Consider the following 275,657-nt stretch of genomic DNA (forward strand, 5'->3'; position numbering starts at 1 on the left):
ATAGAGAGTTAAGAATAGCAAGACCAGGGTTAATTAATTTTATTTCTCTAGTGTACCTTATGCATGCTGTGCTAATAGCAACAGTTAGTATAGTATGAAATATGAGGGTACTTGTGAGAAGCTGTTTAGCTACAGGTGGCTAAGCATTAATGACCTTTTTTCTTTTCCCCCCATTTCAATTCTTTACAGTACATGGGTTTGAATGGCAAGGCACTGTGTTTTTTTAAAAAAAAAAAAAAAAAAATGTTACAATGGATAGAAACTGAAGAAATTTTATCTCTGCATGAATTCATAAAATCTGATGATTGTCTTAATGACTTCTTTTCAGCAAAAGTCACTATCATACTGTGGGTTTTCAAGGAAGGATGAATTTTGCCTGTTTTACCACCAGCAGTTAATATAATTTCTTAGGAAATGGCATTTTCTACTCCTTTTCTGAGTGAATATTTTAATTATAAGGGTGGGCAATAGCTGCATAGTAACGAATGAAGGGGATGGGGTGTTTGGGATAATAAGACTAGAGAATAAGGGAGCTGCTGGTGTGGCAGTAGTCCCTTTGACCAGTATCTTGATTATTTGAAAGACAATGGCTAAGAGTAGTGACAGATGCCTCAGCAGAAATGGTAAGAAAACTCGAGTAGGCAGTGTTTAGATAATGTAGTTGATACAAAAGTTGTATATCTAGTAGCTGGAGCCCGAGTTACTCTGAAATGTAGTGTTCACAATCTGTTCCAAACTTTTTGCTTGTATAAGCTGTAATAATTCTGGTTAGCTTTATTATTTAACTACATAACGAATCTTGCTTTTTACACTTGAAAAATTCTTCAGCTCAGTGGCATCATAAGGTGAGAAATACCACAGGCTGATTGCATCTCGTATGTGAAAGTCTTTCCATTCATTGCCCTTCAATCTGCCACCTTTCAATGTTGTTTAATACCCCTTGCTTCCCTATTTCAGAAACTATCAGGTTTTTTTATATGCTGATTTATATGTTGATTCATACACTAGTATTGTTATATTTACTGTCTTATTTTCCATCCTATTATTCTTGCATTTTGATTGCTTTTATGATCACAGTTTTGACAGCCTATAGCAATGCTGAGCTCCTTCTCCTGAAGAGTTAGCTCACATGGTGTCCTGGGGAGATACCCTTGCTGTTGAAGTCCAGTGGTAGGCTTCAGTGAAAGATTCAGTGTGCGGTCCCAGTTTTGCCCCAGAATTTCTGAGGGGCCTTGGAGAGCATTTGGCTCAAATCTGTAAGCTTAATATGAGACAGCTTTAATTATCTATCTTGGTAACTGGACAGGCTGCTGAGTCAACAGTTTTAATTCAGGGATCAGCCATATCACTACAGGGGGAAAGGTTGAAAATTAATTCCCCTGCAGTTGCACACTACTAGGTGTCACATGTTGGTTAGTAGAATGTAAACAGATAAATACTAATATGATTATCTGTGGATAATGACAGGACTACATGTTTTGTTAGTAACCCACATTCAAGATTTTCCTTTTCACACATGCATAGTGGACAAAACAATAGAATCTTAGTTCTTCATTTACTACACAGTATAATGTCTGGCCTAATAGAATGGTTAGCAGCTGTTTCTTGCTTTTCTGCATGTAGCTGATATATAAAAACTGTGGCATGTTTCAGGACTTCATTTCACATGCAGTACATGCATAAGTATGCTGTTAATGTTGGAATAAGTAATTAAAATATGGTCAAAATTAATTATATTTTGTTGTGTTATTCTTACTGCTTTAAATTCTGCTAATTCCATTGATGATTAATTCACAAACTTCAGCCATTGATAATTGTGTGTCGTGAATGTGAATTGCTGTTGTAAAAGAATATCCTTTACATCTAAATATGAGATTTTTCTTCCATTGCAGTGGAAGAGAAGAGACTTCTTGATGTTTGTGGAACACTTGGTTAATGGGTTGTCTAGAGATTGGGTAAAGCTAGTTATGGTTTCAGTCAGTATTATGCGCTTAGAAGGCATCAGAAAGCAAAATACTACAAACTTCATGTATAGAAGGCTTACCTTTCACGCTGGTGTATTAAACTGCTGGAATCTTGGAATAGGCCAGACTCTTCACCTGAAGAGAAACTCTGCACAGGATATTAAAGGTAACCAGTGTGCTTCTATTTATGAGTTAGTGTGGGAGATAGTTAAAATGGCCAGCTTTTTCATAATTATGTCCTTAAATATTTAGAGGATTTCTTTTTTGAGTGGTCATACTTCGCAAGTTGTAAAGTAGCTTAACTAGTGAGAAGGTAAGAGAGCTTTCATCCTACTCGCATTTTTTTGACTTGGTGTGCATGTTTTGTGCCCTAAAGTTTACAGTCTAATTTCTGAACTCTTCCCGTTTAACATTAGTGGTGTAGCTGTGGTGTATTTCTTTTGTTGCTTGATTTTTATTTTCACACTTTTTGAATTTGGTTTTTACAGCATTTAAGATGTCTTTACTTGCTTTCTTCATAAAACATACTGACAAATATATAGAATGTGAGAAAGACATGTAGATCCTTGATCATTTAGATACTTCAGCTCCTCCTTGTGAGAGGTGATGGTGAATGCTCTGAAGAAACAGTTACGTCTGTTTAGCAGTCCATATATCTTCTCTAGCATACAGAGAACATTTCCACTTGTGCAGCTACCCCTCATGTACCACCTGATAAGCTGAACCCTAGCAAGGCTGCTGCAATATGGTCACTCTCACACTGAACACAGAAGGATAATGCAGAGTTACTGCCATTGAAGACCGGGTAAACAGGAAAGAGAAAAATCCTGTGTGCTTGTGAATCATATACACCTCTAAATGGTGTGCCATACTGTGCAGTGCTTGTCCTTGAATCTTTCTTTGGCTTTTTATTAGTTAGAATGCTAAGAAGGGGAAAAGAAATTAGATGGGAACCATTTTGTAGATACTGTTGGAGTAATACGAATCAATATTGACAGCGAAGATGAGTGATCATGGATTTTAATATTATTTATTTAAAGAAATACAAATTTATTTATAGTTAGGAGACGCTTTTGTAATTCCTCACACTGACACTTTTGCTGGTGCTCTGTGTTTTTATTATTGGTCCATGCAAATTAGTGTGCTTTACTGAGAGTTACACATACATAATCAGTCTAAGTTGAAGTGGAGTTCCTTTGAATTATAGCAGATTGACTGTATCATTATTTGAGTCGACAAATTAAACATACTGTTTTGAATGAATCACATTTGGCTGTGCTAATCGAGCATAACTGAATCTATTTACATAAGTAATTTAGAGCTGTGGTATTTTTTGATAAATAAAGTAAAAAATCTGCCTGCCTTCTGTATTAATTACCTCAGTGCTTGCTTTTATTAGAATAAGAGAAATAATTGTTTTCTGACTTAATACATTTGTTTTGTAAATGAGATTTCAATGTTATCATTGATTATCTTATCACATATTCCTATACGTGATAGTGTATGGACTTGATTGTTTTTATCTAATATACTCAGCTTCATGTTTCATGAAAATGAAATAATGTGGTTCTTTCACTAGCAAAGGCAAGCAGTTTACTGTCCTGTCATTATTTACAGGAAATATAAAGGATGCTAATCACAATAAAGATAAGCTTTATGGTGCATACTTTTACTAAAATTTGGCAGGAAAATGGGAAGAAGGATGTATGCCTGAAGAGCAGTAAAACCACACTGAAAATTGAGTGCTTTTTTTGTTTGCCTAGCCAAGATGAAGTTACAATGCTGTACATTGCACTTCTCCCAGGCAGGAGCTGTGGTTGCTTGACAGGTTCTGCTCTTTGGTGGATCACAGTGTCCTAAATAAAGGCATTCCTCTTGGAGGTTGCCCGTTAGTGTACTACTTTGAGATGTGAAGTTCTGGATGGATTCTGCGTTCTAGCCATGCAGTTGTCTGCAGGCAACAGAAAAAAAGGAAATATAAGGGCAGATCAGAAAGTATCTAAAATTCTTTGTGACCTTCTCACCAAATAATACAGTGGGGCTCCATATTTTCCCTGCATCCAAATATTTTTCAGACTGTAAGTCAAGAAAAAAATGTGGTGCTCATGCTTTAAATTTTTTCTTGTTTTCCATAGACAAAGACTGAATGCTACATAAATAATAAAAATAATCTCTTCTAACCACCTCCCGAATACTTAGTGAAGTTCCATGTTTCTCTGGGTTTGTTTACGTCCCCTCTGCTTCCTCTCGCAAGATCAGTTCCTCTTTGAGTTCAGCTCCATATACAGAGCTGCTTGCTGTTGTAAGAACCTAATTATGCCAAAGGAACAGATCCAGGCATTCAGTATGTGTCCTGAACATAGAAAATCCCCATCAGGAAAGCTGCACTTGGGCCTAGAAGAGGCAGAAGTAGAAAATAATATCCAGAAATATATATCAGTTACCTGTAAATATCTTGATTGACTTGCCACGATATCTCTGAATAGCGATATTTAGTATATGAAAGCAGCTGCTCAGAAGTTCATCGCTAGCAATTGCAAACAAAATCTCTGTCTTGTTTTAATATCAGTTTAGTAATCAGATAAAAAAATACCTGGAATATTTTTAAAGGAATATCTGAGAACTAATAGAAAACCTGGTGTTCCCATTTACAGTTTCATGGTATGGGTAAGAGAATGTGTGCTTGTGGGCATGACTGGAAAGGTCATTCAAAGGAATGAGATCCTTTCCTTTGTCTTTTAAATGGATTTTGGATTATAACTCTTCGAAGGAAGATAATCCCTCCTGTGTCTTTCTTCCTCAGCCCTGCAGAAGCCTCTGTATAGCAGACACAAAAGTTTCTCTCCTGTCTTCTGAGATTTTTCTGAACCTGAGGAAAAGCTGCTACTTTTATCTCTGCTCTTGGGAAAAATTCATATCAGGGGAGTTAGTTGTGAGGAATAAACTGGTCTACTCAAAGAGGCTAGAGCTGTGTTGACAAAGTGCAGACTGGGCATCTATCTGAAATGTAATTATACGCAAAGTGGAGACTTTTAGGAAACCCTGACTACTAACAAACATCAAATTAAAAGCACTGCTCCCAAGCGGAAGGTGACGCACACACAAGTTGAGCCTGGGTGCAGTGAGCCAGGGCCTTATAATTAATGAAGAGAAAGAATCTCTCTGAAAAATTGTGTGTGGTGATTTTTTGTTTGTTTTTTTTGTTGTTGTTGCATCTGCAGATGGATGCAGACAACACAGATAGAACACACCACTAATTGTAGACTCATTATCCTCCCTCAGTGCCTCATTCATAGTTCCATTATATTTCATTGCCTGTAATATTTGTAGAGAAGAGCAGCATTGAAAATGCATGTTTCAAACAGGATATATAATGGAATGAGTTTAAAACGCCTGCCTGAGACCTCTTTTTTTTTTTTTTTTTTTTTTTTGGTCCACTTAAGAGATCTGCATATCCTAAAATCATCTACATGCACATGAAAACTTGATTAAGATGCTTTATTGTTTTGTACATTGTATCTAAAGCAGCAGATGTAAATTCTTCGGACAAAGAGCAAATTCAGTGGTATATGAGAAGTCCGATGTTTTTATGTAGCATTTTTTAAATCAACCTGACAAAACCCAAATATGGAATACTGTTAAATAACTATAATAAAGGTCACAACTTGTAAAATAACCTTACAGGAAAATTAAATGTTGTGGGATTCTTTAGTAGTGTAAATAATTATTTGTTGCAGTACTTTGGGAATGTATTTCTGACATAAGTAACTTTCAACTGTATGATAAGGAACCGAATGTATGGTAAAATACTAATTAATTTGGAGACCAAAAAGACTGAGCACTGCTGAATGATGGCAGTAAAGTGACAAAAGAGCATTCCTTTACTGATTGTAGTAAGCAATGGACATAAGTGAAAACAAGTATTAGACTGTAATATGGATAGCAGAGATTTCTGAGAATCTCGAACAATCTGTAGGACTTCATTTATGGAGGCTTAGCTTTAGGAAAATAATGGATATAGATGTGTCTTCAAATTAATGTTTTGAGCTTTTTATTTTATGAAAATTGATTTCTGTTTTAATTAGTGTAGATTCTGTACAACCTTCTTAATATTGCGACAATATTTTGGTTTTTTTAATTATCATATCTTAACATGAACATTACTTTTTTTTAACCCTGCCACTTCAGCCTGGTCTAAATTTCTATTTAGTTGAGTTATGTTTTCCTGATTTTATGGAAGCATGATATTAAATGGGTATACTTTCCTTTTCATCTCCGATATTCTGACTTTAACTCATTTTTCCACATTTTTTTCATGTTTCTTCAGAACATGCTATGTGAACAGTAAAGAAAAGCCACTATATAGGCCCATGAAATGAATTCTTATCTAGAACCATCTGGATTGAGATGTGTCTCATCTGGTGAGTACTTTGTCCACTATAACATCAATCTTTGGACTCTTACTGACTTGTAATATAGATCTGAACAATTATGCAGAAGTACTTTGAACATGAACAACCACTGAATTTGTAATCACACAAAACCGAATAAGGCTTAAACCAAGAGGATGCTATAGAAAATAGTTGGATATTAACATAAATCAATCTAAAATGGATAGAAATGGTAAAGAATGTTAAATGTTCTTTCAGATAATTTCTAAAACAGCCTATATCATTCTGTAGTGTTTAACAGGAGATTTTGCCCCCTCTAAAGAAGAGGCATGTGGGCAGTGCATCCTTACTAAATGCTAGAGGACTTTTCCAGAGTTGTGAGTGCCTGTGCAAACGGAGTCTTGGCCTTTTCATGAGATATGGACGTATTTTGACAAATAATAAACATGGTTTTAAAAAAGTGCAATTCATATATCATGTTGAATTCAAGGACTAATCTGTGCTGGTTTCTTCTGAAAAAAACAGATATACCCAAATGTGAAACCTACTCAGGAAAAGCTGATATGAAATTAGAATTTGGTCAATATTTTTATAGAGGGTTAAAAGACAAGGGCTAAATAACTCAAAAGGAAAATGAAACCTTTTTCAAGTTGACCCCACATGACCCCTCCTGCTCGTACTTCAACTATCAAACTGAAAACAATCATCAGTCATACAATTATAATCTCTACGTTCCTTTTCCAGATACTGCCCTGAACAGTATCTCTAAAGAATTCAACCATAATTTGTGAAGTCAGTTTAGATACATAAGTGGATATGAGATGAGGCAAGGAGGACCACAGTGTATTTCAATAGATAGATGCAGATAGGGGAAATACAAAATTGTGAAAATGGCACTTAGAATTGGTATTATATGTGTGAGTCTCGAAATAGCACAAAGTGTAACTGAATCAAAGAATGCACAAAAGCATAATTTTCAAGCTCTTGGCAGTGTGCCTCATATAAACAATTTATTCTTTGACTTTGGAGAATGGATTGAAATGAGAAGTGACCTCAGTGGCACAATGAAGTATGTTTTGGGAGAAGAGTCTTGTTTTCATGTACCATATCAGTCATCTGTAAGCAAGAACCTTTGTGTATGTAATGAGAAATGGGCATCCCAGGAAATGGGCTTATTTAGGATCTTGTGAAAAGGTTTACTGATTGCTTTTGCTCTGATGATCCTGAAACAAGACAGTATTATTTGCAAAGCCACACTCCCCTCCTATAAAAGAGATTTACCCCTGCGCTGCCACTGGTGTGGCAACTAGTTCTTAGATGGTACAAAGGTAACATGGTGTGGTGTTTCCTTTGAATCATTTCTCAATTCCATCTCATACACAGATGAAGTTTTAAAGGTAAGCTGGAATACAGATACGCTGCTTAAAAATCTAGTAAGAGGAGACATTTAGATTCTGTTTAAATTGTTAGCATGTTCATGTCTTGAGACAATAAGGGGGAAGAACTAAGCTTTTTTGTTTGTTTGTTTTTTGTTTTTGTTTTGTTTTTTTTTGTTTTTTTGCCCCAAAACCTTGTTGTGGAGAACCCAAATGCAATGCTGTTTGTTCTACTGCCTGCTGAGAGAAAGACATTTGACAGCTGGGAGCTGCCTCATAGCTCAGTCTGTCATTGTCCTCTCCTAGGTCTGTGCTTCTATGTGAGCACCTGGGAATTGTGTCAGTGGGAATGGTGTTTTAATTTCTCCCTGAGGCAAGAGCCTCTCCTTCCCTCCCACATCCCCTTTGTCCTTAGGATGCAGTAATGCTGAAGTCTCTCTAAAATCATCCTCTTAGGCCTTAAGGGCAAACTGTTTTAAGGCCTGGTTTTTTATTTCTTCTAGATATATGGAATTTCTCTGACACAGAATTATTATTATGACACATAATTATGATTGGATGTCTTCATTATGTAATTGCGTGATATATAATGAGTAGCAAAAGCTTATTTCCTCTGCTCTTTGAATACTGAACTTCTGAGATTAATTAAACTGATACTAAAAATGCTTTTAATTGCATATGCTGCATAAATATCAGCTGATAATATTATTGCCTGAACAGTTTCTTAAATTTTTGAAATACCCACTGTTTGTGTTTTACATTGTCTAAAGAAATGTGGCTTTATTCTTTTCCCCAGAAAAGAATAACTTTCTTTTCCCCAGAAAAAAACTCTAAGCAGTGGATGAAAGAATAGGGAAGTATTTGCATGATTGCTAAAGCATAGAACAGCTACCTTGATCTAATTGCAGTGTATAAGAACAAGCCACTGTAAAATTAGGAACATTTTATTTCAGTAAATGCTTCCACATGTCTAATTCATAATCTGATGTCCCTCCATAGGTGTGAAATTGGTCAAATATATTTCTATCCCTCCTTCTGAAACTACAGTTACCCCCAAATTACACTAGTAGCAAAGGTAGCAACAGTACGATCAATAGGATATCGTCAAGTCCCATGATCATTCTTACTGATTTCCTTGGGAAATACTTTATATGTGCTAGTGTGTAATTCTAATCTAGTGTCAAGCGAAGTCACTACACATTTGTTTTAGTTCAGTAGGAGTGACTAACTAATGTAACCAGGCACAGTGCCCACTCAGATTGCTAATTGTCAGCATGAAGACAGCTGTGAGCAGGACTGACATAATGACAGTTGGCTTGTGGGCACGCTTGTCACCTGTGTCTTCTGTGACTCTATTTAAAGAAGCAGTTTTGAGACTGGGTAAGTAATACAAATGTATCTACTTTATCTATAATTGGATGCATTGCATATGCTTACCTCACTGGTAAAAACTCATTGTGATGAGAATTATAACTGGTTTTTGGTGACTAAGTTTGCATGAGAAATTTCAGTTCACTGACAAAGACAAACATCTTTGCTGAAGTCCCTCAAATGGAAGAGGGAACTCTTTGAATTAAATGATGTGTTAAAGTAATGGAATAGAGTTCTTTCCATGCCTGACTTAAAACTTTTTTATATATTATATATATGTGTGTGTGTGTATATATATGTAAGGCTTGTCAATATGCAGGAATAATGTAAATGAGGCAAAAAAGTCAGTCAGATTTGTGGATTTGATAGATTGTTCCATGTGTGTGGACAAGGTGTTGCACACCAACATGTGTGACTTGCACCTCTTATAAGCCACACAATTTAACCGTTGGACTACTCCCTTACTATTAGCAGTGATTGCATTAGTACTTTATACATACAGAGTGTATATGTATAAAATCTTTCTTCAGCCACATAACCAATGAGAAGGAATATATGAAGCAAATGGTTTTGTTTTGATGTGATTTAACAGTAATAATCTAGTGATATTCATAGCAATCTATGTTATAACCCTTCTCCTTTAAGGGGGCCATTGTGTACTCATGTTTGCCATTCCTCTAAATGTCCTTCGCTTTGGTGGACTTTCCAAGGAGTCAGTCCTACTTTTGCTTCTCTGGTTTCAGAGACTCCCTTTGAATTCTACTTTGCCATTTCATCTCATGAAGAAATGAGAGTATGCCTCTGTAAGTTACAGAGGACACACTTACGGATTCTAGCTATCATCTCTATCTTCACACTTACTATTGGCTTTGAAATGGACCATGAAAAATATAATTTTAGTCTTGTAGTTTAATCCCCAGCTATCTTGCTGTGTCTTATGCTCATAGCTCTACGTGGCATAAGCAGAATTTCCTTATCAATCAAACTCTACAATTTACAGCATTATCAACCTGCAAAAGTACTGTGTGTGCAAAAAAGGGGTGGAAGATCAGGAAATGTACTTGAACTGTACATGTGCATTTTCTCAAAAGCAAGATTTATCTACTCCTTTCTAGTGAAAATTGCCCCAAAGAACTGCATTCTTTTTTAATATAGCAGCCATAGTCATTACTGAGATAAAAGTAAAGGACAAGCTGTGGTGAGCAAGATGCTCACTTTTTTTTTTTTTTTTTTTTAAGTTAGTCCTGGATTGACCAAAGGGTCGCTGCATGAGTCTACTTGCAGTTTTTCCCTCTTCCTCTCTTCTTCCCAACTTCAGTCCTCAAGAAATCTCATCAAAGAAGTAGGCAGGAAGAATAGATCTAAAAGTAGTTAATAAATAGCAGATGGTCTTGTGAACTTCCCATTTCATTGAAGGTTGTTGGGAACATACGCTTAAATTAGCAAAAGGCAATAGGCAAGATAATTGTTGCCATGTGTACTGAATGTATGAATATATTACAGCAAAACCTGGGGCACCCTGTGCTGTAGTGCATACTAAGGCTTCTAGTTCTAAGAGACCTTCCCAGAAAGTGAGCAGGAAGAACTTACCACCACCACCACCTCCTCCAAAACGACATGCACTGAAAGAGATTGGCAATAACTGCTCACTTTTTCAACATACGAGCTCTGAAAAAAGCTTGCTTTCTTTGTTAATCTGTCCGGGGATTTTAATGAGTAGTAAGACAGGACTTTGGACAAAAAAACTGGGTATGTCACTTTTCTTGGGCTCTTCATGCTCACTTACTCTAGACTTATGAAAGTGACTGACAGTTTATTCATGAGCAGCAGAATTTTGTGTAAATGACTGAAGCATAAATGATTATTTGACTGAAATTGAACTTCAGATGTTTTGAGATTAACCTCTTTGTTGCTTAGAAAAGCAAAGCAAAAGGACTACAAGTTTATGAAAAATCATGCAAAGAAAATAGACATACTGTCTGATAGTTGATGTGACAAAAAGAGTGAAGGAACTTCATTGCCCCCTTACAAATTGCACAACTCTAAGTGACAGATGATGAGCGCTGCTGAATGGCTGTGAAAGATAAATACTATACATACTGAAACATTCAATCAGTGTTCTAGAAACGAAGCAATAGATGATACATTCTAGAACAAAACACAGTCCCTCAGGCTCTGCAGAGCATCCATGTGTGCACATATGCAGACACGGTTTTCTCGTTTGAGTGTGATGGGAAAATCTGCAAAGGTGTAAATTTAACCCCTCAGATATCCTTTATCTTCAGTTAGTAGGGAAGTAGCCTTTTTATTTTCACATATAATCCCAGGCACTTAGTGTTCCCTTTTATGCAGAATCAAAATGCTTTGGGTATTCCATTTCTTCAAGACCTGTCCATTTGTGAAGTCTGAGAAACCAGCTGAGGCAGAGATGTTATAATGTGAGAGATGAGCATCCAGCCACAAAAATTTGTGCTGAGTTGTGAATACTGGCTGAATAGTGAATTACATTAAACAATCTTTGGATAAAATGTGCTCATTTAAGATGTTAAAAATGCTTCTAATAATAATGGATGATTGAAAAGATCACCCTCAGCATTTAGTGAATAGTTCATAGTACAAACTTAAGGTCAACTTCGAACAATTAAATAACTACTGTTTTCATCCCTTTGCACTGTTTCAGGAAGTTAAGTTCTGTTTTGGACCGGTAGAGGACAAGAATAAACACATACTTTTCTAACCATGACAACAGCTTTACAACCAACTTAACCATCCTGGGGAAATGAATTTGGTCTATTTTTTTTTTCGGTCACCCCAGCCATCTGTGCAGAAGTGTGTTTCTTGAGGGTAACCTCTTGGTTCATCCATTCTTTTTATCCATCCTTAAAAAAGTTCAAACACTTACTGCCCATGGTAGGGAAGACCTTCATCATGTAGTGCTGGATTCGCCCATTGTAGTTCTGCTGAGCAATGCTTTGGGAGCAGGCTCACTGAATTCACTAGAATTATTACAATTATTAAAATAAAACTTAAAGAGTTTTTATTGAACTCTTTTATTAAACTTAGAGTCTTTATTAAAGAGCGAGAGACTGATATTTCAGATACTACTTTCCTGTTCCATAGAGTTCTGTGGGCAGACTGCTTCTAACAGTCCATCAACTCAGATAATTGTATAGCTCTCATTATTATAGTATTAGAAGCTTGATTCTGTGTATTTATCCTCACAAATCCTTATGGTGCTGTTAATCAGAGGATCCCCCTGGTATTATAACCATGAGGTGCTGTCTGTCACTGAGCAGCATTAGCTAAATGGACGACTGATGGTATTTGTATAGTGTTCTTCCTTTGTTCATAAGCCAGACATGTGAAACAGCACTTTGAAAGCGCATACTTACGTACAAAAATAACCTCCAGAGAAGAGCAGAATTTGGAAAGGGCATGCCCAAAATTTCAAATGCTCTAGCTCTACCTAATTTGCATATTTAGTTCCCACTACTGCATATATAAATTTGGTGGTATTTGTAAATTAGAGGTATTTATCCTGTTGTTCTTTGTCATCTTCATGCAACACTTGAGGAAAAGAGCAGAATTTAGTCCAGCGTAGTTTCCTGCATGGTTTAGATCTCATGTTTAGTGGCCTGTTGTATCTTCTCAGGGGAGATTTTATCAATGGGATTGGTCTTGCTAGCAATCTTTTCTCCATTGACTATCACTTTTTAAATATCTGTCTTGTTATAACTTTGCCCTTTAAAATGAAGTATTATTAGAATGTCTGCAGAACATAGACAGGATAAACTTTGTTTTTCAGAATACCATTTATTCTTTTGTCTCTCAGAAGACTAAAAAGGCTGACTGAGAATTGTAGTTCTGTTGGATACACTGCTTTGTGCTACTGTCTTTCTACATTTGTATCATTTCCCATTCTTTTCTACAATAGGCATTTTGCATATCTGCCAAGTGCCCAGGAAAATTGGCTCATTAATGTTTCCTCTTTCTCTCTAACTAGTCATTTATGGCCATCTGAAATGGATGTGTGTTTGCAGCAAAGAACAACTCAAATTTACTAATTGATGCACAAATATGCTCATTTACATGCAAATATGCTTTTTTTTTCCACAAATGCATCTATTTGCATAAATAAAACCTCTTTCCCAATATTAGTGTGAACAAAAGCAATTTTCATGGATGCCAGAGAAGAAAAAAGTGGCTAAATAGAAAAGCCAGTTCAGAATTTGTGTAATAGTTACTAATTGTTTTCCTTGCTATTAGCCTGTCTCAGCTTAATAGGCAGTATGAGTTACAATTTCATTTATGGATATAGTTCAATGTAAGGGGTTTGACCTGCAGTGTAAGATCTCTGTCATTTTGGGTATCTATGTGTGCAGTTCTAGGACTTGATTCTGTACAGGAGCATGGTGGAGAAATGGTGCTGGCAGAGCCCAGTATTTGGCTACCGAATGTCATGATGTAGTGAGTGCAAGACTCCTCACTAGAAATATACTTCTCTTAGTCTGGTAGAACCAGAAAATGATTTATTCTCAAAATACATCATGAAGTTTGGAGAAAATCTCATTTTTATTTGGGGGAAGGAAGATGTACCTTTGTATGGCTCACTTTACCAGCTCTGGTATAACATACTGGTCTTTTAAAATGTTATTGCTTAAGCCTTCAGAGAGATCATGGAAGGCACACTGTTTAAATGGAAAAAAAAAAAAATCTTTCTCTACTTGGATCAAATCAATTTAATGAAGTTCCATCACTTAGACACATAGAGAAAGATCTAACATGTTTCTGTTGTTCCTCCTGGTATTTATTGCAGTGGTTCTTCCGCTGAAATGTAGCGGTTAGTATGGCTCAAGACTATTAAGTAGGACTAAGCTATCCTTGCAGCAAACTGTACTGACTGTAGTTTGTTTCCATGCTAGTTATGGTTTAGTCATTTGGATGCGTACTGCTGTTTTCAGAGGCGTATATAGACAGAAGTGAATATACTGCAGGATGTAGAGTGTCCACAGATGATAAATAAATGTAAAATGATGCAAATATGTTTACAACTTTTGAAATTGATCTTTTTCCAACCCTGCAACCTGTGTAAGTGAATTTACTAGAATTACATATATGACCAGGACTATTTTGTTGCAAACAAATACCAAACCATACCATCGTATTAAAGAATTATAGTAAATTTTTCAGAATAATTGTTTGGATTCATATCATGGTGTAACTGATGCTGCTTGGTTCTATTGTATGTAAAATAGATGAGGAGCTGATCTTTTCATTGAGACCTATGATATTGTTTAGTGGAAGATGCCTGCACAAGCCTCTTAATTTTTGTGTCTTATGTTCATCTGCATTTCCCACACTTCTGTATGCTTTTCAGGTGGCAGTTATCCTAGGAAATAGATATACATTGTTTCTCTCTAATAGCTCATTCTTCTCACATTCCCTATGCTGCAGATAAAACAATTCTTCTTTAGAGATAGAGGCATGTTGTTCTACACCTTACAGTGTTGACCGCTCCACTTAAAGCTCCTTATGCCTCTCAGATTTTTGGCAGCTTTTCCTACTGCTGCTGACTGCAGTTCAGTCCTCCCGGTTTTAGCAATATTGGTGGACTTCGTGTAGGTGAAAGATGTTTTAAGCTCCTAATTCAACAAATTGACCTAATGCTTAAAATGCCCCGTGCACTTTTTTCCGTCATGAAAGCTTGCGAGGCAGCCTTTACAAGTTTTAGGAAGAAAGGATTTTTTTTTTTTTTTTTTTTTTTTTTTAAATTTTCCCAGTACAGACAAAACCATGGAGAGTATTTACGTGATTCATTTTAAAAATCTAACTCAGGTGCCCTGAAGTGATTCTCTCTGGGCATCTTTTTCCTTCAATTAGGGACAGAGGGAACTTAAGATATCTCACTGTGGTTTCTCTGAGCTGCAGCTAACTTAGATACCTAACCATCCCTTCTCTTGACCCATGCCTGGATTGCCTGATAGCTTGGCTCTTTATGTTGGTGTTATCTTATTTTAAAATGTTTGGTCACAAATCTTTAACATACACATGCTTGGTAAAAACTGACAGTTGAAGATCTTGGACACTACATACTTTGCAAACCATCAGAAAATTATTTTCTATAGAAGTGATGATCTATTAAGAATCTTGCTTATTCAACTTAAGTGATTTTCAGTTTTTAAGCTTACATTCTTTTCTTTGAATTCTTTTACAGTTTTCTTACTGCTCTTGTATTAACAACTGATTTCTGCCAAATGCTGAGGTTTGAAAGTACTGTCATACAGTGCTTGCATTTAAAGTTTTGAAGGTTACAGAATACTTTTGACATTCTACAGCAGCTTTTCTGGGCTAGAGTAACTGAATCAAGGAAGTAGTACTTTATGGTCCCATCTTTGCTCTTACAAAGTGGATGGAATACACTTTTTTTCACTGCTTTTCATGGATAATTCTTGTATCACATGTCTTGTAGTCAACATTAGTTACACAGTAGTGCACTGGAAGGCCTTGATGACAAATGTAAAGTCCAAATTGTTAGTCATTTTAAAATACTGTAATAAAAACTTTGCTCTTTCAGAGATAGCAATAAAGGAGAAAGTCGTCACTCCCTAGTCATTCTGACACTTTTCATTCATCCCTGCATTGCTTCCAATCAGTTTTTAAATGGAGATGGTCAGAGGAACAAAATCTTCTCTTTTTTAAACTTTATTTTACTATTTTGAAGGCTAGTCTGCAACTTCCATGGGAAAGAGTTAAGTGGTTGAATCACTACTGGAGTAGAGCAGAGAAGTTGGTATGACACAATTGCATTCCTTTCTAGGTCCTTGGCTTTAAGGCTTTTTTCTAAGTGGCTTTGTGCGTAACCCGCACATAGTAGCCAATGAGATAATTTACTTCACTTATCTCTTCCATCCCCTTCTTTCTCTCTGCTCTTTTCTGTAGGATGGCATGAAGTGGGATGTATCCATTAAGTAACATCTTGCTTTATGCGTCAACTCTTTTAAAAAAGAGTTATTTTTAGTGACATAATATGTTTTGTCACTTTCGGGGAAAGAGGTGATATCCTGGCTGAAAGGTGGTTCAGTAAAATACCAGCTACTGTGAGCAGAGGGCATGTATGCTAGGATGGTGATCGATCCCCTCAGATCATTCGGTGTTGGAGCTGTATTTGTGAAATGCAAAGACAGTGTGTGATACGATGTACAGCTGAATGCTGAACTTTGGTAAAGAGGGCAGCTCCAACTTTACGCTGCTCATTCCAGAGAGATGCCCTTTTACTGCCATCGAGATCTGTGGTGTCCCTAGAAATTTCAGCCTTGGAAGAGCTGGTTTGGGTGACAGTGAAATGTCAGTTCTGTACTTCTAGAAATAACTCTGAGCTGTTACTAGGATTTATGACTTGGAAAAGTAACACAGGCATGAGAGAGAGTCAAACCAACTGTTTGGAGGTTTTCCGAATAAAGCCTGACTCAGAGTGGGGTCACTTAAAAAGTGAGTTCTTTCTGTGAGTTTGGGATAATGTCTGGTTTATGATAGAAGATTAATATAGGAATTGTATGTCTTATCCCTACCTCCCCCACAAAAATAAGAGAAAAGAGAAGCAAAAGGTAATATTGGCTGAGTTTAGTCCTAAATATTTGCAAATACTTTTCAGAGAAATGTGTGCTTTCTTTATATAAAAGACCAGTTACAGAGGATCTGCTGTGCTTGTGTAAAATTTATGTAAAGAAAGAAGAAGAATGTATCTATATCTGTGTGTACTCTCTTCATCTAATGTTCTGAAGTGCTAGATTCAGTGGTGTACTGTCTTAACCAGTAGGTCCTGATCCCCTTAACTCCAGTATTGCTTTCAGAAATCAGTATTTTTTGTAATTAAATGTTATCTCTAGCATGCTAGCTTTGATTACAGGAGCCTGACACTGAGTGTACCGTAGTAAAAGTTTGCCACATCCCTGGTCAAGGTCAGCCTTTCTGTTACTGGGGACAAATATTTACCTTGACTGGGAAGGAGTATTGCCTAAGTAAGGAGATAGTCTATTTCATCACAATTTCTCATTGTACTGTGGATCTTGAACTTAAGGTGAAAACCTGGTAGATGGCAGAAGTAATACTGTTGGTCCTTTGCCTGTATGTATATTCTTGGGATATAGGGACTTCATTAATGACACCTTCAGTGTCCTTTGTACCAGCACTAGCAATTCCAACCCATTCTTTGGAACAGAGCTTTTCTTTTTTCATCTGTAATTTTCTTTCTCTCTCTCTCTTGCCTACACTTCCTGCTTTTCACAATAATAATTCTATAAGAATTTCAGGAAGTCAATCTCTTATCAGTCTTTACAGATGTTTCTTCAACTTGCCCCTCTCTGAAGCAAACCTGTTTCCTATAAAGATACAGTGCCTCTTTCCGCTCCCCTTATGGAAATTCAGAAGCTTTCCAAGCTATGCAGTAACTTGTTTCAGAAGCATCTTTCTAAAATTGTGGGTGAATATGTGAAGGTAGGTTCTTGTCTTTTCAGGAAAAGTTTGACATTGTGGTTTCCTTCATAAGAAATGGGACTCTGCTGAAAAGGAAACACACTTTTCTTTTAAAAAAGTATGCCACAAAGAAAACCACACAAGAGATGAAACAATAAGCCTGGATATGTTGCCTTTAACAGTGTGTCCTGCCCCGCTGTTCATTCCTGTTGCACAGGACATAGAGATTTATGTATCACATACATTATATGCATAACAGAGCACAAGTTACTACATTACCTTGGATTTTTACATAATGCTTTTCTCAGTAGATTTCAGAATGTTTAAAAGAAAAAAGAAGGATAGTGGTATGATTCCCAATGTACAGAGGGAAAAAAATGAAGCAAGAAAGACAGAGTTGTACTTCTAGGAAAGAAATGCCAGAGTGCAATGTAAAATGCAAGTCTCCTGAGACTGAGTTGGCTGCCCCTATATTATGTTACATTGCCTCTGAATGAACCACCCTTTTTTAGAAATACATGGTGAATTGAAGCAATATAGATCAGGGTTAATTTGTTGCTTGATTACTGTTCTGTGGGTTGCACTGATTGAGGTGCCAAAAATATTTGTTATCTCTTTTTCTAGAAGATGTTTTTAAAATATTTATCACTTTGAAAACATCGGAGGAAAATTAGTTGATTATTTTGTTTCTGTGTTTTAGTTAATAAAGATCAGTGTAAAGGCTTCACTGTCTGTATTTTTTAGATTAGTGTTTGATTAGTGTTTAGATAACACAAAGATACCTTAATCATTTTAGATTCCATTTTTTGCTGTCCAGCAGAGACGACCATCCCTGTTAACATTTTTGTGCCAATGCGTCATTAAGACTGTTTATTTCAGAGGTGTATGCAATGAACTGTAAACAGGAGGTGTTGTAGCTGTCAATGCTAAATGCTTCATCTGCCTAGCATCTCTAGATAGCTAAACAAATCATTTGCTTTAATGTCCTTGTTCAGAGATCACCTTTTAAAGCGCGAAGAAATTAATGACATAAAAACAGAAATTTAAAAATACAGAATTGGAAAGATCAATCATCAGGAAAGATCAATCATCCAGTGTCTAGTCCGTAATGATTTTGTATGATATTTGCTTCATAATACTGGTAGAAGTATTGGTCTTATTTTAATCTGGGTAATACAACTATTAATTTAGGGCTTAAAAACATGTAAGTTTTGTTTTAATTTCTTACCGTGACACACAAAGCAGACCTTTCTGCCCGAATATTAATTAAGAGAAAATACAAGTTAGTTAGTCATAAGTGCCATCTACTTATTTGAATATTTTAATTCCACTTCTCAAATTTCTGGAAAAACCCTAACCCTGTATTTTTACTCAAAATTTTAAGTAGCAAAAAGTGGGGATGAAGGTACATAAAGAGAAATATTGAACTGTGTGTCGTGGTTACATATTACTTGCCCTGCTTCCAGTTGTTAGCCTGTGCAAGCACATGCTGTTAGGCTGCATACACTGAACTCTCTGTGGTGCAGTTATGTGATTCTTCTATAATGTAATATGGATGCAGCATCTCTTTTATATGACATTGTAATAACTTTGAGGATCATGCATGTACATTTACACTTCTCTACAAGGTAGTTCCATTCCTTTTGCTCTTTAGTTTCAGGTCTGAACCAGCTACATTTCAAATCCTTTTAGCAAGTCCAAGATCCTTAAGACTAATCAGGAATTTGTTGTTCTAGTGAGAACGTGTCTCAGTTTCTCTTGTTTGGGATATTCCTTTGCTTGTAAAATTCCATCCTTCCTGTTTGAGTAATGCCCTGCTTACTATATATACATATATATACATTTTGGCAGCATGTATTTTCCAGTGGGAGAATTTTATCTCCCTTGAGTGATACCATAACACTGACAAGGCTGTATTTTACTTCGTGTTCTAAAATCATGCCTGTTTTTTATCCATTTTTTCTAAGTGCATTCTAGTGCTGCTGTTTTGTACCTGAACATTAATCAGCTCTTTGCCTTTGGGGGAAAATAGCTTTTTTTTTTTTTTTTTTTTCCTTTTAGCATTGGGTTAAAATAGCCAATAAAATCGTACTGGTTCAGATCAAGTATGATTCTGAAATAGAAATACTTTATCTTCCTGCAGCAAGTCACACTTCTTAGTTTGAGTCTAGTAAGCCAACATGTCTCTGGAAAGTTGAGTTCCTGGCCTGTAAGAGGGAGATCAGGACCAGAATGGGCTTGAGATAGCAGGTTCAGAGCTTTCTGTAAATAAAGCTACCATGAGTTTAAGGTGCAAACACCAATTTAGCGCCTGAAGCTTATTGTACTAGGCTTATGGAAAAAAAAGTTGAACTTTACAAGACGTAAGATACTTCTGAAATGATTTGCTAAAATGTCTAACTCTCTAAAACACCCTTGGAATGCATTTTTACTGACATAAGTGACTTACACAGGCACAACAACATGGTGTGCTATTAATCTTAAGGTATATTTGCAATGAATTAAATCATATGAAATACTTCCTTTTAAAAGCTCTACAGTCCAAACATTCTCATATACTCATATATTTTCTCTTTGTGTATTCATATTGCATGAAAAGATAAGAAAAAGAGTGAAAATATTTTCTGTGGTATCTTGTGTGGTTTTTTAACACATATGACTGAAACCTGTAGCACGTAGCCACATGAATAATAGGACAAGTAAAGAAAAAAATTCAGACTAAAGTCCCTTGATGCCTTTCTCTTTTGTCTATCTGCCATTAGTAAAAAATATCATTTTCGCAATTAAACAAAAAAGGCAATGTGTGAATTTTACGTTTTACACTCTCCATGGCACTGGAGAAACAGTATGCATGAAATCAATTTTATAATAGCTGTAAGGTCACTGCTACTTGTATAGATGCTTTTATAGTTTGCATTAAAAGTCTTTGGTGGTTGTGCAGTTCATAGTAAGTTAATCTTTTGCTCTTTAGTTCATTGTATCTTCTGAGGCTATGAAATGAATTATTTTCTTTTGTGTTTTTCTAATTCCTGCAGCCATTGTTGTGTCTAGGTTAAGGTAATTAGCACATCTTCACCTAAAGATTTTGTGTGTCCTTGAACGCTGTGGATTTCGTCTTGCATGTGCTGAGATCATTTGTAAGATTTGTGCTGAGTGTAGAGTAAGGGCCAAGGCTTACATATTCTTGAATTCTGTTTCACTACACAGTTGTAGTTGTTCTGCTGCAGCAACAGCAAAATGAAGATCAAAAGATGGATGAAATTCTCCATAGTTCTTTAAATATTTCAGTTATTAAGAAAGATAAGAGCTGTGGTAAAGATTCAAGGAATTTGCTTTTATATTCTTTAAACTATCTGCTTTTTCAAAGTTTGTGTTCCTAATTATTAGTATTTGTTGGAGAGAAAGGCACTATCCTTCACTCATAGCTGCTGGTTACCGGATGTATATAGATTAAATAATTTCTTTATTATTACAAAGGCAGTTCATTTATGACAAGTGTTAAGGAATAACGGAAACAACGGACATCTACAGTGAATTCAGTGTTGCTGCTGTCTGTGCGTTTGGGAACACTTGGGGTTAAAGCTAGCTTAATAGCGATGAGAAAAAAGGCAGACCTGCAAATGTCAGTCCTGTTTGGGACCACCTTCCCAAACAGGTTGATTGCCATATTAGCCTGCTTTCTGAAACGAAATAGTTGACCTAGGTGCCTGCAAGATGCAAGCAGTTTTTTCCCCCTGCTTTTAGAACCAGCAGCTTTTTTATAGGAGGTGAGCTAAAGATGGTAACTGAGTCCAACTCAGAACAGCTCCATCTCTCCCTTGCCCTGTTTATTCTTGGATTTTCAGTCATTATTTTTGAATTTTCATGGTTCCAGTAAAGGTTGTCAGTAGTGTGAATGATAAAGCTCTGAACACATTACAGTTGAATTGTGGTCCTAAAATACAGCTTGTGCTAGAGAGATGTCTGTGGACGGTATCTGGCCTTTTAATAGAGAGGAAAAATGAATTCCCATCAACTTATAGCGCACTGCGGAAAAGGTAGACATTATTGGCTCATTCTATTTGTCAGAACACAATCAGGAGTCTCCAAAAGCAGCATGTGCTGAAAGTGTTTATATATATTCTGCCCATACAGCTCTCAACTCTGGTTACTGGTTACAGGAAAACCAGGTTGTGCTGTGCAATTTACCAGTAAACTGCAACGGGATCCCATCATTCCCTAAGCAAAAATGTGGTCACTCCTTGGATCCCCTATAAGCTGCCAGTACTCTGATGAATTTCATCAAGAGAATGTGGGAGATATGGTGCACAATGGTGCTGAGAAGGGCAAGGATCTTATTGCTCTCCTGCTTTTCTTTCATTAAATATGTATATGACCTGTCTGGAGTAGCCATACCTGTGTGCATTAGAAAATTATGTAGTTGTAAAGTCTCCAGGTGGTAAACTGCCTGAATTTAGGAGTGCTTGGAGGCAATCTGGTTATCTTTGCTAGGGATCCTGCCACCCCTTCCAGCTCCATTCTGTGATATGTACATGTTGCCTACTGTTAATGGCATCTACCTCCTTTCTGCAGAATTCCGCTAGATTTAAAGCAGAAGTAGTATTAATATAACAACAGAATTTCAGTCGTAGAGCTAAACAGTCATGTTTGCTATAATTTTTGTAATTAATGGTGGTTGCTAGGCAGAGCAAAAGTTGCGTAAGATTAGAACAAGATGCTTAATTTTTATATGAATCTTACTGTATTAGAAGTGATCTTTGAAATGTACTTTGATGAATCGAAATTAGCATGCAAAATATCCACAGTAATATTTGTAGTTCTCAAAATCTGAACATCTTTGCTTTCCAATAGCTGTCTTCATCCCCTTCATGTGCTCTGTGTTTGCAGTAGGAGTGGCCAGTTAGCACTGTAGAAGTAGCCAGTAATAACGGCACAGATACAGACAGAATTGGGAGACAGAATCATTATGTAGTGGTTAGAGCTGGAATGGAGTTTACAGTATGGCATCCTAAAATTTTTTATTTGAATTACTGAATTAGAGAGTCCTGTTCTTGTGGTGAAAAATCAAAAATAGTAACTAGACACCAGATTTTAAGGGGTTTGAGATTCTTGAGTTACCACTCCTAGGATTTTATAGTGGGATTTCTGGGAGAACTGGGATGCTTATCTCATGTGGAAATCATCGCGAGTGTGGTGCCAAAGAGTTCTTGGAAGTTTCATTCAACCTCTGTACACACAGGCACTAAAATACCAATAAATCTGGCCTTGGATTTTAGTTGGTGCAGATGCCATTTGATGGTGTGTGCAGGTTGATACAGTGTACTTTGTTGCTTAAAGCCATGTGAACTAAGGCTTCTCACTCAAGCTTTTTGGAATATATTTTCCAAAACAAGCATCTGAAAATGAAAGAACATGACAAAATCATAACTTCTGTGACAGCTATGACTAAGGAAGTTAAAGCAGAACATCATTTCTATAAGCTGCATTAATCATTTTTACAGAAACGAGTCGGTGTATTTGTTATTGTGTTAGTTGACTGTTCATCATAAATAGAAATAACGTCTATGCAGATTCTCCTATAGTCTATTTAGTTGATGTCATTTAATATTTATTTCTATTATGTCATTTCTGAACTCCGTATCTTAACAGCAATTATGGCAATTTCTGTAAATGATCTGCTTTTGGTTAACTGGATAGATCTTGAGAAATGCTTAATGGCTACAAAATTAGACGATTTTCTCTTCATTAACTACACAATTTTAAATAGTATTGCTATATGAACAGTGTCTTGGGCAGAGTGGTATATAGATGTCCACATTGTCTTAAATGTGATATTTTAGATAATATTTCACTACAAGCCAGTATTTCCTTTTAACTGGCTATTGCTTCCAATATGACATTATATTTACTACTTATTCTTCTTTCAAGAACTAAAAGTGTGTTTTGACAAGATTTTTGCATACAGAATAGCAATAGCATGCTAATTGCATTCCGATGCTGACAGTATACCACCAGTAAAGCTCTTTGAGATAACCCCTTTTCCTATTCAAAATGATAATCAGCCTTCAAAATTAATGATATTTAGGAAACATTGTTAATCTGCTTTATGTTTATTCACTTTAACAATAAGATTAGTTCAGAATTCTCTCAGGCAGACTTTAATAATAATTTCTCATTTTTGGAAAATGACCTTTCTGTTCATTAATTTGCACACTCTACCAGCGATTTTGGCTTCCATGATTGTATTTTTCAAACACAGTGTGTTTTGTCTGAATTAATTTTTCCCAGCATGTTTGTATTCCATTTGTTACTTGAGATGGCAGAACGTCAAGACTCTAAAGCCATATTTGCAATTCTAAAAATCAGTTTGGCCCAATTCAGTGGAAATTTACTTCAACAGCTGATAGTTCTAGCGCTTCTTTGATGTTCTGTGGCTTGATGTACCTCTTCTGAAGCATGACGCTTGCTTAGTAGATAAAAATGTTTCTCCTGATTATACACTACCTGACATATTGCTTTCAGTAGGACCTTATGGAGGATGCTGTGCCATGAAATGTGACTTAGAAAGACAATGTAATTCTATAGGAGCATCTGCCAAGAGGCAAACTTAGTGGCCAAAGCAGGAAGCAAAGCCCATTTGCACTAAATCTGTGAAAGGCAAAGGAGGAGAAAGGGAGATCATGCAAGTCATGTTGCTCCCTACTCCAAGAAATACCTAAGATTTTTTTTCTTTTTAATTCAAAGATCCAATGTTTCTATAAAGGCAGATACAATTTTTTTTCTTAAGTTGGCAAATGGTGACCTGCCAAGCTCATACATTTGTAAAAATGCTGCAGCAGGCTCTGAGAAGCCGGAGTTCAGCTGCTAGCTCCAACAGTAAATCCATGTAAGGCTCACCTTTCCTCACTGCCCTCACTAGCTGCAGATGCCTTGATTTCCTCCCGACTTCCAGGAACTGCTCTCTCAGGCCATATGACTGGGGAACCCAAGCAGGCAATCATCCCTACAAGATGCGAGTCACGCGGAGGCACTGTTGTCACCTCAGCATTGGTATTTGGGGATCAGAAGTCCTGTGCCTTAGGCAAATGAAAGTGTTAAAGACTCTGTGGATGGGCAGACTAGCAGAGTGTGCTGGAAAGCAACTGAGATTCACAAGAATCTTTTTTTATGCGGCAACAGAATGAGTCTGTTGTATGGAGAGAAGAAGGGATGGGGAAACAGTTATAGTGGGGAGAGGTTCTGAAAGGATGTAAAGAAAGGTGTGAAAGATAGATTAATTGCCTTTGTCCAGATATTGCCAGTCCTTGTGCTGAGGAGAGAAAGGAGTTAACTGCCAACATCCATGGCAGATGGCAATGCCTGTGGCCATTCCCCTGCTTGCGGCCTGCCGAGAACCTCTTGCTTCCCCTGTATTCTTCCTGAGCCGTGCTAGGCTTTACTAGTTCAAAACAAGCCACTGTAGTGAAATTGCTGTGGATGCTGAAGCATGACAACTGCTTAAAGAGAGCTATGTTGTATAATCAAAATGCATACACAATACAGGTGAGCCAGGGTGAGTTTAAAAAGGCCCTAGTATTCTGCCTAAAATTCCTCATCTGGTATCCAGTGTGGATGGAATGGAGCTCTGTAGAGGTACCAAAGGGGCCAATGGTGCGCCTGCAGAGCAGGCGGTCTCAAGGGGAGGTGGTCTGCAGTTTAGGTACAGAGAATGACTAAATATTAAAAAAAAAAAAAAAAAAAAAAAAAAAAGTATGTATCTGCAGTATTATATTACCTTGTATAGCCAATCATATGTCAGAAGGGAAAAGTGGTGACAAATTTTCAGGAATGTTTTGGCCAGCTCTACTTATTAATCTCATGCATGAGGAAGTGAGTCTTCACAAGGATCACATTCCATATAAAACTTTGAGTCTTTGTGATTTTGTATTTCCTTTGCCTGACTTGATAAGACATGAGAACATAGTCCTGACTTGCAACATGTCAGTCCTACCTTGAGTTTTGCATCTGCTTGTTTTTCCGCCTGCACATTGCTCAGGAATTTATTTTCATTTCTTTCACAAAAAACTAGAAACTGCTCTGTTGCAGGTGTACTGCAGCTTTCTCTCCTCCCATAGCAATTATTTTTGAAGATCCTGAGATACTTTGACTTTACATTGAGATGATACTGGGAGTGGACACATTTGAGAATTTTCAAAATCTTCATTCACATAATACTTTCCTGTTTGAATTATCTCATAATCAGTACTAGGACTAAGCTGCCTCATTCTTAGAATAAGGTGCCTTCTGGCACCACCAAAGGTCTTCAATTTTTTAATTTTTGAGCTGTAAATAAATCAAAACCTTTTCTCTCTAAAATGATTTGCTGATGTATGCATGCCTGAGCACACAAAAATAGTGTCTACCTATGTATGTGTTACACAGATTAAAGTTTTATTTGTGTTCAGAAAGAAGCAACTGCTGAAGTCCTTCCATTGACTTTGAGTATTAAATGAGGCCACCTATCTGCAGACTTGAATGGAAGTAATAGCAGGTTTGGACAGAAAAGGCAGTACAATTTCAGTGACTGAAATCTGATCATGCTCACAAGCTCTGTGATGAGGAGGAAGGTCAGTGTCCCTGAGTCCATCTGGAACTGCTTTTTGTATGGTTTGCTCACTATATACTATGTTCAGTGTGGCATAAAAAAAATGTTAACAAGAGTGTAGGCTGTTTCCAACTCCAAGGTATATAAAGAAATCTCTAATTTCTTCTTTGGAAGTGTGTATTAAATCATATATTTTGAGAAACATTGCCCTGAGTGCAGTGGTTGTACATACATACATCCTGGATGTATATCTATACATCACTTAAGCATAAAAATGATGTGCAAGAACAAATTCTAGGTACTATGACTAACCCGTTTTTCATAGGTAATATGTATTTCTTATGTTATTTTAAAATAATGCAGTAGTTTTATGAGTCATGCTAGTTTTATTATTACCAGTACCAAGCAGAATATCAAAGGCAAAACAGCAGGAAAAAAAAGAGAATTTAGAGCCAGGTTCTGAATCTGTTTTATTTTTAGCACTTTTTCAAGTTACGGTTCATAACTGCCAGAAACTGACAAGCAGGAAAAACGCAGTGTGAATCAGTAGTCATCTGTTCACATTTTCGATTTGTGAGTATGACATGCAAATAGTTCTTTTGCCCCAGTGTTAATGTGGTCGCATGGTGTATGCACTCTTGCTGATGCATTAATGATCAGGTATATAGGGCTTTTGGTCTAAACTGAGCTTGTGGCTTTCTGTATATGCTAGCCATTAAATAATGTTTTTTCTTAAAATACAGTGATCTAGGATCTTATATCTGTAAACTTCATAATACACTGTTTCAGCTCCAAATTAGCAGAGACAATAAGTGGTACTTATGAAAATAATGTTATTGCCTATTGGTTTCTGCTGCTGTCAATTCCCTGGAGCTAAATGAATTCATAAAACCTTCTTTAAAAAGTCCACACTTGCTAATTGTTTCAAAAATAAGGGACTCCACTTCCAAAATGTAGACAAAGAATGTAATCTATTAGCTGAGCTCTGTGTTTTGGAATCAGGAACTTTGTATCTGCTAGTGGAGGACACCCTGCCCCCCACATAAGAGACATATTTGCCTTCTGTTTTCTTTTAACATCAGAGGTGTTGACACAGATCATGACAATCAAATTTAAAATAATTTGCAAACCCTAGCTTTAGTTTAAAAAATAAGTATATAACCACACACAGCACTGTTTTGAAATTGTAGGTAAGCTTAGTTGATACATCCTAATCAGTGTTCTCAGGAAAGCCATTTGCTATATTTGACCATAAAAGAGTGAATTTTCATCAGTGTTTGTTTAAAACAAGTTAAGTGTGTTAAACTAAGAGGTGTCAGACCTAGTCCATATTAGGAGAAAGGAAACTCCCTTTTCAGGACCTCCTTTTTCAGGTCACAGATGCATGTCATTTTCCATGTTCAGCTGTGCTGCCTGAAGAAGTTACTGTCCCTAACTGCTTCTGACTGTTTCACCATTTCTTGGCCAGCTGAACTTCTCAAGTGATCACTTTTTAATTCTCTTCAATCAGAATGAACCAAGCTGCTAGTAGGAGAGCTAGTGGAAAATATTTTTGCAAACACTAGTTTTGGAAAGGAAGAATGCATTTTGTTCCTTTCTTTCTTAGCAAGTATTGTCACAATACTGTCACAATCTCTCAGTAAGAGCAGATTTGGAGACCGAAACAGTTGGTGCTGAGGACCTGATTTCTGTGTTGTATGCGGTAGGGGTTTATCTCAAGGCTGGTCCCATAGACTGAATGTCCAGTAGCGGCAAGAGCACATTAGATATGCTCCTGGAACATTTCTTCTTGTTCAGTTCCACTCAAAAGACATCAAGGTTGTGTGCCATCGAGATTGCTCTTTGATGTAGTTCAACGCATCGGGAGGGGGAACGACAGAGAGATGTCCAGAGGGCACTCCAGTCTGAATGAGAGTGGAAGTTTAGATATACCCCACAGTGGTATGGGGTACCCCATGCTTCACCACCCAAGGAGGCAAGAAAGTTTGGGAAGAAACCAATCCCTTACATTTCTTAATACCTTTCTCTGCTACAGGACTTAAGTGCTGTTATGTTAATAAAATCTATTTTAGCTAATTATTTAATGTTATTTGATAAAGGAGTAGACTGGGCCAGACTGTAAGGTGGTGAGCTACTTAAAAATCAATTGATATTCAGAAAGGAACACAAGAAAATGTATTTTGGCATAAGAGCAGCACATTACACAGGTTTCTGTGAGTTCATATAGTATATATAAATACAACCCCTTTATAGTAATACATTGCTTTTCCAGTACACACCCTGCTGAATGGCCATTTGGAGAGGGAAGAAAAAAAGAGAGGAAGAGGACAACATTCTCACTGAACAGAAATGTATTTTGTGGTCCTTAATAGGAGTCAGGCACAGTAAAAACTAACAAAAGGTTGAGAGGCTTTTATTTATTGCAGTTTCTACAAACACAGAGACCACGTTACTCCTGGACCTTGTAGTTTCCAGTATCTGTTGTCAAGATGTGTCTAAACCTCAGCCTGTAGGAGGCTGTTAAAAAAAGAATTGCTGACAGCGCTAAGGGGGGAACCTGTGCGCTCCCTCTCATTGCTACCTTTTGCCAGAGTTCATTTTAGTCTCAAGACAGGGCATTGCATAGTACTGGTCACTAGAAACACTTTTTAGCAGCCAGAGAATAACCAGCTGTCCCATTGTCCGATGTAAAGGAGGAATGGCCACTGATGCTTCTGAGGGAAGGGCCAGATGATTGCTTAGCTGGACAGGACAGTTCCAAAAGGGAGCCAAGGGTTCTCTGTGGCTGAGCTAAGTGGGAAGCAGCTGAGGCAAGGGCTGCTTACCCAAGCTTCATGGTGATGAGGGTAGTGGGTGCTTCAGGAGATCAGGAAAAAAAGGGTCACTTGAGCAATCCTCATTTTCTGGTTTTCTGTCACGAGCTTTTGTGATGTTCCTGCCTAGCTCACATTCTCAAAATCTAAAGATCTCAAGCACAGGTTCATGATACAGCAACTATTCAGCACTTGATTTCAGTAATATGGCTGTCAACATACCTGCTAAAGAAGGAGTAGAAAACTTGTCATGCAGTATAGAGAGAGATGGGTTAAAGAATTGGCAGTTATGCCAGAAACAAAAAAATGCCTTAGAAAAGCAAGGACACTGAATGAGGAGGAGAGTGACTAGGAGAAAGAATGCAGTGGAGAGGGATTACCACACATTAGGAGAGAAGGTATAAATGTTTGGAAAGTTTGGAATGAGAGAATGAAAGAAATAAGCTACAGGGGAAGTAAGATGAATTAAGAAGTAAATGGAGTGTATTTTGCAAGGAAAAGAACAATATTAAAACATAAATCAGAATTCCAAAAGGTTAAATTAAAATACATAATAATGCTATAAAAGGCTTTGCAGAATGTAGCAAACTGCAATTTCACATATTCAGGAAGATCATAGAAATGTTTCTTCCTGCCATTCCTCTAAGGGCTTTTTATTTTAATCTTTTCCTAAGTTACTGTATTCCCATATGGTCAAAGGATTTTCCGGTGTAATATGTATGAGGATTGAATAGTGGGTATAAATGGGATCTAGAAAGATCTAACGAAGGATAAGCAGGGTCTCTTAATTCTAGATCTGAAAATAGTCCAACCTGTATCTTGGGATCCAGTAGCAGAATATGCAGGCACTTTTTAGGGGGGAGGAGGGGAGCAAGATTCTTGAGCTGCAAAATGTTCATAGTGAGCTGCAACAAGGATTTATTCTCCTAACTGTGTACACGCTGACGTTACTACAGTCTTACCTGAAAAACTTTACTTCAGATCAATGCCTTTGGTTTAGTGCTGGCTTGAAGTAAATGCCCTCTGGCACATAGATTGTGTCAGCAGTCATACTGAAGAACAGAGGATGGTTCAGCTAGTGATTTGAGGCCGACTGGCTTAGCAGCACTGGGAAGAAAAAACAACATAGGAAAACTTGACTGTTGCGTGAAACTAGCAAGATGTTTTTGGTTGCTTGGTTTCGGTTTTTTTATCTGAAAGAGAAACAGCTTCCACATTTTATGTCGCAGATGAACTGGAATAGGGGGGAAATGGTTCCCTTGCCCCACAGATGCTTTCCAGAGGGGTCAAGTGGTTGGGATCACATACCAGAAATCTCTCAAACTGAAGCAGAGTAGGGACTTAAATTACCCTCCTGGGATAATGCCCTAACTGATCTATTGGCCATTCTGGAATGTGACCTCTCCCTTTCTCTGCTTGCCTTTTACAAATGGTGCCCAGTGACAGGAGGAGAGGCAAGGGCACAACTGAAACATAGGAAATTCTACTTGAACATAAGAAAACAGTCCTTCACTGTGAGGGTAACTGAGCACTGGAGCAGGTTGTCCAGAGAGGTTGTGGAGTCTCCATCCTTGGAGATAGTCAAAAGCTTTCTAGACAGGGTCCTGGGCAACTTGTTCTGGGTGACACTGTTTGAGCAGGGGGGTTAGACCTGACAATCTCCAGCGGTGCCTTCCACTCCTAACTGTGCTTTAAATCTGTGATTCTGTGAAATGTTTTCTAAAGATGAAAAGAGGGAGAGAAAGAAATCTCAGAAATGATCTGGGTCTGAAAATAATTTCCTGCCAAATGTTCACTGACGTGGACATACTGCAAGGAATTGCCATCTGTCTATTCAGTGGCCCTTCTCCTTCAGACCTTTTGCTATTTCAGACCTTGAAGATTCTGGAAAAAAGAGTGCTAGTCTTTTGATGGTGTACTCACGAAAGTAATTTTGCATAGCTAGCTACAGCTCAGGTGCAGAAATGCGTGTCTTGAAATAAATGCTTGCATAGAGTGCCTGTTTCCCATACCCTCACCCACATGAGTAAAACCACTGATTTGATGCAGTGAATTTCAAACCAAGCCATGTATTGTATAATGTTTTCAGGTAGCTAAATAGCTGAAAAATGTTTTTTTAAATCATTTTATCTCCAAGATGAATAAAATAAAGTAAATGACAACTTCAGCTTTGTTCTGTGTAAGCTGAAGATGTGACCATGCCGTCACAGTAGACGGGCGGATTAATGACTCATTCTGATAGTGTGATTGGAATTTGCTGTTTTGGAAGGTTGTAGATATCCAAGATGAGCTTGAAATGCTCTGAAGTTAATGCTCTGGCTGGACATTCTTGTAGCCTAAAGATCTGCAAACTGTACTGATCACAGGCCCTTACTGTTTCTACCTTTCTGCAGTTACATTAGACTTGCCGGCAGGATTGACTCACTGCACCATCAGGATAGTGCAGAACTCGCTAGAGTTGAAAAGCTGTTTGTGTCCTCGTTTTGTGAGTTGTGTGATGCCACTTGATTGTATTTATTTTATCATGTCTGTTTACCAAAGCTTTTTTTAAAGTTTTGGAGATGCTGAAAAAAAGTGATGGAGGTGATAAAATCATCAATAACATTTTACTGTCAAAAATAGGGACTTGTAAAAATAGCTGATTAGATGATCCTGAAACAGGGAATAATTTTCATTGCATAGTTGTTTTTTTCAATAATGTGACGTTACAGGCATGGTGTTAATGGTATTTTGATAATTTATTTTAGCCCATCAACTGCAACAATCATATAAATACGGAAATTTAAAAAAAAATCAAGTGAGGGTTTACATAAGAAAAGTAATGAAAAAAGTAATTAATATAAATCCTGCTTATTACAAAGTCTTTGTAACTGTGTATTATTACCATACCATGTATGTAAATATTTTGCTCACAGACTAAACATTAAACAAATGTAGGCCTCCACGCTAAGACTGCTTCTTACATCTTCTGTCGGCACTTGTACTAATGGCTAAAGAAAGTGGACCAAAAATGTTTTTTCAGCTGTTTAAGAATGTGGCTGTCCCCAACGTAGAAATTACTACATATTATCTAAATAGTAGATTATTATTGTTATAGCTCTCTTTTTCCACGTTTTTGTTCAAAAGACAAAGCGAAAGGATTATTAATATTCAGTCAAGCGTAGTATGTAAAAGAAATCGGTTCTTTTCAAAAATTAGAAAATATGAAAAAATGGTAAAAATACGAATATTTGTTTTGAGGTTCTAGAAATGTATAATATAGAATGACTTGAACAGACACTTTCTAAACTGATGGAATTCTGTATTCTTCATAGCTTTCTGCAGGGGACTGGCAGTCAAAACTCAAAAGTTTCTATTTCTGATCCCACTTCTGTTTTGCTCTCACATAATTCTTTTTTACCTATTTGTAAGTAGATGCAGTAATACCTGTTTCACAGATGTAGTGTAAGACTGGTATTTGTAAAGTGCTTACATATATTTGAATTAAATGCACTAGAAGTGCTGTTATTACCGTCATTGAGATCTTTACAGCAAGTCAGATAATTCTGTTAATATTCTATTAATATCAATGGAATTGGTATGTATATATTTCATAAATTAATTTTAAATCTCTACTGTTGTCTTTTCTTCTGATTAATTTTATGTTGCTGCTTTTATTTATTTGTATTATATTACTTTTGGGGGCCAATATGAAGACCAGTGCTTAGTTGTGTTAACAAAAACATACTGACATTCCCTTTTTCTTATACTCTTCGTTGACAACAGGGTAGAGAATAAAAGCGGAAACAGAGTCATATACAGAGCTGGTAGTAGGTTTGCCTTGTGCATGTAGTCTGTTTAGTAATCAGCGAAATTTGGAAGAGGTCTTCATTTAACCTTTGGTTAAACCTTCCTTGTGGTTACCAGTATGCAATGTGCAGAGTACTGGAACCAAAGGCTTTTGTGAGAGCCTTTGGAACATACAATTCCCTCATTTTTCTATCATAGATAATATAACATCAATAACAATTAAAATCTGTACTAATAAAAAAATATCAAAGGCTTATAAACAATCAGCTCAGTCGCGTGATTGCTTTCTGATGGAGAATCTCATGGATTTGTGGTTCTCCCCTGAGACCTCAGAACTGATAATTCTTGTTGGCCAGTGATAAGTTCTTTCATTAGTTTTGCTTGTCTAAAGTGATTTTCCTTCGCCTGTTGTACTTGCTTGCTATTTAAGACATCCTCAGGCAAGCCGGCTGTAAAAATGTCTCTGATCTACCTCCTGGCTGGAATTCTGACAAAGCTGAATACATGCCTTTGCAGTCTCTGTCTGTCTGGAGTGCTTCACATGACCGCAGGGCTGTCTCATGGGACACTCCAGCTATCTGTGATGATGGATTCCGGTTGGAGATACACACAGCTTCTTGGGGAAGCTGTGGTAGTTCCCAAAGTTTCAAATTGTACAGAGTTCATTGTATTATTTTATACATATTTTTAGATATATGCCATTCCCCCAACTCTGAAATTGTTTTCTAACAATGTAGGCATTTTTTGGTGCTGTTCTGTAATTTAACAGGACTAAATATGGATCAGAGTCTCACTTTGCTTGTTCTGTACTGGCAAACTGTTATTTGGCAGCATTTTTCACCAGTGTATTATGTTGGCGATTGTATTCTCAGTTACCTATTGTAGAGGTGACTGATTATGTGCTTCATTAAGCATCTGAATTGTAATTGATCAATGTAGCGTAACTTGAATTTTCATACAATACAGCCGACTCTGCAAACATCCTGAAGTTGCCACACGATCTAATGCACAGTGTAGCACACCAGCATCCCTTGTATATAACATTACGTGTCACTCTCAGGTATTACATTGCTCTTCTATCATTTTCTCATATCCTTCAATGGATAGCTAAATAAGTAGCTGTAAAGGATGGGAAAATATTTTCACAATTTTCTTACTCGCTTTACTTGGCTCTTAATATTACTATTTAACATATCCCATTCTGATTCCCAAGTGATTCCATAACGTTTACTACTTCAGAAAGAAAGATACCTTTTGGCATAATGAGTGAGAAAACGTAGACAGACAGCATAAAATGCTGATTTGGGCTGCCATGCCAAGCTAAGCTGAACCCTGCAAAAGGGAAGTGTAGACTTTAGGCCCTGTTTAGAGTATGTGTTAGCCCTTTCCAGAAGAGAGATTCCAGTATGACCACCATTATTTTTTGTTTAGAAAAGGTAAGAGGGTTGTATTGTTTTTGTTAGAACAACATATATATCCACGCAATTACTTAAAAACATTAAAGCCTTTGTGAAAATGACTCTTTTCCCCATAGTTTTTCTTTTGATTAGTAACTTCTGCTTAGATGTTTATGAGAGTTTGGGTCAACTGTTGTCTTCAAATGTGTGGATAGTGCTACAAAATGCAGTAGAGAAGAGGTCAGTCTTCAGTACGTGCTGTAATGTTCTTGAGGGGGTGAGGTAAGCTAAGCAATTTTGAACATACATGAATTTGTATACAGTATGAAAACTTTTTACCAAGTAAGTGATTTCAGTGAGTTTGCATGTAGAGTTTTTCCTAATTTCTCCACTCAGAAAAAGGCAGTCAGATTTCTGAAGACAAGAGCAGTTTCAATGAACAGTTACTGACAGTTTAACAGAGAAAATAAATCTGTGATTGCAACACTTGCAAGAGCAAAAATGGTTGTATTTGTTATTCTAATAATAGAACCAATATTGTTAAAATGGTCAATGGCAAGAAAGTTCTTGTAAGTGCAATAAATGGAAAAATTTCTTAGGGAAAATTGCAGGCTTTGGCTGATGCATAGTGCGGAAAACCTTCCTTTTCATTGGAGATCATTGTTCAGTACAGATTTAAACATTAATAGTCCAACACTTAAACCCAGAATTTTCATTAGAGACAGTAAAAATAGCAACATTCTAGGGTTTGCAAGACAGCAGTCATAGGCGTGCAATTTAGTTTCCAAATGAAAGTCACCATTTTTCCTTTGCCTTCCAGTTTTGTGGCTGAAGTTACCACATGTAAAGGTGGGAGGAACACATGCCTTTAGATGCAGTCAGTGGAATGGAATTCGGCTGCCTGGCTTATCAGTATGACTTTCAGCGGCTCACAAAGGCTAGATTTTGAAAACGATACAAAAAATGAAGTTCAGAATGTCAAAAGATCCCATTCGTACCTGCTCAGGACAATAATCCTGAAGAAATATGTGTCATTCTATACTTCATATAAATTTAAGTGCTTATAAATGGGAATAATGATAGAAAGAAAAGCCTGTTAATAATTTATTGTACATATAAAGTATTCATTTTTTTCCAGTGAATGGAGAGCTACTCCACATGCTTTTTTGAACTGTATGGCAGGACAAGTCAGCCAAAAATTTGACCTGTCATTTTACTGAAAGCATGCCACAGAGTACCACAACATCAGATGAAAAACAGTATTTTACAGCGAATTGTTGTAATACTAGCTGCTTATTTTGTGGTTCTAAGGGTTGGGAATAGACTGCAATTCTGGTAAAGTCTGTGAGCCAAGTGGTGCTCTCTTTTGCCTTCTGAGTTGCAGTTGCCCTGGTCAGTAGGAAGGCTGGGTGCAGCCCCCCAGCAATGGGAGTTTTATCTCCTCCTGTGGCCAGGAGAGCACTGTTGACCAAGTGCTAACAGAAGGCTCGTATTCTTCCTGCCCTCTAGTAAATTTGAGGCTTATTTACATGACAGTATTTGCAAACAGCCCTTTCCTTAGATTTATTTGTATGAAGTGCAGGTGACCTAGATTATGTTTTATTTTATTCCTTTCTTTGAATGTAGAGAGGGCTGGTCCTGGGAAGATCAAGCAAATGCTCATGAAACAGACTCATAGTCTAGTTCTTTATTCCTTCTTGCTCCAGTTTTGGAAGTAACTTGAATAGCTCCTGAGAGAAGTTACTCCCCTAATTAGCCATATGAGCATTGGTGGATTAAACATGAAGGGTAATGGTGAGACATAGTCAAGGATTTGCTTATTCTTATCCCTTGTCGTATCATCCCTGCCAGATCATACTGCAAATGAAGTAGTGCTTCAGTGGAGGAGTCTCTCCCTTCCCTGTGCTATTTCCAATACAGTGGGTGTTCTGTGCCAGATTACATAGGATTTCTTACATAGGCACATAACAAGTCCTAAATAGAAATCACAATTATTTAGGGAATAATGTCCCCTGACTGGTACTAAAAAAGGAAATCCACAGCGAGTTGGCAAGCCAGTATTACTTTGTTTGTTGAAAAAGCTGATCAAGACATGAATGCTTGTAAAATAATTAAAAACAAAAAAAGAAACAGGACTACAGTTCACAAGTATTCAAACAGTAGAAATATGCCCATAATGGACTTTTGGATACCAAACAGATCTCACTCATTTGCATACAAACTAGATGAGGATGCTGTGAAAAGCATTCCTATTCTTCCATGTTTGGTGACAATTTTCAGGTTAGAGCTGGATGTCTTCAGCAGTACAGAAACTGCACTATATTAAATATTCCTGTGAACTATTTTAAACACAGTAATTTTTGCTTCATTTGGTCTGGATTTGAAATTCAAATATATCACAGCAGAAATCCCTCAATAAATACAATGTTTCCACACTAACATAGCTGTGTGGAATAATACCTTACATTTTTCAGATGAATGCATTTAAAGTTGGGCCACTTAAATTCATACTGTAAGTGGTCCAAATTGCTAGGAAAGTTGAGCATGTCCAATTTTAGGTGACACATTTTCATGACATATTTGGACACTTTGGCATAAGTTTGCAGTGGTGTTGAAGCAACTCAGTGTAGCATGTGTGTTATGTCAGAAAGACAACTTTTAGTATCAGTAACTGGTGTACACAGCTAGCTCCCCACTATTGCAGGAAGTGGCTGATCATTATGACTGTAGATTGGTATATAAGTACTATATGAAAGTTCATAGTTTTTTCCTATTGTGAGCCTCTGAGTGACAAAACCGCTGCTGTGACACATAGAGGACTGATTTAATGCCTGCTGTCTCAGAAAAGCCTGCTTGCTTGTTGTTCTTCTGATTGAATACATGACTGAATTTCCTGAAAGATCATGTTGCTGTGGGTGCCTGATAAGGTATCTGGAAGCTGTGAGGCCTTGAATCAAGGCTCCTGGCATGCTGCAGGAATGAACTGTCTGGGGCTGATTGTTCCTGTTTAACTGATCATTACTCCAAACTTAACCCATTTGTCACTCCTGAATCAGATTTCTGGCATATCCATGCTGTTCTGTCATTGACATGTAGGTGATGTAAAGCAGCCATAAAAGCCGATGACGTGCGAGATGACTTTTGTGATGGGCACAAGGGTAACAGACATAGGTCTTGTTGCAGTTTCAACTGTATCAGCTTCGTGTGTTTCAAGGCATTATCAACCATACTCTTTAGACATGCATATTACTTAGCATTTTCTGAGCAGTTTTCTTTAGGCACAGCATCTCTCAGTTCCCAGGGATACTCCAGCATCTACATAGTACATTTCCTTCCTGTCGCAGCATCCTGGAGCTGTCTCTTCGGAGGCAGATTGTTTGAGTTTCTGCAAATGAAAGAATGTTCAGTACTTTAGAAGAATCACTTAAACTGCTATCAAGCAATGCTTCTGGCTGCAGAAGCTACATTCTGTTCATTTCTTTCACCTTCCAAAACCTATTTGGAAAGCACCCTAGAAGTGCTTTAAAAATGTTAACACGTTGTCAGTCAGTATGTTGTCAGAACTGTTCATTTGCCCTTTCTTGCTTGCTTGGAGCTTAGAAATGATTAAAAAATGGAACTGTTCCAGAAGCTTGTAAGTACTGACAATTTTTTTGCTGGTCCTATGTTCCCAGTACACATGGCCAGAAAGTAGTGATCACATGCATAGGTAGTTCATATATACACGTCTTTTCAGTCTATTTTCATGTCTGTTTCATGTTGGAACAGATCCTGTATCCTGTTTGGAGTGCAGTTATGAGAGTTCAGCACAGTATTTTTGTGCTGAATGCTTACTCTAAGCCATCAGATGCTAATGGAGGTCCCAAATCTGTCACATTGTGGCTGCACTGGCTGCATATTTGCTGTCTCGCTTTCCTTACTACCTGCCTTCTCCACCCTACTTTACCCTTTCCACCACGAGTGAGGTATAGTGAAGCAAGGGGAGTCAGGTTCCAAAGCAGCTGTCCAGGTGGCCTGCAGGAGCCCCGCCCACACCCCCTCCTACGGCAGAACTCGCACAGTCCTGGGAATCACTCTGGCATCTTTGTCTGCTTGTACAGAAAGAGGCAATGTATTTTAGGGACTTAAGCATACAACTGATAGACTGAATATATGAAATTAGGATGGTTACCTTTCCTTTATGTGAGAAGAATAGAAGACACTTGCTTACCTTTGTAAAACACTTAAGAGAACAAGGCTGAAAAGTATGAAATGAGCACAAAATAATATTGTTATATATCTTTGTAAGGGCATCATCCTGCATGATTATGGGCTGTGAAATCAACATATATAACAGTTGAACTAAAAAGGGATATCTCTCTGTAGAGTAAAAAGTAACTTCCTTTAAGCAATCCTTTTACTATCCAGGAGAGTCTGTACAATGCTTCGTCACAGCCTGTAAATACCAGGGCAGAAGCTTTGAAAAAGCAAATAAAATTGATATCTCTCACATTAAAGTATATTCTTAAAAAGAACATTTAAAGGAAGATTCCAGAATGATTGTTCAAGAAAGAACATAGTCTTCAGCGAGGTACCAAGCAGGCTGTGCTGGACACTTTCTGTAAGGAAGAATTTTTATTTATCAAATATCATATGGAGCTTTCAACCCCTAACTCTCCTCTGCGAGAGCAGGGCTGGGCTCAGAAGTAACAGCATGTGCTGCATATGTTATTTATGTCACTGATAACTACCAAAAGAAAATAACTTTTTTAGATGGCCCTGCTTTGAGCAAGGGGTTGGATTACATGACCTCCAGAGATCCCTTCTGACCTAAATTATTCTACTTCTGTGTGCAGAAGTGACTACCATGAGCCAGTTCCAAAGGCTAAAGAGCAAGATGGTAGTCCAGAGGTATGGTCCAGTCACTTTCCTCTGCTAAAAGCAGATGAGCAGATAGGGTGGGAGACCTCTGTACTACACAGTACCAATGTTCTGGAACTGTTTTCCTGTGCCAAAATAGTTTGAGAGTACATGTTCAAGCATTATTCATACTAGTCCTACTTCCCTGTTTGTCCTTTTTTCTTCACTTTGAGGAGAAACTCGAAAATGTGTTTCCTTAAAGAAACTTAGAAGATTTACTTTCTTTTTTCTGAATTTTAGACGTTAGCCGTCAATTTACTCGACAAAAACAGTGAAAGATACCAAAGTTAAGGTGAAAGGACAGTCCAAACCATCTTACCCTCTTTCCAAGGCCTGTTCTCACGTAAGAACTCCTGTGCTGTAAACACTCCTTATGTTCCAGCTTCAGTTGTCAGAGCGCCTCACTGCCTGTGCTCTGGAGACATTGGAACAGATGGTAATGGAAGTATGCCATGTATGAGGCTTTCACATGCGAGCTTCTAAACAGAGATAAATCAGATGAAAATGGCAGTATACGTTAACTGTGACTGCTTGACGGAACTGAGTAAGAACTTCTCTTAGGTGTTTGAAGAAAACGCTGCTTTTACCGTCAGCGTGAGAGTTCAGAAAAATTTCAGGACACCTAGGATTCCAGAAAAAAAATGAGACAATTATCAGGAGTTCAGTACAAGAGAGAATTGTATCTTGATCCTAAACTCATTCATCATTACAAGTGGTATTGTCCATCATATGGCCATTAAGGATTCTAAGTTGTGAAAGCTAGTAGCAACAACTGTGAAAGAAAATCACCCTATGTTTGTTTTCACCCTTGAAGAACAGTTTTCTCTAACGTGAAAAGCAAGAGTTGTATACCTTTTAGCATTATTAGGTTCCTTAAGATTTGCTGAAGGATCTCAAAAAAGCATTTTGAAGATGCATGTGCAGTCTGTTGTCTGTGTTTTATCCTTATTGATCAAAAACGCAGATGAGAGACACATTTTCTCTACAAAAGCTTTGTAGTAAGAAGTTTTATTTTAAAATCTGTTTTGTGCTTTTTTTTTACTTTAAAGGACTATAAAAGAGAATGTTGAAGACTGATCCAAAAACATCTGGAGCCAGCAGAAAAAAAAAAATTCTTTGTTCAGAAGAGCGTAACTTCTAAAATTGGACATTCTAATTGAAAGGTTAGGCCCTCATAGGCAACCCTCACCACTGTGAATGTAAGGCTTTGGCTGCAATGACAGTACTTTACAGTTACATGAACGCTCTTCTTTGAAGCCACTTGAACAGTGCATTTTAGGCTGTTCAGTCTCAAGTTTCACATCGTTTCACAAGTGAAACATACCAAAAAAAATTAACCCTTGCTTCTACAACAGCTAATGAAGCAAAACACGATTACATAGGTCTTCGTTGCTTGTTATTTATATCAAGCACAAGCTCCTTTTATTACATTTGATATTTGGTCATAATATATTACATTCTCTTTCTGATAAATGGAGACTAGCCTGAAGTATAAAATCTGCATATAGATAGGCATCTGAAAGGGACAGTTGTGGGACCTTAATCTAAACAGAAATTACAAGCAAACTGCATTCTCGGAGAGGATACTCATGTAAATTTTGATTAAGGGCAGATGAAGATCTTCTGTTAAGGGGCTTAATTAGGTATCAGTTTGTGCTCTTGAAGTGATCTGTGTCCAGACATCTGAGGTAGTTCCTGTAGATCTGAAATGATCACAATCAAGGCACCTTTGGTAGTTCCTGTAGATCTGAAATGATCACAATCAAGGCACCTTTGGTAGTTCCTGTAGATCTGAAATGATCACAGTCAAGGCATCTTTGTATTGGCACATCACTCTAAGTTAATTTTGAGAGAGGATTCTGTATAGCCTTTCTTTGATAACTTGATTTCTTTAATAATACAAAACATGAACTTTCTTGTTTACATTAATACTATTTTTGGTTTAGTAAATGAGAAGTATTAAGGTTTCATTTTGGTTTGCTGTATATAATAGTAGCAGTATAGACTATAAATTAGCATTCCATTTTAAAAGCTGATGCTTGTTTTCCATGGTAATAGCTCCATTCACAAGCAGCACTGTGGATGTCAGAATATCCCACTTGGGAACTGCATGTTCTTAATAAAGCTATTTTGTTTATGCAATAACTTCCAGGCATATTGGAACTATGAGGTAGCAACCATGTATTGCATGCTGAGTATATGCAGAGGACCTGCACGAAGATGTTTATTCAGAGCACTGCAGGGCCCTGTTCCTGCTGAGGTTTACGTTATGCCTAGAAGCAGTGTCAGAGCTGCAAATCCAGAGCTGAAGTTTTGCTGAAGACAAACTCTTTTGAAAGGGTATATAGCATGTTTTGTAAAATGCTGCAGAATTTCCACAGTAAGGCACTTTGAAAAAATACGGGATTGTATGTATTCTACACAAGAAATAATGCCTTAGTAGTTAATCCACTGTCTTGGCTGTGTTACATTTTCATGGCTGTAGGTTTGCGTATTTTGTGAATAAACCTGTTGATCAGGCGGTGCTTAAATGACGCTGCAAAACTGATTTTCCTGAGAACATTTAAAATAATCGCCAAAGGAGATGCTACTCTAAGTCATAAAATGTGTTTGCTGTAAGGCAGCTATATGTCTTCATAGCCTGGCCATTCCCAGGTGTTGGTTCAGTATTTAAAAGTGAGCAAGGAAGAAGAGAGAGTAATTCACAGGGCTACTCCAACACTAGATACTCTGGTCCTGTTATCAAAATTTACATTTATTTCTGATGGTGTTCTTTACTCCCAACCCGACAAAGAGCAAATCATATCCCTTCTTGAAGTGTTTAGTGCTGTACACACACTGACTTTTATGAGCAATCAAAATGACAGATAATTTACATACATGGTAATTTGGATAGCTTGGGGAATGTTCTGACAATTACTTAATGTGCAGATAAGTATTCTTTCTTTATGTCACTTCTTAAGATGAATGAAAGCAGTTTCCAGTTCCAAATGGAATACAGGCTGTATTTTTTATTCTTTAAAAATGACCTTAAACCTTAGATTTTTTTCATTTTTTGTCAATACGTATGCTTTCAATAGAAGCATGACCACTCTTAATTAGCCCATATTTAGTAAGATTTTATTTAATAATTCAGTATTAAATAAAATGGCTGAATATGATTATAGAAGTTATTCATACTTTATATATACAAAGTAAGAAATTCAGGAAACTACAATCAGTAAGTACTTGTTTTTCCCTAAGGTGTCTGGCAAATATATTGATGAAAGGGACTACTTTCATGTTAATGTGTTTTCTTACAGCTGACTCTCTTAGTATTAGCTCCTTGAAAGTGGATAACCATGACTGGGTGACGTATCAGAAATTTAGTCTGGGTGGAGTCAAAAATGATAATCCACTGATATCTCTGTTTCTTTTGCAAGCATAAAATTCTCATCAGTGCTTTGTTTCTCTTCTTTTTCTCTTCAGCTGATAGCTGTCTCCTGTGTGCTTTGTCTATTAGCTCAATGCAAGCCATGTTTACTGAAATGTCATGCCTAATTGTGATAATGCAGTATACATGAGGAATGAAGGGTACAAAGGAGTTTTCTTTAACCTACTTCAGCTGCTCAGAACAGTTTAAGATGCAACCTACATTTTATGGGTTTGAATTAAGATTAAAGGGCATTTTTTCATGTAGATAAACACGGTTATCCATTTGTATTCTGTTGACTGTGAAGGGAGTTATCATGGATGGGAACATATTTGCTTATATTTATCTCTGAATGCAGTTTAGAAGAACCTAATACTCAGGCTGGGAACAAGATTCTAGATATCAAAAAGGCTAGGAATATTTTCATGGGAAGGGAAGGAATGCTTGGGAAGGTGGAAATCTGTAGGTGGTACTTAAGATACCATGCACATGCTTACTGTTCAACCCATTTGGTTAAAGCAACAGGATGCAGTCCTGGTTCTTATAAGCTCAATAGGAGTTTTTGCAAAAAATCCAACAACTCAAATATGAGAATTTCACCGTAGTCTATTTTTCGAAGAAAAAGTTTACCTTGAAAATGTCTGATCAGCTGTTTATCTTAATAGCCATCATATAAACTCCCCCACCCTTGTCTGACAAAAGAATAGGTCCTATAAGGCTGGCATAATCCCAGTACGTTTGCCGGTCCAAATACCTGAGAATTTGTCAGAGCTGTTTTCTGTTTCAGTTATTAGTAGCTACTACTGTTACTACTGAACAACATGACTTTCCTTCAGGACTTAAGTTTCTGCAAAGGCTTAGGTAACTCATAAACTCATAAACTTAAAGCAGAGGTTCAAGTAACTCATATAGCAGACACTGGATGGAGCCCTGCTGTCTGAGGATACCCACTCCAACTATATCCAATATGGAAGCACTGATTAGAGATTAAAAAAGGCCAGCTGGATCCTTCAGGCATTTCCTTAAGGTATATTGAATTGAAAAAAACCGTGTTCAACAGCATATGTTTCTTCATGTCCACAGCAGATATTTTATGTCCACCATAGGATGGACAGGACCTTCCTATGGGGCCTGTCTTACAGAGAGTCTGTGTTTGGAGGGGAAATGCCTGAAATAAAAGGGAGTGATAAAAATAAGTTAATTGTAAAACCCAGTCAGTCTGTGTTTGATTGCTGGGTTACTGCACTGGAGAGGGGAGTTCCTTTGAAGCAGAATGCCTAGCAAAGAGGTCTGTGAGCCAGCTACTGAAACGCCTAGGCACAATGACAGCATGTTTTTGGAAAGTTCTGCATGAAGCCTTTTGCTTATTCTGTGGTTGTGTGTATGCTTGTGCTGGACAGGCAGTTTTGCTTCATCATCCACAGTCGTCTGTAAATTTTTTTTAAATTTACAGAGTAGCTTTGCCAGTAGTTATTACACAGAAATAAAGTCAAGGCAAAACCCTTTAAAACTGCAAACATTTTTAGGCCTTACATTAGTTAATTAAGGGTATTTTCTTCAGAGTGTCTACTTAATTCTTAGGAAAAAAACAAGAGCATTGGAAGCATAACGTTTTCTGTTTTCTCAAGTGTAAGGAAGGCATTTTTTTGAGCATTCCAAGTTTCACTTGTCTCTTCTGGCGCTTCCCTCTGACAGGCAGTGGCAGGATATGCTGCTGGTGAGAATGGATTGTATGTCAGTCAGCACACCCGCGCTTCAGCAAGTACTCTCCTTCATTAGCTAAAAGAGATTAAAGTGATTTAACTGGCTGGTTAATTTTCATTGGCTTGAGACTTGGTCAGATTCTTTTTATTAGTCCCTGATAATTTGTTTAAAAGTAGCTTAATGTGGTTAGTGCTTGTTTCACTAATAGATCATCTGAAAGGCTTACTGCTTGTTGTGTTCTCATTGAATGCTAACGTTTTTAACTTGTTCAGAGGCTTAATTTGTAACCTCTTGGTTATATAACTCTCTATTCATATTACAGCTGAAACTTTGCCAATCGGTTTTTACTGAACAATCTCCAGTTGTTAACTGGAGATACATTTTGTTCTCTTTGTTCTACATTGAGATTTTCTTTAAGATTATGTTGCAGATTCAAGTGATTGCACAAACATAAAATGATATCAATGGCTGAGTCTAAAGAGGAATATCAGTGTGTAATTTTTCTGATGTATCTGAAGAAGGGGAGCTCACCCTTTTTAGTGCCATTCTTTCTTCAGGGATAACTTCCCTGCAGAGGCTGAGAGAGTAAAAGACAGGAATGACACGAGGGCTGAGGAAGTAGGGAAGCAGCATGGACCTGCCAGAGCACACCCGCTCTGCCTCGCGACCCTCATCATTCCCAGTCTCATCAAAATCCAGCCGACAGAGAGGGAACATAGCCACTCTAACACCCCTGGCTACTGTAGTTTTAGTGGTGAAGCTAGGTTCAGGAGACGACCTCTCCTTTACCAAGGGTTCACGGGAGATTTCTGCTTAAAGCACAGTAAATATGATTTTAGTAGAGGTACTCTGGAGAGATAAAGGGGAAACTATAGGTTATCAGCAGAAAGCACAGAAGTAAAGAGGCAAGGACTCAGTGCAAACGGTCCTGACCCTCACTGGATTGCAGTTCAAATTCAGTTTGCCTTCACAAAGGCAAATTAGCTTCCTATGTGCTTAGCTTTGAACCCCCACCTCATGGTTTGCACACCTAAAAGCATTGCGCAAAATGTAGTTAGGTGTGTATGTACACTGTGGTCCGCCAGCTCCTGAGTGTAGTGCTATTCTTGTCAAATATTTTCTGTGATGCACAGAGCTCAGTTTCAAAGGGATTGTAACTCACCCATGTGAAAAGCATACCCTTAACTGTGTAGACAAACAGTTGGAGGAATATTTTGCAGCACTTACTCTTATCTTATTGACTTCGAAATGGCTGAACCGTGTGCTTTAAAGCCAATAAAATTGAAAAGTTTATCTTTGATACGCAGTAGACCAGGAATCTTTAAGCTGAACTGTTAAAACTCTCAGGGAATTTTAAAATATTTTAAAGCGAAAGTTCACCTAATCTGGATACAGATCCACTTCAGCAGTAATAACACTGGTACTGTCTTTTAAACTAAGTAGTTCAGTTTTGTCAGAGATCTGGACAACTTGCTTTTCTTGCAGTCTGAAGTAGTACACTCTTATGAGTATTACACAGATTATCAGCACTGACTGAAAAGCATCTCTTAGAATTTCTTGTACTTCTGTCTGTTTACTTTAACTTTGGTTTTCCTGGCTAGCCCAAAGCTATCAGGCTGAGCAGCTTCTGAAATGGCACTGCCAGCCTCAGACCCCCAGAGGCTTGAAGACCTGTCCTATTTCTGTTTAGGTTGGATTTCTTGCACAGTCAGAGTACCAAGATGGAATTTATAGGGATGAAATACTGGCCACATTGAAATCTATGGAAGTTTTTCCTTCACAGACACTTTCCTATATTGATGAGGAAAATTTCATTGTTTTAAAAGGGACAAGAATTTATTTCTGATCCTGTAAATAAGCTTTCCAAGTTAACCTAAAAAGCTTAGAGAGATTTATGGTATTTCTTCTCTAGTCATTTCAAAGTTATCAGAAGTTTTCATGATTAGATTTTTATGTCTAATATTACTATTAGTGAGAAGGTTTAGGAGTGAGAAGGATTTACAAGAGTAAATGCAAACAGCATGATGATGAGTCTGCTCACTACAACCACTATTCGCATTAAATCTTGCTCACCTTAAGAATCATGCCTGATACGACCGTTACTTTGAAAAATGGAACACCTTTTTATGTAAACATGGTCTTTTTGAATTTAATAAAGGCAGTGGAAAACAGCTGGTATGTTATAAGACTAGAAATGGGAATGGGTGTTCTGATCTGAAATCTTTTGATGGATTTTTTCCACTGGACAAGGGTTGTTCAGCAAAACTGGAACAAACATGATACTATTATTGAATTTCCTAACAGAACACAGGGAAGTTTGCTGTCACCTCCCCAACCCTCCCTGTCCTTCAGCCCCTTCTCCCCAAGGTGCAATCTGGTAACTGGTGTCAGAGCCAGGAGCTCGGGCTTGAGATGTGGTTTCACAACTGTTCATCTCTCTTCTTGTCATAGCAAGGAATCTGAGCGAAGCATCCCTGAAATAAACCCCTGAAATAACATCCCTGTTCATTCTGAGCACTGGAAGCATTCTCTAGCATTTAGGGTTTAAAAGAAAGACCACCTCTTTACCTTTTCAGATACTGCAAAGTGGTACGTGATGGTGAAACATGACAGAAAGAGGCACAGAAGTGCATGTAAGCTGTTAAAAATTTCTGAGCACTGAAAATGGTTATTTATTCCTTTACAGTATCTCACTCCTCATTTTCTATGCCTTTCAGAATTTATTTTCATCTCCTGTGTGGTAAGTACAGATTGGTAGCAATGTCCTCATAAAACACAAATATGAAAGCAGTTTGGAAAACCTTTATTACTCCTAAGGTAAAAAAAAAATCTCATAAGTCTTTTAAAATAAGTTGTTTATTTAGGATATAAGTAAAAGGAATGGAAGAAGTGGAGAGAAACAACTGTATTTAGAGTTTTGTTCGCATGAAGTAATGTATAGAGCTGTAGAAAATCACTGTTGTGTGTGTGATGCCAACAACAGCCATTACAAATGAGCAAATAGAGACCATTTTTTTCCCTCACTGGAAAGGACTAAACACTAACCAACTAATGTTCCAATAGTAGCTGTGCCAAAGTAACTTTCTGTGAATTAGTTCTTTATTCTTCATTTTCAAGGGCAATATGATTTCCATTAGAACCATATTGAATAATAATAAGCTGTCCAAGGTTTCTCATTGTTTCTGTGGCTTTGGGCTGGATTATCAGCTAAGTTTGGTTTTATTGGGTTTTTTATTTTTATTTATTGGCCTGGGCTATTAGTTAGCCATAAATAAACAATGTAGAGGAGAGCAGTCTCCTACTGCAGTCCTTGCCCTGCCCTGTGTTGAGACTGCGTTAGGACCTGTGCTTCCACAAGGTCCATCCGAAAGGGATGCGGCAAAAGCTAGGCCATGTGCTATATTCAGTTTCCATAATTGAACATTGTGCAGTTTAGGTCTGTGTCCATGAAGGTTAGTTTATGCCACATCATCTTAAAAGGGGCACAGAAATGTCATTCTCCACAGATTCCTAGTTTCTGTACATGGGACCTCCTATGAGGCAGTTCAGCTCTTCATCTCCCACCTTAGTGGCACAGATTGGTACCTCTGGCAATCTATTAAAACCAATTTCTTCATTAGCCTTTGCATTTGCTAATACTTAGATATAAAAGCTATTACCAGCAATTTAATCTCCAGCAATGCAGCCTGATTTCAGAAAACATGCAGACATCACAAACTGTAATGAGCAGGCATTGTCTTCAGAGGAAGAAGAAATTTTTTTATTCTATGACTGTGAAGTGAATATTAACCAGGATAGTTACTATTTCAGCTAGTCTCCATCAGGATTCAGAGGAGAAAAGAGAACTGTAGCATTTCAGTCCATTTACTGCTAGACACCAGCACCGCAAATACAAGCCAATATGCTACCTGGGAGTGTACTCCTATGCCTAGGAGCTCTAGGTAAATACAGATTGTTAGTTGTCTGATTTCCTTTCATTCCTGTAAGTGTATTTCCTGTTGATCAGTGTAGCTAGTGTTATATTGGGACATTGCTCTGTTTAATAAGCCCTTTGCAGTGATCTTTTGTAGTAGTACAAAGCTAGAAAGCAAATGTGGTATGCTGGCAAGCTGTCTGACGTACAAATAATCATGACCTGAAATAATTGTGACCTGCCTGCAGGGCATTTTTTAATTTTTTTTGTTTTTAATTAATAGTACAACAAAAAATACCTACCCTTAGGACTGCAAGGTAGGAGATTGCTGCTTTATTCAGCTGCATCTTAACTGGGCAGAAATCATCTTTGACTAATTCAGAAGCAGGAAGAAAGGAAGAATGTGACTCCCTCCTCTGATATCTCCCAGAACTCAGCTAAGCTCTTTGATAACCACTAGTATGAAGTCTTAGCTTGTTCCCCTTTTGTTATTTTAATATTTTCTATTTTTAATCAACAGAGTCTCCAAGCTTCCTTCTCCAGGAAGCACAGAACCATTGCTTCCTTTTTTTGCACTCTGCTGTCCTGTTCTTTTATACAAGAAAAAGTAAGGTTGCTAGGCAAAGGCATAATGTGATTTCTAGTTTACTGAAACTCAGTATATTTGTCTGTACATTACAGTTCTGTTAACTTTGTTTTGTCAAGACATTCCCAAGCACAGTTTTAATTTTTGTGTGAGACTTTATATCCTTAAGCTCTGTCCATCTCTCAGTGTGGAACTGAGATCACCTTGGGACAGCCAACACACTCCCAAGTTCAATTTTTTCTGGATACTTCAGTGTCAACACAGACAAGTAATAACAATGCTAATCCAGCCCTGTTTTAAAGTGGAGCACAGTACTTTTGCCTTTCATGGCAGAATTAAGCCTTAACTAGTGTGAACCTTAGGAACTTCACAGAATTTTGCCATGGTCAATATTTTTGTCCTAAAGTAAGCGTAACTGTGTTGTAAGCAGCTCCAAATTCCCCGTATAAAGCCTGAATAAACAAGGTGTGAATCACTTTATCATTCCAACCCTCGACACAGACTGCACAATCCGTGAGTATTTCTTCTCAGCAGCTTATTGGTACAGACACAGGAATACACAGAGCAGGACCATGTATAAGCTTTCTTCAGTGTCTGATGTGGTTAATTTTATTTTTTCCAAAAAATTAATATATAAGCTACTAAGCTTCAAAAAGTACTTGGCTTATCAGGGAGGATGAATATCAGTTAGGTACTGAGTATAGCAACATCTTTGTATTTATTGTCTAAACTTACAGGTTCCAAGGAGAAGCCTTGTTTTTTCTTAAAGCCATAGAACTTCTATATCTTTCTCATGGATTTAATTGTTTTGTGTTTTGGTTTCTTTTGCTGCGTGTAAACGTCTTCAGTTACAGTATCTGCAAAGCGTATGTCTAGCCTCGTATGTCTGAATTTGTTGCACCTCTGTTGGCCTTCTGCGTCTTACAAGAACTTGCATTTGCTTTGTTAGAATAATGTGAATCCTTGAAGAGTAAAATTCTGATCCTGATGTGAAGGCAGGATCTGACATCTGGAAAAAAGAACCTTAACTTGTGCTGGAAAGCCTTTTTATGGTGTTCCAAAAGAAAGATGCCAATGTATTTTTTTTCAAAAGGGCCAGGAAAAAATTGACAGGGGGACATTATCTTCCAGACGAACTCTCCCTTTCTAATCTGACTTGTTTCCACTTTATGAGCAAGCCTAGTATATTTTACAGTTATTGGAAACCATCATAAGAAATACGTGGTTCTGATCAAAGTAAGAATGCAAACATCTTAGCTATTAAATAGTAAAATAGAAAAATCCTGTTGTCTGATAATTTAAGGTCCTGATTCTGCAAAAAACTTGCCTACTGTGTATGACACAGCTAACTTCCAAGTGTTGGAGCGGGTTCTTGGGTACTGGAGGACTTGAATTGACTCTGACTGTGCTTTAAGATGGTTGAAAACAAGTTTGAAGGAAACTGTATGGCCATGTTAGCACAGTACTTTATGTAAACTGGTATACTCCACTTCTGTGGAGAGGAGCTGATCTTGCAAACTGGCCACAAATACTATGTTAACAAAGAGAGTACAGGGAAAACTGCAGAATTACAATGGAGATGATGTTGAGCTGCTGCTTTCAGTCATCAGCTGATGACCAGTTTCTATGGACATAACTGTGCAAGGTAATCTGGGGCTTTGAGAATATTTGACAAGAAAGGGATCCGAGAATTTTTGCAAATGTGAGAATGGTTAGTTTTGTCTTAGGTAGGTGCAGCACTAGGCATCTTTGGAGACCTTTCACAGAGTTTGCAGGTACAAAAATGTCAGTTAGGCAGGGGCTGATTCTGATTCCACTGAATTAAGTAGGGTTGTCAGGCCTGAAGTAGTTCAGGTCATGTTTACAAGCAAAATTGCACTAGTATAACTTCAGATATAATTTAAAAATAAATGTAGCTTATGCAGTGCACATGAGGGGACCAGACCTTTAAGTGTATTGGTTTGACTTTTTTGGTTTTCACTCTGTCACTAATATACGCTTAATAACAAAAGAAAAAAGAGGTTAATATAGTGACACTTACAGTCAAGCTTTTAGATACCTAGTTTAGAAACAAAAATAAATGTAATAACCTTGCACAGACAGTTCCTTCATCACGTCCTAGCTATTCAGGAGTCATGTATATTCTGGTAAGGTCATGGCGTGTGGTGCATTACAAGGCCATGCTTAACATTATTACCACAGATGACAAGCCCAGTAGTAAGTTGGATTGTCTAGCTGTGCTTCTGAAAGCAGGCTCAACCCGTCTTCAGCCTTTACTGAGGCTTCTGTGGCACAGTAACACTCTTGGTTATAGCTCGGCTTACTTTAATTCAGCTTACTGGAGAAAATAAGAATATTGAGTTAGGGCTTACATCATTGTGGCTCAAGTGGTGTGATGAAATCAAAGCAAGTTTGTTTGTTTATGCTTTTTTTCATCAAGCATAAAAGAAAAACTAAAAGAAAAACAGGGCAGTAATTGTTTTACTACTCCATGAGTAAGATTAAGAATTATTTCTCCAGATTAGCAATAGATAAAAAGAACTAAATAAAACTTACAATGAATTTACACTAAATTCAAAGTGAGCCAACAAAAATGGAGAATGAGGAAAGATATAAATATTCCATCTGGACATTCACAATCCAGAAGGGATTGCAGCTCTGTCAGAAGCGGGTTAATGTAAAACAGCTTGACTTTTAAAAACAAAATTGAGTTCAGTACAGTGCAATTGTTGTTGATCAAATATACACTTTCTAGTGAAACCATCTGCAATGTGACTTGTGTCTTGCCTGACCAGAATGTATTTTTGAGAATGCTCTAGTGTTTTGCGGTAAATGAGTTTCTGTTCTATTGTTGATAACTTAAGTGATTCTTTCCATAAAATCAGAAAATAATCGTACTGCTGCCAGTGTAGAAAATGGGGATATTCTGAGCAAGTCGAACTTTGTTTGAGATTTGTACTTAAAACAGATAGAAACTGCTGGTCATGGGATGGCAATTGCCAAGGCAAAGAAAGGCACAGCACTCATAGGTTCCACCTCATTGGCCAGATGATACCTTGCAAACCTTGAAGGAGTGGCCATTTCAGTGCTGCATTCTGTATTTGTGGAGATTCAAGTAAACATCTGAGGATGTCTTCGCAGTTCTGAATTGAACAGCTGCACTGGTACTAGAAGATTCATAAAACCTACAAAAGACCTCATGAATTTCTAAAGACTCTGAAATATAAAATATGCAGAATAACATCTGCTCATGTTTCCTAAGGTCTATTGTTGCATCTGCCCTGACAAAAAATTCCAAAGAATGCATATTGTTGATATGTTTTCTAAACACTTCATGAGACATCATTTCTAACAGCTCAGTTGTATATACAGGAGTATCTTTTCACACAAATCCCCTCTGCAATCAAACAGGAATTAAGAGGAAAATCTGTTCTTGTTTTAATATTTGAAAAAGAAATCTACTGAAAATCAAACAATTACAGTTGCCAAAAGCATTAATGAAAATGATTGGGAACCAAAAGATTAGTCCCTTTCTATGATTTTTCTTTGCTGTTACATGAAGCTTTTCAGAGTTTGCTCCCAGTAGTGCTTGGGGGGAGGGCAACCTACACTGCATTTTTAATGTCTGGAAAAATCTCACAGGGCTTAAATAGTACTAAAAAAACTTGAGTTATGTTAATAGAACAGGAGTGATAGTAATGAGGTTACAGGAAAATGTATCACCTTTTTTTTCCTTCTTCAAAGGACTCCAAACAGTAGCAGAGACAATAATGGCAACATTAAAAGTAAAATTAACTCCCTGTTACTGATTTAGCTTCTGAGCAAGCTTTGGTTCTTCATCCCTGTGCAAATGTCATCAAGGTAGGGGGAGGTTATTTTATAAGATGGAAGATTTTCTCAGGAGAAGATTGAAAATGGCAGTACTGAAAGAGAAGTTTTACAGAATCACTGAGCTATATGGGGATTGTGTAATGAAAATAGAAGTATCACCACTGCTAGATGAAGTCATGGTGTAACACATCTGTTTAAATAGAGTGCCAAATGTGAAAAGTTCCTTCTTCAACAACTTTGCAAACTGAAGGACTTTCTCAGTTACTTGCTATTCGTTCTGTGGGTAAGTGCTCTCACAGCAACCTCGTTCTGTTGATTTATCCAAACCTGTATTGTATTTTCATGTTAATGTATTTAAACGTATGGTTTTGACATTGATTGGGCATTACTGTATTTTACTCTGCCTGCCTGATCCGATTCCCGTCTTACTTACACTGGCATAGAATCAGAGCAGTGAATCAGTAGTGGCAACTGCAGTTAGATTCAGGGCCTTTGAATACTTTCTGTTACGTTTGGTTTTCTTTCTCATTTCTATCACCAAAACTAATGAGTAAGTAAAGGCTTAATTTAATGTTATACCAACATGAACATGAGATCTGAAACGTTCAGAAGAGAAGAATGTTAAAAAAAACTTCGAACATTCGAGTTTTGCGAACTAGATAATTCTGGTTTCCTTTACTATTATCTCTAGATTATACTGAGTGTGCTTGCCAAGATACCAGGAGGACCCTTTTGACTGGCATTCTCTAATTCTCGCGTGACCTTTTCTCTTCTCTCTCTCTGTCCTTCAGACTCAAGGCAATGTTTTCTGAAGCAAATTCCACTTTTTTGATATAATTCATACTGATTGCTATAGAGAGTAGTGCTGTGAAAACAAGTGCGTTTAGTGGCTGTGTTTTATTGAAGACACTCCTACAATAAACTTGTTTTGTAGATTCAAATGGTAGGTGCTCTCTACAGACCAAACCGTGAATCTGCACAAGATGTTTTATATGCCGAATGTGACATGCTCTCTGTTCCATTACGTTGTTTGTCATAAAAGGAAAATAGGAACATATTCGTATTAAGTCAGTTTTTGTTCTTCTTGGAACCACTCATATTGGATATTGGCATGTAAGAAATTCAGCTTGCACTTAGGAATTGCAGTTACATTTTAGTCAGTAAAATAGAGATCTCAAAATAGGATGAATATACACAGCACTGATTGCTTGCCCCTTAAAAAGGTGGTAATGTTCTTTAAATACTGTCTAAAGCAGTGGTATTTGCTTTTCAAACAGTAGTTATTCCAGAGGTGTTTCAATAATCTATGATCTAGAATGAAGTTCATGGTAAGTCAATGTTAAAAGAAGCTATAAGTTTCTGTAAGACCTGTTTTTCATAGAGTTTGTTTTTGTATTAGCTGTTAAAATACTTAATAGTCCTGAGATTTGGAAGATAGGGATTTATTGAAGCATAAATTCTTGATACAGCAAATAGTCTATCATATGGAGGAATGCCTAGAAAAACTCCATTTAATATCCTTAGAGACTATTACAGCTGCTTTGTGCCATTCACTGTTTTAAGTCACAGTGTCTTAAGATCCGTGTAATAAAATAAGAAGGCCTGCTCTGTTAAATTATGATGACCAGTTAACGGCTGAGAGTCAAATATTGACCCTGCTTACAATCAGGGCATCGGTAGTGCTTTTTTTTAGTTAAAACTATAATCAGTAGAACAGTGAAATCCTTGAATTGGTACCAGATGTCATCCCCCTTCAGATAGCGTGTTTAATTTGCTTCCATCACAGAACATGAATCAAATCCATTCAAACTGTGGGACCCACTAAAATTTCCATAGAAGATCATTTCTTTTTCCTTAGGTGTATGAGAAATGTTTGGTACTTCAATTGGTCAAGTATCTGTCTGTTTGAAATAAATGTCAACGCTGTATTAACATTTCTGTTCCACTGTCTTGTGCAGGCACTGTGCCCCTAATGGCATGTGGCATAGCCCTTTCAAACATAAGCCATACAGTGAAAAATAGCCTGTAGGCATCCTTTAACTGGGGGACATAATGAAAAACAAAGTTTGGAAAGCTTGAAATAATGTAGGATTCATTTTTGTGTATTGTAGAGCCTTGTGGCCTCATGAGTCTGCATATTTAAGCTTGTAAGGTATAACAGCACCAAGTTTGTGCTGAGAGAAGAGTGAAATTAGCTTGAAATGAGTGCTGATTCTCATTGATATTAGGAGATTTCAGTGAATGTCAGAACAAATAATACGAATAATTATTAAATCAAATTGAAATAAGTGGATACTGGTGAGACAGCCTAGATACCATGATACCATTCTGGTCAGTGACCTACTGTTACAGGGGAAGAAAAAGGCCTTGTACCTTTGCTTTTAAAGGGTTGATAACCTTTTTTTGGGGTGAGGTGGGGGGGGGGGGGGAAAGATGTCCTCTACTGATCTTGACATATATAGTTAATATCCTTACTTAAGATCCATAGCCATAAATGCTCAGATCTTCTCCAGGAAAGACTCTAAAAGATATTATGTGCTTTGGAGTTCAAGCAGTTGCACATTTTAGTGGAGCTTCTTGATATTGAGGGGCTTAAGCCGCCTGCCAGCCATGAGAAAATGACAGAGCAGAACTCAGCAGAGGATAGCATTCTTCCCAGCTGATGGGAAGTGCTGAAAAGAAAAGTTACAGCATTTTTTTCTGATTGAATGCAAAATCTTGCTTTCATTTTTTTTTGTGAAAGATTTATAGATTTGTTTAACAAATTGTATGTACTGTTCTGGTGTTTAGCAGTGTTGCTTCTGAATTGAAACTCTCAGGCTTTCTAGTACTTCCAGGAGTTTGTGAAAGAGCGAAGACTAACTTTCATTCTAGGCTGCCACTGGAGTTGAGACTGAGAAATTTTTGCACTACTGCATTGCAGGGTTGTACTGCCAAGGTGGAGAGTATGGTCATTCCTTTTGGTACTCTAGTCAGATTAGATTGCAACAAGATAAAGTTTCAAACATACCCGTAAATAGACTGGTAATGATAATATAATCTGGATTAATAATGTTATTTTAATGTTCTTTTTTGAGTGTGTGTAAACGTTATTACAATATCATCTGTAAGTTTATGCAGCAGGCCTTTTCATCACTTTGAATAATTGGAAATTGAAAAATCTTCCACATCTGTTTATAGTAAAAAGCATCTGTTCAACATCTGCTAAAAAAAAAGATTTTGAAAGAAAATCTGTGGATTAGGGAAAACTGTTTTTAGAAGCCAGAAATCATCTGGTGAATCTGCATAATCTGCATTTTCATATTTTACAAGAATGCACTTCCAGTCAGAGATGTTAGCTAGTGCAACAGGAAGCACTGCTGGGTTGTTCACCTCAGCCTTGACACAAAATACTCCTTTCCAGCTGTTGTTTAACTCTAAATTTATCTATTATTATAGCAACATTAATGAGAAACACATTCATTGTAGAATCAAAGCACTATAAAATAGTCAGCTCTATTTTAAAAAATAATTTGTTCCCATTGCATAGGTACATTCAAAATTTTTATGAAATGTTAAGTCCTGTTAACATATTTATTTTGAGTCTTAACTGAAGCCTTTAAAATCATTAGTCCCTTTGAAAGGTAGGCATCTACATTTTATTCGTTCTCTTTCCCTTTCCACCAAGAGAAGAGGTTAGATCATGTCCCTCAGATTTTACTACATTGTAAATACTACCTCATTATAATGGAGCATCCACTCTTTTCTCCTTGACCCTTTTTGAAGCAACAAGAGAAGAATTAAACAATTTGTTTCTTGATTCTACATGAAAGTTTTTTTTTACCACTGATGTAATTCCGATCTCTAACAGAGAATTAGAGAAGCATATCTCTGTTAAAGTATCAGATTTTTTTGTTCTGCCAGTTCAGTTGTGACATTCCACAATAAACACTCATGACATAAATGAAACACTTTTTCTCCAAAAAACTAGAGAGGTCTAGACTTAAAATTCCTGATATTTGGAAAGGAAGGAAAAGTGGAATGAAAAAAAAAAGTTGATATTCTAGCAGAGCTAGGCAATATTTAAATACAGATTTCCAAACATTGTGATAGCAAATGGTAGGGAATTTTAATACAATTGAATTCTTCTTTTTTTTTTTTTTTTCTTTTTAAGATAGCTGTGTTTGCTGGTAAAATCAGTTTACATTTGATTTAGTCCATTAATAATATGGAGTCTTGTATTCCGTTTTCCTTTGGTTTGCATATGTGAAGGACTTGGGGGACTAAATAAATCATTATATATTCTATGGCGCATTGTTCCTCTGACAGCTTTTCAAAGAAGAATTAGGAAGCTTGCATATTAAGTACCAGCAATCCATGATAATGATAAGGTCATATTCAAGGATAAAGATATATTTGCACTTGGTTTGTTACTCATCATGTTCTTACAATATTTGAGTTTTAACTAGAAATACCTCTTCAATATGAGTTCAGTTGATGATAAAGTCTTTTTGCCAAGTTAACAATGTCCAAAAAGAAGACGTAAACATGCAGTATTCTTGACCAGTGTGCTGGTAGTAGAAGACTGAATGGGATTCCAAGACGAATTTTGACCAAATTTAATACGAAAAGGGTTTTTCCTCTTTTCAGGGTGAATTAAACAGATAAGATTATTGCAGGATTATGGTATTTTAGATTTTTCTTTTTACTAGAACCTGTAATTTTCATTTTATTTTTACATCCAAAAAACAATCTATTTTGCATATCCTTTAAATGTATATACTTATGTTAATACTAAGCTATATCAACTTGGAGTTATTCCAGTTATAACATGGAATTTCATTGCTACGGAGGCAAGTGGCTAAAATTTGTCAAATGTTTTCTCATGCTACTGGAAAACTGCATTCAAATGATTGAAATTAGGGAAGGGCAGGCTATCCCAAAATATCTTTCCGTTCTCTTACCGTTGCTAACTGTACAAGTCTTAGTCAAGAAAGAGTGGTACTTAGCCCTGGGAATCAGTTCTCCTGTCTTTTCCAATTATTTCTCCGAAAACTTAGCTGCGAGAACTAGCTTGGAGGAGTTTTAAAGATGACTCAAAATACCAAGCAGGCTGAGGTAAAGGAGTTAGAATGCACAGTAACAATGCGCCATAAAAATGGGGAGGGGGATAATTTTTCTTTATTTGAAATGCATGTTAACTCATTTGGTTCTGAGATATCTTACAAACAGCTGGGTACTTGTAGCATTCTCTGATGGTCTTTGAATATCCATTTTCCTTCCATAAACGAAAACAGACTGAGGATTCATTATAAGAAGAATAGGAGGACTCTGAATGAATGCCTAGAATGAAACCTGTTTAGAATTGCCGTATTTCCTATTACTGTTCACAGCTGCCAGTCACTGGCATAGCTGCACAAATGCATAACACAAGCATAGACAGGTAGAGTCGCTTGTGTAGATTGTTCCGCTTGAAACAAGGGGAAATTGCATTGATATAAATTATTTCGTGTAGGAGCATTGACTGACTCTGTAGGAATGCTACCGATTAACTGAGACAAACTCTAAATGTAGGCACAACCTAGGAATTCATTTTAAGCTAATACAGTAGAGCTTGCTTTCATTGAACCAACAGTGAATGTGGGACTGATCTATTCCAAGGAGAAGAGTTTTGTAAAAGGCATCCACATACTCTAGTGTTTGATTATTACATCCCATGATAGAAAGTACTTGAAAGCATATGCCAGTGAAGAACACTTTTGAGAATGGCATTCATTAGTTTCCCTGCTCTTACCACTGCAGAAAGGCAGTGACCCTGAAGAGAATCGGGTCACTTACAGGCACAAGTGGCAGGATGCTCTGCTTGTTTCCCTCACAGTTTCTGAGTTGGTGTCCAGGGATTTCCTGAGCCCCTGAGCTCAGCCTCTTCAGGGTTGCAGACCAGCTGGCATCCTGGCTTGTCAAGGAGCCAAGAGAGTGAGCAGACCTGGGAGTCTGGGAGGCACAGCGTTGCTTCTGTCTGCATAGCTGTAAACGCTGAAAACACCGATTTCAAGTTTGGAAGCAGTCTTTCAGAAGGCAGTTTGACTAGAAACTAAAGAAAGGCTTTCCAAAATGCAACATTTTAAATACTTATTATAAATTCAGCTCTTAGTGCATAGGGATTTGACAGGATGTGCATGACTTACAACTTCAAATGACACAATACTTGAAGTGATCACTAGAAGTGATATTTAACAAAGTACAAGTTGTATCTTCTAAGACAAGCAGATTCCACAGGGTAAGGTTTGTCAAGAATTGCTTTACAAAACCCAGCTACTCCAGGCCAGTGCTCTTTCTGGTTATCTGAACAAAACCCTCTTGGATAAAAAATTTGTTCTAAACTTGAAATACAGACAGCTTTTCAAACACCATCTGGTTTTTGTTGGTCTAATGCCTGATATTAAACTCGCGTGCATTTTATGTTTTGCAATTTAAATGCAAAACTAGTTAAAACAGTATTGACCATTTTCAGCAGTGGCACTGAAACACGCATCCAAACATGAAGTTTAACATATCCTTGCAGGTGGGTGCAAAACTGTGACGATTGTGAGCCATGCTCTGGGTGGCACTAAATCTGCAATGACTCAGCTGAAGGGAGCAGCAGAGAAACGATATTGCTGAGCCCAGGGAAGCTGTTGCTGCAGCTGGGAAGCAGGCTGGAGGCTGCCTGCTGCCTCCTGCCTGCCCTTGCTCCTGGCCCCCTCACCCGCAGCGGAGAGGGGAGCAGGAGGAAAGTATCAGCACAAGGGTGCTCCTCAGCTACTGCTGCCTCCTTGAGGCATCTTTCTGCTTGCTTTTTCCACCTCAGCTGAAGCCAAGAGTCTGACTGTGTTGTCTGAGACTTGACATGAATTGCCCTCATAAAGCGTGATCAGTTGTTTGTATTTTTAATTTTGATTTTGCATTAAATTGGATGTTGTTTTTATCGTAAACCTGTAATGTTTGTTGTTTCCCTGAAAACGGAAGTTTATTTTTAAGAGAACATCTTTGATTCAGCTAAAGTAAAGGAAGACTGCTGTCTTCTGTGTAGCTCAGTCCATAATAAAAAGTTTATATAGTTTTGCATCACTGTTACCTCTCATCTTCTCTTTGAATTTAGCAGTGCAGTGCAGAACATGCACTAATTTTGTGAGCAAAATAATCATCTAGAATAAAAACAAAGACTGATCTACACTGATAGAACATTTTCTGATGAAACAATTTTTGATGAAATGATTGTTCTGCCAAAATCAATACTTCCCACAGAAAAGTGTTCATTTTAACTATATTCTGTTTTTAAAAGGATAAAAAGAAAGATCTTCATTTTTTGTGTGGCTTATGTTGATTTTCTTTCTTTTAAATACAACAATATTATAAAAAAGTTTTGTTGCTACCAAATTAGTTCATAGGTGTGAAGTCCCAATATTTTCCTTAGGTTTATTAATCTTTCTGAGTATTTTGTTTGGAGGGGAAATATAAATATTTTGGTTTTCTTCCATCTTCTAAATACAATTAATTTTGAAATACCAGAATTTCTCACCAGCTTTTCTAACAAAACAGTTGTGTCTGCCCTGCTGTGAGAGCTGGGTCTCTAGCCTGCTCCTTCTTAGAATGGTCATGCATGTATGGGGTGCACTCTGCTAGAGAGAGTGTACACATCATCACGGAGGCCCAAATCCTGAAGATAAGGGCAAAATGCCCATTGGTATCCATCCATAGGAGCAGGTTTTCACCTACTGTTAGGCATCTGAATAAGATTGTTCATAACGCCAAAATTAAGCTATGCATTAATTTCCCCCTCTCTCCTACAGCTCCTTTAATAAAGATTTAGACAACAGAAGCAGGAAAACAGTTTTTATCTTAATCTAATAAAACTCCTAAAAAGAATATTGCAGGTCTTTAACTCTTTTGTTTCAGGAAAGCCAAATACCACAATCTCATGAAACTGCTGGTCATCTTCTGACCAGATATAATTAAAATGAGGGACTTCAATAATTACATTTATAAATTTAGTGTTGTTGAAATGTATTTTGATTCAGTCATTATGTAAAGGTTGGGCTAACCATACACACACATACATACACACACATGAAGAACTGCATCCACAGTAGGGTATGATACTGGTTGCGTTTTACGCGTGTAGGACAATAGTTCTAGTTAAAAGCTATTTTCAGTGTCAGTACCCGCAGCCATCCTCAGTTGCAATGTGGGAGCAGTGTGCCGTTTTATGCCTTCAAACATTACTAAATCCTGGCTACTTCTAAGTTTCTTTTGCTCAGATATATTCATGAATGCTTTTGTCAAAATCAAAATCACAGCAGTAAGACGGTGCATATGTCTGCACTGAACATCATCCACTCATTCGCATTTTCTTTTGAGACACTCTGTAGAAAGTATCTTACGCTTTAAGAAGCAGGAGTCTCATCTGCTAGCCTAACTAATTGACAAAGTTATGTCTTTAATCCCTTAATTGCTGTCAAAACCGAATGAACAGAAGCATTAGCAGAGAAGAGGGAATATATTAGGATACTGTCCCGGAGCATCAAAGAAAAGAGAATGTCTAACGGGTGACGGTATTATCCTACAGGCAAACACAGGCAAAGTTCAAATAGGGGACAGTGGGAACGAATCATCTAAAGTAAAGTTCAAGTTTATTGCTGTATGCGAGCAATGGAAGCATTGACACATGAGGCTCAAGAGTGTCCTTTTGACCGTTGTTTATTGATGTGATTTCAGATCTTCATCTGATCGTATGTATTTATTGAACTGCCCAAATCACACTGAAAAGTAATTATTAAATAATTAGAAAGAGCTACCTAATTTGCCCTTTCAAAATGTGTTTGTGTGCTTTGTGTCATCTTACTCTATCACTCAGGAATATAATTTGCAATTAGGTTTCATTACAGTATAAATGTTAGCAAAATGTGCTGTCGAAGTCAATCAGTGTTCCGAAGAAATTAATCAAATCCAATTTCTCCTTCTAATGAACTTCATGTGCTGCTACCTCATATGTGCGGTCTTTACTGGCCATGCTGAGAGTAGCTCCAGGACAGTTTTGTTACCTCAACCTCTGATAGCTTTGGCAATGCATCACCATGTGGCAAAAGCAAGAAGCATACCTTTGTACAAAGGATCGTGTCCAGGAAACAGAGATGAGAACGTGGTGGGGGTGAGGGGTTAAATGTGATAGATCTCATTGTGTAACTTTACGCAGTTAGACTACAAATACCACAAAATGATACAGGGCCCAATCCTAGCATCGTTGATGTCAGTGATGTGAGGATTTACCTCTCATAATCCTATCCTGTATTTAACAATACATTGACAAAACTTTCAACTACATAGCAATTAAAGAGGGGCAGAACGTTTATAGAATGATCTATTATGTTTAGATATTACCAAATAATTTTGGTGACAACTGTTTTCTGTACTGGTTTCTTTTACCGTTGCCTTGGTTGCTGTCCCAATCACCTGAGTATCAGTGACTCAAGAGCGATAGAGAGTGGAATTCAAACATAACAGTATTGTCAAGATGCAAATGCTGCAAGATTGTAAATGCGAAATGTAAACGTCTACCCTTCTTTGACTAGGTTAGATGCAGAGTCTATATTATATAGTGTTTGACAAAGACCACGTGATATTCATCTTTTATGTAAGGCCATAGGAAAAACTGTAATTTATGTTGTATTTGTTGATCAAACTATTTTTTCATCAAATATAATTTAAGATAGGATGGGGTACAAGAAAAAGTTTAGTGTTCAGATTTTGGTCACTCCCTAGCTTTGCATTCTTTCTTTTATAGTATATCTGATATTATATTACTTCTGTATCTAATATTAATTATTCAGCTGTTCCTGCAACATCCTAGGTGAGTGCACACGGAGTTTTCTCTTTCAAAGATGCTTACTTGGGAGATGATTCTTTATACTAAATTAAGCATGCAAAAAATACTGCCATAGTGTCCTTATCAGCTTCCTGTATGAATCAACAAGTAGATAGACAAGAGGGGATTAATCTTTATTGCTTTTTTTTAAAGCATATGATTAGCATCAAGTTTCTTTCCAGGTGCTTTATTTATGGATATTCCTTGTTAGAACTTTTATTTCCAAGATACAGTTCTGCCTCATTGAAATACAGCACAATTTTTCTGGCTAAATCTTGCCTTTTTATTCATTATGCCATGAATTTCCCCTGATGATGTGGGGGGAGAAGGTATCTTATTGCGACTCTGATGACAACGTTTCTTTATATGAGATCACAGAATCACAGGAAGGTTGAGGTTGGAAGGGACCTCTGGAGATCATCTAGTCCAACCCCTTCTCAGGCAGGGTCACCTAGAGCACATTTCCAAGGATTTTGTCCAGGTGGCTTTTGAATATCTCCAAGGAAGGGGACTCCACAACCTCTCTGGGCAGCCTGTTCCAGTGCTCTGATACTCTCACATTTAAGAAGTTTTTTCTCATGTTCAGATGGCACAGACCTGATCTAAAGCCTGCTGAAATCAGTGGGAGTCTGTTGGCTTTTGTTACCTTGAATCAGGCTCTGATGGCATGATCCTGCCCCTTGAAGTCATTGGGAATTCTCTTTGATCTCACTAGATGCAGAGGAAGACATTTAATGAACAGTGCTTCAAACAGTAGTTGGCCATTTTTCTATATTAAAATGAGCTATTTGCAGAATCTTTGTTTTCTAGATGTGTACACAGGCTTATAGGTAGAGAAATGAAAAGTCAGATAGTCATTCTGACAGTTCAGTGGGCTTCTCTTACTACTCTATTTAATAGTTTTCCTTTTATAACCAACATGGCAACAATCTCTGTTCAAGCTACTATTAGAATAAAGTCTCATGTATCATTCAGCGAGTTGAGAAAGTGAAGTTCTGTCCTAATGCATCATAATAGAAAAAAAAATGCAGGAGTAAAGCTGCTGGTATTGCATTTCATCATAATGCTTAGTTTAAACATCCTCCCAGCAGCCCTCTCCTATTAAATGATGCATCACACATAGGTATGGGCCCATTTGTTTATTCGTTTTAAACCAGTTCCATCGTCTCCAATCACTGATATTTCAAATAGATTGCTGCACAGCTGTGAAATGACTTTCTGTTACTACCCCCTGGGCCAGAGTGTGACTATGTTACTCAACAGTCTACAAATCCCATTGCTTATTCCCCTGGGCCACTCAATCCTCAGCGAAGAGTCATTTCAAAATATTTTACTGGCAGTTTGGGTCTACGGATTAATGCTAATTCAGTGACAAACAGTTTTTTCCATTCCCTTTCCTGTTCTGAAAGAACCATTTTCTTACCTTATTTCCTCTCTACGGCTATACAGCTTTTCTACCTTTTCTGCTGCAGGGACTACGTTATCCCTCCATGTTATCACTCATGTTGTTCTTGTCAAATGTCTGCAATAAGCATAACAGATAAAGAGATATCTCTCTGACTTGATTTAGTGCACTTCTGTAAGTTAGAGAACAAGACCCCTTGAAGTTACAAAGGTCCAAACTGCAGTCTGTCTGCTCCACTTTCTCATTGTCCCACATTTCTACAAATAATGAAGTGCCACATCTGCTTTTCAGCTTTGTGTGATCTCATGATCATTAGTCCCCTGGGAGGGAGCACACCAGAACAACTCAATGATCTTTGCAAGCAGATACAGTACATGAGAAATACTTTGGAATATTTTGTTTCTGGTTTTCTTTCAGGAATCCCGATTTTCTGTTGTTTGGCCCATATTCACTATGAAGCAGATAGACTGTAAATTTTTGTACCAAGCACAGTGCATTTGCTTTACTATAGTTAGTCATATATTGTTAGGCTAATTGTTACATTATATTTTATCACTCCTGTTAAATTGTGGATTCCCAGTGTTAGACATTGCATAACCTAAAAATTGATGTCATAAACCATTCTGTTAAGAATATTTAATGGTAAATGACTTTAGAGTAAGCTGTTCTGTTCTATCCTTTTCCGAAAGGACAAATGATCCTTTTCATATCTGAATACTTGCCCATAGCCTCATGACAAAGGGAATTCAAAAATGCTAGAACTCAAACAGTGGGCTGGACAGGCAGGCAGAAGAGCATTTAAGTATGCACAAGTGTTGAGGTTGCCTTAAGAGCTACCTGTGATAGCTGTGATTCCTTCCAGTATTAGACTGGTGCAGAAGGGCCTTGTATGATTAAATCCTGATGAGCTGGATCCACACAGCCTTAATTATTGTGGAAATTCATTGGACTTCAAAAGAAAGGAATCTTCTCTATCAGGTTCGCAGAGCTTTTGCTCTTGGTCCCTTAGAGAGCGCTAACATTTGCTTGGTTAGTAAGGCCATGACACCCCGTGCACTAAGATGTGCTTAAACTCAGCAAACAAAGTTTTCACCTGCGTAGCACAGAATGAAATTTTAGCCCAACTCTTTCTGTTTGCCAAGTGTCCATCCCTTTCAAAGCAACATTATCAAAGCTAGTAGACCTGACTACAGTAGTAGTGTCCACCGCATCTTCCACAAAGAACAAGCTTTCTGGAAAAATCCCAGAGTCACTTGGAGCGTAGTCTGTGTGTCAAGGAACTGTCTCCTGGCCTCTGAAGTAACTTTCCTGCCTGCGTTTTTCTGCTGGAGATCTTTCAGGAAGCAGATATGCCGAGAAATGCATTTCTTATGAATGTGCTTCTCATTTCACACTGCCTCAATCAGGAGAGAAGTGACAGCAAAACCTTTTGGCTATTCCACAGTGCTTTTGGCTGGGAGGTGGGAAGAGAAGCACACACACAGCATTGACTGCATCTAGAGGCTGACGGCACAGCCCACAAAGGGCAGCAAGAGAGTCTTGTTGCCCAAGTACTTGGACACCCAGCAGGGAAGACTGCAAACACTTAGGCAAAGCAAGTGAGCTGGCATCAGGAAGGCCTTGTACCCAGCATGCTGATCTACACTCCCTGTGGCTCCGCAAGGGACAAGGAGCCAGGAGCTGAGCAGGATAACATGGCCAGCAGGGCAGGGCCTTGCTGGCCAGGACCCAGTCCCACAGTACCTGAGCAAGGGGAGCAGGGCAGGTCCCAAGATCATGGCCAAGCTCAACTAAGAGTTCAGATTGCCAGGCAAGCTTATTTGACGAGACAGATCTGAGGTCAAGCTAGGAAGTCAATCCAGAGGCCAAGGTAAGATCCAGTGATTGCCCAGCAGGTCCCTAGTGATAAGGCAGGTCTGAGGTCAAGCTGAATAGTCAGGGCACAGGCAAAGGCATACTGAAGAGCAGTATTCTTCCAGGGCTGAGCTTAAATGGGCACCTGGGTCCTTGGGGGTGGTCCCAGGTGAGGCTGGTCAGGTCCATTAAGGCCTGTTAGTGCCCTCAGGGTCCTGACTGCAGGTCAGCCACAGCATTTCTCACAGGGTGAGTCTCAAACGCCTTCTGTTTTCAGCTGTGCCTTTGCCATTTTTTAATGTAAAATCCAGCAGCTTCCTGAGTCAGTGGCTCTTGACAGTACTGTCAGCAATACGAGCCTCAACTGTTAGAGATCTCACAGGAAATTATTTTATTCCTCTCTCTTACCCTGTTCTGGTTAGTGTATAGCCTCAAGGGCCTTTTATCATTAGTGTTCAGCAGCAGGTGAAGAACAGAGAAAATCACCTTAGTTATTCTCCGTACTTCTCAAGTCCCTAAGCCATTCAGGGATACGTCCAAGTTTCTCTTAACGATGTCATTTGATCTCCGCAGACTACAATGAGTGGGAATTCCCAGCATTCCTCAGGATGTCCGGTACCCCTCTTCACTCGGACCTTCAGGAAAATGTGTCATCCTGTTTCCTTTATCTGGACAACAGATTTTTCTAGGCACATTGATTATTACCATGCAGTCATCAGTCTGACTTAATAAAACAATAGCTTTGACAGAGTATTTAAAAATACGTGGCTGTTTATAATGAGATATGATGCCCTGAAGTTATACAAGGAAGTGTAGGGGTACATGGATGGATGGTACTGCAATATTGCTTTAGTCTCAAAGGATCTATTTTGTAATTTAATCTTAAATTAAACAAATGGAGTTAGACATTCCCAAATTATTATTATTACAGTGAAGAACATGACAAAGTGGTAGCTGTAAAAGCTGCTGCTTCCCAAGGTGTACATTCCTTTTCAACTAGCTAATCCCAGCTATTCTGCTAAATTTAACATTGTTTTTGTGCTGAAACTTTTTCCCATCCTATTGCTGTTGTCATATCCCTTAAACTTGACAGAGAATACTACTGCAAACCTGAAGAAACTGTTTTTTTGCAAATGGTTGCTGCTTGCCACATCTTCCTCCTTCCAGAAAGTAAATTTTGTTTGGCTCTAGTTATGTTTGTGCTCCTTCTTAGGAGATGATGCCTTCTAAAAAGAAGGAAACACAATCTTACATTGCAGATCACAGGGCATAGAGTCATATTTTTTCTTGCAACTGTGTCTGTCTGACCTGAGAGGTCTCATTTAGTATCTCTGTGCTTTTTCTTTTTTTTTGAAGTGGGAATAATGTGGTTCTGCTCCGTTACTAGTTAGGAGGCATAAATAATTTTTGTAAAATAGATAGAAACATTTGAGAGAAAAGCACATAAAAGAGCAAAACTAAGCCCTAGACTGGGTTCATTTTAGAATATATTGTATTTCCATTTGGTACACTGCTGATACTTAGTCCTGCCTCTGTGGTTCAGTAAATTGGGTCTCTGTACTGACTGGGAAGGCTGGAAAAAAGGGTGGCAATGCCTGAGGAGTCCAGCACTGCCATGCAACATTTCTGGATATAGCATATTTTCATTGATAAGATGACCAACCTAAGTTTAAGGTACAATTGAAAAGATAGGTACACTTGTAGTGTTCTGGCAGCATCACACTTGACTGAATCAGCTGAATAAGTGTAGTAATAAGGTTGGGATTATTTTTTCTCATAATTTTTCTTTGTTCTTACGTAATGACTAAATCTTGATCTGTCTCTATTAATAGCTGGAAAGGTTAATATCACACTTGCAGTAACTTTCAAACTTTTGTTAGGAAAATGTTGAAAGTTTTTACCAGCAGTGACACATACTACACATATATAATACAACGCAACAGTCTTTTTGAAGGTGGAAACAAATACAGATATAGTTGGCTTGTCTTGGGAGGATTGGTTATTTTGCAACTGCCCATAAGCACAAAATGATACTATGTTCCAGTGATTTAGAAGCTGCATTCATGGATGTTACATGATTCTGTGTTAAAGAGCTTCTTGTCTAAACAGACTCATAAAACACAGGAGGACAATGAAAATGAGATGAGATTTTCCCAAAATTGTAGAGTCTGGACTAGAACCCCTGGATTCTGCTTCAGTGCCCTGTCAGTTGAATATGTAGCCTTTTTTGATTTGCTTGAACTAGTCATGAATGCTATTAGACAAGTACAGGTAGATGTATAACAAGGTAGATTCTTCTCTGTTTCCCCAGGGCAATCACAGAGCAACTCAGGAACAAATATTTTGCAAAGGCTTTCTTGGTTTATACCTCAAGTGTGTTGAGATGAAGACTATAGCAAACATGCATTTCCATTAGAGTCAAGGACAACCATCTGCACTAATTTTTGCTTGTTTTAATGAATTATTTGCAATATAGACATCTTTGGGTTGATCATAAGTATCTGCCACAGAGTTTGGGTCATCCCCCAGATCATACTACTGAAAAAAACTGTATTATGTCTATTTTTCATAGTTTAATGTATTTTAGGAAAAAATGCAACTGGTTGTTTACAACCCAGCTTGTAGACTGTGACTTCCGACTGAAGTTTAAGTTGTAAATTTAAGTCAGGCTATTTAGTTAATGATCTTTGGCTAATAGATAATGAGTTGGTCTTCCTGGTGGGAAGGGATAATCCCCTGGTGGGACTGTTGTTTACTGTTGGATTCTTTTCCTGCATGATTAAGTGTAAGGTCCTAGCAGCAGTTTTGCATCTGGAACATGGGTATCCTTTCCTTATTTTGCCATACTACTCTTAGTTCACTCTCCCTCATGGAGGACATGACAGGTTCACTTCTTGCATACATTTCAAACTTGGGAAAATTATGCTGGCACAGTTGAAGCTATGTGTCAAACTGCTGTAAATGGAAGAAAACCACTTGAGCTAACACTCCCATTACTATGACTCATTGGCTGTAGTGCCGGCAACATAGTGCATCTAGTAAAAACGCAAAGTCCTTTTGATGCAAATAGATGGAGGCAGCCACCACCAGCTGCGCTCTGGGCCGGGGAACGCAGGCACGCTCTGAACTGGAGCTCGGTTAGGCGTGTGCAGCTCTGCCCGTGCTAGTAAGCCTTGCCTGCTCAGCTGGGATCAGAGCGAGCTTGTACCTGCCTGGCTTGCGCAGAGGGAGCAGTGATCAAGATACAAGACTACTCTCTTGTATTTTATGGTATGGATGTGTCCCAGTGTAGACTACATGTAAAATAATGCCTGACTAATTTGGGTCACTTTTTTTTTTTTTTTCAAGACTCTTGTCCTTTTCTTGTAGGAGGAGATTTACCTAACCCCATATTTAATACGCTACAACTTTCTTTCTTTCCCCTTGGCAGCTGAAAACTTTTTCATCTTTAAAATAACAGTGTATGGGTAAAAATAGCTGAACAAACCCAAAAATTAATTAAATACTTTTCTTTTACAATGACAAAAGAAAATGGTGAGTAAAAGCCCCTTTATTTTTCTACCTTGTATTTTTTGTTCCAGAGGGATTGTGTCGAGAGCCTGTTCGTTTCTGGAAGTTTCTTTTTTAAATGCTTATGAAGAGTTTACTACCTTGGAACATAGTGACAATAAATAATAGAATTACTTGGGTTTATTTCTTTGTTTTCTCATGCTAATATTTATACAATTCAGTTTCCTGCACCTCTGCTCTCACCGGGTTTATCAGCCTCGTTCTCACTATGTATGTGCTGGAGTCCTAGTCCCTCGTTGTGGGGCGAGAGATGTTCACTGATTGCGATGTAATGTGGGCCTCCTTTCCTGACATAAGGCCTCTGTGAGATGCCCCACAGGTATCTGATCCTGAGTTCATTGCTTAAGAAGAGTTTGTTGAGTTTAAGGAAATACAGACCAGGTTCTCAGAGCGCTGGCTGTTTCTCTGTTACAATTATAACCAATATGTCCATACCACAACTGTGCATTAAGGTGGAAATGATGTGCAAAAGGTGAAAATGAATTTAATGGGCTGAATGACTGTGGGGTCTATCTTCAGTGGGTTCCGCTTCAGTGTGAGGGGAGCCTCTGGCAATTACAGGACATAAATTTTCTGTGTATATATTATTCTTAGTTGTATGTCGCATCACTGCCATATGGTCTGTATCTGGCACGTAGCCTTAGCAGCCAGCCTATTTCTTACTATCATTATTGAAAGCAGCAGGAAGTAGATAGCATGACCTAAACCAGCTGGTCTCTAAGGTGTTAACTCCCTCTGTACTTAACTTGTGATGCTTTCCTTATGAAAGTGTGCAGTTAGTTTAAGGGCATGTGTTCAAACCTTGTGCCTTGTTTCTGTATTTAAAGTTAATATGTTTAAGATACAATTGCCATCATACAGGCATGATTTTCGGAATGATCCCCTGTTTAGGTTCATTGCAGGAGACGTATAATGGCTTCATGCTATCTGGAGCAACATTTGGGTGAGAGATCTGTCATCAGCTGAAATTAACCTGCACATGTCTCAGATGAAGATGGAGAGCATTTAAATATGCCAGCTGGAAAGCATTTGCTGTTTCCTTTTTTTTCCCCCTCTAACACTGAAAATCCCATAATGTGCATCTGTGTAGGTCTCATAATGTTCCAAGTAATGGGAGGTTTGTGTGGTGTTAGGGCATGCTAAGCCATTTAAACAACCTTGATGAGTCAATAATCAGTCCCGTGAATTAAAGCTGAGAAGCATCTCCTGCTCAGACTCTCAGGCACTCTTGCCTACTCAGTTTGATTTGCTTAGGGTTAGTAATGGCTTTATGAAAGGAACTTGCAGGAAGCAAAATGCTTTCGTGAATATAACCTCCTGGTCAAAGCTGGTGGAAGACTCTTAGGGATTAATTCCTCTATCCAGTCTGAGACAGCATCTCTAGGTACTGCTCCTGATTATTCTTGAACAAGAGTCATTCATGATTAGAAGCACACACAGAGACATAATGAATCCTCATGAATCCATTTTATCTTAGATGTTGGGCCAGAGCTGCTTTTCTCCTTTGGCAGGCCTAAAGCCTTCCTATGTACAGGGTGGAATCTTTGCTGAGGATCAATTTATTCAAATACCATTGTAGTTTAAATGTTGCTTGAGGACTAAATAAAGCCAGTCTATTCCGCACCTCCACCCAATATCAAAACAGTGTAAATTAGACAAAATAAGACATGTGGAATTGCACTCTCGAGGCCCTAACTATTGAACAATGACTGTCCTTGCTTTCTGGTTCTGCAGGAATGCAGACATATATTTGGATATAGTTTTGCTGACAGAACAAAGCTGGCCCCTCAGAGCTCAACTCCAGATGTCAGCCCTGCTTTTGGCACGCCTGCTGCACAAGACAATCTTTACTTACCACTTCATCTCTGAAAACCCTCTTGTTCATGTGCAAGACACTTGCTTAATCAGCAGCAAAGTTTTGACCATGTTTTGACATGGGAAACTCTTTGTTTTCTTTAGGAGGTTCATGGAATTATAGACTGTCTTCAACTGCTGATGACAAAAATGTGACAAAAAAGTCTTTTCCACTTCTCAGTAGTTATAAATCATAATCTGTCTCTACAAATGAGGGAGAAGGCAAAAGTGCAGCAAGCACTGAACAGCTGCAGCTTAAGGAATGGATCTGCACTTTCATTAACTGAATGAACAGTAAGTGAGTTTAAATATCCAGAACACTATTCATTTTTGTCTTCAAAGCTTTGGAAATTCATCTTGCTGTGTAATGATATGGGGAAAATAAATAAAGCATTTACAGAAATGTATAGTACATTGCAGTTAAAAATACATTTAGCCTCAGCTAAAAAAAATCAAAATAGTATATCCTAGCATCTTCTTAATCATTGAGAATGGAGCAAAAGGCATCCTTAGGTTACATCAAAAGAAAAGCCTTGTACAGTAGGTCCTTCGTTTTGGAATGGTTAGGCAAATGTGTTCAACAGTGACAATGAAAGGGGACACACTGCTCTCAGTGATTAAAAGCAGGCCTAGATGGTTCAGATTAACATTGTAGTCTAAGCAAAGAAAGAGGCTCAGCATGTCTGGGTAATTGACTGTAAATTGGCAGATGGCTGTAGTAAAAGGAATCAGGTTAGATGCCCACTGTAACAGAGCAGGGGAATCAGTGATGCAGCAGGGCCACAGGAATAGCAAGTAAAAGCGATGTTGCAGTTCTCTTTCCTGGTTAAAACTAAATGAACCTCTGTAGCTTCAAAGTGTGCATCCAGTGGAATGACAGTAACTTCTGATGCCAGGTAAGAGCTTGTCAAAAGCTCCTCTTCACTTTCTGATGTCCTGTGCTGACCTCCCAATGGGTCTGTGCCCTCTGCTTGCACTTGCACTGTTTGCCTAGTCATCTTTTCCTGGCCAGTTGCTCTGACAGCAGCTGTTGCCTAGTTACTGTTCCAGGCAGAATTGCCTTTTAGGAGGTGGCTCCAAGAGAATCACCCCAATATCCCTTGTACTCCCAAAAAGCCCCACTAATTTGAATGTGCTCAAGCTCTCAACCATTCCAGTATGCAAGCCTCTGAGTATGATGCACTTGGGCTTAGGGACTATTCGTCTTTAATATGTATGTTTGTTCTGGCGCCTCTTGTTTTGTGCTTTCAGTGTTTGGCCGCATCTCATTTTCATTACCACGCAGTGGAAGAGCTCACTCCAGATGGATCTGAGAGACAGCCTGTATTAACTTTTGATGAGATGATCCCCTGGGTTGGCAAGAGAGGGAGGAACAGAAAACATCTTGCACTGTGCTTGCCCCACAGGGGATACCCAAGCTTATGGTAGGTCAGTGCAAGAGTCAAAGGTGGAGAAAGCACATAGGTGCGATTTCTGTCTCCCCTTCCCCAGGACCAGGGTGATGATGATCAGTTACTAAAGTCTCTTAGATGCTCTTAGGTTTTTTAGTCACACCTCCAATTGCAAGAATTCCAGAGAACATGTCTTCCTTATTTGGAAGGATAAGTTTAGTAATTATAAATGAAATGTGAATGAATGTTGATGAATACTTTCTTTCAGCTGCTGATTCTAAATAATTAATTCTGTATGGCATCCCATTTGACAGTGGATATGCATCTGACAGTCTGTGATGAATGAGCTGTATGCCTGCTTTCACAGTCACTGGAGTTTTATACAGAGACGCCCTCCAGAGTTTCACACCACTGCACACTCCCATGTCATACTGTATTAATAACACGTCCTGTATCCCAGGGGGCTGCAATATTAATGGTTGTCTGATCTTCCTAATTAGCTTGACAGATTGAGCGGTCAGAGCCCTGCTAGAAACCTTGTGCCAGGTTGGTTGCACTGTGTCATTTTATTGTTTTGTTCATCAGATACTAGTAATTCCTAACTACATTATCGGACGTGTTCTGACTCACACTGGAAAGTAAATTCAGGATTCATTCTGACAGATTTTGTTTGTATTAACAAAATGGGTTTGAAAGTAACAATAACTTTTCCACTACTTTCATTGTGACTGTACAAATTAAAGAAAAATTAAAGTATGTTTTTCAGGTGAGTAAGATTAGATTTGGCATAACATGATTATAAAGACATCACTTTCATAAAAAATATAATAAATACTAACAATTTAGTAGAGATAGTGGCTTGTGAGAAATCTGCTATTACGTTGTACTGTTACTGCTTTATACTTTGTGTGATACGCAGCTTGTTGCCAGAAAGAGAAGAATCAAGTGTAATAAAATGCATTTAAGTATTTTAGCTGGTGATATTCATATATAACTGCATTATAAAAATCTGCTGTGGGAAGCCAGCTATTTACATCTAAAAGGAAAATTTGGCATGAAGCCATTTAGGTTTACATTGATTTGCATTGACTGAATCTTTCAAAAGTGAGCATGTGCTTTCTGTATAAGTAAAGCACCTCAGTGAGTCACTACTCTTCCTCCACTTCTCTAACGAAAGGGAGAAGGCCAGGATAGAAAGATATAGGCTTGTAAAGAAGAGAAGGTTTGCTTGGCTCCAAAGATCAAATCTGTGAATTTCACTGGATGAAAAATAGCATTGGCAGAAAATCTGTCAAAGGACAGATCTAACAGGTGCATCAGTTGCTTGATTTTTCTGTGGTAATTACTATTTAGGTCAAATAATTACCCAAGCAAGGCCCCAATTACATGACACATACATTTCCATACAGCATCTGAATTTACAGAAGTATAAAAATAACACCTGGTGTCTGGAACTCACAGCTCAGAGTTAAGGTTTCTGTTGTAGCCCGTAGCCACATTATTGCAATATCTTTTTCTCTAAGCAGAGTTTTGGCAAAACTCTGCATTTCACTTTCAATTGGAAAGCATTTCATAGGACTCCTTTTTTTTTTTTTCCTGCATTAGTGTGTACTCTGCAGCTGACATCAAGGGACATACTCACACCTTCATCATACATGCAAAATTTGAACTTTCTTTTTGGAAACCATTAAAACTCAGTAAGATGGTGCTGAAAATTTGACTACTGGTGTTTCTCATCTTTATAATATGAGATTTCCATCTGTCTTTATGTTCCTGAAGTCAATGTTGCAGATTTCTTTCTGTCCAAAAGTTGTTTTAAAAGAGCTCTATGCAGAACTGAATGGTCCTTACAGTCCCTGCAGTGCGAAATTACAGACATTGGACTTGAAGGTTCCATTTAAAAGCATAAACCCAATTTTGATTGATACAGTCATCATCTCATTGTCTAGAAATGTCTTCATTCATCTTTGATTCCAGAGACAAATCCATCTCTCAAGGCCTTTCAAGTCCAAAACTCTTAAAACTTTACGTTACCTATTTTTGTAGACTTAATCTACAGGAAAGGGAGTCAAGAAAATAGATTAGGAAAAGACACAGTGCCCTGGGCTGTTTGAACTTCATCAGATCATTTTGGAGATCTATTAATCAATTTACCTAGGATGCTAATTTCAGATGAGTTTTGGATCTTGGATCAACTCTGTACATACCCCTTCTGGCAGAAGCTGTTCTGATGTGGATTGGATAATGTCAGAGTTAGCAGAAAACATACAAAATTCTTATGAAATCAACTTGATATTAGTGCTAATACAAACCAAGTTATAGTCACAAACAGGATGAAAGGACAGTGAAACAAAGCCAAGAAAATTAGCTGCTGCAAGGTTTACTGTGTAATTCACTGAGTTACTGAGGCACGCAAAATGATAAGCTATTTTAAGAACTCAATTTTCGGTCTTAAACCTCTGAAGTAGAAGTTTAAAGAACTTTGCAATTATATTTCTCAGCGATTCCTGAGAACTTTTTAAAAGCTTCTTTTGTGGGGGATTGCGCCTGACCCAGAGACCCTCAGCCATCCAAGAATTATGGCTCCTGACTTGTGTTAAGTAATGGCTTTTATACCTATACCATGCCTAGTTCATTTTGCATAAGCAGACATTGTGTATCAGTTGGATTACTGCACAGTCTGAGCTTTCATTGTGCAACCCATATCCTTCTTTCAGAACATCTGTTTCACAAGTCCTATCTGTATGTTTGTTTTGCAGAAAACCATTCACCAGTGCTGATTTGTTCTTCCTCTTAGAGCATAAGAGGAAGTAGCCATTTGAGAGCTGTGATCTTCCTGACAGACCTGAGTAAAGCGGTATTTCAGGTTTGCTTAGTGCTTTGGGATTTTCCTTCCTCTTTTCCCCTGAACCCTTAAAGAAGCACTGAGTAGAAGCATTAGGTACTATAATACTCTGTCAATGACCTTTACTGCGATCAGCTGAGCTTGACATTGTGCCAGGAAGCAAATTTTTAAATGCGAGTGCTTCAGCTGGGCTTTCTGCATTTATGTTCTGATGAGATAATTCTGCTATTTACTCTTCAGGGCAGATACACTCTATAATACACCTCAGAGCCATGTTCCTCCAATTGTCTAGCCTGTGTGCCTGAGTTTTGAGCAGGCTTTGAGCAGGCCTGCGTTCCTGAGTTTTATTCCTATGGATACCAAAGGATGAGGGCAGAAGGCGGCAATTGTCACTAGTTTCCCTCGGCTTGTTAAATCCCTGTTATTTAGCTAGGGCACGTGTCCAGATCTAAAAGTTCAATACAGTAAGTAGACAGTTGCTCCTAATAAAGTTATTGTATCCGATTACAGTAGAGAAAACTAATCCTTCCTCTGGGTTTTGATACTGTCTTTTCATGTGAAAATGTCTCCCTTGGATTTGTAATTCTGAAAGGTAGACTGCAATGGGTTTTTAAAAAAGTTTTTTAGATGTTCTGTGATATAATTTAAATGGCCAAGAATGAACGGGTTGAGAAGGAGGTTTTCCCCACTGTGATATTTTGCTCTTGCTTACTGTTAACTGCAAAAGCTCGGATATTAGGATAATGCATTTGAGTGACCTTATAGTCTGACTCGCACAGTCAGTTGATATATCTTGTATTATTTACACAAGTAACAGTAGGTGTCCTGGTTGCCGGTGCCAAAGCTTGAGAAATTTATAGGAGGCAAAGCATTTTCAGTATAATGGACTCTTCTAGTTTTAACATCTTCCTGAGCTAACATTCTAATAACTGTGGCAGTTCATTGGAGTTTTCTGGCTACTTCTGCCTTTGATTGGGTAGTGGGCTTTGTAAGCCTGTTACTTGATACTTACCATACACTGGGTGGGAGTTCTGCTTTTTTTCTATTATTAACAGAAAATTTCTGGCAGAAATGCTAATACTAGTTCAGTGTGCCTCTCTGGCTTCTGTCTCTTAGTACCCTCAAGCATCAAGAAGCAGCACTTCTCAATGTCACTCCAGCCAGATTCGTAACAGTAGGCGTAGGGGAGGTTTGTATTCCAGCCTAGAGCAATGCAGGTTAATATGTTCCTGTCCTGTGAGATTTTCACCAGTATCTCAGTATTGCCTGTGGAGACCTTGTATGATACAGACACAAGGAAAAGAAGAAAGCCAAACTGAAAGCCCAAGAACCAGTTAATAGCTACTCGCCTGTCAGGAGGAACCCTCAGCCTCAAGTTGTGTTTGAACGTTTGTTAACATCTCCAAGAAGGAGGCTGCCCACAAAGCCATACACTGATCTCTTTTTTGCCTGAGGAATAAGTAATACACAAAGTGGAGCAACTCTGATAGGAAAGACAGAGAGAGGTAGTTTGACTTACGCTGTAACCTGCTGTTGAAGGTAGTTAGGTTGAAGGAGAGTGGCAGAGGATCTGCCCTCGATCTCTCACATCCTAAAGACATGTCTTAAACACTGATTTATTGGTATTCTAGGGTAAATCCCTAAATTACATCCTAGACTTGAGGAACATTTCCCAGTAGAACCATCTTACTCAAATTACTATATCCTCTCTCCTTTTTGCCTTACTTAAACCCAGATTTAAACAGTTACTATTTTTCAGTTTTAAATATTGAGGTGTTAGATGGCCCAGCTTGGATATGTCATACAAATTCTTCTCTTTAGCATGTGAACAGGCATTCATTCTTGAAAAGATGCATAGCATGAGGTTATACAAGGTTCTGTGTGAATATAAAAGGCCAGAAAGAGCTGTGCTGTGCATGCACTGAAATGTTTGCTCTCACTCTTTCTCTCTGACTACAGTCAGTTTGTGAGACCTTGCATGTCTTCCTGGGAACTGGAATTGGTATTTAAGCTGAAATTTCTGAAAGAATACCTGGTCCGTGTTTTCTCTTTCATCTGCATGCCAAACCAGGAGACTTGCCTGGTTATAGGCATTTGGTTTCAGTTTTCCCTGCCTGAGTACTTTTCCTGATAATACCTACAGCTAGTCGGTAGAGGGACTGGTGACTTGCTGGAGGCTTCATCTCAAGAAAGAGACCAGCTTTCCTATGTAGCATTCTGCAGTACAGAATCTGCTACTGTTACTTACTGTAAAACTCTGAACTTCAGTATTATTACTAGGTTAATTAAAGGAAACATTTCCCAAAGAAAAGCGTATGGAAATGTGGCTATGAGGTGAAGCCCTTGTCCTGGGCAACATTTGCTTTAGAGGTTTGGTTTTCCCCTTTGAACTCTGCATTAAAGATGCTGACTAACTTTCCTGTTCCTCCTGCAGCCTCAGCTGGAGTGGCTGCACAGCTTAGAGTGTAGCACAGTATGTTCCCTCCCTGTCCAACGGGGCATGCTTCAGCTGCTTGGCTGCTTCGGGATCTGCATGCAGACATCACCCTGCAACGGACAGCCTGCAGGGAGACTGCCAAACACGATGATTTTCAGAAGCTAGTGAGATGTGAACCAACAGCAATGCTTGTCAGGGAGCACTTCAGACCTTGGGAAGCATTTCAAGCCTTGCAACTCTGCCTTGTGCCTTCCTGTGTATTTTAAAAACCTGGCATGTTTCTGGGTTGTTCTTTATATAAAATTTTGAGTTTGGGGAGCTTGCTGTAGAGTATTTGGCTCCTTCCTTCTCCTTTTTTCCATTCCCTTTTTAATTCCTTTAATTCTCACTCCACTGCTTTTCTTTCCTACAATTGGGGGCTGTTTTTTGGTGACTGCAGTGAGAAAAGGACTGGGGTTTTGACTTTTGCTTTGCTCTGGTCCCTTAGCCAAGTGCTGATTGTATCATGCTGTAAGGCAAGGCTGGATCTAGCAGACAGACAGGACAGCCAGTTGCCGAGAGCAGGAACACTTCAGTGGCAACAAGTCATCCAAAAACAATTCCTGGATGAGAGAGAAAGGATAACTGCAGGCTGGTAGGAGAGGATATTTGCCAGTTGGCCTAGGGGAGCAGGACTGCTAGAGCCAGCCGTATCTCCAGCTGTCAGTAGTAAGAAAGAAGACTGAGGAGTGGGTGGACCAAGTCAAAGATGCAATCCTTGCTTTGATAATATAGCATGTCTAGATGTAGGTTGAGGGAACTGAGCCGTATAGGGACAGCTGGGAGCAGGTGAATTCCCAGGGGACATACCAGAGTATTCAAAACTGTCAGTAAGTCTGGGTTTGCTGGCAAGCTCTTCTAGCAAGACTGCTTGTTCCTAGCCTTTAAGATTGAGTGGGATAAAGGCAGTTATGATGGTTTCAGTGATTTCAGAAATCACTGGTTTGGATTGGTTTTTTAATCTTTTTCTGGCTTTTGAGGTGATTCCAACTGTCAGCCTTTGACAGTTGGACACTTCGGCAACATTTGACAGCTCTACCAACACAAGGTTGATAATTTTGATAAAGTGGAGTCTGTTTCTGCACACGCCCCGAGTACTAGTGTTTCACAACCAAAGCCTGTGTTTCTTGGCTTATTAAGAAAGGAGTCCAGCATGAGAGTAGAAAGAAAAGTTTGAGACTGCCAGTAGACATAAAGCATGTCAATAGTCCAGTAAAGATAGAAATAGCTTTAAACTAGTTACCTTGGTACCAGTAGACTAGAGTTCTGTGCTTCTCTGTATTTTACAGCCCTTCTTCAGCTCCATTTCTCCTTAGTTCTATTGTTATCAGTGCTAGTTTGGGTACATCTACGTGAGTTGCAGTCACATCGTAACCAAGCATAAGCACATCCTCACACCCATGGGCCTGTGGAGCGCCATGTAGCTGTGCCTGAGATGGCAGACCTTCATGGCTGCAGCGTTGCTGATGGAGTCACCAGCTTGATCACGGAGTACTTCTCAGCATCATCATACAGCTTTCAGGCCTGAGCTGCTGTATCCATGTGTCATTACGCATACTCTGTGGGTATACCATTGTGGCTAGTGCACGCACCTTCCACTTCCTTTCTTTAGAAGGTAAAGATACGGTCTTTTTATTTTTTCCCCTTTTTACGGTAGTGAACCCCCTCTGCAGGGATTACTATGGTATGAGTAGAGGGTAATTAGTGGTGATTCAGACAATGCAGAGTCCTCATTAGTCATAAGTTCTTCATTATCCTCTGACTGAAAGGAATATCAGTTGCTGTAGTGCCACTTTGTGGTGAAATCAGAAACATACGCATATAATTTTTTTTTCTTTACATATAAGAAGTTACCGTAATTAATCAGATTCTGACTTGTGACTTAACCCTGTTCAGCTCAGCTGCTCTGGTGCCCCCAGTTCTCAGAGCCCAGTGACCTCCTTTGTGTGTCTGTCCCCCAGTCAGCTGCAGAAACTTAGGTGCTGTTTTAACCTGCAGTACTGGAGGCAGCAAGCATGAAGCAGAGCAGAGCTCTGCTGTGGGAACGGTGCTTGGCAGGGAGTCCTCTTCGAGTAACAGGCATTGCTCTATCTATGTGACCCAGTGTACCTTCATGATCTGCCCATAAGTAATGCAAAGTACCTGGGGAAGAGTGAAAATCTGGCCCAGCAGGCCAACATGACAAGTAGAGAGCTACCTGTCAACACAGCTGTGTAGCTGTTACTTTCATTTGCAACAATATGGAATGCCAGTCATATCTTCCAGGGCTTTTCCTAAAGCCTAAATTGAATCTATGTTTACAAAATCATTTTATCCATCAGGCTTCATCTCTCCTTCAGGAAATTCTTTTGCTGGAATAAGGCCCTGGGATCTCCTTTTGTTGATTCCTTTCTGTCAATACCCTGCTTCATGGTACCCACCAGGATGTTCCAAAGATGTGAGAGGCTTTTGGTCCTGCAACATCTAGGAGCCTTCTGCTCTTTTTAAAGATACTCTAAAACAACACGGTGCCAAAACCCAAACCCTTTCTGAAGGCAAGGACACCCAACTGAATTAAGTTCTTCTGTTCTCTGAGTTACAGTTTTGGCTGTAATGCAATAGGGTTTAACAGTACTGACTTGAACCTTGGTTACAGAGTGGAAAAACAATTTTTGTGAGATCCAGTAGAGACAAAGAGAATTTTCCATTTGATTTTTATTGGACTAGTCTGAGCAATTTTATATCGTGGCTACATATAAGGGGAACCTGATGTCTTTGTGCCTGGTGAACATGCTGAATGGGACTAAGTCTGGGTAAAGACCTAAGGGCAGTGGCTCAGCCTAGGTGGGGTTTGGAGGAAAGAGTTTGCATGCTGTGTTTTCTGCTATTAGCAGGTTGCTCTGCTGGAAGGGTGTCTCTGTGGAGGAGGGCCTGGTTGGCCTCACGGGCTCAAGAAAGGTGCTACGAGTAGGGGCAGCTCAAAGCCGAGACTATTTGGATGTAACAGCCCTTACAGTTTGTGCTCAGATGGGCTTTCTGTCTGCTTTGTTACGAAAGGGGTGAAGTTCTTGCTGGTTTGGCTACATAAAGAAGCCATGATTATAGCTGTAGTATTGGCTAGGGAAGTGGGGTCTTGCTGATGCAGCGCTGTGCTCTGCCCGCAAACAGGAGTCAGGAGAGTTCTGTGCCCCTGGTTCCTACGCTGCATTCTGAGGCTGTAGAGAACGAGACCTTCGCAAGTTCAGTTTGTGTGTCACTGATAGTGCCCTCTCTTTGCTTTCCCAGAGCTGAAAGATGTTTTTCCCTCCTTCTTCAGGGTCACTTTCCTGTTGTTTTGTGGTTTTGTTTTTAAATTCTCGTTTGCTAGAAAAAACATGGTCCTTGGCTTAAAAACAATGTAGGGAATTGTCTATTGGCTGAGAATGTGGCCATGCTTTAGAAATGCCATCTTAACTAACTACCATTGCTTCTATTTTTGGTCTGAAGCTTTATCCAGTTCTATTGTTTAAAAAAACTCTCCCATGGGGCCATGTTGTTTAAAAATGCTTTTAAACTCTAGGATGTGAAGAGGGAAAGGAAAAGCTGGGGATAAGATTTATGTTAATGTCTCATTTTCAATGGGTTATAAAGAGCTGGTAAAAAATAAGTTAGTTGTATTACTGCTCAAGAAAAATCGTGCTTAAAAATATCTTTTAAGGGAGGGGACTTATGCCTTTTCCTCCTCTTCAAGTTCCAGTAGTAAACTGATCTCTTAATACTAATCTTTCAGTGGACAAAAAAAGCTGGAAAGAGTTAAGTTAGCCTGTGCAGTGATCTAATGCATAGTTATATTACAGCAAAAAGATAAACAGGAAGATCCCCTATACTTCACTGGGGTTCAGATTACAATTTCCTTTAAAGCTTCTTCATCCTGTACAAGTAGATAGTCACTTCATGACTTAAAATTTAGCATTCAGTGGAGCCAAAGGAGCTGGAAAACCGCCACTGATTACCTCAGTTACTCTCCATTTTCAGTTGAAAGGAGGGTGATTATATAAAAAGATGTTGTAGTCTTTAGGTGGCTAAGCCATGAGTTGCAGCATAGGATATATTGCCATGGAAATTTTGAACACCTTACAGCAGATCAAACCACCTAATAAAAATTGCTTAGTTTGATATTTCTTAAAAATCTAAAGCTTGGCTAGTACAACTATTAAAGTGTGATTCTCTCAGTTAATCTGAACTAACTTTGCTCCGCATTTATTAACCACTCACCAAATGCCCAGATGCTTTTTTTTCTTTATTCCCTTCTCATGGCATTATTCTGCCTTTGGTGAGTCATTTTCCATTCAAGCGAAATCCATTTTTCTGAGTAGATACCATATGGGTTGTTCTTTTTTTTATTACATTCTCTTCTTCCAAAAGTATTCAAATGTTGTTTTAGGTAGATTCAGGTACTTGAGTAAGAAAGGTTCACTACATTACCCTGTTTTCCTGCTTATCTCCTAACTAATGCAAGGACCCAAATCCTCTTGTTAACTGTCATTATGTCTGGAATGTATTTTATCCAAACGCTGGTTCCAGGATAAAATCAGTATGCATCGCAAGAAAAATGGTTCTTCTTTGAGCCTCTTTATCCCCTTTCCTGCTAAAGGATGGATGACATGAAACCAACAGGTAGACACTTTACAGCCTGATTGCCAAAGAGAAGTGGCCTAAATCAAGCCTTGATTGCTGGTAAATCTGGAACAAAGCGCGCGAGATAAATTGTCAAAGGACAGCAGTTCCCAACCTTATGTTAAGGTGGTTCAAAATGAACATTGCATTTTACTACTTACCAGAGGCTACAGAAAAATCTAGAGAGGCAACTGCTTCCCCATACTGGCCTTTCAGGAGTATCCAGTGCTGGTCTGGTCTCAATGACAAATGTTTAGTCATCAGCTAGATGCTGTGGTAGGTAGACAGGTAGAAAAATATCTTTAAATGGTCTGTCTAAATATTTACATGTTCCTGTTCTCAAAAACAGTTTACAGGCGGCTATTTACTGAGGCTTTTTTTTGCGGAATCCATGTGGAGGAAATTCCAAACAGCCAGAATTTGAGCCAAGGAACAATTGCATCTTGGAGAGCAAAGCAGATCAAGTAGACTTCTAAAATCCTGACTCCTGCATAGCCAGTATATAACTTTACAGCTGCCAGCAAGGACAGTAGCCAAATAAATAGCAGCAAAGGTTGCTGAAAAGACCTCGTCCAGGGCGTGGCACCTGGATTCACCAGCTGCCAAACCTGTCTCCCCTGCAGGACCAGCTGTTCTTTTTCCCAGCTGGAGGAGGGGGAAGAGTGCAGAAGGGCAGTAGCACACACTAGAGGAAAAGCAAGAGACTGCCGGTTGGATGCAGTTGCAATTCAGTTTCATATAGTCACACATCTTTAAAAATACAAGAATTGCTTAGCTGTTTTACACTGTTAGATGTGATCAAACGTAATGTGAAATTTTGATCTTTGCATGTTTAAAACATCTGGATGGCATAGATAGTTTTGGCACAATAACAATGATTGAAAAAGTACTATGCAGTAATTAGAAGAGATACACTTTACAACACTTACAAAAACTTAAAAAAAAAACCTGACAGGATCTTCCCATAAGCAACATATATTTTTTTTTTCTCGAAGGTATGCGACAAGGGTTTCTCATAAAGTGTCCCAGTTAGTCATTTTCTCTCTTGACTCCTCTAAGTCCGTAACAGGTGCTAATGAGGTTATTTGTTCATGACTTGTTCAGTGTTTGTTAGGAAGTTGTAGCTGTCAGGATTCAGATTAATAAAACCATGATTCAGACTAGTTAGATCAGTCAACTGATTATGTACAACACCAAAAGAGCTGGTAACGTACTACATCTTCTTTAAAGTTTAAAAACTCTAAGAATTGAGCATTTAACAGCGAATGAGCATACGTACCTCCTCTGGGTCACATTGTTCAAGAAGTCATTTTTGTGGTCAGTTAGGTATTTTTATAATCAAGCCAGCCATTTCGCTCCTGATATGCAGAGCTGAGGCCTCTGCAAAGAACAGAAATACTCCTTCCTTTGCAGTGAATGGATTAGCAAGTCTACAGTTTATAAACACCAGTAAGCTTTGTCGATGTTTTTTTAGTTGTGGCTGATCACTTGTATTTTTTTAACCAGTATCTTGTCCCACCATTAAAGCTGATAAAATCTTTTTTTGGTGCTCTGTAACTATGTATAATTCAAGCAGGCTGCAGCAACTGATCTTTCTCTTTTAAGAACAAAAAACTTTTTAATGGGATGAAGTACAGAGATTTCCTTGGTTTGATAGACCTACATTTTCAAAAGGATTATCCAGGGAGATTTTTATCTGGTCTGCCACTTTGGATAATCTCCTCTAAGAAATAAATCCCTGTAGCTGCATATGAAAACTTTAAACTGTGTGTGTTTTATCACAGCTGACAAGCATGATTCCAACTGCTTCACTTGAGATCTGTGGATACAGTAAGTGCTCAGAAACTTTGAAATCGGGTTCTGTGAATTCAGGAGGTATGGGAAGAATAGAAAATTCAAGCAAACATTATACATTTTCTAGTCCAAAATATCTGTTGTGTTAACTCGCAGCAGTGTCGGGAATGAATGTCAACTCTAGAATCCACATCTCCTGTCCACTCTTTATAAAGAGAAGCAAGGAGGTTTTTTGAAGGGTTTTTTTTTTTTTTTTTTTTTTTTTTGGTACTGAATACTAATATCATTAGTTGATTTGTTGGTGAGATGTTGTAATTATTACACATAACATATCTTTAGTGCTTTCTGTGTTCAAGGTACCTTATAGAAAAGTGAATGAAGACCTTGTCTAATCTCTGACCGCGTGTATGCAGTTTTAAGTCATAAAACACCCTCAAGCATACAGACAGTAAGAACACAGTTATGCAGTTACAACAAGATAATTTATTTCAATAAGGAAGGCTAATAAGCTATGCTTATATAACTGGGCCCTTACTGGAAGAAATACTGCTTTAGCTACTGCTGAAAAGAATCTCACCCCTAACTGAAGTAGTTATAGTCATGTAAGTAGCATGTATTAGCCAATCTTGAGAAGCCTTGTCATCTAAGGTGCGGGGTGTTTTTACACAGTGAAGGAGCAGAGAGCAAAGTTAGAGAAGACAGAGAAGTGGATAATGGGTCAGATTTTTAAAGAAATGTAGAAGCTTATCTGTTCCTTTTTCAAAGTTTTGAGAAGCTTCTTGCTGGGTAACTCAGATTTATTTTGAGGGCATCTTTTCTGCAGTCCTCTTCTGAGAATCTTCCTGTTTTCTGTCCTGGTTGTACTTGTATATCACTTATTTTGCAAGAATCCCTATAAAACTCAATCCTTTTGCAACTTCTGTGGGAGTCTGGGAAGTAAAAGATCATCACGGCTTTCAGCGACAGGCGTGCATGAACTGCAGTAAGGAAATACGGTCTCTGTGTGGGTCATGAGAATTTTAGTTGGGAAAATTCTTGTTTCCCATCAGTCTGTGCCAGATTTGAGTTTTAACACAACATACTTCTTTCTACAGAGACAGCAGTGTGCTGAATGAGTTGGGATATTCTGTAGTGTGTGCAGCAAGGTTGGTGAAAGGGAAAACAGTGGATATTTCTAAATGGCTCATAATACTCAAACAGAAATGATATAATTTTTCTCAAAATACTAAGAAAAATACTGAAAGCTTATCCGTTGTACCACAGGCTTTTATTTCATCTGATTATAAAGTTTTTCCTGCTTTTAAGGCCATTTTAAATTTAAAAATGGCAAGTATAGCTAGAGAAATCCCAGAGCTTATACCTTATAACTGACAGAGATTTGGGATCTTGTATAGCTTTTATTCCCTCTTCATCCTGCAAACTGTATCAGTATGTGCTTCAGCATCGTAACGATGTGGTGCGCCTTCCCAGGTGTAGAAGTGCTTGGTTGGATCTAGGGCTTGTGTTTAAACAGACGGAACAGCACAAAATTTGAGGAGAGCCAATGCTTTTACCCCATAGAGAAGCATTCTCAATCTTTAATTCTGACAAATTTAGCAAATGCATAAGACGCTGGAAGATTCTTATTCCTCAGGTTTTTCTGAATCCCGTATCCCATAGGTCTTTTGTGCAATGAATTGTTCCCTGGCAGAATTCAATCTGAGATTTTGTTTTTTATCACTGCTCTGCGCTACATCTTACTGTCAGCAAACCCTGGTCCAGTAGGAATTGTCAAAAGTTTCCCTGAAGACATTAGTACAGTAGGTATATTTATATTAGAAATGAGATTCTGTTCCTGCAACTGTAAGATTTCCTCGAATACAAACCTATACAACCTTAATGCAAGAAAACATAATCCAATAGCATGTGAATGTGTGTAATTTTGAAAACCATCTGCAAGGGGTTTGGGGGGGGTTGGTTTTTTGTTTGTCTGTTCAGTCAGATCATCACTGTAGAGCTTAGAATTGAGAGTTAGGTATTTTTAATCATTTCATTTTAACTTGATATGGTTTAAGTTAAGAGGAATTAAAACAGATGCATCATCGGAAGGTAAAAGACTAGAATATTCTTTAAATGGGAAAAAATGAAATAAATTCAAACGCCTGTTCCAAAGTTGTTCTTCAGCAGACATGGCATTAGTGTAAGACTGAGAGATTTGAATTCTTCACTAAAACAAGTGTTTGAATGCTTAGCACAGAATTACGGGAACTTTAATTGAGGATATACTATCTAACAAAGAGGAAAAAGTTGCAAATGTTCTTTTTTGAAAATGGTAGCAGCAGTTGTTTTTACACCACAGGCATGGATCTGACCATAATCAATCCTATTGCTCAGAAAGTCTTTTGAAGATGTTAATGGCGTGTTCTGGAAAGAAGCTGGGCAGTGGCTCTTAGAAACTCCTGCTACCTACTTTCCTCCTGCTGAGAATCCTGTCCTTGTAGATTCTTAGAGAGCTCAGAATGGTCCACAGTCAGGAAAGGTCTGCCATTGATCTGAAAGAACTAGATCTGGCCTTGGCCTCCAATTTCATTACAAATAATGGATCTCTTTAAAGATGTAAATGTGAAGGCTTTAAAAATCATATTTTGAATTGTAAAAGAAGCAAAATCGTTTGGATCAGCTGTATCCAAAGAAGATTCCAGGGATTTTGTACCACAGCAACTGCGCCAGCTTTAGCAATACAAGAATAAGAACTAAAGCCAGCTAAAAGGAAAGCACAATTTCTGTTTCTGAATCACATGATAGTTTAACATTTATAAACTCCAAGTCAATACCATAAAGTGGTGCTGGAATTTGGGGGAAAGGGAAAAGGGAAGTGGAAGAAATGGAAAGTTAACTTGTAATATTTAAATTCTTGCTGTGGAGTAATAGCTATCGTTTATTAAGAAACAACTTTACGTTGCTCTGTGAAGCATTTTCTAAGGTTTTTGAAGTTCTGCTGTTAATGCAGAAAGAATTTCTTTTGTACCTAGTTCTTTCTCATGTGCAGTCTGTCATTGTCCACCCGGAATGCCACAAGCTTGTGTATCTGATCACATCATTACTGTCGCCTTCTGATCTTTGTGGGCTGTCTCTACCCATGCCTGTATCTTTCCTGTAGTGTTTCTCTTAAACACCTGCCTGCACTTCTTTCTGCTTCATATATCTTTAAAAGCTGAGTAATCCTTTGCCAATGTCCAAAGATCATCAGAGGAACTGAAAAAATGATCATCATTTCCTTTTCTTTTTTTCCTCCCCACTTGGATATGACCATTTGGGGTTATAGACAGTAGCAAACACTTAATGCTTTCAATGAAGAATTTTGCAGCAGGCGAGGAGTGACTCACAAGCCAGCTAATAGGTCCAAGAAATGCCACGGAGTTCCTGACTTCAGAAGCTTTACAGAAATGATCAGTGCTGGACATTGCAAGTACTAAATTAGTCTTGTATAATGTGCTAATAGCTAGGCTGTGCCCCTGCACTTCGCCCTGCGGCAGAAGGTGGAGTTCAGCTCTTGTATGCTAAGTGGGCCCAAGGCAGGAATCTGCCATTTGTGTGTTAACCCATTCCTCCCTGCTCTCTTTGCCAAAAGTAAGTGCTGCTGTACTGTAACCCTTCTCTGCCCTGCGTTCCCAAACCCAAACACGCGTGGGTGTGCGCACACACCGGGTGTGTAAGTCCTGGCCTCAGGTCTCGGTTGTGTTTGAGGGAAGAAATACTGATGACAGAGCAAAACTAAACTCAGTGTATTCAGTGCCTATTTTATTGTTCAAGGTGAGTGAGGAACCCAAGTCGGACTGGTTACTTTTCTTTTATCTCACCTGTAATTATTGTTGAGTTTGGCTTTAATATTATAGGAGGAGAAGTGAGAAAGAAGCCTGAATTTGACTTAAATTTGAAGTAGAAATACAACTGCAGACTTTCAAAAAAAACCCCACACAATTTTGTGCTAAAGCTGCACAGAAAAAGGGGCTTGTTGTAATACTCAATGGTGGCTTTAAAAATACACCAGTATAATAAAATTAGAAAGCTATCTCTAATTGCTGTGCTTTACCAAATCAGTGTCAAAATGGCAGTGATTAATGCTGGCAGGAGCCCTTTAAGTTACACAGAGAACATCAGTAGAGGTGAAGTCTGACATGGTAAGAGCAGCACAGTGCATCTGACAGTAATATAGTCTTCCAAGAAAGGGTATATTTATACTGGGCACCGGAGGTCTGCCTTCATAGCCATGTTTTCACACAGCCAAACATGCTGTTTTTCACCTTTGTCTTGTATTGTTCTTTTTAAATCACTAGGCTGCCAATATTGGCAATGGTGATTTGGGACTGGCTGGGAGGAAAAAATGAAATGCTCTTAGTATATCCATTTCCTTGACAGACAGCCCTTTTTTCTCTAAATGAACGCAGAAAACCGATATGTAGGCCAGCCAGCAGCAGGAGTACACCATTAACAAAAACCTAAAGAAGGTGACACTGGCCTGGTCTCTGCGGGAGCGCGCGGAAGTGACTGCGCGGCTCTGTGCAGCCTCACGCGGGAGGTGCGTGCAGCTTAACCAGGGGAAGTGCCAGGCTGGGTCTGCAACCAGTGCAAGGGACTAAAAGCAAAGTAAGTGTGCAAGTAAGCTGAGTAAGTGAGAAGGAAGAGCTGAAGACCTTAGAGATATGTTCTTAAGCAACAAATGCATTATCTAAAGTCCTCAAGTGCAGTGGATAGACAGTTGAGTCTTGTTGTAGCCTTTACTTGTCCTCGAAGAGTCCCTGGCCTAAGTCAGTTATGTGCCTCAACGCTTGCTGTGTCTGACACTGAAATGGTACCTAATACCCCATGTCTGGTACCAGCTGAGAAATGAATTAAAACTTTTGATAAGTTAAATGAACTTTCCTTTTTCTGCACTTGGACTGGCTGTGATCATGCAAGAACACTAGCCCATACGAGCTGGCTGTGGCTTCACAGCTGTTCAAATCACGGTCCCAGCATGTAATCAGTACTGTAGCTACAGCTGCAGAAATTCCAGAAATTCCTGCCCTAGGTTGCCTGCAATGTAAATCAGGGTGTGATCCCTAGGAAAGTTGGTGCTGATACTGTTATCTGTGTATTTGCTTCATCTCAAAATAAGTGCTTGATTTTCTTTAAAGAAAGTGCATTTTACCCTAGATTTACCAGAAAATACCAGATAATGATACGATATAAACTTGCATAGCTCCACAATGTCAACAGGCACTTAATTACAGGGTTTATTTCTGCATTACTTGGAGGGAGGAACTACTGCTTTGTTCATGGACAGTAAAGCACATGGATACTAAAGCATATGCAGTAAGCCATATCACCGTCAAGTGATTAAACTGTAATGTTGTATTTTAACAAGTTTGTGTTGTCTTCGTCTTTGAATCCAGTCTGCTGTCACTCATACTGGTGATTTTAACATATGTTGCCTACCTGGAATTTTTTTTTCAAAGTTACAGTGAGGTGCCCCTTTCCAAGATTCTCCTGGCAAAATGTGTTTGACAGTAAACTGTAGAATCAGTGACTTCTCATGGTGCTTTTAGATCTCCAGAAATTTTATGTTCAATTTCAACAGAGGCACTGTAGTTTATTGGAGGAAATGGAAGAAAAAACCAAAATTTTCGTCATCTATCATCTCTTTTTGCTAACTCTGAGTGAATTACTAGAAAATTTGAGTCCAGATGCAGCCCCTTAGCTCCAGTGATGACACTTTATATAGCATAATGCAAAAAATAACCCCTAGCTGTAAATGCCATGCAGTTGTTAGTCACGTGCCATTTTTCTGAGGGATTCTAGAATGCAAACACTTCTTGGATTTCTAGCACATGACAGCTTTGCATTTGTGAAGTACTTCAGAGGTTAAAAATGAGATAAACAGCTCTGTCTAGTGGCAATTTCAATAACTACATCAGAAGGACATTATTTCTAACAGAACTCAACCCATATGTATTGAATCAAATGAGTTTAAAAATAGCTGGCTGGCTTGCTTTTACACATGACAAATGCTGTAGGTACTTCTGGAGTTAGACTGATTAAACATATATGGCCATATTTTGCCATTAGTTTTCTCCTACTCCTTTCAGGAGATTTGCTGCCTTGTATTGTTTTGGGGGAAAACTAAATAAAATCCTTGCCATTTTGCTATTTGTAAAGCTGTAGTTGTAATCTGGAAGGCACTGTGCTTTGCCTTCCCCCCCAGCGCTCACACTCCTTAAATACTCACTGCTGGATGCTCAAAGTCAGTGTAACGCTCACACGCTTGTTGTAGCGAGGTGGAAACCTCGTAGGAACGGATTTCATTTTGGTTTGGATTTTTTGCAAGTTCCATGACGCTTCCATATGTAGTTTTTAACAAAACCGCATAAATGGGCACATTATTCTGGACCCTACCAGAAACTAGGGGAGGGGGAAAAATCACCTACCTGAACATTTTTGAGCTTGAAAAGATTCTGTTTCAGACCTTCTCTGAAAAAAAGCACTCCATTTCTGAGAGCCTGCTCTCCTCTTGCACTCCGAGAAGTGCATCACGCCAGCGATCCTGGGGCCCAGCGCCACGGCCCCCGGTGCGAGGCTGCCACACGGGGCGGGGGAGCCCTGGCACCAGGAGGAGTTGCTGCCTGCAGCACAGCCTGCCTCAGGTGGCTGCTCCTTGTGCTCCGGCCTGCAAGAGGCCACAGAGGCAAGTTGCTGTGGTTTGCTCAACGCTGCCTGTCCTTGCCGTTGCTTCAGGTTCTGCCTGCGGCAGCACAGCTTGCAGAACAGAAAAGCTGTTTTGGCACTGTTTCTAAAGCATAAATGAATATATAGTGGCACCTTCCCCAGAGCAGTCATTTCTGGTCAGTGAAGCTGGGCTCTGGCACAAAGACAAATTGCCCTTGATCACTTCTGTTATCTCACTTCCACCCAGGGCAAAGCTCTCACGCACAGAGGAGCACAGCAGCTGGGCAGGCAGCACCTCGGGGCTCCCGTGGGTGCCTGGGGCACTAACCATTACTGCCTGCTCGTGGCTGCCTCTGCACGAAGAAGCGGGCCCAGCTGTGCAATGCCTTGGGGGAGGCAGTGAAAGCAGGGCCGGTGCTCCCCGCAGGGACGCAGGGGCCGAGGAGGAAGGTGAGAGGTGAAGAGCGGGGCGGGGGGGAGGTGGCTAACTAGCAAGGAAGGGCAAAGGTTGTCTGAACTAATAAGGAAAGCATACTTATTTTTTCATAATTTTTAATATCATCATTTCACTTACCGTGTGACACAATATCACTAGCGAGGTTGTGTTCTTTTAGGCTTTTTTGTTTTGAAGGAAACTAATCTTTATTAGTACACCAGTGAGGTGAGATACAGCCAGCTTTCCCCGGGAGACTCAGTTATGGGAAGAGTGGGAGCCACTCATCTGGAAAATCCTGTAGGCATCTTTAGCTTGCACTGGAGAAAGCTGATTCCCTTGGTCATAAGCCTTGTCTACACTTCCCAGAATTTCTGATTTAATAAGATTTAATACACAGAAGATTTATAGTGTGTGATTTCTGGATTTTTTTTTTTTTTTTTTTTTTTTTTGCCTTCTAGCAATGTTTGGATGTTAAAAAAAAGTTAGGAATAGGACATTGTCTTTGTGGAGAGATTGTAGCTAAGCGTATGTATGTTCAAAGGTTTTAGTACGTAGATTGTGGCCAACGGCTAAAATATGTATTGGTGGTTTGTTTTAGACAGTGACTAATACATGTATCGAACAATGTTCAGCATATTCTTCACAATATCCCTCTGCGTAGCTTGTTACCATCTGAAGGAAATTCTAAAATGTAAACATTTTAAAGATTCTGGATGATTTCAGATCTTCTCCAAAATGTCACTGAAATGTGGTGTTTTGGAATACCAAAATGATTTTACAAAAACCTTTGCTTCAAAGAACTTCATTTAATCTCATGATTTTGGTATCATAAAATGCATTTTATCATGTATGAAATAGGAAAGAAAGAGTAGAAATAAACTGGCAGCTATTCTATTAACAATTTTGTATTCCCTGTTTGAAAAGATGCTTCTACAAGTTCCTAAAAGGGTAAATCAGACACTTGCACAGATACGACTACTTGTCATCTATGTTGAATCATCGTTTTGTTTAAGAGCATGGGTCCTGTAAAATAAAGGCTAAGTGCAGTCTAGTTCAGGTGCACCTTTGTGTACCCAGAGACATTTGAAGCTGCCAGAGAAATAGGATCAAGGCTGTGACAACAAATGGCAACAACAACAATTCTTTTTCTACAGCTTGCTTGCAAAATACTCTCTGCCATTTCGTAGAGTGCAAAGCTGTCTTTTCCCCATTTCTGCAGTCCTGACCTACATCAGTGGATTTAGACACTCAGTTTTCCCATTGGTAAGTTGTAGTAAAACAACTTTCCGAGCACTGCAAGCTTTAGACGACAAGTATTTTTCATGAGTAAATTCTTACTTAGGAGTTAGGAAAACAACTATTGATCTTGGAATAGAACATCTCTGTACCATGATAATTAGTTAAACGTGAGAGGTGATTTTATTTTCTAGCAGTCCATTTGCTCATGTGCATGAAATCATATTTATATAAATGGGCCTAGACAAATGGAACTTATTCCTCAGCTGAAAATAATTATACTGATGCAATCACTTTTATGCCATTAGGTTGCAGAAACTTTTTCTGAGCTTTATCCAGCACTATATATTCTGGTATAGTCAAAGCAGAGTAACCTTTGAGGGCAGGCAAAATGAAATACTGCATTTGAAAGGCAACCTCTTCTACTTTGTCCCACTCGCTTTCTGTATCTAAGGTTTTGCCTGAGGTCTTAAAATATGTGGTCATCTTGTCCAGTGACCTGTTAATAACAAGACTAATTCTGGCATGGTTAGACGATGTTGACGTGACAGAAGCAGCTGCAAGGCAGAGTGATGGTGATATCTGCTCTTTTGAGTCACACTTTGTACCCCTGGTTTTGTTTGGCTTGGCACAAAGGCAGCTGGCTGGCATTCCACTTCCTAGGTGATGACAGGGAGCAGAAGTCGCTTATCTTATTTGCAGATGACCAGGATTTCCCAGGTTTTTGGATGCAAACACTATTAGCTCCGTATCTTGAAGTTAACTTACAGAAATGTGCTGGACCCAACAGTCAGTCAAAATCCATCCATGCTGCAGTACAGACAGGATTCAGAATGTGGAGTTTAGCCATGAGTGCGAGTATTACATCTTGAACAGAGCATGGCGTGCAGATACTGTTCGCACTTTGTCCTTAGCAATTACCAGGTCCTAATATGGTACATCAGGTCTGTAAATTTTTAGCAGCCAGATACCCACCTACCTCTGTCTTTCTTTCCTTGCTCTGTCGTACTCAGCTGTGTGCTCATCCAGATAAGAGATTTCTGAAACCCAGAGCCAGCCTAGCAACTTCCTCCACACCCACCCATCCTTGATCTACTTTAATTGATTCTTAGAGAATGTTTCAAAGCATACCTTGCTTTTTGTATGATGTTGATAAAGAAGATCTTTCTGTCAAAAGGGAAAACGAATGTGAAGGGAGAAGTTGGTGAAATTGTTGGAATTATAAGTGATTTGTATATTTGTGTAGGTGTATACAAACATATGCATCTGTGCAAAATACAGCCTAGATCTGAGAGCAGAACTGCTTCTGTTAATTGTGGTAAGTCAAAATAAGTAAACAGAAATAATAGAGTGCACAAAGCAGTTTGAGGTAAAGATTCAGCACGCTATACTTGTCTGATGACTTCAGTTTATAGTAAACCAGAGGCCAGAGCCTAAAAGATGGAACATGTGTTCACTAGAAGTTGCTCAAGATTTCAGATGCACTTCATACCCAACAAAAGCAGCAGATAGCATGTCTCTGCTGCATTAAGAGGTTAGACCTAAAAAGCAGATGCTGTCTAGATTGCATAATAGCTGGCATGAGTCTTTTATATTTAAAGCCTCTTGAAACAAGGACTCTGCTTTTTCTAGCAGGCCAAGCTTTATTTCTTAGTCTCAAGGCCAGCAGGCAGGGACAGCAATAAAATTGTGGCTGGTTACTTGAAAGAATCGTGTGCAGCAGAACTTCCATGTGAAGTCTAAACTTGTATGTCTTTCTGAAACTTCCAATGAAGCCAATAGAATTTTTTTAAAGGAATGCATTCGTGTTGAATCTGTCTCCTCCCTTGCAACACCTCCACTAAGCAACGTAGCCTGCAGCCTTGACTTACTTTTTGCATAAGTAAACACTGAAGATAAGCAGAGATAAACAATAATTGAAACCTGCAGTTTGCAAATTGCCCTGCCCAGAAAGGATTCCGGACTTTGATTCTTTTCCTTTCTCTGGACTGTTGCTTTAGCTGAGTTCTCCAAGTGCTCTTCAGTGTGTGCCCCATAATTTCAGGTTGTTTCCTTTGTCTCTAGTAGACCAGATTGAATCTGGTGTATTAGGTTTTTCAGCTATTTCTGTCCTACATTTTTAAAGCTGCAAGTCTTGGATAATGTCTCCCTTTTCTCAGTCTCCCCTTGTGCTGTGTTTTCTTTCTTACATCTCCTTTTATAAGTTCCAACTCATTGCATTTTCTTTTTGTGTTCTCTTCTGGCATCTCCCATCACGACTGCCTGCCAATTCCTTGCAGTCCCCGTCTCGTCTTCTCCACTCAGTATGTTTCTTGGCTGCCTGTCAATTCTCAGACTTCAAACCTTAGTGTTTCCAGGATCTGTTCTCTTTGAGAATTTTTTCGTTTTTTATTTCCTCTCTCTTTACAATATTATTTCTAATCACTTCTCCTTTGGCCCTGAGTTGAACTCTCTCTACTAGGCACAAGGAAAATAATGTTCTTTTGCATCCTCACTTGGATCATATCGAATTCAGAAGGGCAGTAATGAGATTTGCTTACATATCCTTCTGGAGGCTTTGTTCAAAGAGCAGGGGTCTGCAGCTTTTCAGCGTCGTTTCAGAGCAAGGGCTGTAGATAACCCCAAATTCAAAGTTTTTGTATGCTACAGTGGTTGATATATGCTAAAAACTTCCAGTAACTGCCAAACTCAGAGATGACAACAGGCAGCATTATTTTGACAGTGTTTTTTTGGTTCTTCCTACTTGCTGTAAAGGGCATTTCCCACAAAGAATTGGGTAAGATGGAATAAGAAAAACTGGCTACTTTACAGGGGAGAAAAATTTCTCTGATTTTTTCCGTGCCAACACTTTAAGTGTTGCAAAATTGAAACAGATATGCCAATTAAAACTTGTGCATCTGTACCTTTTACTAATGGCTTTTTTATTCTGTTTAAATGCAGCTATATATAAGCCAGCTTTTCTTACAAACACACTTTAAAATCTTCCCTGCATTCATTGTTGTTTCAAGATTCTCTTGCTGTTTTTGTGGTTCCACATATATCAAATGACTATTTTGCCTGTTTGTCTCATATAACAAAAAATTTTTATGTTGATAGCATACAAAGTCCCCCATGACAGTGGAAGTCAGTCAAACAACTTGCCGATTTAAACATTAAATGGTCCCAGTTCCTCTCTTATTCTCCTCCTTTCCTTTTCCCCCTTCCTCCTCCTTTCCTTTTGTGCCAGAGGCAAAGAAAGAGATTATCTCTGTGGATCTAGAAATATGTATGTGCTTGGAGAAGAAATTGCCAGCCTACGCCTGAATTACTCCAGTCCTCATGGGAAGTCTATACAGACTTCGTAGCTGAACCCGAACCTTGTGCTCCAGACTTGACTTTTCACCTATAATACTAAGGTACCAATTCTTTAGCTTATGTTGCCCATTATGAGTAGCATAATAATCACATAATGATGTACAAATAGAGGAAGAAGTCATCTCATTCTTAGACTAGACTGTACTGTTCATTAAACCATATATACATTTGTACATACAGGCCGTATGGACATTTGTTAGTGAATGTTCTTTGCAAATTTAACTCCTCCTTTCTCCATGTAGTAAGTCAGTCTTGGCCTTTGGAAGGTATTTGCAAGAGTGGAATAACCTTACGGGCTGGACTCAAAAATTGTTTAAGTCAATAAGCAGTCATAATTTCTACTAAGTTGAATGAGTTTAGGATCTTACTTTACATCATTCTGCCTGTGGGATTTTTGCATAATAATTTTGATCATTCTGTATTGATTATTCATGATATGTGACTGATCACATAAGTCTTGCAGTATTATTTCTTGTCCCAGATTAGATTTTTATAACCTCTTTAGTAGTAATGTTACCCCCATCAAATTGGTTGGGTAGGGGTATCTATCTAGGTACATGTGTGTATATATATACACATATGTATATATATCTACATATACATGCATATGTATTCACGCACATGTATATGTATATTTAAAAAACCAAACTCCTCTTCATGCTACATACAGGGTTGCTGTGTCAGGTGGAAAAATCTGTTGCATTCCTAGACATTGCTACCAGAGCTGTTATTTCTGGAAGAGGCAAAAATACTCTGGTGGTTAGCTGTTCCATACTTAGTTCCTTCAACAGTTCATGCACACAACATTTTGCACCGCTGTCAGTCATTGTAGCTGGAACATAAATCTTTCATGCAACAGTCCATTTCCTTTGCTGAGCTGAAACTTGACAAATAGCTCAAGTTTGTCGTGGGCAAATGATGGACTAGCAAGCTCTGACCACCGTGCAAGCCCACCTCACTGGCTGAGTAATCAGCTTCACAGGGGGGTGCTGCTCCTCCTACTTGATAGGTTTTGTGTGCATGCGTGACCTGGCATTTGCCACAGCAGTTCATACAGAGCGATCAAGACTTCACCAGGGAATACCAGTCAGGAAATTATTTGTCTTAATGTTTATATAAACAAGAAATGTAGTGATACACTGTGCAGACTGCTTGAATACATATTCTAATACTCTCTTTATGATTTAATGTTTAAATGTTTTACTTTCATGAGTTGCAATTGACAGCAGTGGACTCCTGTGAAATTACATGTCATGTTTCTTATGCCAGATGTGTTCGTCACAAGTAAAAGGATAACAGTGAAATGTAAATTTCAGAGTAGTGTTCTCCAGTGATTCATGTAAAATGTCTTTCATTTGTTTGCTACTTAGATTCTTGTATTAAAGATATCCTAATCTCTAAGTATAACTGTAATTTAACAATGGTAATATTTAAAGCACTTTACTAAGAATCATTGCTCTTTGTAGCAATCATTAAGTAAACAGAACAAGTAAAAATGCTGTAGGACCACTGGATTTTGCTGAAAGAGAAATCTGAAGGTACAGCAAGGGCATAACTTTGCATACAATGGGATGTATCATATTCGGGTGCTTCGCCTGTGTTGCCAAATGGCAATCAGATGCAGGTTTGCTTGAGTGCCCTCTTGAAGTAATTTATCCTTGTTCACTGCAAAATGTGGGACTTCACAGAATTTCAACAAATCAGTCTGGAGAACATGCATCTGCCCTTGTATGTGAAGCTCTCTCTGGGAAAGTGTCAGAAAAGGGTGATTTACCTTGGCTCAGGCTCATTCTCTCTTAGAATTGTGATTATATTGTGATGCCTGGGAGCTGTGAATAAGTAAGGCTGGGATTATGCTTCTCTAACAAATTGGTAAAGGGAATAGATTTATCTCTTAAGTTTTTTCTGCACCTTTAATCTTTTACTTTATCATTTGTCTCTAGGTGAGATCAGTCAGTTGGGAAAAACCTCTATGAATGGAGCTTGGGCAGTTTTTGGATGCAGATGAAAAATTGTAATAGCAGAGTCCTAAGTTTCAAGGGAGGCTTGAAATTGTAATAGCAGAGTCCTAAGTTTCAAGGGAGGCTTGTGGAGAAAAGGTTATCCAGTATAATGGAAGGATGATTATTTTAGCAAGGGTAACTTTTTATGCCGAAATATATAATCTCAAAGTCGGAGAAATCTGGCTTCCTTCTTAATTTGCTTTTCACATTTCTTACAGCTGCTAAGCTGGGGGGGGGGGCTGAGTAAAACAGGGTGAACAAAGAGTGAATCTAGTTCTACTTTTTAGGTATATTTATGTGACATAGGAAAATAAGTAGCCTGTATATTTATGGTAGTGGCATGAACACGCATATATAGAAATTACGTTACCTACTACTGCATGTTTAGTATAAACTGCCCAGTGAATATGATTTCTTTCACCTATTGTATAGGTCTAGATGTACTTCGTTCTCAGTCCCCTCCCCACTTCTTTGTGACTGTTCTGCAATGTTCTGACATCTGGCTCTGTAGCATGGAGCACCTGCAGTTTCTTATGGCACTGCCGCAGCTCTACCTTCTTTCGGCATCTGTAAAGCCAACATCATGAGTGCTGTCGGAAACCAGTAAGAGATGTAATTCTTTCCACATCTATACTAATACATATTAAAGAAAATGTAGGTAACAGACATCTTACAGTGCAAAAGAAATTGTAATTTGGATGTTTATTGTTTATGGTTCAGCTAAACTTTGTGAAGTCTATTTGACTAGACTTTTCTGAGTTGTTTCCAATAACTATGCTAATAGTTCCAGGTGGAAGCCTGAAAAAACACTATTTAAAAAATTTGAAAACCTGAAGAATGTTGGGTTTCCACCTCCAAAATTTTAGTTATACTACGTTTTCAGCTGGAGGCTTATAAAGATTAGTCGGAAAGAAACTTACCGGTTTAATAATGCAAGTCATTAACTTCTTTGGCTCTTTATCTAACACGAGAATTTGAATAGAGTAGAAGCAAAGGATTAATAGGCCTTCGATTTTTATGTCACAAATGCTGTGATGTCTATTACTGCTGTGTACAGTATAACTGATAATTTAGCAGCCAGATTACTATAAGGCTGTAAGTCCTTTGTACATAAAAATTAAACTGGAATTGCATATGTTTAGGCACTAAAGAGTTGGGTGCTAACAAGGGACAGGTGTTGCCAGCTGGACACAGGGCAAGTGAGGGAGTCCTGGAGCAAATGAGAGAATCCTTTCCCTTTTGCCTTTCCAGCAAGGAAGCTGGGTTGCTTGGAGACTGGCATCGAGGTCATCCTCTATATAAGAGGACATTTGTTTCTTCATTTCTTCTTTTCCACCCTGGAAAAAAGTCTGGTATTCTAGTTAGGATCCTGAATGGGACTCAGATTTGCTCTAAATGTGGCTTATATTTGATTTGTGCATAAACAGAACCACTTGCAAAATAGGGAGAATACTGCCTGGCTCCTAGGACCACTGCGAGGCCTACATTGCATGTCACAGAGGGAGCCAAATAATAACTTCGTTAAGTAGGTAATTGGATTGGCCATAACAATTGCCTGGTGACTGCTGTTGCTGCTCCAAAGTCCCATACTAGATCTAGGCATCACAGAAGGCAAATGAAAAAGCCTGATGATAGAAACTTTCTCTCAAAGCATTGAGATCAAAACAGAGGCCTTATTTATTAAAATGATTAAGTCATGTATTCATTTTCACTGAAAATATTTTTGGCCTGTGAATACAGAATTTGCAACTGCCTGGTTTTCACCTGTTTTTTTCCAGTGTCAAAGACGTTCTCACTCCAGTCATATTTTGTCCCATCTGCATCCTGTTCCCCATACGAATACAATTCTGAACAGCTGCCTTTATGAAAGAAATTGCTAAGATATGACACTTGTACTTCTTGTTTTACCTTTAGCAGGTGTTGATATATGTCAAATAATTCCTGAATTTTTAAGAATCATAGCAACTGTCCCTATCTTAAGTGTTATTTTTATTTTTTAAAAGGTCTCCTTTGTTAATTTCACTCTTAAGTTTTTTAATAGTTTATGATTAATGTACATTTAAATGTATTCTGTTCCATTCTCATCTTTCAGAACACAATCTTTTCACTTTTCTTTCTCCAAATAAAATTATAATGGACAAAATGTGAAGCATGTGTAAATAAAATAATGTTACACAGCCCAGCAGAGAAAGTGGAACATTAAAAAAAAAAGTCTTGAAATCTCTCTTTGAATGAATTCAGAAGTTGCCTGCCTGCCTGCTTGCTTGTTAATGTGGGTCTATTATAACTGCTAGCTCAGCTGCCTCTGTTTAGCTTTGTGAAGAGCTTTTCATACTGTATTTTTCAGATACAGAGCTAAAACCATGCTGAGCTTTTCTTTTTCCCTGACAAGAGCTTTTATGTATGTGCATTGGCTGCTCTCCACTTGCTATCTTGTTCTTTAGTCTTGGGCAAAGCTCTGTATGTTTTAAAAATAGAAAGCCTTACCATCCTGGCATCACCTTTGGTTACTAGGAGCAGAATTTGTGTACTTCTGGAAGGTACAACCCATTTTTGAATTTATTATTTGCATGTCCTTTTGCTTAAATAAGAGAAATATCCATTTCTTTTGGGAGGAATAGTGGCAACTGAAAATAGTACTCTTCTCCATAAAGTAACCTCAGGCGCTTTGTCAGTCACAGGTCAGCTGTGAATATGTATCATCCCAAACAGACATGCTCTGTACATACATGCTGGTAGTCTATCAGTTATCCTTGACTTCAGCTGCTCTGTCCAGCAGGTTTGGAAGTGTACTCTTCTTGCAGGTGTTGCAGCTACTACCAGTGATGGCTTGAGAATAATAATTAATGACAGAGTGATTTCTAAGCTTTTTTTTTTTTTTTTTTTTTTTTTTTTTAACAAAGGTGTATATAAGTATGGGTATATGAATACATATAGGTGCACAAATAATGAAAATAAAATGGACATAATAAAAGAAGAACGGGATTTACTTCAACTTGCTAAACATGCTCGGCATTGTTTTATACCACTTTTAACAGTTTAACAGTGTCAGTAAAGAAATTGAGAGTTGAATGGGCAAAGAGCCAGAACTTGCCTTTCAACTCCCTTTCCCTTTGGGACTGCTGTGCCTCCACAGGGGAGTTTTCCCATGCTTTTACAGCCCTGCCAGGACCTCGTGAATCCCTTTGGCAGGACTCGGTACAGCTTCTGCAGTGGTCCCATCCCTGGTAAACCAGACGTGGTCATCAGGGCTTGTTCCGTCAGCTCTGGGTGTCAGAAGCAGTAGTGAAAGCTGGTTTTCCTCTCTTTACCTGTCTGTATACCTTTCTCTGACCACATTTCTTTGTTAGACTTGGGCAGAGAGAGCTTCATGTACCCTGAGAGGAAAGAAAGTCTGGGAAAGCCAGGCAGTTTTGTGGACAGAAGGAAGATAGATCACTAGGGAAAAAATACCCATATTTATGCATATGTATTTAATGACGTGTCTAGAATGCCCACATATTTCATTAATGGAACTACGTAGAATACAAGCAATCTTTAAATGTTCATCCCCAGCTATAACAGCCTTCTTCCGTGCTTCTGTGAGTAATACCGCTGAGCAGTGCTCTTGTTATGGCACGTGGCCATGTTTCAGTTGCACGCTGATAGACCATGGACAGTGAATTTACCATGTCACTTTTCTCCTTCTGGCCTCTCTTAAGCATAGTGAGGGCTGCCGACAGGATCTGAGAGGTGTCTGTGTAGTGATCAATTCCTCTCATTACCTTTTTCCTTTTTGCATTAATTTCCTATTTAGATAGAACTTCACTGAAATTTTTAAAGATTTTATTTCCCTGCTATGTTTGAACTGTGTATATGACAATATAGAATAGTATACTGAGAAATCTCAGAAAACTTGGTTCAAAATATAAACAGTATATGTAATGCCAAATATATTTGTATTTAAAATCCCTCCAGGTGCAGTAATTCAAGGAGTTCATTAAAACAGGTGTGGAATTCTGTTAAAATATTATTTGCTCTCTGAAATCATAATCATGGATTAAATCAAGTGGATAATGAAAAATCAGAATTTGACTGTGCAGCCAAGGGGCAAAGAAAGGTTTCTAATTATAGTGTAAGTAAATAAAACTTTCAATCAAAGTCGGACTGCGCCCTTACAATGAGAGAGACTATTTTTTTACCTCTTTTACTATAATACAATAGAGTTCTAATAAATCTCTCCTCCTATGTTTCAGACTTGATGTCTGTTTTCAACATTTTTGTTTTACACAAGCCTGTTCTTTATATGGCTCTTCCGGTGGCTCTCATAAATCTGTTTAGAACCATTTCAATTTCTGTAGCTTTAGTTTTGGATGGGTAGTTACAGTTAAGTAATCTAGGCCAAGAGTATCAATGTTTTTTTTTATCATTCTGTTTGGACTTTTCTGTGAATGGTTTACTTAAAATAAAGATACATATTTGCTATGCAGTTTGCTAGCCAGTCATAACTATCTGGAGTATTTCAAATATTTCTAGGTTTTTACTCACAAACATAAGAATATCTAGCCAGCTTTCCTTTTTAATGTCTCTTACTTTCGTCTTAAATATTTCCCTTGGAATGGGATGGAAGGGATGTTTGGAATCAATAGTTAAACTTCAAATTATTGATTAACTGTCACTAGACACCTAGCAGGCTGTTCCAACCGATACCATGCAAAAAGAATCTATCGCAAAGTGTATTACAATGAAGAGGTTTCTGATGACTTGCATAACTAAGATCTAAATGATCCACCCAGCTCATGGATGACAGAAAACAATTTATTTCAAGCTCCTTTCAAAAGATTTTGCTTATCGTTACCAATATGGCCAAGTTGGAATTGGCCATTTAGATCTTCCCCTATGCATTTTAATGGATATTGATGCAGCTATCACGAATAAGGCTAATATTTGTTAAAGGTCTCTTCCAGAATGCCACGGGGATTCTGCTGTTGGGGAGTACCAGGTGGTGGCTGCCGATGCTTGTTTGGAGCATTTGTTATATGGGGCCGTTGTTTACAATCTACCAAACTTGTGAAGAAGATAAAACAGTGATGATTATCGTATCTCCTGTCAAACGTTTCCCACTTGTTTTTGGATAGGATCTGGGCTTGTTCAGTTTTTCTGCCATTTTGGGGCTCAGGGTATATAGTAATGCAGAAGATGGCAATTTCAGAATCCGCTTCCTTATAGCTCTGATGCACTAAAATGAATGTTATAGTTAATAAAAATAAAAAATATAGACAGCAAAGAAAAGAGAATCAGGGTACAATAAGGTCACGTGGCTGTTTAAGTAGGGCACATACATGCCCATGTTCTGCAGAAATTTTTTATATGTTTATTTAGTATTTTTTTTCTCTGAGAAGTTACTTATTTTGTCCCATTAAAACTAAGTATCTCTGAGTATCTCTTTTCTCATTTGCCTGTTTTTTAAAGGAAAAAGGACATGCAGAAACAGGAACAGGAAGCACCTTCCAGAATCATAAAGACAAACTGCTGCTTGCAGTTCTGTTTTTAGGTTCTCCAAGTAATGACACAGATGTATTTTTTTTTCTCTTGCTTTCAAACTGCATTCTTAAATATTTTCAGCCACTTTGTCTTTCATTTCCTGGGAAAGTTTGAATAAAATGTAAATGAAATGTAAGTGCTTTGACACTATTCATGAATCCAGAAATGTGTATTTAACACTGCAGGGCTAGCTAGGAAGGAGCCAGGCAAATTTTTTTATAGCTCCAAAGAAAGGTTCTTGTTGTATGTGTGCACATCTTATAGTTTTTCCTTCTTTTCTTCTATGCCCCGGAGGAGATAACTGCAACATAAAAAAATCTAACATATATAATTCCAGACTATAAATCTGAAAAAACAATGCACAAGAGATAAGATCTTGTGTGGATATGAGCAACATGCAATCCACAGAGCTCCTCCTGGTCGTTCAGAAGACCACACAGCATTGTCACCGGAGCTGTAAAACTTCTGGGAAGTCACAGGCTGTGTGTAGGCTCAAGTGACTTTTTTAGACTCCCTAAAGCTGGATGGAATCAGCATTGCTCAGTGTTGATGCTCAGCTCACTGGATCCTGTGGAAGTACTAGGTGGTGTTCAGGGTGTTCGATGCAGCTCGGGTATTGCTTCCACAGCCGTCAAGTGAGCACCACGTTTGCTTCCAGTGCAAGGGCCTTGTAAGGCCTTCAGCAGTTAGCGCAGCTCAGCCTGGTGAGCCCTTGTTCTTCTAGAAATGCTCTCGCCTAGTAAAGCTCTTCCCAACTAGGTAAAATATGTGAACTTGAAATTGCCTGAGCAGTCTGTGCTTTGTCAGGACTGTACTTGCGCACAGCGTCCAGCTGACCCACGAGGATAAACAAGTCTTCAGGACTCTCATGATTCATAAGTTTTTTCTGAGTAACTTGAAAAGTATTTGAATTCTTTATTAACATTTATAAAACAGCTCATTCTCCACAACAGCAACACTGGGCAGGGTTTCTGCTTACTTTGGGCCCGGTATTGCCTCTCTGGAAGAATGCCTTTTTCAAGGTCTTGATCACATTTGATTTGATTTAAGGGATAAAATTAGTCTATGACTAATTTTGGAACAAGCTGAACAGCAATAAAAATACTTCATCTACAGGGAACTTGTTTCATAAATAAAATTAATAATCTCAGCAAGCCAAATGTACTGCTTAGGCAGAGTACAGTAGTTTATCTCCCTCAGAGAAAGGCCTTTGACACAACAGGCTGTCGTCAGTACACTTCTATTTTCCTTCTGAATCCAGATTTCCCGCTTTCGGGGGATTGCGTGCTTTGGTCATGGCTCAGTGTCTTGCTTCCCATTTTCTCACTCTCTCTGTCCGCCCCCCCTCCCGCGGTCTTGTCAAAAGTGTGTTTTTGCTGTGAATTCTCAGACTTCTCTGCTTCTAGCTTGGTCTTGTTGAAGCTAAAGGTCTGTCTTTGTTTCGTGCAGCCCTTTACATACGTCCTCCTCTTTTTCTCCTCCTCCTTGACTCCATCCGTCAGTTCTAGAATTTCAATTGCCAGAACTAGCATTTACAAAAAATGCAATAAATATGCCTCGTGAATCTGTATGAGTTTGCAGTACTGAGGCCTGTGCAAGCACGCTGCCTACTCTTTGGAGACATTCACCCATGCTTGCTACAGCAGGAGGGAAGGACTTTCTGATACCTGTTAAAATGGGAGATGTAGCACTGGCTCAGTTATATTTGAAAATAAACACAGATTCTGTGCCATTGCTTTTACTAATCTGCATGGAGAACAGACCAGTGGAAGGAAGATCTGAAGGGACAGCTGGAGATCTTTGTATAGGAGAGAAACTAAGCTAAATAAGGCGCTGCTGTTGCTGGTTCTGTAGCTCTTACTGCAGCAGTGATGTAGAGGATACAGCAAAAGTGGGGCTGAAGTGTATGACTCCCTTACCAATCCTTGTCAATATGACTCCTGGACTCCTTCAGAAACAACCTAAATTAGGCAAAATATAATACATAATTACAAACAAATTTTGTATGTTATACATACAAATTATATAAAAAAATACATGTTTGTACATATAATTACAAAAGTTACCAAATAAAAATGTAAGAAGAAAAATATAAATAATACAAAAACACCAAGGAACCAGAAATCTTTGGTTGGAATTCCTTTTCTTCCACTGACTTTCTCTTAGTTTTGCAAAAGTCACTCTTGATACTTTTGTTTTCTTTCTGTACAACGACAAGTGATACATGGTGGTGGTAGAGGCAGGCTTGGAATTTGGAAGATGTGGATTTAATTAGCTACTCTGTCAGAGACTTCCTGGTTGGTCATAGACATGCCATTTATGTCTTCATGGCTCGGATAAACTGGGGATAATGGTCCTTCCTAGCAGAACTAAGTGCAGTGACAGCACACAAGCTGACCAGGTACTAAGACAAGTACTTTTAAGGGATGCTTGAATTGTTTCTTTAATGGTTGTGGTTTCAAGATAAAAGTGCTTCACATAAATGCTGAGATATGCTTTGGGGTTTTGTGCACTTGTTTGTATGTATGTATGTGTGTGTGTGTGTGTGTGAAAATTTTAAGTATCAAAAATTATTTTGGTAGAGCCATATGGTTTATCCTGCATTGCAGTTGTGTTCACTATTAATAGTCTCCTATCTTAATTAACATAAGGTTGTTTTAGAGCGGTGAATGATAAAAATTACTTCACAGGGGCATATTGTCTGAAGAAGAAAGATAATCAGTTCTGAAAGCAGTGGTGTACTGGGATGAGAAAACAGAAGGATGTAATGAATGTTCAATCTGGAATGTTATCTTTTCATTCTTAAGGATCTTTTGAGAAGCACAGATGTAAATGGCCTTTGAAGTTCTGCTGCATGGTAGGCTAGGAAATAAGTCACAGTGAAGGTGAAGGATGAAAAAAGGACTTAGATAATATGAAAGAAATTATTTCCACATGAGAAGAATACTCAAGTGATTGCTAGAAAATAAGAGCACAAATCGGACTGGAGAGGAGATAATTTCAGAAAATTATGCTTGAGCTTAAAGAAACCATACAGCTGAATTTCAGCGCAAACAACAGAGTAAATCCTGATAATTAAAACACATTTGTGTTAACTAGCAGATTGAGAGCTGAATTGAGAAACTTCTAATACCTTGAAGAGGAAAGATTATAAAAGAAGTGCAAATTTTTCAAAATGTTTAGGAAAGTAGCAGTCTTAAATATACTGTATACTTAAATATACAGAAAAGATGATTATTGCAGAAAAACCCTCCAGACATATTATTTGGACAACACAGTGTGCATAGCACACTGCCATGTAGAATAACTGGTAAAATGAGAGAATGATACACTAAGTGGATCAGGGAATTAGTCATATTGCAGTTAAAATCATGGTCTTGTTGAGGTCAATAATAAAACTCCCCGTCTTTAGCAGAACAAGGATCTCGCCCATTATGCTTGTGTTGATGCATAGTTTCCACTGAAGGAGCTTCAGCCAAGAAGTTAAGCAAAGAGTGCAAATAGCAAACTTGAATTTAAGGAGAAAGGACACACTTCAGCGTTTTAGCTCATTTGAGAAGAACGGATATCTTCCATGCTTCGTATTCCAGATTTCCTCATTTCCTGTTACTGGTACTGAAGATTCTAGATTCAAGGTAGTTTCAGGGGTGCAGACTGGCTTTAAGCCTGAAAAATTATGCTGCACAAAATACGTTGCTCCCTGTTGTGAACTCCCACACCTATCTGAAAATGAAGTTGTCGGTAGCCATTTCACAGCTCCACGTTAGTGGAGGCTGTGACATTCATAAAATTCCAGTATTTTAATGCAGCAAAGGGGAAGTCTGGACACAACTAGGAGTTAATCAGTTATCCAGTTGCCTGAAAGCAAAACCAGGTTCAGAATTCCTGAAAATCAGCTCAATTTAGTTAAGCCATTATATTGGATCTAGGTGTTTAACCTGAGAGATTGAGGTTTGAAAATCTCCTCCTGCATTTACAACAGCTCCCCACTGTGTGAAGTGCAGACCGTAGTACTCAGTTCAGAGTGGTCCTTTGGTGGTTGCTCAGTGCATAGGTTCAGCAGGCAGCAGTGGGCCAGGAGAGCCACGTGTCACTTAAAACTGCAGGGCAGAGTGACAAAGTCCACCTACATGGAGCAGGTTGGACACTTCATTTTTGTAATTTCAGTCACAGCCTGAAAGGTGCTATAGAAATAGGTGATTTTCCTGCTCCAGTTGTAAAGAATGACATGGTAGTGAATCAAGCCCATAAATTACCATCTATCATTAAGGAAACAGATCAAACATAGTAGTTTTCCAAATGTTTTTATTTCTGTTTGAGCTGAATGTTCGTTCTAAATCCTTTTCTTTTTTTTTTTACTTAATCAGAGCCAGCTCCTTGGAGACATACCCACAGTAATGATCCCCTCTTCCCCCTTTCAGTTCTTCAGGCATTTTGTGTGCACCATGCAGACAAAGAATAAAGAGCAGACACAGAACATAGCATCCTTCAGCTGCAAAGGCAGCTGAGGTTCAGACTTGGTTTTATAGGCTCCCAGTTTTCTTCAGTTTCTAATAGCAACCACAGAATGTCTTCAGCTATGGCAAGCAATGTTTCAAACCTTTTGTTAGGAAAGGTTTGAAGTGCCTTAGCTTCCTGCTAAGCTGTTTAACTAGCAACATCTTACAAACTATAGTAATCAGTTAAAAGAGTTTATATCTACATTTTTCAGAGACTTTCCCTTAACCATTCTCCTGTAGAAAGAATATTCTGTAGAAAGGATTAGTAAGATGAAATACACTTCCAGAGTTTCATGGAAGAGTACATGGATTCTTAAAAATGGAAAAACAATGTATATAAATAAAATGAAGATTAAAGGAGTCAATTTTCAGTTTCATAATTCTCCTTTAAAAATTAGATTAATTAAACATTCACTGAAAAAAATAAAAATAGATGTATTTTTGGAAAGTTTTGATAACCTTTTATAGAAATGACCTACTTTTAGCAATAGGCAGGCCTGGTCCTACTGGACCTAATTATCTACATTAAAGTCCATGGAAGTTTTTCTAGTGAAAATATTTCAGATACGAACCTTGTTGGAAAAGAAGAAGTAACAGCAAAGAAGGACAAATAATTCAAGCAAGGCAGGAAATGGTTTTCACGTCAAAATTGAAAATCTCTCCCCCCATTTCAGTCAAGAAATTGAAATCTCAAATATTTTCTGTTGGAAAAGTCCGAAGCATCTCAACAAATGATGGTGCTCTCAGGTAGCTGCCCTCATTTACTGCATTAAGCTCGTACTGTAGGAGATGATCTCTGGACCTGCTTCTAATGCAGTAAACGAACAGACATCAGGAAAGATTGCTGTTAAAGTGTCTGGGTAACACGTGTCATCAGCTCAAGTGATGGTAAATATAGAGCTGTTTCTATGATTGTGTAGACAAGACATTCACAACTTTCATCACTAGCACCCAGGAAGTAGCAGTGCTTCCATCACTAGTCATGCTTCATCAGGCACTCCCCCTTTCGTAATCTGCTGCTGCCCTGTTCCAAGTGACTTCCCAGTTTAACAGTAGAAGTCGGGTCTTCAGCTTTGGTAAGCCATGAGCTAAAGAAAACACCAGTTACTAGTGCCTATTTCCCATTAAGTTAAGCTCATGTTACATGTTAGGTATCTCAAATGGATGCTGAGGGCATCTGAAGTGTCTCTCAGTCTATTGCTTTTAGACAACATGCATGATTGAAATTTATTAGGACCATCAGTGGTGAGAGGAGGGACATGACTAGGCTAGGAACAGGGAAAGAGTACGATTTTTGTGTTATGCTAAAAGAAGGGAAATTAGAATGCCAGCATTAAAAATTTCTTTATTATTTTAGTATAATGTGGGGTTTTTATGCAAAAGCTTTTAGTTAATGCTGCAAACCATTCCTGAGTTATTGTAACAGCAAAGACATTCGAGAGGAATTTCAAAGATTTAAAGAAACTGTATCTTCTGCTGTGCATGATTGATTTATATTAAAAATTTAGCAGAGCATTCTTAAGAGGAAAATCTCTTATGGTCTCTATTTGTATAGAAAGGATGGGGGAAGGCTAGGAAGGCTCTAGGCCTTCTATTTGGCATGGCTGTAGGTTTTTTGCCTTTGCCTGTGCTGTTGGGTTAGCAAGTGTTCTTGGCAGCAGAGTTCTGCTACTCTCCTTGGCAAGAAGCAGCGCTCCCTCGAAGTTCATGTCCCTGACAGAGTGGAGAAAACAGTAACAGGAATATTTCGCCAGTGGCCTGGCTGCCTCACACTTCAGTCTTGCCTTTTTTTTTCAGTTGGAGGTGACCTCTGTCACTCCCGTTGCTGTGGTAGGATTTTTGTGAGACACTAAGAGTCTTATTCATTCATGCATGCTAATTACAGGATAGAGACTTGCATTAATCTGAGAACAGTTGGCTCTTTTTCAACTGACTGTAAACAGACTACCCAAAGTCATGAAAAAAGTAAAAAGAATGTTATTAATACTTCATAGCTGCTAGTTAATGCAGATGTGATAGACAATCTGAATTCATTGCAGATTAAACAGCAACTAGGCACTTTCGCTTAGAGACATTTCATCAGTCTGCTTGTAGGCACAGAAAGGGCTGGATGGACTTGAAAATGCCAACTGTAGGAAGAGCCTGGTGCAGGAGAAGAGGTGAGGACCCCAAACCTCAGTAAAGCGCATGTGCACATTTCTGAAATTCTAGGGGCATGGCTGTTTTCAGACATAGTTTTGAAAAAGGACAGTTTGCAAAGTAGTGTAACTCATGGAAAGTATATAGGATTTATTTCTGCAGCAGTCAGTGACCAGTGCCACAGGTTTTTGCTCCACACCTCCTTAGCACTCCAGAAAGGATTAGGAGATGGACAGCACTGATAGAGCAAATAGAGTAAGTCAGCTTATTTAAAAGCACTGAATTACAGGTGTTTCCTGAATATCTTTAGGTTATTTGCAAAGTTGAGAGACATAGCCCAGTACACACCAGAAAGAGAAGCATCAGCCCTGAGCTTGACAATGTGTTTGAAAAGTTTCTGAAATTCAACATACAAAGTGTCCAAATATTTTTCTTCCTCTTCTGTTGTTTGGCAGAAACCACAGTCCTGTCTCTGAGTTGTGATATATCCCCTGTAAGTTACTGAATGAACATGTTTATTTGATTTTTACATTAAGATCTTACCAAAATGTAGACATTAAAACCTGTAACTTTTCAAGACGTATGTTTACTCTTATGTTGACTATTACATGTTATCTTGAGACAATGTATCGTTTGAATCTAAATGAGAATGAAAATGTAATTCTGCTGTACTGAGTTCGAGAGAAGAATACATTTTAAACACCTAAAATATCTAGAGAATAATAGTGATTACATTGTCTCTCCATTTCAAAATTATCCTACAGATTCCGTACAGTTAGCACCGCGTGTAGGGATTGTAAAAGTTCAGGAATTTCATGCAGAAATAGATCCAGAGCCTCACTAGTGCTTTCTCTCTTTGATTTCACGTAGAAGAAATGGACACTGTTGAGTTACCAATTCATGCCAAAATCCCATATGCTGTTGAAGTTAGGCATCAAATGCATACAGAATTGATCTGGCAGAGCAAATTGTGTTTAGGAGCATTGTGTAGGTGTGAATGACAGGGAGAGTAGAATTTATCACCTGATTAATCCACAGTAATGATCAGTTGCATTTTAGCCAGCTCTGTTAATCCCATTGTGCTTTTGGAGTATTCTGAATAATATCAGTAGACAGTTCATCCAGTAGCTCTTGACCCAGTGATTACCAGTAGATCACTTGATTTTTAAAGCGTAATCCCTATCTGGAAAATAATTGTAAAATTAGATGAAAAAAATTTATTTTAGTTCACACTCTCTCTGATTTTCTCAGAATTTTATACTGTGACAAGATTAACCTAAGGCTGGTAGTTATGAAATTATACTTTTATCTTTGCAGATTGTCACCTTCTTTAAAGCCTGGAAGCAGATCTCAGCATTAAATTATTCCAATGAATGTAAATTCATTAATATATGTAGCTAGCAATATGTTACTATAAAACAGTATTCTTGGTTGGATGTTACAGTTTAGAGACTGAGTTCATATAAATCTAGCATTCATTTTGAAGCTTTTAGTTCACCTTGTGCACATATTAGATAAGAAAAAATAGGTGAGATAAATAAGCAGTGGTTGCTCTTCCACAGCTCAATAATTCTGTTGGAATAGAATGAAAAAAGTGTTTTTGAATAAGAAGCTAACCATCTACACATGCACTCAGAAGAATATAATGAGTAGGAATAACATGGCAACAGTTTTGCACATTCACTTTTGTGGCCACTACCATGTTTCTCACCCTCATCTCTTGTCCACTCTTGGAGTAATGCAGTATTAGGAAATTTGTCGTGGGTCATTAATTTCAGTTCCTTACTGTTGGAGGCAAAAATTTTCTTCTTTCTTCTATATGATAATCAGTGTTCACATCCTGAAGGCATTAACTCTTTTAGCATGTTGCACTTTCAAAGCTTCTTTTAGCAACATGCATATTAAATATATTTCACTCTCAAGAGAGCTCCAGAGAACCTTAACATGTTTTCCTTCCAGCACCTGAATAATGACATCGTGTTTGGAGAAATTCTGTCCGGGGCTGTAAATTGTTAGATTTTTCTGTCCAGGTTTTCCATTCACCAGTTCTCAGATGGCATCACAGTTAATATGAGACAATCCAAGTGCACTTGTCGCAGTGCTCACTAAACCCTTTCAGAGAGTTATTTCAGGATATTTCAGACTTTCGAGGCTATGTCGTTACATTGTCAAAATGAGAAATTTGTAAGGTTCTTATCCATGAGGCCCTTGCAATTGCAACGTATGTCCTTGCACCTATGAAATTCAGCTTTTGCAGTTTTCTTCAGGGTTGACGTTGCATTCTTGTTTACTAATTCAGAAGACACTGATACAGTGGTTTGGTGGTGCCAGGCTGACCCTGTGAAGGGGACAAGCATTATATAAGTTTTGAATATATATTGACCTTTCAGCATACTAGAAGATTTGTAGTACTTAGGATGCCTTTCTCTAGTCTGATCTCCTGCGTATTTAGGCCATCACAGTTTGCTCAGTTACCACTGCACTGAAGCTAGCAATTAGTGTTTGTGGAAGTACCAGGAAAAGTATACTCCTGGTTTGAAGATGGGGAAAGATGAGTAATTCTTCATTTTTCTTGGTAGATTTTCAGGGAATAACCACATTCACCATTGAGAAAAAACGTAGCTGTCTTCTAACTTTTGTGTGTCTGGTACTTGTTATGATAAACAATCTTACGGATATCAAGGGAGTTATTGGCATGTTTAAAGACAAATATATAAATGCATTCTGGTTTGCTGCAGATTCATTGCACTAGCTTTTAGATCTTTTGTACTAGCTAGAAAATGGTGGATTGACTTAAAATTTTCACTAGTAAATGTTCAAAACCGTTACCTGAGTAAACCTGATTGCTGTGGAGACATGACTGAGAGCTTTACTAGCAGATTTCTTCACTCTGCATCACAAGCTGTATAATGTTTCAATTTTAATTCTTAAAAGTTGGCATGCAACTGTGTTTTTTCTGTAATGGGACCTATACAGTGGAGCTCTCTCCATGCTGGTATTTAGTTCATTTCTTTTTTTTTTTTCACTTTTAGAAAAGTATCTCTGTGATTTTATACTGAAACTGTACATTGTATGAGATGTTAATTATTACGTTTCCATTTCCTTCTTACGTAGTTGATTTTACTTTTATTATAACTTTAATTTTATTGCAAGAGTCTTGCTGCTTTTTTACAGCATATGAAATTGAATGCTGAGATCACCATTCAGAAAGAAAAATTCTTTTAATTGCATTGTATTTAATATGTATGTGTAAGAGAATAATCTTGTAAAATGTGATTACTTCAATTATTAATTATTAGGTTTTATGATTTAAGTAATATGCTGCAACTATATCCAATTTCTTGGCAATTTCATATGGAAAGTTCAGAGTTAATTTTAGAAATAATCCTGTGTGCGAATTTTCTTTTTAATTAGTGCATAAGGCTATGAAATCCTAAGTGACAACTGAACTAATATTTGATGTTACGCCTATGGCTTTTCGTCGTGTGCTGTGGTTGTCGGAAGTTGGTTCGGCAGTCTGAAGGCCTGTCTCATTTGTGAGACGTACGTATTTGTCAATTTTAATTTCAGTGTGCTTTGCTTCATTTTATTCTTAATAACTTTTTTTTCTTGGATTTTGCTGGTAGAAGAATTACTTCATGCAAGGTTTACGTGTGCACATGTGGTTGGCTATTCCTTATATTTTCTTCTGTATTTTTCTCCTTGTTTATTTCCCTTGTTTGCTACCTACTGAACAAGCTTAGTATAAGCAATATTTGGTTGGTTTTTTTTAAAAAAATGCACTTTTAATCCACTCTGATTTTTTTCTGATTTGGTGATACATAAACTCTTGAAATCTGGAAAGAAGAAAAAATCTAGCAATTTTTTTTTCTGTTCCTTCTCACTTAAGTTTAGCCAGGTGCTTAAGCAGGTGCCCATCTTTAAATAAGCAAGTCATTATGCTGACTTCAGCTGGAAAATGTGCACTCTTAAAGCTAGGCGTGTGCTGAAGCACCAAACGGACTGATAGCCTGCGTGAGGTTACATCTAGCTTTTTATCCTCCTGATTTCATGCTCCTATGTGTGTTTAGGGGAGGATCAGGTAGGAGGCCTTTGCAATACATTTTGCCATCAAATCTGATGATAGTCTTTGTTGTAGTTCTTCCCTCTTTCATAATTAAATCCTGTTCTTGTAACAAACAGTATCATTACTTCAGCTTTACGACTTTCTTGGAAAGTATCAGTTCAGAAAATATATGCATATGTATTGAAAAATCTGACAAATAGAAACCTCCTTTTTTTCTTTTTGGTGGGCATATTTTTACTAAAAGGAACCTTCCTTATTCCTGTCAGCCGCAGCGACTTGGACGGTTTTCTGAATGTGCCTGTTTTTCCTACCCTGAGAAGAAAGCTTTAATCACTCATTCAGGAACCGTCTGTGTCGCAGATGCGCAGAGCACCCATCCCGCCCCCCGCGCCCCTCGTCGACCCCCGCTTCCGCACAGTCCGCGGAGCGGTCTCCGGCCGCTAAAGCAAGCCCTGCCAAGTGGTTGCTAGGTGGCAGATCTCCACTTAGCAAAGCATTTGCCATATTGTATCGCTGTTGTGTGTTGTGGAATAGATTGGCCGTAGGCCGGAGTCTCCATATCAAAGCTTTTTGTATTATTCACTATAGGTTAAAATCTGTGGAGGTGTCAAGTTTGCATCTTGCAGGTAATGAAAGCAAAGTGCCCTCTCAGAGAGGTGTGAAGAAATGTGTGTTAAGTATAACACAGCATTTGCTGGCTTGGGCTACTTCAGCTGTTTCCTTAAGCTCAGTTTCAGACATAAATGACCGGAACGTTTCAAAACTGATTTGGGTGGCAGAAAACTTAAAGAGTGAAGGCCAAGATTAATAGCAGTAGGCATGCACTACACGTTCTTCAGGAGGTTATTTCCCTATCTTGGCAGTTGGAGGACCTGGATTCACGCATTTTCAAGTGTCTAAGATATTTCTGTTCTGCTTTTCCAGTTCAGATGCATTGCACAGGAACGGACGTCAGACCTAGATTTGGTCTTTCATGCATTTGAGGGGATGCCTGACAAGTAATTCAGTTTTGAGACTCAGTACTAGGAAAGCATTCCAAATTATTTTTGACATTAATGTCCAGTGTAATAATTATGCATGCTGAAAGCTCATGTACTGTGACATGGTGGCTTTTAAAATACATTAATCATCATTTTTTCCAACAGAAGTGGAAACAACTTCTAACTGTTCTCTTACTAGGAGGAGACAGTGAAGTAAGGATATGTTGTAATTTACTAACTGTAATGAATAATTAAATAATTGAATAATTAGTGAATAATTATTGTTCCTGCTCTGCGAGTGAACAGGAGTGTCCACATTGCTTATTTGTCTGTGCAGCAGCGTCTCTGCTGCTGAGATTCACCCCGGCTCCCCGTGGGAGGCGAGGAAGTGCAGCGCCCCTGGGTCGCGAGCATCGCCTCTGCGCTGCGCAGAGACCTCGGCGGGGCCGGGGCCTGCCGAGAGCAGCGCTGCTGCCTGCGGTGGGCGAAGACGCGGCGGCACGCCTCGCCACCTGCCAGCCGAAAAGGACTTCTCCCACAAGCGGTGTGATCCCGCGCCCATGCTTTTGCTGCAGGGCTGCAGAGCACGAGGGTGTCGTCGTTCCTGGTGACGCCGTGGCTGTCCCTGAGCTGCGGGCTCATTTGCTGCGCCAGGGCTGAGCGGCCGTTGCAGGAGGACGTGCGGGCAAGGGGTCTTTTACTGAGGAACGTATTTGAAGCGTGCAGTTTGTTTTGCTTTTTAAAACTGAGTCTGTTTTCCTTTTATCTCTGTTTCAGTTATATGATATACCAAGTCATATTTGAGTCGCAAAATCTCTACAGATACAGTCCTTTCAGGGTTATGTCATTTATAAGAATTGCCAGTAAATCACTGTTTATTTCCTATTCGCTTACCAAAAAGCTCTTCCTTTCCCAGATTGCTCCAGCACTTTGTCAGCACACAGTAAAATAGCCTGAGCCAGCCAAGTGCAATTCTTCCTCCAGAATAACGAGCAAGTGTGTTGGAAAAAAGGATTTGTGTAAGCTGTGGGCCAGCTTAAGCATTACCAGTGGCTCCGTGTACTGCGATCAGAGTGCGCCCGAGCAGGCAGGACGCGAGACAGTATTGCTGCTGGCAGCTTTTGTCACTGTTGCTTTTTAAGTATAACATGAAGCATTTTTAATATAGGGACAGTTCTCGTGCATTCCTCTGATGAAAAGCCCAAGATTGTCATTATTAGAAATTGGTGTGATTTGAAAAAAGGACTTTGAGTGCCTGAAGGCTGCTCTGCTTTTCTCCACGTGTACTGCAGCTGCTCTAAGAGCTGTCCTCCCTGCCAGACTGGGTGTGCGGTTTCTGCGGGCGGCAGCCCGTGCTGCACGGGTTTGCTCTGTTCCCGAGCTAAGCTCCCTGCTCCTCTGACGAGGCGTCCCTTCGCGTGCTCGGCGCCGGGCTCCGCTGCAGGCCGCCTTACAGCTCCGGCTGCCGCCACGGAGCTTTGCTGGCCGTGGCGGTGGCTGCGGCGCCCCTCGCTGCGAGCCCGGGCGCGGTGCGGTGCGGTGCGGTGCGGTGCGGTGCGGTGCGGGCGGCGAGCGCTGCTCTCCCTTCGCGGACAGACGTCAGCGCTGGGGCCGCGCCGCCGGCGGCGCCCTCCTACCTGCTGCTGCGCGCGGCTCGGCTCGGCGCGGCTCGGCTGGCGTCGGCGGGGCAGCGGCAGCGCCCGGGGGCGGCCGTTGCCCCCCCGGCCCGGCGCGCCGCCGTGAGGTGAGACGGGGCGGCGGCGGGCGGGCCCTCGGGCCGGGCGGGGGCGGCTCGCAGGTGGGAGGGCTCCCCGGCCCGGCGCGGCGCGGCGCGGCGCGTGCAGGGAGGGGGGTGCTGTGCTCCCGGGCCGCCGCCGCGGCAAGCGGTGCTGCCCTGCGGGCCGCCGCGGGCTCAGGGCCGCCGCCGTTTGCTTCCCCTTGCCGCTGCAGGGAGCGCTGGGCAGGAGAGGAGCCTGCGGGACTGCCGCCGCCGCCGGGACTCCGCGGCGGTTCCCAGGGCCCGGCCATGGATGGGGAGAGCGAGGTGGACATCTCCAGCAACAACGTAACGCCGCTGTGGAAGAGGAGGTCCATCCCGCCGCCTCGGTCCTCCGCCAGGAGCAAGCCTCGACCCCAGTCTTACCAGAGCCCCAACGGGGTGCTTTTCACCGACTTCCCCGTGGAGGACAGGGGCGCGCTCCCCGCCACCCAGCCTGCCGCCGCCGCGCCGGGCAGCCGGGGCGGCCTGAGGAGCACCCCGTGCCCCAGCCGCAGCGCGGGATCTGTGCCCAACGGGACGCCCCGCTCTGCGGCACGCGCGGCCGTGTCACCCGGGCGGGCTGCTGCCGAGCAGGCCTGCCGCCTACTCCGGCTGGCTTCGGACGATTCCGTGAGTTTTACAGCTAATGGTACGCCAGGAAACAAACTGCTTCGTCCCCTGAGGATTTCCACTCAGTCGGCACTTATGCCGGACCAGGAACAGATTGGTTTTACACCTAGTCCTCCGTCGTCACCCTCTGGAAGCGCACCTTCCCCCAGTAACAGCCCAGCAGCGCTGCAGCTGCAGCCCGGCCAGGTTTCTGAAAGAGCAGAGCAAGCGCCTGTGGGGCCCCCGCTGGTTTCCCAGGCGATTTCCCCGGAGCAAGGCTTAACTCTTCAGAGACCGCCAGCTACCCAGAGCCAGCTGGGGGAGAAGCAGTCCATAGTGCTGAGCACCAACAGCCCTGCGGCGCTCAAAGTGGGCAAGCAGCAGATCATCCCCAGGAGTTTGGCCTCGGAAATAAGAGTGACAAACAAAATCGGCTGTCAAAATGCGGAGACGAGCAGGAGGGTTCTCAAGGTCCGCAGCATGGTGGAAAGCCTTAGCGTGCCTTTGGTAGCTGATGCTGACGAGGAGGCAGAAGGGGACCTGGACAGCCCAGGGGCGCTGAGGCGCGGTCTGAGGTCTACTTCGTACCGCAGAGCTGTGGTGAGCGGCATTGACTTTGACAGCTCTTCTAATTTGAAGAAAAAAAACAGAATGTCTCAGCCAATACTTAAAGCGGTTGTTGAAGATAAAGACAAGTTTTCTAGCTTGGGGAGGATGAAGGTAAGTTATGCTGATGAGAGATATGTTGATTTGAAAGTTACAGACTACATGCTGCTGTGATTTGCAATCTCCATGTTTCCATAAACGTTTGTATTGTTTTTTTCCAGTTTTCCTTTTGCTACCAGAAACCTTTCTTAGTTACTGATAATCTCACAGATCACTTGAAAGTGCTGCTTTCAAAGTGGAGTGGCAGACACCTTAAGGGAGACAATTCCTTTGAAATCTAGTCAGTTTAGTAATGTGTTAATGGCAACCTCATGCATGCTTACATTTCCTGCCGGATTCCCCAGCCCTTTTAGGTTTCATTTCACAAACAAATTGATCTTTTAAAACTTGTTTCCCAGAAACTAGTAAAGGGGAAAAAAAGGAGACAAACTGGCTCAGAAAGTTCTGCCTGTTGTTGTAGACTGGCAGAAAAATAAACTTCCCCCTTACTCCTTTATCTGGGACATTGCTTTAAAAGTATTTTCAAAAAATGGAGTAGGGTTTTTATATTGAAAGAGGCCACTTAAAGTGTATTCTTGTAGCTTTTTTTAATGCCTGCAAGTAGAAGTAGAATGCCTGCTTTTAATTCTTGATTGTAATCCTTCAGGAGCAGCAGATTTATATTGAATGTTAATGCATTAAAATTAAATTATAAAGACCTACTAAAATATTATTTTGCTTGACTGTATCATGTTTTAATCTTATTTTTTTTTATTCTTCAATTCTTAATTTATTGATATCTGCAGTGTTTCAGAATTGTGTAATAAAGTACTTCAGCTAACGGACTAAAACTGTAGCTGTTAAGATAATCATCAGCTTCATGACAGTTTTCAGCCAAGATAAAAATTATGGGCATGGAAGTTTTTGCAAAAATGGCACAAGCGACATAACAGCAATAGATCGAACTGTGAATTACTTCTGAGTAAGGGGTTTGTTTGTCTGGGGTTTTTTTGGTAGTAGGCTTTCTTTATCAAAAGCAGTGAGAAGTTGTGCTTAAAATAGGACAACATGGCATTGTCCTATCTTTACATACAAAACTCTTCTGACTAGTAGTATTTTTTTTTATCAACTTCTTAGATGATCCAGCTTGTTGCAATAAAAAAAATTGTTTTATTTCAAAGGTTTTGTTTTGGTCTCAAAAAATTAATTTACAGATTACTTAACGTGGTTCTTCTTTGCAGGCTGTGAGGAGAGACAGCCACTGAAATGTGTAGGTTGTATACTTGTGGGAAAGCCCAGAGCCAGTGAAATGAGTTGCAAGTTCACTCAACTCTTGTAAAGCTCATGTATGTAATGCTTTGAAAAGCATAGCAAAAATGAAACGTTTGGGGCAAATATGAATAAACAATTATGAGAGAAAAAAAATCTAGAGTAACTTTTCACTTTATTTGATGAAGCAATTGTCGTGAATATTTTTCCAGCATCAGAAGTTTATAGATTAGGAATTGTTAATTCAGTGCCTTAGTATCAGATAAAATAAAAGCTGCTGTTACTGTTGGTTATCTTGCATTCTTCTTTTAATGTTTATGTGTCTCTTTCCTATTAAAATTATTAGAAGAAAACGCTGAAGGGACAAGGGACGTTTGATGGGGAAGGTAAGAGCTTTTCTGTACGGACTTGATGATATGCTAAAATCACAAGAGAAATGAACTTCGAGATCATTTTTTACAGGTCTTTAGTGCTGGGACAGAGTACTTGGTTTTCAGTAAGTTGACTAAAATATTGAAGTCTAATTTTGGTAATAGACACTTTCAGCAATATTTAAAAAAATACAGAATGGCAGGTTACAAGTGTTGTTTTGTTTGAAGGGTTTCTTCTCAACTTAAACTTGTTACTCTTAAAACATCAATTGATTGATATGCTATCTCAACCCTAAAAGTTCTGTAGAATTACATAAATAAGGCTCTTCTGAACTGGGGCAGTCTTCGTGCCTATTCCTTGTGACTCTTTCCAGGTGTAAGACTTAGCTTTTGTGGATCAGCTTACGGGCTTGGGGTCACCACTTAAACTCAGAGAATAAATTCAGGCATCTGATGCAAGGTTAATGCAGCTATTTCCCTCTATTCCTCGTAAGGCAAGAATGCTTAGACAGCTGGGGTGATCTCCTTATCTTAGTAATCCTTTTCTTTTCTTGCTGCCTAGACTTCAAGTGCAAGTGTCAGAAAAACACTGCCTATGTACCTGTTCCTTCATGTTAGTCATTACTATTGAGCTTTGTCAAGCTTGCTGCTTTTCCCAGTATTTCAACAACAAAAAAATTCCTTCCTGGCTGTGAGTCCATGGATGTGTGGTAATAGCTTCATTATAGTAACTGTTGCTCTCTTGGCTTTTCCCTGCTTCATGCCCCCTTAAGGTCATCTAAGCTGCTATGTTATCTCCCTTTTCCACTTGCCTCTGTTTTCAAAACTTCCCATAGTGTCCTATTTGCATGTCCCGCTATCTTTTTTTCCATCTTTTCTCACATTCTCTCCTAATTACATCTCCTAGACTCTCTTCCAATTGTTGCCTTTTATCTTGGATCAAACCCAAATAATAACCTTTTATGTAATGCGTTTCAGAATTCCATTACTATATACAATTTCCTGTCTTTTAAAATATGTAAATTCTCTAGACACATTCCAAAAAAACCAAATATATATATGGTATTTCTATAAAAGGTCCAACCTTGTACAGTATTCTACTGGGGCTGTGTAGTCAGAGCAGGTAAAACAGATCTGCCCAGACTGGTATAAAAGCTTAAAGCTCTAACTATGCATAGAGTAGCCAGATCTTTCACTTCTTCCTCCTTTCTCCTGTAGGGGGGAAATCAGATATTGTCCAAAATGTGGCCTGTCTCTGAAGTCCCTTATAGGGCTTTCTTGCGTAGTAGTTTAATCTCTCAGTGGGTTACTCTGGTCTTAATTTTGTCTGTCCTTTTCCATGTGCTTGTGAAAAACATGTGATGAAGGAGGTTGAGAAGCTGAAAGGATATGCTCCACGCCTGTGTTTCTTTGCATTGATATTGGTGAATTAATAGTGGTAGTAATGAATAGATAACATGTGTTTAGTTTTAAGGTTCATAAGCCTCATGCTTATTCAAACAAGGAATTAAATGTTTGTTGTGCTTTGTGGTTTCTATTTGGAATAGTTCTGACTTCAGAATTTCTGAAATTTGGATCATTTCCTTGTCTTAGTGAAGTGTGAAGACAATATTTAAAACTGAGAATAGACATCAGCATGGATAGCGGATTTACAATGGTCTCCTGTATTAAAATAGCTAGACCTTTGGATTAGCGACAGTGTTCTACTGACACGCTTGTTGTGTTTTTAAATTGCTGGCTAATTATGAAACATTGTACAACAAACCAAGGAAGAAAAAAATTTTTTTTTTCTTGACAAAGAACACATCTGTTTTTTAATTCAGTCAGCGGGATCTTTTCTAGTAGTGGTACAGTGATCCATTGTTACTGTACTCTGCCATTGTCCATCCTAAATAAGATACTATCTTTGTCTTTTGGAGTTTGTGAACAGCACACTGACATTTTGCTTTATTTCATTGTTTAAATGTTACTTATTTTTATGAAAGCAAATAAGCTAACTTTATGGCAATTAATGACATACTATTGTTGTTTTATAGAAAATGCTGTATTATATCAGAACTATAAAGAAAAAGCTCTGGATATAGATTCTGATGAAGAGTCTGAGCCCCGAGAGCAGAAATCAGATGAAAAGATTGTCATTCACTATAAGCCCTTGAGATCAACATGGAGTCAGCTGTCCGTCGTGAGTATTTAATCATTGCATAGCTATACAGAAATGGAGTATCTAGGAATGTATTGAAGTAAGCTTGTTTATTTGCGACTGAAGTTTTCAGCTGAAGTTTGTCATCTTCTTTTCCCTTCCAAAATACTTCATATTTCTGAGTATTCTGCTACCATCAAATTTGCTACTGCTCAAATGTTACTAATCCAATTTCTGAGAACTCAGTTTAGATTTTGTTTAGGTTTTATATAAGGTAAGCCCAACAGCCTAAAGAAACCTGAAATCATGCTTTCTCAGTCACTTCTAATAGGTATAGACAGATGCTCCTGCCAGAACAAGTGCCCCGGGTTACTTGTTCCCATCCTGACACCTCCCTTTTTCTTTGCTGGCAGAAGTGTTTGTAGGCTCCTGTGACCACATAACAGAAAAGATAGAGGATGTGCTTTGAAATTACCAAGGAAAAAAAAGTTTATATGTAGTATAAATAAAACTTCAAAATGCACAAGAATTTGTATTTCTGATAATCTTTAACTTTCAAAAGATGCCTTATATGCTTACACATTAAGATACATTTCTTATCTATTTTTAAATCTATGCTGAAAAAATGAAACATGCATCTTTTGTTTCTGTTTAAGAGCCTGACTTTGTGTTTCCCACAGTCCCTCAGGGATAACTGCTCAGGCCTTGTCTACCTGGGGTGTTTGCTAGCCATACCAGTGCAGGTCCTTAGAAGAGAAGGACTTACGCTAATGCCGATTACAGTATGTGGCTCTTCTGAGTGAGGTAGTTTCAGATAGCTTGAAAAGACAGGCTTAAATCCTCACAGGACCAAACCTTGAATAGTGTCTAGTCCTTCTTTTCTGTTTGTTTTTTCCCTAAATTTTATTTTTCATTTCACAAGAACATGGAAATCTTGATCATTTATTGATTTTTGTTTTATGTAGGAAGCAGTACAATTGAGAGAGTTCATTTTAGATTCCTGTTTTTGTTCAAGACACAAATTGACTTATTTAAAAATAAGGAGGGAGTGAATTTACTAAAAGGGTGAATTCCTTAAAGAAGAGCTTCAATTAGTTATGAACAAGTTTCTGCTGAACTGATATAAATTGCTGCAAGCCAACTCTAAGTTGATTTGACTGCATTCATTTAATGGAAACCCTTAAAAACAGAAGCTGTCTGTAGACAGTGGTATTCTGCTGTCCTTAGTACAGTCTTCTATTTAGTTTGTGCAGTGTTTTTTTTTTCTCAGTAACATCATTAAGCAAAGTAGAATTAAGCAGTTTTAACTGGAACTGTAATCTTGCTAGCATCCCTGCTGATAAGCTGGAAAATTGACGATACTGGTGGATAATTCTACAATCTTTCTTAATATGCATGATTCTGAGACCAAAGAAAGGGTAAAAATTCTGTGTTTCTGTGGTTAATTTTATCCTTTGATCATCTCTGTGGCTTCTGGAGGATATCCATAAAATGAAGGTTTCTTTTGTTGTAATTAGTAGAATGTTGTAGACCTCATCTCTGTATATAGCGTAAGAAAGTATTTTTGTTGTTGTTGTTCTTGCACAGCCTGAACTCCTAGAATATCTGATGGTTTGGGCCACTAACTGTGCATACCCTGACAAATTCATTTTTAAGACTCAGTAAGATCTTCTATTACTATTTAGCTTTCCCGTTTATAAGAGCTGTCTAATAGATGTTGATTATCTTGCAGTTCAGGGTATTGAAACATGAATCCCTATTGGGTTCAATAATTATAGAGAATTGAAGTACTCTTCCTTGTGCTATGACTATTGACTATCTCTGTTCCTTTCAACCTTCATGTGTTAACTTAAAATTTTAATTTTGGGTGAATGGCCAATATTTCCACAATATATTCCAAAAACATCTTCCAGTACTTTTGAACAATTTCCAGAAGATACATACGTTGATACTATCAAAAATGTAGCTTATGCATATTAAATCTGTTTACTTTCCAACAAATGCAGCATTTGGTTGTTATGTATAATAACAGTATATGTTACTATGCATGCTTGGTTGGATGGTTGTTTCATTTCCAAGTGTTTTGTCAAGGGTTTGCCATTTTCACTGTTAATTTTCAATATACTCGCATGTACGCGCGCACACACACACACACACACACACACACACACACACACACACACACACACACACACACACACACACAGAATCAATCATAACTGAGCTGCTGGATTGCTCTCTGTATTGCTGGATAAAAAGTCCAGTATGACAGTAAGACAACATTAGTAGACTTAGTCTTGTCGCTCTTACGTGTTCTTTCTTGTTATGTTCTTAGCTTATGTTACGTGATCGTTTTTGTTGTTTGTGTGGTATCACAAATGCAATTTTTAGACTCGCAGATAAAACAGTTTTGGACACCTTAAGAACAGGAATTTTCTTTTACTCAGTACATCAGAAATAGTCACTGCATTTGGGCCCATTTCTTTTCGGAAGTTTTACCGCTAATCAATTTAGAATATAAGGTTAAACCATATGTTTATAAGAAGAACTTTGTATGCACATACCCTATATGACAAAATAGTGGTCATGAAATACAGCTAAGTTTCTGGAAGATTAATGTAGCAGTTACTACGTTGACCTCACTGGAAATTTACAGTTGCTGTATTAACAGGAAGCATTGAAATCTCTTGGATACGTTCATAGGTATTTCCTGTGTCAGCGTATTTTTAGAAAAGTCCTCAGTGGCATCCAGAAAAAAGTGACATTGTGCTTTCTAGGGAATGCTTTAAAGCTTTCAGGTTGTTAATTGAAAATGTACTTACTCCAGTTTAATAGAAAGGCATCTAGTTCTTGCTTGGTACTCAGAAGTGTATACTTGTAGAGGCATAGGAATCTGCCATTTGTGTTCAAAAGATCAGTTGCTTTAACGTACCTGAATATGTATTGTCTCTTTATAAGCATGTAATACGAAGTAGCATGCATGGACTATGTAATATTGTGCAGCAGAAGTGCAGCACTTCTTAATATTGTGCTGTCTTTACTACTGAGCCTCCTATCCAGGTTTGTAGTAACTGGTATGCAGGAATAAAATAAAGTATCCTGTAGAATTCCAGGGAGCAAGTGGAAGAAGAAAAAGAAGCTGGTGCTGTGGTGGTACCTTAGGGGCTATTGAAGGAGACCTGAAAGAGAAATGGGAGAACAGAAGTGCACCTGGCAGGTCTCATATTAGGGACTAGGTCTCATAAACTCCTGTCCTGCAGCATACTGCCCTACAGATGGAAGGGGTATCTCTCATGTTTGTAGTGCTGTGCAGCGACCTCCTTCCCAGTCCCAGTCTAGCAAACCATATGCAGGTGATCCTCCTGATTTGAGGCCCTGGGCTTAAGAGTGCTGTAGGAAGTATATAAAGCCGGTGCCTCCCTTGGCACGTGGCCTTCTGTTTTTGTTTTGTTTTATGTTCTGTTAAATGACTCAACACATGCAATCCACCCTGGGAAGGAGTAAACTGAAGAGGTCTTTGGTGTGGAATTCGGTAGCTTAGCATGGGGCTCGGAGCTGTGGAATGATGTGGGTCAGGCCGGAGTTCATCATGGTTGCGTGTGGAGAGGTGGGGCAAACCTGTCTTGGCTGATTGGTGCGTAGGGAGCAGAGGGAGAAGAGACGACATCATAGGGCCGAGAATGTTAGAAATACAGGATTATTAGCTCAGGACTTTGCAGAGTTTATTTAGGATAAAGACAGAGATCCTCCAGAATAGTATTTGGCCAGCAAGTTACCTGTCTAAGAAGGCCTTTAGATGTGTTTATTTTACAAATGAGTATGCTGAAGTGTTTCAGGCCAACTCAGAAAATGAACCGAATGATGTTACACATGTATAAATCAAGAAATTAAATTAAAAGGAGAAAATGATGCTGGTGCTTTGGTAAGTGTGTATAATATCCATTAAGGTTGTGCGGGTGACAATGATTCAACTGTGAATGCTTTTGCTGTAGTAGTTCTGTGTATGTCCTATTATAGTCTTTAATGGTGTTGTTTGTTCTTTGGATAAGCCCAAAATTTGATGGTATCAAGGTTTTTTTTATTATTATTTTTATTTCTGCTAGTTCATTGCTGTCTTTCTGAAGTGGCCAGATTCATTAGCTGAATTCTTAGTATGATACTTCAATTGATATTTTTTAGTACAATTTTTTTTTTAAAAAAAATACTGTTTTCCTACAAAAAGTGTTAAAAATTAAAATTTGGGGTTTTTTTAGGTGAAGAAGAATGGATTATCAGAAACTATCAGCCTGGAAGAAAGAAAGAGACAGGAGGTACTCATTTAAAGTTATACATTGTTTCTTTTGTTTATTTAGGGATGGGCTGCAGGCCTAATTTAATATTTTGTGTGTTTGTTCATAAGGAGGCAACTTCAGTGCATTGCTCCCTGTCCTAGAGTGAAATAACCTCTCTCCCCATGGATGATAAAGAAACAAAACTTGTCTGTTGCTGATGTGTGTATATCTCTGCTTTGGGTCTCCTGCCAACATCCTGCAGGTCTTGCTGGAGGAGTAGCTCCTAGATATGCTTGTTCCAGCAAATGTAGCCTAGCTGATGGCTACTCAGCAGTAGCAGGCAGCCAGACCCAAGGCTGTTGTGTGCTGTATTTGGGCAGGTGTAAAACCAGCCCTGCACTCACAGAGGAAAGGAGGTGGCACATAAATTTGTAAAGGTGTTAAGGAACAAAGAACAGCTTTTTGCAGTGCTTCTCAATTGTAACTAATCCTGTGAACAACCCTGGCTACATGAGTACTATGTATCTGGCAAATAATCTGTTTGTATGTCTCTGGCTTTCTCTCTTTCCCCCTTGTCTTTGCTCCTTTTGTCCTCTTTATCTGCTTTCCTCTCTTCCCTTACTTACAGGGGCTATATCAGAGTGAATGAGAGGTGCTGAAAAGAATAGCCTGACTTAACTATTACATACCTTCAGTTGTTGAGGTATGTATGTCCTTCAATGGAGAAAAAGGGTTTTGGAATAGCAGCCCTGTAGACTTGCCTGCCGTGTTAATTTCCTCCAAAATCTTCCTTTCACTTCAGGAAATACCTCAGTGAACCTAACCAAATTAGAACTGTCTGGGGTTTTCCATGAATTTCATGGACACGTGTATAGCGAGGCTCAAATACTAATTTAGCTGTGTGACCTGCTACTGTTGTGTTCAGGCACAAAATACAGACACATCTTGTATTACATACGCAGGAATTAGACATTTGTTTTGCTCTGGAATCCTTTGCTATCTTGTTTTGCTCTTTTGGGGAGAGGGTGTGCAGCAGTTGAAGCCATGTATACTGCCTTTTTTTTGCCCCTTCCTGTTGGGAAGCTTTTAGGCACAAGGCATTTATTTCAGTCCTCTTGTATTCTTTAGGAGCCTTTAGTCAGTGTTTCCTGAAGTCATATTTACATCTCTTCAAAGAGAACAAGTTCTTCAGATGCATTTCAAATGTAAAGTCTTTAATGTTACCAGAAAGTTTTCAAGCCTGAGTGTTAAAGATGTCTATCCTTTCAAAGGGAGCCTAAGGAAATATTCTTAAGATGTATTTGTGCTATGAAGTGATGCTTTAGCTTCATTTCTTGTGTGTGGTTTATGTAGCATTTTAGAGCTTATTTATCAGATTAGCTTTGTCATCATACTATTTCATCACTGCAGAAAAATGTATTTGTGTTTGGTTTATGCCTTGGTCAAATGTCAAAGTTTCAAGCATTCTTATGTATCCCATCTTCAGTAACTTATTAGTAAGTTGTATCTCTGTGCATCTCTTGCCTAAGGAAAATGCATCATATAAGTAGACTAATTAGAACTGAAATACTTTTCAATGGGTCGTCTTCAACTTTTCCGCAAACTGGAAACTTTAACCTGGTATGCGTGTACCTCTGCATTGCCCTACAGAAATGTATGCGTCTGGCCTCCTAATTGTTCTGTAGAGACTTGTTGTCCATCAGGATTCAAACATCTGTTCATGTTGATATAATGCAAAGCAGCCATAATATGATTTTGGGTGTCATTCAGAAATGCTGTTACCAAGCAGCTGGTGAATACCCCTGCAGCCTGTTAATGTAGGGTATCTACTGTGTGTTAAAGCCAAGATAATTGTTGCTTCATCCTATTTTTTTATTCTTAGAAATGTGTTTGAGGAGATGATATGCTCAGTATGCATTTTCATTCCTCACAGAAAGTATTAGAAGCAAAGTATCTTTATTTGTCCCGTTTCTTTCTGGCTATACTAATGTAGTCTTGCTGTCATCAAACTGAAAGAAATCCATGAGGGCCCTCAGTAAGAGCATTAAAAAAAAAAAAGCTCCAAAATAATAATAATAAAGTTTGTTTATTCCTCCTGTGTTGAAAAATGTCTGGATAGGAACCAGTTAGTCATGGAACTCTGCAGCAGTCTTTAGCAAATGCTTTCTCTGTGAGTGCAGCTGAGAGAAGTGCAGTGAGGCTGAAAATCGGAAATGTCGTTGGTGGGCAAAGGCCAAAATACCCTTTTTAGATACCTTTCTGCCCCTTGTTAGCCAAGTGAGTAGGTAGATTTGCTGTCGGAGGTTGGCTAGTATACATATATATTCTCTAGATTTCTGGCTAAGGGATTTGGCAGACAGGCAATTTAACGTTATTTTAAGCATCACCTTTGCATATCTTCTTGCATAGAAGTATGCAGTCTTACGAATAACACATAGTGTATTATAGCTGTTACTTAGCTGCTGCTGTGTCTTTGGTCAGATCCTATCAACTTTTTACGTAAGTAATAAGGTGGAGAAACTACTGTGGAACTTAACATAAATTATACTTTCTTTTCCTGTATGTATGGTGGCACAGTAGGCTTTCTGTAGAGTTAATAAAAACTTTTTGCACTGCATAAACCTTTAAAGGCTTGAGTTGGAGCAGATTTTTTTTTCTTAAGAAATTCTAAGCCTGTTATTTCATTATTAAAATCTCAATTCTTTGAAGATTTTTCAGAACAAGAATCATTTTTGAAGCACAGTCTGGGAACGCTGAGACTCAAGATATCCTAGAAAAATAAATTGGACCTCTTTCTTTTGATCAAACCTTACCTTGGTGAAGATAGCAGAATTCACTAGACTTGAATTCTTACAGATAAATGTTCACAGGAAATTTCCCTCCCCCCCCCCCCCCCCCCCCCAGCGTGGTGTGTCCCAGTTGACAGTTGAGAGAGTTTAGATGCCTTCAACCTGCCTGTAGTTTCTTTTGACTTCATCTGTGGTGGCAGGAGAGCAGGGTTTCGCTAGTGAATATATCAGAGCATCTAAATGAACTTCTCCTGTGGTCTGTCATCTGCAGAAGCCCCCCCCCCCCGTTGTTTGTAGAGCCATAGGAATTAGCCCTTCTGAATACCATATTGCACTATCGCATTTAAAATATATATTTCTCCTTTGGTTTGAGGATGCTTGGAGAAGTTAATTGCAAATAACATGATATTACATGTACAAATATTAATATTAGTGATATTGAAAACAAAGATATTAGCTCTGCTGATGGTATTATTCTGTGTTCATAGTGCTTAGAAAGCTCTTATGACAAGTGTGACTCAGCGAAGCCATATGATGCTATGAAAAAAGGGTTCGTGAGGACTATTTCATGTTTTTCCAAGTTGTATATACATGTAAGAACTCTAGTGGACTAACAGGAAAAAAAAGTCTAGAGAGATAAAAGATGTATAGAAGCTGGATAGATTTCTACATCAGAGGTGAAGTTATCGGATGGAACAAATCTGTGCATTTCAAAGTCCCGGAGTTCACTAAAAGTTTGCTTTGTATGTCAGCCAGTTGATGGAAGTTATGGTGGCTTTGTGCTGGAAGTGGTAGGGGTGATAAAAAGGGTAAAACAGAAGGTTGCTTGTGTGGGAGGCTGTGTCTATGTAGTGGGGGTCTGCCTTTCTGTTGTGGTTGTGTCTGGTCACTAATCACGGAAGGGGACAGTGGTTGCCCCTCCCTCCTGTCTGCTCTGCCTCTTTTTCACAAGTGTCCTCCCCTGCTGCGGAGATCCCAGCTTCTCATGTGCCTGCTCCTAACTTGGCAATTTAGAGTTTAACGCTTTAAAAGTAACCAGTGTGTCACTGCTAATACATGGCTAAAACCTGAATTCTGCAAAGGGTTTTGTTTCTCTGCAGATGCTTAGATAATCAGAGTTCTGTTACCCAAGAATGTTCTCTAGCAAATAACTTAATAGTATAGCAAATAACAGCTTCTATTTTAAAAAGACAGAAGGACATACTAGCTGGTGAACAGTAGTACAACTGGTTTGAAACTTCTGACCAGACCACAAAAATGGGCAGTATTACTTCAAAAACTTTGTGTATGAATGGGAGCGATCACAGTTAGTGTTAAGTTTTTTTTTTATCTTCAAACTCTGTTTCCAGTTGCATTAACTAAATTAGTATATTAAAGCCTTAATATAGCTTTTACCAGTATTAAATCATGTATTTGTAAGAGCAGGTGGCATAGTAATAGTCATAGAAATACTTCTCTGAGCTCTTCTTCCACTTTCTTCTTAAAAAAAGAAAAAAAAAAAAAGCTAATCAGTAGTAAGTCTTTTTTTCCCCCCCTCTGCAGGCTATTTTTGAAGTAATATCTTCTGAACATTCTTATTTGCTGAGCCTGGAGATTCTGATCCGGATGTTTAAAAATTCCAAAGAACTGAGCCTCACAATGACCAAAACAGAGAGCCACCACCTTTTCTCCAATATTACAGATGTTCATGAAGCAAGTAAAAAGTAAGTGCAGAAATATAAAACCTTTTTGTTTCCTTGAGATTATACCTGAGTGTGATTGATAGTAGTCAAAATATCTTTCAAACGAGTAATGAAATGTAATAAAGCAGTGTCCTTACTAGTACCACCAAATCAAGCCAAAGGCTAGGCCTAACAGCTTAAGAATGAGAAGTCAAATTTTGCCCTTGTTAATATCCACAGTCATAGTTTTTCAAGGGCTGTAATTCAATTGGAATGGGATTTGACTCTCTGTGCTTTGAAAGCCCTAAAATGCATGTGCTGTGCAGTGCTAAACATTGGCTTAATGTAATGCAAGCAAATAAGGTAACTTGGAACCCAGTATGACGGACGGTCAGAATTAGCTGGAAGGAGAAATAACCTGCTGCTGCTGTTGTTTTTCTCTCACGTTGCTATGTGATGGGAGCAGCAGTTTGCTGATGCAGTGGGTAGAGAACTGAAGCAGGGGCACAAGCTTTTTCTGTCACCTTTGCGAAGTTAGAAACTCGTGCAGAGAAATGCAGTAGAAAACTGGAGATGGCCATGCGTTGAACCTCCAAAGCTGGCTTTGCTCGAGAAAGTCAGAGATATGAATTTTTTCAGAGCTGCTCCCAAACTGGCATAGTGGCTTCTCAGAACAAGTTTAAACGTCAGTAACGTTCAGACCAGTCGCTGAAACTACTCCAGGCTGTCTGTAATTTGTTTGGATCCATGATCAAGAAAGTGATGCAGTATATCTGTGCTGGATGGTTTATGCATTCCGGAGGATTGAACATAGGATTTAATTCATTTTTCAGGCCTTGAGAAAGTGTTGTGTTTTTTTTTTTTGGTCAGCTTAATTTATGAAACTTTGGTGGGTTTTTTTGTTTTTATTTTTTACTAACTGTAGATTCTCTTTTTGTGACACGAATGAGCAAGCCCTTGTTTCTTCAGATTGTATTTTCTCTGTATACCTGATGGGCAGCTCCTTGGATAGTAGAATTTTGAGTGCTCTCTATGGTATAGGCCAGTATTTGGAGGCTCACACAGTGCCTTATTTACTTGTTCAGAGAGGCATCTTGCTTGTATTTGGGAGAAATCTTAGCTTTTTTTGCCAGTGTACTCTATATTTTTCAAATAGAACAATGGTTTACTTTTGTGGCTGTATTGATTTAGCAGAGAGGTCTTACAGGTAGGCTGGACTAGAGATGTCCAGTGTGTATTTTCTTAACCATTTGAACTTAAAAGTTAGTTTCTTATTTGAATCTTGGGTAATTTTGGAGTGGTAACCATTTCTTCCAAAACTGCCACACTGGTTTGGAGATGGAAAATACAAATAACCATGAACGTGCACTTGAGTTTGACACACTCACCTTGCAACTATGTTAGGGTCTGCAACTATGTTAGGGTCTCCAAGCATATTGCAGCTCTGCGTCTCAGAGATGGTGAGTGCCCTGAGGCTTGCCGTGAGGATGCCTTCCAGGACCACTGTTGCTCTTCACAGTTAATTAGCTTTTGTTTTCAAGAACTGTACAGATACGTACTGTTTATCTGTTTATATGCAGAAGAACATAGGGCAGTGTTTGAGCTTACTTTTAATGGGGTAGGTATGGTATTAATTTCTCTGAAAATTGGTAGAGAGGTAAAGAACATAGTATATTTTAGGAGAAATAAGCACACTTTAAATCTAAATAATTCTTAAGCTAGATGTTGATGCATTAAACAGCCATACCTAGTCTTTACAGTCTATCAAATTAAACTTACTTTGCCTGTATTGAACTGCTAAAAATTGAGCAAGTTTTTCATATGTTTCCCTAAGGACTGACTCTTGCCAGTGTTTTCCTTAGTCAGTTGAATCATTGTTTACTTTGTACTTAGTACTCCATGTGCAGCATACTGTGTGCCTCTGGTATCTGTTATGTAAACAGCATAGGCATTTTACTGTTTATGAACAGTGCTGTACATACCATGGCACCTGACAAGAGCGACTTGTATTTCTTCTAAAAGAAAACATGACTTCTCCTCAGATCTGCTGTGCTTTTTTGGGGGTGGGAAGGGTAAGTTTCTTTAGTGCATAGTTATTAATGAGAGAAATAGATACACTACAAACAGTGTCTAAATGAAAAGGAAATGTTTACAGATCTTACATGATATGAATGCTGAAAAGCCTGTTTTATTATTTGATAATAGTTATAGCCTGCATTATTCAATGTGGGGCATGCGTATGTATGTGCGCTCACCTTGTTACTTCAGAGTTATAAAGACTTTCAACTCCTCAATCAGTTGTTCAGTGAAGATTTGCTTTGTTACAACTTGTGCATTATCCTAGCCTGGTTACATAGCAGTACCACTAGGTAAATTGCTGTGACCTACGTAACTAAGAACCAAAAATGTCTATACTACTTTTTTTGCTCCTTATTTTCTAGTTTTCTAACTTGAAATCAAACACTGGCTAAAGGATGCGCTTAGCGTAGTTAAGATACCAATTGTTCTTCTTAACCTTAGCATCATATAACCTTAAAATGTGTATCTCTTTCTCTGTAAAAACAAATTACTAGCCCTATTTCAGAAATGGGGTTAATGATTGGACAGGTAATCTGCCAGACTAGGAGTGTTTCTGGAGTCAGTTCTTTTCAGCTTTCTTTTGTTTCCTTTTCTTTTATCCTGTTTTGTTTTTGTAGAAATTGTGAATTAAACCTGTGTTTATCTTTGTAAAACTCATGAAGTTTTGTGTTCCCAGTCATGGTCAAGTCTTTTCTTGGCTCCCTGAAGCCACGCACAGTCTGTGGAATTTTACATCTGTTGTGCAGCAGTTTGATTTAATGTCTTCTGAAGTTTTTGCAAAGATAGGATTTTATTTCATGAAGTGTACATGTGAAGGAGTCTAATATATTGTGTCAAGTACAGACGTAATCTAGAAGCTATATAATAGCTGTACATTTGGACTGATTCCATATACTTAGGTTTCCCCACCCCCCTTTTCCTTTTGGCTTCTCTTATTCTTATAATGGAGATCATTTGTCAGCAGCTGGATATTTCCTGAATCCACAGCCACCGCAGGAATGAGAGGTTTTTACCGCAGCAGTGTTGTCAGGGAGTGCAGGTTATCCAAGTCCTTATTTTCAAGGAATGGTACTTTTTAAAGGTGTCTGCTTATCTAAAATGTGAATTGTGTGCATGAAAATAAGGTATCTTGAGCCCACTTTTTGCTGGACAGATGTAGGTATTGCAGAAACACTTGTGTATTAGGGGGTAATTGGCACCTTTTTTAGATAGTTTAATAGAAAGCAGAGGTTTAGGTTGCCTGGAAACTTTGCTGCTTCTTTGAGTTGTTTCTATAAGAGACAGTTGAACATATTAGTATAGCTATGTGAATAGTGTTTGTTTGGGGTTTCCTGTATTTTCAGTGAATGAGCCTTCCAAACTATTAAATCCACTTTAAAAGTCTCACTTGAACTATTTAAAGTAGAGACGGGGAGGGGGGGCAACATTTTTAGGAGAATTTTTGAAACCCCTTTGATTAATAGTCTTCAAAGGAAGTGGGAGGGGGAAAAAGGAAAGAAAGACTGGAAAATACCACACCAGCCTAAAATTATAATCTTATTCTTTCTTGTCTGGAAAGTCTAATGGCTCAAGAATTTGGTTTTTTTATAACTCGGAGCAAAAAGAGAATTCATAACTCCTCTTCAGACTTAAAGCATATTTTATTTCCTGAGTTATGCAATCTTGTTAAACTATAACAAAACTTGGTGCTGGTTATCTACAACCTCACTTGTGCAGATAATGAAAGTGGTTTTAAAATAAAAGCCTTTTTCTCGATATGTTCAACGTATCATTTCCCATTTAAGGTTTTAGCAAAAAACATCCTTTTGTTTCAGAAATGTAGTAAAATTGGGTCTCTGTCTCAGTATGTGTTATATTTTAAGCAGCCTTTCCTTTTCTTAAAAATACAAAATAAAAAATTCGAGTAGGAGTGTATGGTTGTAGTTATCAGTCATTTTGGTCACCCAGACAAAAGTTTAGTGAGCTAAAGAACATGCACTGATAAAAACACAATCTTTAGTCAAAATTGCTTAGAGCCTATATCTAGGAACTTTGACTTAGAACATGTTTAGTGGAAGCTCTCCAGAAACACCAAGATAGGCTCCTAATAAATGACAAGGCCATTTCTGGTTGAACAAAGCTGCCTTTGTTAGAAGCAGAATACAGACAGCAAAGTCTGTCTCTGCTTTTGGGAGCTCATTGGAATGTCTCTAACAAAGAAGAGTTGATCTGAATAAGGCATGCAGCATACAGTATGTATGGTCGTGTTTGTCTGTGAGGACATCTTGTAACATTGCTTCAAAAAGCTTAAGTCTTATACTGTGTATTTGCCTGTATGCATATGACAGTTCATAAATGATAGAGCACAAAATTGCAAATTTTTTAGATTTAGATTTTTTAGATTTTAGTTTTAGATCTTAGATTCTGGATTCAGTGAAAGCTGTTACATTGAGATGTAAGCTGGTGTGTATGCAGTAGGCCACCTTATTCAGAAATAAAAGCTTGTGTAGGCTGAGAATACTGTATAATCAATCTTACTAGTCAAAAAAAACCCTCTCAAATCCAATATGTGGTGTAAAAGAGGTCAGTTTCCCAAGAAGCTGTCTTGGGAAAGAGGAGTTACAGGGAAATCAGTTAAGTGTCTTGGAGAACAATTGGTCTGACAGGTCTAATCACCAAATTTATACGACGATGGAAAGCTTTAGTATTTGTTTCTCTCTCTCTTCCATTAGACCAGCAAAAGACAAGAAGCTTATGGAACATGAAAAGGTTAGCATTAACAGGAAAAGACAAGGAAAAAAAAACATTTTGACAAATTCAGGCTGTGCAAACTATATATTGCGTAGGGGTTTCAATAGTGAAGCCTCTGTGGGTTTGTGAGGTAGCTGAACATCTTGTCTGAGATTCTTTAGTTTAATTTCATGTGTGTGAATATCCAATAGGAACCAGATAAGCTTTTTCATAGCTTTTTTTCTTTTTTAATTTTTTAATATTTCACCTCTTTCCAACATCCTTATGTTGGATATATTTTTATCTTGGTGCACCTTCTTTTTTTCCACAATTAAATAATTCCTATTCTTTCTTCATTTAAGGAGATCGTGTACTGAGTCAGTTAGCTAGGCATTTAACATCGCTTTTGGAGAATGCAGAGTTTTGTTGCTCAGTTTCTTTGGAACGTTGCAAAAAACCTATGTGTAATAAAAAACTTGAAATAGTATTAATAGACCCTGGGTGATTCAGATTAACAATAATGAAAGAGGATTGTTCATAAATTATAGCTCGCCAATTTGATTTTCAGATAAGACAGCAGTACTAACAGTCTTTAATATCCTCTGCTCCTGTTTGGGTTAGTGTGAAATGTATAGGTGGTCTTAGGCCACTTCCTACTTTTTATCACAGTTGCTGCGGTTCTGCGCAATTGTTGAAGAAGGTTTAGTAATGACCTGAGAGAATAACCCACCTGAGCATGTTTGCCCAACTGGGTAAGTGGACACTGAGGAGTGATCTGGGGAAGAATATTTATACTCTTTGTTTGAAAGTTGTTCATACTGGAAGTTTTGAAGTGGAGAACTTGCTTCCTAAGGTTGAGTGATTATATTGGATATAGTGGACAGACAAACAGGAGCAAGAGGGAGAAAAATCCTCCCAAATAATGTGGAAGCAGGATGTGAGGCGCAACTTAGTTGTGGCTATGATCAGAAGCTGGTACATTGTGTGGACCCCAGCAGATGCTGGTGATCCCTAGGACCGTATGTCATATTTGTTTTTTACAGCACATTGGAAGGCTCTTCTGAATTTACCATTTGTGGGTTTTGCCTTCACCCAGTCTTGCTACATATTCTGCTTTTACTGCCTATGGGGCCTTTCCTGACTGTCAGGAGATTCCAGGGAGTCCAGGACATGTTGTAGAGCAGCGAGTTCCAGCATACTATTTTTCTTTTCTAAATTTTAGGTGCTTACAGAACACATTTAGAGTCTTACACCCTACTGATTCCTTGGCACAGTGGATTTATCTTTGTGTTTCTTCAGATTGACTTCTTGATGTTTTAACATCAGTGCTCATTGCTGAACTCTTTAGCCTAATTTCTAGGAAATACTTGTTTAGAGAGTTATTTTGGCAGCTGGAAAAACTCACTGGATTGGCCTGCACGGTGTTTCTTTGCAAAATGAGTAGTAGTTTTGGTTAACAATAACTTTAAAATAATATGCAGCTGGTACATGTCCTCCTAACCAGTGATTGTTCTGTTATGAGTTTGCTTGCTTTTTGGAGACAGAATTAGGTATATGACTCTAATATTCAGGAGTAACAACTCTGAACAGAATTGTACTTTTCTCAGCTTATTTTCTTGAATGAATAGAACTTAGACAACGCTTTTTGAAAAGAGTTCAGAAATTTATATAAACATATAGTAGTTTAGTAAATACCTAGAAATTGCCTATGGAAAAAGCGCCCTTGAAGAAAATACTTAGCTTTGTAGAATATATAATAAGCGTATAGATTCAAAGTAATCTTTTTAAATCTATTTAAAAGAATGTCCAGAACTCACAGATTTCCATCCATCACTTTCATGGTGTATTTTCATGCTATCTAAGCAAACTAAATTGCGGCCAGCTTTTGCCGGATGTAGAAGAACAAAACATTAGTGCAATAGGCAGCAAGTCTGCCACTTCAGTAACTGGAGAACGATCACACTGTCTGCTTGGCTGTTTTTGAATGTGTTCTTCCCACTTTTTCTGAATTACTCCCATTGGTATCCCTAACTTTGGTTGCAGAACTTCCCTGTCCATTAGCTCCGACATTGCCCACGGTAACAGTTGTGCCCAAGGCAGGGAAATGCTTTTCTGACTGGTCCTTGTAGAAACCTTGCTGAGCCCAAGATACTCGCTTTTGATAGTGATGTGCGGAGGTTGCCAATAGGAGGGGTTTTTTTTCACTCTTAAAACATTTTTTGAGAACAATCACAGATTTGATATGACATTGATTTAGTGTAACAAAGAGAAGTTTAGGGACTTTTTTTTCAGTCTTGTGTCCTTGTGTCCTGTTTAAAATTCCATTCAAATTTCCCATTGCCTTCTCAATTTCAGGTGCCCCTACAGGAATGTGAGCTAATAGTTGGTAAAGAAAATTGAATGTGTTCACAGTTCTCTTGTCTTTGACTCAGTTAATCGTGTGTGAAATTAAATCTGCTTCTTGTGTTAGATTTCACCATCTCTGTGCTAGCATCCTTACCTTGGCCACCACACCTGCTCAGAGGGGTTGTAGAAGGCCACTTCTGAAGAGGCCTTTGAGCATCTTCAGTGACGCTGTGTATTGCACAGAAGTAAAAGCTGTTATTCCTCCTCAGTTCTAATAGAAACGGACTTTTTGGAGCACTTCTGCAGCTCCAGTGAATTTAGCTTGATCCTGAAGCCAGTTATTAAAACCAGATGGGAGTAGAAGCCAGAGGAAACTTTTTCTCCCTAATGGATTGTGCAGTATCTCCAAGAAACACCAACATAAAACTTTTACTGACTTTATGATTCCTTTTTTTTCTTCAATGATGGCTGCAATGAAATTTAAATATTAGTAGCATAAAATTTGCATTTGATCAGAAAATCTGCTATGTCCCAGAGGTCATTTGTGATATTATTGAAATGCTGATTGTGTAACCAGTCTTCTGTTTCTCTCTAGCATCCTGCTTCCATGTCACTGAACAAATCCTGAAATGCTCATAAAACTTTGTGTAGACACAGTTTAATCCCCTTATTTATTATATATATCCTTTTTATACCACCCTTTTAGGTGGAATTAGTTGGTGCAGTATTTTAAGGAAAGCTTCAAATCATATTAATGATTGTTAACTCATTTTGGTAGTTAAAATATAGCCTATGTATCTGGATTTTTTTTAATCAAGGCAGCTAGTTTACATTCCTTATCTGACTGTATATGCCCTAGTTGAGATAGGAGGCAGAGCACTTTTACAATTATACAGCTGAATTTGCCTAGCTTTTTTTCCAGATCCATGGAGTTGGCATCTCCTGCTTACCTCGGAGTAAAACCTTCAGAGGATTGTTTCTGAATGATTTCACAGTGAAATAGTACATTAAATATCTTGTTTTGGTTTTAGGGGTTTTTATTTGGCAGTAGAGATGAACATTGTATTTATGATCTCTTTTTACCATGCAGTTAAAGCCTACAGGATTTCCATTTGCCAAAATCAAGACTAACAGATGAAAATCCTCTCATTACAAACTCCAAATCCTCCCATTACAAACTCCAATGCTTAGCTGACCAAAGGACAGAGAGAAGTTATTTTCATGGATTTCATTCATGAGTTTTCTGGAGTGAATCAGGGTGTTTTTTTCAGCACTTTCTTTTCTTTCTTTTTTCTTTAACCCTCTCTGCAGTTCTTCTCTGGCATCAGAGGGGAGGAAGGAACTGAACAGTCCTGCCCATCTCTCCCCTGTGATAGGGTCGAGTTCACCTGGAAAGACTAAGACACAGGCTGTGCCTTTGAGCACTCAGCTGTTGTCTGTGTTACTTCTTGTTTTTCTGTTAAGGGCTTCGAGTCTCTCACATGTAATGCTGGCTCTGCTTCTTTCTCTTTTTTTGCCCCCCCCCCGCAATGATTTTGATTTCCTGTTTCTTTTGAACTGAACAGCAAGTGCCAGGTAGCAGCGAGTGGTAACATGCATGTTCCTTGAGAAAAGGTCCGGTAAAAGAAGGTGAAGCACCTGAGCCGAGCAGCGTCGCTTACAGTTGCTGTTTCATCTCAACTGCATGATTGTATGTATGTGGTTGTATTGGTTTTGATTGTGGTTACTAAGGTTTGACAATATTAACAGTGTTTGTCAGGTGAAAGGTAATGCAATTCCTTTTTTGAATTTACAAAAACAGTGTTCTTAACTAGTGGCCTTAAAATCTTGTTTTGTTTTACCTCTCTCATTATTCAAATAAACTGGTGTTGTTTATGAGAGGACTGAAGAGAATTTTAGTAAATTTATCTTACCTATCTGTGCTTGTACTCAAAACTTCACCTTAGCTCTGTCCTCTCAGGATTCTGCCTGTGTTGCTCTGCTACCAAAATTATTCTGATAAATTGTCTCTGGGTCCCGCTCTGAAAAATTTGGCTCTGAAGAATGGCACTGTCCATTTATCTTCCCTGTGGAAGTGCAGCACAGCTGGTATGTAACTCAGGATCCTGGACTTTTATGAGGAGAGATTCACTGTAAGGTCTGCTTGGAAGTTTTCCTCTTGTAATTGAATTGTATTTCAAAACCCTTCTGCCAGTCCTTTGTCTAGGACTTTGTGTCCTGTTTTGCTTCTATAATTAGGTACTTATGGAGAGCCTCAGATGCTTTTTTCTTCTTTCTGTGCCAGTTGAGGTTTTCAGCCTAAGAACTGATAGTTCTCTACCTGTCTCATTTTCTGCTAATGATTTTTTTAACATTACCAGTATATCTTCTTTTCTTAAAAAGCAGGGAGTGACTTTCCCTACCAGTGACTTTGGATCTTTTGTGTTATCCAGCAACAGATAATTTTTGCATCAAATAAAGGTATCTCGGTTCGAGATTAAATACTGACTGGGACAAGAAATTAAACCATGACCTAGGTGAATGATCTTAAAGCTATAAACTCTGCCAGAAGAATCATAACAGCTCTCTATTGCATTTCAGGTATGGTAGTTTTTTAGTGTTTGCTTTATTTTGTGCACATCGATACAAAAGGTCCATTTTTGGTGCGAATGGTACCTGGAGGTGTTCTTTCCCCTTCTCCATCACTCCCTCAGCTCTGCCAGCTGGCGGTTAGACCAGGGAACTGATCCAGCTGAAAAATAACCCCCAGAACAAAATGAGTTGAAGTTCCTTCTCTCACCTCCCTTCCTCCCTGTCAGGTCAATTCCCTGATCTGATTTCCAGTGTCACCTGTAAGCAATTGGTGACACCTGAAAGAGCATGGTAGGAGAAGAGGAGTGAAGAAGTTGGGGCAGGAGCTGTGAAAGCTGCCATTGCTGCTAAGAAAAGCCAGAACTGTGGCATGAAGCTGCCATGTACCATATTTATTTGTGCTGAAACCCATCACTATATTATTTGAACATACTCTGTGTAAAACAATGTCAGCAGCAACATTCTTAGTTGAATTCTTGGAGCCTTTGGCTCTTCTTTTGTGGCCTAACCTCTGAGTAAAGAATTGTGTGTGAATATTTGTGTTTAAGTACAGTTGTTGAGTAGAACAAAAGTTCTTAAATAGTTTTGGGGTTATGGCTGGAAAGCTTTATCCAACACGTGGTTATGTAGCCTTTCCTGCAAAGCGTCACTGCCACAGTAATCAGCTGAAATGTGCTATCCACACAGATCGCAACGAAGTGTGCTTTGTTGCTGGCTCTGGCAGGGTTTGTTCTGGTAGCAGCTTAGGAATCCTGCACAGGTTTGCAGTGTTACTATTGCTGCATGAAGCATAAAAAAGGAGAAGTGTATTTATCTGCATGTTTTTATGGTAGTAAAGTGAATGTTCAGCAGTTACTCAAACTTGGATCTCTGCTTCCCTAATACAAGGAAAGACTAATAATGAAGAGTTTCTTAGCTGAGACTGAATGAGTGATAACTCTTCGAGATACCAGTCCGGTCTCAGAGAACTGCCATTGCCTTTTTTTTGCACAAAAAGAACGTGTAGCTTTGAGGAGGCACCAAGTTGTTTGTAAGTCTAGAAATAGCTGTGTTTAGGAAGCCTGTCAGAGAGGGAGGATATATGTATGTTCCCTTGGCTCCTCACATGTATCATTGGGTCAATGTGCTTTGTTTAAATGAGATTTTAAAGCTATACAGTCTTTTATTGGAGCACAAATTCATAAGAAGGTGAAAGCTTTCACTGCAGATAGATGAGTTATGTTCCATTGTTCCACGTTGTTCTGGACAGCTGTGAGGTTGGTCTGTGCTGTGTTTGTACCCAGGAAAATCTTGCTGCCTAGGAATGATGTTTTTCTATCCTACATGTCTTGCTGTAACTTCTGTTATGAATGAGGCTGTAACAGTATGGAGATCATTTATACAGATGTACTTTGTGTTAACAGTTTATAGCAAATGCAGCTTTATGTGCAGGAGTATCAAAAACTACAACTTTCTCTCTTACCTTCAAGTATGTGTGATAGTTCACTGCACTGGATAATTTCTTAGGCTACTATGTACTGGGGCGCTGGAGCCGGGGCAGTAAGGTAAGTCTAGCACTACTTAGTGCTGCAGGCGGTGAGCTCTCGCAGGGCTGCCTGCCCGGGCTCTGTCCTGCCCCTTGACCTTGCTCGTGGCCGAGTTTCTGCTTCGCCTGCTGAAGAGCGCCCGCGCAGCCCTGTAAAACACCGTGACGTTACGATTAGTGCCTTTGTACTTTGAACTTGTTTTCCCTCGATTATGAAAGTTAGCCTGTTGCCTGCTTGGCCCAGGTGCCCATGTGAGAGCAGGTAACGCTTGGGCAGGTTTGCACTCTCCCCGGGCAGGGCTGCCGTGGGACGTGCTGGGGCTGTGCCACAGCGGGGAGCGGCAGGAGGGAGATTAAAATGACAAACTCCAGGCTTTTCCCTGGACAGTTTCCTGGGCACTCTGTAAATCGTCGGGATTTGTAGACTGCAGTGAAGAGTTCTCTAGTTGGTATGTTTCCCTCAGGACTAAGCAGTGTTAACTTTTGTTTCATGTTTCTATTATTAACAAAAATTTCTTCCTAAATATTAAGTTTAATTAGTTATGCTGCATATAGTAACAGAACTAGTACTTGCTTTTAAAATGAACACTCCTGTTGTTGTGTCTTCATAATTTATCGAAAAGATTTACACTGCTAGTGCCACGAAGTGTTCTCTGTAGATTCATTTGTCAGTGGCTGCTAATTGGTTGAATCATGATTTGTTTCTCCAAAATGTATAGAATTGAGCTAGATGCTCTGAACACTTAACTATTGCGAGAATCCCCCTGTAACAGGATATGCTAGCAGGGTTGCCATGGCCTTTTTATTGTCCTGTATTTCTCCAGAATACTATAGATAGTTGAAAAGGCAAGTGGCTTGCCCTTAGTGCAGTTCCTAGCAGGTCGGCCTGCTAAAAGTTGTTCCAGTCTGTTGCGGAATGGCAGAATAGTTTGTCAGTGTCTGTCTTGTTGTTGCTTCTCTTTGTAGTTGCTCAGTGGATATTGCCTAGTCAAAGATATTTGTGTGGACTGTGAAGTAATACTATGGATTTTGTGACAGTTCTATCAAATACGAACCATCATTTAGAGTTGGAAATTGGATTCTTTAAAGACTTAAGTAGCAAATGCTGTTCTTAATGAAAACACTTAACTTCAAATGTTCTGCAAGACCAAATTATTTCAGGCAGCTCTTTTCATATATTTCCGTTGCATTGCAGAAATAGTGGCTGTACGACAGTGAAGAGATAATTTAGAATTTTAAAATCACCAATGCTACTTTTCTTTTTGTTAGCAAACAACTTAAGAATTCCCAGTAAAGCATGTACAGCATGTTTCCATTAACGTGAAGTTATGTGTTGCTTTCTCCCCAAAAAGAAAATTTTGATTCTCCCCCTCTCTCTCCCCCCCCCCCCCCCAAGTTGGAAGACAGGTTCCCCCCTCCTCACATTCCCCTGGCAGTGAGTTTATGGTGCTTTCTCAGGAACTTGGCACTGGCAATTCAAATTCTGCAGGCAGTATATTTTTTTTCATTAGTTCTTGGTACTTGGGAATTCATGCTTCTCAGTGCCAAGGAGGTTAATGTGGTCAGTGTTAAAGTTGGTCTTTTCTGCTTTATATTAAATACAATTATTAGACTAAAGATTGACAGCTTCAACCAGGGTATCTAATGAATATTTACACTAGCTTATTTGTGTCTTCAAAAAATGAATGTATTATATTTTCCAGCTTTCATTTATATGAAAGAAACACAGAGAACAAGGTATGTACCAGTTGTTTGTTTTCTTAAAGAGCATCAGCTCAGTTTGATTTATGTACATATAAATCTGGATCTCTAAAATACACCTGGGGAATTTCTCATATTCATGTTTGATCATGAAGGAATAAATTATTATTTCATGCCAGTTACAGATGTGCTGAAGAATCTAGGAAGAAATTGGTTAGTGGACAGATGCACTTCGTGCACTGATACATTGCTACTCCCGCTGTCCTTTCTTGTGGCAAGTATGCTAATGGCGTTTTGTTGTATGGAGCCAAGTATCAGTGCGGTGGATCCCAGGGAAAGCCAGTGCATCAGAGACTTCTGTGTCAGCTTTGGAACCGAAGTATTTCTGATGTTGCTGAAGTCTGGAGCTAGTCGCCTTTGCTTCCATGGCTATGCAGGTCCTCTTTGATCTTCAGCAGAGTTAAAAAACGCTTCGTGCTTTCTTAGGTGAAATAAAAATCACTAACTTTATTAATAGAATGATGCTGCTGCCTGCTAAGGAGCTGAGATTCTTAGCAACCATAGTCTGTATTTTCTGCTGCTTTTGTGGAGAACCAGTAGCCAGAGCCCTGTAAAGCTCACTGTTATACAGCCTGGGGACTCCCAGCTTCTGCATTCTTCCCAGTTACTGTAACACTTCAGTGAACATGCAGTACTTGAAGAGGGAAGAGAGAATCCTGTATTGTTTTTAAGATCTAAAATATAAAGTATTTAGAGGTAAATACTCTGACCTTTTATAATTAACCTTCAAGTTTCAATTCTTTTTGTTTAAACGTAAGGTATGTTTTTGAATTCTAGCATAGAAACCTTTGGGGAAGGAATAGAGATAATGTCAGTAATTCACTGATACTGGTTTTAATTTAGAAAACATCCCTGTTTTAATGGCAAGATAAGAGAGATGTTAGTTTTAATATCTTAAGTAGTACTGTTATATCAGCAGCTTTGTTCATTTCTGACAAGTACAACTTACTGCCTCTTCGAAAAATGGTTTAGTGGGCGTAGGCAAATGTATTTATTTGGCCTTCATTTCCTTATCTTGATGCTTTTAGTAGGAAATTAGGATGTGGGTATGTAGGTATGAGAGAGAATGAGCAAGAGCAGGGTTGTTACGGAAACCAGCCCCTTCTCCTCTGCCCATTTTCTGAGCCGTGTTCACAGTAATAGCTTTCACTCTTTAAAGCATTTATTATATACAGCTCTGTATGTGTCAATGTTGGCAAACTCTGTATGTGTCTATGGTGAGCTTTGATGCAAATAATCAATTTACTTTTTCTACAGTGGCTCTGACCTTTCTATGTGTACCTTTTACATGCTGTCCTTTGAGCTTATGTGCTTTTTGATCCTGAATAGTAGATTTGATTCCCTAAGATGATTGTTCCTCTAACTCTTTTTTTGGCCTGTGTAGTTATAATCTCTTTCAGCTACTTAAGTAGAATTTTCTAACCCAATGCAATCTAGTTTTGGAATATAGTATTCATTTAAACGGATCCCCACTTCTAAGCATTCTGTAAGTCTTACTCAGTTAATATATTTATTTAGGGGAGAAGGGAGAGTAAATGTTGAGAAGGAGGGTCAACCGAAGTGATTAATATTAGGGAATTTATTTTTGTTGGGTTGTTCATTGCATCTTTTTAGGTAGAATTACTGTTGATGAGTTTTACATTTATGAATGAGACATAGTTTCAGTGTTACAAGCGTGAATTATATGAAATTATTTGTAGCATTGTGTGTACACTGCTGTGCATTTATGTTTATACATCTAAATTAACGTAAAGTTTTAAAGAAATTTGTCAATATCGGTCAGAAATTAAAGGTAGTAGGAAATACCAGCTTAAGAAAAATGTCTGAGCAGATGTTAGAACATGGTGCCTGGTTATGATTACTAGACTGTTAATGACTTCTTAAAGACATGAGAAGACCCTTAACAAGAACCACCGAAACTTCAAGGAGGAAACACCTGTCATAAAGACAGGACAAACTCTGTATTGCTGAGATTTATAGAATTTCTGGATCTTGTGCTATAAAAGAAACAGAAAATGAATTACATTTGTATTTCTAAGTTGATATGTATAGCCTTCAGAAGAGGAAGGCGTTCCACCATATTACAAACGGGAGATTTCTTTTAAACAACACAGGGGCAAGATAAAGCAAATCAGGCTCTCTCGTGATGCTCTCTGACTTTCACTTAACTGGATCTAACTTTAAACAGAAAAGTTCTGGGTTTAAAAGAAGCAAACTCTATATAGATCCTTCTTGTATTAAGCAACAGGCCAGTCACACACTGCAGCCAATTTGTAGTTAGTTAAATTGACTGTGATTTATCAGTACTGATCTTTATGACAGAATCTGTCCTAAAATCTTCAGTACAAGGTTTTTATAATGTCTGGTTTACTGATATGTATATAGTAATTAGCAGATTGGATGCATGGAAAGACAATCCTTGATTCAAACTTCGATGGATGATTTTCAGAGCTAAAAATTCTTGTAGTCCAGGGGGAGGACAGCGTGGGACTGTCTCTGTCTCCTTTCTGTTTTTAATCTTCTATTACCCAAGAATTCTCGCCGTTCCCTGACGGGGCTGTGCTGTCTGATGATAATGTCATGGGTGAAGCACCAGATAAATTTCGAAAGTGTAAATTCTAGCCCAGCGTGGGCAAACACCTTGTCAGCATACCATAACATATAGCAAGAAGAAATGTTGTGTTTCCTGATTTCCTGAGCAGAGTAAATTGGGAGTGTGCTAAGAAATTCTTCCAGCTGTGACCATGTCCGAGCAGAGTGGAAATGGATTCCAGTTGTTGTCTGCAGTTTATGGTGGTCAGCAGTTGAAATCGGGCTGTTGTGGTTCATGAGAAATGGTGGACTGTGCAACTTTGAGATTAATTTTCTTCCTTCTTGGTTAAAGTCTAGAGGACTGCAATGAAATTTCAATCTAACTGTTAAATTTAAGTAATTGTGTGTGTATTGTAGGAGATCTCATTGCAGCTTAGCATTCTTTGCTAGTTAGTGCTATTCTTTGTATTAAAAAAGCAAATATGTAACATAATGCAAACCAGTGACATGTTCCAGTATCTCATGCTTTGAAAGGAGATGAATGGAGGATAGAAGGATTCTGGAGGACTGTGTCTTGCAGAACTGGCAAGGCTTTTAAAAAACACTGCTGCCCCGCTTAAGGTGGAAAGTAGAGCAGAAAACTGTAAACTGTAGTAAGTAACGTCGTATCTATTTTTAGACAGTGTCCTGTTTTCCATTAAATGACAATAATGATAAACATCAGTCAGTTAAATCTACCATTAATAAGTGCCAGACAGGACTTCTTTAAAACTTTATATATAGGGAGGGAGGGAGAGAGAAGGAGAGAGAGAGAGTGTGTGTGTGCGTGTGTGTGTGTGAGAGAGAGAACACACACACACACACACACACACACACACACACACACACACACACACACACACACACACACACACACACACGAAGATGCTTTTGACTGTGTGATTGGTGGTGTGTGAACAGAAGCATTGCCCATCGCTTTGTTCCTCAGCTCACTCTAGGCATGCCTGACACAAGGTCTTAATTTCAGGTGACCCATGTTGTTAAACACCCGTGGTGTGTATGAGAATTGTTGAAATGAAGGCTTTTGTGTCCTGGTGAAATTAGAAGTGCAAGAAGGAATGGAAAGCTTTCAGAGGCGAAAGGAGCTCAGAGGGGGAACAGAGGAAGACCAATGGGGAAGTTTTCAGAAGAGGCACACTTAGGGGAAAGACTTGGCTTGGGATTTTGATTTTTGTTCCTGTTTTAATTGTTTTCAATCTATGTTTGGTTTTAATGGTAAACTGAACTATACAGTATGATTACGTTGTGCAGCTCAGTCTGCACTATATTTTTCTGAGTTCAGCAGTTCACACTTAACCTGCTGGGGAATTTTTTTATTTCCTTGAACACCTCTGGTATTGCACTTCCTTTATTACAAGAGGAAATGGTGTAGTGTTAATGTTCTGTTTGAAGCTCTTTCATTTCTTTTTCAACCCTGTTTCTGGAAATTCCAGTTTAACCACATCAGCAGTACTAGTTCAGTTTTGACTGCTAGAATATGGGAAGTAGCTTCATGGGCACTGGTTATACTGAGCTCTGCCAGGTTGCACTGCCGCCCTTTGACATGTATCGTGTAACAATCTCATGTACTGTTTTGTCAAAAGGAGGGATGATCTCGCCCTTACACAAACCATTCGAATTTTCCCTAGGTGATGAAAGCCATTGGTTGTGTGAGGTGAAGTGTAAGACGTTGCTGGACAGGGACTGCTGTTTTGGGGGTAAAAAGAATACTTTCTTTTTGTTTTTGCAGATTCTTTAAAGAACTTGAGGCAAGACATCAGAACAACATCTTTATTGATGATATTAGTGATATAGTTGGAAAGCATGCTTCTTCAACGTTTGATCCATATGTAAAATACTGCACTAATGAAGTCTATCAGCAGCGAACACTACAGAAATTACTGTAAGAAATAATCTTAAAATACAATTGCAAAATCATCCTGTTTGTAGCAGGAGTCAAAGGCTGGGGTATTTTGGTGCAAAAACTTTCGCTTCCAACTAAGCATGTGGTTGCATGCTGGCATTCCTTAATGCACAAGGTCCTTTGAGTAATTAAGAGTGAAAATAAGCCTGGCTGCATAGTCCAATCCTATTTATAGTCTTGTGTTCAACTCTGTTTCCACTATTAAGTACAATTTTATCAAACTGTCAAAGCCATGCTTTTTTATATATTACATATTTGCATGTTTGCACTCTTGCATGCATGGGAGATTACAAGAATTTTAAATGTTAATACTGGTCTTCCATATCTGAATAAATAAAGCCGAAGGCTTAAGTGATATAAATCCCCCAAACTGCAGTTTCTCTAAGAAATAAAATGATAATTCTTTAAAAAAAAAAAAAAAAAAAGCAACTTTCATAATTCTTGTTTGTGCTTGTTAATGCTTGCAGTTCTTGTTAAAGCATTCTGTTTAATCCCCCTTCCCTTTTTCTCCCCAGAGCTACAAATCCAGCATTTAAAGAGGTGTTGTCACGGATTGAGTCCCATGAAGACTGCAGGAATTTACCAATGATCTCTTTCCTCATACTTCCAATGCAGAGAGTTACTCGTCTTCCATTACTGATGGATGTGAGAACAGACTTTTTTTTTTTTTTTTTTTTTTGCTTTTAATGTGTCATGCATGTTCTTTTAATCTAGGCATTTTTTCTCTTCAATTCCTGTTTTGTTCCATTCACTTCATATCATCTTGCTTATACCATTTACAGGGCTGTAGATACTTGTCTGTTGACAACAAAGTATGGTAGCATTTGTTTGCTTATGCAATCAAAAATTAAATATTTATAAGTTCTAATCTAAAAATTTTACAGTCAAGGGTGAAAATGATGGTGAAATCAAGGAAGAAGCTAGTACAGAAGTTGCACACAGTGTTAGATTTACAATTAAACCCTACAGTTTAAAAACAAACTTTCCATCATATAGATTGGATAAGGGCCCTTTTGCATTAAATTCTTATTTTCAGGAGTAGTGTCATCGAGACCCTCTAAAAGAGTTAGAGTTCTTTGTTCAGGGTTATACTGTGTTGTTGGGGGCACAGGAGCTCTTACTAGAGTGGAACAGTATTTACATACTCGGTTACCACCAGGGTGTTACACTGTGAGATGCACCATCCGCATGCAGGTTAATGGCGACTTAGGAAGTGTGAAGAAGTGCAATTGAAATTTTGTGAGAAAAGTTCACACCAAGATCTGTGGTATTTCAGTGAAGATGCTAGAACTGAATTTATGAGTTGGACTACCAACAGTAGTGTATATTAAAATCCAAGCTCAGATTCCAGCAGTGGCAGAATCCAGAAACAAGACAAATAATTTTCTCCTGTGTGTTCATGAATTCTACACTAATTAATTTGATTGATGATCCTTTAGATGACTGAATAGTTAATTTTTTCATAATTAATCCAAAAACTAATTTTATGTAAAATATCTTACGATGTTTTTGTTTCTCAGTCAAAAAAATAATTTAGCCAGTCTGTCATTGATTCAAAATGGCTGGTTTGGATAGGATATCATCTTTTCCTCTAACCCATAAAAATAAACTTTGTCAGTAAATATGATTGTCATGTGTAAGTCACCGATCGGACTTACTTCTCATTACTTTTCAGCATTCCCCATGTTTGGATGCTGTAGCTGTCTTCCCTCACATATGCTTTTTGTTTTAGTAATCTTAAATAATATTGTTCCGTATATATTTCCATAGTGCATGTGGAAAAGGTTTAAGAGCCTTTTCTTTTACTGCTTTGGAAATGCCTATCTTCCACAGAGAGGTCAGACAAAGTAGTCTGGTACAGTTTCCTTATTCCATGTGTAACTGTACATGAATGGACAATTTAACTTCTGGGAAAAGCTTAACCTTGTGTTTGAAATGGGAAGAACCTGATTATGCACAGCTGCAATGGGTTTTCATCGTGGTTTGCATAAAGGTAGAAAGGAGAAACTTTCCTGTTCCTGGAAGGGTATGGCCTTCCTGTTCCACTGCGGTGCCGTGGATGGAGATTGGCCCAGAAGTGGAAAATGTCACATTCCTCCAAAAAGACCTCAAGGGAGATGTCCCTTAGTGTCATGAAGAATGCTGGGGAAGTGACCTAATGCTTTGTCATTTAACCTAGTCCACAACTGAGCCTTCACCTCTTTAATTTCAGCACATATGTACTTTAAAACTCTGTATTTGTTACAATCTGTACTTCATAGTTCTCTGAAGCAACAGAACTTTTGTTTCAGACTATTTGTCAGAAAACTCCTAAAGACTCACCAAAATATGAAAACTGCAAGCAAGCTCTGAAAGAAGTGAGTAAGGTATGTTCCTAAAAACTTAATCTGGCTGCAGAATTGTTTGTTTTGAGGGATTTTCTTCCTAAATTACACTGCATGCTTTGGTCATCTCAAAAATCCATTGTGAGAAAGAGCTGCTTTTGTTTCTTTGTTTGTATTTGTTTTTTTAGTCCCTTGATAATTAATTTTCATGTTTGTTGCTTATTTTGCTCACCTATTTCACAGTGTCACTGGACAGCCTTACTCTATTTGCTGCCAGTCATTCAAACAGAAGGCCATGTGACAGACTGTATACATAAAAAGCCAAAAAAACACCCTACGGTACAGAAAAGAAGTCTGAATTGCCTAAGAAAACTTAAGAATTCTTTCTGCTTTTGGCATGTTTTAAGTAGGCCATTTCTGCTTCTGTCAGTTTTTCGAAGTTGTTCTCTTCCTATCCTGGAATCATGTTTTTTGGGCAAAAATCAAAGGTGGAAGAAGAGCACAAGTCCATTCACCATGTATAGTTTGTAAATGTCAACATTATGTCACTTAGTTGTATAATAAATTCCAGTTAATTTCATTTGAAACTGAGCAACCAGATTACCAGATATTTTTATATTGTTGTGAAATACTGTCCATCTTTAAAAAAAATAAATAAATAAATAGAAAACTCTTTAAAACAGAACATTGTGGTTTGAAAAGAAAATCTGAAGACTAGTTATCATTTTGCTTTTAAGATCTCAGAATTTCAGAAACTGTGATGTGTCATAGACTGTTACTTAATGTGATGGGTTAGGTGTTCTTTATTTAAAAAACTCATTCTCTGCATGTTGGGACTAGACATTGCCTTGGGCCTTGAGCATTCCTGTCAGCTTTAAGGGAAAATTTGATGTTTTCCTTGCATAAATAATGTAAAGGGGAAGAGCAGTGAAGGATAAAAATATTAAATTGCTTTATTTAAGAAAGACCACTAGGGATCAGTTTTATGCCTAAATCATCCTCTTTCTGTTACTTAAAAAAAATCTTAAACTCAGTAACACTGTACTGTTGCCAGCACAATTGGATTTTAGTGTGGGAACAGTATATGGTGTGTAAAACGTTCAGTCTGAAAAGGAGATGAGGGAAGACAAACTCCCTGACTGATGTTGTTTATACTTCTATGTCTAGATGTTGTGGAAACCTCCCTTGATAAGAATGATTTTATCACAGGCTCATTTAAAAAAAATTTCCTGTAGGACTAAGATTTTTAGTTTTGTGCTCTCCTCCAGAAGTTTCTGTATAATTCTGTTATTTCTGTTATCTCAAAACTGTTTAACTGTTACAGTGAAGTCACTGTTTTTTTTAATACCACAGAACAACTCTTTATGTAAACTTACTAAAATTATAACAGTTTAACTGTTTACTGTTTCTTTAGCAACTGTTGCACCAGGATTAAAGGCAATTTCCCTGCAGTGAAAAACTGGAAAGCTCTTTGGTCCTCCTAGACTTTGATGCTATATTAGCTTTGGAAAGGCTTCCTGGATGGTGCCCATGAGTTTGTTTCTAGTCTCAGCCTGCTATCCCCCACTGAACCAGTTGCTGCTCAGGTTTCTTTCCTCCTTTCAGCCTCCTAGGAAGTAAGAAATTAAAAAAAATAAGAAAAGGCCCATTGACTCTTGGGAAATCCTTGCATGAGGTTAATGGGAATGCATTTTCATACCTTTCCTTCTGCCTCGCCCCCCCCACCCCCCATGCAGACTTTATTTAAACTGTAGTATGCTTTAAGATTTCATTCTGAAAGTTAGCTGCAGTGAAGCGTTTTCTAGAATACTGTTTGTCCTAAGTCCTGAATACATTAAACCTATTAAATATCTCATTTCTAGTTGGTCCGTTTGTGCAATGAAGGTGCTCGGAAAATGGAAAGGACAGAAATGATGTATACCATTAACTCCCAGCTGGAATTTAAAATCAAGGTATGATGATATTTCTGACTGTACATTATTCAGCTATGCATATGCATAGCTTCGAATGCATGTTGAGTTTTGATAGCTTCACTGCCAGAATAAACAAAGTAAATTAGCTTGGCTTGCAGAGGCTGTAATATTGGCATGACTTTTTAGCCAAGGAAGACAAGTTCATGTTTGGGGGTGGTTGAAGCCCTGGAAGCTCAGAGAGTAACTGAAGACTGTTACATAAAACCAAGGAGATGAAGCTTCAGGTTGGGGCTTTGCAGGGGAAGAGAGAGTAAGGAGAGATACATATATATGTATATATTTTTAATAAGTTAGCATTATTTGCTGAAGAACTAGGTACAAATGCAGTATGTTCAGACTCCAGGTTTGCCTTTGTGGATGAAACCCTGGCCTTGTTGGAGTCGCAGTACCTAGCAGTATCAGCCATGGTATGATTTTATGCTGTCTTACCTAATTCATAACACTGTGCATGATGGTCTCATCACAGTTTATAAGTAGAATCATATGTTACTCTGCCTCTCTTTCCATCCTTCTCATCCTTCATGTCCTCTGGGCTTGTCAGACTTTGAAATACTTTTTCCTCTCTCTCTCCCTTTTCTCCTCACATAAAGAAACCAAAAGCAGAAGAGTGCACAGCATCATTTCTGATTTGTGCTAGAATCATTACAATTCTGCACTGCAAGTAGAGGCCGTGTCATTGAACAGCGTATGTGGTGCATTGACTATGTATTTGAGTCTCTTGCAGAGTTAGACACTTGTTGAGTGGATTAAAAAAATATTTGGGGGAGAGGTATTGCAATTTTTTTGAACAAGATGTAGTTAATGCTTAATGTTAAGGATGTTAAGAAAGCTGCCAAATCCGGTGGATGCCAGGGATTCCTCCTCCCCGGGCTCCGGAGCCCAGCTGGCTGCCCTGAGACCCCATAGGTCTCTGTCCTGGGCCGATGGTGCAGCTGCTGCTGTTCCCATCTGCTGGTTCGGCCGCTAGCGAAGCTGAGCTGAGTTCTGGCCTTAGTTACTGTCTCTGTTACCACCTGCTTGTTAGGTCTGTGCATCTGTGTGTCTAGTATGTGCCACTTTCCTATCAGTTGTTACTTTTTTTAACTGTTGTTACTTCTTTGAACTATTCGGTAGTAGGTCTTAACCAGGTAACTCAATGAAGGAGGTGCTTTCACATTCCATATACCCTTATGCTTAATATGCAAGAAAATGTAAGACTTAAAACTTCCTGGACCTGGACTTCCACGTGCAATGCCTGTTCAGATTGCTTCACTGGCGATGTAGTTTGAAAGGTAATAGATACCTCGATTCCTCTGTGGAACCTCACAAGTGTCAGACACTTGTATTGTGAAGCAGTTCTGTTCCTCGCTTCAGATCATTATCTGGTAGTATGTAAGCAGATGCTGATAAATTTTCATTAAACATGAAACTGCATGCAGCTTGCTGAGCTGCAAATAATTCTCAAGTTTTGCTTAGAATTATAACTGCAGTTGAGGAGAAAATATTGTTTCTTTTAAGCATGAATTAGTATTTGTATTTTTTTTTAATATAGCAAACAGTGTAATGTATTTATATCACACGTTAATTCTTGCAGCGAAATTGCCAATTATGGCAGGATACAAATTTTTATTTTAAATAACAAAGGTTATGTTATGGCAAAAGAGTTTTTTAGTATATATTGAATTAGTTATTCTTTTCTGCCTGTGTTAATTCTGGCTTGAAAAGGTCTATTTATTTAGTTACTTCAGCTGAAATAAAAAAGACAAAAATTCCAACTTGATTAAGAGTTAGCACCCTAGCATACTTCTATAAATAAGGAGTCATACCATTACATAATGAGTATTCTGTGAGAAGATTTTTTTATTACCATATTTGCAGTACACAGTGGTTTATAGTTTCAGAAACATAGTTCTTAAAGGATCTTGGTGTGTCTTGCTTTGAGGAATTACTCTCTTTAGAGATGCTTGTCAACTTTGCCGAAGTGTTTTTATTTACATACTTTGAGCAAAAACTGAGAAGAAGAAGAATATTTACTTACAACAAGAATAAATGGACTGTCTCTTAACAAGTGTCATCACTGCATTTGCTAACTGCTATGGATAATGTCTCAAGTCTTTGGATAGTTTAAAACAGAGTTTTAGATAGTCTGAAGCCTTGGGATGATCTACTTGGATTCACTTGTAGTTCTCAAACCTACGTAAATTCTGAAGAGTTTTTAAAGGAACTAAGTTTCTTAAATGGCTTAAGTCTCTTATCTTCCCCATGGGAAGAGGCTTTTGATCCTAATTTTGCAAAAATAAGGTGCACTGTATAGTTCTTTCACTGTACATGTTGCTACTAGGAGCTCTCAATAGTTTTATGGGAATAATGGCAACTTTGTTTCTCTATGTTTTTATGCAAGTTTTTCTACTTTGTGTATCTTAGATATAAATTCTTAGTGGTGTAGACATTTTCTGTGGTTTGAGAGTTTGCCAGCTGGAGTATAAAAGACTACTTTGGCCACATTTCAATACATTTTAAGTTCAGACAGCTTGTTATATATAGGAAGGAGATGATATACATGTTGCACTCTTGGCAATTAAGGAAAATTTATATTAAAGTGCAAACTAGCTGCTGCTGGAATATAGTCAATTAGGAAAATGTGATGAACTCATTTGGAATACAGATTAGAGGCATTTTTAGGTCATGCACAAATAGAAATTTTGTAAGTACTTTTTGACTGTAAAAGAGTCATCATGGTGCTATAATTCTGTTTTATAAGCATTCTAAATCAAGTAAACCATTTCTCTGCCTACTCAACCTCATATAGTGTTTTGAGATTTTTATCTATTTTGTTAGTTGTAATTGTATAGCCTTACAAGGAAATACAAGAGAAGCTACTCAGAAATCCTGTCACTTCTGCACATATTTTGTCTGTAGGATTTTATTTTTTTAATTAAGGTTCAGAGTTTTTTTAATTAAGTTTTTCATCTGTAGCACCAGAAAAGTGTTTTTCTGCAAACATGCTTTTGTGTTCAATAACCAAACTCCTTCGTGAATTCTCTGAGAACCATCTAGCCCAAAGTCTTTCAAGTTTGTAAAGTCACAAAAAACATGATGGCACATCAGAATGTGGTCTGATATTTCATACTCCATATATGGAAATAAGCTATTTGATTAAAAAAAAAAAAAAACTTGAATTTCACATCATTTTAAGGTACTGGCTGAACCAGCTGAGTTCTGGTTCAAAGTAAGCCAAATATTTTTAAAGCCAGATGTTGATATAAAACTGTGGAAATTACATACTTGATTTTGGTGATGGAACTTAGGAGTTCTGCCAAAGAGTTCACTAGGGAGCTCTTCTAAGCATTTCACGTCTGAATAGTGATCTAAATTGGCCTTGCATAACCTGTAAGGTTTAATGATGCATCTTTAATAAAATGACTGCCCATAGGAAAAATGATATTATACAATTTACTTTTTTCTAAGAATGTATAGGTGGAAATCTACGTTAGCTTCTGATCTGAGGTGAGTGAGAATGGCAATTAAAGTAACAAACCTGACTCGAAATTACAGTGGTTTTTAAACAGTTTGGTTTTACTCCGATTCACTAACAGAGGCTTGGAAAAACATCTTTTTATGAAATACAGTTTTGAAACTAAATTCTGCATTTCTAAACTGGAGCATATTGTAGAAAAAGGAGTTTAATAAACTAATGGATAATACAAATCTAGAAATGTTCAATAAAATTTGTGTAAACTGAAAAAGAATATGTGAGCTTAGATAATGGGGCAGAAAGGTCTGAAGGGACTTTGATCAAGATTCAATAGAATAATATTGGCGTGGTAGCATGAAAGCAAAAATAGTAGGAATTATGTCAGATAATGAAATATGCTGGTATTTATAAGTAGGCACTTTGAAATAACGTAGGTTTTGAAAGGCCACTCATGTAGGTCTACAGTGTAACAAAGGTTTTGTTCCGGTGGGTATCTTTGCTCAAGAACCAAGTGAAGGTGGACGTTCATTAGGTCTATTCTGGATATAGTGGACATATAAATCAGTCTGGGACAAGTAAGAAAAGTTCAAGGCTTCTCTAATTTGTAACAATTTGCAACAGTTCCGAAGGGCTTACTATAGTTCTGTAATTTTAGAGGAATCCTCATCTGTCGTTCATGGGTTACGTCCTGATAGAAAGCAGGAAGAAGAGGGTGCCGGGAGTTTGGTCCAGCCTTTTGTCTTGACTCTGGGGTATTGCATGGTGGCAGAAAAGCATCTTGTGAATAATAGTATTGTTGTTTGCTATTTCAGTGTCACTATAAAGTCAGACCTCAAAGCTCAGAAACAAGGGGATGGCTGCGTATAAAGTTAGGAAGTTAATATTTTGTCATTCCACCAGTGAGGTCATGGTTGAAGTACTGTGTTTCTGTTTTGGCATAATATTGTGGGTCAAGTATTGACAAACGAGTCAGTTTAGTAAAGGGCAGCTAAAGTGGTTAAAGGGTATGAGAAGAATGATTAAGCTAGCTGACAAGCCAAATGAAGAAATATTTTAAAAGTACGTGAAAGGTGGTGTCATGAGACAGATGAGTTTGAACAGAAACAAAGTACAGAAACTGGACAAGCAAAAAGTCACGTGTAAAGCAGAAACAGAAGTTTGATTATTGCCCTCCAAGTGAAGAAAAATATGCGCCCCATAAAATTTAATGGTAAGTGCCCATTGACTGCAATACACGTCTCACGTACGGATCGTGGCCAGAGTGGATGCCTCTTCTTTTCCAGCGATACCGTATACCTTCTGTTTGAGAACCTGCAAGTTACAGGTAGCTGAGCTCACGCTTCACTTGCAGAAGTTACCCAGTGAGTCAAATCCTTTTTGGAACCAGGGCAGGAAGGTACCAGGCATCTGCAGATGCTCCATCCAGCATGTGTGCGATACCCAAAGGTGCACAGAGGAAAAAAGTACCAACCTTTTCACTATTCAGGTCACCATAGAGCTCAGGGCTGCGAGCTATGGAGGAGGTCAGTCTCTTTGTACAGTGCCTTTGCTGTCTAGTGACAGCAGCACAGAACTGGTCAGTCAGAAGGAACCTGCCTGCAGTGTGGCACTGCAGAAGGCTCCCCGCGTGACAGCTTTGCTAGGGTCCCTGCTAGCGGCAGTCAGCGAGGTCAGTGATTGAGGAATCTTGGTAGCTGGGAGAGTTGCCAGCACTGCAATGGACCTTTGTTGTTCTGGTATCACATGTCATGGTACAGCTTCAGACATGAGCTGTTCGCTGCATTACCAGTCTCACTCTGTTTTAAAGAGGAGAATCTCCCTCTAGAAAGAGAGAGATTCATGGCCCAGAGAAACAAAGGGTCTTTCTATGGAATTGTACAGGATGGATCATATGTTAGGACCAATCTAGTCTTGCAGTCTGTCTCCATAATTTGTCTGTTCATTTTTTAGCTCAGATGAGCAATTAGGTCATGAGTATGAAGAGTGATTTTCAAATTTTTGTGGGCTGTTACTTGTCTGTTATGTGAATGATGAAGATACCTTATATCTTGGTATCTCTGTTCTGCGTTTTTACTCAAGATTTCTGAGTTTATTCAAGCATTTTTCCAAATCTTTAGTACTCTAATTAAAAAAATACCCTACCTTTAGAGGATTAAAGTATTATTTTCTTCCTTTATAGCCATTTCCATTGGTTTCCTCTTCACGATGGTTAGTGAAAAGGGGTGAATTAACAGCTTATGTAGAAGACACTGGACTTTTCTCTAAAAGAACTTCCAAGCAGCAGGTGTACTTCTTCCTCTTTAATGATGTCCTCATTATCACCAAGAAGAAGAGGTAAGAGCTTCACCAGTATACAATTGCCTTTGCGTTCAACTCCTTGAATCACAGAGAGAACAGCTGAGTTATGGCTGTCTTTTAAAATTATCATGACTATTGTGTGCATCACCCTAAGGGAAATGAGAACCTAAACTTCCTGGCTTTGGAAAGGCAAACTTTATTGTTCATTATTTACTCAAGAATAGTTTATTGCATCCACAGCATTTTTTTGTTTGAAAGAAAGAAGGAGATTCAAAGGGAAGTAAATGGATTTGGTCTATTGCAGCATAAAACAGGTAGAAATATGGGCTAAGCACATTTTAAGTATAGTCAAGAGTTCTGAAGCTATTTATATGTTCTAATATACTGTGTCTTAGAGTAAATGAATCATGAAGGTATTTGAGTTTCTAATATTGCTCTGTCAGACTGTGTTTAGAAATGACAACCAGTTGTTAAACAGGATTTATTTTTGGCAAAGTGAATTGAAATTCTGAATTGTCAAACAAATTAAAAAGTCTGTTCTTGATGCGTTAGCAAAGGGAGAAGTTTTGAGAGGATGTAAAAGTAGTAATTTTGTTTCCCCTCCCTGCTCTCTCCCTGGCTGAACTGTTACTGAGAATGATGTTTTAGAGACTACTGCTAATAGTCTCTTTAAATTTTTATCACTAGATTTGAGGGGAGGGTCAGAATAATTTAAATTTAATGTAGTTTACATCTTCTGTTGATGCTGTTGATAGTATCTGACAGAGAAACCTTAGTCCTGAGGCTAGAAGTAGTTTTGAAGAACAGTTATTTTGCTTTTGGGTTGACCAGTTAAAATGAAAACAGCTGTTTTTTAAAAGACTTCCTTCTGTGAAACTTTGATTCCATAACTTAAGCCAGAAATGTTGAGGAATAAGCTATAATATAAAATCTGGGAAGAAAATGCTGATTTTTGAGTAAAGGGAAATATAATTTGTTTTCTCCATTTTTTTAAGCTTTAAGTGAAAGCATTTTTATACAAATGGAAAGAAAAGTGAATAGACTTCTCCCTAGATATCTTATTGCTGTGAACATGTTCCTGAGATTCAGTGTTTATCAAAGTTTATGCAGAAATGTTTTTGAAGGTCCCTTGTTATAACACTGGCAGCACATCACAGAGTTGTATTACATGGTTTTTAAACACTGCATTTCTTTTCTCATAGAACTAACATTAATATATTATTGTGCTGGTAGCTAAGTAAATATTTGAGTTGAGAAAACAATGAAAAATCTATTATCTGTGTTGCTACATTGTTTATTGGTTTCCAATGTGATGGCTTGTCATCCAGATTATAAGCAAGATATTTATAACAATGTGCCCTGTCCAAACTTCAGTGCTTTTGATTTATAACAACTTCCAGCTGTTGGAATTGCTAATGTCCGAAAGGGCCCAGAAACTGAAGTTAAAGAAAACTCAATGTTAATGATGGGATTTATGTATTCACTGAACAAAGACTCTCTAAACAAATAGAATTATAAAGGATTTATTTCTGCAGCCTTCACAGATATTTTGAGCATGAAGCATGTGCTCTGCCTAAGTGAATAAGCTTACTAACAATATTTGAGTTTTTTAGCGATTTGTTCTCCCACCCACAGTGTGGACTGTACAGCAGTGGGGAGAAATATTTGTTGCTAGTTGAGTTTAAATGTTTGTGTTTTCACTCGAGCAGTTGCTTTTTCAGAAGATTCTTAACATCACACACACACACACACACACACACACACACACACACACACAATCACTCCTCAGTACTCTGCTAAAACTTAGTGTTCCAATCATACAGCTTTACCCTTTATCCAAAAAATTATTTTCAGCTATCCTGTTTGAGCAGTTTGCCAGATTTGTGGAACCTAGCTCACACAATCGGGAATGGCTCAATCCAATTTTTTTAAAGGCCAGGCTTGATGGTACTTGTCAAAGTAGTCGTTTTGATAACTGATAAATAATTCTAGTCCAACAGGAGGTAGCATATGTCACTATTTACATGCTTATATCAAGAACAATTTCCAACTGTCAGAAGCATGTTTAGAACAATTGCATTATAAATACTGTCACAAACAAGCATTCCGAAAACCTTTTTATAATGAGAAATACTACATTTTAGCTATAAAAACCTAAAGGGAGATCTTGTGTGGCTGTGTGCTTAGGCATGTTCCACAGAGTTCTTATGTTTTAGTTTCAATGTTATTTTATTAATCATAATTTTCCCTATCTACAGTTCCACTTTTGATTGAAAGTGTAACTGTCTTTTCTGCTCCATTAAGTAGGTTAAATGGAGTTTAGTTACCAAAAATCCCTTCCTTTTTAATGGACACCATGGTGTTCTATCTCCTTGCAACTCTGAAGTATTTTAGAGGCTTATGCTTTTAATGTCTGCTGCTGGACAGTCTATCTTTTATATAAGCATGTTGCATCTACCTTGAGAATCATTTAGTGTCTGATTTTGGTGCTATAAAGCAGCAGGATAGCTGGTTGCTTCATCACAGTTGTTCTTTGAAGAAGTAAGGCAAACAGCTACTGAATAATACTCAAAATTGGCTGTGGGGATTAGCACAAAAAGGGACACATGAACTTGCGACCTGTGTCTTTCTACACAAAATTTTGGAGAAGAAATAAAAATGTTTACTTTTCCGCATTGCTCAGCTTTCAGTTTACTGGGAATATTTTTTTCCAGTTTAAGCATATTTTCTTGTAGTACCTTCTGCAGTATAGCCACCATCTGTGTTTTTTAATGTCAAAATATTTTTTTAGAATACAAACTTGAGTGCATTCCCTCAATAAGAGTTATCAATACTAGCATGGATTAGGATGTGTAAATCTTGGTGGAAAGTTCCAGATTCCACTTTTAGATATGGTTGGTGCATAGGAGGACATTAAGTAATTCTTGTTATATTAACACGGATGTCATTTGGATCCTGGCATGAAGCAAAGAGCTGGGTGATACTCGGACTGCTCAACTTCTGGTGCCTGGTCATCTTCCTGGCTTACGTGTGCAGTCAGTGGAGAAGGCAGGTCCCCTGGGAAGGAGCTCGTTGCCTTGTCTGAATTGCCCTCTGGAAGAGCGTCTTTCTTTACCTAACTACTTAGGTAGCTTTGGGAGGTTAACAGACCTGAAAAATTAAATGTCGCATTCTGTCTGTGAATATCTAGGTGTAGACTCTTGACTTCTAGATGATCTAATTATTTCATTATTGTTGTTTATTCAGCTTTGTGGTAGTGTTGCTGAAACATCACTGATTTTACTCTTTTGTTTCTCACTCTCTAATTCTATACTTCTTTGCTCCTTTTTGGCTTTTGTTCTTTTTTCATTTACCTCTTTGCTGTGAATTGCTATGAATTGCCACTGTTTTGGCCATGACATCCATTACAGGGACCAGTAAACCAGTAGTTTATGTTGACATAGAAGGCTCACTGTTGGATTTTGAAGTATTCTGACATGAGGATTAACATGCAGTGTAGTTAACATCTTAGAGCTGTTTTTTTTCTGGCTTCGTGACAATTCAGGTAGACTGCAATATGATTGTCATTACGTGGGTTGTGTTTGGGAAACTTGCTTTCTTTTGGGCTTGTGAAGAACTTGCATAGTGTTTTAGATTCCACAGAGTACAATGATAGTGCTTTGTAGAAATAAGGGATATTCAGTTTAAATACATGTATTACTTTTGTGTTTGTATGTGTCTCCTCCATAATAAGGCTTCAGGCCATCTCCCTCTTCTAAACCACAAATGTGGATAAAAGTACTCTTTTTCCTGTGCCTCTCCTGCACAGCTGATGAGCATCGTTGCTGGGCTTAGGTAGGTACTGGTCTGTTGCCATGCCCCGTACAGGATCTGTAGGGAACACCTACAACAGCCCAGGGGGATTAGAAGAGGACCAGGCTGCAGAGGAGGTAACTGCTCTGGTACCTGTCGCAGGCTGGGGAGCTCGCCCTGTTAGTGTTCTGCGGAAAGCAGGGAACAGCTCAACTTCCAAACTTACCAAAAATCAGGTATCTCCTTTCTTGCGAGTACCCTCCTGGGACCGTGAAGGTCTGATCATGTTTTAGTTCTTAATCCTTAAAGCTCCTTATGAGCTGGCTCTGTGTTCTGCAGAGTTTGAGAACTCCAGAACTGATAAAGCACAACTGAAGTAAATAGCTTTATTCAGCTATTCAGAAAATCCGCCACTTCTATTCTGAGTGCTTTTAGAAGGTTTCAGATAAACTGCAAAGAGACTCGTATTTTTGTATGAGTGTACATTTATTGAATATTCTGTTTGTTTTCCATAACCCCTAAGGATATCACTAGAATCCCATCTGTTTTAATGGCTGTATGGCTTGTCAGGTCCTGAGAGTATCTTGACAGTGGAATGCAGCTGGACTTCATACACTGGAATCACCCAAAGGTTAAATACTACTTTGGAATGTTACCTGTTCACAGCTGCTTTTGAAACTGGGCATTTACTGCAGATGGCAGAAATAATCTTATAATTCAAGGCAAGCAGAAAGTAATTTTTATGAAACACAAAGAATTTCAAAGTAGCAAAGCATCTTCAGCTATTATTGAATATTACTGAAGAAGATTCATAAATTATTTGCTTTCATTTTTTTAAATACATGATAGAGTAAAGGAAATAGGAAAAGAGTGAGTGTGTGTTCTATTTTGAGGTATAGGTGGCCTAAGACAGATGATATTTTAGTGATTATAAAATTTGCATGTGTTCTGTGTTAAGAGGTGTTAGATCCTGTTGTTCTGGGTTCTGAACCTAAATAAAAGTTTAGCAAAATACAGCTTTAAACTGAAAATGAATATGATCATCTTTGTATTCTCTGGTTAAAATAATTTTTAAGAATGTGTTTAATGTTAATCATAAAAAAACCCCTGTCTGTTACTTCAAATCAGAATATTCTGTTGGATGGAGATAAGAAAGAATTGTAGACTTAGAGCCTCCCATCTTCTGTTGGACAGTGTAAATACTTCTTTTGAATTGATGCGTAGCTGACAATAGCAATGTGTCCCCAAACCCCTCAACAAAGACAAGAACAAAGAATACTTGCTAGAAGGACTAGAATGTAATACCAGTGGAACTCTGTTGATCGTTCGAGAATGTAAAAAGTTGTAATTAAAAAAATCAATTGTAAGTATTTACCTTGCAGAACAAAAGTACAAGTATATTCCACAGAGTCGAAATAAGACCTGTGTTGGTTCTTACACCAGATGCACTGGCAGAAACTATTAATCTACAAATACAATTTGCAAACCTATCACCACCTGAAGATTACAGAAGTTTTTAGCAATTGTACTTTAGCTATTCTTTTGCTAAAGAATAAGAATTATCATTATATTAAATATTGAGGTATTCACAGGTATTTTTTCTGTCAGTTAGCAAAATGGGTATACTGTATCTCAGCAGACAGTTGGTCATCATCTGTCCATTTTCTAATAATAGTTGAGCAACCATAAATGAAGAATACACTTCATTTGCACTTGCCAGAAGAGGTGCACGTCATCATTAGCATTCCAGCAGACTTCAGTTCCAGGTGTTTGGGATTTGACTTATATCAGTTCAGTGCAGCAAAACTGATCTTTTCAAGCATTATTTTTATTTAAGTTAGAATATTTTAATGAACCACAGTAATCTGAGGCACAGGCATAGGTTTTCATCACTTCAGATGGAGATCTAAATAGATTTTGCTTTCAGTTGGAGTATATATAGTTGCAGTATAGAATTTGATTTATTTTTAAATATGAAATAAATACAAAATAAAATGGAAACATTTTGAAAATTGCATTTGTTCTTGTCTGCTATTGAGATCTTATTTATAGGCTTTTGCCTATAAGTAAAGTTAAATAGGCTCAGATAATCATATAATTACCTTGTATCTAGAAGACATAAATTGATAAACCTGACAACAAATGCTATTCTTGTTAGCCATAGTTAAAAGAGGAATTACCGCAAAATCTGAAAATCTGAGCAGTGTTATGCTTGTGTAAGCAGGACTTTTTTTTCCCTCTTTTCCCGTTGCACCGATGTAGGACAATAAATCTGAGAACGTTTACAAGCTTACAGGAAACCGAGGTGGTTGGGTGCTTTATCCATGGTTCGTATTGATACACCCTGGTAAACTTGCAAATGCATGCAAAACAATTATGAGAAATTCACAAACAAAGTGGAAACAAAGAGGCCTTTTCACGTAGCTTCTTTTTTCTTTGAACAATTTCATTTCTTCAATGTTTGTAGATTCTTTTAAATGTTTGTTATACTATGTTTTCGTAATGTACAGATTTAAAGTTTAATTGCAATTTAAAGATTGGAAAACACACAATTATTTTTCACTTGAAAAAAATTGTTTCCAATATTGCTTTAGATACGAATAAGTAGTAAGAACAATAAACATGGGAACTGGTTGAACTCCTGTTAGTGTGCTGAAGAATGCTGCTTAAAGTGTCTGGGTATTTTGTAGTTTAAACATCTTGTCATAGATGAATCCTAATGTATTGAAGAAAGAGAGTTGAAGTAATCGTTCACTGCTAGCATGTAGCATCTTTGTAAATAAGTGAGCTGTGTCTACATCTTCTCCTGCCTCTGCAACTCCAGGTGTCTCAGAAAATCTTGATTAGCAACAATGATTTGAGACTGCACATTTAGAAATAAAAAAGGCTACTGCTTAGGGAAGAGTGCATATCTTCTTTTAAGTCTGTATGTTAAAATTAGTAACTTACAGAAACATGCTGGGTTTGTTGACAACTTTTTTTCATTGCTTCTTTCTGCTTCTCCACTTCTAGAAGCCTAAATAAAACCAGTGCAGGAATTCATAAAATAGAAGCGTATGCTCAAATACTCAGAGTACTTCACAAGTTACTGATACTTCATACTTTTGTTTCCTGGCCTGTGATGTCTAATTTGTGTGTGCCCACCGCTGCATGGCATGTCAAGCCTGCTCACGTGTATGCTTTCACCTACATGGGAAAATTACTGTCATGTCTTTTTGGCATAGTTCAGCATGATTTAATTTTGACATAGAAGCTCTGAGGTCTTGTGTTAAGCATGATATTGTCAGCTAAGACAAATTTTGTCCGCACTCTCCACCTATATTTCAAGCAGAAGGAGAGAAAAGCTTTTAACTTGCACCATTTCAGAGCATTCTTTCTAATAGCCTGGGGGAAATTACTAAGCACATGTCGCAATCTTTATTCCTGTCATTTAGAGTTGATGTATTTATTTACAAAATGTGTGTGGGGGAAAACTTTTGAAATGCAATTTGAACAGTATATTTTGCAAGATGGATAGGGTCACGCCCATTCTTAAAACTTACAATGTTATGTAATTAATTTCTGAACCCTGTAAAATAGCTTTCAGTGTAGAGCTTGCACATGCAGATGGCCAAGGAGTATAGAAAAAGATTATCTTGTATTTAAAATCTAAAGATTCATAGTGCTTTACTATAAGCAGGATGCACACTTGTGTATTTTGTTAATAAAACATTCTAAAATAAAGGTCCGTCATTCATTTGAAGTTACAGAAGAAAGAAATACAGAGTTGTAGACAATTGTTGTGCCTGTTTTCAAATTTACTGGAGTCGGTTGAGCTTACATCACCTCAGTAATGCCAGTCATTTAAGTGTGTGGCACTAAATTAAATTCCATAGGGCTTAAAGAATGATCTATTTTGTATCTTGGAAAATAGGTAGTTTCAAAAACAAAAAAGTAAAAAATGTGAAGATCTAAAATGTCGGAAGAATGGTGTCATGTTTTGCAGTTAAAAGTTGATTCTATTACTGAATTTGCTGCAGGTATAGTTAATGGAAAATTACCAACATTGAACTTCTGGGGGTCTTCCTTCCTTCCTTTGTTTTGCAGTGAAGAGAGTTATAATGTCACAGATTATTCTTTAAGAGACCAGCTCGTGGTAGAACAATGTGACAGTGAGGACCTCAATTCTTCTCCTGTAAAGAACGCTTCAGCTATGCTCTACTCGCGGCAGAGCTCTGCAGCTCACCTCTTCAGGTTAGCTGTCCTCAGTAACCATGCAGGAGAGAAGGTGGAGATGCTCCTGGGAACAGAGACTCAGTAAGTAGTTACAATTTCTGTAATTTTTCATATGATCATTTGGCCCTTCTGGAACCCTGGTCAAGTTGGTTTGAAATACCCAGCTTCTGTTTATTTGGCAAGTTTGAAAAAAAACAAAGCAAAAACAATAGAGGTCTCAAGCGGGCACTCTTTGTGGTACGTCTCATCACTAGTGACTAAAGGAGGATTATTGCAGAAATGATTCTGTATTTGGCATGGACCACTCTTGCTCTGTTCAGTGACACCAGAGCACTGACCGTCACCAGTCAACTATTGTGATTTACACTGTTCATCTTATAAGGAGTGCATGCTTTTAAAGGTAGGCAAACCAACACAGTTGGTGTTGTACTTTCTGATTTCTTTAAGTGGCAGGACAGGCAAATGTGTGTGCAGCTTATATAATATCCACTAGATACTATAATACATATTTATTGGAATAAAATAGACACCCTCCAAACTTAGTTCAGCTTTTCTAATATAATCTTGTCATCAGAGAACTCAGCGGTTATAAATGGACATTATGTTAGTCTCATTTCCTTTCCTTGATCTCACAGTAGAGGGATAATGGGAAATTGAATCTATATGGTGAAATTCTGTAAACTGAAGTATCCATTTTAAGGTGCTACTGTTTTTAGGTCTTCAAGCCAAGAATTTTCTGTGCCTCAGCCATGGAGCTCGTCAGCGCTGTAGCCAGCGAGTGACAGTGTGGTTGTGCTTTGCAGAGCTTTACTTTATGCTGTCACTGTGAGAAGTAACTTGAGAATCTGTTAGAGGGTAGAATAGATTGAGAAGGGAGAAATGACAAACAAAACTTCACTTGTGTTTCAAACCGGTATGGTCTGAAATGGAGTTCTGGTCACAAAGGGAGTGCACTGATTTTCTGCAAATCGTTCAGTGCCTCTTCTAGACCTACAGCTGAATGGATTACTGTGAAGTTGGTGGTGGTGTTTTTTTTCCCCCAGGTAATTATGCTGAAGTAATGCAAAGGAAGTCCGCATTGGTGGAATGTACAGTAACTTCTGGAAATAAATTCCTTCAAGGTATAAAGGGTTATCTGTGATAACCTAACAGCTTGGTATAAAAATGCCTCTCCTCATAAAGAGGGACCAAAGGTCTTACGTTGAACACTTCATATTTTTGCAACAGGAGTTGGTAATTGATATGACCATTCATAAATGGTGAAGACTTGTGCCACTTTCTGGGTGGAGGGAGTTTTTGGTCAGAGAGAAAGTATGTAAGTCAGCACGATGTCCTTGAAGTCAGCAGACTTCAAGTCTGAGACCCATTCAGCAACCCATTTAGCAACTCGTTTAAAATCACAGCCAGTGGCTCTTTAGAAAACATTTAACTTTAAAACATGTTTGCCTAATTTGTCTAAATAATGGTTAAATCTTCTAAAAGATAGTTAAGAAACAATTCAGGGCATTAATTGGTAAAATCTGGACATTTGAACATCTGTTGTTTTTGCTATTTTTGGCAATTTTCAATTGGAAATGAGAAGGGCAAGAAAATAGAGCAAAAACGAGTTTTCTGTCCTGAAAATCTGTAGTTATTTTTAAAATTGCCCCATTCTGCAGAGGGACACACTTGTGATCTTGGAAAGGAAAACCAGCTTTGAATGCTGCCTCAGCATAGCTAATAGGGTTGTAGTTAGGAACCCACCTGGGAGAGGAGAGATTCATATTCAGCTGCCCATTCTCCCTCATTCAGAATAAAGTGGAAGGATCAGTGATTGTAGTCTGCCTTTACCATATCCAAGGTGGGCATCCTTAAAGTTTCAATTTTCAGTTCTAAAGGAAAAAACAGTTCCAACACTTCTCTAGGAGAAAAATGTTAAAGTTTATATAACCTTAACAGTCTTACATACTCAACTGTGTTCCCTTCTGTATAGTACATAGCTGTCATTTTAGAAAATCTATTTTTGCAGGGCTTGGTACTCACATGATAAACTAAAGTAATAATGGCATGTAAGTTCCTGTCATTTCTTTTTTACTGTGTGAATTTTTCTAGTTGTAACACAGCAAAATTTCTTTTACTTGTATGTTATTAAATGAACGAATACAGTAAATGCCATTTCTGACACAGCTGGAAGCTCAACAGATTTGTAGGTTATAGTGCGGCACACAGATGTACGTGCCCTATCAGGCCCCATCCAAAGCTCAGTAAAGTTAAAAGGAGTCTTCTAGCACTGAACCAGCATGCTTTTGAGACCTAAGCCAACAAACCACCCGAACAACACTCTTGAGTGTTGTTCAACATCAAACACAAATGTTTACAACTGACATTGATAACAGAAATAATACAGGGTATTGTCTTCAAAACATTGAAGCTGTATTCTAAATTAGATACAATTACTGTTCACCTTAAAAATTAATAGCTGATCAAGAGGTAGAAAATAATATACATGAAATGGGTGATTTACCTGGGGAGGAGGGAGAGATGACTGGAGTGTGTTTATGTGAATTTAAAAATCCTTATGAAAGATAAGTACGACTAGTTTGGAGCAGTGGGGTGTACTAATAAGCCCTCCAAATAAAAACAGCTTTATCAAATTAGCTGAAGATGTAGTTGAGTACAACATGAAATGGGAAGAAAAAAAATCATGTTTAATCATGAAAGATTGAAAGAAAATACATGAAAGTTTTCCTAAATAGGAAAATTTGTATGCCAGTTAAATGTAAAGAAGATCGTAAAAGAGAAATCATGTTAATTTGTCATGTTTAAGTTCGTGTCAAAATGATTTAAACGTTAGTAATGTATCAGGTATTTAAAAACTTGTAATGAGTTATAATGTGCAGCTACTGAATGTTAGATTGAAACATTCAATTAAGTTGATGGGACTCATGTTTTTTAAAGATGCTAAGCATGTTAGTCAGCAGTGAGTTTTTGCCAGGCTGATTATTTATTAGACTAATTACTTATATGAACTGCTTTTCAGAGCAGCCTATAGTGTTGAGTATTTCCTCATTTGATTTTTCCCATTTCTTTTCTTTGAACTAGACATTTTGGAAAATTTTTTGCCGTAAGAATGTGTTTTAGTGCCGTAGGCTTATGCCCCACCCAGCAGTGCGCTAAACCTGTCAGCTGGCTCAAAACACAGTTATTGATGATGTTCAGAAAACATGTCTTTTCTTGAGAGCTGGAGAAAGGCAGATGTATGTGTATACGTTTGCAGCACCTAGATGAAGAACCGGGAGGGTGTAGTTCTTGATTTGATGTTGTGCTCTCTAAACTGAAGAATTACCCTAATAGACATAAAGCTCTTCAAACTTGATGACTGCAGATATATCAAAGAGCACAGTTTCTGTGCATAATGTTGTACTGTGAAATTCATACAGGACTTGATTCATATCTTTTCACAGCTCATCTAATAACAGTGTTGGATACCTGAAGCTCTTCCAGTTGTTATTGGTGAGGAAAACGAGCACAGAGTGCAGGACAGGGATTTAGGCAAAAAAAAAAACAAAAAAAAACCAAAAAACCACTATATGCATGCAGAAATGAAGGTGATGCTTTCCAAATAGAGCTTAAAGTGCTTGCAACCATTTTGATTCCAGCAAAGACCAGACTACAGGCGCTTGTCAAGGCAGAAATTTAGGCCTTCGATAGAGGTTTTTAATGTTTTATAGGAACATAAGTTGAAACTTCCAATGTAAGTGGGATGAACAGGAAATGAAAACAAATTAACAAGAAACAGAAGCTTTAGTAGAAGGAAAAATTTCATCTGTAAGCCTTGTCTTAAGGTCATGATACCAGGTCAAGCTAATTAAACCAAATTTAGTAAAACTTAGTAATTTTTACATTTGCTTGCCATGTTCATACTAGGACAACTTCATGCTTTAGTTGCATGTAATGTAGTTTCTCAAGCTTTTAAAATTATTTTAGAAAACTAATAAGTAAAGTAGCTGGCATAACATTTGCATCCTTGCCCTGAAACTGTTTTCTGATACTGAACACATTGTGCAGAGGTTTCCATGTGCAGACACATCAGGACCTTCCTGTCCTTGGAGCTTAGTTTCTGTAGCTTGAGAAAGTCTGTTCCTGCCAGGCCTGACTGCCTGCTGCTTTGTACAGCATTAGGACTTGGCCCTTTTTAGTATTAAGATGCTGTCCATTTATTAAACATTAAAATGCTACTACTTTACATTCATGGTTTTCGTACTGCATATATCAGCTTGTCTGTGCATAACACTTTTTATCTTTATTGCTTATTTATGCTCCAAATTTAAATTGTAAAGTGCTGGGTCTCTGGAGGAGTTTCATTTGACCCTCCCTAAGTCTCTGGATCATTGCTGAGAGTCCAGAGAAGAATTTGGACAATGAAGATTTATTATCTAGAATAATTAGATAATTAATTACTCAACACTTTCTTTGGTCAGATAGGTGCTTCACTGTTTGAGTGGCTGGGTTCTCTTTCTTGCAGCAGTTCAGGTAAATTCAAATCCCTTCATTCATGCTTATTTACTCATAAACATTTTTTTTTAACCAGGCACAAGTGGTAGTTAGTTAGATACCCCTCTCAGACTTCTTTTGCAGTAACTTGCTCACCTGGCCTACCTTATTGGTTACATCTGCTAGCAATAAACTACAACTGTCTAACCACATAATGCAACAAATACAGCATCCATTATTTGTTTCTCTGACTTACACAGTAACACATGCAAGCAAAAGCTCTATTACTACTTCAGGTTATATGTGTGACTCTTTGCAGATTTTGAGCATGGTAGTCAAAAATGTTTAGCCCTTCAGGGACAGGTGGCTGTCTTGGTATTTTAGCACGTCAGGTTTCTTTTTCTCCATCACTGCAATCTCACCAGTTCATGCTTGGTTTGACAATAGGACAAAATAATCTCGCTAATAATCTAAGACCTTGAAAGGTGATCTTTAAAATTCCATTGGCTGAAAATTGAAGATGCTAATAATGCCCCATCTGAGAGCAGTCTGGACTTTTAGTTGGTTTTTTGTTTTGTTTTGTCTTTGTGGGAAAGGATTTCCATTAACTTCAAGTCATTTTCAGCTTAAGTGATAGCACATAAAAAAACACCCAAGTTCTACCACATAAAGCAAGTGTTATATAAACTACATGGTTTAATGATTACATGTTGCAATATGCAAGTTTTGTATTGTTTTCTTCGAGTTACAAATGTGACTGAAGTATCTGAGTCATCCCTGTTTGTTTTGTTGTTGTAGCCTGAATACATCTATGTTTGAGTTACTAACTTCTCCTCTAACAAACGTTTTGCTGAAAACCGTAAGTCAAGAGACAGGTTTGCTGCCTAGCTTACCTGTTAACACCTTTCTCTGATAACTGTATGTCCAGAGCATAAGTAAGTGTCTAAAGCACACTGGAATAGCAAATAGCATGCGCATAATTGAAAGCATTGTATATGTATACGTTCAGTAGCCTGCTTACATATATAGCTGTTTTCCAAATAGTTCAGAGCATTACAAAGAACAGAGAAGAACAGAAGAACAGAACTCATCTCTGAATAACTGCAGGTTTTTAGGGGTCTATTAAAAGCAATTACCGTGATGCAAGCCAGAATTTTAGACTCTCTGTAGCGATGTTCACAAGTTTTGTGGGCGCTTGTCTCATCCTGTGGAACATCGTGCTGCCTGTGCCTGCTGAATAAGTGAGCATGCAAATCTAAGCATAATGTAGGTTATTATGAGGAAAATGTTGCTTTTACTGTTGTAGTTAAGGGAGCTTTTCTTAAAACTTATCTTGATAAGAGGACCTTGAATAATCTGTAGTGATTTATTTGGGCTTGTTGTACCTCTGATATTTTTTCTCTGCTGGTTTGTTTCTTACTATTTTAAACTATCTTATCCTAACTGTTAGTTATTTTAGCAATGTGGCATTTATAAAATCAGGTCTAAGTGTAAAGTACAGTATTATGTGGAAGTGAAAACAGGTGTGTCCTAAGCCTTAATTGCGGTGGCAAGGAAACGTTGCCAGGTTTTGAATGCTGTTGTCCTGGAACAGTGATTTGTGAATTACTTATAATAGTTGGATGGTGCAGAAGTGGAAACAGGACTGGGTTAAACAGGAGGAGGAGTTTGGCAGATTTCGGCATTGCCCTGGGGAAGCTACAGAGCTATGCTGGGATAGAGGTGGTCCTTGTTCTGCTGAAGCAGTTTTGAAGAGCGTTCTGCTTTAGAAAAGAGCAACAAGAAGTGTCTTGTTCTTTCCGGTGCAAATCTTTGAGGCCATAGCTTCTCCACAATGCCGTTAACTTCCACGCAACCCTTCTCAAAAGTGAAAGATTTTATCTGTTTTAGTGGAAGCTGGAGGCGGGATAGAACACACTGAACACATTGCTCTAGACATATCTCAGTCTGGAAAAAATTACAGTTTTAGGTTTGCTTTCAAAGTTTAGAATAACCCTGAAAGAAACTATAGATCATTAATGTTTTCTATTAAAGATCTCATTATAAAGTAGGCAGATGAGTCAGACTTGTTTGGAGATGCATATTTTGGGGGGAAAAAATGCAGTGCATTTTTAGTTGTCTGGATTTTCTTCTAAGACATTTTGTTCTACGGATTTACTATTATTTTGGTATATGCTGTTTGTAATATAAACAGCAGTCTAGCGGATTGTCATTCTTGGGGAAAAATTTCTGAAAATAATTACTTGATTTGAAAGCTATTTTTATAGAGTATTATGAATATTGTATATTCAAGGTACAGGAATAACTTAACTTTGTCTTAACAGAGAAGGATGGGAAGGGAATCTTACAGTAAGAAGGCCTAACTGGTTGGTTTAGAGTACTTATTGGATACAGTTTTGTGCATGTGCGAGCTAAATGTCTGTCCGGTTCAAAGATTTCTAGGTGCAGTTTGATCATATTTGGTCACTTTGTTCGGTGTATAGTTCTCAAGTACAAAAATCTTAGCATTAGGTCAGGCATCTTATATTGCCCTGTGAATACAGGAAATTTTTCACTATGAAAAGTTAAAATACACCTAGGCACCACAGGCATAAGGACTATCTATTAGCAGTGTTTGGAGAGCCATTCATCAAAAAATCTTGATGTGCCTTAGTATATACTGTGTAAGTCCATTCTTATATACGCAGTCTGGAATGGATATAATTGGTCCTGCTACTGGAGACATTGGGTTAAATTAAATTGTCATTTAGCATTAGGATCTCCATATGTTAGTTCTGGCGTCTGTTTTTATATTTGTTTTCCAGTTTGCCTCTTGCACAGGAAACATTATGACTTTCTTGAAACATTATCTTAAAAGCTCCAGGAGAGAATACACAAGGGCTCTCCTAGTTCTTCAGAATCATCTTTTCTGGAATGGGCTAAAGGCTTACAGGAATGTTTTCTTGACTGGATGTTTTGTACACAAGAATACTGTATGCTTGGGGGAATGGGACTATTGGTGGGAAGACAGTTGTTTCGTTTTCACAAAATGTATAGCGTATACAGATTAGGAAGAAATATATATTTAAACTGGAAGACAGTCTAACATTATCCCATTTTTCGCAGAGTTGCCTGAAAGGAAACCTGGGTTTCCTATTAAAAAATGGTTACAGGGAAAGGAATAAAATAGGAATCTGTAAATAACACATTTCTAAAAATAAAAACAAATTTAAGCTTGTGCAAAATCCTATATGGACCTTCTTATTTTGGTTGAAACACAGCAAGCTTAGCACAGCCTGCTTTTAATCACCGAAATGTCTAAAAAAGGTTTTATTTTAGTTTTGGCCATCATTATGAGATCAACTAATAGCAGATGTCAGTAAAACATGTACAGTAGTTCCATCTTTGAGGAAGAATGTGTGTTATGGATTAAAAAAAAAAAAAAGTACTGTAATTTATTTTTAAGTACCAGAGAACAGTGCAAATATTTCTATCCAGAATAATCACTGAGACTTTCTTTTTGTGTTCTGAATAAAGAATTATCTGAAAGTCTTGAATTTTAAATCCCTTCATTAAAAAGAAATGTTGGTTATCTGTGAATAGAAATTAGATTTCTAGAGCTAGCTGGAATAAAGTCCATAAAATAAATCTGCCTTCTAGAAGAGACTGTTAAACTTTGATCTTGGAAGTGATACCTAGTAGGATGTAGTTCAAGTAATTGCTGCCCTCCGTCTCCTCTTTGGGCCAGGCTCCATAGACTGTATACAGCTCCTTTGATCAAAATTGTTTACTTTTTTCCTAGGTTATACAAAGCCAGATTCAGGGCTCAGTTCTGTCCTTGTATATTTGTGTGCTCTCTCTGATTTCCCAAACCAACGCATATGCAAAGATGGGTCCTTTTGAGAAATACAAACTTCGATTTCCTTTTTTTCTTCGTGATTTTTCATTCTAAATATACATTGTAGATAATCCTCACAGGAAACCTGTTGGTATTAAAATTGATATACTGCATTTGCCAGACACTTTGTACACTAGATGGATTCTTTTAGCTTAGTAATAGATACTAATCACAAATACTAGTGAAGGAGTTCATTTTAATTACTTTTAAGTAATACAGGTAAAGGTGTACAAGATACCATGCCAGGTAGGTCCCATACATGTAGACCTATTTTCTACTCCAACATACATCAAATATTTAATTATGTTTGAATAATACATTACTAAAAGTAATATTGTATCTTCTGGCTGTATTTTGAGGGGAGAGAAAGCTGGTTGTGTGATTTTTTTTTTTCTTCCTTGTTTTCCACTATAAGAAAGATGAAGAATTTAAGATAATATGATTTTGAAAAGGGAATATAGTCTTTACCATTATCAAGACTAGAAGTTTTGGAAACTGAAATTTGTCTTTGCTGTTTGCAGGAGTGAACGAGCTCGCTGGATTACAGTGCTTGGAAAGGATACTGACCTGCAGAAAACAGACAGGACAAGTAAGTCACAGATAAGATTTCTGAGGGCTTTGACATGAAAACAGAAATATACTGCCCCTTAGTGGAGACTTAAGCAAGTGTAGACTCTAAATCCTAAAAAATAAAGTCATCCTTGCCTTTTTTTTCCTGGGTTCTGTTGGTCTAGCTACATGAACTTGTCATCTTTGAGCACAGGAGCTTTCTTGAAGAGTGCTCTCGTGTGCAGTAATTTCAGTTTGCATTTGTTAACTCTGGTTTGGTTAGTTGTTTCAACTTGTTAGCAAAAACACAAAACCACTTACATATAAAACCCAAGCGTGCTCACGTGTAACTGCTCAAGTAGAAAGCCATTTGCTTCATTTGCTACCTCCTTTGAGGTGTTCTGGGGAGTATATTCTAAGATGGAATTTTTTTTAATTATAGTATATGTATGTTTTTATTTGTTTTGTTTTAAGTAAAGATAAGATTGAATAATTCAGCCTGGCTAATTGCTTCCACAGCTTTGACTCAGGTAGAGATCATCAGAACTTACACAGCAAAGCAGTCAGATGAACTGTCTCTTCAAGTGGCTGATGTTGTTTTGGTTTATCAAAAAGTAAACGATGGTGAGTGAACATTTTTCTGTTAGTAACCATCTGTCCCTACTGCTGGTAAATCCAGCCAGAAGAATTTGTTTCCCAGTAGCACTGGTCCTACAATGAATGAAAGTTCAGCTTATAAGAAACACTGGAAGAAAGCTGTAGGTTCAGGCTTTAAAGGACAGCCTCTGTTTAGGCAAGAGATGTTTAAAGTAACTCATCTCATCTGTCAGAACTTATATAGATAAATAATTGCAGATGGAAAAGATGTGCTGTTTTGATATGTGAAATGTCCACAAATAATAAATGGAATTAAATTCTCCCTATAAACATGGATCTCAAAGACATTGCAGTGAGTACCAGGTTTGTCTGAGTAACAGCAAACGTACCAGTTAGTTGTCATGTCATATACTGTGCTTCACTGCCTGTTAAGTATAGGGGTCTAATGATGCAATTACTCTGTAGTAAGAGTTTTTGTGCCAGTATTCTGCTCCATAATAAGTGTTTTTTGTGCAAGTAAGTGTTCCATACTACCAAGTACCATGAGATCTAAAGTGATTTTTGCCTGGATATGCCAGTGATTCCACTAATCTCTCATACGGTTCTGACTCAGTGATGCTTGGTGCTCTCAGCACTTCAAGTATTAAATTTTGACTTAATGCAGTTATTTAATAATACATACAAAATCAAAGAGCCTGTCTGTTGTGCCTGCATTGCTTTTTTTCTTTGGATTGCAGAAATAAGTTACTTCAAATATATCTGAAATATAATATGTAACAACATATTTATTTTTACTCTTTTGTTCCTAGTCTGCCTGCATAAAAATCCTGCCTAATCTAGCTTTATCTTGTACTTTATTCACTATAAAGATAACTGCATCCTTTATTTGATGAGTGTCAGTTGTCTCTATACAAGTGCAACACACACGGTTTTGAAAAAAATACTTTTGAAATTACTTGTAAAGATTTGTTATTGTCTGTTCATCCTTACAGGTTGGTATGAAGGGGAACGACTGCGGGACGGCGAGAGAGGTTGGTTTCCCATGGAATGTGCTAAAGAGATCACATGTCGTGCCACAATTGACAAAAACATGGAACGGATGGGACGTTTACTTGGACTTGAAACAAATGTTTAGACATTCTTTTTTTCCCCTTCCTACTATTTCTTTATTACAGAATTTGCACTAACTGCTGTCAGTGGGCACATGGTCACATGCACTGCAGCTCTAGCGTGGAAGATGCGAGTCACAGATGCACAAAATCTAGTAACAGAGAACTGATGTTTCAGATAGTCACTGCTGTAGCTTTGCGTTTTCAGAGAGATCTGAACTGAAACCTGGCTCAACCAGTAGCACATTTCAACTAGAAGTAGTTTCTTAGGTGGTGGAGATCAGCCATATGTTCTTTTGACTTCATTTCCCTTTCAACTTCAGCTACTTCACTCCTGCATTCTTCCTCCAACCATCTATTAATTTCTTTTAAAAAAAATCTACGTTCTCTGTAGCTGTCTCCTAGGCAGACTGAACACAAGAAACTGCAGCATTACATTCCCAGTACCACAGAGTGCTGCGTTAATAGGATACTTTCCAGCTCTGTCAAGCCTGTGACCTGAAATACAGAATAAGCAAATAGGCAATTCAGAAAGGACTACCTCTTCAGCACAAATCCAGGGAAGACCCAGACTTTGGAAGGGAGTAATTAGATCACTTTTATAGAAGTTAGCAAAGTTGACACAAGTGCCAGCAGTTTACAGGAAAAAATCCAGAGAAATGCATCTAATAGTGGTGGTGTTCTCTAACGGTGTGTTGTTTATTCAGATTTTTGTCTCCTTGTAGTGTTCCAGGCTTGAAATGATTTCTTAAAACAAGGAATAGTAACCAGACTTTGCAAAATACATAATGTTGAGTAGCTTGTTCCCAGCTATTAGTGCAAGGCTCTGTCAGCCTTCACTTGTCCTTGAGACTATTCTTAATATAAAGTGTTGTGAACTTTTTTTTGTGCCTCTATCAAATGGTCCACTCTCTGTCTCAGCTCATTTCCTCCAGGAATTATTTCCCCCCCACCTGTCCTTGACCCCTCGTCTACAGAGTAAACTACTCTACCAGATGCTTTTAGCTCTGAATCCCCTTTTTTGGCAGTATGGTTGATTTTCCAGTATTGTGTTGGATAGATTGCACTTTTTCAGATTTAGGGCCACATTTTTAATTCTCACAAAGTCATTTCAAGTGGCAGAAAATATCCATATGCTCTACCTATGAGTACATTTTTCCAGCTAGTTTCAACTTCACTCTTAGATGTTCAGAATTTAGATGTCTGAACTCACAGTTTAGGTATTTTTAAAGGAGTGTAACTGCTAGAAACTTGTCCATTTTGTTTCAGTTTTCTCTGTGTCTTTAGGACTTCAGATTAAGTTACTGTCTTAAAACAAGAATTTTGATGGTGACTGCAGAAAACATGAAGTTTGGGTATTGGGTTGTTTGCTTTTGTTTTTAATCTTTCTGCTCTTCTGTACCAGAGGAGATTGGCTCTTCTTGTGGAGGCAGAAGTTCAAATGAACTCGAGTTTACGTTCATCTTTAGCCTTTGTGAGTATCATGTTGAATCCACAGGTGAACAAAGAGGAAGCAAGTTCTGTAGTTTTTTTTAAGCTGCCAGGTCTTCTCATCTCTATTGTATAAATGGTAAGAAGATGAGGAAAGATTTGGAAGTAGATAGATCAGCACCTTTATTTTGCTATCTCTTTGCCTTCCCATACAGAAATGTGACAATGCCATTGGATGCTCCGGGCAAGTGATAAGGAGGGAGGGATATGATGGATAAAATAATACTTGGAGCTTGCTTTCAAAGGAGTTCAAATTGGTGCTGCTTCACACATGCTCTTCTCGGATTTAGAGAAGACTTGTCACTATTGCACTACACCCACCACCAGCTAAATTTTGCATCCGCAGTTTAGCTTTGAAATTTCACAGAAAAAACAACCACTTGATGTTGCGTGAATAAAATGCACTCAAAAATGAAGTAAATACCAGTGCATCTTTTCTGTATATAAGTGTGACAGTTTGCATGCTGTATGTATTATAAAAATCTTCCTCCTTTAAGGACCAGCTGATGACTCAGCAGGGTTGCATACATGTTAAATAAAAAATGAGGCAACAACTTGTACAAAGGCCACCTTCTTGTCACATCTCTAGTCTTTCTTTCTTTCTTTCTTTTTTTTTTTTTTTTTACAGGCGTTGTATGTTGTTTTATATACTGTAATATGTTGGATATTTGATTTGTGAATGAATTTGATGTTAATAAATGTATCTCTGTAACGATTAAAAATTTACTAGGAAGGCAGTAATTTTGTACAAAAATAATTTACCTTTTCAGTCTGACAAGTGGTTATACAGCCTTATAAATTAATTTATAAGTGGACTGATGAAACAGTAATAAAGCTATAAACTGTAAATTGAACAAAGTCTTATTTAACATAGTAAAAATACTGCTAATATTTTAACAAATCTTATTGTACACAGGCAGATTTTTAACACATTATTGAATGTATAAATGTAGACATTAATTATACTCAGATGTTTTTTAATACATTGTATATATTTTTCAGACCTAGTTTTTCCAAAAATGCTGTATTGTTTTTTAAAGGTATTTTTCATTTTTTGCTATTCTCAGACACAGTTCTTAAGGAATTAGAGACATCTATGATTTTACAGGACAACAATCAATAAAATGCTTTTAAATTCTTACTAAAAAAGGCTTCAGTTTTTCTTCAGAAAATACCGGTTCAATGCAAATTGGTAATGTCATTCTTGTCACTAAAATTAAATTCTGTTCTTTACAGATGAGGAAATTAACCACCTTCCCTTCAGGTTAAAGATAAATAGCAATCTTAAGGGTCCTATTTCACTGTACTTGTATTCACATAAATTTGGCACAGTGACATGAAATGCAAGCCTGGGAGTGCACCTTGTCTCAGTGCTAGAGAGACGATTCGCTAGAGCTGTCGTGTAGAAAGAAGCGGTCAACTGGCCATAGCAAACTGGATTATGATAAGGAGGCAGGAAAACAGTACTCTTAAAGTACCTACATTGCCTTCTGTGAGCCTCTAAAAACCTGGTTCTGGGATCAGATGCATCTTGCACACCTGCCTCTTCTGGAAGCTGCCTGACTGTACAGAAAATAACTCAAAATTAACTGGGATGGAATGATTAAACAGGGCTCCAGTGTAGAGCACCCCCTGGGAAAACAGAAATGTGGAAGCCAGTTCTTGTTCTAAATATGATGTGTTATTTGCTAATTAAAATACAGTAGCTGTAGGAAGACTGCACCACAGTAATGTGTAGGTTAATATTTAAAGGAAGATCCTCATTCATACTAAGGCTAAACCACATCCAGGAAGAGCTGTAAGCCTCCAGCTCCCTAGTGTATACAGACACCTCCTATACAGTCCTACTTCAGCTGCTTCTGCACTACAGCCATTTCTCTTTGAGCTCTAGGACATTTGGGAGTGTTGTTTTAAACCATATACAGTTACAAATAGTCATGCATAGTCAGTAAAAATATATTACAAAAAAAACCAAAACAAAACAGTTTGGCAGAGGTGGTGGTGTATTTCAGCCTAAATTGCAAGTGTTTAAATTTTCCACAATCTCAGCTAATACATGTGTTTGTTTAATCATGGTAGGAATGAAATCTCAGTTTTACACTTGCCACGTACTGAGGCAGAAACAGTACTGAACAGCAGCACTACCAGTAGCAAGCCCCCCCCCCCCCCCCCCCATTCTCTTCATAGTGAGCCTAGACACCTAAATTGGGACTGTGGACTCTGGCAGGCCATTAAGCACCCTATCAGAAGCACAGTAGCCACCTAAACTTAACTTGACTGACTTAGCATTTCCAAATACTAATGTGACATAAATAAAGAACAGTTACTAATACTGTATATTTTCTGCATCTTTATAATATCATCCTAGGAAAATAATAACCAGCACACTTAGTGTCTACAGAACTTTTTTTTTTTAAAGTTATTGTGCAATATTGAGTTTATGACCTTCATATCGAAGACTAACTTGTTTTTCTTTATGCAGAGCTCATTTTTTTAAAAAGTTAAAAATAGCATTAATCTTTAGTCAAGCTACACAACCTAATGAAAAAAAGTCTTAGTGCAACACTAAGTAAATACACAGTGCAAAGTGTATTTACATGCACATACCTATTGCATGTGATCACACAAATGTCTTTCTTCTCTTGTATACCATTTATGAAGTAAAAAGTTAGTCAAAGCAACTGGCAAGAACACTAGTGTTTGTTAGAAACAAAGCTAGAGGAAATGTCACTGCTGAGACTGGGGCAACCTGAGGAGGCCTTGTTTCCTGAGACTTACACAGAGATTAATTGTGCTCTTAGCTCTTCTTTAGCCTACAGCTAATTTTCAACAGCTGTATTCTAAGGACACAGCTCTAGCCTTTAAGCAAACTCGAGGGGGACATGAAGACTTAATGAGCAGCACTGACTGCTGGACCGTTGCAAAGCCCAGCGCTCCAGAAGGTGCTGGACTCTAACAAACACACATGCAGAAACACCCTCATCAAGCACACACTGCCCTGGGAAACAGAAACAGTCATCATCCATGGCTAGCTATATTTAAAAATAAATAAATAAATAAAAATAACCTTAAAAACCTGACTTCAGCATTCTCTCTATAGGTCACTTACTGCCCTGACCTTTGGAAAAGGCTAGTTTTCAAACTCTTTGAGGAACACAGACATTTCTGGCACTTTTTGGTGTAAGAAAACAATGTTAAGCAGCAAGGGTTAAACACACGGAAGTGCAACTAATACCATTACTGACACATTATTCACATCATTACTTTGTAAGTCAACCTCTGATAATGCCAGTCCATGATCACCTCAGGGTGTCATTCATCTGGTGACTGCCCTGATAATACAATCTGACACTTGAAAGTGTCTCCCACTTTTTTTTTGGGGGGGGGGGAGGGGGAGTTGAAAGCATTACAGTCTATCATTGATTTGGTGAACTAATGTTAGTGGTCCAAGCACTATCCACTACCAGTGCTGCTTTTCATCTTCTGGGTTAGGTAGACATTTTAGCCAAGAAGTACTGCAAAACACAACAAGCAGACCAGACTGGCCACAACTTGCTAAACCTTCCCCCCCCCCCCCCCCCCATAGTAATATGGCTAATATCAAATCCTCCTCCTAAACAAAAACCAAGAAAAGAAAAAGAAAAAAAGAGACCACACACCACTAAGACTTTACAGTCTGGAGGGGCCCCACACAAGTTTGCTGTGTTCAGCCCCCTGCTATTGCACATGCTTCTACCACAGCACTTAAAAGCACAATCAGCTTTCAGCTATGACAAACTCACACAGGTGTGCCCCCCAACCCCAAATCCAACTCTTCCACTCAGCACGCACTGTGCACACTTGGGATTTCCCCCCCCCCCAATCAACTACATCTGCACCAGCATGATGTCCTGTGTTTCCAACACAAGCTGTTATCTGCAGAAATACAAGCCACAGTACTACAGAGAAGTTATTCCACTTACCTTGATTTAACCTGTGTAAATCATATCTGTAGTCACCATTGGCTGTGGATGTAGCAGAAGCCAGGAGAACAGTCGCCCTTGTTACTGCAGCAATGCAACTGCTGTGTAGGCACGTATCGCTTCAGCACTGCTGCCATCCGCCTGTAATGCGCCAGGAAAAGCATGCACATCACAGGTGGGCTGCTCACGCCTCCCCAGCAAGAGTCTAACTTTTTACAGCACTCACCAAAAAAAAAGCACAACTACTTTTGGCTCCAGCGTATATGTGGACTTGTAGCACAAGAAGTGTATGCATTCATCTTCCAAACCACAGACGTATTTCCCCTCTATCCTAACATCGTGTTACTAATTCTTCATCCTACATACGGTATAGATGTTTAGGATGTTAGGCAGGCAGAATAAAGCACCTCGAAGTAAATGAAGAAAAAAAAAAGTCACAGCTATAGACCCTGGTATTTTACAGTACACACTAGACCATCACAGTGAAATCCAGCATTAGGAGCCAATTTGCGTGCAAGAGCAGCTGATGGTGCTAGGACACGCGTAAACCCTAGTGCCAATTCCTGCTGCCTCTTTCTTACAGCAGCCGCCACAGCTATTAGCCTTTACCACCCGGTCACCAGCCTAAAGACGCTCTTGGTTAACGAAGGAGCGCACCATAGCGGCAGATTAACCTCATCAAACACTCGCGTTGTGGTAGCGCTGTGATGACCTTTTTCATCCTCAGACTTCCAGCCCAAGCTGCAGCTGGCAGCAGGTCACACACCACTCCCAAAGCAGCTGCGGCAGGGCCTCGGCGGCCGGCAGCGCTCACTCCTCGAAAGGGAGACCTCTCCCGACCCTCGGCACCCCGCGCCCGGGGCACCTGCCCTCCCCCACAGCCCCCGCCGCCTCAGGTGACAGCGGGGCAGATGCCCCTCGCCGGCTCGAGGTCGCCACGAGGCCCCTCACGGTCGGCCCCCTCGCCTCACGCCGCCCCCAACGGCCCCAACGGCTCCCCGCCTCGCGCCGCCCCCAACGGCCGCCTCCGCCTCGCGGCCCCACCCCCCAACGGCCGCCTCCGCCTCGCGGCCCCACCCCCCAACGGCCGCCTCCGCCTCGCGGCCCCACCCCCCAACGGCCGCCTCCGCCTCGCGGCCCCACCCCCCAACGGCCGCCTCCGCCTCGCGGCCCCACCCCCCAACGGCCGCCCCCGCCTCGCGGCCCCACCCCCCAACGGCCGCCCCCGCCTCGCGGCCCCACCCCCCAACGGCCGCCCCCGCCTCGCGGCCCCACCCCCCAACGGCCGCCTCCGCCTCGCGCCGCCGCGCGGCCCCCGCAGCAGCGCTGCTAAGAAAAAAGTCCTCACGTTCAACCCCTCCCCGCCCCTGCGCCGTGTGCTTTCCCCCCTCTCGGGGTTAAGATAACGAGGTTAAGGCGGGCGGGCTTGTAAAACACCCCTCTCCTGAACAATAGGGACTATTATAGGGACACTAATTCGACGTTCGGCCACACAAAAAATAGCTTTCCCACTATTTTGCCGGCCTTGCCCCTCTCTCTATTCCCATTAGCTAAAAAAATGTATTATGTGGAAAGCCTTTCTGGCAATTAGTCCTTACCGCTTTCAGTTCCCTCTCTTCGAGGATGAGGCCGAATCCGCCATTTCCCACAGTGGGAGTCACGCAAGGCTTTGACGACAACTTTATGAAGCACAGGAACAGAGCTGGGCTGTGGCTGCGTCTCCACCATCTCCAGTAGAGCAGCAGCAGCTTTGCTCCTCCCAGGTGAAGCTGTAAATAGCTGCAGGTAGAGCAGCCTCCTTGTTGTCTGCACCTGCAGCTAATTGACCTGCTCCTATTTTCAAATCTCTGGTTGAACACCTGTCAGCTAATTTTCATAAAGGCCAGGCTTTCCGAATGCCCCCAGGAACTTGGCACAAGCCCGAATTCAGCCCAGAGCTTCAGCCCTAGGTGAAAGGGGGCAAAGGGAAGGGCAGCTCTGCCACACGTTCAACAGCTTCGGTCACAGTAGGGTCTCCTCACGTCACGCTATTCTAAATTCTAAAAATACACAGTATTCAGATGTTCTTTTATATATATATGGAAGCACTCAAAAGAGAATGACATTAAGAACTATGAACATATAAAATACCACTTTAAAGTCTTTTAATGTAGTACTACATAACCCATACATGTACTGTTTTAAAAAAGAAAAATTAGAATACAATGGAGCCTTCCATGCTCCCTGGTAAAAGTCCCTGACTTTTATCTAAACATCATTCCTGTAGTTTAATGTTTGAGTCAATACCAATGACTGATGGGCACAGAAGGCAAAGAAAGATGAACTGAATAGAATTAAAGAAAGGAGAGAATATTTCTGAAGATTCTTTCTTCCCACAGTACAAATTCAACAACATTTGTTTTCAAGTTTAGCTTTTAATTAAATTATAATTACCTTCTGTGCAAATGTTGGTGAGGAAACTGCTGCACTGCTGGAATATATATACAATAACTACTCCCCCTCCGCCCCAATAAAAAAAACCTTCAGAGATGTTTCTACCAATAGCAAGAATACGACAGTTTATTCAATCAGTATTTTAGCAGTTTTTTTGAATATCTGTTACCTGGTGGAAAAAAGCTACGGTTTTAGAGGAGTCAACAGGGGCAGGACAAGAACATACACTAACTATTACTGCTAGCATTGCATTTTCTCTTACTTAAAAAGCTACATTAAACACAGAATACCATGCATATACAGATATTACCAACTATTTTGAAATAACTCCTCTTCAGTATAAGGGAATGACCAGCTTGCCCTAAAAAGCTTTTCCTCTAGCTAAATAAATGCTATAAAACAAAAAACAAACAAAAAAGGTAAGTTGGCTTTATCAACACAAATGAAAGTGTGTCAACTGTAGCGTTCATTCTGAAATCGAGGAGCATAGTTTCTGGCACTTTCATTCTCCTGTGTTGTGATTAAGTCTATAATAGCTGTCAGCACTGCTGTATCCCTGGATTTAATATCATTCCAGTCCACAGGGTGTGGGTTTTCTATTTTTTCTTGTAGAAGATCATCGAGCTCTTGCCTTAAGTTCTGCAAACAAGAAGTTTGTGGGAAGGAAAAAGAGAGGGACATTTAGAAAACTACATACAACAAAGTTATTATAGTAAATTAAATCCCCTGCTCACTCCCTTTTGCTTCTCTTTGTCACCTACCTATGATTCTAATGTCAACTCATTTCACCATTGTTAAGTGACAGATCAAAAGCTGCTTCTCAAAAAACAGTAGTTCTACCTTTTATGGCAGATGACCATCTCTGGATGCAATGGCCTGTAACAGCCTACACATCCACTAGCTGACTATTTCAGGATTAAAGATATTTAGGTTAAAAATATCAGGAGTGATATCTAGTATCAAACAAGGCTCTGCTCAGCTCCTCTCTCCACTGGAGCTTAATAATGCCGGACTAAAGATTCCTAACTTCTTTGTTTCCGCATCCACATAGGATTACTTGATCAGTCTGTTAGTACCTATAGCTTTTGTTATGGAAATTACACAGATAAAGCTTTTCAAATCTCTCACAGTAAGACATGTTTATAGTTCCTTTAAATCAACCCTATGACTCTTCTCTGAAACTTCTTTAGTTCTTCCAGCGTCCTTTGTGAATCGTGCACTTTTCAGCAGAGGTTGCACCAGCTAAACAAGAATCTCTCTATTCCCAATGCCTTAAGGAGGCACATAGCCTGATTCTCCTGAGCCATGCTATTGCATTAGACACTCGACAAAAATTCTTAAGGTTTGCTTAGTCGTTCTACTAAGGCCAAACACATAAGAAAATACACTACTATTTAATTCTGCCCAATTTATCAAGTGATAGACTGTTCAGAATATTATTTCTGCTACCACTTTTTAATTTGCATTCATCTACAAACCTTCAGTAATTACCTTGTGTTCTATAGCTTAAAAATAAATTGAATGTGACCAAAAGTAGAACTCTACTGCACCCACAGTTTGTCAGCAACTGAATTTGACTCTCCACTTCATTAGAAAATTTGCTTCTAGTAATTCAATAAGATTATTAAAAACAAGGCGTTCAGATTTCTTCATCTGCTTCACTGTAACTGGAATTTTATTAGCCACTACTGAGAAACACTGGGTTCAGTGTCCAGTTGTGTATACTCTACAGCTAGCATAATCTCCTTGACTGTGCTTGAATAGCATCACTTGCTCATATAGACAAATTCAGTCTTCCTTCCCAGAGTCACCTTGTGAGAAAGCCATAATTTAAATGTTTAAATGCAAATATACACATGCCTTCTAGAAATGCAAACCTAACATGTATTTGAACTACTTACTGCGAACACATTAAAAACATTAGTTATCTTCCTACAGCAATGCATTAGTAGGTATACAGTAATATAAAATACAGAAATCCTCTAAGAACCATCAATGTTACAGTAAGTCTTCCATATATGTTATTCTTATTATTAAACACAGTCACCTTAACTAAGTGTGCTATTCTTGCTGGAGACTGGAAAACAATCCATTCATCCACAGCAATGGTATCCTGATCTTTATCCTTCTGAATGGATATATCTCCTCCAAAGAACAAGAGACAGTATGGAGAAACTTCTGTACAATCATATAAGTAAATCTGCAACAAGACAAATTTGTTCAATCACCCTTTAGAACATATTAAATGATATGACTTAACCCTTAATAAAATACAGTACAAGTAAAGTGCCAGATCATTTTTCCAGAGTTATTCATCAATTTACAGCTCTGAAGTTGAAAAAGTTACATAAAAACAGTATTTGATTAAACAAGAAATCAAACCAATTATTCCATTAGCAATCAGAGGAAAAAAAAAACTGTCCAACTAACTCTTTCCATATATTCAGAAGTGTCACACTGGATAAATGGGGAAAAAAAAAACCCCATACTGTCTTTGTCAGAAGCAAGTATTTTATCTTTGGTTTTACAAAGATGTAAACATGTAACAGTTTAGTATAGTAGTTGTTTGAAGAACAATGCCTGTATCACACACAACAGAATCTGATGGTATGTAAAAGGAATGACCCAAAACAGGAAGGCTTTGAAACAAAGCTGCTGCACACCTTCTGGCCCACAATAAGAGGCAACTTCATCCAGTCTTATTAAAGAGCTACAAAAATAAATTACACAAAAATATGAACTTTCACATACACTGCTAGTTCTCATCTTCAAATGGTACACAAGCCAGTTATAATGGAACTCTGTCTCTTCCACATTAACAGATTTAGGATGAATATTAACTGTTCCATCTGTCTTGGTGCAAACTTTCACCCTTAAAAGAAGAAAACAGTTTTTATTTTAAGATTGAAATAAGATATTGAAGACTTAGCAAATTATATCCAAACTTAAAAGAAAAAAAACCCTTCCTACTCTACTACAATGTTCCAAACTCTGAAAATAAAAGGACATAACTTTTTAACTTGTTTCCCAGAAAGATTACAAAAGAATACGCAATATGAATTTTTAGACTCCTGTCTCTCTCCATTTGAGAAGCCTGAATTCTTTTGTTAAATACACGCTTACAGCAACCTGTAGTTCTCAAGCAGAAAAACAAGTGGCATTCTTTTTCCAAAAGAAGGGTTCAGTAAGTTACTATATTTAGTTACACAAACCAAGGTTTTATCTATTTCTTGGAAAAAACACATAGCAGCTCATATCTCTGAGGTCTTTGCTTCATGTTAAGAAGTGGCAATAGTGTGGAACAACGGACTTTCAACCCATATCACTTTCAACCAGTCTAGAGCTGTGACAGTCTTTAACACACACCCGCCTCTAACACAATTCAGCTCAAGGGATCACCTTCAAATGCTTTGGTTATATTTACCATCTGAAAGCACATTTACTTCCCAATATAATAATGCTTTTAAGGAGTAAAAAGGAGAAATCAAGCACAATATGAAACAGCTGCTTTTCTCCCTTGTTTCAGAGATGTAATTCTTCAGCTGTGGTCACAGAGCTCTCTAACCCTTGTGTGCAGAAGGAATACTTAGCCAAAAAAGAGTTAACTGATTGAATAATGGTCTCCTATGGACTCCTCCTGTTCCAAACACTTATTCTAGCAAAGTGATTTGAATAACAAATCTCTTGCTTAGTGGCTCGTAAAACTAAACTTTCCTGGGCAGCTTGTTTACACCTAGCACCACCATGTGGCAAAGTCAGCAAAACAGCACCTTGCATCAGGTTTGCAAACTTAACATTACAGGAATCCTTTCAGCGATTCAAGCTGACCGGGCTCAACTTGAAATAGACTATCAACTGGCTAGTAGTTGCCAGCTATAGCTCAGTTTAAGTTAGGTAATCTAATATTGACATAAAGTAGAATTTTGACTAGCTGTTCTTATTCCTCTCACAGAAATAATCACTTTTGTTTGTTTTTTTAAATTAATTATAGGAATAGCAATTGCTCATACCATGTTATTTCCACACTGCACACACAGGAGGAGGATCCTAACATTCAATCCTACATCAGGTTTACAGATTAGGAGTATCTACATTCTGCATAATCGTTAATACTTTGTTCACAGGAGTATATATGCTCTGTTAGTGTAAGATGTGATAACCAACAGATCAGAGATGCTGGACTCTATCTTGCCAAATAATAAAAAAAGGACAGTGTTTCATGTGTTGCTGTAGATCAAAAGTGATAGCAAGATTCCCTTAACAGCCATGCTGTTGATACATTTGTAACACTACGGATTGTGTGGTAACTTACACCAATTATTTCATGTGTATCGGGTATCCAAACAGTTATCCAAATGGTTAAACAATGTTGCAGTTTCAACAAGTGGAAGTCAACAATCCAATGTTCTGGTCTACCATTCACAAATGAAGTAATTTACACCCTGACCGAGCTGCACAAAGAACGTTATTCATACATTCAAGCTGTTGCTTTGCCTTGCCTTGCCAAACTACCTAAAGTACAAAACACCTCAAATACAAAACAAGAGTATACCAGATCCTTACATTTTTCTCTTTTTGCTAAAGCTTGGCCGGATCTTCGCAACTTTTGGATATAAACCAGCACAGATGACCGCTTTGAGTAACTTCTCGTTCTCTGTAGAGGACAGCAAAGTAAATAATGCAGTTATGCAAACAGATTTCAACTATAGGAAATTTTCCATTTCCCTCCACTCTTCACCTGAGTTGGTATTCGATTTGGGGTCCTTGGGGTCTCTGCTATTCACAAATCCAGCTGCAAGGAGATGCTCGGCAAACTGTCCTTTCATGTTATGCAGCATCTAGGGGGAAAAAAAAAAAATGTCCCAAAATGACAGTGTGCCAAAGGCCCCTCCCTGTCCCCCCCTAAAGACATAATCTTCTTTTTTCAAAACCATTAAGATGTTACCTGGAGGGTATTTGAAGAGAGGAAATATTCCCAGCAATAGTCTTTTTCGGTTCTGAAACCACGACGCCGAGTCTCTTCCCAGCCCTAAAAATTAAAACAAAATCATAGTTCAAAAGACTTTAGAAGTGAAAAAATACAAACAAACAAAAAAGAGCAAAAATTGGACATCAATAAGCAATATGGTTACATTCCTCTCTAGAAGAGAGAAAGCAAACCCTTTGATCTCTCTGTATTACATGTAACTGGCTATCTTACGTATAAGTAGCAAAACATGTTTGAAAACACAACTCTACATTTTTAATTGAAAAATTAATTTTTCGATAATGAGGAGTGAAATATAGCCAAGTCTTCCAGAACTTCATTTGTTGCTATTAGTAGTCCTGGGTAGGAACACCATTTCCAGGCTATTTATTTCCTCCTCTTCTTAGCCCAGCGTACAGGTAAGTCTCCAGGACTTCTGTAGTCAGCTTCAGCCTCCTGTAGAGGCCAGGAGGACAAAAATTACTGTCTTAGTGATTTTTGAAGGGCAAGCAGAAAATTGTCAGGAAAAGGTTTGAATACGCTCAGCTCATTAAGTATACATTTAGAGAACAGTCATCTTTAACTGTTAAGCTACATTTTCCTGCTCTTCATGTGCCTATCCACAAGAAATTAGGCTACTGAGTCCGAAGACAAGATTCCTTAACACTAAAGGGATGAAAATTTATGTTCTCTTGTGTCTTAATGTGTTCTTGTAGAAGCCAAGGAGCATACATTGATCAGGCTTTTCCTTAGAATAAAGCATACTGCTCAGTTTTCTAAAGAAAAAAGAAAAACCTACCGTGAAAGCATTCACCACAGTTAGATGATCACTTTTAGTGTTCTTTGACAGTTCCTTTCTTCTTGCATCTGCTACTTTCTCTTTGCCCTAAGAACAATTAGAACCTATAAAATATTCATGACTGACAAGCTATTCTTTCTTACAGTTCTCTTTTCCTAGTTAAAGTACATATATCAATACCTCACATGCAACATACATGAAAACTAAAGTCACTCTGTAGGCAAAGGCAACATCTCACAGTACATCAAGACAATTTTTTTTACTAACAAATGTAATTAGTGTGAAAATAAGATTAAAAGGCTTTTAAACTACAGTATTTTAGTAGGCCCTAATATCCTTTTGAGATTCTTAACATCTTATACATAATTCTCTTAGAAACTTTACCAGAGGAATGACAAAAGGGTCTTTGAAGCTGAGGCTAGCTGCAATTGTAAGTACTGGATCCAAGCAACAAAATAAGGCTCCAAAAAGGATCATTTTTCCGATATGTGGTTCAACTGGTAATCGTGCTAAATGGACACCTAGTGGAGTCAGTTCTTCTTGTCTGTCCAAAGCATTCTGTCAAAAGTAAATAAAATCCACACACAGTATTTAAAATCATGAGGATTTCCCTGAAGTAGCAGTCAGTATACCTAGAGAACAAAGGGAGCTCTAACAGCTGGAGAAGGCAGCTAGCTTTAATAATGTAAGGTAGGAAAGTGATCATGCAAATTATGGAGAACTAGAAATTTAAGTTTAATACTGCCCTTTTTGGCAAAGGGAAAACATCATTAACTGTGTTTCAAGCAGCTTACTGGGATCCGTGTCTTTCTGGACAAAGGCATAAAGGCTTTTTAAAGACTTATCAGTGTCTAGTTCTCCTGATCAGGCTTATTTTTAGACTCCTACTTTCCCTCAATATCACTTTTGTTCTTATTTGCTCTGCCCTCTGCTACCATACAGCCCTGTCACAGAACACATATCTAAGTATTTATAGAATTCTGCCATCAATCAGAACACTGCCCTTCAACTAAATCAGATGCAGCAATAAATTGAAACAACTGATTTGTACAGGTAATACCCCCCCCCCAAAAAAATCAAGAGCATAGATGTGTCCATAAACCCTCAGTCCCCATCATGCAAACAACATGCAGCATTTTGCAACCTGTATTACAAAGGGGCTTTTCTAGCTTGTTTGTTTCATTAGCCTCAGCACTCAGTGATCCCTTCCCATTCACACCAGCACTGACATACAAGATTCCTCCCCCACCTGCCTTAACTGCTCACAGAAAAAAAGCATCTCAAACTCCTAACTAATCCAGCTGGGACAAGGCGGCTTACATGGACATTGCCATGAGCAAGATCATACAGAAGCAGAGTGTTAAATATCTATACAGAACCTAAAGGGAAGCTATGTATGTGTTTTAAGTTATTTAGAAACTCCCTCATTAACTACTCTATGCAGCCCATAAAACTTCAGCTATTATGAATGAAAACCATTTCCTCCATTCAAACATGAGGACAGAACACTGTACAACCTCAATACATAATGGGCCCGCAAAAGTCAGTAAGGAGATTCAAATGTCTAGGCTTGTACAATCAGAATTGTCTTTGATAAGAAAAAGCTTAGTAATATGGCTCTAAATCAAATTTTCCTTGCAAGAAACTGTACATTAAATAATACTTTACCAGCTCCATTAGATGGTTTATGGCCAACATTACAGCATCACGAGATGGTGGATCCATTAGTTTGCTCAGAAAATAAGCAATTCCACCAAGCTTTAGAATCTAGTTGGCAGAGGGAAAACACAAACAGAAAAAAACACCACAATTAGAGAAAGATGGATATCTAGCTCAAACTGGCAAGCACTGCAGTATTAAAAAAAAAAAAAAGCTAAGAATAATTCACTGCTCGAGTTAGAATTTCACTAGTTAAGGACTAAGGGCAAAAATAAAAATGTATTAGCGAAGAAATTTTACATATAAGGATCAATTCTTCACTCAATATGTATGCACATGTTTAGTCATGAACTTCACTGCTTTTAAGTGGTATCTATCGTTTTCAGTATCTATCATTTTCAAGAATGAATAACAAACCAGGAATTCAACACAAACTGCCAAAAAAGAAACTCATGTCAGTTCTAAAACTACTCTTTTGTAAAATTTTTCAAAGATATTGTGTCTCATGACATGCTGCCGTTCCCACAGAAACTCCTCTGACAGAAGGAATATTTTTAGAGAAAAAAGTACAGTCCAAATTTGAGTTAATAGCTTTTATAGCTTTTTAATAGCTTCTATAACAGTTCCAGCTTTTGTTTATACTAGACACAAGCATTTTTTCTGTTGGCCTTGGTATCTGCATGCAAGTATGCATTTTGCAGACTTTGTTACAATTATTAGCTAAAGCTATCGTACTCTTGGTATGTCAGAATTCTGACTCGAAGACAACTCCAGCCTCAGAGTTGTATTAACTTAATCTCTTAATTCCTTATTGCATTGTAAAAGTAAGTAATACATATGTTTGACGATTCACATATTTACCTTGATTTGTAAACATAATTCTTCCAAAGGTGTCCTCAAGATCTCTGGTAACTGATAATCATCCAGAAGGCTAGCACGCAGTCCATTGTATAGATGGTAACAATGACCTGGCTGAACTCTGTAATATATTTACATTTAAAAAATTTATTTTTTCCTAGGACATTGTGGCATTATGACTGTGTTTAAAAATAAACAGACTTCCAAAACACCTCAAGGCATTAAAACTGAAGTGAATTCAATTGTAAAGCTGTTTCAGCCTTTTGAAATACAGATCAGACTACAGGAAAACAAAGACGCACTGAACAACAGAAACTCCCTCTCACCTCCTCAAAAGGAGCAATGAAAATATTGAATGAAGTATTCTGAGGGGAGACAAATTTCAACTAATTTGGTATACAGCTAAGTGATATTAATTTACAAGCAATTTTTGTTTTAATGTATTGTATCCTCACAAACAAAATATGAAGTCAAATACCATTAACACAATGAATTTAAAAAACAACAAAAAACCAACATAAACCATGCACAGCTTTTATTCTTCTATAATGAGGAGGGAAACTCCCCACTTCCAAATGCAGTGCAAGATAAGTCAGTCTCCTAGAAAAATGGTGAAACTGTTCTTTCAACAAAAGCAAGAGACCATCATGCTAGCATCTGCTTCTGAATAAGTGAAAAAACAAAGTAGTATCTTTAACATGCTCCAATGTGGCTACCAATTCAAAGTTCAGTGCTCCAAGGGTGACAGAAGCTTAACAACACAAAATTTTTCTAACTAGCTTTGTTACTCTTACCTTCCTGCTCGACCTTTCCTCTGCTTGGCATTAGCTTTACTAACCCACTCTGCTGCCATTGTGCTAATGTTGTTCTGTGTATCAAAGTGAGTTTCCTTTATTTTTCCACCATCTATAACGAACACCACATCATCTATTGTAATGCTGTTTGAGAAGAGAGACAAAAAAAGATGCAACTCCTCACCTTTACAAGTTCAACCCAGGATTTTAAAGAGATTCAGCATCTCTTTACCCCCCTCCCAAACTGTAAACCAACAATAAAAATTCTGGGTTGGGAGTTTCATTAAGAATTACATTTCTAAGCATTTCAAGAAGGAGCTTGATCTGTTCTCCTAGATCTCACAGAAGCCACAACGTGGGGTTAAGAACTCTGCAGAGAGGATAGGTAGCTTGGATTTATCACATACAAAAAGTGCAAGTCATTTTAATCACTCATGTTTTGATTGTTATAAACAATTCTTAAAGGAAAATTCCACTTTAGTCTATAAACTTCTCTAAAGATAAACTGTTACAAGATGAATGGTACAAATAATACATTTTAGAAACAGGTTTATACTTTAGATTACCACTTCTATTTATTATGTTAAGTATAGCTTTTTTCTTTTTTTTTCTTTTTTTTTTTTTTTTTTTTTTAAAAAGGCTGTACAGCTATTTACCTAGTCTCTGCAATGTTGGTAGCAATCACGATTTTCCTTACTCCCGGTGGGGTCTTCTTAAAAACCTGTAATTATCCATCGTCCATTTACATGTTTGCCAAAACCAAAAGCATGCTCAATTCATTTTTTTTGGTAGTTGTGTAAAGTTACCTCATTACATAACGATAAAGAAAAAGCATACCTGAGTCTGGTTAACAGTAGGCATCAATGAATGTAAAGGTATGATAATAAACCTATCTGAAAATTAAAACAGTAAAAGATATGATGTAAGCATAGAAACTTTAACTGTACAGGAAAATTAAGTATATAGGATAAAGAAAATATGCTGCAAGTAAATTTACTGTTTCTTATTCTGAATTATTTTTGATCATATAGATATAAGCATATCTTTCCAGATTTTTGTCAGCAATGTTCAATATAACAATTTTAAATCTCCTCCTGACTAGCATTTATCCATCCCTGCTGAACTGTACATATTTCTTTCTGTGTATCAGGGTGGCGGGGGTGTGTGCAAATGCATGTACTGGAAATCACAGGCGGTATATCACAAAAAAAAAACCAGATTCATATCCTGGAATCTCAGAGAGATATAATCTGAGTAAACTAAGTACCAGCTATAATGGGGGATGAGAGAACTGTATTTCTGGGCCAATAACTGCATATACAGCTCAAGATCACTTTTCTTACAATTCATGTTAGACTTTTACCAAATCTGTCACCACAACAAATATTCATTGCTGCCAATGTAACTTAAGTGGCCAAGGCATCTTGAAATACATTCTATTTCTAAACCAAAAAGTTTCATTAATTCACAGATTATTTTTTTTATCCGTGATACACAGTCATTGTATTCCTCTGCTGAAATGGCTTGCATTAGACAGAGGACAGGAGCATAAAAAAAAAGCTGGTAACATTAGGCTTCAAACAAATTCCAGTCCTCCCCAAATGCTAGCAAAACATAAAAATACATGTATATCAAAAAAAAATAAAATTCCTTTATGGCTTTTTATTTCAGAATTTGTCATTTTGTATTTTGCTATGTTGACTTGGCAAGTTTAAGAAGTTCTATGAAGTTATGTACAGTAACTTAGATTTCATTTTTAATGTCTCAATTTATTAGCTGCTCAAGTTTAATAAATGAACTGACACTCTCCTCAATCTGTCAATAATCCAAAGCATCTCCCACTCAAACTGCTTTTACTGAAATATGAATGAAGAACCCAATTAAAGCATTACCACAGACAACAGAGTTGTCTCTGCTAGTAATATTGCACAACATAATCAAATATAGCCCTTATTTCTGGAAGCCCCATAAAAATCAAGCGTGTTATGATGGCATATACTTCTGGTTACCCAATTAAACAAAAAGCTTCAATAGTGATAAATAATCAGATAAAAAGACATTTTTGAGGTTTTTTTTCTTGGCTTAATTCTAAAAATTCTAATTCAGCTACTGTCTACTACCATCTCTACCTGCGCTTGCATTGCAACACATGGACACTGAGCGCACGTATCACGAATTTTAAGACGACTGTATCTGAGCAACAGTCAAGGGCATAGTTAGGACAAATTATGCTGAACATATGAGCTATGCAAACAGGACAAACTAAAAAGCTTTAGGATATTTTAAGCATTCTATTAACAAAACTTCTAGCAATAAATGGGATTTAAAGGAACTATCAGCAAAGCAGTAGGCAGAAGTGGCTGAGAAATGAAGAAAAGAGGAAGCGAATGCAGAATGAAGAAAAAGACTTTATCTAGGATGAACTCCATGCAGAAATAAGAAAGGACAAAAGGAACAAGATGCAGGTTTGAGATTAATTTCCAGATTGTTCAAGCCTACACTGAGGAAAACACATTATCATCATTAATAGATGAAAGATACTACAGAAGCGCAAAAAATACTGAACATACAGTAATTATCTTGAAAGGAAGAGAGGAAAGACAAGGGAAAAAACACCATGCAACACCAGCAAACGAGTGCAAAAATTAAGAGCTTGCCACTAATGCTATTGCTAGAATTCCGATGTAAAATTTTGTCTTTACCTGACTTAAACATGACCTGCGACATCAAGAGATCATGCAAAGTGCTGATGTTGTCCCAGCCTGGAAGAAACACTAGAATTGCACCATCCTATATTTAAAGAAAAAAAAAAAGAAGAAGAGAGAGAAGAAAACACACACAGGAAAAAACATGTTTATGATAAACCACATGTTATGCAAAAAATTAACTGCCTGTACATCAACGTACGTGTTTTGGATAAATGGTATTTGAGACATCATTGACTCAAATCTGGAACGAAGTTTGTAAGCCTGTTTTCTATATAAGTTAGCAACCACAAGTCCTTTTACTGGGACTTTAATAAGGATTTTTAGGATAAGAATCTGATGTCATTATATTCCAAGATCTTTTTTTTGCTAATGCACACATTAGAAAGGAAGCTAGAATTTGAAATTTGAAATAAAAAGTATGTAAGATTTACTATACTGGCTCTGACTCTCAGAAATGTAAGTGTTACATTGCATAGGTGAGTAAAGTTCTCATGATACATTTTTTGAAACTAAAAGATAAGTACAGAGCTGCTGCATAGAATTGTCATCAGATATTTCTAAAGAAAAAAAAGGTAAGGCACAATCAGGGATAGCGACGAATGCAGCTGTATTAACTACCAAGTTTGACACTCTGCAAGTAGGAAGTGTTTCCTAGCTGTGTGTTTCATACACATGTGACTACACTTTCATTAGTCAGTATATAAATTCAGTCTTCAGCATCCAGGTCGTATTTAGATCACTTGGGCAAAAAAGAAACACTTAAAGCCAACTGCACAGTGTATCTATGAGACTGTGAGCATCAATGCTAAATAGTGTTCTTGCCCTCTCCCTCCCATTGCTGACAGATTAAAAACAGATTTAGTAGCACATTAAAGAGGTTTTCAGGCAATGTTTTTCTACAGTTATTTCTCAAAATATAACTTTTAATACATACATACACAATACAAAGAATACTACCTTTGAGACAAAGGCACTCAGTCACAGAAAGAACTAAAAGTTAAATTTATGATTTTATATTACTTTCCATCAAATGACTAAGATGCATAATTAAAGGCTTTGTGGTATGCAAAGGCTTATCAAAAACAAACAAGCAAATAAACAAAAAAATCAGAATCAAATAGCACCCAAACCTTCAGATTTCTATCCCTGTTTTATTTAACTTAAGTATATAGCTCTCATCAGTGCCCACAACCCCTATTCAAGAAAATGCTTGGATGCGTGCTTCCCATTTAAACAGGGATTAAGTCACATCATTTCAATAAACCTCAACTAACCACAGTCTCAGTTTAGGGCTTAAATAGTCATTAGGTACTTAAAGCTGGCAGATAACTTCAGAGGAAAGCAAAGCAAAACTCTTTTCTATATATCTCTGTATAATAAACCAAAATAACTTTATCAGCTCTGACATTCTTGATAGCCACCGACCACAATTCAGTAACATCATCAAAACATGTTGATATCAGACAGAAATGTACCTCTTCTTCCAGAACAATGTGCCTGATAAGTGCTGCTATAAGGTCAAGGTCAACCTTGTCATCATCCATCATTTCCAAGGCATCTATAGTACTTGCTGAATACCTACAGGCATCAAAATCATGCATATTGATAACTTATTAACATACAAAGTCATGTATTCATGTCTCTGTTATAAGGCTATTGCAATTACACACCTAATTAGTCCACTACTGTACAATGTATATCTTCAGAAATACAATAACTATATAGAAAGTCACAAAACACAGAAGATAGGTAAGACAATAAAAAAAAAAAAAACAGGACGATGCTCTTCCTGGAAAAAACAGCCAGGCTATCCAATTAACCAACTTATCCAGATAACCAGATCACTAGCAAATGTCAGCCATCAAATCAAATGTCTTAAGTGGAAATTTCTCTACTGGGTGCTCAAAACATGACTTATGTTGGTCTAGAGCAATGTTAAAGTATTCTGAGAAAAAGCTTTTGAAAAAAAATACTAGTGCTTTTTGTATTACATCAATTGTAAGACTAAAATACAGTGAGTTCTATCACAAAGGGAAAGACTGAAAAAGGAGAGCACTTGAAAGAGGATTAAGGACCAAAGCTCAAGAAGCCCAATGTTACATTGAAGACTGTAACAGACAATACCAACATCAACAGCAAATGATTGACAGCTGCAAGTTCCCTTATAGTCTGCACATGTAAAATTTTCTGTGATGACTGTAAAGCACTTCAGTGCTTACTACCCAACTGTATTGGCAATAACGTTATTATTGTTTTCCACCACAGCAGCTGTCAGGTCATTAGTAAAAGGACTGTGTTAAAATACAGTACTAATTTATGTTTCTCAGTTGTGAAGTGCCACAAAAACTTAATATGAAAGAGTAACTTAAAAACAACCTGCCCCGCAGCTGCCTTAAATAGTCTGGCCATCGTTCTTTATAGATTTCCTCTTTTTCTTCTTTTTCTGGTCTGCTTACATGTCCTTGCATGAAGCCTTTCTTCCACCGTGGCCGCCGATCTGTGTTTTCCGGAGTATACCTTTAAAATTAAACAAACAATTATTTTAAATTTTGAAACTAAAGCCCTTGAAAATGAACTCCATAGTATTTTTTCCAAATATGGAAAATATTCAGCACTTGAACTGTATCATCTAATGAGATTCTTGAATTTTTTTCTTCCTGTTTAAAAAAAAAAAAAAAAAAAACCCACACAGGCATCATCTCTAATAAGCATAAAAACAGGTTAAAAGAAGTTTGAACAAACAGTATCTATAAATTTTCAGGCTACTAAGTCAAGCTTGTCTTTCTAAGCACAAGAACTGTTATTCTGTTTCTATGAAAGTTTTTTTCTCCTCAAGCCAAGATTTCCAAGTTGCTACAATGTAACACCTCACTAGAGGTACAATGCTATTTTTAATTCCAGTGGAGGCTAGTCAATCTCCCCTGAAAGGTTTTCTGGAACAAGATGACTGCTATCAAACTTCAGTTTTCTTCTGAAAAACAAAACTAATTTTCATGGATATTTATGCTGAGATAAGCTTTGAAAAGACATACTAAGCAAAACTGAACAAAATATTATCTATGTACTGGTGTTCACTCACAGGCCGAAAACACCTACCTCAACTTTTCAATTACATCTTCCAGAAGATACTCCACCACAGGGAAAGTGAACCCAGGTATGTGAATCATTGGACAGTTATCTATTGAGAAAGTGTAACTCAGTTATTAAACAGAAAATAAAATATTGTACTGAAATAATAGTTTTGTACTGAAATAATGGTATTTTGCATAAGAGTAGCAGGCAATAAACATTCTTTACTATTTTTGCAGTATAATCACATAATGTCAACTCCAGTTAAAAACAAACAAACAAACAAACAAAAACATCTCATGGAAGATGCCAAATTAACATCCAAATAAAATGACCAAACAGAAAAGTACAGGTAGCAAGCAGTGTATTTTTTCCAGTATATTCATCTGCTTCCAGTTTCAGGGTAAAACCTGTAGAATGAAGAACCAAAAGGTTCACTCTGGTCACCCACTCACATCACTGCTTCTAAAATAAGGTAAATACGAGTAGATATTCAATATGAAACTGCTCTGAAGACAATGTTTCCACAATATGTTTAATGGCAAGCACAGAAGCAACATACATTCATGCTGAGATAAAATTAAGGGAATAAACATCTCCAACAATCTGTACTATTTATAAAAATGGAATCAATCTCAATAAAAATCAAACCTACAATTTGAGAACTGCATTATACTGCACAAGCCTAAATTACGTAAGAGGGAACATTCATAGGATGCATTTCACCTACCAAAATACTCCGAAAACTTCTCAGCATTTAAAGTAGCACTCATTAGTATTACTTTCAGATCCAAACGAATATTCAAAAGATCTTTAATAATGCTCATTAAAACATCTGATTGAAGATTTCTTTCATGAATTTCATCAAGGACTACATGACTAACACTGGACAAATGCCTAAAATAGGAGAGCAAAAAGTTAAACACATTTGTTTTCAGCAAAAATAAAAAACAGACCAGAAGCTGGTAGATAGCAGAAACAGCTCATTAGTCAAGTCATTTGATAACTGTATTCAGTTTCTTATTCCATAGGAAAACTCACTTATCTGATTGGAGCCACTGTAGGACAATTCCTGTGGTACAGTATAAAATGGAACCTTGTTTCCTTGGTAACCGACTGAAAGAGATACATTAAGAATTCCTGAGTTCTCTCTTTTGTAAAAGACAAAGTACTTTAAAAGCTTAAAAATCAAAATGTGGATAGTCGTTACAGACATCATGAAGCACACCTCATTAGCTTTATTCTCTAACTTGCTCACTTAAGAGTTCAATTGGTGGAACAAGAAATTAGGCCGGAGTTGAAGCATTACTGTTGATGGGGAATGAACTACTTGTAACCTGACAGAACATCCGACTTCCCAGGCATTATTTCTCATGATTTGCACATTTTTCTACTCACTCCAAATTGTTGAAGCTATTTAAGCTCCATGCAGATGACAGCTGGAAGCTAAGCATACAACAATATAACATTCTTGATTAAACAATTAAAAAAAAATAAATGAGATTCTGTAACCTAGTGCTTCAAATTAAAATGTTGTTGAAAGGACTACACTGAGAGCAGTTGTTCTCAATGATAACGGAGATGTTGCTGTTTACTGATAACTTTTCGTTTTAATTTTTCAAATTACAGATGCCTCCCAGTGTCATAGTTTTTGCTCTATGACATTGGGTCTAGGAATTCTTGTCAATTCATCTATTCCCTGATTTCAATGGAACTACTCAAAAGGTAAGCACAGCAAATAGGTAACTGTTCCCAGAAATGTGGCTTACAGCGTTCTCTCCTTCAGCATTTCAATTTTTCCTTTAAATTAATGAATTAAGGGCATCAATTTTCTCTCCATCTATAGCAGAGCCTTTTAAAAGAGCTAGATAAAGGACTCAGACAAAATACAACTGGGTGCTAACCAAGGCTACATGGCATGGGGTTCAGAACTGACTTGGGATAAGCTAACTCGCAACACAGCAGATCAACATCAAATTCCCTATTTACAAACCGCATAAAATACACCCATCGCACTCAAACTTACTGCTGAGTTTCAAAGACTTTATTACCTAACCCCAGCTCTTCACAGGAATGCCTTTTGGAGAAAATACCTGAATGAAAGCACTTCTGTATCTTAAGATCTAATTTTCAAATATTCACACTGATTAACAATAGCTACTAGTTTACATGCAGACACAAAAATTGCTACGAGAACCTTTCTTACCTCTGTAGACGGATTTGGTATCCTGTACTTTTGCCATTACCACATGCTTCTGCCCTTTCAGCAGCAACTCTCTCAGCCACCTTAAAATCAAACAGTGCACAAAAGGAAAACAGAAAGTGATCTATGATTTAGCTGCTCATCAACAGGAAACACCTAGAACTGAGATGGTATATAATCAACCAGAAAAAAAAAAGAACACTAGAAACTACTTTCTCTCTTTCATTGACAGGGGCGTTTCCTAGCTGATCCCAAGGACAGCTTTGCAATCTAAACCGTATTTTAGAGTAACACAACCAATGAGTTATTAGTAAAAAATTCTCCCAGAATACACCTTTCATTAAGACAAGCTTCTCCTCATGGGAAACATGATTCTACAGTCATTTAATACTTAACTGTCAAAAGATTAATTACTGTGCACTTAACAGCCAAATTCTTTCCTGCTCATTAATATGTATTTCTAAATGGCCTGAAACAACATTAGTATTTACCTTTATCTGCATATGCAATGTCCAAGTCCATTAAAATCACTGGTATGAGGTATGAACAAATTCACAGAAAAATGACGCTTATTGTGCCAGTACTATATTAACCACCAAAACTTATGAAATGCTAAATTAGTGTATATTAACAAAATTATTCTTTGCAGAGGAAATTATAAAAAGACTGAAAATTAATATGCAAAAGGCCATCTTAGCTGTCCACTACAGGCTGAATCCTGGTCTTGAGCATTAAATTTAGTATGAGTAAATTGGATGGTGGATCACTTTCTTTGTGAGGTATGCAGTTTCTATGTACTCACTTGAACTCTTTTCAGCTCTTCTTAACTTCAAGTAATCTAGTGAATTGTACACTCAGTCCATAGTTTCCCAGGAAGTTTAGACCAGATAAAAAATGTATTTTCATTCAATGATTCTGAGTAAGGTAGTATTTTTTTTCCCCTCAGATTTATTGGAAGGAAAGGAGAAAAAAAAAAAGAGAGAGAGAAAGTGATGAAGTTACTTAGTCTGTCAAAACAGCACTTACCGAGATGGCGCTGATCCTCCTAGGTTGAGTACATACAATCCTGCATGTAGATCCTTTCCCTCGCTCAATGTAATCATCCAAGATGAACTGAGTAACTTGTGTAGTCTTTCCACAACCAGTCTCACCACTAATCACAGTTACCCGATTATTGTTTATCAGGTTTACAAGCTCCTGTTTCCAAACAAAGAAAAAACATTTACAAATATTAAGGACCAAAACAGATTTTAGAAAGATTTTGAGAATTCTCTACTACAGTGAGGTGAACTTAAAAGAAAATCTCATAGCATTTAAAAGACAGGTATTCAACTGTTTCTATTAACATGTAAGACAAAAAGAAGAAACTAGCTGTATTAAAAAAAAATAGATGCATCTAACATTCAGAACCACTTCTATGAATATTCCACTACTACTGATAAAACTGTGAATGATCCCAGAATAAGTTTCTACATAACCTGAAGCAATGAACTTGAGCTATGTTCTGGAAAAAACACAGTGGCAGAACTTGGGAAACTTCTGTACCTTCATACAAAGGTGAGACTCTCTCTTAAAAAAAAAAAAAAAAAGATCTCTGCCACAAAAAAGTTTCCTGTTCTACACCTGCTGTGTCTTGTGTTTAGTACCAATTACAGCAGAGGTACATATTATTTCATCATAAAAATATATTTACCTTTCTCATCCCATAAGAAGGGAGTTTCTCTCGGAATCTCTGAAACAAAGAAAAAACATAACTAAGAAAAACACATGACAAATTGTTCAACTAATAGCCATATAAACACAGGCCCACTAGAAATGAATTCAATTCCAAGCATGTTTTCAATTTCACTAAATCTAGAAAAAAAAACCTAGCAATTCAGTACATAGAAAGGTATATATGAGCATTTACAAGACAAGGGTCTTGAACAGAGAACTTGCTTCTGACATATGGTCAAACTGTCTTTTTTAAATAAGTCTAATTCACCACCATTAGAACAAGATAAATTATGTTTTAAGAGGTAATTTTGTCAGAGCCCATTTTTCTGCTTTTAGCTCTAGATATGAATCTGGGGATAAACTTTTTTCAAAAAAAATCTACCAAATAATGTTTATGCTTAAAATTATGTATGCAATTCCTAATGCTCTTAGATTTTACACAATCTGAAGTTATCACTAGAAGTCTGGTTTTTAATCACTGCCCTATAAATAAGTATGTGTTTTGTAAGAAACTATAAAAGTAACTATTTTAGCATACTAACATCACGACAACTTCCTCGTAAATAAACTGTAAAGCGGTTATATTTTCTGGTCATATTAATTTATAAAAAATAAAAGTTAAAAGCTTTCTATTTAACACAGTAGAAAGTACCTGCATTTCAATATATCTTAGATCACATTTCTTCTGTCTTAAGTCTTCTTTAAGTTGCTCATCTAAATCAGCATCTTGATCATTTTTCTCAAAGAGATATTCAGCATCTCGATCAAGAAATGTTTTTTCCAAAACTGGTCTCTGTTTTACAGGAGCTTTTTCCACAGGTGGTTTCACTTTTGCAGGCTGTTCTGGAGTGTTTCTGAAATACATGCAGAGCACAAAAACTTCAAAGAATATCCAGTATGTGCCTGGCCACTGAGAAAAATATGCTTAACCATTCAAGGCAAACCTTAGATCTGTTTTTCAGATATTACATCCACAAGTTACTTGACCCCTAATGGGAGGGAGAATATGGGTATGTGTTAAAACAAGTGAGGTCTGAAAATTACCAGTCATCAGATATTTTACACAATATGCTTCTTTGTAATGAAAAAAAATTAACAAAGCCACAAAACATCTCCAGAAAACTACTACTCAACCTGCTGTCAGAACCACTGCCATGTATGTGGATCTTTCAGCAAAACAGAGACCCAAGCAAGATATTTATTAACCTAATTCACTCACTGAATCTAAAATCTTCTGCTGTATCTTCTGCTTCCAGCCTGCAGGAAGATCATTTGATTCAAGGTATACAAAAGCATAAATAATTGTTTCTTTTTACCCTTCTTCATCCCCAGACCACCAGGACATGGCTTCTTGCTCTTTTTCATTTTTAGTCTGGACAGTGTTCAGCAACTGCACGATTTGCTCTTCCCTGCGTTCATCCATGCGCACGACAGCTCTCTGGTGTAAACAGAGAAAAGCATCGTTTTTACCAACGTGTATTCAGCGTATCTAGGTGTACATCACACCTTTAACACGCAAACATCATTCTCAAAGCACAACTTCAGGAAGCTCTCTCAGCAGCGAGGGCCTTTGCGGTGATCCCAACCGCGCCGGCAGCTCCCCGCAGCCGTTCCCGCCGCAGGCGCACGCGGCTTTCCCACCGCGTTCAGTAACGGCGCACCTCTCTAACCCGGACGCGCGGCCACGAAAGGCGCCGCGCAAACAGGAGCAGCCCGGGAGCAGCCCGCGACCCAGGCCTCGGGGAGGGCCGCTGCCCGCAGAGGGGAACTTCAACGAGGCCCCTCCTGAGAGGCGACGCGCTCGCGGCTGACTCCTCAGGCGCCGGAGCGCCCTGCCCCCCCCCGCCCCCCCAACCGACCGGAGGGCCCGACGGAACCAGCCGCTCCCCGACCTGCTGCCGGTCGGTCTCCTTGCTCTTCTGGCCCTGCTTCCGCGCGTACCACAGCCCGATCTCGCGGCCCTTGAGGTGGCTGGGGTGGCGCCCCCGCCCGCCGCCGCGGCCCCCGTGCCCCCCCGAGGCGGCGGAGGAGGCGGAGGAAGAGGGCCGGGGCCCGCCATCGCCCCCGCGGCCCCAGTCCCTGCGGTGCTCGTAGCTCATGGCCGCCGCGCCGCCGCCACCGGCACGCAGCAGCGCCGCCACCGCGCGCCTCATCCGCCGCCTCACTTCCGCCCGGCGCGCCCCGCCCCCCGGAGCCCCGCCCCTCCGCAGCCGGCGGCGGCCGCGCCTGCGCTGGCCGCTGCCGCGGGTTCGAGTCCCCGCTCGCCGAGCTTGCAGCAGTGGCAGCAGCGCTCCTGCTGCGGGCGGCGGCGGGACGCGGGGGCCCCGGGAGCAGCCTCGGGGTATGACCCCGGCCCCGTCGCCCAGCACGCGGCGACGGGACGCGGCGGCAGCCGGCTCCCGGCTCCGCGGCCTGAGGCCGCCCTCGCGCGGCACCGCACTCGCGCGGGCGGCCTACCCTGCTCCGCCACGGGGCTCTTTTCCGAGCAAAATCAGGTGCTTTGGCCAGTGCCCTCGCCAGGCAGCGATGTGATCGCTTACGGCATCAGCTGTGATAACCTAGAGGCTCAAAGTAAGATGCAGATGACAAAATTTTGTATCTGTAGTCGCCTGACGTTGCCAAATTTTAAGTGGTAGCGTTGTCTGAAACATACCTGGGAGTGAAGGGTAACAGTCGTTAAATAGGATAAAATATTCAACGTAATATGTAATGCATGTTCATCCTACAGGAAAATCTCTTCTTGTTTCAGTTACAGATCTGACCTATTATTACATATTTTCTGTGTACCAGAACTGTTTTTCTTTTTTCTAATATAGCATATACATATTTAAGTAACTACCGGTTCAGGGTATGCTGTGTTGATTGTTGCTTTATGTAATACACTTTGTCCAAGTTCTCTGAAGTGTTAAATTAAACCTTTTAATTTAGATGAATTATTAGTTTTTCAATGGTAATTAATATTCCTTTTGTTTGCTTGAATACCATTGTGATACTATAAATGATTCTTCAATCTAATTTCTTTACATCATTTTCTTTTTGCCTTTTCTTCTTTGTTGTCACCTCATCACGATTTATATTCATTTAAAAATTACTACCATTCAGATCTCTGAAATACAATGTCATGCACAGATTTTCAAACTTCTTTCAGGTTAAGCGCTGCTTCTTTCAGAGGAAATGAAATTATTCCAATAAATTATTTTCTCTAAATCTCAAACTTGCAATTTACCTGAAATCTAACTAATTGCAGCAGTTGATTATGTAAAATAGCAAAAACTAGTTGCCTACATTTTCTTTATTCCCTTTCCCTGGAAAAATGCTTTATGCTTCCAAGTAGCCACTTACCTTGCTGCTATGCTTATCCTCTTCCATGCTCTGTTTTTTTCTAAGTCACTCTGCTTATTTTCAGTCCTTCCTAGTGTTGTCTCTCTGTACAATTCTGGAATTTTTTCTTTTTTTTTTTTTTTAACAAGTTCCACAAAGCAAATGAACAATGGAGTTTGGCATCCTGGCTGACTGCAAAGGGAAATCAGCTTCAACCTATGCAATCGTGCAAAATAGGTAGGATGGACACAGGCTGCAAAAGACCTTTAGTGAAAACAAGCAGCTTATGCTAGATGCAGTTAGGGGGAAGGGGAAGCCAGTATAGGATTTACATAAAGGAAACAGGCTGCACGGATTGTTGAGCCTATCTTCCTTTTTGGACCGGATTTGCCATGCACTGCACTGTGTCATATAGATACACCGACTTCCATAGAGCTAATCTGTATGTCTATAAAACGGCATAGCATCATGCCAAAGTCTCGCACAAGGAGGGTTTGTGCAAGAAACTTCAGGTGATCTGTCTTAGCTATACTGCGTTTCAGGTACAAGGGAATGCCAGAGAGGCTGGGATTTTAATGTGAATGAAAACAGGCAAGTGAGGAACAGACAGCCAGATCTGTGAGTCATCAGCACAAAGAGAGCAGCTGAACTTCCCGTTTTTGGGTGAGGTTACCCAGCTACGTGATAAAGGGGGACAAGGAGGGGACCAAGACTGGAGAATACAGAAGACTGGAGGGTACTGAGCATGATCATCTGAAAGACAAATTAAAAGAACAAGGATGAGAGAGAAATGAGAAACTGAGGGGGAAATACACTTCTTCCTCACTTGCCCCTTTGCATCCTGCTTCTGTGGCTTAACATGGACTAGAGTGCACACTCCATAATTTCTCATGCTTACCACCTAACATAAACTAACAGCAATTTCACAATATTCTTGAGAAGTCCCACAGTGGCAACCAGCTAGGGAGTAAAGAAGAGTCAAAGAAAAATAATTCTTAGAAATCTCAGAAGGAATGTTAAAAGAAAAGATTCCCCCTCTGCAGTATGTCACCAGAACACCTCTGTAAGCTAAACCAGGGAGAATATCACAAATCCTTCTGAAAGGATAGTGTGGGATAGGACAGATGGAAAAACACGTCCTGCTGCTCAAATATGAATTTTCATGTCAATGGCATAACATTATCCACACACAAGTGAACTTCTGAGCTGTGTTTAGCCTGTTGGTTAATATAAATTTGGGCAATTGGTATCTCTAGTTCTGTGGTTTATATATATCAGAACAGGAGATGTGTCTGATGCTAGTCTGAAAGCAGTGAAGAGCTAGAATGAAATGGCCCCAGGTGAACGTTCAAAATACTTATCACCAATCAGGGATTAACATACGTATCCCTTCAGCAGTGCATGTGGCTCCCTCTCTCAGATGCCACTCAACTTAGACACATAGCTGCAACTTGTGTTAACCTCTGCATGCCTAGGTAAGCTTTCAGAAAGCTGGTTTTGTTTGCTGCACCTATGCAACATTATTCAAGAAAAATGTGCTTCGGTAACCTTGAATTTAGGAATGACAGGATCTTGGCTTTGAAGTAAAAACTCTCAGAAAACCCTGATCGTACTAGGAAAAATATGTAACTGTAGATTCAGAAGATAAATAAAATAAACTCTTTGATATGCAGCTATTTTCCTAGTTTATACAGACATTGTTAGATAAGTTGTTCTCAGGCATTGGTGCCAAAAACTCCTGCAATGATAAACCTTTAAAGGAGGCTGGAATAGATGGTAGGATTCACTTGTACCTTGGGAGTTACTGACAGCCCTTAAAAAATTGGGAAGAACAAGTAATTTCTGCGGTCTCATTTTACTGCTCGTAATGTAAGAAGCAGACTGCAGACACTATCATAAAGAGCCACAGAACCACACAAAGGCCCTACAGAGAGGATAAATCTGATGCTATGACATACACCATGCTAGGTTTTAGTTATTCCTCCATTAATACCACTAACACTTGAGATACCTTTCTCTTCACAATTCCGAATTCATCATGTGGGATGAGAGTGAGCTTACAAGGATTCACTTTGTTGCAAAATGGATGTAGTGCTAGAGATTAGGACACCCAAGTAATAGAATCCAGCTGCATTATGACCAAAACATAGAATATGTAGTTTAAGAGGCCATTACAAATGATTTATAAGCAGATTGAGAAGAGAGGATCATATTAAACAGATTTCCTCATCACTTTGCAGGGAAATCACTGAGGTAATTTCAACAGATTTATTCTGTTTGATCCAGTATCTCAACATGATACTGCATTTGGATGCTCAGGAAGTGCACATGCTTCAAGTAAATGAGATTTAAGTGCATAAGGAAAGCTTCCATCTGCATGGAAAGAAAACTTTAAAAATGCAGGTATTTGTAGTAGGTTTGTAGATTTAGATGCTGAAAAGATAGTAAATGTGCATCTACTCATGTAAAGTTCTTTTTCTAATATGCATGACATGATGTATTTCTTGAAATAATCCCAGTGGTTTGAAAATTACTGGGCCTTTTCAACTTTTAACCACTGCTCACATTCATTTTCATCCACTTCAGTAGCCCATTTTCATGATGTAAAGTAATGAATCTGTACACAATGGTTTATTTATGTAGCAGCACATTCTCAAAAAGGACAAAAGATAGTGTCTTCCTTCCGGCATTCTGAAGTGAGATTCCTAATGAAGTCAAATTCCTGATGAAGAAATATGAAACTACTGACAGGTAAACACTGAGCATGAGATGACACAATGGAAGAGGATCCATTGTTAAGGGCTCTCAACCCCCTGAATGAATCTTGCTATTGCAAAGTAACAGTACTGCAGTCAAGAGGACTTTCTCTGTGAGTAAAGATTATCTGTGTAAGGAATGAGTATCTTATTAGATTGTTTTATAAAACACACAGGAATATACAACATACAGGAGTGTACATACGTCAGAATTGTAATATATATAGTAACTATAACTCAAGTCTAGAAAAGCAGAATTTATTCTGCCTTGAGACAACTACCTAAATCTATAATACACATTATGACAGAGAAACATAATACTTAAACACTAATTTTTTAAATCATTATAGCGATACATACCAGGAAGTGAAATCATGTTCCAGAATCTATGCATCAATCCCAAATCTATAAAGGTAAAATAATGTACAAGTAACATTTAATTATTATTTTGTATGAAATCACTGCATTTTAAAATAATATGATGTTGTCAGATGTATTTTCTATCAAGATTATTATAGGAAGATTACATTTCGGTACCTGGCTGTATCTGTTATTCCAAGAAGCACAATTCTTCGAGGCATTTGTGACTCTTGGGCCTGGCCCTGCTTATAACAGATTTATTTTTCTTGTAACTCTGTTAACATAATGTTATTCTCAGTATACATGAGTGCCACTGAAAGGAAACTTTGACCCACTGGGTATACTGTTTACCAAAGATAATCTCAAAAATTATTTCCCAGTTTCTTACTTTGTATCCTTTGTATTATTCAGTAGTCCAAGTCCTAACAGCAGGGGAAGGCCTGGTGCAGATTCAGGTCATATTTTCCAAGGGATTTTTTTCGTTCAGTCCCTGTGGTGCCTGAACAGAGAAAAGCTCTCTTTCAAGCCACCTTCAAATGGTCACTGACAACCACTTTACCCTCAAATGTCAAGCTGTCTCTGAAATAGATAAAAAGGTCAGACAGGGGAAAAACAACAGAAGAGGAAGAAAAATGTTTTCTTGACAAACTATTATAAAAGAATCATTTTTGAAAAAAAAGTCCAATTATATTTCCAAAAATGATAAATGAGGACATCTTAAGAGTGCACATGAATACAAAAGCCATGCAAGTATGCAGCTAATTTTCTGGTGCTTTGTGCAAGGAACTGGTATCTACTGAATAATTACGACTTGGGTTTTCAGACACTTTGAAATGTTTAATTATGTGAGTCATTTTAGAGCAAAACATAAAATAATCAGACATTTGTACATTAGCAAATTTACAGATTCATTAAAGAAAATGTAATTTTTATTACAGCAGCAGAACAATATTCTACGATTAGGTCAAGCTCAGAGTCACATCTACGCAGAATTTTAGTGCCTCCAAATTTTAACCCTTTCTAAATATATCCATCTGAGATTAACACATCAGCACTAAATCTTCCTGTCAGCATAGTCCCCAGCACTTCTCAGGAAAAAAAAAGAAACACCTGACAAAACTTTAAAGCCATGATGCTGTGATGAAGTGCATCTGTTGCTATAAATCAAATTTTGTGTTCCTTCTATAGAAGGCAAAGAAAAGCAGTATCTTCAGAGATAGCACAATGCCCCTCTGCTTTGTACATATAGATACAGACTTATTCTATAGACTTAGCATGGATTACTCAGTCCTTCTACTGCAGTTTCCTGTTAAACCTGAAATATAACGTAGCATCTTAGTGGTGCTAAGAGCCTTGAGGGAATCTTAAAAGTACCCTTTTTTTCAGCTTGGAAAGGTAGCATGTGAAAAGCACAATTTGCATCCATCTTTACCACAGCAACCTGCAGCCTTTGATCCTGATTCGCTTCACATCTGCATCGTTGTCACCATCATGCCCGTGATTCAGTGACATCATGCCCAAAACAGGTTGCTGAAGTGAGGTACAGTGCAAGGTGGCAGGTTGTTGTCATGCCTTCATACTGAATGTTAACTGCAGAGACACAGTAGCTGGCCCTTTTGCTTTGCCTGTTTGTAATCCATACAGGAATCCTGAATGGGCTTTGGCTTATTTTCCCTTGCCTGTTTCTACTGACTGGAAAACAGGATGACTTCAGACACATAAATCATTATGTCATCACACATACCACTGAAAATTAAATCTATTAATTAAAAATTAGTGTGACTTCTAGTCAAACAGCCGAAAGCCTTGGGACTCTATTTACCTCCGTTTAACTGAAATGAAAGACAAAACCTCAGAAGAGGAGCTCTCAGTCAAAACACATTAGCATTTCAAATGTTTGCAACATATTTCATGTAAGACTTGACGACTCTATTACTGTTTTGGCCACTTCTTATCTGAATTTGACACAAAATAGGGCATTTGCTAGTTTTAGGTTGGTTTTACACTTAAGTTTTAGCCTTCCTATAAGTCAGTAAAGAGACAGACTCCTCCTGAGGGTGATTCAGGGCAGGAACCTATCTGCCTCACTCTCTGGAGGTTGATGTCTAAGTGAGATCTCAAAGACTGGCCACTGTCGAGAGCTCCCTCTCCTCCTCCTAGAAGTCACAAATCAGTTGTAACCCTAGACTCCTGACTATCTTAGCTCTAAAGCATGTGGATCTGTCCAAGCAAGAGTGATGATAGGTTTATTGACAAAAGATATATGGCAGAAACAATGCTAGTGTCCTTGCTGTGAGCCACTGGGACTTCTGCAGCAATCTGCAAGCTAGGCCCATTCCCACAGTTGCGCTGTGAAAAGCACTAGTTTCAAATGGGCCATGAAGAGGAAGACCGCATTGCAAATCACTGTTCCTTGCTTAGGGATGCCTTTTGTCTGAAAATTTTTAAACATGAAAAATTATTCAAATTAATTTTGATGTTCTAGCTCTTGAGATGTTTGAAATGTTACCTTTATTTGGATTGAGTACAAATATTCTGTAAGGTGGGGAAACCTCTTCATTTGGTAAGACATCATGGAGGCAAAAAAGGGTACTGTTTAGAGTCACTGGCATGAAATTAACCAACATTTTACACACTTGACCACAGAAATGTCAAGCCATGAGAACACTGTTAAGTTTCATGATGACGTATTTACAGAATGTGCATGCTTACATTTCAGCCATCTGTATTCAAAGATCTAACAGTGGCCAGTTACATAGGTATTACATATGAATCACATACAGAACAGTAGAAACCTAAATCACTTAGTTGTCTTTTAATCCTTTGCACAGTCAAATAAATAAGTTAGTCTTAAGCTTTTGCTACATTTTTGCAGATAAATGTTTCAAGTCTTGCACAGCAGTAAGAGAAGAATTGCAACAGTCAGTCAAAACTGTTAAAACTTCACTTGGGTGGAGTTTTTCCATTATTTTCCACAGGTTCCCACAGACAGGCCACCCAGTGCCAACAAGCAACCAAAGCAGTTTTCTAAGACTTTATTTAGAATTCTTTTTTAGACATGAGTGTTCATCAAATAAATAGATATATAAATAACTTGAAATTCACTATGCAAAGCTGTAAAGCACTTAAGTATTTCTGTTTTCCCATCTATATGCAATTAAAAGTTTTGATCTATTTAACAGTCGACCAACACAAAAGTACTTTATATATTAGGAAAAAACAGTTGTCTTTGTATTTTTTAGGACAACTTGAGTCAAGAGGAGCAGTGTCTGTCAAACCAGTTTAAATGTCTAGATTAAATGTCTTTTAATTGTTGCCATCTTCTTCACGTTTTCTGTATGCTTTATTCAACATTTGTATTTCCTCCTGATAACCATCTCTTTCCATATGTTGCTTTTTACTATTCTGCCGATGCGCTTCGACAGTGTCTGGAATTGATATGTTAATATCGCTGTCAGGATTGTTTGATGGTATGAAGAGTGAGTAGGAGGCAGTTTCCCCTAAATCACATGAAACAAACCTGTTTTCTTTCCGTGAATACCGTAAGGATGGAGACCTTACCTGTGTGGAGGACTGGCTGATATTACTGATGATTGACACAGTATCCAGGGCCTCTTCATTGTCACAAATTTCAAGAACTTCTAAATGAATTTTAACACTTGTGTCAGCAAACGTATTAGGGGACTCCTCTGGGTTTGGCTCATGACCAACACTCTTAGATCGATATACTTCAATTTTCTTTGACGTGGGTGTTATTTTTTGCCCCTCAGTGCTTACCTCGTATGTAGATAAAGAGAGGGTTTTTCCCGTGGGTGCTTGAAGAGATACAGTTCCTTGAAATGCACACAAAGGAATAGCTAAGGCACCACCTGAGCGCTGGAAAGAAAAAGAATGACCATTATCTAATGTTAATTTTTGAAGTCAGAATTCGTTATAAACAAGACAATTATGCTTAGTTTGTTAGCTGATTTTACTGCGGTAGACTTTTCTTTGGAATATTTTAGAAAACTGGTATTTAAATTAACATTATGACATTCTAAAGGGTAAAAAGAAGTGTTTTACAATGAAGACTGTATGATAAAGAGCAAAGTCCCAAGCAACTGTGACTCAGCTATAGCTTATGGACACAGACACTTCATTATAGTATTTCTACAGTCTTAAAATTTCATTGCAGCCAGTCTACAATGAGATAGCTGCTATGAGCTGGCCCCTCCGAAAGTGTTTTCACTCTGCTTAATTTAGATCAGGATACTGTTCTCCCAAGGCTTCTCATATAGTCAGCAGAGGGAGAGAAATCATACTAAAGCACAGCTGAAAAACAGGACCCTAGTCTGACAGCATCTACCTCCCTTGGGCAGTCTGTCTTAATTAGTCTTAACTAAATTAGGTGCCTAAAGTTAGATGGCTTAGATACCCAGCTAAACTTTCCAAAACAATTTGTCAGATACTATCTGTGGAACTCTTTTGTATCTTTGTTTATTTTGTGGTTAAAATTATGCTTGTTAAATGATATCAGTTGCAAATCTACCACAAGGATTTACAATGCTACTATCCTGATGGCTACAGGAATGATCTAGAATCCCGCTTCCAGCTCAGTATTTCACAGTGATTCTAGAAGCCCACATGGGACTTTTTCTAGAACAAAACCGAATTTATCAGTAGAGAAATGTTCACAAATTTGAAGGTAGGAAAAGGAAATTCAGTTAGAGCTGTGCAGTACTGAAGGTCATGCTCAAACTACGATTTTTTTAGCACCTGCAGAGAAAGTAGTTGTTCCAAATGCTGTAAATAAATAAAAGCATTACACAAGGAAATCACTGTGAGTGCCTGTGTGGAGGGCAGGAGAAATGGCTTGCTACTACAAAGACAGTGGTAGCAAACTCTGTAGTAAGTTGTAACATGTTCCCTTCCATAATGCTGCAGGATAGCTCCTAACTCTTTATCTCAAACTATAAAGGCTCACATTTTTACCTGTGGAGATCATCCTTTCGGTGACTTGTGTTGGACAAAACAAAAGCGATGGCAGAAGCAGACACACAGAGCAAAAAAACAGTGCTCCAGTTCTGGAGACTTTCACTGCAGGGCTCATCTATTGCTCCATCCTTATCGGCTTTGCTACAGTTGGGCTTTGGCTGAGAAGGGCAGCGATTAGCATTTGAGAACTGGTTCTTACTGACTAAAAACACTATTAAAATGAACGGCAGCTTTGCCCGAGGCAAACTCCTTGGCAGACAGTGGAAGTGATGACTCTGGGACAGGCCAGTTCACAAGGAAGGACTAGACTAGTTTAGAGGTAAATGTACAGCAGAGAAGACTACTGAAATTAAGAAAAGCTGCAGAATCCAGCTCTGCACCCACACAGACACTAGAAAGAAGTGTGCACTGAGGATAATGAAAAGTTGCCAAATAGCAAGGTGAATCACCCAGTACAGACTTCTGGGTTGCTGTTGCTATGCTGCTTTCTCACAACCTGATTAAAAGACCACTCTGATGGTCTTCTAAATCTGCCTCAAATATCTCCAGATTACATTATTATGCGATATGCCAACTTACTTCTACTGTGCTGCAATTCTGTCCTCAGCTTAGGTGCTGACTTACTGCACCGCTGGCTTCCTACCTCCTGCTGCTGCTGTCTAGAAGGGCAAATCACCAGCCAAAATGTCATCCCCTCCTTCCCCCACTCCCCGCCCACTCTCCCCAGCTTAGTACAATGTAACTTTCTGGAAGATTAGGGAATAAGAAACAATATTATGGCAATCAGTGAATGAGATGAAAAAAATGACAAAATGTGATATGGGTACAGTAACTAGAGGCAGAAAGACAGACCATTTATCAGGATGCGTGAATTTGAGGGATTTAAGGAGTTTGGATAGCACTCACATTTCTTCCTGCCAATGCAAGGGAGGGCTAAGATGGGAGGGAGACAACTGCCTAGGAGAGCAGGCTATTCCTCTTCATTTTGAGTGTTGTGATTAATCTACCTGCAACCAACAGACAAACTGCAGAAACCCCCAGCTTCCAAAAGAACCAGTCTTGCCCATGTGTGTTACTGGAGGACACCCTCCGTTCATCTGCTGTAGCAGAACCTCCAATATCCTCCTCATGGGCTACTAATTTGTCTTGCGCAAACAGTGTGAAAAGAAAGAGAGGAAGAACAGGAAGAGTGACAGAAAGAGCAGGTCTAATAATTGGCAGCATGGAGGTGAACTAGCATTACTTTAGGCATTGAAAGGATCCCATTTTGACCAGTTCTGTTTAATATTTCCTTTCCACTAAAACTGAGAAAGTGAGTAGAAACAGAAAGGTTTAGTATATTAATTTGAAGTGTGACATTGTTCTTAGGCAGCTGGGAAGCGCAATTATTTGCTCATTATTAAAGAAGATCTTGTGATGAGGCTTTTACAGACTAAGGCAGAACTTTACAACCACACAGTTAATCAAATGACTCAGTACCTCACCTTCGCTAAAGAGCATGAAAAGGAAATTAAGTCTCATTGTGCAGAAGAGTCTAGATAGACTGTGACTTCATTTGGTCCTTGGATAAAGGAATTTGCCTGAAAATTGCTGGGAGTTGGCTTGTCCTGTTGGAAGGAAATCTAAGTCATACTGGTCTCCTCAATAGACTCGTCAGAGAAAAGTGGTCCTCAAGTGTTCTTCCAGTACAGAGAGTTGCAGAGGCAGCTACTGTGCTGTGTCACCGAACCAGCAGAGGTCTTAAGATACCTCAATGTTAGATTACAGCACCTTACTGCTAGTTCCTGATTCCCATGGTAGAGTTCAGAGCCACGTCAGGTACAACAGTTCCCTTAAGTGCAGCTCTCTAAGGGGTAAGTACCAGCAGCCTCTGTTCCAGAGCAATGAGTACAGCTCACTTTTGTTTTTTGATTGCACAGTTAGGTGCCAGCACCTAAATCTTCTGCAGTAATCAGTAATTAGAAGCACTCCTCCAGAAAAGGAGACATGTGGGAGTAACCATTTTCTCATCTTGAGGAAGCTCTAGTTCACTTTTCCCCCATCCCAGGTGCTTCCTGAGGCTGCTAGGCTGCACTGGAAAAACGTCTGTTTATTGCTCCTGAAGGCTTGGGGTGCTTACATCCAAAGAAAGTCTGAGTTCAATTCCCTGTTCCAAAATACTGTATTTCACACTAAATAGTGGCTAAAATGTAGATCCAGTATTGGAGTAAGCCAGACACCCAGGCTCCTGCCTTCCCACATGACTGTCCTGTTGGGCTATAACATCATGTTCCCTCCTGTGTATTCCCTCTACCCCACAGAATTTATGTTTCAGGGTGGCACAGCTTTTATTGACAGGGTATGGTGCAGCTCTGCCCTCCACACCCCTGTAATACCGTAACAGCTTCTAGCCAGATAGCTGGGGCACAGCCCTGGAAAGAGAGACCTGCAGATTTAAAAGCATGTTCCTCACTTCCCACACACTGCCCGAACCATACAGCTACTAAACAGAAAGTGGCTGCCAGCCCTCCCATGTTAGGTGTACATTAAAAGAAATATCCCCATCTGCATTTTGTAGGTAATCTCACTCCTGTTCAATATACATTATACACAGTCTAGACATTTCCACCAATTGTCATCCCTGTCCGGATTTAGGGAACTCAGAAGAAAACCAGCATCTAGAGCTCAGCTGGGCTAAGGTGTGTGATGGCTGTGGTGTTTCTCACAGAAGACAGTTCTGGTAACTGTGAGGGAATTCTTGCAGAGGTTCTGCTTTATTTTGGAGAGGGATTCATTGGAATATGGACATCTGAATTCTGCATAAGTCCTGCTTAAAGTGATTAACTTCTTCACTGGCCAATTCTTCTTATAAATACACTAATGGGTAGGTCACACTGGTAGTAAATGAAATTCTTACGAAAGGCAGAATACTTATTGCAACCACAGTAACTCTTCAGTCTGGTAAGATGATCGGAGCTTTATGGAAGAGCAAGGATAGGGACCCATGCAGAAGCAGCCTCTCGCTCTCACTAGCCTTCTGTTAGCCCACCCAACCTGATCTCACTGGAAAGGCCAAAACTGTTCATGAGGAAACTGCAGAACAGAACAGTGCTGGGATGCCCTTTTCATTCCAATCAGCCGAGTACAGAGTTCCTTAAGCCCAGATTCTTCCCAAGATCTGCTTCCTCCTCTTTACTGAGCACACTATGCCACAGCTCTGCTCCTCTCAAGCAAATCATGGAGGAGGAAGGGAAACACTGTCAGCTCAAGGATTCCCAATCAGCTTGCTTACCATGGCTGGCCTCTCCACCAGAGGAAGGAGCAGCAACTTAGCTTGGGTAAGATACAGTGGGCAAAGCCTAATGGTTCTAAGCAGGGCTGGTGGGGGCACAAAGCGAGTATCGTGGATATTGCAATACATTGAGCCTGGATACCTAATAATTTTAGTAACACACATTTAGACTAGTGTTTATACTGGACACTACGATATCACTGGATACAAGTCCTATAGCTCTGTTTTCAGCCTCCTGCACAGCTTCTTCAGTCACCACTGTAAGTCTTCTGCAGGGTCAGTCGGAGCACCTGCATTGCTGGCAGCTAATCAAGCTCAGAGTCTGTAGAACAGTCTGAAACAGCAGTAAGATTTTACAGAAAGAAATTGAAATAATACAAAAAAATAAGTTAAATAAGAACAGATTACTCCAGTGCAAGGTTAGATTCTACTTAATACAACAGATTTCAGACTGTATGTCAAGCAGATGAAGGGTATCTCTGAGGTACCTGGAGTGAGAATGAATAATTCTCACTCACTGGAGTGAGTACTCCAGTCCTGGAGCGGCCACAGTACGAAATTCTGCAGTGACCACAGATTTAATAGCTCTTTCCATGAAGTCTGTTTTCTGTTGAGAAATCAACATTCATCTTTAGAAGTAAAATGGACAAACCAAGTCTTCCTTGTCACTTCCTAGTCACTAACTAGGAAGTCAATGGACCATACAATTTTCTGGCAGAAGAATTCCAGTAGAAATATTGTTCATTTACAGACACCTCCATCTGTTTCTGCAAGTAAGAGAATCCATTTTTGTCTTTGCAATCCATGCATCATGATGCCACGTATTCATGACTGTCAACAGGAACTACCCAGTAACTACTGCTCTGTTAGGTAACAGCTTTCAAATCACAGCTTAAACCCATCCAGCATAATAACTGAGTAGCAAGGAAAGTGGACTATTGCCTCCAAGTTTTGACAGAGTAAATGTGTATGTAACAAATCTATTCACCATCAATGCAAAATACTAAGAAGTTAAAAAAACCAAACTAACTACTAAAGAAAAATGAGCAGTATTTACATGATACTATAAAACTTACTAAATTATACACTAAGCTGAGTTTATTAAAAATTAAATCAAAACCAAACCTGGAATTACATGAATGGGGGAAGAGAGAAATAAAGCCAGAGCAGCGATTCGAGCCATTGAGCTAAAAATTCACTGCTAAGTGTTGAGGTGAACTAGCACTAACAGCGCTGGCCCTGAAGTGCCAAAGCCCCAGGAAGACTTCCGTGGTCCCCATGGGCGTGGAGCCACTGCAGCCACAGACAATGACGATGCCTCTGCTGGCCGCAGTACCGGAAAGGACTACGCACCTGCACCCCTAAGGGGCCCGCAGTCATCTCCTTAGTTCTCAGCTGTGTGAGTAAGATCTGGCCCCTCAGCTTGATCGCAATGCCAAGCACACTGAGCAACAGGAACTAGGCGCTCTCATGGATTCAGAGCTGTTACCCATATTTTGCTTGTTTCGCAAGCTTCGGTCAAGAGTCAAATGGCCCAACAGAAAAATGCTATGAATAAAAACACTGTTACTCCAAATGAGAGAAGAATGGATTTCTGGTTTTATGTACAGGCAGGCAAATTTGATCACCAGTGGAATTACTCTCAGTAGGAATTAGTGTAAATGAGAATAGACTGTGACTTTTATCTTGATCTTGATAACCTTATTAAATATTCATTTTTGCTTTTTAAATGGCCATTAACACCCCATTACCTTATGATACATTTATGGCAATAAACAAGAATCTACCTAGCAAACCACACTATACTGGTACATCTTGTGAAGAAGGATTTTATCTACCATTCCCATTGTTACTTACAGCTCAGCTCTCTAAGTCTTGTAATACAATTTCATTCTAGAACAGGAACAGAAAGCAATTTGAGTAATGCTAAACAGTGGCCTTCAATTTATCCATTCAGGTTCTTGTGTCTCATCCCTGCATTATTTTAGCATCCATAACAGTAGCAGGGTTGTGATTCATTTTTTACTTCAGCCCAGAATGTTTTCTGAAAGGGTACTGCTTCATTGGCCTCTCCACATGCTTTTCCCCCTACTCTTTGTATTCTTATATTTAAAAGAAAACCTGTAGTTTCTGAAAGAAATACACATATTAACTCCTCCCACACTACCTATGCTACGTGTTCTCTTTTAAAAGCATTATTACACAGATGTTTTTAAGAAGGTACAGAAAGCTCACAGCTACTAGTTCCTGGAACTGTCTTTGGAAAGACAATGTTTTGATGCAGTCTTATCATCTGCATGCATGTGGGAATTATGCATGAGCATAAAGGTGAAGAGCTTTGTGAAACAAATAGACCTTATCTTTTAAATCAAAGTGCCATTTTGCAGCTTTTGTGTCTCAGCAGTTTAGCAGCATATCAGATCCACACATACAGTTATCATTTCTGAAATAAAATTTAGAAAGCTTTCTAAAACCTTAGTTTTGTGTTTATCAGGACTAGTTACACTGTGATTTGTTGTATTATCACAAAGATATGGCACAGTTTAAGTACATGCTTTCTAACTCTGATGTCTCCCATACCTGTTTGAGGTTCTCAGTAACTACACAGGGCAAGGAAGTCTTGCTATGAGTGATTCTGATCCTATGAAGTAAAGGCTTGTCTTTCTGAGACTCCAATCACGCTCAACACCTATGAGAGGTGAAGCTAGGATCAGGCACATACCTGTTCAAACGCACTAAATTTAAAATCAAGCCTGTTCTTTTTCTTTGCATGCACACATGAATATATTATATAAAAGTACTTATTAGTTTCATTGTACACACACATATATGTATATAAAAATATTTATCACGATTCGTTGTTAAATTTCTGGTAGGACTGATTGGGGAGGGGAAGGATTGGGACAGACTTATTTCTGTGCCACAGGAAATCCAATTATTTTGATAGTTGAGAAATCAAGCAAAATGCTCAAATGTTCTGATTAAAAAAAAATCATGGCAAAATATTTTGCAAGGCAAAATAACCACCTTTATGTTCAGGCCAACTTTAAATTGAATCATAAGAATATTTGAATGGTTTTATAAAAGTCGGAGAACAGCATTAAATCTGAGCTATTCTCCTTAAGAACAACCTTAGCAACATGTATTGCACATCCCTCTGGAGGTCTGTTCTTTGCAGCTTTGCATCAGAGAGAAAACAAGTTCATAATTTTCAAAGTTGCTTAATATATATCCATGTGCATTTCAGCACTCAGGAATGTTGCCGGATCTATAATGCAGTGACGCCAGCCATGAGTTCCCTGCCAACAGGAGCCTGCCCTTCCCTTGCCTAGTTTTATGTTTTGTGAAGAGTGTTCATTCATTTCCATTGTGTCATATCACAGGGCATTTCCTGAGTACAGTTCCCATCTGAGATAGCTGTAGGCTATTCTGTCTGTTAGAATCTAGGGCACGGTTTTCACTGGAGAACTACATGTACCAGCACATTAATTTTTTAACAAGCAAAGACAAAAAATTACAATGAAGTAAATCACAAATGTACTCGTTCCTTTAAGAGTGCTGTTGCATTTTGAACAGAAAAATCTTTGCATAATTGATACTGCAAATTCATTATTCACTCATCTCCCAGATTACATGGAAGACAGAAAATAGTTGTTATTGTTCTGAGGCAAATCATCATAATCCTTGTAGTTTAAGAGCAGCTTCTTTAGTCCAGTTTTGACTGAGAAGAATTTGATCCTGATTCACCAGCTGAGGATGTTATCATGAAGGGAAGGCTTCACCCCGTGCAGACAACACAACCAAGTCCAAGGGCACCTAGCCAATGGGACCTGGCAGAGCAGTGTGAAAGGGTCCACCAAGAACCATCTGACTTGCGGTCTTTAAGTAATCCTAGTGAAGGCATTTTGTAACTTAGAAACTCTGCAGTCTTGCCTGAATACAAAATAAGGGTTTTACCCCTAAGGCTTTTTTGAGGAGGAAAGAAAGGACAACAACAGCTCCAATCTCCAAACATAGTTATCAATGAATATTTCATCTCCTAAAAACAAAGCTGACTCTGCTCCAAAAGCAGATCCTTAGCTAGGTGATACTGGTTAGCAGTTGAAATCCAAAGAAAAAAGGTGTTTGTTCAACAAGTTACATGATCTGAATGGTGGTTCAAGTAGTTCACAGCTCAGTTTGATTTCAAAGACAATAAATTGCTGCTGCAATACTGTGAAGGCCAATGGAGAAAGAAAGGGAATGCTAAGTTGATTGGGAGGAGAAGGGAAAAGCCTAAGAGCATGGACTTCCTCCACCATCAAGGGAGAGAAGTAAATTTGTTTGCAGGACACTCCAGTGTGCCTACATTAGGAGCTTCCCTCCACTGACTTTGTGAAAAGGCTGTGTCCTTAAAACAGACATCTAAAGTTTGATTTAGTTGCCCAGACCTGGTTGACTAGTGACATCTGAGATGCCATAGAGAATGCCCAGGACTAATGGGAGACCTGCCCCCTCCTTAAGCAGCAGCTGAAGGCCAGGTGGGACAACCTGAGACATCTCAAATGGTTCCATATATCTATGTCTGGGCAACAGCCTGAAGCCTAAGTTAATCTGTAGACCCTCCCTCATGATTCCTAGTTTTAAAATGTCATGAAGTACAGACCCTAAAAGGACAAATAGGTGTTAAAAATCTGAAAGATAGCATAAGTGTTATAGGGAAGTAGAGATCATACTAGAGTTTGTATCTTGTCTCTGGAAAAGGTGAAAGTGCTTTGAGGTGAGGTCCCAGAATGGAAAATGACTCTCCTGAGACTGCCAGACAGCACAGTGGTAGAGCCAAGAGTAGCAAGGCAGGTTTTGCTGTGTCCCAGTTCAATGCCACTTCCACTGGGCCATGCTGCCCTCCTAAACAGAAATATCATTAATCTGAATAAAGCTCTAATGAGTCTGCATTCCTAATTACTTTGGTAGAATCCAGGCTCTGGCTCAAAATTTTTATTTTTAGAATGTCCCCAATGAGGATCCCATCATTTCTTTTCGCAGACAATGTGTTTTCTGTTTATTTTAAAACAGAGGCTTAGTCTTCCACTTTCCTAAAAATAAAAATTAGCTGAAGTAAAATTAATTACTGCAGTGATCAGCCTTTTGAGAGGCTGACTGCAGTAAATACAGAGTAAATATAGATTGCAGGAAACATAGAGTAGGATATGACAGGAATAGACAAGTTCACCTCAAATGACTTGTAAACTAATACTTGTCATTGGGCTACCCAGTCTGGACAGATCTTTATTTGGAGCAAATTAATAACAGAAGGAGCAACAGAGGCATCCAAGATAAAAATACTAGCATCTACATACCAGAACTTTTGTACTCAGTTGTCTGTGGTCGAAGTAAATGAATTCAACAGAAAGACCTTTGATATTCTGCAAAAAATGCATATGGTAGCTTTTAGTGACCCCTTGTATGGAGGCAGCACAGACAGAAGCTGAGAAGGTGCTTTGCTTTAAGATCTGCTGGAGGCCATCTCATACCTGTTAAAGATGAGAGGAGGCTTTGGCTTACTACAGTATGCACCAGCTGCTCATGGTCATCTTAAGTATCAGGAAAGTTTAAGAATGCTTTTGCCATATGCCCATAAGCCTAAGTATGTTTGCAACTGATTCTTCTTACCTTTTCACCCACAGATCTCATTCTCATACCTATGTTCTGATGACAATCAGAGACCGTGTTCATCCAGCTTTACATTTAGATCTATTTTGTTTATGTGAAGATTTGAATGAAGATAAGGCAGGATGCTGAGGAAAAGAAAAAATATTTTCTTTCCTTCACTTGGCTTTTGCAGGCAGCAGCTTGGCTTTTGCAGAGTTTTATGTACTTGTCAAAACTTTCTAGTCATGAACCTTTGAAAATGACTTTTTTTGTTGTTTTGACTGACAGGGCTAATTGCACTATTAACTGGCTGTAGAAAGCTGGTATTGCAGGACAGAGAAGAGGTCTATCGGGCAACCTGTGGTGAGTACAGAAATCTGAGTCTGGGGAGTCTGGCCCAGCTCTCTCCATCACCTTGCTACTAGGAAGTGGTCACTCTTGGAATGGGAGAGGACCCACTGACATTCATTCCCGTTTTTGTAACAGCTGCAAAAGTAGGCCTTGCCTTTTTCACCAGACTCGGTGAACTTTATTTTATGCGTGCACTGCCATCAGATGAACCCACTCTTGGAAGAAAGGTATTAGTTCATTTGCAAGCCTAATACTAGCACGTTTTCAGCCAAGCAGAAGGCATTGTAAACTGAAACAGTGCTTTTGTTTACAAGGAAAATATAACGATTGACTAATTTGTTTGGGAAATGGCACAAGCCTGTAAAAAATGTTCTCCATTTCAGCCTACAATGTAATGGCTTTATTGGAAGGTCTCTAAATTGCACTGCTTTTGTAACCCCTATTCCATCAAATGGCATTAGGCACAATGTACAAGGATGCCTTGCTTAGGGTGATAGCGATCTTTTTTGTAGCATTGTCTGTTCTCTCGTAAGAGGAACACCGATATCAGTCAGTGGCAGCTTTTTGCCAGACTGATTCCTGTAAGGGTCTGTGACATACGGTGTCTGTGCTACAGCTCTACAAGGCTCAAGCATTTATCCTTATTATTTCCCCACAGCCTGGTATTTTATTTCTTTTCTCTACTTGTGTGTGTGCATGCATACTTGTATCCAGCATTCATAAAAACCTATTTAAGCAACAGATTTGGAAGCTCTCATTTATTTATCTGAACAAGACAGAAACAATAGCAGCCATAAAAAGCTAGCTTCCTCACACTAGTGTGCCCACATGAGGGAAACGTTACAAGATCTTGCCTACATTCAGCCTTGCCCTCCTGGGCAAATGTTTCTCTTCTCTGTGTTTCTGCTATTGATGCAATTCAACAGAGTGCCAATCACAGTTTTACTGCAAGCAGACTGTCAGCAGGCCTCTTAAGGCTTGCATCACTTTGTCCTACTTTGAGCAAAGTTGGGAGATGGTGCTTAAATGCTACACTGACTTTCCAACCAATAGAACAGCACTTGCAAGAAGAAACTGGACTAGAACATCACAGTAAAGACTAGATATATAGATATAGGAGTATAAGCCAGGCGAATGCCTCTGGCTTCTGTGCTGCACCTGGCATTTACTGGAATGTTTACAACTAACCTGGGGTGAGAAAGATCCTGTATCACTGCTAAAAAAACTTCAAACCACAAACATACAGAGATACCCTGCTGCTCCTCCTATGTGAAATCATTTAAACAGCCTCCCCCTCTTTCTCTTTGCAAGGCACATAAATAGGTTCTGTATAGAGAGTCCCTTGAAAAGGTTTGCTTGAGGCACCCAGGAGATGATGTAGCAAGTCAAAGGAAAAAATCAGTGAGCCTGTAATACCTTGCAAGCCTGGCAGATTTCTTTTGCCTGAAGGCACCTAACTAGAGGCAAAAAAATACATGATATATTTACACCCAATCTTTCTAGAAAAGGAAAAAACACCTCTGTTGTGTAAGTTGTTAAAGATATCTTTCATCAATGCCACTGAGAAAGAGTTAGCAAATAACAAGTACATTTTTTCTTTCCCTCTCAATTATAGCTAGCCTATGTAGGTACTAAATAAAAAAAGCTGCTTCACTCTCCTTTCATGCCACTTTCATTCCAGAAAAATCAATTTGATGGAATTATTCTTTATTCTCAGAACTGACAAAGAGGTGACTATCAGCTATGGTATTTTCCAAGGTAGTACCTTCTTCCAAGTAGCACATAGTTTCAACAAAAAGTTAAAGGCCTCATATATGTATTCTGGCACCCTATTCTCCAAAAAGCTAAATCAAAGTGATTAATATTTTTCTTACTGCTTTGTTAAGGTCTGAAAATGACAGGAAAAACAATACTGCTGACAAAATACAAATTAAAATGGGCATTGCTGAAAGAGTGGAAAAAAGAAAGTAATGTAGGGAGAGATTATTTACCCCTTGCGTTCCCTTTAATCATTTCAGGCAAGTGAGCGTTGCAGGCCAGGCGGCATGCGCTGTCACTACTCTCAGCAAAGAACACTAAAACATATTCAGTCCTGTTACAAGTTACTTTCCTCTGGAAGTACTGGAGGGGCTGTTGGCATCAAACATATGAAATACCAGCAGTCTTTTAAGAAAAATTTTGGGCAGACTGTGAAAAAGCCCTGCTAAATATAATGGGGTATTTACCTGACTAAAAATTGCTGTGGCTGCATTTCAGGTACTTTGAATCAGACTCACTGTTTACTAACCTTGCTATTTACAAAATTCTGTAAAATCTGTTTTGATTTTTTTTTTCCATTTTGACAAAGTTTGAGTTGCTAAAGATAACCTAGTCACAAATTTTTTCTGACCTTCAAACTTCCAAATGCTAACCCAAGTTTATAACCCAAGGTAACAGGTTAGTTTATTGGAGAGTATTGTGCTTTTTAACACTATTTCAGTTTCACACCTCTACCTGCTGATACGCATTCAGAACAAGGTCAAACAGCCTATAACTCTGACCCTTTAAAGCTTTAAGACATACAGTGTGCCAAGAGGCTGGAACTGAGACTGAAATCCCTACAGTAACTGAAGGATTGTGTGCTTAACTATAAAACTGTTATGCCTTTATCTCAATGTGCGAACCAGATAACTATTTAAAACCAGCAAGGAAAAAGTCATTGTCATAGAGATTCAGTTGCATGGGTTACTGGAAGGGTTTACATTTTGTTCCACAAAATCTTCAATACTGGACAATTTCCATTCAGCTGAAATTAATTATCTTTTGCCATGGTGGTTCACAAACTTTTACCCAAACACACAGATTTTTCACATTTGAATTCTGAAACACAGTGTAGCTGAATGGTCCAGTCATATTGAGAACAGCAGGTACTATTTCCAGCTGTATTTGACATAGCACTGAGAAGATCAGCAGTTCTAGTTCCCTGCTCAGTAAATTTTCACTGGAGATGGGAAGTCTTTCACTGGATCTTATCTACCAGCGCAACCGTCTTCCAACAAGATGGAAACCACACCACAAAATTCACACATTTCAGCAAGTCTTTCATCTCATAGGTTTCTTGGAGCATTAGGAAGTGGCATGCACATTGGGGCAATCTGCCCAGTATCTACCACAGAAGTTTGGAGATAGAAAAAAACACAAAATGTAAGGATTGACGTTTCTTTGTAACTGAGAGAATACCACACACAATGCCCAGCTCCAAGCACCTCCTGCTACAGCAGCAGAGCTGAGAGGAAATGTACAAGATGGCTTTGCAGGACAGGAATATAAAGGGGTACATTTTCGTGCACGGTGCGTGGTTCAGCCTCTTGACTTCCATTAGTGTTAATGGGAAAAACACAGCTATGTCCCTACCCTGAGGATGCAGCCCAAGGGGATATTTTTGTCTTGTAAACACTGTGATTTAGTACACAACACTGCACCTGGTATTCCCACCTCAGTCCCCATTTTATCAGCACAGCCATTGCCAAGTGCTAGCTCTGCAGCACAGCAATCTTTATGAAAGCTTTATTTTCATGCTCATTTTTCCCAAGTTGAAACAGAGGCAAAAGTGTACCTCTCAGGTCAAAGGGCTTAGTAAACCTACTGGAAAGTGCGAAAGAAAGATCAGGGAAAAAATGGACATGGCAATGTAGGAAGGACCTTGAGGAAAAGAGCAGGAATAGGAAAGAGGTGACATTTTTCACCTATTCATATACTGACATGCAGAGAAGCATGTCAGTTCCAAGTCACATAAAAGGTAAGCCAGTATTACAGAAATATATGTCCTCTTCAATGTGCTTTACACTTGTTATGTTGCACTTCCCACTTGTTTCTCTGTCTCACAGAGCCACACTCTCATGTCCTCTGTCAGATGCCATTAGGTTTTGTTCTGCTGAAGTCAATGGTGCTGCCACTTACTCAGAGGGCAGTACTTCCGCAACGGAGCAATGTATCAGGCTCTGGCTATGGAAATAAAAGAAAACTAGAAGAACGGCCAAACACAAGCCAAGGAAATTGTTGCATTTCTTTAGAATTGTGAGAAAGTAGGGGAAAAAACATTTATAAAAGGAGTTCAAGGATGTATTTACTGCAACAGGTTAAGAGAGTGCTGCTTCCTCCCCTGCCTTGCTAGCACTTCTTAGTACATGTGTTCTCATACTGCACAGAAGGGCTCTGCCAGTACCCAGCTCCCCTTCCTCCCTCACAGCTCCAGCTCTTCTTCAGGACGAGTGCTGAAGCTCTCACAGGGGAATTCACAAAGAAGCCTGCCTTCAGGCTCAGTCTTGTAGAACATCTAATTATATGTTTTCTTCCTACTCCACCCAATGGACTGCCAGCTGATACGACAAAAAAAAGGAACAAGCAAAAATTACATCACTACTATTTTTTTGTGGCATCAGTGCTGGGCCCCTTACAGAAAGCGAAGTGAAAACTCTTTCTGGGAGCACATTCTAAACAGGCAACTGGCGGGCCACGGATCCGCTGTCATCCAGAGCCCTGCCAAGCTCTAGGCTGGTTGCAGGGTATTACAACTGTGCCGCGATAGGAGAGCGCAGCTAGCAGCAGCTCCTAGAACAGCTTTTTCCCCAAACTTTGTGTAAACAAACTTGGACAGAAAAAAAAAAAGGATGGCTGCTTGCGAATATTATTTGTAAAGATTGCTCTGAGAAGATGTATTCTGTTGAGACTTCCAAAACTGCTCACAGATTTAGATGCAAAGCTCTAGTAACGTCAGTGAATGCTATACACCTATATCCTACCAAGAGATGTGAAAATTTTCAACATTCCCGATTAGATGTAAAGTGAGTAAAATTCCGGTAAGTCAAGCAAACCACAAAGTCCATGATCCAGCTGCTCTCCCCCCCCAAAACAGCAATGGCCTTGACTTTAAAAATGGGAACATATTATGCCTTTTTATAAAAGCAATTTAAAAAATTTAAAATTTAATTTAAATAAATTTAAATAAATTTACATCTAAATTTATTTAAATCTATTTGAGTTAAATAAATTAAAAAATTATAAAAGCAAGATGAATTTACAAAATTGTTCTCTAAAACTAAGAAATGGAAGAAAGTGCTTCTTCTCACTTTTCTGTCAGACACTTTCATTTCTTGTTCTGTTTTTTTCTTTCCACACAGAAAATGGTGTAGTAGAAGTATCTAAGTAGTAGATAAACAGCTGATACTTGAAAAACCTATTAGAATAGATATAACACTAATTACCTGTTTTCACTGGGACTGTTCCAGAGGAATATCACCTCATATTGCCAAAAAGCTAATATTTTACACATGCAAGAGAAGAGTTTCTGGAACGCAACTCAGACATGGTAGTGTTTTCTGGGTTGTGTATTTCTTTACAGCTTTTTCAAAGAGCAGTAATTTCACATGTCTTTCTGTACCTTACACAAACCAACATGGAGGATTATGCTGCAAAAATAGTCCCAACAAAAAAGGAATCAGTAGAGTGACAGCAGCACAAAGCTGTAAAGGTAGAGAAGTTGGCCATGGAACTCAAACCATTACATAAAGCCCTAATGTAACTTCAATTAATCTCTTTCAAAGAGCAGAACTAGACTCTGACCAGAATACTGTACCTAAGACCTGAAGTACAAATATGCAAAGATCAATTCTCAGTGAGAGCTGCAGTGTCAATGATCAGGCAAGGGACCAAGTAATTTCCATGACAATTCATTTTGATGGCAGCCTATAAAAACTGCAGAGAACTTTAAAATACTGTCAGTAAAGGCAGAGCTCATAACAGATGTATTGTGAAATAATCAGCCTTTTTGTTGTTAAGGGAAAAGACAGTCTGCAGGTATGGATTGCTTCTGGAAATGAAAACAGATGGCTTCATACTCTGCTCTTTTGCAGGAACATTTTTTTCATGGTCTCTTAAAAGCTTGCACAGCAGCAGTTGTATAGTCACTAGACACGGCTGACAGCACAAGACTGGGTGAGGAACTGGAATAAAATTAGTGACTGGTACATACATAAAGATTAAATAATTATAAACAGCAAATTAGGAAATCTTCAAAAAAGGATGCTAAAAAAAGAAGACTGGTCATTCTGGAACTGTGTTGCATTTGACCAGCACTATTTAAGTGGCTTTAGAGAGTTGCCATCGGCACAGTGGACATGCAGGTATTTCATTCTAAATTATATTCATGCCTGTGACTGCATGTTCTTCTCTTTCCCTTCTTGCTTTTCTTCATTTTTACCTCAGCCCTGAATAAGTAGAGGTAAAAAACTAGCAGGACTAACAAGATCTCTGCACTAGTTCTCTAGTAACGCAACTTGTGAGGCAAAGGTTGAACGGTGTCAGCTCTACGACCCTGTCAGGAAGCAGTATGCGGATCAAACTCTGAGAGTATGAAAAACACTTGCATGGCACCTCTTGAGTAAGATAATTACTTTAATGTTACCAGACTAATGTATTTCTATCTCCAGATCATTATGGCTACATATAAAAATAGTATAACTGACTGACTAGCTTAATATAAATAAACTAACACACACACCCACATTCAAGCAATGTCAATTCTATAAATCAGTGCTTAGTATGACATTGTAAACTCTCCCTCTACCTTGAAGCCATTTTTATAGAATTCCTAATGATGATGAAGCCTGACTTTGATCATGCTTTAACTAGTTTTATACACTGTTGGAACAGTTTCAGGTCATCTCAGCACAGATTCAAGTCAAATGAACCATGAGATAAGAATTTCAAAACAATCTACTATAGGACACGTTGAGACAACTGAGGACAAGCCTCATCCATTCCATCGTTGCCCACTAATGTGTCTATATAGTCGCAAGACTGGAGCTGGTTCACAGCTTGCTGGATAGGAAAGCAGGAGTAAGTGTACAGACATGGCCATAAAGTCCTCAGAGCAGAGTCTTTCTGAAAATGAGATTGAAGTGGATTGTAAAAATCTATGAATTCTAGAATTTGAGATGGCCTTAAAATAATCTGTGGCAGGAAGTATACATCTAATTACATTTCCTTAATGGAAATGTAGTGGCAGTGCTAAATAACAGGGTCTACACAGAGAGCAGACTTTGGAACAATTTGCCTTTAAATCATCTCACTGTTTTTTCAAATAAATGAATATACAGCAATACGGCTGCATATTTCAGATGGATTCTTCAAACAAAAAACGGGTATACATGTGCTCCCTTTTGTGGGAGAAATCCTCCTTGCCTTTCCTTTCTCCCCATGTTTATCCCTGTGTTAACATGGTGATAAGACCACTCTGCATAGACCTCTGCGTTCTTGCCATGGGGCACTTGTGTTAACAGCTTCCTCAAGCCAGGTTCTGCCCAGGTGACCTGTGGAATTTGAAGTGCCGAAGGTAGTAGGTGACCTTGAACTGGATAAAATGTGTCAGCCACCCTTGGTCCCCCTGAGCAGGATGTACTCTAGGTTGTTTGTGGAATACAGCGTGTTCAGAGTGGGTTGTTCTCCAGTATGTTGCTTCTTTTCCTCATGAGTTTCTCAGAAAAACTTAGGGCAATTATTCTTTCACAAAACTATGTTCCTTCAAGACTGCTTTTACTTGGACACTACTACCCCTTTTCATTCTCCTCGCCTGCAAAGTGTCTGTGAGAAGGATTAATAAAAAGGCATGACTGAATAGGCTTTTAGAAAGTTGATGATGCTGATGACTTCCAGCTCCATTTTTGCTGATCTGGACAGGATAGTTGGATGCCATAGCCAGCACCTGGTAAAGACTGAGGTAGTTACTTGGTGCTTCACCTGCTGATAAAATCAATGATGATGCACTGATGGAAGCAACAGCATAATACTGTAAAGGTTTTATTTATCCTGATGATAAGAAATATTTGTCATCAGTGGAAAATTTGGGTGCCTAGCTAGCTGTTGTTCAGAGATCAGGATTAGATTAGTGCAACTTTTTGGCCCTAACCAAAATGTTCTGTTTTACTGTGCTTGACAAAGCAGTTTTGGTTCCAAATGGGACACCTGCCTGCTACAGCAATACACATTATATTACTCATTCAGTAGCAGCAACTCTCACATTGATTTCTTATAATCCCTGTAACCAAAAGTTTGCTGCTGTTCTCCCAAAGTCTGATCTCAATCACCATGGTAGTCTCTAGGTTTGATTACTGCAATGCTCTCATAATTACTGCAGAATGGCAAATTGTTCGGTTATGTGAGCAAAGGCTCATCTCTCCAAACATGAAGTAGCACAGAAGAATGACAACAGGACGAGGAACCTCAATAATCCAATCAGAGAAACAGCCCCCTGGCCCAGCTGCTCCCAGGACTATCAGAGGACAGCGACCAGCCCATTTCCCAGATCTGAGACCCCTCAAGGTGAGTCAGACAGAGAGGCTCTCCAGATCACCTTACACACTAAGGGGGGTTGCAGCCTGCAGGCATACAGCAGTCATTACGGGATGCAGGGGAAGTGCATTTTGGGATTGTACAAGACTTATTATGGGATGTTTAGGGGAAAGACCAAAGGTGAGGAAAGGGAGGGATCAAGGTAGTTTGGGGAGGAACAAGCACAGGAAAACACACTCTGTAAAGGAATATCTTCTCCCCAGCTACTATAGTACCTTCTGTTAAATTTCCTGGTACTTACTGTGCTCTAATTTTAAAAAGCTTTCAAACCTCGTAGTCAACTAGAACTGATATTCCTTTGCTATGTGGAAATTCAGCATGTGAGGACACATTTACCTCACCACTTGCAGCTTACAATTTTACAGCAGCTTACAGAATTACAATTTCTGCTTATTGAACAGAAGGCTGGAAGTACGCTAATAAGAACATCTATGTTTATTTCTGTGATCAAACATTCATAGTCTGAAACTACTGAAAGTGAGGAACTTGCACCCCTTTGGGGGTAATCACCTATTTCTTGGTAAGATTTGTTATTTTTTCTCCAATTGGTTAGCTTAATTGGCAAATTATGCAGAGGTAAATGGAAAGATTCTTTTTTTTTTAACAAAGGCAACTAATGGTGAGAGGTGAAAGTGACTTTTCTTATATACCTAGGGATCTCCAGACAAGCTAAATAAAAGGGGTGGCTTTCAACTTATTTAATGTTTGGCCCAAATTGATCTTTCACCCAACATACAACCAAGAAATGCATTAAAGTTCTTTTCACAACACTTGCAGGAGTTTCAGATTCTGCCCTTTTTCACCAGCAAAGCAAATGTCAGCACTGTGAAGCTCTAGAAGCTCATGCTGAATGTCAGAAACAATGAGACCTGTAGCTTAGAAGCCTTGAACTTTTAGACCGTAAAAGCCTTAATGCCTTGCAAGTGCACAGTGTGTTATAATTTGGAAAATGTCAGAAAAGGACAAATTAGGATTCCTTGTAATGGAAGTAGTGAAGAAGTCTGTCCAAAAGTGACATAGAAAGCCCCAGGGCAAATAAAGCCAGCCACAGGCAGTCATTGTCAGCTGCTTCAGAAAAAGATGCTGGTATCTGCTGTAATGGAAGTCACAGGTCTAGCAACTTGAAACAGCAGCTGCTGGAGATGGGAGAAGGAATTCTTGTTTAAAAGCAAAGAATGTTCGGAAATTACTGCAAGGAGAGCCACAGTTAATGATGAATCTAGAGACATATTGACCTTGTTACCTAAATTATATATGACACTCAAGAAGGTAACAAGAACTAGTAGATTAAAAACAGGTTTAGTCATCATCTACTTTTGCCCATGGACACAGTAGTTCATCAGTGCATACTGTAAGAGAGTAAACATCTGCTTTTCAATGAAAGGAATGATCAATCCAATCTGAAATATCAAACTGAAATTCCTATTTTGACTCATTTTATAAACTTTTGTATATCAAAGAGGAGATCTCTTTATTTAAATATAAAATAAATCTTAGTCATTTTACCTATGAATGTGCCGAAGATCCAGAGCAACCTGATCTAACTTTGAAGTTAGCCCTGTTTGGAGCAGGAGGTTGGACTAGGGGACCTCCAGAGGACCCTTCCAACCTAAATCCTTCTGTGACTCCTGTCTTGTGGGCTTCACACAGGCTCCACCCCCACTCCCACTGAACGCAATGCTAAATTTCTACTGAATTCCATAGCACACACTCAAGCCCTCAGATTTTAGTTAATACTCAGCCAGGCAGACAGATTAGCTTTGGCTTCTGGCTTCATCATGCCCCAAAATCTTGCCTCCCTGGCAATCAATGCCAAATCAATGCCACCCCGGCATTGTAGTGGGGAGGAAGGGCTGATATTCTAGGCATCAGGAGGTATCAGAATTCAAATAAACGAGTAGAGACTGTATCCACTGTGGAGTTTACTAATCGGATGCTGGAGAGATTAACAGAAGCCATAGTTCTGCAGGAAATACTACAAGAACATGACGGTGTTTCACCTACCCCATTCAGCACTGGCTCCTGAAAGTAGAGTTCTCGTAATCTAGGCAATGGTGAGTCCTTCCCTTCTTCTCAAATCTTGAAAATCCAATTCCTTAATGTAAGTTTCCCCTTCCAAGAACAGTCAGCATAGTTTGGGAAAAACTAAGCCATCCAGAAAAAATATTGACAGTCCTCCATTGTGCTTGAACAGGACATAAACATGCAACTACCTCACCTGGAAATGTGTTTCTCAGGTTTATACAGCCTTCTGCTTATTTCAATGGAGATATTTAAACCCCTTTGACAGGCAATGGGTATTTTCATTTGTATGACCACTGGAGGACAGTGGGAGAAAACCGCTTCCGCACCATAACAACTGATGCAGGAAACATAGCATTCTCCAAATGTTAACCATCTTCCTGAGCATTTGAGTTCTCAATTTTGGGAACGGTTTTGTTCCTTCCTCTAAAAAGAGGCACACACTCTTATTTCCTCTCAGTCTGACAATCCTAGAGAAAAACTGAAGAGATGGGTCTTCCTATGGCCAACTATGATCTGTCCAAAAACAGCAGAAGAAAACTAGCAATTTTGCTACTTACCACACAAACTCCTGCAATTTAATTGAATAAAATGAAAACTCAAACTGAATAGTAATACAATAATAACAAAAATACAGTCATGTCCTTTGTTTTCATCCTTTTACATGTGTTTTGCAGTTGCCCATGGATAATAAACTGAAAGCCAATACCGGCTCCTTTTGGATTCTATCAAGGGGAACCTTCAAAGGAGAGTGCGCAGAGTTGACATTTAAGTTGTCTCAGAGTCAATTTACAGCAAGAATACAAAACTGTGACTGTGTCACATATAAAATATGAAAACTATGTATTTATATGCACATAGAACTGCCCTGGTTTATCCTGAAAATAGGTGTATAGCTATGCTGCTATAAGATCATTATATACACTGTTTATGCTGACAAATTGTGTGCTGGAGCATAAACAATGTACCACATGAAAGGTGCATACAGAATAGAGAGTAGATAACAGCACAGTACAGTACTACCCATTTTTGCTCCTTAAACCACCCTGAGATGCCTTTCTGGAGGCCAGTATGTGAACAGAACAGCATGTAACTTCTACAGCTGCGGGATAAACAGCTGTTGCTCATTTCTGTTTCCACTAGAGATGTCACATTACAGGCTTGCCTGGTGCCTCAAGCCAGTGTTTGACCTCTAGCTAGTAACCATTTACTTTTAGGAGGTAGAAAATCTTCATACTCATTGCCCACTCAACAGAGAGTCTCTGTGTTCAGTTAATAAGGGAACGATTAACAATATTTCCTTCCTTAAGAGCAATAGTATCTTTTTCAGCATTTGACCTGCATTAAAACTTGTGACATTCTTCCTCTTAAAAAAACACCGACTATAGAAAATAAAAGGAAGTTTTGGCAGCTCTCCTTTAAGCCCCTATTCTTATATGAGAGAGCCAGTGAATTAAGTTTGACCTACAGCTGTCTTTACAGTTGGACCCAATTTCAGGCTGTCATTTTACAAATGGCACTTCTCTTTTACAGCTCTTCTTTACTTCAGTGTTGAGCTCAGCTCTAGCCAGAAACTGGTGCAGACCCTCCCAGCATTAGTAGGCGCACTAGCAACAGGGTTTGTCATGGCAGAACCCAGATGCCCCCATGCTGAGGAAATCGCTGACCCTGTTGTTCTTGATATACCACTGTCAGCATGGCAGGGAGCATGTCAATGAGGACTGTGCACCTGAAACAGACCATAGCACTGCAATTTGATAACTGAAAGTGAACCCCAATTTTTGTGGAGATGCTGGTATGTTCAATGGGACATACCTACAGGTGAAAGGGTCACACTGTAAAATCGGACTATATATTAGACAATATGCCCTTAAAGCCTATGGTTTGTTGATATTCCTCTTCTCTTAAGCTCTGAAAAGCTCTGCTGGACTCAATACAGTGCCCAGCAAATGCGAGAGAGCAGAATCAGAACCTCTACGCAAAGAGCTACACAAGCTAAGTTTATGGACATCCTTAATAAATCCTTAAATTGAAGTGCTATATATAAGGAATCCACCTTTGATCACTTCTCTCTCACAGCTCCAGAAAATGAATCAGTTCCTGACTGTTTCTTCTCCCTGGTAACTGTCCACATTCTAAAGGAAAGGGTTTTGATCATTTTAATACTTGGAATCTTTTTCTTTGAATCTAATAGGAATCTTCACACCCAGACTGAAATCTATACTAACCTGTGGTGCTCACCATTCATGTTTGCTTATGTTTGTTTTTCCAGTTCTCCTTTTTTCCCCACCCAAAATGTAAGCATGGCAAAAAAATGTCACCAGAAGTTTGGAAATACCCTTGAAAATGTAATCTTCTGCAGTCTTCTGGAGAGAAAATTCCTATTCACTGAGATGAATTAGCATTTTTTGTAGTGAATTCTTACCATATATAGATCATGCAGGTGTATACAAAATAGTAACAATAATGATAACCCATGATTAAGGAGACAAATGAGAAATTATTGCCAGATCAGATTTTGCAAATAGGTGTGAGGTTACTAAAATATACAATGCTAAGTATGATTTTTACTAAAAATAATTACACTATCAATAGAACTAATTGGAATTTCAATACAAGCAAAAATCACTTTTATTTTTCGATGAAATACTTCTTATTATCAGAAAAAATTAAGGGTAAATCTATGTTTTACCTGCCGAGGGGTCCTCTCTGATTTGCTCCTGCACCATTCCCAATCTGTGAGCTCAGGTTTATGGCTTTCCTCATGAGACAATCTTCTCTCCGGTCCTTCAAAAAGAGTTGACTTATCAAAATTGCTGGCCTCTTCTCTTTTAAAGACTCCTAATTTGTCAGAAAGCAGACGGTCCAGGTTCGTGTCCGCGCCAGGATCTTGCCCGATCTCCGTGCCCGCCAGGCGCACGCCGCTGCGGCCGGCAGCCAGGCTGGAGCTGTCCGCCACGGCCGCGGTGCTGAACTCTGCGCTCCCGCACGCGGGGGCATCGTCGCTTGCTTTCTGGGGCTCCTTGGAGCTTTCAAAATCATAGCTCACCAAGTTGTGATAGGACACAGATTTATCACCATCATCATGGTGGTGGTTTTCATGGGATATTTTGTAGATTCCATAACCTTGCTGGAAAGACAAGCTGAACTCAAAACCTCTCCGTTTGGCTAAAAAGAAAGGAGAGAGATGTCATATTAAAGAGTCAAAAGCAGAAAAATTAGATTACATATAAAAATATAAATTACCTTCTAAGACACATAATAATTTATCTTATTACTATTAGCAACAGGTAACTTTCCATCTGTCAAAAGTATGAATTGTTAAGAACAAAGTTTTCTTAAGCAGTAAGCTATTGTGTTGCTTTCTTAATGAACTTAGAAATCATACATGCCAAAGTTCATGGGTTCCCAGAAACTGGTAGATTCATCTGCCATTTTCAAAAACACACTGTTTATGATGTTAACCAGGTTCACACAAGAAGAAAATAGTTAAATTATGGCTCATTTTGTAATATCATTTTTTCCAATCCTATTTCAGCTATATGCCTAAAGGAGAAAAATTGTACAAAGTGATAAAATGTATTTCTGAGAATCGATAACTATCCTTCAGTGCTAACAGTCAAGTAAGAAAAACAGAGTTCTACAATAAAAAATAAACAATAGCTGAAGCACTTTCACAAGGAAACTTCTGTATATTCCCCATTCTAAACTCAGTGCTCCAACTAATTAATCTTACACAGTAATTGAACAATTAAATTTCTCAATCACCATTTATATCCCTTGTTTCCTTGTTTCTAACACAAATCACCTCAGATTCTTCACACTCATGTCTCCCTTTCACCCTGTCTTATGTAGTAACTAAAGGAGTGCTTTTTATTCAACTCATGAAATCATCTTCCCCCAAAATCTATCATGCTGGATTATGAAAGAAAATGTATAGAGATACATCTATACAACATATAAAGCTGCTCAGCAGTTAGCCAGTGTGTTGGCAAGATCATATTTAATTCTGGGTGAACTTTTGACCTTAACAGTCATTGTGTTAAAACTTGAAAATGTGTAAACTTGAGAAAACTTGAGACCTTTAGCATAAAATCTGAAAAAAGAAGTTTATTTTAAATAATTTTATAACTGCTGCTTTTCCATCTGTCATATATTTTCTCTCTAAATATTATATTAGATACATCTGCAATAAGCTGTCGTCTTGATGAACTTCAGTCACCCTCTCTGGGACAGCAGTTAAAAGGTCATGAGTCACAGCAGAATTCACTCTGCATTTGGAGATGTGTTCAAAGGCAGTGAAAGCCATGCATGGGAATGGTTTTTCTTTAAGATTTGGGGGCTTGCTTTCTCCTTAATACGCTGCAGTGGATGTCAGGGACTCATCCACGTAAGTCAGTGGACTTTCACTGCACAAAATAGGGAACAACACTCAGATCCTCAGAAGTATTTAGCTCTTATTTCCCTAAATATAACTTGCCACCACTTTCAATTCACCTTGGATCAGGCCTGAAGGGACATCTTCACCAAACTCTACAACTGCAACTCATGCTGCTGCAAGTCTAATGCAGAAATTTATCACTGTTATATATGAAAATAATTGTAACATTAGAAATATTAAATAATATAAATTGTTTTCTGTTAATGTATTCTTGACAATAATTATGCAAGTAAATAAAAAAAATTGAGTACTGCTCCTTCTTCCCTTGTTTTTTTGGCTTTCTTACTGATAGTTTTACTAGAACACAATTATTATATGTTAACAGAGATCTAACAGGTACAGATGTGTTCAACATCCTCTTGCAGATTTCTATCCTTTTAACTTTTCATAATTACCTACTGTTGAAGAGCTTAATTTTTTTTTGCTTTAAGTTTATAAATTTCGTGGTTGCCCCAGAAAACAAACATGTATGCACATATACACATACATCTGTATGCAATTAACATAACTGAATTATTAATAAAGAACCTGAATTTATATTAGTAGGTACATTAAGCTTCCTTAAAACATTTTAATAAATACTTTGCAAAAAAACCCCAAAACACTGGAAAAGTCTTATTTTCATTGTTAATTCAAAATGCAATCCCACTATGCAGATTATGTGAACACTGGAGATCAAGGTATTTCATAAATAAACTATGACCAAGAACTTTACAGGAAAGCATTATGCAACATTTTAGCCACAAATCTGATGTTATTATTAATGTCTGCAGAAACCTAAACGTGTATTTTTTCCACAGAAGTAAGTTCATAGAGTGATAGCTGTATTTCTTTCTGTTCTCTTTCTCTGACTGATCAAGAAGTTTTTAATGAAAAGAACAAAGGTCATGTAACTGCAGCAGACAGGCTGGCGTAGAGACAGCATATGCAGCAATTCCTTTAGTTGGTTTTAAATGGAGGGCCAGAAAAACTAGTTCCAGATCTTGAAAATATTCCAAGAAGGTCATCAATGAAGATCTGGCATCCTCTATTTCACATACATACCAGCTAAATGTTATAAACATGCAGGAAAATCTTTTTAGGAAAAAACTGTGCAGTAGGTCCTCAGCTTTCAACAAGTTACATGAATGCACTGAGAGGTCTGTCTGTCTGTCCATCCCCCCACCAAATAATGACCTTTGGTGTTTGCTTATTGGTATCACTATAATTTCTGTCCAGTATCTATAGGGCAGGTGTGCGAACAATAGATCCTCTCCTTCTTCTAATTCGGGAATGTGAAGTTGCTCACAATTAACCTTTCTTTTTTTTCCCCAGCATTAAATATATTTAGCATGGTCCACGTATTTGATTAGTACTTTTTGCCAGACTTTGGCGGATATATCTTTCCCAGGGTAGGACAGGAGAGGGAAACTAGGATTCAGAGTTCATTAGTTCTGCTAAAAGATCTGCCAGTGACTTGGGAATATCAGCCAAGCAAAGTAGTGTTACTAACTTCCTATCCTATCTACTGCAAGATGTATTCCAGCTGCATGTCAGCATCCCGTACTTACTTTTGAGTTCTTCCGAAGACACAGCATACACATTCCTCCTGCAGTTAATGATGCAGCCACAGGGCAGGTGGATCCAGTGTTCTGACAGGACAAATATCGGGGTGACTGTGGCAGCCAGCAAAGTCAGCAGAAAGCTAAGTGTCTCGAATGAAAGGCTTCGGAAACCAATGATGTGCTGGACAACCATCTGTACCTGAAAGGCAGAGCATTTAGAAATTTAAATTGCTTCAAGCGCATGATACATTTCCAGGAAGAAACAAAATATCTCATCATGAATGTGGCACAAGTAAAAGCCACAGGTTGTCACCAATGATTGTATGTTGAGCCTAACAATTGTGTTTCTAAAAGAGCGTAAACAAACATACTGACAGACTCTCTCCTCATTCTGCATTTCTCAGAAAACCCCTTGCTTCAAGTTAAATGGTAAATATAGATGCCTGAAAACTATTAAAAGAGGCAACTCACAATTCAAGCAACTTAAGAGACTGCTAAATCTCTCCTGCGTGGTACTGAGAAACCCCAATTCCTGATGGGGAGCAAGAGAACTTAGGACTGCACGGAACTGTGCTGCAGGTGCTCCGTAATGCTCTCTCCCAGTTGAGAAGAGCTGAGATGCTAAGTCTATATACATCCAGGGGATGAGGATAATACTAAGCAAGAGCCATGGTCATATTCTGACTAGACTCACTCCTAATTATATGAGAATGTATGTGTTCCCAAAGCTTCGTGCACACCGACAACCCCCCAAAATGCTATGGAGATTACAAAGATACAAAAAACACCTATTTTTCAAACAACTTCTTTTTCTTAACCAATCTGTGACTCACAGCTGTGAGGAGGGGCAGAAAATCTAGCTTAGTAAAATTCACAGACCCCATAATGCTGATCAAATGCTTATCAGAGAGCTGGAAACACAAAAGGATGGACTTCATTCACCCCTGTATTCAGGTGATATAAATGATGTGAAAACAGCATAGCATACTGATGAATCAGGCTCTGCCAAACCTGCTGAAAGCCAGTTAAATTCACGTAGTGTGACACAGATCTGTTTAAAAGGACTTTTGCTGGCACAAACTATACTATAAGGAACAACTGCTATGCCTACTGTTCGTCTATTTCAATTCACACCACATGAACTCACATCCCATTTAAACACACGTAAATACTAAAGAGTAAACCAATCTGACAATTTACCATCATTGGAAGCCAGAGAATGACTTTTGTCAATGCGAGAATCAGCGAGAATCGTTTCTGGGCAAATCCCACTCTGAAGCTCCTGCTCTGTATGTTGTTCATGCAACGGGGCTTGAGTCCACTGCTCTCAGCCACACCTTTCCCGAAAACTGCCTCTGAGCTGGCACACACATTTTGGAAGTGCTTCAGGGTTTTATCCACAGGGTCCTCTGGTGACAGAGATGGGGTAGCAGTACTGCAGCCTGCAGATGTCACAGGGGTGACATAGCCTCGAGAGATTTCCTGGTAATCAATGCATAACTGCTGTTGCTCATCTGAACACAAGAGCTGGTAAGTTAGAGGGACAGAAAGCACTGTGAGGAGGCAAAAGCACAGCGAGTAGACAATAAATAAAAACAAGATGTAGGAACTGGCACAGTCAATGAAGCAGCCCCATGAGGTGGGGATGTAGTTGCCCCAGCCACAGAGAGGCAAAATGCAGATTAGCAAACTGACAATCCAAATGGTGAGAATGGCCCACGTCATGCTCACTGGTCGTTTGGAAGTGCTGCGGCTCATTGTCACAGTTTTGTTGACGGTGTAGAAGTTGTAAGAAACTATAAGAGATGCTTTCAGGTTGCTAGAAATGCCCTGGAATAAATATATAAGTGCTGAGGTGGAGCACAGAGGCTGGGGGAGCACATCACTTGACCACTGGGTGAGCATGAAAATAATCACTGGCACAATGCTGATCAAATCATCTATTGACAGTGAGGTCACGATCATTGACACCGTGGTTTTGTTCTGCATTTTCAGCAGGAAAACTAGTGAATAAATGCTGCCCAGAAGTGCTGTGAATGTAATGATAAAAGTCAAGCAGAAGAGAAAGACGTTTGAAGTTCTCTGCTCATTAGGCTTATCCATAACGCTGCGATTTTCAGCAAAGAAGCTCGTCCCATTGAGTGATAAATTACTAGGCATTACCGACATTGTCCTTGCCAATTTTTTGTTTGCTGCCTCACTGACTCTGCAAGTTTTCACTAGCAGAAACTGTAACTGCTAGCTCCACATCACAAGTTTCTTTGTTTTCCTAGACTCTCTTTTGTGGCATTTGATGAAGAAACATTCAGATGTAAGCACCCTTGATAACCACAATAACTCATGCTCTCCAAAAATCAGGCAACAATCAAATGCTAAAAAAAATGCAATTCTTCATTTACAAGACACTTAGGTTTGATGTGGTCCTTTATAATCCTTTCAGTACTAGAAGATGGTTAATTTAGGCTCTTCAGGTAATAATATGCTATTCACTTTTAACAGATATATCAGGCAATGCGCCTTACTCACGAGTTCGGTTGAAATGAAGGCAGAATATCAGGTGTGTTCAAGCCCTACTGGCTCAGGGAGAAACATAGTGGAGAATGAGAGGCTGTTTGATTCACCCTGCGCTGTGCCGAGCTGCAGGAGGGAGGAGTCAGATGCCAGCAGGATAGCAGAGAAGAGGGAAATGAGTATCTTCTCAGAGGGAGCTGCCTCTTAGCTGGATCAGTCTTCTGAAACAGTGTCCCTGCTAAGCCACACCTCCGATGCTGACACTGAAATCCAATGCAAATACTCAGATCTGATGTCAGCCATAAATGTCATTCCCGTAAAGCCCATGGCTGCTCCACGGCTGTGCATCACAAGCTGGAGCGCTGCTTTTATTTTTTCTGCATTTCTGTACTCTGAGCTTAGCAAGGGGAGAAGCTGCAGGAGCCTTTTGTGAAGATGAAACAGAGGGTGTGTCTGCTCTGCCTTTTTGTATTCTTACTCCTACTGCAAGTGTGCCTGTGTTGGTGCATACACAGCCTACGGACACCAGTTGTATAGTCACTTAATGACAACATTTCAGTAACGACACAAAACAGCCATGCAAATTAGCAAGGTGTGATATCTCAGCTCAGTTTGGGGCTTATAAAACTTCCATTCCCCACGATTCAAATCTAAGCAGCATCGAATGCTTACTGTCTGCTCTAACCAAATGCACTGAAATCAGCACAGCATTTTGGTACGTATGATGTTTTCTCTTCATGAAATACAAAACTGATCAAACTGGTAAGCCCACAAAATATGCAACATTCAGATGTTAAGTGGGCAGGTAAGTTCAATGCTATCTTCTTGGAGAGCTCTACATCTCTTTTCTGTTCAGCACTACTTGGTATTTACATACGTGAAGGAATGCAGGACAAATTTTCCAATTAAGGATAATACTGTAAGGCTGCTGTGACTACAGAATAATTTGGGTGAAATTACAAATCCATTTGCTTAATCTGTGCTATCCACAAACTGATCCTAGCTCAATTCTACCCACTCTGTATTGCTTTAGTCGTGTCAAACCAACAGCTGGATAGCTGAGGTGTCTTCCCATTTTTCGGGGTAGGGCTTGGTCAGAGGCAGTGATTCTCAGAGGTGACTGAGCCCCAAACTAAACAGAGAACAGAAGAAAATGCACAGCTGCAGCTGTATCCTGTGACAAGAGTCTTCAATACAAAGATCAGAGCTAAGGAAGGGAGAAGTAACTTAACAGCAATGCTAACTTATCCAAATAAGCCCTCCTTCGTTTCCAGTTCTCCAGCTGCCCTGCCATGGCAGTGAGAAGGCACATATCCCAAAGCAGGCTGAGCTGTCTGCTCAACTGCATGTGCCACGTACAGCCACAGAACGGTCCTCATCACACGACCTGACATAAAGATGCACTCCCCCTACACAGCCTGATCGGGAGGCCTTAGCCTTTCCTTTCTCACATTTACATTGCAGATGCTTCTGTTTTGAGGACTCTACATTATTTATCACAATGGACTGTCAACCCTCATGCCAGAAATTTGCAAAAGAAGAGAGTAGCATCCATCCTGTTTTCCACATGAAGCACAATGTGGACCATCTGTCTGGCCTTCAACTGTACAGGATTTGACCTGGCTTTTGTGATTCATCTGTCCTACTAGACTATTGATTGTTAATCTGTGCTGTGCCAGCTAAAGGCCAGGGCTCATTTCCTTCTATTTACAAATCACAGTAACCTCTGTCCCTGTAACTCAACTTTAAATTAAGGACAGTGTTCTAAATCTTAAGATTAACAGTGCGAGCCTGGTCAGAAGTACAGTCAAGGACAGGAAAAGAAAGAAGCATCATTCACCCCTGCTTGGACCCTTATTTTTTAGTCTGGTTTCCTCAGGAAATATGTGACCATGCTGTCTCTGAGTGTGGATATATGTGTGTGTACGTTTCTGTGAAACTCTCCATTTCTCTCCTCCACCCCCAGTTCTCCAATATCTCTTGACAAAATCGTCCATTTCAGCTAAATCTGGCACTGTCAAAGCTGTTAAGTTCCCACAAGTTTTGTAAAAATTAGCAGCTGATCAGAGGACACAGATCGCAATAGGCTCCCCAACCAAGAGAATGGCTGCAGCATGAGTCCACTCTTTACTAGAAACCTGTGACCATAAAACAGAGATTATATAAATATCACAACCATTAAGAAAGCTTCAACTGGAATTTTCACCTTCCTGGGAACCAAAGTCAATTAACCTGGTTGCTGAACTGTGGGAAACCCAGCTTCACTCCCTTTGGCATGTCTTAGCATTGCTGGACACATCATCAGTTACTTTCATTTTGTAAGTTCCCTACGTGTTTCCCTTGCCCATGTCTTCTTCATTTGCTCTTGCCATCTTTCTTCTGGGTGATTAGAAATAATTTTAATGATGCTTGGTACATATATCTTTTCCCACTTTGAAAATATTTTTGAATCATTGTACCTACTCTGGATGTCCAACAGCTGACTGCTGTCCTAATCCATTCCTAGCTTTGATATCAACTGCAAATACTGTGAAAGTTCCCATAGTACTATTGCATACTTCTTTACTGACACTGCTCTATCAGTTGTACATACACAGCCTCTATGCTCTCTGTAGACCTCCGGACCCTTTGATAAAAACAGCCCATTTTATGCATTCCATTCATGTTTGGAGTAAAATGCTCATCAGCATTTTTAAGAAGAAAGTTAGATTTACTTATTATCATATCCATCCAAGGCAGATGATTTATTACACGTATCAGCTTCCCTTCCCACAGAATATTTTTAATTATATAAACTGCACCTTGCCATTCTCTCTGGCAACTTTTACTGCAGCTTATAATATGGTGAAATGTTCTTTGCTCTCCATCATATATAATATACACATTATAACCATTCCATAGTTACAAACTGAAAGTCTTAGGAGTGATGATTCAAGTAGGTTTCCCCTCCTATTTATCCTTCCTTAAAAGGACTGATAAATTCTGATAAAATAGAACAAGTACAGAAAGATCTGTTTGATTCTAAAATTAAAGGCAGAATTCAGTTGTAATAAGGAACAAGCAATCCTGTGAAGGCCAATGACAGAAGCCTGATTTCCAGCAGAGTTGTGCCTCCAAGTAATTGACTTGCATGTCCAGCAAGGTCTGAGCTGTGAAACTTTTCTTGTGGCTGGGGCAAATGAATCTTAACTACATTTCCTATTGTCCTCCAAAGGACGAATTTATAGCACAATCTTTCAAAATGTACAGGAACATTGTCTTGGCAATTGTGATTTCTCCTTCAAATTTCACTGAAATTCGGGAACAGACTCACCTAGGGCTGGGGCTGAGGAGGACATGTAGGCAAGCAGAGGTGTAGACAGTGTCATCACAAAAAAAACCCCCAAAGTTTCTAAAGAAATGGTGCTAAAGTGGAATAATACAGCACTGATAAAAAAGTTACGGTTAATGATCTTGCAGAAACCAAGAGAAAGAATAAGACACCTTTCTCTGCCGCTATGTCCTTGGTTTGGATCATGTCCAGGAAGGCAGGAGTTGCAAGCTAAGGTCCTTACTGCTTATTTCCTTTATTCTCTGCATTTAACCTCCCAAATTATGGGAGTTCCTAACACAAGTGCTGTCCTCTGCAATATAGATATATATTCTTTTTCATGGTGTGAATTCATTGTGCTAAAGAATGATCACAGAGAGAAAATATATTAGGCACAGAAATCTCCTCTCTGGCCTCATTTCAAACAGCACTGCACAACAATGTCTCCTTGAAGAGGAGCACTGAGCAGCACTCAACATTCTATGAATGGATTTCTAAGAGATACTCTGCAGGTAACAATTCAGGAACGCTTGTAAAGAGAATCAAATATTAATCATTCATAAAATACAATCAACAAATAGGTTATTAAAAAATTATCCTTCTTAGTATCTGAGTCACATTTTATTTTCATATCCTGCAATAAGCTAAGCCTTGACTTATGATTTTGCTTCCTTTTGTCACTCAGGAGAGACAAGGTTATTATAGCAGCTGTATGAATACTTCATTTCAGAAGGTGATATAATCTGTGTTGGGCATAAATGTATACATACCAAAGTTCATAAATGTTTGTGTAATTTATTTTTCAATAGCATGCAAAAGAAATTTTTTTGTTTCTTCCAGATTTTGTTTTAATAGACTTTTAAAAATACGTCCGAGTAAATGACCATTTTTGGTCTACTGGATTCAGCTACAAAATGGTAAAACTGCAGCTAATCATTTCATCTATTTGTCCCAGATGAATTAAATCAAGGATGGCTTCTAATAAGAGGCAGATACTTTTATATTTAATCCATTTCCGCTGCAGTTGTACTGCTGTGCTGTAGAAAAATGGTGCTTACTGATTTGGAGCAATTAGAGCAGTGTAAATCAGGAGTAATTCTATTAAACCTAAAAACACGATTTTAACTTATATGCTCATTATGGGCTAGACTGCAACAGCTTTAACTCGAGCGCAACAGAAACTTGCTATGCAGATGCTCCTTTTGAAGTCAATGGATTATCTTTACTCTCAGTTATCTGTCACAATCTGGCCCTCTGTGAGCAGTGCCCCTGTAAACAGATGAGCTACTAACACCCATTTTAAGATCTCAGTAACTTTTGTTTTTTACTTCTATGCTGTAAATATAAACAGCAGATGGAGATGCCAATGAACTGAACACTTTTGGAGAGAATTACAGGACGAGTAAGAGATAAATGGAGCTAGAAGTGTGTGATCCCCAAACTGTCCACCAGGTAGGGTATAATCATGATGTGCGTCTTTCCCAGCACTTTCACAGATCTATAAATGGCATGTTAGTGAAAAACAAAAATTCAGTGAGGTTGGTGTTCAACAAGATGGCTGAGAGATGATCAGTATGTGCTGTTCTTCAGGAAATGCTAAAAGTAGCATCAGCTAAAAGAGAAACAGGCAATTATAAAATGAGTGATTCGGGATGGCCATGCTGAAAGAGGTAGTAAGGAAGAGGCAAACGGCAATGTATGCAAGGAGGAGAAAGGGACAGTTATGCTCAGGAAGGTGTTATCTCTCTAGTGGATGGCAAGACAGAGAGAGAGTAGCAAAATTTGCTGCTACCAAAGTGGGGAGAAGCTCAATTCTAGATAGCACGGGGACTAAGACATTCTGCTAGGTGTGGCATTAATTGCTCTCTTGAGACAAGACACTTTTCTGGATCAGGCACTGGCTCACTGGATTGATAGGAAGAGACAGACAGCGAGCAGGGAGGCAATTCTTCTGTATACTTCCTCACAGTAACTGTTTGGTTTCTAATACAGAGCACAGCATGCTATGAATATAATTCATGGAACAGCATGATATGAATGCTTTTAATTTTGCTGCACAACTCCACTAGCAATAGAACACTCCTAATACAGCTGTATTAGTATGGTCATACCTAATCACGGGACAAATTCAGTAAATGTAACATTATGGTCCATAATCACCCCTATTTTAGACACTGTTAAAAGTATTTATTTGTTGGAGAAAATGCACATGTTGTGCAATCTAGCAGGAGCTGGACAGCGGTAATCCCACACTATTGTGGAAAGCAGCACTGAGAGAGTTAACTACAGAATCCAAACAGCTGGGAAGAAACAATTATCCCTCTCTGAGGGGAGAGAAAAAAAAAGGAAGAAGGCATCTGCCTTTGAGTGACCTAGCTATGACCCCATCTGGAAGCAGCAGGAAAATCGGCTGTATATGTAGAACTTTCTCCAATAGTAATAAAATTAATGACCACAAGAGCCATTTGTAATACTGTTTGCACATTTCACTGCCTCCTGTATAGTCTCAACAGCTCTGCAGTGGGTTGTTGTGGCTCTTCATTTCTCTTTTCAGAGTTTCTTCCTCACCATCTTTTCTTCTGCTAACCTTCAAGGAAGGCTGAATTAGTAGACCGGGAAATCCAACCTCAGGAGTTACAGTCACTGGGATGAAGCTGTGTTTTAAAGAATACTTACAAAGACTGAGAGCTTTGGAACCAAATTCTGCCTATAGAGGACGAAGAGTTTGTATTTGCTGATTATGACTGCTTTTACTTATACCAACGAAACTATTATCTTTCTAGCCATGACCTGTTCCTTGAAGAGACACTTTTATTTACGAAATATTTTTACAGGGAAGCCAGTGGTTTTTTACTGCTGCTTTACCCTGAAGCCACAAATATAAATTCTATCATAAATGATTCCCAAAAGAATGTTGGAAAAGCAAAGGACAGGGCTTACTGCATGTGACCTCAAAGATAAAATCTTGAAAAAGAAAGAAGGGAATACTGTCTGTTCTGTACATATATTACAGTGACTTCAATGGGCTTTACTTTAAGCAAGGAGATGGCTTTTGTGCAGCAGACTAGTATTTCTTATCCAAGCAAGCACAGTAGCAGAAACCTGCTGCTGTGTCCCAGAGGAGGAGTCCTGAGGACAGGAGCAGCTCTGCAGGAAGATGACAGTCTTTATTCAGTCAAAATGAGGAAGAAAGGGCTACAGGGAATGTTCTTAGGCTCCCCCATCAGAGATTTTACTGGGACTTCCTTAGGATGATTTCTATTCTGACTCAAAGCTTTGCAGTAGTCAGCTGTTATGCTACATAAGCTAATAGCAGAAAGTCCAAGCTACCACTGATCTTTGCACACCTCTGACTTTGGAAATTATGTGGAAATAACTGAATCACAATTCATTAATTCAAAACCTCAATTCATACTTCAAAAAATCCTAAGTAAGATTTGGTGTACTAAAAATTTAACCCTTCAAAAATCCTGCCCAAACATCTTCTTGATTGCCCTAATAATTAGGTGAGAAAAGGCTTGGAAAAGGTTTGGGAGGAAAAAAAAAGTCAAGGGTAAGGCTGAAAAAAACAAATGGCTTTGGAAAAGAAATACAGGATATAAGAATGTTGGATTTCAGATATTCTGTAAAACCACTGAAAATGAAAATGTTTCTTTTCTGTAGCTTTAATCAGTCTGAAAGCACATTAAAAGCCAGATGGGTTGAGAACGCATGTGAAAGCTCTGGCCACTGTTTCCTGTGATAGCTGTGTTCTGAAGTCTCTAAAAATCCCACTTCATAACATAACCATATCCTCTAACATCTTCCTCAAAGGGCAACCAAATGTGCATGCATTTTTGAAGTGTTTTTCAGAGTACTGAATAAAGAAAGGGCTGCTAATTAATTTTGAGTGACAGTAAAAAGGTTATTAACTTTGCTGATGTAAAGGATGACTGAGTTTGTATTGGAAAGGGTGAAAAAGGCAGTAAAAGAGGATGTGAAGAAAAAATGTAATTCTTCCTCTTATGGAAGAATTTGCTTTAATGGAAAGGTTTAATTAAAGTATGAGCTCATCGAAAGGAGAGTGTTTTCATGAAATATGAGGGACTGCAAGGAAGGGACAAAGCTGACTACAAAGTTGTACTTTCCAACTATCTCTCACCAGGTGATATATGCATGAGAAAGAAAATGTTCACTTCAGATGATGATGTTTTTCAGCTTCAGATTCTTCTAAACAGACTTCATTTTTCAGTAATAGGATTTTTCTTTATGGTATTTACAAAAATGATTGTTCAAGGCCAAAAGTCACCACATCATGAGGCAATGCAACATGAAGAGATGTTTGGGCTCTCAGTCACCTTCCTCAGGTGTAAGAAGCAACACAGCTACACTGTTTTGCACTCTGCCAGGACAATTACATCCTGTTCTGATGGTTACCCGTGTCTAGCTCTGGTCCTTCTGCACTGCATTAATATTCCGGGTAACGGATGCTATCTTCCTTCCCCCATGAAGTTCCACAAAAATTGTGCTAAAACATAAGCAGTTAAACCCCAAACCTATCTTGTCTTACTTTTGTTCCTCAGAAATATTCCCCTAAGCCTATCAAATTACCACCAATTTTAGTATACCAATGTTGGGCTGATTCTACCCCCAGAGTAAAAACAGCAGCAACAATTTGCTTTAGAGATGCTGGGAATTGCCTGAGTGTCTTTACCCATAACAACCAGCTCAAAATTCAGTACACATATAGAAAAACAGAATACCTTCCCTTTTAAAACCTATTATAAAATCTGATGTTTGGCATCAAATCATGTATTTGCACAACTTAACTAAGATGGGCACTGATAACAAACCTTTACTGGCTGAACTAAAGAAAAAAGAGCTTTTCCCCAGATCCATCTCCATTTCCAGTCAGTTCAATACCATTTGCAAGTGTAACAGGGGATCTAGTGGTTCCCAGTTAGGTTATTTCTCACACAAATAAGTGTTGAATTAATGGTGTAAACAGGATGAATCATAGATCTTAAGATCACAAGAGAAACTTTCCGCAAACCTGAGAGATAAATCCACAAAAATGGGTACAGTCAGGATAATATTATGCCCAAGGAGAGTAAGATACTGGTACTGCCAAAAGATTTGAAGACTGAATAATCTGAACTCAGATATGTGTAGCTGAAGCAACACAAAATTACCTATTATTTAACAATGGCATGCATTTTTAGCACTTGTTCCAAGCAGAATTTATCTGCTAGAGTTTCTGTTACAGGCCTCCAATACAGCCTATAGTTTGTCTGATACAGTATGAAGAATTATTCCTCTTTCTTACTAAAAAGATGTGTGGACTTCACAAGAAAAGAAATTATACTCTTTAGGGATACTATATGAGCCAAACTTGATTTCATTTCTCAAGACCTGCTCTATATAGCTATGTGTTTTCTACAGAAGAAAACTATGACAGAAATTGTGCATATAAAAAGCCCATGCAAATATTTTGCACAGCAAAATACCAGCTCTTCTGCCAAAATAAAAAAAGGACAAAATAAATAAATAAGTAAACAGAATAGGGATTCTGTGACAAAATCTGCTTTCCTTAATACCTTCCTAGAGAAAATGATACAATTTAGATATTACCAGAAGCCCATCATGAAAGTACTGGAATACAAGGATTTAGTGTAACAACATGAGACAGGAACATTGACCTGTTTTATATTTTTATGACTATGCTTCATGGTACTAGAAAATACATTAACAATTGTATTAGGCTTGACACAGAAATTAGTGGGTGAAATTATATAGCCTGTGTTACACAGACAATGAGTGAAACAAGCACAGTGGTCTCGTCTGTAAATCCATTCATCCACTGTGTTTTCATAATGAATACTTATTTTTGTCAAATACTTTCCAGATTCTGATGACATTTCTAACCAGAGGACAAGTTTCTAATGCAGGTGCAGAAAGCTTCTGCATTCTGACCCCAAAGATCTGACAGTTGCTCTTTTGTAAAATCTATGAAGAATGCTTTTTTGGTGTTGAGGAAGAATCAGAGAAAGAAATGCATGGAAAAGGACCAGATGCTCCATTTTGAGCTAATGGGGCATTTTTCCACCAACTTCAAAGATGCCCTCTGAATAAAGACAGAGTGAAAACAGGAAGGTCATTCAAAACTGACACCCTGTGCATGATGATGACTGAACCTCATAATTTTCAGAGGATTTGTCCGGATTCAGTCAGTAACTCCAATAGTTGGGAGCTGAAAAATATTAGAGTTATCATAAAATCCACCTCTCTTGTAAGATGTCTGATACCTTCTGTGTTCAGTCTTGGAACAGAGTAAGAAAAATGTTCATTTCTGGTTTTTTTCTTTCTAATATAATGTTGAATTTTAGAAGAGAAAAAAATGATTAATCACATCTTCATGACCTTTGAAATATCATGTCAAGTAAGACTTTGACACATTTAACACAATATTGACAAAGGATGGATATAGGCTTTTGTGCTTTATACAGCCAGCTTTCAGCAGGCCCATGAAGCAAACTCCAAAACCTACAATGGATTTTAATGACTTCTGATCACATGTTTTTTGTGCGTTACCTTCAACCCCACTGTGAAAGCTTCCGGACAGTAACAAAAAGTAATGCCACTACTGATTCATGCTGCAAAGGCATCATGTTACGGACCCTACGTCATCCCTACTGGCAAAAGGGCTGGCAAGACATTTCACCATGAAACGCCTGCAAAGGCACAGTAAATTGCATGGAGTAAGTTAGACTAGCTCTGTGGAAGAGGTAGTACTGACACAGTTAATACCCCTTCTGTGAGTGTAAGTTAGGGAGAGAAGGTAATTTGAAGAAGAGCAAACACATAAAGCACAAGAATGAGCTGAGTAAATCAAGGACTAGAAACCTTTCACGAGTAGCGCGTCTCCTGATATTGTGCACTCTAAAATGAAGGTTAAGAATGCTTTTACAAACTGAACAAAACCTGGGAGTGAAGTATTTGCAGAGGCAAGCTGCTGTGACCCTGCTGACTGCCCTGCAACGGGGAAGCAGCCTTCCAAATGCTCAAGATTCTGGGGCTTCCATTTCTGGCGTCTGCTGTATGTGACCCAAACATCACCCAAAGATACCCAGCAGTTAGGCTTTACCTGTGAACAGTGTACACTGGACTCCTCTCACATCACTGGGAGCAGTCACCATTAAGTGATAATCCCAGTGGAATATATTTATCCTATGCAGTGCTTTACACAAAAGGTAAAAAAGTACTGGAGACACAGTTCCCAAAATCTAACATAAAATAGAACAAAAACTTCCAGAACTGTAGACATTAAGAGGAAAAATTCCAGTAAGGTACAACATGAAAATTAATATATTTGTATTCCCTACTGATAGCTTTCCTAGGCTTATGGCCTTCTCTCCTCAACCTTATTTTGAACGATGGAATGTTTTCAGCAGGTATCTCCTCCAATGAGCAAAATAATACCTGGAAGGTGAATGCCAATAGTGTTCTTGGACATTCCGGCTTATCATTAAGGGAGTTAATATTCACTGATTCAGAAAAAGTAGTTCTCAACTTTCTCCTGCTTTTTATGTCACTGAATACTATTGACTCTGGTTCTCTGAAACAGGACAAGAATATGCCCAAAACACAAATCCAGAAACTAGTAGCAACTCTGGAAGAAAGCAAAATCAATCAGGTTTGTTAGATCAGCACTGCTACAGAAGCTTATTACACACAGGAATGGTCATGTTTTCACTTGCATCAACAAAACCCAAAAGGACATGAGTTGTGTTACAATTACTCTCATAGAAATTTTCTTATTCTGTTCTTTAATCAACCTGTTGTGCCCCACCCTCCCTCCCCCAGCATGAAGAGCTGCTGGATGTAAAGGCTCTTGACAGCTTGTGAGAGGAGAACATACCTATGAAAATGATGACTCAAGAAAGCAAGAATGGAAGTATGGAATGGTTAAATGGAACGCAATGGAAGTATAGAAAAACAGAACACTTAAACAACTTGAACAGAGTTTTTTTTCCACTTACAGATGCAAACTAACAGGGTAAGTCAAGACATCTCTGCTTTCCCATTTCTTATTTCAAGAAGAAAAACCTTTTTACTGTAACAGTGGCCAAACACTCACACAGGTTACCAGTCTCCATCCTTGGAGATACTCCAAACCTGATTGGACGCAGCCATGAGCAACCTGCTCTACATGACCCTGCCTGAGCAGGGGAGTTGGACAGGATGATCTCCAGAGATGCCTTCCAAACCCCACCGTGCTGTGATTCTGTGAAGTGTATGTGTTCCTTGGTGAAATGCACTGGCATGTTAAGATGATTAACAGGCTCAAACCCCACTATCAGTGTCACTGCTCTCTACAAAGTCCAACTCCCACATGTTGTTTCAGGAAAGGATGCATGACAGCACAAAAAAACAGTACTAGAATGTTTGCTGGCTCTCTGATTTGCAAGCACATACGAGGATAAGACAAAGCTACCTGCCCTGGTGTGCTATGCTCCATGAAGCTGAATTTTATGTGACACAAGTTATATGCTCAACCTTTTAAAAAATTAATCTGGCTGAAGTTGTGGTTTCAGTAGGAGCAGTCACACAGTATTAACTTCCATATGTTTTTGACAAAGAAACTCATCTTTAACTCTGAAAGCAGCAATTCTGAATAATTTAAATAAACTGATCACCAGTGAAGAAACTAAAGATATTATGCAAACCAGATGCAACTTTTAAAACACGAAACTTTTCAGTGCAGATTCCCAGATGATCTCTGCAGCTTCCATTGAAATATAACAGTTACAGCAGAGTGAGTCAGCAACCAGACCTGAGCTCATGGAAACAAAGCATTTAATCAGTCTCCGACAGAAGCTGTAGCTGACAAGCAGAGACAAGCTCAAAGTTTGTTCCTTGCCACACTGGAGCCTATGACAATTGTGCATGTTCTTGTACTCAGAGGAGATTTCTCTTCATTGAAGAGTCATCACGTGTCACCTAAAGCTATTTGCATCGCTATTATACATGGTTATGTATATAAACCATAATTCCTCTTTACTGTTTTCATTTTTATATTTTTGTATTGTTAATTATGCAGTGTGATTTTAGAAAACTGTCTCAATATATCACAAATATTTCCTATTATTTTCTCTCTTGCGAGGAATAGCTTGGCAGATGTCTTAACTGGCAACATTAAAATAGAGGCTTAAACCACAGCACCAGTCAAATTTATGAAGTAAAATCAGAGATGAATTTGGACTAGAGTACCCACTCAAACCAATGGGCGAACCTAGCCAAAGCCTGTTAGACTCACACTGATTTCAGTAAGCTTTGGATGAGTATCTATCAGACATCATCCTGCAGGCATGTTACTACCAAGTTTCTAGCTAGAGCTTGTTGAAATTCTGCAAGAGCTTTCTCTGATATCCCATTTTTCAAAACAATAGTATTGCTTTTCGTAATCTATTTGAAAACTGTTCTATCAGCTTCAGTAGTGGCCTCGGCTCTTCAAACCAGCCTATCCTGCAACTATCCTGCAATTTTCAACAACTGATCTGCTTATAAAAAATTAAGTTTACAGTGATGTCTAAAAAACCAAAATATCCCAAGTGCGCAAATTCTTTATGTAAGTGTGATCGTCACAAGCTCTCTTATTGGAAGAGTTACCTTGAGGTATCGGTAGCCACCACCAATGAAGGCAACCTCTGTTAAGTATCTGTGGGTGCAAGGAATTGAACGTGTTCTATTTTCTATTGACATTATCAGCAAAGGACTTCAGTCTTTTGAATTGCTCAGCTGACAAATAATTTCTCTTGATGTTGAGAAAACATTGAGTCATTAGATTATAAACCTCAATTTGTCAGCCTTATCCTCTCATCTGTATGAATGGCATACATTTTTAAAGGATCAATGTTTCCCTGAGAATTAAATCCTCCATAAACTCAGGTCACATGTGCTTTTCTCCTCCACGATCACCTTTACCTCTTAATTTGATTTCACAGTTTAAGCCCTTCCAGCTTGCATAAACTTGCCAATATATATTCTTCTTTAAGGAGAGATGTAAGGAGGAAAGGCCAAGGATAAGAAGTTTCAATGCCTTTATTTAGCTAAGAAGAATGTCATGCTAACACAGCTCCCTGCTTAATAGAAGATTTAAATATCCATTTGCTATTTCCTGTATTAGCCATACCACTTGTTGACAAATTCACAGTAGACGTTCAGCACAGCGCTCTGGGAAAGTTACTTACACTTCAATCACATTAATTGAATGGTGCCTAAACAGCAAGTCACTTGCCATTAACACGTACAAAGCAATCCAAGACAGTGAAACAGCCCTTGATACAAGACACAGTATCTCACCGAAATTAATGAGACTATTTAAAATTTTACAGATGAAACTATTCATATTCATACACAGAATTACAAAGGGGTAAGTCTTGCACTGAATTAACACCAGACGCAGTCACCAATGTTATCAAGTAAACATAAACTCTAAAGTCTTTTTTATGTATCTAAAAAATACAAACCAATTTTCAAAATTTGTCTGCAATTGCAATCAGCACCTTGCATACACTAGGACAATTTTCCTGGTGATACTGCAATATGAAGTTGAGGCAGATATTGAAACTTTTGCCAAAGCTAAAATTACTACAACTGCTTTGCTACTAGGAGGCACATTCTGCTCTCAGTTTGCTCTCATACTGTTTACATATTTACTCATTAACTTTTGTGGGATGGTAAAATACGTAACATGGAAGATGTGGCATCTGTCACATTTTAAAAAAGCAAAAAATTGAGATTTTCTCACATATATACAAAAATGTGTTTCTTTAGTAACAAAGAATAAACTTATTTATGTCTATATCATTTCAAGAGCTTTCACTGCCTTATCATCTATGCTGCTAACTCCTTTATATAGTATTTTGCTACTTAATAATAAAATGCCTGAAAAAAAGCAGAGAGCGAGGACCTGAACCTGGGTTATCCACATCTCAGAGAAGTGCTCTAACAGTGACTGCTTATACTAGTCTGGAATAGTTTTTCATTCTTCACTCTGTTTCACATCTTCTTCTTCTCTCCTCCTCTCGTCCCTTTCCTTCTCTATTTCTGATTATTTTAAGACAAAGTTTTGAATCATAGCAACGTCTTAGCACATGCAGCCATGATGTCATGAATTTCTTCTTTTTATTAATTTGAATTACTATAGCTATGAGGGCAAGCATTCAATTTTATTAGACACTGCCCAACATGCACAAAGTGAGTCTTTCCTACATCAGGGAGTAAGGAAGGAAAGACCCAGTTTACTCCAAGCACTTGTTCAGGGAGTTTTAAGACTGGCATTAACATTTAACTCAGGCTCATCTGTTCTAACACAAAATGCTGTATGTATATGAATCCAATACGATAGGTGACAATTTTCTCTGCTTTAAATATTGTTACAATGTATTATTTGTCAGCTACGCTGCATTTTACAGAATTATAGTATGTAATTTTCACTAATAATAGGTAAAAATAAGCTTTTGTTAGGTACTAATTCTGTCTTCTACTATTTGTTTTCCTCCTTTTGTTAACAGAAGTGGGGGGAAATGCTCTTAGGACCTGTTTGTACAGTAAGGCAAAGGCACAAAAACTGTAGGATACAAATGAACGTTAACAAACATAAGAGGGTTCACAGGGATACAGTGTGAACACAAAACCATAAAACAAGACCAGTTCTTGCTGCTCAAAGAAATAATTTCAAATATTTCAGTTAGGTTATTCATGAGGAGCAAAAAAACAGGCTCCCCAGTTCCCTGAAATAAAACAAAATCAAACCGAATTCCTTCAGTTCCTCAAAGTGCCCATTCAACTGAGCATATGAAATCTCTCATTTTGTTATTTCTTGTTTTTAAAGGGATTCTAGCAGCCTGCCAGCTCGCACTGGGCTGGTGAGACTCTCTGTGAAATGAACGTACTTCAGTGAACCAGGTAATGTTTTAAGAAGATGTTTAAATGAGCCATACACAGGAACCCTATAGCAATAAGGGACGAGGCAGCTACCTGCACTGGCCCAGCTCTAAGTAGCCATTTCTGTTGCAAGACTGACACATTAGATGGCAGGTAAGCATGAGGGTCTGTTCACAGGCATCATTTCTAGGTGGCAAGCACTAGGTTAGTCCTGTTGGAAACGGAAGTACAACATACAAAATAAGCATCCATTATCCTTGCTTCACTGGAATTCCATAGTACCAGTGAAACAGGAAATAAAGGGCACCCTGGTGCTCACCAAGTCAATTTACAGCATATATTAAGCATCCTTAAAATGTACGCAACAGGAGAGCCATTTTAAATCCTACAATACCTGTGGAAAATGTGCTGATACAGAGCCATGGCAGAATATGCTGAATGCTACTCAAGAATGCAAGTAAAAATTCATTACAGGAAATAAAGGGTCTAACTACAACTGATCTTTTTTCCTTTGCAAAACTGACAGTATTCATACCAGTCAAAGCTCATTAGTCTTGTTGTTCACATTACTTATAGTGAATGAGGCACAGAGAACTGTCTAACAGTTCAGAGCAGCTTTCAGATCTGCAAAAATTCACATTCACAGCACTGAAGCATACATATATCTACATATCTCAAGATCCTCTTCATTTGTAGGAACACAAATAATTTGTTTACCCTACCTTAGCACAGTAATCCTGCTGTCTCCATCAGACTACACTGGCTGAAACAACATAAACATGTTAATGAGGCTGATCTAAGCAGCCTACTTCAATAAGCGAGTTAAACTTAATAGAAGGTCACACTGGAGAAGATTCTTCATGTAATTTGTAAATCTGATGTGTTATTTTAAAAGGTATCTGAGTGATTTAGGAATCAGAGTTCTGTTATAAAAAACAGGACAAAAAAGGCTCATCTTATGTAGTTACGAAAATATTACACCTTATCTTAGAATTCACAGCACAACAATAACCCATACAACAAACAACAGCACAGTAAAACAACAATAACAGGAAAACAAACCACAAAGATCTGACTGTAACTACTGAGTAATGGATACAAGATAAAAAATACTAAATGAGCTTCAGAATCTTTAAAATATTTTGATTAAACTTATAGGGTAATTTTATAGCCATGGATGTTTTATTTTGGACTTGAAATCTATATTAATATTTTAAAATTGTTAAGATTTGAAATGAATTTTAACTGTCTGTATAGTTTTGTTTGGCAAGAAACATGACAAGGCATCATATAGGCAATAAAACTTTGCCATAAATCCATGCATTTATTAAATAAAGTCTTTTAAACAGTGCTGTAAAAAGGACAAGCAAGCATTTCCAAATACATGTTGGAAAGTGATGTGCTGATCCTGCAAACTGTTTTTCTACGAGTAATAAAAAAGAGTTCTCAGAAATGTTTCCAGACTGTACTAAGCTCAGCCCCAATTACAAAGCACCCTAATCATGTGTGTAACATCTCACAAAGAGACAGTCTTGATAATGGTCCGTTCCATGGTGCAGAATTTATGCACAGGAATCATGGAAAGATCAACGTGAGGGTTTTCAGTAGCAGTCCCAAGCAAGAAATGACTTCTTCATCACCTGCATGTTGCATCTTATTTTTGCAGCTCAGATGTAGTATTCAGAGTACAAAATGACATACTTCTATTGCTTTCTCCAGAAGATGGCAATGGTGAGGGGTTACTTTTACTTCTATGTCTTGCTCAAGTCAAAATATTCTTATTTGTACATATCAGAAAGCTAATAAATGAAAAGAAATTAAATCTTTCATTTGGCAGTTCTATCTTCTTTGTCCTAACTCCTCTTTTGGCCCAATTCTGCACTTGCTGAGGCAGGGAGGTTTTATTTATCAGCTTTGGTGAAACCTGAGCTAGAAAAGCCCAGAAGGCTTTTAAAACTCCACTTTTACTACCATATTATGGATATCATAATTCCACTTTGTAAGAAAAACAAGAAAACAGAGGTATAAATATTTCCTATAATTTTCAGTGCACTTAAAATGAAGATTTACTCTTTGATGTTGCAGTTTTTCTTTTCTCTGTAACTAATACTGCTGATTTACAAAAGTAAAAAATTACCAGATAGATTAAACTAAATTCAGGAACATCTGGAATAATAGAAGATCCAACTAGAAGGGAAATGTAGACCTGTATCACTGAGCATCAAGTATTTTCTTAATGATTCTAGGCAGTAGAAAAAGTTATGAATATTATAATGAGACTGTGATGGAGAACCCCCTAACAAGATAAAATCATACCTAGAAAACAATCTTTCAAACTCAGTGATAGGTCCAGCCTGTCTTATCTGCATATTCTGGGACTCAAATTCTTATACATAGACAGCAGAATCCAGGCTCAGCACCAACATAAACTGGATACACTGTGAATGCAAGACACTACAGAAAGCTTTGCCGTAAATACCCTACTTCATCAAGCTAAATGGAAACCATGCATTGCTCCTCTCAGAGGGCTGAAGGTTTCAGAGAAAGGGAAAAGAAAAAAGGCTAGTCAAAATGTTGGAGAAGAATATTAGATTATTTCCAAACACTGAATATTTTAAATTCAAATGTTTATCTTACCCCTGGGGACTGATGTAACTATGTATTAACAGGGCAAGGCTGAGTTTTCATTACATGCTCATTGTTGCTATTGATATAATACCAGTAGTGTTAGGTCATCACCTGTAACTGGGTGTATGACATACTCAACTATACTGGCTTGAGGCCAGTATACTTTATTTTGGTGCAGCTGATCTGGCAAAGCAAGGGAAAACACGGCAGTGGGCTGAGCTGATGCCAGCTTGAATCCCTTGAACTCTGTGTAGAGGTGTTGGAGAACAGACACAAAACAAGATTAGAACAGGAGTCCCAACAGGGCTGTTTTCAGCTCTGGTACAGGTCTGAATTATCTCCCATTACGTTAATAGAAAACCTGGCATTGGGTTCTGTTACCTTGAATCATTTGGAAAATATAAGGATGGGTCCAATATTGTTCAACTTATTCATCGGTGACCTGGATGAAGGGACAGAATGATGCTGATGCTACAGAACTGGGAGGAGCGGCTGGTACCCCAGAGGGCTGTGCTGCTGTTCAGAGGGACCTCAACAGGCTGGAGAGGTGGGCAGAGAGGAACCTCATGAAGTTCAATAAAGGCAAGTGCGGAGCCGTTTACCTAGGGAGGAATAACCCCAGGCACCAGGACAGGCTGGGGGCTGCCCTGCTGGACAGCAGCTCTGCAGAGAAGGACCTGGGAGTCTTGGTGGACAAGCTGACCATGAGCCAGCAATGTGCCCTTGTGGCCAAGAAGGCCAATGCTATCCTGGGCTGCATCAGGGAGAGCACTGCCAGCAGGTCGAGGGATGTGATCGTGGTCCTTCCCCTCTGCTCAGCCCTGGCGAGGCCACATCTGGAGTGCTGTGTCCAGTGCTGGGCTCCCAGTACAAGAGAGACGTAGCGCTACTGGAGCGAGTCCAGCAGAGGGCTGCTAAGATGAGGAAGGGACTGGAGCTTCTCTCATGAGAGGAAAGGCTGAGAGAGCTGGGCCTGTTCAGCCTGGAGAAGAGAAGGCTCAGGAGGGATCTGATCAATGCATACAAGTATCCGAAGGGAGGGTGTAAAGAGGGTGGGGGTGGGCTCTTTTCAGTGGTGCCCAGCAATAGGACGAGAGGCAGCGGGCACAAACTGAAACACAGGAAGGTCCATCTGAACATGAGGAAAAACTTCTTTCCTGTGAGGGTGACTGAGCACTGGCACAGGTTGCCCAGAGAGTTTGTGGAGTCTCCATCCTTGGAGATGTTCAGAAGCCCCCGGGCAGCCTGGTCTAGGTGACCCTGCTTGAGCAGTGGGGGTTGGACTAGATGATCTCCAGAGGTCCCTTCGAACCGCAACAGTTCTGTGATTTTGTGATTTAGTTGCATAAAGCACAGTTGAAGGTGTATGAGCATACATAAAATGAAGCATATACAATAAAAGCAACTACCAGCTCACCATCCAGCCTAAAAGGCGTCGTCAGTCTAATGCCTTGTGGAATTCTACAGTTACATCTATTCACTTACAGTGATTGGATCTAGCTGGTGAAGCATCCTGTCTTTGGGAAACATGAAAACAGGAACAAAGAACTGGTCCCATACCACTTTTATGTAGAAAGGGGTCATGACATTGGCCTCTTAGTGTCTTTTCTTGGTTTACTTATGCTTGGCTAAAAGAGACAGTGTAAATGTAATGCTTATACAATATAAACAGTGTTTGTTCTTTTCCTTCTGTTTTCTCATGTTTTTAGTTTGCCTGCTGTCTGATCCTGTTTTCACCTCATGTTCCTATTTGCTTTGTTCTTTTTTACTCTTTGTTTCACTGAAGCAAGCAGTGTAAGGCAGATCAAATAATTTCAGGGTTAAATCAGACCCTTCCAACCTCAACTATTCTGTGATTAAGTGCAAAAGTCTGAAAAATCCAGCTATCGAGTTAGGCCCTGAAGTCTGCATTTATACCAAACTCTCAAAATAGCTGTGCCCCTTTTCACGCAATTGGCCACTCCAAGAATTTAAAAAGCAGGCCTCTCACTTAGGTGCTCAAAATCCTGATCCCTTTGCCATGGTTTCCAGAAGGCATCTTGCAAGCTAGCAGTGGCAAAAGAATATGTAAATTGTATTTGGAACTTTATGTGACTCTCAAAAGAGCGAAGAAACACATACTAGAAATGCCTGTGTATTTTTCCAGTGAACAGTCATTTGTGGTCGGCTTGGAAATGTCAAATCTCAATATAAATGACTCATCCTTTCCCAGTGAAAACAGATGTGGTTAAATAAGCAGTTAGACATAGTGCATGGCATATCAGGTGTCAAATGAGCAGATTTCTGGTTGCATTACTTGATAATAACTTATGAATACGTTGTTCTCAATCCACTCTAAACACAATCTTGCATTCTAAGCAGTTTTGTAAAGTATCAGTGCATAATTTCAATGGAAACATTAAACACATTACTTTGCGATTGCATTCACAAGCTAAAAGCAGTTCTCTCCGCTATGCTATACATTCTTGTACGTGTTTCAGGTTAAGATGTAAACATGAATGGTATATTTCTCAGTGAAACAGGGGATTTGCTTAGCAAACTCTATGAAGTAGCTGATTTGATTTATCATTGTCTAGTAAAAAACATATCACAGAAAGCAGGGGTCAGGTTCTTAGGTTCAGGTAACTCCATCGAACTCAATTTCTGTGAGAATATCTAGCTATGCTGTGGGGTAGAGAAAGCACTGCAACCCTTTGTATTAATAGAAAAGAATATTTGCAGACCAGGCCCACAGTGAGCAGCTAAAAAATCTTACTGATAGTTTGTCTATTACTATATGATCCTACTCTTCCAGAATACTACCACCAGAGTATGTGAGTGGTTTTTTTTCTATTAGTATTATGTAAAGATTTAAGTTATTTCATATTTTTTCCTAATCGGTTCTCCTAATTTTGTGCTCCTGTCATTTCATTGGAGGTACTTTACATTTTATTAAAAAAGGCAAGTCTCAGCTTGTTTGTAGAGGCTATAAAAGCAGACCTCCTCAGGGCGTGTAACAGGTTTTATTCCAGTGAATATTAGTCTTCATCTCAGAAGCTTTTGATTATTTGGGTGCATACCTGACATCTTACGGTGTCTATTTCCTCCTCCTAAGGTTGCAGAGCAGCTGACATTTTGTCACATACGCATCCACCCATTGTTGTGCGTATTTGATCACTACAAATAAAGGCAGAATCAATTAACATAGACTGAGAATCCAAGAAAGGCTTCAGGAATACAGCAGGCCAGCAGCACTTCAGCCTGGCTGCTGCTAAGCTCCAGCTGTCCCCAAGTACTTGAATCCAAGGTTCATTTCCCATTAAATGACACTGAGACCCTGAAGACACAAGACTAGGTGTTCTGAACATAGACTCTTCTAGTAGTCAGAGGCACATCTAAGGGTGGTGACTAAGCACCCGTAGTAACTGCAAACAATCTTCACTGGTTCACAACACAGAAAATTAGTGCACTATAAAAACAATCATAGCCTGCTATTAGGCCAACAGCAGAAGAAAGACTGACTTTTAACTTTTGCTTTCCTGTGACCCTGTGCAGTATAGGAAGATCTCATTACCAATGAGATACGGAATGGGGCTGTTGAAGGGACCAGCACCTAAAGCAGGTGGAGAGGTAGTTATCATTAGCATTTAAATCTTTGCCTTTCCTCCTGGAGCTACCATCAAACCTGACTATGGTTTTCATATTGGGGGTATCAGCTATCTGCCAGGTATTAAACTGTGTCTTCCATTTCATAATGAATTTTATATGGGTAAAAAATGATGACCATTCACCAAACGATAGCCATGTGATCATGAGGCAGCACTGATTTGTATCACTTCTGACCTATCTAAAAGACCCTTGAATCATCTAGACTCCCAAAGATTGATTTTCACTTAATCATGCCATAAACACTGAGGTTAACTGGTATCACAGAAATAGTTTTTTTTATATATTCAGTGTCTTAAGCTGTTATATTCACTCTTTTTCCCCTTGTGTTAATTGATCAAGAATTTTCATCTGTTGAATCTCTGGAGATTTCCCAGTTTCTTTTGAAAGTGTTTTTCATATCTTGTTTTTCATTCATTTCCTCTGTTTTATGTCAGGAATGCTCAAATTAACATCCCAATTTACAGCAGATGTCCGGAGTTCAGTACATTTTTGGAATTTGTGTTTTATTTCTGTATTTTCACATACTAAAAATTCTGGTCTTGCATCCTTTCATATCTGATGAAAAATGCAGTAAGTCTCTTGCATATTACCTCCAGGAATGAGAGAGAACACCAGTTCCATGGAATAAGCTAGGAGCCCCGCACGCTCCCTGGTGAGTGTATACTTGGCTCACAAAAAAAGGCCCAAGAACTCATGCTCCACTTGCAGTGGCAGTTAACTATCCCGTGAGGACACCGTGAGGCACTGGCCCTGGATGCTTTGAGTTTCACATGGAGGATGGGACATTACAAACTGAGTAATCCCATCCTATTAGTTGATACACTGTGCCAGACAGACCACAGATGTATGCAGGGACCAGGACTGTGTGACAGGTCAGTCTGTGGATTGGGCCACACAACTGGAGGGAAGCTGTAGGGTTTGCGAATACCAGGAAGGCATTAATATTTCACTGAAATTCATTCTGGGGATGGAACTGTTCTTTATCTTTCACCACTGGATGTTTGGTAGTTTTTTCCCCTCAAGGTATGAAGGCAAAGAAATCCAACCAAGACATCAGTAAGCCTCCATGTACTATAGCACACTCAGTCTTTTTAGTAAGTGTGTTAACAACCGTGAAAACAGTAACTGACTAAACACCAATCCACAGATCCATATTTTTAACTATTTGACCTACTGCATTTTGTTTAGAAGGAAGGAAGATTTTGATCACAGACTTTTTAGTGTGTAGGCAGAAATATCATTTTTTCCAATGCCAGAAGGCACTTATTTGATACTACTGAAAATCTAGTATAATTTAATAAGCTCTAAGCAGTCATGTTTTTATGACTGTGTAGTCTATGCCTTTGTAGCAGTTAGTCTACTTTATAAGTAACTCAATTGCTTGAGATGAAAGAAATTAAAGCATATCTTTTTCTTTCTATTTGTAAATATAGGACACAGTATCACAAAATCATAGATTCAGCAAAGCACTATTATTACACTCCAATGATTAATGAACACCAAGATTTTTTTCCCAAGAGAATTATTTTACATCAAGCATATTTGCTAAAATCATTTACTAAAAACCTATGAATTAGATCACTACAAATATTTAGGAACAGTAATAAAAGAAAAAAATTGTTTATTCAGAATTACGGTCATTACTTATGCAATCATTTATTCAGAATGCATTAAATTTAGGTTACCCTAATTAATTTGTCATAAGTGAAAAAAACATTCAAGGAAAAGTAATAATAATGTCTATAAGGCAGTAGGAACCTGAGAAAACTGTCATGTGAATATACAGAATTTAGAAGGGATACATCCATCTAAAAAGTCCCTTGGGCCATGCAGCTTCCCACAGATTGATTTTCAGTCAGTTATGCCATAAATGGTAAGGCTTGGTTGATTTATTACAAATATCTGTGCCTGAGGGTTAATGCTAAGCAAAAAAGTGCTTGAAGACTCCTCTTACATATTCACAGCAATTCTCTCTTCTCATATGTACTTTACTGTTAATCTGAGTTTGCTAAAATAATTCTGAAGGAATATTTTAAAATTCCTCCAATCCAGTTGTCTAATGTACAAAGACTCATTCAGATCTAATGAGGAAAAACAATCACCGTCACTGTCTATTCAAAGTGTGCTTCTTTAGTAAGCACACCACAGGGTTTTTTTGGATTGAAATAGAAACAAAACACACATAATTGAGAACTGACTCAAGGTCAGACTCATCAGCTGTTTCTTTCTTAAATTTTAATTTAAATTATTAATGAAATATTTACTGCCTTTTACTTAAAAACACAGCAGATGACACATTCACCTCCAGGGAATATGTGAGGATCTGAAAACAAAGATGCCTATTTTGAGTATTTTTTTTCCTGCAAGCATCAAAACTAGAGCAGTCTCACAATTTCTGCAGGTCTTTCCCTAAGACAGATAGCTCCTTCCCTCCCTTCACAGGATTCTTCTAGTCTGAAAGGCATTAGATCAGGTCCTCCTGGTAAAATATCATTTTTAATTTCCTTCAGATCACTGGAATTACCAAGAGCTTTTAGGGCAGCTTTTACATTTCCCAAGAAAATAGACCAGGCAATATAGATTCCTTGTATTAGCCTTTTCAATTAAAATCTTTTCTGTTATAAGTTTAAGCTGGCAACATAAAGAGCGAAATATGCATGTACATTTTTTTTTTCCAGTGAAAAGGCCTATATGGTTATATTTCTTCATGATTCAATTAAGAATGACAGACAATGCTAGTTTTTTCCATTTCTGTTATGAATACACGCAATCTTTAATCTGGATTTTTTTTTTTTTTATCATCAGTCTTCCCAGCTTAATTTTGCAGTGAAAAAGCTGCTGTCAGCAATCTGCCTTGATCAAACCTTGGCTTTGAATGTTATATAGCAAGGACAGAGAAAAATGAAACAGAAGACACCACAATACAGTAAGATAAAGCTTTAAAATGCAGGGACCATTACAGAGAAAAAAAACTGTTCTCATCCTTATATACTAACAGACTTTTTCTTTTCACTGTCTTACTTTCATCTTTTTACAGCTGTTTTTTACAGGTTTTCGATTACTCACTTCTGAATGACTTTTGGTTTCACTCCTCCATTTCATTTTCCCACCCCCGTTTTCTATTCTTTTCTTTTTTTGACTTCCTACTGATACTTTTTTGCCTTGTTTTCAGCTTATATCATATTCTTTCTCCATCTCTCTGCAATCTGCTTTTTCTTTCCTCCGTGTTTTCTCTATGCCAGTTCACCACAACCTATATTTCATGGCACCCAACAGCCTCATCATAATGTAAAACATGCTTATCTGCACAAAGGGACCTTACAGTTACCTTTTGTCAGCAACTGCTAACATATCTCTTCAGTTAGAGCAACTTACAACAGCATGTTGCAATATCACAATACAACACCATGTACCATATACAGTTCTAGAAAGAGAAACTGGATAAAAAAGTTTATAGCCTTATTCTGCAACTTTGGATTCAAGGACCATGCTGCCACCCTCACTGATGAAAATAGTCTTTTTTTGAAAGAAACAAGATTACTAATTTGAGTACAGATTGCAGGGTTGGGCCTATCTTTCATCTATATGCATTGGTGATGAGGAACACTGTTCTTTCCTACTAGTAAAATTAAACTATATGACAACTATAACAAAAATTAACCACTCCACAAAAAGGAAATCGTTTTTTCTAATCCTCATACTTGTTTTAAAAAACTGCAAGAAAAGCTACAAGATTTATATTAGCAAAGCTGATTTTCTAATGCGGATAAGTAATACTATAGGCCATTAAGAAGCTGTAAAAACATTCAAGATAGGTAGGTTTCATAAAAGCATGATTTAGAGAATAAGCCCAGGAAAAATCAAGCTTATTGCAGAACCTTACGACTGCATATTTCAAGCTTACTCAGACATTTCTCTGATTTAGAGTAAGTGCTGTTATGATACCACATAGACAAAACGACTTGAATCCCATATTAGTTACGTCCAAGAATTTTTTTCTAGATAGTCGGATGTAATTACAATGCTATAATGTGGAACTGGAAACAAAAATATTACTACAGGAGTTGCCTTTAAAAGTCCAGGAATAACTGGAGAGTCCTTCTGTGTAAGGCAGTAAACCACAAAACCTAACTGCCTTTTCTAAATTCATGTTTCCATTGACCAAAGCCTGGAGCCATATACAGTTCCCAGCCCCAGGGAGCTGCAGTTTGCTTGACACTAGGATTTAGGTGTAGCACTATGAAGCTCTGAAATAGTGCAGCCTTCTCATCTAAATCAGTCAGTAATTTTCTATGAGAAAGGTAAACTAATGAGGCGGAAATGCTCTTCAATCACAGTCAACAGGACATCATTAAAAATTCAAAGGAAGGTGAAGCAACAATAAACATAGCTGGTAGTTACAGATTTCCATTTTTTAATCAAATGGTAAATATTTTTTCACCCATCAAGTGTCTAAAGAGGTAAAGGATCTGTTAGCAGTGCAGGTGACAACTAGAAGAATATTTTCAAAGGAAACCATCTGAGGGCAGATGAGAGAGAAGCAATTGCAATCACTCATTCATTGCTGAAGCAAGAATCAAGGCTGAAGCTTTGAGCAAGCAGTGGAAGATGAAAGAACCTACTTCCCGAGATATGTATTTCAGACTTCACGCTCCTGATGTTTTGGTCTGTAAGCAGGCACCTTTCACTGGTATGTCATGCCCTGTACCTGAAATTTCCTTCTTCACACAACAACGGTGTGATGGCTCTGTCTCTTCAAACACGGAAATAGGATCTTACCTACAGGATTTCTAATTTTTCCTTCACTACAATTGGTCAGATCACTTAGGGGTTTTTTTGTTGTTGTTGTTGTTTTTTTCGTGGTGCAGTCCTGACAAGATATTAAGCAAATTAACTCAAGTTTCAAATAAAACTTTTAGACTAAAGTTTAGTTTCATATTCCAGCAGCCAGGCAGATCAGCCTTGGCAGTTCTCTAAGTCAAGGGACTGCCTGAAGTAAGCCAAACAGGGAATGTGAAAAACATGAGGGGCAGAACTCTCAGAAATCTCTGAATCTTACTTTCGGCGCTTTCATGCTCAACTGAATGAGGACTCTCTCAAAATACTAAAAACAGAGAGGTGATTTTGACTCTAAGCATATCACTTTAACAAGAATCAATCCATAGTATGGTTAGGTTTATTTCTCTACAAAGTTTAGTTTTTCACAAAGATTTATGGGATTTGTTAAGGCAACAAGTCCAAGGGAATAAAACACCCTCAAAAACTTAGACTTTCCATATTTTCTTTCTCCCTTTCATGGTAAGTGACGCCATGATCCAAGTCTCATACGAAGAAAGACCCAACTTCACTATCATTCACCATCACAATATATTAAGAATGTCATTCAAAGCTGACCAGTTTATATTCCCAGTCAACAGCTGCCAAACAGGAACAGTAGAACAATACTGTGGAAGTTAACAATCTTTTATCCATAAACTATCAAGTGCAGTTACAATGATTTTGCAGCTCCACTAGTTTTTTGCTTATCTTCTGTATTTCTTTCATACAGGAAGACCGTGTTGATTTGAATTGAGGAATCTATCTATAAACAGACAGTGTCTGAACAACTCAAGATTACTTCCATTCGACTTCAGAGGTAAAATGGATGAGCAATTATTGATTAATTTAGTCCCACTAATCTGCACAGAAAAATCTTTCTTTTAAAAATCATCAACAGATATGTATCTTCAGTGAGATCCCGCCATATTATAGAACTTAAGTCATCCCTTTCCTGGAGCTCGGCTGTATTAGAAAGAAAAATAACAATTCAACTCAGACCAACTAAGAAGGGTGAGCTGCCCTTAGGTTTCCAAGCCCACAGGAATCACTCTTGAATGCTAGTGCTCGAAATTTTTTATTCAATTTTGATTCACAATTGCATTATAACCAAGGGCCCTCCTGAAACTTCCTCTAATATGAAATCACTCACTATGATTTTCTCTTTCAACTTCCAGTATCACATCCAACTTACCATAAAACACCCTTAGATGAGTTCTATTGAAAAGAAAAAAAAAAAAAGCATCTCTTTTACTTATTAAAAAATATACATTTAAATTAACATCACAAATGTAGAGGAATTCTGGTTGACGTCAGACATCCTGATTATTCAGTTTTGTAAGCAGTCTGATTATACTTTAGTGTATGAGATATAAAGTACTGAACAGAACAAAGGAGGAAGAGATAGGCCCTCATTCAAAACTATTTATGCACTGCTTCTTAAATACAATTCCAAGGGAAATAAAATAACCCACAAAAGTACATAGTCTTTCCATATTTCATATGTATGTGCTTGCAATTCTCTTTAGGTTTAGCTGGTTATTAAATGGTATCAGGAGATAACACAGTGCTGAGAGTCATTCCTTGGCTGGCTGCATTTCAAAACAGCCTCTACCAGCAGCTGAGAAAAGCTGAAGTTCCCCAATACGCTGCCAGCTCTCTGTACACTGTAGACACGGAGAAATGGGACAGAGTGCCCTGAGTCCCCCAAGTCTACAAGCTCGAAAGGCAAGGCCTTCACAATCGCCTTCCATGTTGCCTTTGCCACCGGAGCTATGCATAAAAGATGATACATGAATGAGAATCAGATTTAATATGATAACGGAGCTACCTAGCTTGTAGGTCTACTCACCAGAGCCACCGTATCCCCAAAACAAAATGCTAGCAATATCTGGCTGCAGAGGAGCTGTCTTGTCATGGATAAAATCAGTGGTACTTAGTAAAATGTCTGTTTTATTTTTGAAAGAAATTAGTGTCACTGGATCAGCACAGTTTTAAAATCTTAAAGCATCAAATTGAAGATTCCTGCAATTAATTCTTTTTGCAAGATTTTCAGTAGTTAAGATTTTGCAGTTTCTTACCTGAAATGGCACTATTTTAAACATAAACAAAATACTCATGTTGCAATTTCCATGCTTTATAACAAAAGAAGTTTAATGGAGGAAGAAGGTGCCATACACAGCTTTGACCAACACACAGGGATGTGGTAAGGAAGATGGGGAGCTATACAGTAATAGCTGAAGACAGAGAGAACCCAGCAGGAATGAAAAACAATGGCACTTGGTCCTGTAGACTAATGATGGGGCTTTTTCACTCCTTATCTGTTATATCAGCCAACACCAATCTCTTCTGGGAATACTTCCACACTTTAGGATTTTTTTTTTGTTGTTGTTACCTTCAACACAGGCCCATTCTGTAGTGTTTCAGAATGGGATAGGGTCTCGAGGGTGGTTGGCTTCTGAGCATCATTAAGAACCAGGTAGTGAGGCCTGATGATAAAACTAGATTACTCCAGTGGGAGGCTGAATACATTACAACTTTTTTGTATGAATAGAAAAAAATCCATCTCAAATTTGAGATACATAAAGAAAGTTTTGGACAAATTCATTCATGTAACAGAGAACAAGTACCTCAACAAGAGAGCAGTAGAGGATGAGCAAAGCAGAGAAAGGCACAACTGCGTTACAGTAAGGAAAAACAGTTAATTACTAAAACTCCCTCTGGTTTCACTTGAGCATTTTGGTCAGACTCTTACTTCCTTAATATAATACAACCCATCAAGATTTAGGAGACTGAGGGCACTAGATCATCTCCCTAATACAAGACTCTGCATAATGCAAACAAAGTTTAATGAATCTCACAGAGCATTATATTTCACACTCCATATCCAGCCTTTTATAAGTCTAAAGTGCTTTAGTTTCAGAGCTTTCAATTCCAAGGACTTATGATTTCCTGAAAGTATTTTTTTTCCCCCAGAGAAAGTGGCAGAATCAAATTAAGGTAATTTAATTTGCTGGAGTCAAAATGTGAAGTGAAGTATTCTGAGGGGTGGTGAGTGTCAACACATGAATTTGACTGATTGAGAACCCCTCTAAGTCTGGCCGGTGGCCATGCATACCAGCACTGCTTACTTCCTTCTCATCTTCTGTGTTCAGCAGTAAAAGATGGTAGACAAATTTCCTTCCAGTAGTTTCAAACCACGGTTTTCACTTGTCTAATTAAAAGTTGGATTTGGCCATGCCAATTCAGTTGCAGAAGGTATCTGATTTGCCCTATTCCAAGTTGGCTTCATTCACCACATGCTATTTAAGACTCCATAGTACACAGAAGGCCAATCAATTTAGCAGACTCAAAACTATTATTATTTATTTTTTTATTTATTAAAACTACTAACCATAGGGAAGGTTAATAAATACAAGATCACTGTTTTTTAACTCTGTTTTGTGGTCCGCTCAGCTAGTCTTATTCATTGGTTGGGAAACAGACATCTTACTGTCTTTGATCGCTAATCTACAATGATGGAATATTCCATGTCAGCTGAACTTGTAAGTGTACATTTCAGCATGCCAGGCAGGAACAGGACACGATAGCCCTTGGCAGGCAGAGAATCATTAACAGACATGTAGTGAAAAAGAAAATGAAGTATTAAAAAATTTCTTAGGGGCACAGCACAGGAATTGTTATCTAAAAAGTCCTTTTCATTTGAGAAAACAACTAAATCAGAATCGTAAGTTTTTCAGCTACTTTTGCTTGGCAAAGTTTTTCCTTATATTTAATTTAAAGGATAAATTTAGGGTACACAGGGTGGCACTGGGTTTCTTCTTTTACTGGCTGGTAACAGTTACAAGCTAGGGGATTTTGGATAATGAGTAATGACTCTCTGCATTTACCATTAGCAACAGTTTACTTTTCTCCTCTTTTCAAAGACTTCCAGTTTTAAGTGCAGTCATAACTCAGTAGTCATGCAATGGTCTGGTATCTTCCAGGGATCCAGCCAGTAAAACCACAGCACATATTACATAGGTATACCACAAATTCTCCCAAAGCTGATTTCACATGAGTCCTTACTCTCAAGTATGGAAATGCTGTATCAGAGAGCAGTGCAATGTTGGCGCCCTCTTTACCAGGTGAACGTCTGAATCTGCAGGCTCTAAAGCCATCCTCATTTTTTAGCTCAGTTTCTATCTACACCACATAAAGTAGAACTACTTCAACAACATATACTGAAGGCTATTCACAGGTGAAAGGCCACCCAGCAGCATGAAGTAACGGTTAAGCAGTCTCTAACTGTGGGAGATGGTGACTCTGGTTCACATCCATTCTCAGGCTGATTTAGCAGGAGAGATTCAGAGCTGCCTTCAAACCAAGAAGCTCCATAGCCTAGTGTTCAAAGATGTGGTATCAGATCCATTCAAGCAGATAAAGTACATATACATAAATACTGTCGTATACTCAGCGCTCATGTACCAAGCTTTGGATAAATGCATCTTGCCTGCCTAAGAACTAATCTAACCTTTCACCTCCTAGCTTGCAAATTATTTTGAAGCTAAACTGCCTAGTGCATCTGACTCTATATCACTAATCTGAGAGGGCCTGGCCTCATTTTTAGAAAGTTTATTTTTCTCTCAAAAATCTGACTGGCTGTAACTAATGAGTTTCATTTCTCTTCTTCTAAATACTAAATAAGCAGACGCAATCATAGAAAAATTTTTAAGAAGGCTTTGGGCAGAAAAAAATTCTGATGGATAAGTTTCAATTGCAGAGCACAAACAACAGAAATGTTAAGGGACTGCCAGCAAGAACATACATTTCTTAGCACCATTGAAATATAAGAAAATTGTTTGCTGCTGTAAAATGTTACTTGGAAGTAAAATCACCTGAGATGAGCTGCCTATCTCAAACAAGCCTCCGTATGAGGGAAATTGTAGATTTTCTTAAAGACATACCTTAACACAGGCATTACAGCCTATTCTCATTTCTTTATAGGATTCAAGGAGAATTTCAAAGAACAGATGTGAAGATGATTATCTGTTTCTAAAAGATCAGAAGCTGTAAAACGTGATGTCATGGCTTTCTTCACTGGTTCATCAGCATAACAGAGGGTAGGATATTGCATTTTCCATTGCATGAACGCATTTACTGCCCAGGAGTTTCAAGAGTTTTTTAGAATATCTCTGACAATAACATTTTCCCCTCTTTCCTTTCTACCTTTTTCAAATTCCCAATTATGTTATGTCAAATGTTAGCTTTAGATCAATTCTGCCCTCAACACACACACACAGTTACTATGTAATTCAGAAGAGAGAGTCTATGTCAAAGCAATACTTGTCTTCCCCAGTTATTCTAACATGAAAGATTTTGTCTCATTCCTCTTTTTATCTGTCATGCAGTGCTATCTCATAAAATCCTCAGAAATCAAAATTTTGGTAGTAACTGAAGGTACAAACAAGAGCTTGTCTTAAATGCACACAACTAAACTGAACATAATTATCTGCTGAAAAAATGACAAAGGGAAATAAAGCCAAAAACGCGAAATGCTTTATTTTACTAGACTATTTTCTACATAAATTAAAAAATATGGATCGCATTACCATTAGCTTGTGCAGTGACAGTCTAGTTTGTGGTGAAAAAGCTAAGATCAGAATATGTATAACAGCAGTATCTTACACTGTATTTGCTTTGCAAAAAATGTACTTATGAAATATACATGTGCTGAAATGTGATTAGCATGCAGTTTTCCTTCATTTTGATTAAAATGTTGCTTCCTTTATGTTTACTGAGCTTCAAAAAACAACCTGATTTGTACGTTTATATAGTATCCTTTGCCTTTTTTTTAAATGAGACTAACTTTAACTTCACTGCTATGCTTGTGGAAATGAATGCAAATAAGACACTCTAACTTACAATGATTATCCTCAGAGATAAACTAAAAAAGTACTAACTCAAAGCCCAGAATGATGGCTACTTCTAATAACGGTAACTCCAGGAAGCCCCAAATGAGGTCTGGGATCCACTGCAGTGACTACTGAACAAACACATGGTAAGAGACACCACTCCCCCAGAGAAGACGAAGCCAACTAGGTCAGACAAAGAATGAGAGAAACTAAGGCACGGAGCAATGTTTGGATCATGCAGCGGGTCAGAAATAGATCCTGAAGAATTCCACTTGTCTGTGAGCAGAAAAGCAATTGCTTTTTCCTTGCATTTAGTTATTTGGGGAATTTGTTTAGTACTTTTTGCTCACTTTAATCCTGTGCTTTGGACAGTTACCTCTATAATATTCAAAATATGTGTAATAATCATCACTAGT

At 38.6% G+C, this 275,657-nt stretch overlaps 3 protein-coding genes and 1 long non-coding RNA gene across 6 annotated transcripts; 1 reads left to right on the forward strand and 3 right to left on the reverse strand.

Annotated features, from left to right (window-relative positions):
• The first annotated feature begins 91,197 nt into the window (after window positions 1–91,197).
• ARHGEF26 (Rho guanine nucleotide exchange factor 26) lies at window positions 91,198–179,430 on the forward strand. Of its 3 annotated transcripts, none has more exons than XM_064516514.1 (15): window positions 91,198–91,343; window positions 117,080–118,217; window positions 119,758–119,797; window positions 121,819–121,964; window positions 126,176–126,232; window positions 130,525–130,685; window positions 147,956–148,108; window positions 148,645–148,774; window positions 150,421–150,495; window positions 152,316–152,405; window positions 158,060–158,214; window positions 166,057–166,266; window positions 175,057–175,124; window positions 175,604–175,708; window positions 176,674–179,430. In XM_064516514.1, the coding sequence occupies exons 2-15, from the start codon at window positions 117,156–117,158 to the stop codon at window positions 176,814–176,816; spliced, it is 2,595 nt and encodes an 864-aa protein (XP_064372584.1). In that variant the 5' UTR covers window positions 91,198–91,343; window positions 117,080–117,155; the 3' UTR covers window positions 176,817–179,430. The 3 variants fall into 3 exon arrangements, with proteins under 3 accessions (XP_064372584.1, XP_064372583.1, XP_025952638.2); XM_064516513.1 differs by lacking the exon at window positions 91,198–91,343 and adding an exon at window positions 116,738–116,873; XM_026096853.2 differs by lacking the exon at window positions 91,198–91,343 and having other exon boundaries at window positions 116,918–118,217; window positions 150,421–150,486.
• LOC112981313 (uncharacterized) lies at window positions 174,712–183,247 on the reverse strand. The gene is made up of 3 exons (XR_003258676.2): window positions 182,470–183,247; window positions 182,244–182,384; window positions 174,712–175,102 (listed from the first exon to the last, which is right to left on the reverse strand). It is a non-coding gene; the product is annotated as an uncharacterized LOC112981313 (long non-coding RNA).
• A 1,123-nt stretch (window positions 183,248–184,370) lies between these two features.
• DHX36 (DEAH-box helicase 36) lies at window positions 184,371–205,638 on the reverse strand. The gene is made up of 25 exons (XM_026096861.2): window positions 205,341–205,638; window positions 204,765–204,886; window positions 204,101–204,302; window positions 203,426–203,464; window positions 202,759–202,929; window positions 201,736–201,815; window positions 200,571–200,645; window positions 200,260–200,426; window positions 199,557–199,638; window positions 198,837–198,977; window positions 197,936–198,038; window positions 196,455–196,542; window positions 194,590–194,645; window positions 194,409–194,473; window positions 193,753–193,896; window positions 192,962–193,079; window positions 192,110–192,208; window positions 190,826–190,999; window positions 190,442–190,528; window positions 189,622–189,705; window positions 189,415–189,514; window positions 189,240–189,330; window positions 187,428–187,548; window positions 186,724–186,876; window positions 184,371–185,315 (listed from the first exon to the last, which is right to left on the reverse strand). The coding sequence occupies exons 1-25, from the start codon at window positions 205,599–205,601 to the stop codon at window positions 185,130–185,132; spliced, it is 3,009 nt and encodes a 1,002-aa protein (XP_025952646.2). The 5' UTR covers window positions 205,602–205,638; the 3' UTR covers window positions 184,371–185,129.
• Window positions 205,639–212,555: 6,917 nt separating this feature from the next.
• On the reverse strand, window positions 212,556–242,741 carry GPR149 (G protein-coupled receptor 149). Its single transcript, XM_026096878.2, has 4 exons — window positions 241,708–242,741; window positions 240,514–240,706; window positions 237,215–237,690; window positions 212,556–213,761 (listed from the first exon to the last, which is right to left on the reverse strand). Exons 1-4 carry the CDS (start codon window positions 242,674–242,676, stop codon window positions 213,192–213,194), a joined length of 2,208 nt encoding a protein of 735 aa, XP_025952663.2. The 5' UTR covers window positions 242,677–242,741; the 3' UTR covers window positions 212,556–213,191.
• Between the last annotated feature and the right edge of the window lie 32,916 nt (window positions 242,742–275,657).

This window comes from Dromaius novaehollandiae, chromosome 9, assembly GCF_036370855.1.
Source record: "Dromaius novaehollandiae isolate bDroNov1 chromosome 9, bDroNov1.hap1, whole genome shotgun sequence".
Classification (NCBI taxonomy): domain Eukaryota; kingdom Metazoa; phylum Chordata; class Aves; order Casuariiformes; family Dromaiidae; genus Dromaius; species Dromaius novaehollandiae.

Bases quoted from the DNA above. Each gene is read 5' to 3' on its own strand.
- ARHGEF26 (XM_064516514.1), top strand. From the start codon at position 117,156: ATGGATGGGGAGAGCGAGGTGGACATCTCCAGCAACAACGTAACGCCG. The intron at 148,775-150,420 runs GTGAGAACAGAC...CTTTTGTTTCAG, and splicing joins GTCTTCCATTACTGATGGAT to ACTATTTGTCAGAAAACTCC. The intron at 175,709-176,673 runs GTGAGTGAACAT...TCATCCTTACAG, and splicing joins TTATCAAAAAGTAAACGATG to GTTGGTATGAAGGGGAACGA.
- DHX36 (XM_026096861.2), bottom strand. From the start codon at position 205,601: ATGAGGCGCGCGGTGGCGGCGCTGCTGCGTGCCGGTGGCGGCGGCGCG. The intron at 203,465-204,100 runs GTACTTTCTACT...TCTTTGTTTCAG, and splicing joins TAAGATATATTGAAATGCAG to AGATTCCGAGAGAAACTCCC. The intron at 189,515-189,621 runs GTAACATCTTAA...TTTTCCCCCTAG, and splicing joins TCTCTTCAAATACCCTCCAG to ATGCTGCATAACATGAAAGG.
- GPR149 (XM_026096878.2), bottom strand. From the start codon at position 242,676: ATGTCGGTAATGCCTAGTAATTTATCACTCAATGGGACGAGCTTCTTT. The intron at 237,691-240,513 runs GTAAGTACGGGA...CTTTCTTTTTAG, and splicing joins GTCTTCGGAAGAACTCAAAA to CCAAACGGAGAGGTTTTGAG. The intron at 213,762-237,214 runs GTAAAACATAGA...TTTTCTTTCCAG, and splicing joins CAGAGAGGACCCCTCGGCAG to CGCTCAGGTGGTGCCTTAGC.